The 286690-nt window shown below is 42.7% G+C and overlaps 14 protein-coding genes, 4 long non-coding RNA genes and 2 pseudogenes across 41 annotated transcripts in view; 13 read left to right on the forward strand and 7 right to left on the reverse strand.

Moving 5' to 3' along the window:
- Positions 1 to 2840, forward strand: part of LOC139572392 (intermediate conductance calcium-activated potassium channel protein 4-like) — a 53477-nt gene extending 50637 nt beyond the window's left edge. For both annotated transcript variants that reach the window (XM_071395143.1, XM_071395144.1), the window contains one exon: positions 772 to 2840. In XM_071395143.1, coding sequence (XP_071251244.1) covers positions 772 to 775 — 4 coding nt within the window. In that variant the 3' untranslated portion in view covers positions 776 to 2840. The remainder of the gene's footprint in view (positions 1 to 771) is intronic.
- A 153-nt stretch (positions 2841 to 2993) lies between these two features.
- On the reverse strand, positions 2994 to 17872 carry LOC139572379 (zinc finger protein 836-like). 8 transcript variants are annotated; one of them, XM_071395113.1, is made up of 4 exons: positions 17744 to 17872; positions 13664 to 13782; positions 8908 to 8958; positions 2994 to 6909 (listed from the first exon to the last, which is right to left on the reverse strand). In XM_071395113.1, the coding sequence occupies exons 1-4, from the start codon at positions 17811 to 17813 to the stop codon at positions 3277 to 3279; spliced, it is 3873 nt and encodes a 1290-aa protein (XP_071251214.1). In that variant the 5' UTR covers positions 17814 to 17872; the 3' UTR covers positions 2994 to 3276. The 8 variants fall into 8 exon arrangements, with proteins under 8 accessions (XP_071251214.1, XP_071251217.1, XP_071251218.1 ...); XM_071395116.1 differs by lacking the exon at positions 17744 to 17872 and adding an exon at positions 14596 to 14693; XM_071395117.1 differs by lacking the exon at positions 17744 to 17872 and adding an exon at positions 14235 to 14509.
- LOC139572390 (nonsense-mediated mRNA decay factor SMG9) lies at positions 17385 to 25553 on the forward strand. Of its 4 annotated transcripts, XR_011674393.1 has the most exons (15): positions 17387 to 17543; positions 18357 to 18518; positions 18609 to 18683; positions 18811 to 19045; positions 19144 to 19241; positions 22624 to 22736; positions 22910 to 23021; positions 23153 to 23248; positions 23460 to 23545; positions 23879 to 23985; positions 24074 to 24181; positions 24388 to 24513; positions 24634 to 24778; positions 24903 to 25065; positions 25458 to 25553. XR_011674393.1 is itself a non-coding variant. In XM_071395138.1 (14 exons), exons 2-14 carry the CDS (start codon positions 18375 to 18377, stop codon positions 24979 to 24981), a joined length of 1524 nt encoding a protein of 507 aa, XP_071251239.1. In that variant the 5' UTR covers positions 17387 to 17543; positions 18357 to 18374; the 3' UTR covers positions 24982 to 25553. The 4 variants fall into 4 exon arrangements, 3 of the variants coding, with proteins under 3 accessions (XP_071251241.1, XP_071251239.1, XP_071251240.1); XM_071395138.1 differs by having other exon boundaries at positions 24903 to 25553; XM_071395139.1 differs by lacking the exon at positions 17387 to 17543 and adding an exon at positions 17897 to 18019 and having other exon boundaries at positions 24903 to 25553.
- A 20490-nt stretch (positions 25554 to 46043) lies between these two features.
- LOC139572405 (urokinase plasminogen activator surface receptor-like) lies at positions 46044 to 49635 on the forward strand. The gene is made up of 5 exons (XM_071395164.1): positions 46044 to 46240; positions 46603 to 46713; positions 46834 to 46980; positions 47327 to 47437; positions 48759 to 49635. The coding sequence occupies exons 1-5, from the start codon at positions 46126 to 46128 to the stop codon at positions 48959 to 48961; spliced, it is 687 nt and encodes a 228-aa protein (XP_071251265.1). The 5' UTR covers positions 46044 to 46125; the 3' UTR covers positions 48962 to 49635.
- A 21351-nt stretch (positions 49636 to 70986) lies between these two features.
- On the forward strand, positions 70987 to 83175 carry LOC139572389 (B-cell receptor CD22-like). Of its 2 annotated transcripts, none has more exons than XM_071395136.1 (10): positions 70987 to 71132; positions 78053 to 78128; positions 79012 to 79374; positions 79554 to 79844; positions 80073 to 80324; positions 80472 to 80732; positions 80852 to 80948; positions 81047 to 81133; positions 81275 to 81350; positions 82069 to 83175. In XM_071395136.1, the coding sequence occupies exons 2-10, from the start codon at positions 78074 to 78076 to the stop codon at positions 82132 to 82134; spliced, it is 1548 nt and encodes a 515-aa protein (XP_071251237.1). In that variant the 5' UTR covers positions 70987 to 71132; positions 78053 to 78073; the 3' UTR covers positions 82135 to 83175. The 2 variants fall into 2 exon arrangements, with proteins under 2 accessions (XP_071251237.1, XP_071251238.1); XM_071395137.1 differs by lacking the exon at positions 70987 to 71132 and adding an exon at positions 76729 to 76851.
- Positions 83176 to 108706: 25531 nt separating this feature from the next.
- On the reverse strand, positions 108707 to 113540 carry LOC139572413 (uncharacterized). 3 transcript variants are annotated; one of them, XR_011674404.1, is made up of 4 exons: positions 113153 to 113540; positions 110165 to 110248; positions 109945 to 110020; positions 108707 to 109812 (listed from the first exon to the last, which is right to left on the reverse strand). It is a non-coding gene; the product is annotated as an uncharacterized lncRNA (long non-coding RNA). The 3 variants fall into 3 exon arrangements; XR_011674405.1 differs by lacking the exon at positions 113153 to 113540 and adding an exon at positions 110490 to 110664; XR_011674406.1 differs by lacking the exon at positions 113153 to 113540 and adding an exon at positions 110476 to 110664.
- Positions 113541 to 124995: 11455 nt separating this feature from the next.
- Positions 124996 to 133400, reverse strand: LOC139572408 (myeloid cell surface antigen CD33-like). Its single transcript, XM_071395166.1, has 10 exons — positions 133338 to 133400; positions 129381 to 129473; positions 129083 to 129143; positions 128604 to 128981; positions 128455 to 128502; positions 128241 to 128279; positions 126106 to 126217; positions 125875 to 125949; positions 125654 to 125732; positions 124996 to 125333 (listed from the first exon to the last, which is right to left on the reverse strand). The coding sequence occupies exons 2-10, from the start codon at positions 129459 to 129461 to the stop codon at positions 125259 to 125261; spliced, it is 948 nt and encodes a 315-aa protein (XP_071251267.1). The 5' UTR covers positions 129462 to 129473; positions 133338 to 133400; the 3' UTR covers positions 124996 to 125258.
- LOC139572391 (TBC1 domain family member 15-like) lies at positions 132823 to 142929 on the forward strand. Of its 2 annotated transcripts, none has more exons than XM_071395142.1 (10): positions 132823 to 133601; positions 135338 to 135523; positions 135741 to 135859; positions 136333 to 136436; positions 138455 to 138522; positions 138916 to 139062; positions 139182 to 139272; positions 140499 to 140647; positions 141047 to 141196; positions 141300 to 142929. In XM_071395142.1, the coding sequence occupies exons 1-10, from the start codon at positions 133301 to 133303 to the stop codon at positions 141320 to 141322; spliced, it is 1338 nt and encodes a 445-aa protein (XP_071251243.1). In that variant the 5' UTR covers positions 132823 to 133300; the 3' UTR covers positions 141323 to 142929. The 2 variants fall into 2 exon arrangements, with proteins under 2 accessions (XP_071251243.1, XP_071251242.1); XM_071395141.1 differs by having other exon boundaries at positions 132828 to 133601; positions 141047 to 141188.
- Positions 142930 to 143569: 640 nt separating this feature from the next.
- On the forward strand, positions 143570 to 148926 carry LOC139572384 (heat shock cognate 71 kDa protein-like). Its single transcript, XM_071395130.1, has 9 exons — positions 143570 to 143727; positions 145582 to 145787; positions 146070 to 146275; positions 146469 to 146621; positions 146732 to 147287; positions 147382 to 147584; positions 147696 to 147894; positions 148070 to 148302; positions 148516 to 148926. Exons 2-9 carry the CDS (start codon positions 145583 to 145585, stop codon positions 148690 to 148692), a joined length of 1932 nt encoding a protein of 643 aa, XP_071251231.1. The 5' UTR covers positions 143570 to 143727; position 145582; the 3' UTR covers positions 148693 to 148926.
- Positions 148927 to 150001: 1075 nt separating this feature from the next.
- LOC139572399 (chymotrypsin-like protease CTRL-1) lies at positions 150002 to 153727 on the forward strand. The gene is made up of 7 exons (XM_071395152.1): positions 150002 to 150055; positions 150328 to 150428; positions 152167 to 152246; positions 152374 to 152455; positions 152604 to 152784; positions 152940 to 153070; positions 153343 to 153727. The coding sequence occupies exons 1-7, from the start codon at positions 150004 to 150006 to the stop codon at positions 153502 to 153504; spliced, it is 789 nt and encodes a 262-aa protein (XP_071251253.1). The 5' UTR covers positions 150002 to 150003; the 3' UTR covers positions 153505 to 153727.
- A 4119-nt stretch (positions 153728 to 157846) lies between these two features.
- LOC139572419 (uncharacterized) lies at positions 157847 to 161728 on the forward strand. The gene is made up of 2 exons (XR_011674411.1): positions 157847 to 157951; positions 160724 to 161728. It is a non-coding gene; the product is annotated as an uncharacterized lncRNA (long non-coding RNA).
- Positions 158157 to 161728, forward strand: LOC139572395 (chemerin-like receptor 1; annotated as a pseudogene).
- Positions 161729 to 161932: 204 nt separating this feature from the next.
- LOC139572400 (protein lin-37 homolog) lies at positions 161933 to 165458 on the reverse strand. 6 transcript variants are annotated; one of them, XM_071395156.1, is made up of 10 exons: positions 165352 to 165458; positions 164264 to 164317; positions 164063 to 164138; positions 163882 to 163965; positions 163725 to 163754; positions 163540 to 163625; positions 163232 to 163392; positions 162990 to 163121; positions 162823 to 162896; positions 161933 to 162641 (listed from the first exon to the last, which is right to left on the reverse strand). In XM_071395156.1, the coding sequence occupies exons 2-10, from the start codon at positions 164295 to 164297 to the stop codon at positions 162554 to 162556; spliced, it is 765 nt and encodes a 254-aa protein (XP_071251257.1). In that variant the 5' UTR covers positions 164298 to 164317; positions 165352 to 165458; the 3' UTR covers positions 161933 to 162553. The 6 variants fall into 6 exon arrangements, with proteins under 6 accessions (XP_071251257.1, XP_071251258.1, XP_071251255.1 ...); XM_071395157.1 differs by lacking the exon at positions 165352 to 165458 and adding an exon at positions 164679 to 164798 and having other exon boundaries at positions 163882 to 163929; XM_071395154.1 differs by lacking the exon at positions 165352 to 165458 and adding an exon at positions 164679 to 164798.
- A 79-nt stretch (positions 165459 to 165537) lies between these two features.
- Positions 165538 to 168662, forward strand: LOC139572406 (proline and serine-rich protein 3-like; annotated as a pseudogene).
- Positions 168663 to 175518: 6856 nt separating this feature from the next.
- Positions 175519 to 177537, reverse strand: LOC139572407 (alpha-crystallin A chain-like). The gene is made up of 3 exons (XM_071395165.1): positions 177379 to 177537; positions 176964 to 177086; positions 175519 to 176744 (listed from the first exon to the last, which is right to left on the reverse strand). The coding sequence occupies exons 1-3, from the start codon at positions 177535 to 177537 to the stop codon at positions 176577 to 176579; spliced, it is 450 nt and encodes a 149-aa protein (XP_071251266.1). The 3' UTR covers positions 175519 to 176576.
- On the forward strand, positions 176648 to 180224 carry LOC139572417 (uncharacterized). Its single transcript, XR_011674410.1, has 2 exons — positions 176648 to 176775; positions 177001 to 180224. It is a non-coding gene; the product is annotated as an uncharacterized lncRNA (long non-coding RNA).
- On the reverse strand, positions 179746 to 181501 carry LOC139572411 (gamma-secretase subunit PEN-2). Its single transcript, XM_071395169.1, has 4 exons — positions 181354 to 181501; positions 180866 to 180976; positions 180550 to 180654; positions 179746 to 180238 (listed from the first exon to the last, which is right to left on the reverse strand). The coding sequence occupies exons 2-4, from the start codon at positions 180924 to 180926 to the stop codon at positions 180099 to 180101; spliced, it is 306 nt and encodes a 101-aa protein (XP_071251270.1). The 5' UTR covers positions 180927 to 180976; positions 181354 to 181501; the 3' UTR covers positions 179746 to 180098.
- Positions 181502 to 182268: 767 nt separating this feature from the next.
- LOC139572376 (histone-lysine N-methyltransferase 2B-like) lies at positions 182269 to 240696 on the forward strand. 2 transcript variants are annotated; one of them, XM_071395110.1, is made up of 34 exons: positions 182269 to 182639; positions 193013 to 193091; positions 201791 to 206347; positions 206546 to 206736; positions 206961 to 207074; positions 207318 to 207480; positions 207628 to 207862; positions 207952 to 208250; positions 210773 to 210876; positions 211528 to 211638; positions 212505 to 212618; positions 212810 to 212959; positions 213203 to 213413; positions 213547 to 213660; positions 220311 to 220495; positions 220827 to 220928; positions 221055 to 221165; positions 221848 to 221924; positions 223122 to 223357; positions 223471 to 223625; positions 223860 to 223997; positions 224153 to 224311; positions 224403 to 224520; positions 224645 to 224723; positions 224821 to 224981; positions 226295 to 226438; positions 226575 to 229851; positions 230489 to 230601; positions 230733 to 230864; positions 232571 to 232823; positions 236358 to 236465; positions 237006 to 237089; positions 237514 to 237643; positions 237836 to 240696. In XM_071395110.1, the coding sequence occupies exons 1-34, from the start codon at positions 182331 to 182333 to the stop codon at positions 238109 to 238111; spliced, it is 12789 nt and encodes a 4262-aa protein (XP_071251211.1). In that variant the 5' UTR covers positions 182269 to 182330; the 3' UTR covers positions 238112 to 240696. The 2 variants fall into 2 exon arrangements, with proteins under 2 accessions (XP_071251211.1, XP_071251210.1); XM_071395109.1 differs by having other exon boundaries at positions 182285 to 182663.
- Positions 240697 to 257483: 16787 nt separating this feature from the next.
- Positions 257484 to 261223, forward strand: LOC139572415 (uncharacterized). The gene is made up of 2 exons (XR_011674408.1): positions 257484 to 257784; positions 258470 to 261223. It is a non-coding gene; the product is annotated as an uncharacterized lncRNA (long non-coding RNA).
- LOC139572397 (IGF-like family receptor 1) lies at positions 261136 to 267595 on the reverse strand. Of its 3 annotated transcripts, XM_071395149.1 has the most exons (8): positions 267445 to 267595; positions 266891 to 267283; positions 266592 to 266784; positions 266429 to 266468; positions 266030 to 266156; positions 265757 to 265858; positions 265432 to 265593; positions 261136 to 264551 (listed from the first exon to the last, which is right to left on the reverse strand). In XM_071395149.1, the coding sequence occupies exons 2-8, from the start codon at positions 266991 to 266993 to the stop codon at positions 264229 to 264231; spliced, it is 1050 nt and encodes a 349-aa protein (XP_071251250.1). In that variant the 5' UTR covers positions 266994 to 267283; positions 267445 to 267595; the 3' UTR covers positions 261136 to 264228. The 3 variants fall into 3 exon arrangements, with proteins under 3 accessions (XP_071251250.1, XP_071251251.1, XP_071251249.1); XM_071395150.1 differs by having other exon boundaries at positions 265432 to 265542; positions 266891 to 267591; XM_071395148.1 differs by having other exon boundaries at positions 266891 to 267588.
- Between the last annotated feature and the right edge of the window lie 19095 nt (positions 267596 to 286690).

Genomic DNA, 286690 nt, shown 5'->3' on the forward strand with positions numbered 1-286690 from the left:
TTTCTTAAAATGTCCATAATATACAGTATCTGGCGCTAATTGTGGAATGATAGAGTTTCACAGTATTATTTATCCACCAGTGTTGTGATTGGCTGTGATATTCACCTATTTATTTCTCCAGCCAGAGCGGCATCTGTTGTCAAAGCTGTTCTGACTTTGTGGCTGGCTGTTATCTAGTGGAAATCGCTCTGTCATTTCCTGGTTGCATTTTCCATTTATGTGAAAAAACAAGCACTTAATAGTGTAAGGAATCATTGTACTAAATTGCTGTGAAATCGCTGAGAAATATATTTCCAACAACAAAAAAATTATTGTTTTTACAGCTGTTACTTTCGGTTTTGGTCCACCAGCTTTAAACAGCTATAAAAACAATAGTTTTTTTTATTATTGAAAATATATTTCACAGCGTTTAGATGGTACAATGACTCCCTACACTATTTAGTGCTTGTTTTCTCACATAAACTGAAGTGTCAACTCGATAACACAGCCACAAAGTCAGAACAGCTTTCACAGTGTGACAACAGATGCCGCTCCGGCAGTAGAAATCAATAGGCGAATATCACTGCCAATTGCAACACTGGCGGATAAGTAATAGTGTGAAACACTATCATTTCACTATTAGTGCCAGAAATATTATGGACATTTTCTGACATTACAATGCAAAAATAAAATACGAAAATGTCTAGCACCTTTAACTTTCACAACAAAACTTGATATGAACATGCTTTAGAATAACCTGTACTGTAGATTCTAACTATTCTCTCTCTACAGGTGACTCGTGGCTGTGTGGTGGTGGTGGTTGGGTGAACCACACTCGCTGCAGGCCTTTCCCAAAGACTAAAGATGGATGCTACCAGCCTTCTGTAATTTCCATCAGACCGGGATGGGAATCCTCTTCCCCCCCAAAGCTGCATTTAACATTTGACCTGCGGCACCACTTGGACTACTGCCAGGACCAAGGCTGGCATCGTCTTCTGACCCAGCGACTGAATGGACCCTACACAATGACTCGTACTTGTAAAGACAAAAAAGAAAAAGGACTTAATTTTACTACAGCGGGGTCTGATATAGATGACTGGTGTATTTTTATCAGATGTGTTTAATGTACAAAGTATTGCATTAACAATCTCAATTAAGAACTACAGTAACACGGCCTCTGGTTCTGTAGCTTGTGTCATCTCAGAGGGAGGGGCTCTATGGGTTCACCCACTGATGGCTCTGTAAAGTATGTCCCCTAACTCCTGCTATTAGTGTTACAAGTTACATTGGAGTCACCTAAACATAATGCCTGGTTCCTACGGAACAAGAGGTTTAAACAGCGTTTTTAAATGTGAGGGAAACTTCTTTGAATGCCACTCAGTATTGACAGCCTCCCTCAAAGCGTCTTTCAATTATACCTTTTTCCACAAGTAAAACACAATGGTTATTCCACACATTTTTCCTAACAGGAAGTATAAAGCGGTGACATCCTCAGAGGCACCAGTGTATGAGACAACTGCCTTATTACTAGAGAGAGCTGCTGGTCACTTTTAAAATACACATCTCTGTTCTCTAACTGTTATAATCCTCTCCATTTTGTTAGATTAGGAAATAAAACAATTTCTCTTCACACGGCCTCAGTCAGAGGGATAAACTGCTAGTCAGTTGCCATGTCTCAAGGGCTGCCCGGCCACCCACTCAAACACTCCCTAAGGTACTGTAACTAATCTAGACTGTTAAGGCCCGACATATATTGTTGTCTTAAGGATGATTGTATGGGGAAGCAGTCAGTTTACATAGTTAAGCTGTTCTCATAAAGATCAAGAGACAAGTAGCATAGCCTAATAAAGTACGCAAGCTGATATTTATTGGGATGACTCATGTACTGGAGGCAGCTCTGCAGAGTGGTCACTAGCTGGCACAGCCACAGTCATAAAATCTGCTTTGAAACATAACCACACTGCTAAACATAATGCCTAACCAAATTTTTGTTTTCATTAATTCATCAAGACAATTTTGACTTGCAGCTGGCCCATCTAGCGGAAACCGCTCAGTTCTGCCTCCAGGGCAAGACTCACGACAATAAACGTCAACCTGCATAAAGTACATGGAGACATTGCTCACTGTTATTCTAATTCTGATGTGACAGCTCCCCCCAGAGGATATGTACATGCATGACAATCACACACCAGTCAAAGACATGAATGAATGTCAAACGGCGTCATATTCTTGGGTCTCTGTGGCAGCCTATGGGTAATACATCATCACAGTCTAAATAGTTTTGAAATCTTTTACCAAACAATACTTGTGTGACATGGATTGTTTTTGGACTAGTAACAGCCAAATTATACTTAGCACACAGGTAGGATTAAAAGTGGCCAGTCTTTAAATGAGGGTGCATTTTTAGAACACAGCTCTCAATACATGTTGCACTCAAGTGTGAATGGGGAAATATGGGTCAGTGGCACAGCATTGTCTTATTTGCATAATTTATGTCATTCACTTTGTGAATCCACAAATTGTACCCGTTCTCCAGCCCCAATGGTAAGGCTGGTAATCTGGGGCATTACTAAATCAAGCACCTTGTGAGGACAACTATTCCCATGGTTGTATTTAAACTGGACGTCTGCATTTTCATTAACTGGAGTTAAGATATGTAATTCTTTAAAAAATATATTTAGTTTTTTTAACATGAGGATCACATGTACTGGTAATATTGTGAAATCGGCTTACAAAAGGATAGATTCTGCAAAAACGATGTGAAGTGAAACGTTTACAGGTTCTTTTGCACATGATAAAACCATGCATTGGAAATACATTTTCTGGTCTTCCTGACAATTAAAAGCCATTGGTGAATGGAAGTTTTTGAATGAGTATTGTTCTACCAGCTAAATCATAACCTACTTATAATATTAACGATAATAATATTGCCATCTCATGGAACCGAATTAATGATAATGCTTTAGTCTTCTAATGTACAAATAACCTATGACCTCTTACAAAGACAACTCAAGTCAAATATATCATTTTAATATGACTGTATTTTTGGTCTTTTGGTGAAAACAGAATGTTTTAGTGGAAGTGAAAACACATTTTAAACCAATACATACATAGATTATTTCATAAGGAATCATCTTTCATTCACAGTGAAAAAAGTCAAACAAGTCCACAAACTGCATTCTCCTCCTCTACCCCTAAGCATAGTAAATTATAGGCTTGCCTGCCTGTGTGAGCCATGGAAAAACCACTGCTTTGAATAGGGCCTAGACTGGGCCCTGCTGTGGGCCCATTTCAGTGTTAAGACCTTTGGGTGTTTTTCAGTTTGTGCCAGAGAAAAGCAGCAGGCCTACAAAACATCTGCCCACAGTGACAGGAGAAGGGCATCCGGCACTCTTTCCTCAGCTTCAAAGTTATGCTGTCACCTGGACATCTAGTTGTGCTGGAAGCTCCAACCATGTGCTGTGCGAGGCACTTTGCCCCGTCAAAGGTCTCCCCGCAGGCAGTGCATATGTAGCGGGTGGCCTGGGCGTGCTGGAGGTAGTGACGCAGGAGGTGCAACCGCCGCAGGAACGACCTACCACAGTGGCAGCGGTACCGCCGGGAGCCCCGGTGGAGGTAGCGGTGCTTCACACTGAGCGAGGGCTGCTGCGAGACAGCGCCGCACTGGCGGCAGGTGTAGGTGCCCTTGGAGCGCCAGCTCATCTTCATACGTTTCTCCAGGGCCAGCTCCTTACTTCTATTCACAAACATACACATGATGCTTAGAGGGGCTGGGGCAAAGGCAAGGGTAGGGGGGGAAGACTGAGCTTGAGGGGGGGTAGGGACAGGTGAGAGGCGGATCATGGTGATTTTCCCCGGGGCAGAGGCTGAGACAGGTCTAGGGGATGGAGTGGTGGGTGATCTGATAGGGTCCATGGCTAGGGTAGTGGGCCTGGGTGTCTGCTGTTGGACAGATTTTGCCTGATGGACAGTCTGTTGCAGAAGGTTAGAGAACTGCCCAAGGGGCTTTGCTGTGTTAGTCTGCATGGGTGCTGTGACCTGCGGTTTGGGAGGGTTGGTCTGTGGGGCCCCTGGGACCAGCCTGGCCATTTTCCCTGGACCACCACCAGTGTTGTCAAAGAGCAAGGTGGCCACCACAGGAACAGCTGTCTGGGAAGAGGAGGTGGTAGACATCATTACTCTAGGCAGAGACACAGGAGACTGTCCAGCAGGTGTTAGCTGGCCAACTGGACTGGGGCCCTGATCAGCCACAGGGACTGGGGCCAGTCGTTTCAGCTCCTTATTGCCACTACTGTAACACATCAGGGTGGAGCTACTGGGGCTCTGCCGGCCTGAGGTGGTAGAGATAGCCATGGGTACGAAGGAGAAAGTCGTAGCGGAGGACCCACCAGCTTGGGTGACCAGCTTGTCAGCGTGAGCCAAAACAATATGGTCCACCAGACTGCCCTCAGTAAGAAAGTAAGCTTTACACATAACGCATTGGATGCCCTTCTGCTTATTGCAGTACTTCATGTGATGTTCCAGACTAGTGAAGGGCCCTCTGCCGCAATGGACACAGGCACCTTTGTCAGGCGTCTCTGTGACTGGGCTCTGAACTCGGGATTTGGTACTGTGATAGGAAATCATATGGTTGGCCAGGACATCACTAGGAAAGAAAAACTTGCACACAGAACATTGGATGCACTTCCTCTTAGAGCAGGTCTTCATGTGGTTGTCCAGATTAGTGAATGGCCCCTTGCCACAATGGTCACAGGTACCTTTGTCAGGGGTCTCTGATGGGATACTGTGAACGAGAACCTTATGGTCGGCCAGGGCTGTCTCTGTAGGAAAGAAAACGTTGCAAACAAAGCATTTGAAGCCCTTCTTCCCAGAGCAGGTCCTCAAGTGGATATCCAGACTAGTGAATGGACCTCTGCCACAATGGAGACAGGTACCTTCGGGGGTCTCTGAGTCACTGTTCTGGACTTGGTATGGGATGCTCTGGACTTGGTATGGGGTTCTATGGACATGGTATGGGGTGCTGTGATAGCAGACCATATGATCAGCCAGGACCGATTCAGTAGGGAAAAAAACATTGCACACAGAGCATTTTAAGCCCTTCTGCTTAGAGCAGGTCCTCATGTGGATGTCCAGACTAGTGAATGGTCCACTGCCGCAATAAACACAGACACCTTGGTCAGAGGTCTTTGATGTGGCGCTGTGATATTGAAGATTATGGTCCACCAGGAATTTCTCAGAAGGAAATTGGACTTTGCACTCAGAGCATTGTAAGGACCAATCCCTAGAGCAGCTCCTCAAATGGAAGTCCATATCAGTGAATGGCCCTCTGCCGCAAACAGCACACATAGTGGAAAGCTGTCCGTGAACTGAAACGTTATGGTTCTGCAGGGCCTTCCTATTATGGAAGAGTACTCTGCACTCAGTGCATGTAAGACCTTTCCAACTGCAGCTTCTCAAATGAACGTCCATATTAGTGAATGGCCCTGTTCCACAATGGATACACGTAGTGGGATCAGGAACATATGGGGGGGATGTGTCTTTTTTGGGACAGTTGTGGTTTTTGTAGATGGCCAGATCGGGGAAGACCTGACGGCAGAACTCACAGGTGTACATTTGGCCCGATATGGCTTCAGAGTGAGTCCGAACCTCATGGTCCAACATGGCCATCTCGGTAGGGAAGACGGCTTGGCATAAAGAGCATTGAAAGTCCTTCATATTGCAGGTCTTCACATGAAAGTCCATATTATGATACGGTCCTTTGGTGCAATAGATGCAATAATAAGGCTTGACCTGGGACAACTTGGTCTGGGGCCGCTTAGTCCAGGATGGCCGGGTCTTGGCTTTCCGTGTGCGTACAGGAGTGTAAGAAGACCCACTGGATTCCCCAGTGCTGCTGGACCCCGAGTCAGAATCTGATAACTCTTCTGGGTCAAATTCTGACTCCCGCTCAGACGAGGAGGGCTCACCATCTTGGTCAATCAGTATCTCAGCATCCTCATCCTCTTTTTCGCTCTGGATGTCATTCTTCCTATCCTCCCCCTGTTTGCTTTTCATTTCCTCCTCCTCTTCTTCACTCAGCCTGATGTCCTCCTCATCTATATCCGTTTCTCCGCTGCTCTCTGTTAACCTGTCGTTGTCTGTTCCTCCTGCACTCTCAGTGTCTTCGCTATGTTCACTCCCCTCTCCATCGCTCATCCCCTCATCCCACTGGAGGGGGGCGCCATCAACCTCAACCCCTCTCTCCAGTTTGACACGGATCCTCAGTGAGGGAGTCAGAATGGAGGGGCCTAGGGTCAGAGTGGAAGGGTCTGGTTTGACATCTTCCTCCAGCCTATGTCTTGTCTTTGTCATTCTCCCATTGCTTTCCATGCTATACGTATGGTCTAGGGTCACCGCTGAAGGTAAAGTACACTGTGCATTTAAAGTCTCCTCACTGCCATCATTTGAGTAGTCCTCATGTTTGAGGGCCAAGGCTGAAGGTAGAGTATACTGTCCCTTTAAAGTCTCTTCACTGCTATTCAAGCCATTATTTGAGATGTCCTCAAGGGGTGTATTTAACAACTCGGTGAACAAGTGTATTCCTATGTGCTTGTTGAGATCCCACAAGTTGCTGAAATGCAGCTGGCAGTTGCTGCAATGGAGGACTGAGTTTGGGTGTGCGTTGACTAGGTGCATAGCCAGTGATACTGTGCGACTGAAAGTCACTTGACATATGTTGCAGGACGTTGAGACCTTGGACCTGTGGCTCTCAAAGTGTTCGATCAACTCCTGGCCAGACTTGAATTGCACGCCACATTCCCAGCACTTTCCCCCCAACTCCATGGAATGCATGCCGTAAGCAGAGACGCTGTCCCCTGACAGTTCACAGTCATCGTCACTCGAGTCCTCTGGCATGGAGAACGGGCGTGGCACAGAAAACCTGGGGATCTCCTGCAATTCACAGCAAAATTACATATTAGAGACAAAGTGAGTAAATTAATCAATCAATAGTTTACAAAGTGATGACTATTGACTGACCACAAATATATTCTTGTTTGCCAATTGCTTACATATGAGGCAGGCACTGGTGAACGTCAATAAATAGAGCATTGGAAACAGTCTACAGAAAGATACAGCCTAAGCTAAAGCATATTCAAAGCCTAACAGCCAGAGTAGTTTTTCTTAATCAATTTATTAAAAGGATAAGTTCTGTATTTTGGATGTAAATGGCATTTTATTGAAGTATGCAGACACTGAGATTTCACTTGTTTTTGAGAAACTTACTCCACCAGCAATACACATGACATTCTGTCATTCCGAACTTTAAATCACACCTTTATCAAATCAAACTTTATTTGTCACAATCGCCGAATACAACAATGTAAATAGGCCATTTGATTAATTGTTCAGCAGTCTTATGGCTTGGGGGTAGAAGCTGTTGAGGAGCCTTTTGGTTCTAGACTTGGAACTCCGGAACCGCTTGCCGTGCGGTAGCAGAGAAAACAGTCTACTTGGGTGACTGGAGTCTCTGACAATTTTATGGGCTTTCCTCTGACACCGCCTATTATATAGGTCCTGGATGGCAGGAAGCTTGGCCCCAGTGATGTACTGGGCCATACGCACTACCCTCTGTAGCGCCTTACGGTCAGATGCCGAGCAATTGCCATACCAGGCGGTGATGCACCCGGTCAGGATGCTCTCGATGGTGCATCTGTTGAACCTTTTGAAGATCTGGGGACCCATGCGAAATCTTTTCAGTCTCCTGAGGGGGAAAAGGTTTTGTTGTGCCCTCTTCACAACTGTCTTGGTATGTTTGGACCATGATAGTTCGTTGGTGATGTGGACACCACCAAGGAAATTGAAACTCTTGACCCGCACCACTACAGCCCCGTTGATGTTAATGGGGGCCTGTTCGGCACGCCTTTTCCTGTATGTAGTCTATGATCATCTCCTTTGTCTTGCTCACACTGAGGGAGAGGTTCTCTGACCTCCCCCCTATAGGTCGTCTCATCGTTGTCGGTGATTAGGCTTACCACTGTTGTGTCGTCTGCAAACGTAATGATGGTGTTGGAGTCGTGTTTGGCCACGCAGTCGTGGGTGAACAGGGAGTACAGGAGTGGACTAAGTACACACCCCGGAGGGGCCCCAGTGTTGAGGATCAGCGTGGAAGATGTGTTGTTGCCTACCCTTACCACCTGGGGTCAGAAAGTCCAGGATCCAGTTGCAGAGCAAGGTGTTTAGTCCCAGGGTCCTTAGCTTAGTGATGAGCTTCGTGGGCACTGTGGTGTTGAACGCTAAGCTGTAGTCAATGAAAAGCATTCTCACATAGGCGTTCCATTTGTCCAGGTGGGAAAGGGCCGTGTGGCGTGCGATTGAGATTGCGTCATCTGTGGATCTGTTGGGGCGCTATGCGAATTGGAGTGGGTCCAGGGAGGATGCTGTTGATGTGAGCCATGACCAGTCTTTCAAAGCACTTCATGGCTACCAACGTTTCGTGCGACTCGAGCAGTTTCCCCTATCCATCTGTGCCACTTCTCCATGTAGCCTGCACATACGCACACGGAAAAGTATCATGAATTACACGGAGAAGTATCACTTGAGTCACACAAAATGGAATATAACGGTGCGGATAAAGTTTGGATCACACAATTTCATGTGTACAATATCTAAAGACCTGCACCACTATACTGAGAGAGTTGCTGTTTCTAAAAATATGTACTTGAGTGTTTTTGGAGCCTTTGTTCACGTTTTATAATGCCCTTGTAACTGCTAAACGAGCATGAGGAAGTATATCGCTGTTGGGGTACACTTCCCAAAAACAAGTGAAATCGCAAAAAAAGTGTCTGGGTACTTCAATAACAGGCCATTTACATCCAAAATACAGATTTATTTCAAAAGAGTGAACGTCTCCTTTAATAGTCTACATAAAGGCAAACATTTCAAAAGTACCAAGTGTACAGGAGTAGAAATAAAGTTGGGATTTTCAGAGTGTTCCCTGTCCTGCAGAGGAGAAAAGAGAAAGAAAAAATAACAAGGCAGCTGATGGAGAGGGCATTGAGAGAGGAAAGAGATAAGTATAGATAGGGATACATTCAAGAGGGATACAGAGCCAATTCCATTTCCATGCCAGACTGAATTGACCGAAAGGGAATTTGGTTTAAAAATTTAAATAATGAAAAATTATTATTAATAATTATTATTAACCAGAAGCTAGCCAGTTTACTGGCTAACGTTAGTATTCAGCTCACCACGGTTTGTGGTCATCAGCTATCCTTTAGCTCGAAAAGCTATCGCCAGTTTTGTACAACGCGACTCAGACCAGAACATACCGGACCTATTTTTCTCTCCATATCCCCGAATTTCAACTGCAAGCTCTGGACATTTACACCTGGATCTCGCAGCTAGCTAGCTGCTATCCGTGTGATTATTGGCTTACGTCGCTCCCGGAGCAAACATCAATTATTCCGGAGCTAGCCAGCTGAAGAGTTTCATCAGCCACTCCTGGGCTACAATCACCTATCCGGACCCGTTTTACTGCCGATGCGGAGCCCCACCGGGCTTTCATGACTGGACTACCGACGTTATCTGCCCGAGGGAGTTATCCAACTGGCCCCTCCATCACGACGTTATCTGAACGCCCATCTGCGGCCCGCTAATCGTTAGCTGTCTTATCGGCTGCTATCTGAATAGGTCTATCGGACAATTTTTCTTGGGTCACTATAACTATATCTATTTTGCCAACTGGATTGATTCCCCTCTACCACACGGAACCCCACTAATCTATCGTCGGAAACGCACGAGGTGGCTAAAAACAGACCTCCATCCTATACTAGCTTGCTACCGATGGCCCGGCTAGCTGTCTGAATCGCCGTTACCCCAACCAACCTCACTACTCACTGGACCCTTATGATCACTCGACTAAGCATGCCTGTCCTTAATGTCAATATGCCTTGTCCATTGCTGTTCTGGTTAGTGTTTATTGGCTTATTTCACTGTAGAGCCTCTAGCCCTGCTCATTATACCGTATCCAACCTTTCAGTTCCACCACCCACACATGCGATGACATCACCTGGTTTCAATGATGTTTCTAGAGACAATATCTCTCTCATCATCACTCAATACCTAGGTTTACCTCCACTGTATTCACATCCTACCATACCTTTCTCTGTACATTATACCTTGAAGCTATTTTATCGCCCCCTGAAACCTCCTTTTACTCTCTGTTCCGGACGTTTTAGACGACCAATTCTCATAGCTTTTAGCCATACCCTTATCCTACTCCTCCTCTGTTTCTCTAGTGATATAGAGGTGAATCCAGGCCCTGCAGTGCCTAGCTCCACTCCTATTCCCCAGGCGCTCTCTTTTGATGACTTCTGTAACCGTAAAAGCCTTGGTTTCATGCATGTTAACATTAGAAGCCTCCTCCCTAAGTTTGTTTTATTCACTGCTTTAGCACACTCTGCCAACCCGGATGTTCTAGCCGTGTCTGAATCACCAAAAATTCTGAAATCTCCATTCCTAACTACAACATTTTCAGACAAGATAGAACGGCCAAAGGGGGCGGTGTTGTAATCTACTGCAAAGATACCCTGCAGAGTTCTGTCCTACTATCCAGGTCTGTACCCAAGCAATTTGAACTTCTACTTTTAAAAATCCACCTCTCTAAAAACAAGTCTCTTACCGTTGCCGCCTGCTATAGACCACCCTCTGCCCCCAGCTGTGCTCTGGACACCATATGTGAACTGATTGCCCCCCATCTATCTTCAGAGCTCGTGCTGCTAGGCGACCTAAACTGGAACATGCTTAATACCCCAGCCATCCTATAATCTAAGCTTGATGCCCTCAATCTCATACAAATGATCAATGAACCTACCAGGTACCACCCCAAAGCCGTAAACACGGGCACCCTCATAGATATCATCCTAACCAACTTGCCCTCTAAATACACCTCTGCTGTTTTCAACCAAGATCTCAGCGATCACTGCCTCATTGCCTACATCCGTAATGGGTCAGCGGTCAAACGACCTCCACTCATCACTGTCAAATGCTCCCTGAAACACTTCAGCGAGCAGGCCTTTCTAATCGACCTGGCCGGGGTATCCTGGAAGGATATTGATCTCATCCCGTCAGTAGAGGAAGCCTGATTATTTTTATTTTTTTAAATGTCTTCCTCACCATCTTAAATAAGCATGCCCCATTCAAGAAATTTAGAACCAGGAACAGATATAGCTCTTGGTTCTCTCCAGACCTGACTGCCCTTAACCAACACAAAAACATCCTATGGCGTTCTGCATTAGCATCGAACAGCCCCCGTGATATGCAACTTTTTAGGGAAGCTAGAAACCAATATACACAGGCAGTTAGAAAAGCCAAGGCTAGCTTTTTCAAGCAGAAATTTGCATCCTGCAACACAAACTCAAAAAAGTTCTGGGACACTGTAAAGTCCATGGAGAATAAGAGCACCTCCTCCCAGCTGCCCACTGCGCTGAGTACAGGAAACACTGTCAACACCGATAAATCCACTATAATTGAGAATTTCAATAAGCATTTTTCTATGGCTGGCCATGCTTTCCACCTGGCTACCTCTACCCCGGTCAACAGCACGGCACCCCCCACAGCAACTCGCCCAAGCCTTCCCCATTTCTCCTTCTCCCAAATCCAGTCAGCTGATGTTCTGAAAGAGCTGCAAAATCTGGACCCCTACAAATCAGCCGGGCTAGACAATCTGGACCCTTTCTTTCTAAAAATGATCTGCCGAAATTGTTGCAACCCCTATTACTAGCCTGTTCAACCTCTCTTTCGTGTCGTCTGAGATTCCCAAAGATTGGAAAGCAGCTGCGGGACACTCTTGACACAAACGGCTACAGACCTATATCTATCCTACCCTGCCTTTCTAAGGTCTTCGAAAGCCAAGTCAACAAACAGATTACCGACCATTTCGAATCCCACCATACCTTCTCCGCTATGCAATCTGGTTTCAGAGCTGGTCATGGGTGCACCTCAGCCACGCTCAAGGTCCTAAACGATATCCTAACCGCCATCGATAAAAAACAATACTGTGCAGCCGTATTCACTGACCTGACCAAGGCTTTCGACTCTGTCAATCACCACATCCTCATCGGCAGACTCGATAGCCTTGGTTTCTCAAATGATTGCCTCGCCTGGTTCACCAACTACTTCTCTGATAGAGTTCAGTGTGTCAAATCGGAGGGCCTGTTGTCTGGGCCTCTGGCAGTCTCTATGGGGGTGCCACAGTGTTCAATTCTTGGACCAACTCTCTTCTCTGTATACATCAATGATGTCGCTCTTGCTGCTGGTGAGTCTCTGATCCACCTCTACGCAGACGACACCATTCTGTATACTTCTGGCCCTTCTTTGGACACTGTGTTAACATCCCTCCAGACGAGCTTCAATGGCATACAACTCTCCTTCCGTGGCCTCCAATTGCTCTTAAATACAAGTAAAACTAAATGCATGCTCTTCAACCGATCGCTACCTGCACCTGCCCGCCCGTCCAACATCACTACTCTGGGCGGTTCTGACTTAGAATATGTGGACAACTACAAATACCTAGGTGTCTGGTTAGACTGTAAACTCTCCTTCCAGACTCACATAAAACATCTCCAATCCAAAGTTAAATCTAGAATTGGCTTCCTATTTCGCAACAAAGCATCCTTCACTCATGCTGCCAAACATACCCTTGTAAAACTGACCATCCTACCGATCCTCGACTTTGGCGATGTCATTTACAAAATAGCCTCCAATACCCTACTCAATAAATTGGATGCAGTCTATCACAGTGCCATCTGATGTCACCAAAGCCCCATAAACTACCCACCACTGCGACCTGTACACTCTCGTTGGCTGGCCCTCGCTTCATACTCGTCGCCAAACTCACTGGCTCCAGGTCATCTACAAGACCCTGCTAGGTAAAGTCCCCCCTTATCTCAGCTCGCTGGTCACCATAGCAGCACCCACTTGTAGCACGCGCTCCAGCAGGTATATCTCTCTGGTCATCCCCAAAACCAATTCTTCCTTTGGCCGCCTCTCCTTCCAGTTCTCTGCTGCCAATGACTGGAATGAACTACAAAAATCTCTGAAACTGGAAACACTTATCTCCCTCACTAGCTTTAAGCACCAGCTGTCAGAGCAGCTCACAGATTACTGCACCTGTATATAGCCCATCTATAATTTAGCCCAAACAACTACCTCTCCCACTACTGTATTTATATATTTAGCTCCTTTGCACCCCATTATTTCTATCTCTACTTTGCACATTCTTCCACTGCGAATCTACCATTCCAGTGTTTTACTTGCTATATTGTATTTACTTCGCCACCATGGCTTTTTTTTGCCTTTACCTCCCTTATCTCACCTCATTTGCTCACATTGTATATAGACTTATTTTTCTACTGTATTATTGACTGTATGTTTGTTTTACTCCATGTGTAACTCTGTGTTGTTGTATGTGTCGAACTGCTTTGCTTTATCTTGGCCAGGTCTCAATTGTAAATGAGAACTTGTTCTCAACTTGCCTATCTGGTTAAATAAAGGTTAAATATTTTATTTTATTATCTAAATTGACAGCTATCAAAATGATATGTACTCTCTCGCTGTACATAATTTGGGATGGATGACATACCACTGTGAACACTGATAGGATATCATTGATAACTAACGTCTCTGGCCTGTATCAACAACTCACCGGTGGACTCTGCTTCTGGGCTTTGTTCACATCCTCCAGTAGCTCCACCTCTGCCCCCACGGTCTCCTGAATCACTATGTCTTCAGCAGCCATCTCCATAGCAACCATATACTGGCTCCCTACATTTTGAGTGACACAAAGTAAGCAAAGAGAAATCCACAGACACTGACTGACAGACACACAGATGATATAGTGACATGTATTAAGTCAGAATAACTTGCTACTACTGCATTACCACAGATAGAAGGGTTAGTTACCAGTATCTTTGGTACTACTGTGATAGTTCAACTCCCAAAGGCAAAATATTAGTACTAATGTCAGTTTCTGCAAAACGTTGCTAATATTGACCAAGCGGGTTGCTAACTTCCATTATATTGTACAGCTAACCACTAACGTTACTAGCTACTTGGTGCTGTCGCCTACTCCTCTCTGCTGGTACTAACGTTGCCGTTTGCTGGGCTACGCAGATTGCTACTTCACAAGTTATCATCAAATGCTTTTATTCAGACAACCTAGGGTGTCATCACTAGTTCAAACAATTGCAAATTGGACAAATTTAGGTAAATCCCACCCCGTTTCGTTTGCTTCCGTTTTGCAACAGAATAGCGTCAAGAATACACCCCTAACTAGATATGAGACAACAAGTTATTCCAATTATGTACTCTAGACTATACAGGTGTGTAGCTACATCGCTCACTAATGTACAAGCTAATTCTCAAATGTGAGGATGACGTAACAATTTCTCTCCAAAGCAATGACGCTCTCAACGTTGTTGTTGTCAATAGAGAGAGCGCGTTCCCCCATTCGATAATGTCGTTGGTTTGGTGCACGTGCGAAATTGACGTTGATTCATTCATTTTTTGACTTACATTACCTAGCTAACACCTACTACGAATTGTACATAACTATAGCAGCATTTCGAAAAACATTACCTTTTAAGTTATTTTTAAAACGTTAATATTCCCTGCTTTGGCTTCCATCATTTATTCTCTATTTCCTGTTTTAACAGGAATGGGTGGAGCCAGTGTGAAACCTACAGCTCCCAGTATGCACCAGTGGCCATCTTTCCAAACGCTATACTACATCTCCCAGTATTCATATTTTATTTAAACGAATTACACACATTTGCAAAAAACGAACAAATAAACAAACACATTCATAATTAGGCTAGACATACTTATATTGCAAGTTGAAAGACTGCTGTAGAAACTACACACTGTACCTTTGTTTACCATACTGTAACCTCTGTCCATAAGGGCATACAATAATTGATGAATTAAATGTGATGCCAAGTGTTGATGCCATTTAAACTAATTATATTATTAGGACTATTTTATTAGCTAAGTGAGGAATTTAAATTAGTAACAATAGGACTATATTGTTGTTAAGTAGCTAAATTACTATTTTTAGGTTATGTGTAGGACACTTATCTTCTCTACAACCTAATGGCACAATCTAATGACAATAACATAGTCATAAAACCTTTCTGCACTAGATCATGATATCATACCATATAGGCCTACAAAAATGCACGTGGTTCTATTTGATTATTATTTCTTCAGTTTTGCATCACTAGCTAGGTTTCCATCCAATTGGTGACAGATTATCATGTGAATATTACAAAATCCGCATAAAAACAATGTGCGCATTTTCCCACCAAATTGATTTGTTGCAGATAAAATACTGTGCGTAAAAATACAATTTGCTGTTAAATTCCCATTTTCTGAATAAAAAATACAAGTTAAATGGGTTTCCATCTAATTTTCAACTCTACAGATGCACTACCATGCACTTTCACCACTCTGTGAAGTTCATCATAATTAATTTAATCTGTAGCCTAATAAACTGCATGCTTTCCTGACGAGTCGTATTTGGAGGAGTAAAGTTTTGATAATTTTAGTCTTACCGGGGTGTAGGCCTATATTGTATATTCACCCTCTACAACACAATAACATGTTTTCATGGCACTGGCTCATTACACATGCATGTATGGTTTGAAATCTGTGCACTGAAGCCTATTCACATGATTTATTCTAGGTTCATTTAGAGGACATTTCAAAATCCCTCTGAAATTATTGTGACACCCTGTTTCTCCTGCATGCCAGGCCTGTTTTTATATATATATATATATATATATACATACAGTGGGGCAAAAAAGTATTTAGTCAGCCACCAATTGTGCAAGTTCTCCCACTTAAAAAGACGAGAGGCCTGTAATTTTCATCATAGGTACACTTCAACTATGACAGACAAAATGAGAAAAGAAAATCCAGAAAATCACATTGTAGGATTTTTAATTTTGGATTTTTTTTTTTTCAAATGATGGTGGAAAATAAGTATTTGGTCACCTACAAACAAGCAAGATTTCTGGCTCTCACAGACCTGTAACTTCTTCTTTAAGAGGCTCCTCTGTCCTCCACTCGTTACCTGTATTAATGGCACCTGTTTGAACTTATTATCCGTATAAAAGACACCTGTCCACAACCTCAAACAGTCACACTCCAAACTCCACTATGGCCAAGACCAAAGAGCTGTCAAAGGACACCAGAAACAAAATTGTAGACCTGCACCAGGCTGGGAAGACTGAATCTGCAATAGGTAAGCAGCTTGGTTTGATGAAATCAACTGTGGGAGCAATTATTAGGAAATGGAAGACATACAAGACCACTGATAATCTCCCTCGATCTGGGGCTCCACGAAAGATCTCACCCCGTGGGGTCAAAATGATCACAAGAACGGTGAGCAAAAATCCCAGAACCACACGGGGGGACCTAGTGAATGACCTGCAGAGAGCTGGGACCAAAGTAACAAAGCCTACCATCAGCAAGGGCATTGAAGATGAAACGTGGCTGGGTCTTTCAGCATGACAATGATCCCAAACACACCGCCCGGGAAACGAAGGAGTGGCTTCGTAAGAAGCATTTCAAGGTCCTGGAGTGGCCTAGCCAGTCTCCAGATCTCAACCCCTTAGAAATTCTTGAGGGAGTTGAAAGTCCGTGTTGCCCAGCAACAGCCCCAAAACATCACTGCTCTAGAGGAGATCTGCATGGAGGAATGGGCCAAAATACCAGCAACAGTGTGTGAAAACCTTGTGAAGACTTACAGAAAACGTTTGACCTCTGTCATTGCCAACAAAGGGTATATAACAAAGTATTGAGATAAACTTTTGTTATTGACCAAAGACTTATTTTCCACCATAATTTGCAAATAAATTCATTAAAAATCCTACAATGTGATTTTCTGGATTTTTTTCCTTCTCATTTTGTCTGTCATAGTTGAAGTGTACCTATGATGAAAATTACAGGCCTCTCTCATCTTTTTAAGTGGGAGAACTTGCACAATTGGTGGCTGACTAAATACTTTTTTGCCCCACTGTGTATATATATATATATATATATATAGTATGATTAGCTAAAAATATGCCTGAACTACATGAACGGTGCTGCATTTTACTAACCACATTTTACACTGCATTTACAGTGTAAATGTGTAAATTTATAAAACATGGAAATATGGGGTGTATTCATTACGTCTTGCAACGGAAACCGTTTACCGTTTGAGAACCAAAGGGAAGAAAACAGAGCAAACGGAACGAAACGGGGAGGGACCTAGCACCTACCTACTTGAATATATCCAATAAAAACTATCGTATTCGTTGCAAAACGTTTTACAACAGGATTGGCGTAATGAATAGAGACCCCCAGCAAAACCAAGTTGAACTGCCCGGAACCTATGCAGCCTAGTCAGCTGGCTTCGTTTCCCAACGAAAGAATTTGAGAGCTGTACTTCAGCTTTACCATCTGATTTTGTTTCCGTTTTGCGGATTCTATCTGGAAAGCAATTAGCTAATCCTTCTTGAAAACCAAATTAATCGCATAATGTAAGTGTTAACGAAATAGCTATGTGTATTGTGAAATGAAAGACGAGTGAAAGTGTTTTAAATATATGCGTCGTTGGCCTGGAAAGACTAGTAGCGTTCATTCAATCATTGTAATTTCCCCGGCTAAAGCTATGGTAACTTCAATGGTTTGTTCATGTAGTATGTATATCTTATATTTAAGATGTTCCCGTCCACTTTACCTGGACAGCGAGTTGATCTAGCTAATAATAGACATTCACCACTTAACGTTACCAAGAGGAGGTTTCGCATAGTCGTGGTCGCCAGCAACACAAGAGCAGTTAAGTGTCCGGCTATTGGTTCTCGGTTTCTCGAACATCAACTCCAAGACGAGCATTTGCCCTTTTATATTTAGGTTGTTGCGGGATGATAGTCGTTCCATTGAAAACGTCTAGGAACAGCCCCCGGCTTCAGACCCTTGCGGTCTGACGAAGGAAGATGGTCGCTAGGGTTTAAATGTAAGCTGCAAATATACAGTATGTGCTTCCTCGACGTATCATCATTTCCTGCCCACACTACTACTTCAGTTCATCATTGCTCGGGGAAATATGTTTGGAATTTGAGCACTGCGGGACACTACAAAAACGTATGTTTCTCGATTCCGCCATTGGCATTTCTGTTGCCGGAAGTGCGTCTACACACCTGCAGCTACTTCCGCTTTTAAGAACCCTGAAGTGTGAAAAGATCCATTCCACCCAAATAGGTTACTGTAGCTAGCCACTGCATTTCAGGAGATCAGAATGCATTACATTTGAACTGATGTTGTAGCTATCTGTTCCCGTTTTATTTTGACAGTTGACCACAGTGTGCAACATGTCAGAATCTGGCCACAGTCAACCTGGCATGTACGGACAGGGAAGGAGGAGAAGGCGACGCCGAGACAGGGATGTGGGTCCCCCGGGGCAAAACCTCTCTGGTCCCAGTCGAGATCGGGAATATGTCCCCAGAGAACGCAGGGTAAGGACAAAAGTGCAAGGCTTTCCTCTGTGGGAAAATGATCTATATGGGCTACCTTAGTTTATTGTAGTTCTCATCTGGTCTTTGAAGGATGGCAGTGAGGAGCCTCCAGGACCACTCCTTCAGAAGACCCCCATCATCCTGGCCAAACCCCCCGGAGAACGGGTAAGGAGAGATGCTCTTACTGAAGGTTGTTGTCTGTAAGCTGACTAAAGGTTTTAATGAATTCAGATGCATGGTTCTTGGCAGTAAATACAACAAGTATAATGCATTGGCTCTTGTTTTGTTTCAGTCCAAGCCTTCCCAGAGTGTACCCATCAGTGGAGGCCAGGCCCTGGAGAAGCCCATCATGCTCATCAAGTCCAGGGAGGACGGGGGGAAACCAGGGACCCCTCCTGAGGTGGCTTCTCCGGCCTCTGGCTCTGGGGCCTCAAAGCTAGAGAGGGAGGGCCAGCGCCCTACCCAACCTGTCTACCAGATCCAAAACAGAGGCATGGGAGCAGCTGCTTCCAGCGGTGCTGTGGACCGTGAGTCAATACTGGTCATCAGCATTACCCTAGCCATCATAAGTGTTTACTTACTGTAGCAGGGAATACAATCTCTAACACATGCACGTTACTTACAGCTGTGATTGGCCAGACCAAGCTCGTCCCCCCTGAGAAGATGAAGCACAGCATCAAGCTGGTGGACGATCAGATGAACTGGTGTGACAGTGCCATGGAGGTAAAGCTCTTCTGATTATTGTTGTCATGCCATACATATATGTAACAGATCTGTAGCCAGACATGTTCCATGTTGTGTAACAGATTTATTGTCCTGCATTACAGTATTTAAGGGACCAGATCAGTGTTTCTGCTGCAGTCATTTAGCTGTGGCACTTTGAAGATGCTAGGACAGCCCACATTAACTTTTCCTTTGCTAAATAAATTAATAGAAAAACCAGACAACCCCATTCGAGGTCGACCGATTAATCGGAATGGCTGATTTCAAGTTATCATAACAATCGGTAATCGGCATTTTTGGACACCGATTATGGCTGATTACATTGCACTCCACGAGGAGACTGCGTGGCAGGCTAACTACCTGTTATGCAAGTGCAGCAAGGAGCCAAGGTAAGTTGCTAGCTAGCATTAAACTTATCTTATAAAAAACGATCAATCTTAACATAATCACTAGTTAACTACATGGTTGATGATATTACTAGTTTATCTAGCTTGTCCTGCATTGCATATAATCGATGCGGTGCCTGTTAATTTACTACTTCGCCAAACGGGTGATGATTTAAAAAGCCATTCGCGAAAAAAGCACTTTTGTTGCACCAATGTGTACCTAACCATAAACATCAATGCCTTTCTTTAAAATCAATACACAAGTAGATATTTTTAAACCTGCATATTTAGTTAATATTGCCTGCTAACATTAATTTCTTTTAACTAAGGAAATTGTGTCACTTCTCTTGCGTTCTGTGCAAGCAGAGTCCGGGTATATGCAGCAGTTTGGGGCGCCTGGCTCGGTCTTCACACAGTTCGCAACATTTCTTCCTAACAAAGACCGTAATTAATTTGCCAGAATTGTACATAATTATGACATAACATTGAAGGTTGTGCAATGTAACAGCAATATTTAGACTTGGGGATGCCACCCGTTAAATAAAATACGGAACGGTTCCGTATTTCATTGAAAGAATAAACGTTTTGTTTTCGAAATTATAGTTTCTGGATTTGATCATATTAATGACCTAAGGCTCGTATTTCTGTGTGTTATTATATTATAATTAAGTCTATGATTTGATATTTGATGGAGCAGTCTGACTGAGCGGTGGTAGGCACCAGCAGGCTCGTAAGCATTCATTCAAATCGCACTTTCCTACTTTTGCCAGCAGCTCTTCGCTGTGCATGACTTCAAGCCTATCAACTCCCGAGATTAGGCTGGCAATACTATAGTGCCTATAAGAACATCCAATAGTCAAAGGTATATGAAATACAAATGGTATAGAGAGAAATAGTCCTATAATTCCTACAATAACTACAACCTAAAACTTACCTGGGAATATTGAAGACTCATGTTAAAAGGAACCACCGGCTTTCATATGTTCTGAGCAAGGAACTTAAACGTTAGCTTTTTTACATGGCACATATTGCACTTTTACTTTCTTCTCCAACACTTTGTTTTTGCATTATTTAAACCAAATTGAACATGTTTCATTATTTATTTGAGACTAAATTGATTTTATTGATGCATTATATTAAGTTAAAATAAGTGTTCATTCAGTATTGTTGTAATTGTCATTATTACAAATATATATAAATAAAAATCGTCCGATTTAATCGGTATCAGCTTTTTTTGGTCCTCCAATAATCGCTATCGGCGTTTGTAAAATCATAATCGGTCGACCTCTAAACCCCACAGTATAACAGTTTATCTATTTACCTTATCGGTTTGTTGTTGTGCCTTCTATGTGAGATAAATATTCCCCTCAAGGCAGATTTAAGTTGCGAGTGCCATTAGGAGGTAAACATGCATTCTGACAAGCAGTCAATGCACATCAATTCATAATGCACAGTTTGTTTTGGGACAAAAAAATAATGAATATGATTCTAACTATCTTAGGGATCAAATCCCATTAACGGGATCGTTTTGACAACATCCGGTGAAATGGCAGAGCGCCAAATTCAAATTAAATTACTATAAATATTAAACTTTCATGAAATCACACATGCAATACACCAAATTAAAGCTACACTTGTTGTTAATCCAGCCAATGTGTTAGATTTCAAAAAGGCTTTACGGCGAAAGCAAACCATGCGATTATCTGAGGATAGCACCCCACCAAACACAGACAATCATAATTCAACCCGCTAGGCGCGACACGAAACTCAGAAATAAAGATATAATTCATGCCTTACCTTTGACGAGCTTCTTCTGTTGGCACTCCAATATGTCCCATAAACATCACAAATGGTCCTTTTGTTCGATTAATTCCGTCGTTATATTATCCAAAATGTTCAATTATTTGGCGCGTTTGATCCAGAAAAACACCGGTTCCAACTCGCGCAACATGACTATAAAATATCTCATAAGTTACCTGTAATCTTTGTCCAAACATTTCAAACAACTTTCCTAATACAACTTTAGGTAATTTTTTACGTAAATTATCGATCAAATTTAAGACGGGATAAACTGCGTTCAATACCGGACGAAAACAAAGTGGAGCGTGCTTTCAGGTCATGCGCCTCTAACAAACAGTACACTTCACTCGACCCTCGTTCTGAACTGCCTTAATTCTTCATTACACAAAGGAAAAACATAAACCAATTTCTAAAGACTATTGACATCCAGTGGAAGCGATAGGAACTGCAAGCAAGTGCCTTAGAAATCCAGATCCCCGTAGAAAACCCATTGAAAAGAGTGACCTCAATTATTACTTTTTTTCTTGATGGTTTGTCCTCGGGGTTTCGCCTGACAAATAAGTTCTGTTATACTCAGACATCATTCAACCAGTTTTAGAAACTTCAGAGTGTTTTCTATCGAAATCTACTAATAATATGCATATCCTAGCTTCTGGGCCTGAGTAGCAGGCAGTTTACTTTGGGCACGTTTTTCATCCGGACGTGAAAATATCGCCCCCTAGCCTTAAGAAGTTTTAATTAAAAGATCCCATTTGGGATCTAGCTAATGATTAGCTCAATAGGGTAAATGCAGGTCGTGACACCATGCTTCAGCTAATTTATTTCTTGCCACTATGCCTTTTTTTGGTTGGGCTACAGGTGATAATGCTTATTGCTAATACCATACCTGATAATATTGACCATGCATGGTGCAATATATTAAAATAATTTTACCAATATATTATTGGGCTCACTTCTGAAGTTGAAAATTTTAATTTAGATGGTGTCAGCATAATTTTATTTTCATTCATTTTGGGGAAGGGGCTTTTTAAAAAATCACAAGAAATGTGCTTCTCAGTCCTTCTACATAAAAAATTTCCGGGGAGATCCGGACCCACCTCTTAACCCCCTCCACTGCGACCTTTTTCCCCACTGCTACACATTTTTCCAGAGGAACACTGAGCCAGACAGACATGTTGTGTTGTCCTGTGTTACAGTACCTAAGGGACCAGACAGACATGTTGGTAGTGGGAGTCATTGGCCTGCAGGGAACAGGGAAATCCACCATCATGTCTCTCCTGTCTGCCAACGCACCTGAAGAAGACCAAAGGTATTGTTCTATTGACACCTCCTTACATGGAGCTCTTTCCATCTATAAAGACAGGGAATATTGTGTTGTATATTGTTATAGTCTAAATGAATGTAATTAAATTTGAAAGTAAACGGTAACAGATGGGTTTTATTGTATCTGTGTGTCTGACAGGCCTGTGTGTGTTTGTGTAGGGGCTATGTGTTCAGGGCCCAGACTCAGGAGATCAAAGAGAGAGGAGGGAACCAGAGCACGGGTATTGACTTCTACATTACCCAGGAAAGAGTCATCTTCTTGGACACACAGGTCAGATTAAAGCATCAGCATTTAAGGCAATTTGCTGTATCTCTAATTTGGTATTTATCCATGTACCATTCCTCTTGCTCCAATGTTATTTTCTATACCAATGTGTTCCTCTGCTCTGTGTGTTCCGCCAGCCCATTCTCAGCCCCTCCATTTTGGATCACCTCATCAACAACGACCGCAAGCTGCCTCCAGAGTACAACCTCCCTCACACCTATGTGGAGATGCAGGTCAGTGAAAGGCCAGCAGGGGGCACTGGGCAACAAAGGCTCTAAAGGAGAGCTACTTCCTGTCTAATCTGATCCATTCTTATGATTGAGTCTTAAAACATCTGTCTGTTTGCATAACGTGTTTCCATACTGTATATTGAAGTTGGTTTGTAAGTTCTACTGTTCTCTCAAGGTGTTAACTCACTCTTTCACCTCTGCTCTTTTTAATCAGTCTCTTCAGATCACTGCCTTCCTGTTCACAGTGTGCCACGTGGTCATTGTGATTCAAGACTGGTTCACTGACATCAACCTCTACAGGTAACCAACCACCCCACCCGTCTGGGAAAAAAAGAGTCCATTAGCACTGATTCACTAATGCTTATCATGGGGTTTTCAAATCAGGGCAGGTAGGATCATTATTTCAGGGTGGTGTTCTGTGTCTGAGTGTATTTTGGCTGTGGCATTACCTTTTCCACTCATCACCATGGAAATATTTTTGGGGAAATGTTTTACAACCTCGCGTCCATTCCACTGTCACACCATTGGGAATGTTCTGATATCATATTCATGTTGTGGTTGTTGTGCTGTGTGTGAATATTCTGACCAGGTTGTACGAAGTGTCTCTGTGATGATGATATTGTCTCTGACCAGGTTCCTCCAGACAGCAGAGATGTTAAAGCCCTCCACCCCCTCAGCCAGCCACGACAGCACTGGTTCCTCTGGCAATGAAGAGGGATCAGAGTACTACCCTCACATAGGTGACAGACGCAGAAACAGACGCGCACACACACTCTAGTTCCGGCTCAGTGTACTGAACGCTCAATAATGTATTGTTCTGTTGTCTAGTCTTCCTGCAGAACAAATCTAGTCGTGATGAGTTCTGTCCCAGAAACCTGAAGAAGATGCATATGGCAGTGGACAAGCTGATGGCCCACTCCCATCTGAAATACAAAGGTTAGACTGGAGAGGATGTACCAACAGGCTTATCACAACATTCACATATTTATACACTATACTATTGTGTTGTTTCTATATTAGGATTCCTGCACGTGCATCTTTTTGAAGGGTGAGAAGTGCAAAGCAGTGACGAATGTCATTAAAAAGCCCCATAAATTGTGCAGACATGGGTTTAGTTAGCATGTATTGATTTCTATATGCAGGCACGTTGTCCATGCTGGACTGTAATATTTTTCCTGGCCTGGACCGCGACTACCTGGAAACAGAGGTCAACATGTTCCTGCTGCCCCTCATGGAGAATGAGGGGGAGGACGCGCTAACCAAAGCAGGTCAGAGCAAATACCATGTCTTAGTTTTCACACACTTCTGTCTATATTTGTGGATGTTCTCCTCTCTCATTCCTTTGTGTTACTGATTCCCCATGTCTGTGTCTTGGTGTTTTGTTCCAGGGTCTGGGTCCGCCCCTCTCTTCTCTCTCCTCCCGGGCTACAGAGGACACCCTACCTTCTCCTCTCAGGTCTCCAAGCTCCGCAGCCAAATCCTGGCCATGTCCCGCTGTCAGCTGTCACACACCATCCTCACAGAGAAGAACTGGTAAGGGAAGCACAGAGGGACACAAGTGTTGGCGTGTCTGTCACTCACTGTATACATTTTGTGATTAGCTGGAAATGAGGCAAAACTGTACTCGAAAATATGTTTGACTGTTATGTTGTGACAGGTTTCACTATGCGGCTCGCATCTGGGACGGGGTGAAGAAGTCCTCAGCCCTGTCTGAATACAGCCGTCTACAGGCCTAGCAACACTGTCAACCGGTTGTTATGAATATACTGGAGGAAATGGATGTCCCTGTCCTACATGAGGACCAGAAGAGACAGAGGGAGGTGGGTCTGGAGATGGACAGTGCCAGTACTATTGGGCTTACAGGTTCAGTCAGTGGTGATATGAGGTGTTTGATGTTGAGGAGAGGTCCATCTCATGGAACTACAGATAGTTCAACTTTGGTGTCTTTGCAACAGAGGGAGAAAAAGGGACAGCTGATAAGATTCAGGTGTCAATGTGACAGTAAATAACCCTGCTAAGTGTTAGAAGAATCAGATGGTACAGAAAATGACTGACTTTGAAAGATACATTCTGACTAACGTGATACAAATGGTGAAAGTAATATTTAGTTGAAGCATACAACGGTGCTTCATTTTTATTTCATAATATGTGATTGTCTAAAGTATTTGTTACCTGTTTACCTGAAATGTTCTGATTTGTTTATTGTGTAAAGATGGAGCTGAGATTCAGGACGAGACACTTCTGCAACTTGACAAGAATTTATACAAATATGATGTAATCATTAACATTAAACCGATATACTCTGTTATTCCTCCCTTCTTCTGATGTAATAACATAAGAATATTGTAAGAACATTCTGAAAGAGTATAAAATCCTTTGTATACCACCTCCTTTACATTTCAGGCAAGTAATATTAAGTATTAACTAGGATTCTTTTCAAATCCAGAAGCAAAAAAAACATTTTGGGATTATGCAATCATCCGACTGTCATGGTGGTGATAGAATCCTTTAAAAAAAGAATAGATTTCATGCTGTAGGTTATAGAAATTAAATTGGTATGGATATGCAAAAGGAAGCATAGTATTTCATGTATATTTTTGGGCAATATATTTTCCTTATATAATAAAAAGGCACTTATGAAAAAACATACCTCGATCTTGATAAACACAAACAAAACAGTCTCTTTAACATTATCTCACTCATAGGCCTTCAGAGCCTTCTTCATTAAAGTTTGCGCATCTTCAGACAGATCTTCAGCATGTAGTAGCTGGTGCCATATGACATACCTCCTGCAGCCATGGAGCCCAAGACTGAAATGGTACTCAAGAAGTCCTCAACCACCATTGATGTTGACCCAGGTGCCTTGGTCAGAATGTTGATGCGTCTTATCTCCTTGTTCAGAGGGGACTGCTTTCAGCTCCTCCACTGGCACATTTGTTCATCAGCAAGGCTCTGCAGAGACTCATTATCAAGACCAAAAGCCTGATAGATATGGTTATATCTACACTAAAGGAGAGACCTGAAATTGGTACTGTATTGCTGCCACACAGCCAGATACAAGAGCTGATCTCCATATGTTGGCTTGGAGAGCCTCTTCCTCTGGTTGATTTTCATGTTGGAAATGGAAGTTCCTTCTCCATCGTCTTCCCCAACTTGAGGAAATCATAGAGAGGTACTGTAACTGGAGATGAGGAAGACCTGAGACCACACCATGATACTCAAAGTCCTAAGAAGAGCAAAGCAAATAAAATCAAGACAAGTACAACCACAACAGTAACTATGTTTCCAGTAACTTGTCCAGTGATTTATTTTTTGGGGTCGACATTTAGAAAGTTCGCATAGAAAATAGATGCGACAATTGTCTGCTAGGGTGAGTTTCCATTTAACTATATTTTTGATGAGAACAGCTGGACATAATGACAACACCCCTAAAAATATATTTTTCTTTGCCTTTAAAGAGCTACTTTTTAACATTAGGCTTTATTCTACACCAGCACCACACCAGTGTCTACATACACTGTAGGGAACATCTGCTCTTTCCCTGACATAGACTGACCAGGTGAATCTAGCTAGGTGAAAGATATGATCCCTTAATGATGTCACTTGTTAAATCCACTTCAATCGGCCCTACGCGCTTCTCAGTAGTTGGTATTCAGACTTACTTTATGCATAATGAGCTTTGCAGGTGTGGTTCCCTTGTGCGTACTGAATAAATGTAATTAAACACCTGAAAACACTCCCACTTGCTGGCCATCAGAGTTGCTCATGGAGTTTACTTATATTTGTGTGTATGACAGTAGGTAGTTGTTGTGGAATTGTTAGATTGCTTGTTAGATATTACCGCACTGTCGGAACTAGAAGCATAAGCATTTCGCTGCACTCACATTAACATCTGCTAATCATGTGTATGTGACCGATAACATTTAATTTGATTTATTGTCCAGTCAATATTTTTTACTTTCATTATTCCTCTTCAAAAACAAGATCCCTAGTCTATCTGCTCTTTTGGTAAAATTATATATGCTGTAATAATGACAGGGTAGTATAAAATGTAGGTTAATGAACTTGCAATGATTATGAATGGTTAAAAAGGTGAAGTTAGCACTGCCAGGGTAATAGGCTTTGAAAAAGCTTTTCATTCTCACGCAACCACAGAGCAGACAATTTCCCTAAGGTGTCTATTACAGGAGGAAAAACCTGTAAACCGCCCTCAGGCATCAGTCAGGCATGAGTTCCTCTGACTCGGATTCAGATTGTTTTCCCGGATTCAAACAATAACAAATAGGAGCAACACAGACAAAGCCCGCTATTTGTTGCGAGAAGTTGTGAAACAGGTTCATGACACAAAACATAACTGAGAGAAACAGAATCTTAAAATGAACAATGAAACAATGAAAAAAAGGAAAGTGGTCAGGGTTTATCAATTCAAAAAGTAGGGCCAATCACATGAGGTTTGAGGTTGACTGAAAATGTAACTAAAGGAATAGAAACTTAACAACTCATTTGCAGAGTAAATGAAAGTAAAAACAGGAGTGTGACAAACTAATATCACCAACCAAATGTAAATCATTTACATATTAGCTTCAGTTCAAGGGCAAAGTGTTGTATGCATTTGTGTTACTTGGTTTCCTGTCCCATTTCTTTGTCCACTCATCACAATGCAATAATGTGCATATTTGGTGCCAGACACCCCAATGACATTGTTGCAATCATAGGAAAAACATTGTATCAGTCTGTTAAATTCTGTTCTATTGGACAAATTAAATTTACATTTTAGTCATTTAGCTGACACTTATACAGAGTGACTTACAGGAACAACTAGGGTTAAGTGTTTAAATTCACTTAACGTTTTGTCCAGAAAAATAAATTATTGTTATTTGATTACATGGGTGGTCAGATTTCCTGAGTCCTCATACCATCTCTGGGAGAAATATTATTAGAATATTCTAAACCTCAATGATCCTTGTTGGATCAAGAACAGAAGGGAAAACTCAATTTATTGTGAAACTGCAGAAATCTTCCCCCATTAAAGAAGACATGTTTGTGTCAGAACAGATACATTTGAGACAAGTTCAAGACTTTTAGCTATAAGTCTTGAGAACAGGGAGACCACACCTTTAGTGTAAAACCAGCACCCGTTAGTCAGCAGGGATTGAATCATGTACCAATACAAGAAGTCAGTGTGAGCGATAGGCACACCCTGCTGCAAACAATTAATTATATGAATAGAGAAAGGTCCTTAATGTTCAGGAGGAGCACCTTGTACCAGGTGCAGGTCAAATTGAAGCACTTGGGAGCAGAATATGCCATGTGCAGACTTTCTTATTATAAAGATAAATAAACGGGCATCACACATTGGTACTTCTGAAACAGGGCTTGGTTTAGGCTAGCTGAAGTGGAGGGAGAGGATTAGGATTGTCAAGTGCATCTTCTCATGGAATAGCTCCCAATCAGAACATGGAACAACAAAGTCCTGATGTGCCCTAACAGGTAGTTAATCATAACAACAGTGGATTGGATTTATATAACACCTTTCCACCAGGTGCTTGAAGCACTTTGGTCCTCTGTTGGTAGAGCATGGTGCTTGCAACGCCAGGATAATGGGTTTGATTAAATAAATATTTGACATTTATGTATGCATGCATGACTGTTAGTCGCTTTGAATAAAAGCGTCTTCTAAATTACATATTATATACACTGAGTGTACAAAACATTAGGAACACCTGCTCTTTCCATGAAAGATATGGTGAAAGATATGATCCCTTATTGATGTCACTTGTTAAATACACTTCAATCAGTCTAGATGAAGTGGAGGAGACAGGTTAAAGAAGGATTTTTGCGATTGGTGAGTCCCCCGCGGGACGGTTGAGCTAACAGAAATGCAATGGTTCACTGGATCAGTCTAAAACTGCACATACACTGCTGCCATCCAGTGGCCAAAATCGAAATTGCTCCTTGGCTGGAAGAATACATTATGGCCTTTCTCTTTCCTTTCAAATGGTATCAAGAATATGCATATCCTTGCTTCAGGTCCTGAGCTACAGGCAGTTAGATTTGGATATGTCATTTTAGGTGAGAATTGAAAAAAAGGGGTGGATCCTTAAGAGGTTTAAGCCTTTAACAAATTGAGACATGGATTATGTATATGTGTCATTCAAAGGGTGAATGGGCAAGACAAAAGATTTAAGTGCCCTTTGAACGGGGTATGGTATTAGGTGCAAGGTGCACCGGTTTGAGTGTTTGAAGAACTGCAATCCACCCAAAGGACATCCAGCCAACTTGACACAACTGTGGGACGCATTGGAGTCAACATGGGCCAGCATTCCTGTGGAACGCTTTTGACACCTTGTAGACTTCATTCCCCGACAAATTGAGGCAGTTTTGATGGAAAAAGGGGGCACAACTCATTATTAGGAAGGTGTTCTTAATGTTTTGTACAATATTAGGGAGGTGTTTTTAATGTTTTGTACAATATTAGCAAGGTGATCTTAATGTTTTCTACACTCAGTGTATATTGCATTATATGAGAGGGGGATGTGGAGCTCATCACACACCAGCTACTACAGTGGAGAGATTACTATTTTGTGTCTAACAAACCTGAGTCAGATACAGATGTTAAAGGATGCATGATTTATTTTTATGTGTCTTAAATATATTTCCACACAATGAGGTTGAAACAATACTGTGAAAATGTTTAGTTTTTTTGTGAAAGAGCTGTTTGAAAAGATCCCACCTGCTTTGGTGGGATTGAGTTTTGGCCTGCCTGGTGACATCACCAGGTGGTAACTTAGTTAATAGACAAATAAGAAAGAAATTGATCTTTGTTAAGAAGCTATTTTCTACTCTGGACGGTTCTGACATAGAATATGTGGACAACTATAAATACCTAGGTGTCTGGCTAGACTGTAAACTCTCCTTCCAGACTCATATTAAGCATCTCCAATCCAAAATTAAATCGAGAATCGGCTTCCTATTTAGCAACAAAGCCTCCTTCAGTCATGCTGCCAAACATAACCTCGTAAAACTGACTATCCTTGACTTCGGCGATATCATTTACAAAATAGCCTCCAACACGCTACTCAGCAAATTGGATGCAGTCTATCACAGTGCCATCCGTTTTGTCACCAAAGCCCCATATACTACCCACCATTGCGACCTGCATGCTCTCGTTGGCTGGTCCTCGCTACATATTCTTCGCCAAACCTACCTGCTCCAGGTCATCTATAAGTCTTTGCTAGGTAAAGCTCCGCCTTATCTCAGCTCACTGGTCACCATAGCAACACCCACCCGTAGCACACGCTCCAGCAGGTATATTTCACTGGTCATCCCCAAAGCCAACACCTCCTTTGGCCGCCTTTCCTTCCAGTTCTCTGCTGCCAATTACTGGAACGAATTGCAAAAATCACTGAAGTTGCTGACTCATATCTCCCTCACTAACTTCAAGCATCGGCTGTCAGAGCAGCTTACCGATCGCTGCAGCTGTACACAGCCGATCTGTAAATAGCCCATCAAACCAACTACCTACCTCATCCCCATATGTTTTTTTGCTGCTCTTTTGCACACCAGTATTTCTACTTGCACATCCTCATCTGCACTTCTATCACTCCAGTGTAAATTGTTAAGTTGTAATTACTTCGCCACTATGGCCTATTTATTGCACTACCTCCTTGCTTCATTTGCACACTGTATACAGATTTTCTATTGTGTTATTGACTGTACGTTTGTTTATCCCGTGTGTAACTCTGTTGTTTTTTGCCGCACTGCTTTGCTTTATCTTGGCCAGGTCGCAGTTGTAAATGAGAACGTGTTCTCAACTGGCCTACCTGGTTAAATAAAGGTGAATAAATAAATAAAATATTTTTTTATTTTATTTTTTTAACCATTTTAATTGAAAACAATCCAGAGATTATTTGATATTGAGAGAAAACGGCTGCATTGGACATTTAAATACATTGAAATATCAATTTACATTTGTTTCAATGTCCCGGTTGGTCTGTTGGACATATTTCCTTGTGCAGTCGTCACTAGACTTGCCACTGTGTTTCCTGTCTGGATGATGAACAGCTGTCAGCCTCTAGGCACAAGACAAACACCCTATAGGGGGCTTGGTGTCCATACATGGGCTTATTCATGCTCAGGGAGATGGGTATGCAGACCACAATCACAAACAGTTACAAGAACCAGATGTAGGTTGGCATAGACGGGCAGACCAAAAACCAGTGCGAGAGATACTGTAAACAGCAGGTCTGACGCATGGAGACAAAGGAAGTGGCTATGATTGGGTCAATATGAGGCAGAAATGTCGAGAACTTACTTGTTGTGAGTAACTGAAGAGGAGTTATTTGGAGGTACACAAAATAATAACACACACCTGGCCACCAGACAAAGACAAGATGTCAGCACTCAAAGTAGGCAAAAGAGAACGTATACACTGTAGAGGGAGAGGAAATTGTGGGTGCGTACACCAAAAGCAGTGATTATGGGGATACCATTTTGAGAATAAAACTGGCAGTAAATTAGGAAACTAGTGCCTCATTAGGAAGCCCCTCATTTCATGTTGCTTTGCTTGCTGCTACTCTTGCATTCTCAACAGCCTTCCTGACTTCCTCCATAAGATTGACATTCAGGAATTGTTTTGGGATGTATCCAGCCCTGATAATTTCCTTCTCAAACACATTCTTTGGCTTTCTGGTACAGTATCATCTAAAAATATGTAATTAAACACAGATGCTCATTTCGTCACAGCTACTATGGCTGAGGTTAGAGAAACTAAACTGTGTGTCTGGATAGCAGGTATATACTGTATTTTATATCATGAGTCTTCTAATTGAGGCAGAACTGAGCTATTTTGGCAACATGGGCCAGCTGCACAGTCAAAATTGGCTACATTGTAAAAATTCATGAAAACCAAAATGTGCTTTTTGGTCTTAATTTAAGATTAGGGTTAGGCATTAGAGTTCGTAGTGTGGTCAGGGTTAAAGTTAGGGTGCCAGCAAGTGACCACTATGCAGAGCTGCCTCCAGAACAAGATTCATGACAAAAAACGCTAACCTGTGTTGGGATGGATCAGCAACTCCGCAGTTGCTTCACACTGGCCTGTAAGACAGAGTGAAAACAGTGAAAGTATGCACTGAAAAACCCATTCTAAAGCATGCATCCTGTTTGCGGCCAGGCATTTCCCCGCTAGCACATTTGGTTCCTTGGAAGTTGTGGGAATGTACGTTTTTTGTTTCCAATTGGTTCTGGGAATGAAGCCTTATGTTTCCTGACCGTTCAAAGTTTTTGAAATGTTCTGAGAACGGAAGTAAAAATGTTGCCTTTTCTACAACAATATTACTGCACTGTCGGAACTAGAAGCACAAGCATTTCGCTACACTCGCATTAACATCTGCTAACCATGTGTATGTGACCAATAAAATTTGATTCGATTTTGGTATATCACAAAAGTGAGTACACCCCTCACATTTTTGTAAATATTTGAGTATATCTTTTCATGTGACAGCACTGAAGAAATGACACTTTGCTACAATGTAAAGTAGTGAGTGTACAGCTTGTATAACAGTGTAAATTTGCTGTCCCCTCAAAATAACTCAACCCACAGCCATTCATGTCTAAACCGCTGGCAACAAAAGTGAGTACACCCCTAAGTGAAAATGTCCAAATTGGGCCCAATTAGCCATTTTCCCTCCCCGGTGTCATGTGACTCGTTAGTGTTACAAGGTCTCAGGTGTGAATGGGGAGCAGGTGTGTTAAATTTGGTGTCATCACTCTCACACTCCCTCATACTGACTGGTCACTGGAAGTTCAACATGGCACCTCATGGCAAAGAACTCTCTGAGGATCTGAAAAAAAGAATTGTTGCTCTACATAAAGATGGCCTGGGTTATAAGAAGATTGGCAAGACCCTGAAACTGAGCTGCAGCACGGTGGCCAAGACCATACAGCGGTTTAACTGGACAGGTTCCACTCAGAACAGGCCTCGCCATGGTCGACCAAAGAAGTTGAGTGCACGTGCTCAGCGTCATATCCAGAGGTTGTCTTTGGGAAATAGACGTATGAGTGCTGCCAGCATTGCTGCAGAGGTTGAAGGGATGGGGGGTCAGCCTGTCAGTGCTCAGACCATACGCCGTACACTGCATCAAATTGTTCTGCATTGCTGTCGTCCCAGAAGGAAGCCTCTTCTAAAGATGATGCACAAGAAAGCCCGCAAACAGTTTGCTGAAGACAAGCAGACTAAGGACATGGATTACTGGAACCATGTCCTGTGGTCTGATGAGACCAAGATAAAGTTATTTGATTCAGATGGTGTCAAGCGTGTGTGGCGGCAACCAGGTGAGGAATACAAAGACAAGTGTGTCTTGCCTACAGTCAAGCATGGTGGTGGGAGTGTCATGGTCTGGGGCTGCATGAGTGCTGCCGGCACTGTGGAGCTACAGTTCATTGAGGGAACCATGAATTCCAACATGTACTGTGACATACTGAAGCAGAGCATGATCCCCTCCCTTCGGAGACTGGGCCGCAGGGCAGTATTCCAACATGATAACGACCCCAAACACACCTCCAAGACGACCACTGCCTTGCTAAAGAAGCTGAGGGTAAAGGTGATGGACTGGCCAAGCATGTCTCCAGACCTAAACCCTATTGAATATCTGTGGGGCATCCTCAAACGGAAGGAGGAGTGCAAGGTCTCTCACATCCACCAGCTCCGTGATGTCGTCATGGAGGAGTGGAAAAGGACTCCAGTGGCAACCTGTGAAGCTCTGGTGAACTCCATGCCCAAGAGGGTTAAGGCAGTGCTGGAAAATGATGGTGGCCACACAAAATATTGACACTTTGGGCCCAATTTGGACATTTTCACTTAGGAGTGTACACACTTTTGTTGCCAGCGGTTTAGACATTAATGGCTGTGTGTTGAGTTATTTTGAGGGGACAGCAAATTTACACTGTTATACAAGCTGTACACTCACTACTTTACATTGTAGCAAAGTGTCATTTCTTCAGTGTTGTCACATTAAAAGATATACTCATATTTACAAAAACGTGAGGGTGTACTCACTTTTGTGATATACTGTAGCATCCGACCACAAGGTGCTACAGAGGGTAGTGCGTACGCCCAGTACATCACTGGGGCCAAGCTTCCTGCCATCCAGGACTTATATACTAGACGGTGTCAGAGGAAGACCCAAAGAATAGTCAAAGACTCCAGTCACCCAAGTCATAGACTGTTCTCTCTGCTGTCGCATGGCAAACGGTACCGGAGCGCCACGTCTAGGTCCAAAAGGCTCCTTAACAGCTTCTACCCCCAAGCCATTAGACTGCTGAACAATGCACCCCCCCCTTTGTTTTTATGCTGCTGCTACTCACTGTTTATTATCTATGCATAGTCACTTTACCGCTACCTACATGTTCTTTTATTGTGTTATTTTATAGTGAAAAAATTACTTTCGTTTATTTAGTAAATATTTTCTTGACTATTTCTTGAACTGCATTGTTGGTTAAGGGCTTGTAAGTAAGCATTTCAAGGTAAGATATACACCTGTTGTATAATTTTTTTTATTTGATTTAGTCTAAGCAGGGCCTGAAACTAAAGTAACCCCCATGGAGGCGACCTGGGCCAAGCTGGATGACTCCTGCCAGTACTCTGCTTGATTCTTTTGAAAATACTTTCATTAATCTTTGAATTTCGAATGTGGTTCTTGCCTGCATACATGGGTTAAGGGGGGAGAGATGCCATGAGTCATCCAGCTTTGCCCATGGCAAATATCAATTAGGGTAAAAGTGCTGCTATAGTGTTGAGGGGCCCATGGGATCTATGTTGCCTTGACGAAAAGTCCCCAGACATGATCCGTGTGGTGTGGCTCGCCAAGTAGCTATGGTCCCGCTCTGAGCAGCTCTGTATTTCTTGACAAAGCCATACTGGTTTGCCGTTTTGCAGGCCATCCTCCTCATTGCTCATCAGGTCAACATTAACTCCTGTCCAAATGTCTCTCTCAGAGACTGTGCATCAAGAAGCAAATAACTAAGAAAACAGTAGAACACAGTAAACAAATGCATTAGTCTCATGCCATGCATAGTCATACAATTCAAGTCTGTGTTCTGTCAAAATGGCTTCTATTGTAAATAACTTGCTTGTTGGTCTTAATTTAGTAGTAGTTAGTAGTCAAATCAAATGTTATTTGTCACGTGCTCCGAATACAACAGGTGTAGTAGACCTTACCATGAAATGCTTACTTACAAGCCCTTAACCAACAATGCATTTTTAAGAAAAATAAGAGTTAAGAAAATATTTACTAAATAAACGAAGGTAAAAAAAAAACTTGAAGCACTTTGGTCCTCTGTTGGTAGAGCATGGTGCTTGCAACGCCAGGATAATGGGTTTGATTAAATAAATATTTGACATTTATGTATGCATGCATGACTGTTAGTCGCTTTGAATAAAAGCGTCTTCTAAATTACATATTATATACACTGAGTGTACAAAACATTAGGAACACCTGCTCTTTCCATGAAAGATATGGTGAAAGATATGATCCCTTATTGATGTCACTTGTTAAATACACTTCAATCAGTCTAGATGAAGTGGAGGAGACAGGTTAAAGAAGGATTTTTGCGATTGGTGAGTCCCCCGCGGGACGGTTGAGCTAACAGAAATGCAATGGTTCACTGGATCAGTCTAAAACTGCACATACACTGCTGCCATCCAGTGGCCAAAATCGAAATTGCTCCTTGGCTGGAAGAATACATTATGGCCTTTCTCTTTCCTTTCAAATGGTATCAAGAATATGCATATCCTTGCTTCAGGTCCTGAGCTACAGGCAGTTAGATTTGGATATGTCATTTTAGGTGAGAATTGAAAAAAAGGGGTGGATCCTTAAGAGGTTTAAGCCTTGAGACAATTGAGACATGGATTATGTATATGTGTCATTCAAAGGGTGAATGGGCAAGACAAAAGATTTAAGTGCCCTTTGAACGGGGTATGGTATTAGGTGCAAGGTGCACCGGTTTGAGTGTTTGAAGAACTGCAATCCACCCAAAGGACATCCAGCCAACTTGACACAACTGTGGGACGCATTGGAGTCAACATGGGCCAGCATTCCTGTGGAACGCTTTTGACACCTTGTAGACTTCATTCCCCGACAAATTGAGGCAGTTTTGATGGAAAAAGGGGGCACAACTCATTATTAGGAAGGTGTTCTTAATGTTTTGTACAATATTAGGGAGGTGTTTTTAATGTTTTGTACAATATTAGCAAGGTGATCTTAATGTTTTCTACACTCAGTGTATATTGCATTATATGAGAGGGGGATGTGGAGCTCATCACACACCAGCTACTACAGTGGAGAGATTACTATTTTGTGTCTAACAAACCTGAGTCAGATACAGATGTTAAAGGATGCATGATTTATTTTTATGTGTCTTAAATATATTTCCACACAATGAGGTTGAAACAATACTGTGAAAATGTTTAGTTTTTTTGTGAAAGAGCTGTTTGAAAAGATCCCACCTGCTTTGGTGGGATTGAGTTTTGGCCTGCCTGGTGACATCACCAGGTGGTAACTTAGTTAATAGACCAATAAGAAAGAAATTGATCTTTGTTAAGAAGCTATTTTCTACTCTGGACGGTTCTGACATAGAATATGTGGACAACTATAAATACCTAGGTGTCTGGCTAGACTGTAAACTCTCCTTCCAGACTCATATTAAGCATCTCCAATCCAAAATGAAATCGAGAATCGGCTTCCTATTTAGCAACAAAGCCTCCTTCAGTCATGCTGCCAAACATAACCTCGTAAAACTGACTATCCTTGACTTCGGCGATATCATTTACAAAATAGCCTCCAACACGCTACTCAGCAAATTGGATGCAGTCTATCACAGTGCCATCCGTTTTGTCACCAAAGCCCCATATACTACCCACCATTGCGACCTGCATGCTCTCGTTGGCTGGTCCTCGCTACATATTCTTCGCCAAACCTACCTGCTCCAGGTCATCTATAAGTCTTTGCTAGGTAAAGCTCCGCCTTATCTCAGCTCACTGGTCACCATAGCAACACCCACCCGTAGCACACGCTCCAGCAGGTATATTTCACTGGTCATCCCCAAAGCCAACACCTCCTTTGGCCGCCTTTCCTTCCAGTTCTCTGCTGCCAATTACTGGAACGAATTGCAAAAATCACTGAAGTTGCTGACTCATATCTCCCTCACTAACTTCAAGCATCGGCTGTCAGAGCAGCTTACCGATCGCTGCAGCTGTACACAGCCGATCTGTAAATAGCCCATCAAACCAACTACCTACCTCATCCCCATATGTTTTTTTGCTGCTCTTTTGCACACCAGTATTTCTACTTGCACATCCTCATCTGCACTTCTATCACTCCAGTGTAAATTGTTAAGTTGTAATTACTTCGCCACTATGGCCTATTTATTGCACTACCTCCTTGCTTCATTTGCACACTGTATACAGATTTTCTATTGTGTTATTGACTGTACGTTTGTTTATCCCGTGTGTAACTCTGTTGTTTTTTGCCGCACTGCTTTGCTTTATCTTGGCCAGGTCGCAGTTGTAAATGAGAACGTGTTCTCAACTGGCCTACCTGGTTAAATAAAGGTGAATAAATAAATAAAATATTTTTTTATTTTATTTTTTTAACCATTTTAATTGAAAACAATCCAGAGATTATTTGATATTGAGAGAAAACGGCTGCATTGGACATTTAAATACATTGAAATATCAATTTACATTTGTTTCAATGTCCCGGTTGGTCTGTTGGACATATTTCCTTGTGCAGTCGTCACTAGACTTGCCACTGTGTTTCCTGTCTGGATGATGAACAGCTGTCAGCCTCTAGGCACAAGACAAACACCCTATAGGGGGCTTGGTGTCCATACATGGGCTTATTCATGCTCAGGGAGATGGGTATGCAGACCACAATCACAAACAGTTACAAGAACCAGATGTAGGTTGGCATAGACGGGCAGACCAAAAACCAGTGCGAGAGATACTGTAAACAGCAGGTCTGACGCATGGAGACAAAGGAAGTGGCTATGATTGGGTCAATATGAGGCAGAAATGTCGAGAACTTACTTGTTGTGAGTAACTGAAGAGGAGTTATTTGGAGGTACACAAAATAATAACACACACCTGGCCACCAGACAAAGACAAGATGTCAGCACTCAAAGTAGGCAAAAGAGAACGTATACACTGTAGAGGGAGAGGAAATTGTGGGTGCGTACACCAAAAGCAGTGATTATGGGGATACCATTTTGAGAATAAAACTGGCAGTAAATTAGGAAACTAGTGCCTCATTAGGAAGCCCCTCATTTCATGTTGCTTTGCTTGCTGCTACTCTTGCATTCTCAACAGCCTTCCTGACTTCCTCCATAAGATTGACATTCAGGAATTGTTTTGGGATGTATCCAGCCCTGATAATTTCCTTCTCAAACACATTCTTTGGCTTTCTGGTACAGTATCATCTAAAAATATGTAATTAAACACAGATGCTCATTTCGTCACAGCTACTATGGCTGAGGTTAGAGAAACTAAACTGTGTGTCTGGATAGCAGGTATATACTGTATTTTATATCATGAGTCTTCTAATTGAGGCAGAACTGAGCTATTTTGGCAACATGGGCCAGCTGCACAGTCAAAATTGGCTACATTGTAAAAATTCATGAAAACCAAAATGTGCTTTTTGGTCTTAATTTAAGATTAGGGTTAGGCATTAGAGTTCGTAGTGTGGTCAGGGTTAAAGTTAGGGTGCCAGCAAGTGACCACTATGCAGAGCTGCCTCCAGAACAAGATTCATGACAAAAAACGCTAACCTGTGTTGGGATGGATCAGCAACTCCGCAGTTGCTTCACACTGGCCTGTAAGACAGAGTGAAAACAGTGAAAGTATGCACTGAAAAACCCATTCTAAAGCATGCATCCTGTTTGCGGCCAGGCATTTCCCCGCTAGCACATTTGGTTCCTTGGAAGTTGTGGGAATGTACGTTTTTTGTTTCCAATTGGTTCTGGGAATGAAGCCTTATGTTTCCTGACCGTTCAAAGTTTTTGAAATGTTCTGAGAACGGAAGTAAAAATGTTGCCTTTTCTACAACAATATTACTGCACTGTCGGAACTAGAAGCACAAGCATTTCGCTACACTCGCATTAACATCTGCTAACCATGTGTATGTGACCAATAAAATTTGATTCGATTTTGGTATATCACAAAAGTGAGTACACCCCTCACATTTTTGTAAATATTTGAGTATATCTTTTCATGTGACAGCACTGAAGAAATGACACTTTGCTACAATGTAAAGTAGTGAGTGTACAGCTTGTATAACAGTGTAAATTTGCTGTCCCCTCAAAATAACTCAACCCACAGCCATTCATGTCTAAACCGCTGGCAACAAAAGTGAGTACACCCCTAAGTGAAAATGTCCAAATTGGGCCCAATTAGCCATTTTCCCTCCCCGGTGTCATGTGACTCGTTAGTGTTACAAGGTCTCAGGTGTGAATGGGGAGCAGGTGTGTTAAATTTGGTGTCATCACTCTCACACTCCCTCATACTGACTGGTCACTGGAAGTTCAACATGGCACCTCATGGCAAAGAACTCTCTGAGGATCTGAAAAAAAGAATTGTTGCTCTACATAAAGATGGCCTGGGTTATAAGAAGATTGGCAAGACCCTGAAACTGAGCTGCAGCACGGTGGCCAAGACCATACAGCGGTTTAACTGGACAGGTTCCACTCAGAACAGGCCTCGCCATGGTCGACCAAAGAAGTTGAGTGCACGTGCTCAGCGTCATATCCAGAGGTTGTCTTTGGGAAATAGACGTATGAGTGCTGCCAGCATTGCTGCAGAGGTTGAAGGGATGGGGGGTCAGCCTGTCAGTGCTCAGACCATACGCCGTACACTGCATCAAATTGTTCTGCATTGCTGTCGTCCCAGAAGGAAGCCTCTTCTAAAGATGATGCACAAGAAAGCCCGCAAACAGTTTGCTGAAGACAAGCAGACTAAGGACATGGATTACTGGAACCATGTCCTGTGGTCTGATGAGACCAAGATAAAGTTATTTGATTCAGATGGTGTCAAGCGTGTGTGGCGGCAACCAGGTGAGGAATACAAAGACAAGTGTGTCTTGCCTACAGTCAAGCATGGTGGTGGGAGTGTCATGGTCTGGGGCTGCATGAGTGCTGCCGGCACTGTGGAGCTACAGTTCATTGAGGGAACCATGAATTCCAACATGTACTGTGACATACTGAAGCAGAGCATGATCCCCTCCCTTCGGAGACTGGGCCGCAGGGCAGTATTCCAACATGATAACGACCCCAAACACACCTCCAAGACGACCACTGCCTTGCTAAAGAAGCTGAGGGTAAAGGTGATGGACTGGCCAAGCATGTCTCCAGACCTAAACCCTATTGAATATCTGTGGGGCATCCTCAAACGGAAGGAGGAGTGCAAGGTCTCTCACATCCACCAGCTCCGTGATGTCGTCATGGAGGAGTGGAAAAGGACTCCAGTGGCAACCTGTGAAGCTCTGGTGAACTCCATGCCCAAGAGGGTTAAGGCAGTGCTGGAAAATGATGGTGGCCACACAAAATATTGACACTTTGGGCCCAATTTGGACATTTTCACTTAGGAGTGTACACACTTTTGTTGCCAGCGGTTTAGACATTAATGGCTGTGTGTTGAGTTATTTTGAGGGGACAGCAAATTTACACTGTTATACAAGCTGTACACTCACTACTTTACATTGTAGCAAAGTGTCATTTCTTCAGTGTTGTCACATTAAAAGATATACTCATATTTACAAAAACGTGAGGGTGTACTCACTTTTGTGATATACTGTAGCATCCGACCACAAGGTGCTACAGAGGGTAGTGCGTACGCCCAGTACATCACTGGGGCCAAGCTTCCTGCCATCCAGGACTTATATACTAGACGGTGTCAGAGGAAGACCCAAAGAATAGTCAAAGACTCCAGTCACCCAAGTCATAGACTGTTCTCTCTGCTGTCGCATGGCAAACGGTACCGGAGCGCCACGTCTAGGTCCAAAAGGCTCCTTAACAGCTTCTACCCCCAAGCCATTAGACTGCTGAACAATGCACCCCCCCCTTTGTTTTTATGCTGCTGCTACTCACTGTTTATTATCTATGCATAGTCACTTTACCGCTACCTACATGTTCTTTTATTGTGTTATTTTATAGTGAAAAAATTACTTTCGTTTATTTAGTAAATATTTTCTTGACTATTTCTTGAACTGCATTGTTGGTTAAGGGCTTGTAAGTAAGCATTTCAAGGTAAGATATACACCTGTTGTATAATTTTTTAAATTTGATTTAGTCTAAGCAGGGCCTGAAACTAAAGTAACCCCCATGGAGGCGACCTGGGCCAAGCTGGATGACTCCTGCCAGTACTCTGCTTGATTCTTTTGAAAATACTTTCATTAATCTTTGAATTTCGAATGTGGTTCTTGCCTGCATACATGGGTTAAGGGGGGAGAGATGCCATGAGTCATCCAGCTTTGCCCATGGCAAATATCAATTAGGGTAAAAGTGCTGCTATAGTGTTGAGGGGCCCATGGGATCTATGTTGCCTTGACGAAAAGTCCCCAGACATGATCCGTGTGGTGTGGCTCGCCAAGTAGCTATGGTCCCGCTCTGAGCAGCTCTGTATTTCTTGACAAAGCCATACTGGTTTGCCGTTTTGCAGGCCATCCTCCTCATTGCTCATCAGGTCAACATTAACTCCTGTCCAAATGTCTCTCTCAGAGACTGTGCATCAAGAAGCAAATAACTAAGAAAACAGTAGAACACAGTAAACAAATGCATTAGTCTCATGCCATGCATAGTCATACAATTCAAGTCTGTGTTCTGTCAAAATGGCTTCTATTGTAAATAACTTGCTTGTTGGTCTTAATTTAGTAGTAGTTAGTAGTCAAATCAAATGTTATTTGTCACGTGCTCCGAATACAACAGGTGTAGTAGACCTTACCATGAAATGCTTACTTACAAGCCCTTAACCAACAATGCATTTTTAAGAAAAATAAGAGTTAAGAAAATATTTACTAAATAAACGAAGGTAAAAAAAAAAGTTAAACAATAAAAAATAACGAGGCTATATATACAGTGGGCACCTGTACCGAGTCAATGTGCGGGGTTACAGGTTAGTCGAGGTAATATGTACATGTGGTTAGGCATTAGGGTTAGTAGTGTGGTGAGGGTTAAAGTTAGGGTGCCAGCAAGTGACCACTATGCAGAGCTGTCTCCAGAACAAGATTCATGATATGAATCAACAATATCGCAGTCGCTTCACACTGGCCTGTATGACAGAGTGAAAGCCTGTGCTGAGAAACCCATTCCAAAGCATGCATCATGTTTGCAGCATGGCACTTAGTACTGCAAAAAAGCCAAAATACAAAGTATTATATTTGGGGCAAAGCCAACACAACACTTAAGTAACCCTCTAAATTTCTCCACAAATTTTCATGCAATTTTTTTTAGTGAGAAATACTGCACCAAACAGTGAGTATGTTAGTGTACAACCAAAGATTTTAAGATCAAGAATGGTTTATACTACTTCTATCAACATGTCTGTATACAGTTATCACAGAGACATCATGAACATTCTATTGTCGTCCAACATCAAACTTGTCGTTGTAATTAAAGTATAATTACAAAATCGACAGGCTGCATGACATCAGCAGCCTGTGGGTCTAAAATAGAATAACTGGTGCAATTTAACACAAATAAACCCATCCGTTTAAAAATGAATTCAGTATGTGTCAATCTAGCAAACCAGGCAACAAAAAGCAACTTTATAAACAATGTTTTGGTTAGTTTCTAGCTTGTTAGAAGGTGTAAACGGTACAGTGAAATGGTTACTTGCATAGTGGAGTCTTTTGTTTAGACATGTAGCTAGCTAGCTAAACAATTAACCATAATGCCAACTCATAACTTTACTACCCTTCATGAATCTATAGGTAGCTAAAGCTAACCAACTAGCTAGGTTCAATGTTAGTTAGCTAGCATTAAGCTATAACTAGCAATGCAAATGACTGAGATACGAATAACATTACTACACAGATCATGCACATAACGTTAGCTAGTAAGCCAGCCAGCTAATGATAGCTAGCTAGCTAACGGTACTCTTTAATTTGCAATGAAAACAACTTTCTGACAAAATTAGAAATGTATAATATCTGAAAATGTAGCTAGTTAGACTCTCTTACCCGTATACATGGATGAACACTTCTCCCTCTCTGTCACAGATGCCATGGTTGCCCTTAGTTTGAAGATGTAATCCAGACAGGTGTTTTATACAACAGCCTTCTGTGTTCTCTTTTGCTTTAGACCAATCTGAACTCATCTCTTGGCATGTCCAGCCCATCCATTATCTCAGCCAATCATTGCTAGTGGGAAGGTTCCTGTCTTTTCCCGTGGCTAAACCAACTACGCTCGTAATTTATCTTGTATATACAGATGGCATACATGTTTGTTTTTAAGGCACATGAAATGTTCCAGAAGGCATTTCTGCCAAAAAATGCATTTTTATGAAAAAAATAAAAATGAACTTCAAATGCCTCTCCTGTGAAGTAGTGATGTGCGACATACACCTAGTTTTCTGAAACAATTTACATTAATGACAGATTTCTTGAGTTATGTTAGATTAATTCTGACTACGGCGTTTCAAAATGGACAAACAGTACTATTGCCACTTTTTGCAGAGAAATGTATCCATGCTTTTGTCACTTCTAGGTTAGACTACTGCAATGCTCTACTTTCCAGCTACCCGGATAAAGCACTAAATAGACTTCAGTTAGTGCTAAACACGGCAGCTAGAATCTTGACTAGAACCAAAAAATGTGATCATATTACTCGAGTGCTAGCCTCTCTACACTGGCTTCCTGTCAAGGCAAGGGCTGATTTCAAGGTTTTACTGCTAACCTACAAAGCATTACATGGGCTTGCAACTACTTGTCTTTCCGATTTGGTCCTGCCGTACATACCTACACGTATGCTCCACTGGGATTCTCTGCCTCAAACCCTATTACAGGGGCTGAGTCACTGGCTTACTGGTACTCTTCCATGCCTTCCCTAGGAGGGGTGCGTCACTTGAGTGGGTTGAGTCACTGACGTGATATTCCTGTCTGGGTTGGCGCCCACCCTTGGGTTTGTGCCATGGGGGAGATCTTCGTGGGCTATACTCTGCCTTGTCTCAGGATGGTAAGTTGGTGGTTGAAGTTATCCCTCTAGTGGTGTGGGGGCTGTGCTTTGGCAAAGTGGGTGGGGTTATATCCTGCCTGTTTGGCCCTGTCCGGGGGTATCATCGGATGGGGCCAGTGTCTCCTGACCCCTCCTGTCTCAGCCTCCAGTATTTATGCTGCAATAGTTTATGTGTCGGGGGGCTAGGGTCAGTCTGTTATATCTGGAGTATTTCTCCTGTCTTATCCGGTGTCCTGTGTGAATTTAGGTATGCTCTCTCAATTCTATCTGTTTTTCTCTCTCTTTCTTTTTTTCTTTCTTTCTCTCTCTCGGAGGACCTGAGCCCTAGGACCATGCCTCAGGACTACCTGGTGATGACTCCTTGCTGTCCCCAGTCCACCTGGTCGTGCTGCTGCTCCAGTTTTAACTCTTCTTCCTGCGGCTATGGAACCCTGACCTGTTCACTGGATGTGCTACCTGTCCCAGACTTGCTGTTTTCAACTCTCTAGAGACAGCAGGAGCGGTAGAGATACTCTGAATGATCGGCTATGAAAAGCCAACTGACATTTACTCCTGAGGTGCTGAACTGTTGCACCCTCTACAACCACTGTGATTACTATTATTTGATCATGCTGGTCATTTATGAACATTTGAACATCTTGGCCATGTTCTGTTATAATCTCCACCCGGCACAGCCAGAAGAGGACTGGCCACCCCTCATAGACGGGTTCCTCTCTAGGTTTCTTCCTAGATTCTGGCCTTTCTAGGGAGTTTTTCCTAGCCACCGTGCTTCTACACCTGCATTGCTTGCTGTTTGGGGATTTAGGCTGGGTTTCTGTACAGCACTTTGTAACATCAGCTGATGTAAGAAGGGCTTTATAAATACATTTGATTAATTGATTGATTTTTCTTGTTTTTTCAAGTGAAGGTCTTGGAGTATGCAAGCACACTCATTTTGTTCACCTACCCGACTTTGGCTAGCCGCCAGACGATCTGAAGCATGCTGATGCCTTTAGGCCTGATCCAGTCTGCTTGAGACCTGACACTGGGAGAGACTTTCTCCTTTTAGCACGACTATAACACAAAACACAAGTCCAAAACCACACTTTATTATTGAAAGAAAACTGTTTCTTACCCAGACAAGACAGTGGAAACTCCTGAGTCACCTATAGCGCCATTGTGACTATAATTTAACTTGTTTTATTTGCTGTTATTAAATCAGTATTTTCTCATTGCCAAAGACAAAAGACAGATTTAACAACAGTAAACACAACAGCATAAATAAAAAGGAATAAAATCATATTCACAATGGGGCTGACATATTTTTGACTGCAATGATCTGCAAACAACTTGATTGACTTTGAGAAATTGTGAAAGATGTGTGCAAAGTTGGTGGAGGCCTATCCGAAAATAAAATTATATTTTTTTACATGTATTTTTTTATTTTGAAATTGTGAATGTTTTTACAGAACTTTGAGCAGTGAAAAACAGTAAAAAGGGAATGCATTTTAATTCCAGGCTGGAAAAACACAGAAAACTAAATGTGAAAATTCAAGAAATTGCCACATTCTACAAATGGTATGTTTTGCAACAGAACACTGTATTCAAAGCTCAAGTATTGAACACATTGGATTTCGAGCTCTGAGTGTGGATGCTTCTCGACAAACATACCACACCTCTAAATGATAACAGATAAATGCTGTAACTCGACACACACTAAATCATTTCACCTCCTTCAGCTCCAAGTCAAAATGTACCTTATTGTACCTATCCTCGTGAGCTTGCTACTCCCCAAAGGTAAGAAACAATTTAGGCTATAGCCTACGGTTAAATTGCATTTGGATGATCATTTATTTTAAATGTCTATATATATATATATAGCTATAGCCCATATCTTTTTTAAATTACTTATTACTGCTTTGAAGATCAAGTTCAGCAATTATTATACGTTTTTGCAATTTCAGTTTAGCCTATAGCAAACAGTTTAGAACTATAATGAAGATGCAATACATCTAACTTCAACAGCATTGATCAATTTACCGAAAGACAAATGCATTTCAGCCAATGAACAAAGTGTCCACATTTTAGTCTATTATATCCCTGATCATTTATGAACGGAATTTCAAGTAATGGGATGCTGTAACTTTTCACCTTCTCAGCATATTCACTCAAGTGCTTTGAGTGCACACCGGGAGAATCGGGAGCATGCACGGATAAGGAGACTGACTGTCCAACCCAATGTGGAAACACGCGGATTACATCCTATATGGGTAAATTAAAGGCAGGTTAATTTAGCTCACAAGTTTTAGCCTGACGACAAAACAAACATTTAGTCGTTTTTTTACCTGTATTTTTTTTTGCTTGTCTCGACCTCTTCTTTCTATTTCCAGGTGGTACAAAATTATCCGATGTGAACATGAAGGCTTGCTCGGTGCCTGCACAGTGTCTCACTGCATCGGTGAACTTCGGAATGATGCGCACTATGATCGCCAGCACATGCTGCAATACAGACCTCTGCAACTCCCAAAGCATCCCTGGTAACTATCTCAATTAGAATGTATTGTCTGGTAGCGTCAATAAATGCTACTATTAAAACATTCGATTTGATACCATGTTGAAAGGTTGAGTTGAAATTAATTGTTTTAATTGATAGTTCTATGGGGAAAGTTTGAGTTTATGAATTAGACTTGAACTCAATTCTTAAATTGGCATGTCTACCTAAAAATGAAATACAACCAAACGATTTATTTAGCGAAATGATTTAACAGCTACCAAGTGTTTTCAACAGAGGAATAATTGAATTAGGCTCTTATAAGAAATAGAATGAAGCTATTTTGGTTTGTGGTTAGCTGGGAGTGAAAAGTGGAATCACCTATCCTGTAGAATCTACTGAAACCACCCCAAATGGCAAGAAGTGCTTCACCTGTACCGGAACGGACTGCACGAGCGCTCTGAGCTGTGTGGGAGACGAGGACCGCTGTATCTCAACAATAGGTAGTGTGTGTCAGATTAATGGCGCGCCGTTATCCGCACATTCTTTACATTCCTAAGCCTCTTCCTTTAGTCTTTGACTGATCTCATAGACTAGACATAACATAGTAAACGTAATTCCGGGACACCCATAATTTGGATAATATGTTATGTTTGGTATAATTACATCAGATAGAATGTTACTTAAGGCAAACACGTAAGGAGGGTGGATGGGTGGGCATATAATGCTAACATCTAGCGACCCAAAGGGTGCATGTTTGTATCATCACTTACAACTTTAGCATTTTAGCTAGTTAGCAACTACTTAGCATGTTAACTAACCTTTCCCCTAATCCTTTTAGATAACCTTTGCCCTAACTCCTAACCTTAACCCTAACCCCTAGTGCTAGATAAGATTAGCCAACTAGCCACATAGGTAATGATATGACAACAAATTGGAATTTGTAACATATCATATGTTTAGTAAATTCGTAACATATTGCATATTTTGAAAATTCATAACATATTGTACGAATTGCAATTTGTAACGTATTGTACGAATTTCAATTTGTAACATATTATACAAAATGGATGAGGGACATCCACAAATTAATTCATACTATATGAAAGGTAACATTTCATACTAACTTGAGTTCTCAGATTTACGTACAGAATAATACAAAAGGCTCTGAGACCATGTGGCAGAGTCTGCACATCTCAAATGTATGATAATAGGCCTACTCTGATGAGGAGTGCTTGATATTCTGTGTGATTATATAGTCTTGGTCTCTGATAGCATGCAGTAAAAACTTAATGTACAGTATTTTAATTGAATGTTTAGTGCACTGAAAGTTTCCCAATCTCCGAATAAACCTCCAACCCGTGGCCTAACTGCAGCAACAGAATTACGCTATGTGGTGATCTTAGCTGTCAGTGAAACTCCTTAAAAGTGAAACTAACATGTACGTTTAGGCATTCATTCCCAATGGTTAAGGGTTAAGGTTTGGGAAAGGCTTAAAAAAAACTACTGAGTGCCTAGCACTGGAATTGAACACACGACCCTCAGAGCCAGAGCCTGCAGCTTAAACACCCCATCCCCAACGACAACATCCTAGCAAGCCTACTAGATGGTAATAGGCGCTCACTTTGCCCCTAGTGGACGGTATAGCTTCATATTTCGCAGGTCCAAATGTAATCTGGTACCTACAGAATCGGCACCTCCTGGTGTATTCCATAACGGAATGGGCTGAAAGTTTTATCCAATGTGCACTTATCAGGAATTGACTGGCCTTTGAAGCATTGAGTCTTGAGAATATCAGTAATATTGTCTTATGTGTGCTGCTAGTGAACATGGGTGGCGAGAAGATGACAATGAAGGGATGTGTCTCCAAGAGCATCTGTGTGGGAGACATGTCAGGAGCACTGGGGCCAACCATGGGCATGGAAATGAAGTGCTGCGAGGGAAACCTATGTAACAACGCCCAGAGCATCGGACTGAGCCTCCTGCTCCTGGTGACATCCATGGTCTCTGTGGCCCTGTTCCACTGAGAGACACCTTGCCTTCACCTCCTTACCTCCCCTCCCCTCCTTTCCCCTCCCCTTTCCTCTTCTGGACATTGCCTCGTTCTATTTATTAGTTCCATCGTAACAGGAGCCTCCCTGTCATTGTCCACACCCCCCATCTCCCCAGTCTACCCTATCTACCGGTTGTGTGTATTAATAATGGATTTTATTGAATAGCCCCTTTCGTTAGACGCTCCCTTGGGGCTTCACATTGTGTAGGATTAACTCAACCCCTCCACCCCCACTAGTGTAATGCTGCAGCCACCTGTGGCATTCACTATAGCCATTTAATTTTAGGGACAGCTCTCGTAAAAAAAACACACCCACAACCCACACCCATCCCATAACCCCTACACACACCCACACCCATCCACTTCTCTCTTCAAGGCCCTGTGAGTCAGTGAGGCATGGATGTTTGGCGAGGCATCTGCCAATCTAAGCAAGTGTTGTACATTGCTTCAAATCATTGGCATTGTTAGCTTTCACATTATTTTAACATTCTGTACAACATAAAGGCTATTGAATCCCATTTTTAACATGGCAGAAATATACTTGAAATTAAATGTCACTGGATGTGTAAAGTGTTAATGTATTTCCAATGCCTAATTGATGAACAAGATGAATTCTGTAAATTAAAGTATATGAATTACTGAATAGATGAGCTGACTATTCTCACAACCTCCTTCCCCCTCCAATAAGGCAATGAATAAATACATTTGAAAAAATCTACAATATTCATTTCAAGATTTAGTTGAGGTTTAGGGTTTAGTGAATGGTTTGTCCCAAATACAATGCTTTAAGTTTTTGAAATATGTAGTAGTTATCAGGTTTCAGGTAAGACCCAAGTGCAGACTGTGTTGAAGTAACAATGTTTATTGTAACAACCGGGGCACGCCAACAACAGGTCAAGGCAGGCAGGGGTCGATAATCCAGAGTAGTGGGTCCAAGGTACAGTACGACAGGCAGGGTCAGGCAGGCGGGCTCAGAGTCAGGACAGGCAATGGTCAAAAACCAGGAGGGCAAGAAAAGAGCGACTGGTGGGGGGCACCGCAGGCGCTGAGAAACAAAATGCTGGTTGGCTTGACAAACAAGACAAACTGGCACAGACAGACAGAAAACCCAGGGGATAAGTGGGGAAGATGGGCAACACCTGGAAGGGGGTGGAGACAAGCACAAGGACAGGTGAAACAGATCAGGGTGTGACAGTACTATCTTATTACTTGCCACCCATTCTAAAACCGACTGCAGCTCTTTCTTATTTATATAATGAATATGAGTTCGGGGGGCTAAAATTATTCAATATTAATTCATTAAACCTCTCACTAAAAGCATCAGTCATACAAAAGTTATACTTAAAGCAGAACTGGTTCTCCAGTAGATTAGTAAGAATGGATCCCCCCTTGTTAAAACATTGCCTTTTTTCCTTTATCCAGATTACAACCTTTCACTTACTTGAAAATGGAACCTTTTTCAAAATATTGTCCTTTCTATAACAAGCCATACAAAGCTGGTTGCAATTCCAGTTTCATCCTCCAGAAAAGACACAACAAATATTACAACATAATATGGTTAAATTCAAATATACTAATTGATTAAAAAAAAGTACTTTTTTTTTTCCAAAGAAATTGTCTGTTAATGATATTTTGAATAGGAAAGGTGGAGTTATGTCACATGTGCAGTTAACAAACATGACCAAAAGTATGTGGACACCTACGAGTTCAATATCTCATTCCAAAATCATGGCATCAATATGGAGTTGGTCCCCACTTTCGCTGCTATAACAACCTCCACTCTTCTGGGAAGGCTTTCCGCTAGATGTTGGAACATTATTGCGGGGACTTGCTTCCATTCAGCCACAAGAGCATTAGTAAGGTCAGCACCCATGTTGGGCGATTAGGCTTGGCTCATAGTCAGCGTTCCAACTCCTCCCAAAGGTGTTCAATGGGGTTGAGGTCAGGGCTCTGTGCTGACCAGTCAAGGTCTTCCACACTAATCTTAACCATTTCTCTATTGACCGCGCTTTGTGCATGGGGGCATTGTCATGCTGAAACAGGCAAGGGCCTTCCCAAAACTGTTGCCACAAAGTTAGAAGCACAGAATCGTCTAGAATGTCATTGTACACTGTAGCATTAAGATTTCCCTTCACTGGAACTAAGGGTCTGAGCACGAACCATGAAAAACAGCCCCAGACCAGAATTCCTCCTCCGCCAAACTGTACAGTTGGCACTTTGCAATGGGGCAGGTAGCGTACTCCTGGCATCTGTCAACCCAGATTCGTCTGTTGGACTGCCAGATGTTGAAGCGTGATTCATCACTCCAAAGAACGCATTTCCACTGCTCCAGACTCCAATGGCGGCAAGCTTTACACCATCCAACGCTCGGCATCGCGCATGGTGATCTTAGGCTTGTGTGTGGCTTCTCGGCCATGGAAACACATTTCATGAAGCTCCCGATGAACAGTTATTGTCCTGACGTTGCTTCCATTGGAGATTTGGAACCACCAGTTCACGGCTGAGCCGTTGTTGCTCCTAGACGCTTCCGGGGCAGCTCGAGCAGGGCAGAAATTTTACGAACTGACTTGTTGGAAAACTGGCATCCTATGACGGTGGCACGTTGAAAGTCATTGAGCTCTAAAGTAAGGCCATTCTACTGCAAATCTTTGTATATGGAGATTGCATGGCTGTGTGCTCAATTGTATACACCTGTTAGAAATGGGTGTGGCTGAAATAGCCAAATCCACAAATTTGAAGGTGTGTCCACATACTTCTGCATATGGAAATGTTTGCTCTACCCAAAATTACCATAAGCTGATTGCAGAATTACTGCAAAAATGGAGGACGCAAGTGGAAGTAGAAGAAGGTAAGGAACTTGTTTGTCTGCCTTTATTAAAGAACAATACTGTCAAAAAGGATAAGTGAAAAAAAATTATCAGTTTTATTTGAGGACCAAAATGTTGACTGCGGCGCCATATAGGTTGCAAAATAGTTGGGAAGAGATTTTCGATGTGCTGATTCCATGGCACGGGGTTTATGAACTGATATATGCAAAACAACGCTTGATTCAAGTTTTTCCATTCAAATTCTTATTCAAAATTCTTCCTGCAAACTAAATGTTATATACAGTGGGGAGAAGAAGTATTTGATACACTGCCGATTTTGCAGGTTTTCCTACTTACAAAGCATGTAGAGGTCTGTAATTGTTACCATAGGTACACTTCAACTGTGAGAGACGGAATGGTCAATGGTCAATGACCTGAAGAGAGCTGGGACCACAGTCTCAAAGAAAACCATTAGTAACACACTACGCCGTCATGAATTAAAATCCTGCAGGGCACGCAAGGTCCCCCTGCTCAAGCCAGCGCATGTCCAGGCCCGTCTGAAGTTTGCCAATGACCATCTGGATGATCCAGAGGAGGAATGGGAGAAGGTCATGTGGTCTGATGAGACAAAAATTGAGCTTTTTGGTCTAAACTCCACTCGCCGTGTTTGGAGGAAGAAGAAGGATGAGTACAACCCCAAGAACACCATCCCAACCGTGAAGCATGGAGGTGCAAACATCATTCTTTGGGGATGCTTTTCTGCAAAGGGGACAGGACGACTGCACCGTATTGAGGGGAGGATGGATGGGGCCATGTATCGCGAGATCTTGGCCAACAACCTCCTTGCCTCAGTAAGAGCATTGAAGATGGGTCGTGGCTGGGTCTTCCAGCATGACAACGACACGAAACACACAGCCAGGGCAACTAAGGAGTGGCTCCGTAAGAAGCATCTCAAGGTCCTGGAGTGGCCTAGCCAGTCTCCAGACCTGAACCCAATAGAAAATCTTTGGAGGGAGCTGAAAGTCCGTATTGCCCAGCGACAGCCCCAAAACCTGAAGGATCTGGAGAAGGTCTGTATGGAGGAGTATAAATATAAAGTTCTGCTTTTCTGATGTATTAAATACTTATGTCATGCAATAAAATGCAAATTAATTACTTAAAAATCATACAATGTGATTTTCTGGATTTTTGTTTTAGATTCCGTCTCTCACAGTTGAAGTGTACCTATGATAAAAATTACAGACCTCTACATGCTTTGTAAGTAGGAAAACCTGCAAAATCGGCAGTGTACCAAATACTTGTTCTCCCCACTGTATATGGGGCATATGACAATCTCAGCTCTGCAGATTTTTCTGCGAATAGACAGAATCATTGGATCACTTATTTTGGTATTGCCCCTATGTCGCTTATTTCTGGTCACAGGTTCAGGAATGGCTGAAAAATAATTTGTCACAAATTAACTCTAAAATTAGCACTGTTGGAAGATTTGGAACCGTATTCAATCAATAAATAATATAATAGTACTTTCAGTGAAAATCTTTATCTTTAATGTACAATCTGTAGATACTATGCAATTAGACAGGTTCCCGAAGGGGGAGATCATGCTGATCCTAACTGTTATTGGCCTATTTCTATTTTGGCCTGTTTATCAAAGGTTTTGGAAAAACTTAATCAACTGACTGGCTTTCTTGATGTCTATAGTATTCTCTGGTATGCAATCTGGTTTTCGCTCAGGTTATGGATGTGTCACTGCAACCTTAAAGGTCCTCAATGATGTCACCGTTTCCCTTGATTCTAAGCAATGTTATGCTTCTATTTTTATTGACTTGGCCAAAGCTTTTGATACGGTAGACCATTCCATTCTTGTGGGCCGGCTAAGGAGTATTGGTGTCTCTGAGGGGTCTTTGACCTGTTTGGCTAACTACCTCTCTCAAAGAGTGCAGTGTATAAAGTCAGAACATCTGCTGTCTCAGCCACTGCCTGCCACCAAGGGTGTACCCCAAGGCTCGATCCTAGGCCCCACGCTCTTCTCAATTTACATCAACAACATAGCTCAGGCAGTAGGAAGCTCTCTCATCCATTTATATGCAGATGATACAGTCTTATACTCAACTGGCCCCTCCCCGGATTTTGTGTTAACCTCTCTTGGGTACGTGAGACGTTAGCGTCCCACCTCTTCAACAGCCAGTGAAACTGCTGGGCGCCAAATTCAAATACAGAAATACTCCATATAAAAATTCTGAAAACAAAACATATTTTACATAGGTTTAAAGATTAACTTCTTGTGAATCCAACCACGGTGTCAGATTTAAAAAATGCGTTACGGCGAAAGCATACCTTACGATTATTTGAGAACATAGCCCACTAGACAAATCATTACAAACAGTAACCGGCCAAGTAGAAGAGTTACACAAGTCAGAAAGAGAGAGAAAATTAATCCCTTACCTTTGATGATCTTCATATGGTTGCACTCAGCAGACATTCATTTACTCAATAAATGTTCCTTTTGTTCGATAAAATCTCTTTATATTCAAAAACCTCTGTTTTGTTCGCGTGTTTTCTTCAGTAATCCACAGGCTCAAATGCAGTCAAAACAGGCAGACAAAAAAAATCGAAATTGTATCCGTAAAGTTCATAGAAACATGTCAAACGATGTTTACATTCAATCCTCAGGTTGTTTTAAGCCTAAATAATCGATAATATTTCAACCGGACAATAACGTCGTCAATTTAAAAGGTAAACAAGAAAGGCACTCTCTCGGTCTCGCGCATGAAAAAGCTCTGTGACACTTTAGGGTCCACTCATTCAGACTGCTCTTAGTTCCTCATTTTTCAGAATACAAGCCTGAAACAATTTCTAAAGACTGTTGACATCTAGTGGAAGGCATAGAAACTGCAATTTGAGTCTTAAGTCAATGGATACTGTAATGGCATTGAATAGAAAACTACAAAAACAAAACTACTCCCTGAATGGATTTTTCTCAGGTTTTCGCCTGCCAAATCACTTCTGTTATACTCAGACTCACAGTTTTGGAAACTTAAGAGTGTTTCCTATCCAAATCTACCAGTTATATGCATATCATATCTTCTGGGCCCGAGAAGCAGGCAGTTTAATTTGGGCATGCATTTCATCCTACCCTAGAAAAGTTTTAAACACTCAACAAAAGCTTTCTTAGTGTCTAACAAGTTTTCTCTGCCCTTAACCTAGTCATCTCATACAAGTACTTGAGAGTATGGCTAGACAGTACATTGCCCTTCTCTCAGCACATATCAAAGCTTCAAGCCAAAGTTACATCTAGACTTGGTTTCCTCTATAGTAATTGCTCCTCTTTCACCCCAGCTGCTAAACTAACCCTGATTCAGATGATTATGGAGATGTCATTTATAGATTGGCAGGTAAGAGTGCTCTCGAGTGGCTAGATGTGCTTTACAATTCGGCCATCGGATTTTCCACCAATGCTCCTTATAGGACACATCACTGCACTCTACACTCTTCTGTAAACGAGTCATCTCTGTAAACCCGTCACAAGTCCCACTGGTTGTTGCTTATTTATAAAACCCTCTTAGGCCTCACTTCCCCCTATCTGAGATATCTACTGCAGCCCTCATCCTCCATATACAACACCCGTTCTGCCAGTCACATTCTGTTAAAGGTCCCCAAAGCACACTCATCCCTGAGTCGCTCGTCTTTTCAGTTCACTGCAGCTAGCGACTGGAATGAGCTGCAATAAACACTCAAACTGGACAGTTTTATCTCAATCTCTTTATTCAAAGACTCAATCATGGACATTCTTACTGACAGTTGTGGCTGCTTTGCGTGATGTATTGTTGTCTCTACCTTCTTCCCTTTGTGCTGTTGTCTGTGCCCAACAATGTTTGTACCCTGTTTTGTGCTACCATGTTGTGTTGCTGCTGCCATGTTGTGTTGCTGCTGCCATGTTGTGTTGCTGCCATGCTATGTTGTTGTCTTAGGTCTCTCTTTATGTAGTGTTGTGTTGTCTGTCTTATCGTGACGTGTGTTTTGTTCTATATTTTTATTTAATACATTTTTATTTTGAATCCCATCCCCGCAGGAGGCTTGTTGCCTTTTGGTAGGCTGTCATTGTAAATAAGATTTTGTTTTTATGTCACGCTCTGACCATAGAGAGCTGTTTATTCTCTATGTTGGTTAGGTCGGGGTGTGATTAAGGGTGGGTTATCTAGGGGAATTATATATATTTTATTTATAAAGCCATTTTGGGGTTACTACCTTTTTATTTGGGCATTTTTATTGTTCAGAAATGTGGTGGGTACTCTCTTCGCTCTCTGGACTTTATCCTGCTAACTGTTCCAAATGTACGAACTGAATTTGGTAAAAGGGCTTTTATGTACTCTGCGCCATCGTCTTGGAACGCCTTACAAAATACTTTTAAACTGGAAAAACTTGTCCCGATTGGTATTTTTAAATTACTGATGAATTATCTTGAGACTGATTCCCTGACCTGTCAATGTTTTTAATTTGCTGTTTTTGATTTTTGTTATACTCTTGTGAATTCTATGGTTTTTACTAGATTATTTGTAGTTTTTCATGTTTGTCTGTAATTTTTGTAATGACTTGGTGCTGCCTATCTTGGCCAGGACGCTCTCGAAAAAAGAGATTTTAAATCTCAATGAGCCCTTCCTGGTTAAATATAGGTTAAATAAAATAAAAATATCTATGTTGGCCTGATTATGGTTCCTAATCAGAGGCAGCTGTTTATCGTTGTCTCTGATTGGGGATCATATTTAGGTAGCCATTTTCCCCATTGTGATTTGTGGGATCTTGACTATGTTTGTGTGTAGTTGCTTTCTGCACTGCATGTAGCGTCACGTTTCGTTTAATCACTTTATTGTTTTTGTGCTTTAAGTTCTCTTCCAAATAAAAGGATGGAAACATACCACGCTGCATCTTGGTCCACTCCTTATAACGATCGTGACATTTTAACTGACTAGTCTAGTTAAATGAAAGTTAAATATAAAAAAATAGGATATATGCAGCATTTCTTCTTGGAACTTTTACTGTGTTTAGAAATGGGAGTGACTAGTGACCTTTATCAATATCAAAGGACAGATTAGTTAAATATGTCTACCTAGTCACAGCCATAGAGATCCTATTAAATTACTAGAGGGACTATGTCATATACCCTCAAAGTTCCAGAACGGTATGAAAATGGCAGCATTGTGGTCAGGGAGAAATCCAAACCAGTGTAACGGCTTTCTTCCTGGGGTGAAGGAGAGGACCAAAATGCAGCGCGGCTAGTGTTCAACATGATTTAATAAAGAAGAGACACTAACGTGAACACTATACAAAATAACAAAAGTGAAAACCGAGACAGTCCTATCTGGTGCAGAACACAAAGACAGAAGACAACCACCCACAATCCCCAACACAAAACAAGCCACCTATATATGATTCTCAATCAGGGACAACGATTGACAGCTGCCTCTGATTGAGAACCATATTAGGCTGAACACAGAAAGAGACAAACTAGACACACAACATAGAATGCCCACCCAGCTCACGTCCTGACCAACACTAAAACAAGCAACACACATAGGAACTATGGTCAGGACGTGACAGTACCCCCCCTCCTGAGGTGCGGACTCCGAACGCACCCCTAAATCTCAAGGGGAGGGTCTGGGTGGGCATCTGTCCGCGGTGGCGGCTCCGGCGTAGGACGAGGACACCACTCCACCATTGTCTTTGTCCCCCTCCTTAGCGTCCTTTGAGTGGCGACCCTCGCCCCCGACCCTGGTCTAGGAACCTTCACAAAGGTCCCCCCTAGATAGAGGAGACAGCTCAGGACAGAGAGTTAGCTCAGGACAGAGAGGTAGCTCCGGACTGAAGGGCAGCTCCGGACAGAGAGGCAGCTCCGGACTAATGGCAGCTCCGGGCTGAGGGGCAGCTCATGACTGGAGGGCAGCTCATGACTGGAGGGCAGCTCATGACTGGAGGGCGGCTCATGACTGGAGGGCGGCTCATGACTGGAGGGCGGCTCATGACTGGAGGGCGGCTCATGACTGGAGGGCGGCTCATGACTGGAGGGCGGCTCATGACTGGCTGGCGGCTCCTGACTGGCTGGCGGCTCTGGCGGCTCCTGACTGGCTGGCGGCTCTGGCGGCTCCTGACTGGCTGGCGGCTCTGGCGGCTCCTGACTGGCTGGCGGCTCTGGCGGCTCCTGACTGGCTGGCGGCTCTGGCGGCTCCTGACTGGCTGGCGGCTCTGGCGGCTCCTGACTGGCTGGCGGCTCTGGCGGCTCCTGACTGGCTGGCGGCTCTGGCGGCTCCTGACTGGCTGGCGGCTCTGGCGGCTCCTGACTGTCTGGCGGCTCTGGCGGCTCCTGACTGGCTGGCGGCTCTGGCGGCTCCTGACTGGCTGGCGGCTCTGGCGGCTCCTGACTGGCTGGCGGCTCTGGCGGCTCCTGACTGGCTGGCGGCTCTGGCGGCTCCTGACTGGCTGGCGGCTCTGGCGGCTCCTGACTGGCTGGCGGCTCTGGCGGCTCCTGACTGGCTGGCGGCTCTGGCGGCTCCTGACTGGCTGGCGGCTCTGGCGGCTCCTGACTGACTGACGGCTCTGGCGGCTCCTGACTGACTGACGGCTCTGGCGGCTCCTGACTGACTGACGGCTCTGGCGGCTCCTGACTGACTGACGGCTCTGGCGGCTCCTGACTGACGGGCGGCTCTGACGGCTCGGGACAGACGGGCGGCTCTGACGGCTCGGGACAGACGGGCGGCTCTGACGGCTCGGGACAGACGGGCGGCTCTGACGGCTCGGGACAGACGGGCGGCTATGACGGCTCGGTACAGACGTGCGGCTCTGACGGCGCTGGGCAGACGGATGGCTCAGATGGCGCTGGGCAGACGGATGGCTCAGATGGCGCTGGGCAGACGGATGGCTCAGATGGCGCTGGGCAGACGGATGGCTCAGACGGCGCTGGGCAGACGAGCAGTGCAGGCGGCGTTGGGCAGGCAGGCAGTACAGACGGTGCTGGGCAGACGAGCAGTGCAGGCGGCATTGGGCAGACGGCCGACTCTGACCTGCTGAGGCGCACAGTAGGCCTGGTGCGTGGTGCCGGAACTGGTGGTACCGGACTGGAGACACGCACCTCAAGGCTAGTGCGGGGAGCAGGAACAGGGCACACTGGACTCTTGATGCGCACTATAGGCCTGGTGCGTGGTACCGGCACTGGTGGTACCGGGCTGAGGGCACGCAACTCAGGGCGAGTGCGGGGAGAAGGAACAGTGCGTACAGGGCTCTGGAGACGCACAGGAGGCTTGGTGCGTGCTGCCGGAACTGGAGGTACTGGGCTGGAGACACGCACCACAGGGAGAGTGCGTGGAGGAGGAACAGAGTTCTGGAGACGCACAGGAAGCCTGGTGCGTGGTGTAGGCACTGGAGGTACTGGGTTGGGGCGGGGCGGGAAGGTGGCGCCGGATATACCGGACCGTGCAGGCGTACTGGCTCCCTTGAGCACCGAGCCTGCCCAACCTTACCTGGTTGAATGCTCCCCGTAGCCCGTCCAGTGCGGGGAGGTGGAATAACCCGCACTGGGCTGTGTTGGCGAACCGGGGACACCATGCGTAAGGCTGGTGCCATGTACACCAGCCCGAGGAGACGTACTGGAGGCCAGATATGTTGAGCTGGCTTCATGGCACTTGGCTCAATGCTCAATCTAGCCCGGCCAGTGCGGGGAGGTGGAATAACCCGCACCGGGCTATGCACACGTACAGGAGACACCGTGCGCTCTTCCGCATAACACGGTGTCTGCCAGTACTCCCGCTTTCCACGGTAAGCATGGGAAGTGGGCGCAGGTTTCCTACCTGCCTTCGCCACACTACCCTTTATCCCCCCCCCCCCCCCCCCCCCAAATAAATTTTTGGGATTTCATCTCGGGTTTCCGTGCTAGCCGCGTACCTTCATAACGCCGGTTCCGTACTGCCTCCTCATATCACCGCTCCTGGGCTTTAGCTGCCTCCATCTCTTCCCGATAGCGGCGATATTCTCCAATGTGAGCCCAATGTCCTTTTCCCTCCAAAATTTCCTCCCATGTCCAGGAGTCCTGTGTAGCTGGCCGCTGCTGCTGCTGTCACTGCTGCCCGTTGCCACGCTGCTTGGTGCGGGTTAGGTGGGTGGTTCTGTAACGGCTTTCTTCCTGGGGTGAAGGAGAGGACCAAAATGCAGCGCGGCTAGTGTTCAACATGATTTAATAAAGAAGAGACACTAACGTGAACACTATACAAAATACAAAATAACAAAAGTGAAAACCGAGACAGTCCTATCTGGTGCAGAACACAAAGACAGAAGACAACCACCCACAATCCCCAACACAAAACAAGCCACCTATATATGATTCTCAATCAGGGACAACGATTGACAGCTGCCTCTGATTGAGAACCATATTAGGCTGAACACAGAAACAGACAAACTAGACACACAACATAGAATGCCCACCCAGCTCACGTCCTGACCAACACTAAAACAAGCAACACACATAAGAACTATGGTCAGGACGTGACAACCAGTCTAATTGGAATGAATGGCAGTAGAGGCATAGGAAAATAAAAGTAAGGCATGTGATATATCACAAATTGTGTAATATAATTATTGTTAACCTACTGTAAACATGATTAAATATAAATATAACAGATAGAGGACTCAATGTTTGTTTTCTTAGAAAGCTGTTAGTGTTATTATATATATATATATATATATATATATATATATATATATATATATATATATATATATATATATATCCATCCACAGGAAAGAGCAGAAAGACATCAGCAGTGAAATTCACACAAACTACTACACCAACAATCACCTATATGGCTTGGCCCAGAGGCCATGAAACTCAGTCTGTCAAAGGTTCCAGTAAAATAATAACAGTTTACCCCAATGTAGCAGAACAGCTGACTGCTTATATTTGTTAGCTTTATGTAGCTCTATGGTTCTAAAGGCTAAAGAAAATGGTACATTCTTATTTGGGTTGTGGCTTTGTGTTATGGCTTTTACAAGTCTTTTTTTAAATGATCTATGGCTTAGGTGATTCAGGCTCTTTGGTATCACATACACTTATGTCAGTCTCATTAAGACTGCAGAACTGTGCACAAGCTGAACCGTTAACTACAGAACACAACCTAACACATTAACTGGCATGACATTCCGTCTCATGTGAGGCCAAAAAGCCTCAGTCTTCTAACAGGCTGCCACCTCTACAATATATTTAGTCAAAATACATTTTTATTGTACGTGACACAAACCAAAAACACTAACAACTAAATTACTACAAAAATGTAAATTCATGTACCCCTATCACTTCTAGAAAGATTTGAACCCAGTAACCCCAAAAATACTCAGTTTTCACCATCATTGTAAAGCCCTAGATATTTTGTTGCTTTGACAAAGTTATTTCTGAAGATTATTATTTATTTTATGAGAAAAGTGATTTGTTTGTCTGTTACATGAACTGAACTCTCGTTTTAATATGGAGGAACTATTCCTTTTTAAATTATAGTGTAAAAGCAGGTGAGCTGGTTATACTCTTTTGGCAATTTTCTGGTGTTTTGTGGTGAAAAACTGAGCAGGTCTAGCATAATACTGCAACCCTGTTACCCATAGATAGACAGGCTACAAATGTTTAACAATTTAAAATTATTTGTGAATCTTGCATTCAACTGACCCTCCCTGTTGCACACAACAAGCTTCCATTCTTCTTGTCACAAAGGGATTCATGGCTGATTTAACTAGTAATTACCAGTTGGATGGCCGTTCAAGTGGATTTTTCCTAACCATCCACTGTAGAGCTGTACAATACCACTCATTTCAAGCACAGCACTGTGGCTATTTGATCATATTATAAGCCTACCAAAGTAGCTTACCATCAAAAACAGTGGAGAAAATCCATCCTACAACATTTTAACATGGAAATAGCTGTTCTATTATTCAGCCTACAATAGCATCCAATGCATGGTGTTCAATGTAGGCCTACATTCCATGAGACGTATTTTTTTTTTTACAAAACTTCCAGGGCTTAACATTAACCTGTTTATCCACTTCTCCTTCAGAGAAGGAGGTGACTGAAAATGTTATGTTGTTTGATGCAGGAAACCACTTTACAAAATAAAATGCATTATTAATCCCATACCATTATTACAGAGAATCAGACAAATTATGCTACCATCTGTCTATTGGCTACTATTTAAGCCTGTGTCAAAATACAACACTGCCCCTTTAAAACAAACAAAAAAAGCTCTTTACCTAACTCCTTTTTCTAAGATGTCTAGAAATGTATGTAGGAAACGATCACTCCTCTATTGCTGACTACAAATGATCTAGGAACACAGTCCAGTTCAAAGTAAATGGCACTGATCCATATATGGCAATGGTCTATTTGCATATAGTCCTACTGCAGCTCTGATTGTTTATGCTGCACCAGTTTGTTTAGAGTACGGTCTGTGTAGACTGTAGAGTATGGTCTGTGTAGACTGTAGAGTATGGTCTGTGTAGACTGTAGAGTATGGTCTGTGTAGACTGTAGAGTATGGTCTGTGTAGACTGTAGAGTACGGTCTGTGTAGACTGTAGAGTACGGTCTGTGTAGACTGTAGAGTATGGGCTGTCAATACAATAGAATCCTACTCCAATGCGTTCTGCCTACAACAACATCTGTTGCATAGTTTGTTTTGTTTCGGTATGTTGCATTGAAAGTGGCTTATATTGCATTGATTCGATCACAATTGACACAGTAAAGGGAAACGTTGATAGTGTTAACAGGGAAACTCTAGAACGTTGATAGTGTTAACAGGGAAACTCTAGAACGTTGATAGTGTTAACAGGGAAACTCTAGAACGTTGATAGTGTTAACAGGGAAACTCTAGAACGTTGATAGTGTTAACAGGGAAACTCTAGAACGTTGATAGTGTTAACAGGGAAACTCTAGAACGTTGATAGTGTTAACAGGGAAACTCTAGAACGTTGATAGTGTTAACAGGGAAACTCTAGAACAGTGGTCACCAACCTTTTCTGAGTCAAGGTCACTTTGTCAAAATGCAAGCTGAGATCTACCACTCAGATTTATTTTTTAACATGACTTAAAAAATGGAAGCCTATGCAACATTAACCAATTAAAACAGTACTGTAGCAGTGAGGTTTGTGCAGTAAGCTATAGGCCCAATATATTATCACTGCATATTGGCTTTCTTGAATTGCCCTGCCAATGCATTGTTGTTTGGGCCATTTTTTTAAATTATATTTAAAAATTTGAGTTAGGCTATATGATCACACCGGTAATAGAGCCGTTGTTATATTACTTGTGAAGCACAGCTGAGTGAGCATACATTTAAATCATTTGCTTTTTATTTTAATTTTACTGGGCTGATTGTGCCTGCATCTGATGGTCAGTCTCAGCCGAGGGAGAGAGAAGCAGACTGAGGGTCCTCCTCCGCTATCCCTTTCCTCCGCTGACACTGAACAAAAAGGGACACCATCTTCCAGCTGATGGCGAACTCCAGTTCCATCCTATGAAGAAAGAAGGTAAAATATTCCTCGATATTCAAAAAGACGCAAGCTGTTAATCATAACCACAACGCAGGCCTATAGATACACTTTCCTACTCATTCATTACTGCTGCAGCGCTTGTTGTGGCGCTGAGTGAAAATACCCTTATGAAAAAAGATTGCAGTCAGAGCACTGTATAACTGCAGTATGCTGCAATTACTGTGTCCAAAATACCACAGTTGACTACAGGTAATGCATTTTTACTGCAGTTTCAAAACTGCAATCTTTTTTTGTATGGGTAGGAAGAATGCACGTTTTATGGCTTATAAAAGTGTTGAATACAAAGTGTTGATAGTGCTGAGTAAGAACTGAAACATGAACTCACTTATTAAAACAGCAGCTTTTTGCTGTGTAGTCTCTTTCTAGTCATGGTTGTAAACGTTTTTAAATCTCACAGTATAAACTTTGCTGTAGCTGTCTTTAATGCCTGCTACTTTACTGCAGACATCGTCATCTGAGCCATCTCATTGGCCAGCGGTAGACCTATAGTGCACTTAATTTGCTGTCTGGGCCCGCCAGGAAGGCAGAGCTTGTGCCTTCAGACAAATGAAATGGTTCAAAATGGCAACAGCTCGCCTACCTGGCATGCAGGGAAGCTGATTCGGGTGCACCTACCGCCAACAACCTGTGACAAATAAATAGGAACCCAAGGCTTTATCGTTGTTGTTTTTTTACAGAAATGTTGGGTGGTCAACTAGGAATGCCTTGAATATCGACTAGTTGATCGCGATCGACTGGTTGGTGACCACTGCTCTAGAAAGTAATATTTCTGTGCGGCAGTCCCGGGGGAGCTGAGCGGCAGTCTCGGGGATACTCACGCACAGCTTAGAGGGAACATTGGAAATAAATACTTTCATCAGGTGTCTGGGTGGCTGGTCTCAGACGATCCTGCAGATGAAGAAGCTGGATGTGGAGGTCCTGGGTTGGCTTGGTTACACGTGGTCTGCGGCTTGAAGGCGGCTTGTGGTAGAGAAATTAACATTAAATTATCTGACAACAGCTCTGATGGACATTCCTGCAGTAAGCATGACAATTGCACGCTCCCCCAAAACTTGAAACATCTGTGGCGTTGTGTGACAAAAAAATTGCACATTTTAGAGTGGCCTTTTATTGTCCCCAGCACAAGGTGCACCTGTGTAATGATTATGCTGTTTAATCAGCTTCTTGATATGCCACACCTGTCAAGTGGATGGATTATCTTGGCAAAGGATGCATGGATGTAAACAATTTTTTTCAACATTTGAGAGAAGTAACTATTTTGTGCATATGGAACATTTCTGGGATCTTTTATTTCAGCTCATGAACATTGGGACCAACACTTTACATGATGCATTTTTAAAAATGTATTTAACCTTTATTTAACTGGGCAAGTCAGTTAAGAACAAATTCTTATTTACAATGACGGCCTACCCCGGCCAAACCCGGACAACGCTGGGCCAATTGTGCGCCGCCCTATGGAACTCCCAATCACGTCCGGATGTGATACAGCCTGGATATAGTTTGTTCAGTGTGTATTATTATTATTATTATTTAATTTGTTTATTTATTCTGATTGATCAGGAGGTGCTGCAGCACCCATCAGCACCCCTTCATCCTGTGGCTATGTCTGTGATCATAACCTAGAATCCTTGCTGAGTTGCTAAAGACCATTAGCCTACATTCACTCTTGTGTCTTATTAAATGAAGAGAATGCATCTGAGAGTGGCCCTAACTATCCACAGGAAAGAGCAGGAAGACACCAGCAGTGAAATCCTCACAAACTACTACACCACAATCAGCTACAGTTGAAGTCGGAAGTTTTACATACACTTAGGTTGGAGTCATTAACTCGTTTTTCAACCACTCCATGAATTTCTTGTTAACAAACTATATTTTTGGCAAGTCGATTAGGACATCTACTTTGTGCATGACACAAGTAATTTTTCCAACAATTGTTTACAGACAGATTATTTCACGTATAATTCACTGTATCACAATTCCAGTGGGTCAGAAGTTTACATACACTAAGTTGACTGTTTCTTTAAACAGCTTGGAAAATTCCAGAAAATGATGTCATGGCTTTAGAAGCTTCTGGTAGACTAATTGACATAATTTGAGTCAATTGGAGGTGTACCTGTGGATGTATTTCAAAGCCTAGATCCAGATTGTTGTCTCTTATCAGGTTTTCTGTAGAGGTATGTGGGAGTCAGCTGGCTCAGAAGCCATGGTACTCAGTCTGTTAAAGGTTCCAGTAAAATATTAACATTTTAACCCAATGTAGCAGAACAGCTGACTGTTTATATTTGTTAGCTTTAATTAGCTTTATGGTTCTAAAGGCTAAAGAAAATGGTACATTCTTATTTGGGTTAAGCCTTTAGTGTTATGGTTTTTACGAGACGTTGGTTTTTATCTATGGTTTGGGTGATTCAGAATAAGCCTGATATGAATGGCTATACAGTTGTAATAGTTGAGAAGCTAATATACAGTATATTATTGTTTTTGTGTTGCTCCTTTCAACCGTAATCCACTTATGTGTAACTGACACTCAGTTACTGTGCTTCTGTGGTCCCCTTGAATGTACAGACAGAGTATACTGTAATTTGTCAAAACAGGCCATATTGAGATATACTGTATGTACTTGAGATGGAGAATACAACGATTATAAAGTAAAGTACCCTCCAGATCAGATGAAATATGAACCGTGTAAATGTGATCAAATAAACAGTGATCAAATAAAAATATCTGCGTTTCATTGCATTTTAATATAGTCTGTAATGTTTGTTCCTGAATCTCCCAATCTACTTTGAGTTATTTTTCATCCTTTTTCTACCACAGTTTATGTTCTTACTGGGACACTCTGCTTCACATTGATCTACTGTGCGGGGAAAAACACACCTCTGTTGTCATAAATCAACTTCAGATATCAACTATAAGTACTCAAAGAATATAAAGGTCAAGCAGAAGTAATTATTAGTCACCAAGGAGCTGCTGTCTCCACTTGTCTTCCTGTTCTCAGGTTGTGGTGGCCTCTGTAAATCACCACATCTCCTCCTGTTGGTTTGTGGAAGGTATTGCATATGTTTATGTGAAATATGAATGAGGAGTAGAGAACTAAAATGTGAACAAATCCAATGCACCAATATTAGGTGTAGAAATCATCCAGCCATTATGTAGAAATTATGTTGAATATATTAATAAACTACATTCATCAATCTGACTCCAATATTATGTGAATAAATGCAAGAGGCCCTGTGCGTCTCTGGAGGAATCTAACCAATTTCAAGCAGAAACTCACTCCCAACCTCAATTAACATTTATTGGCACCTTGCTAGTAAAAACAAAAGACAGGAACAACACACCCAGATTCTAATCAACTCATTTGAAATGATAGGAGCACACCCCTGTGCCTCTATGAGCTACGTATCTGCCATCCGACGAACAAAATAACACAGTTTCCCTGTAACAAAACATCAATAGCACTTACTTAAAAGCGATCCACAGACTACCCCTCTACCTGTCTTCAGTAACCTCCTCCTGTCCCATGGGAAACAGAGTATCCAGCGGCCACATGTCCCACCCTCTTGGGAAGCTGTCCTGGGGCAGCTGCAAGGAGGACAAGGCCAAGCTGGAGGACTTCCTGGCCAAACAGGAAGAGGATTTGTTAGCGGTCCCCAAGCATGGCTGTGCCGGGAACAAGCTGGAGCATCTCGCTAGGAGCAGCTGCATCCGTTACATCCACCTGCCCATATGCCCTCAGACCAGCAGATTCTGTCTTAACAGGGGAGAGATGTGTAACCCAGCCTTTGTGGAAGACCAGAACTCCTGAGTCACCCAGGAAAGAACCATTGACTTCTGTTTATCATGGACAGCTATACTGCCCAACCAGGCAAAAACGCAGTAACTGCTAATTTGGTCAAAAATTAGTTCATGTAATTTTTGCTACATTAAATACATGCTTCATCATGTGGTACACTGCCACTATTGTATTGTGTTACGGAGAAAATGGGGGTCATATTAGCAGTAACTGCAGTGGGTTACTGTGAAACCAAGGTAAATAAAATACATTTTTCTCAGTTCCACACTATGAGCAGTTATTGCCTTTTTGCTTGGAAGGGCAGTATACACTAAAGTGAAAACTGGAAGAATACATCTGACTCTTAGAATATTGGGGAAAACTTGTCCAAAATGAACTAAAGCTGTAGTCTCATTTCTGAGTCTTTTGGGACATTGAAACAATGGACAGCAATGTCTTTAGGTCAGAACTTACTATACACTTGTTGTTACTCTATTTAAATATGTTAATTTTGCAATATTAAAATAACATTACATTTTTTAAATAATAATAATTTAAATTGGAATTTCCGAAACCACTCCACTCTGCACATGGAAGTCAGGGTTTCTTCTTGACCATATGACTACAGTACAGAATATGAATATATCAGATATGTTTCATAGACAGATCATGAGAGGTACCAAGGGGTGGTATGAAAATAGTAGACCTACACAAGGCCTTTGGTCTGATTCTCTACTGTTGTCTCCATAGATTGTACTCTCTCACTCCCCAAGAATACATAGAATAATGAAGACACATCCTGTGTAGGCTAATACATGCAACACATAGCCACTGAAAGATGAAAATAGGACACCGATAGGGGGTTTTGATGGTGATAGCATTGAAGGGGCCGGCTACACTCAGGAATAAAATAAAGTGTTACAGCATTTGTGTTTAGCACATTCTTTCCTTTAATCTGTTAATTACTCACTGTTGCATTTGACACTTTGTCATGTTAATGGACATGTTTTAGTCGACGCATTCAGGCGCTATTGTAACGGTTGTCGTCGGAAGGATGAGACCAAGGCGCCGCGTTATTTGAGTTCCACATATTTTATTCACAACGTGAAACTTACGAACCAACAAAACAATAAAGAATACGACGACCAAACAGCTCCGTCGTGCAAACTAGCTGCACACAAGCAAAGAACAAGATCCCACACAGAAGGAGGGAAAAGGCCTGCCTAAGTATGATCCCCAATCAGAGACAACGATAGACAGCTGCCTCTGATTGGGAACCACACTCGGCCAGAAACAAAGAAATACAAGACCTAGAAATAAAGAACATAGAATGCCCACCCAAATCACACCCTGACCAAACCAACATAGAGACATAAAAAGCTCTCTATGGTCAGGGCGTGATAGTACCCCCCACCCCCCCCCCCCCCCCCAAAGGTGCGGACTCCGGCCGCAAAAACCGGAACCTATAGGGGAGGGTCAGGGTGGGCATTTCTCCGCGGTGGCGGCTCTGGTGAGGGACGTAGACCCCGCTCCACCTCTGGCTTGGCCCACTTAGGTGACGCCTCTAGAGCGGGGACCCTCGCCGCCGACCCCGGACTGGGGACCCTCGTAGCTTGCCCCGGACTGGGCACCCTCGTAGTGGGCCCCGGACTGGGCACCCTCATTGCGGGCCCTGGACTGGGCACCCTCGTAACAGGCCCCGGACTGGAGGGCGTCGCTGGAGGCTCCGGACTGGAGGGCGTCGCTGGAGGCTCCGGACTGGAGGCCGTCACTGGAGGCTCCGGACTGGAGAACGTCTCTGGAGTGGAGAGACACACAGGATGCTTTGTGCCATGGATCATCACTGGAGGCTTCGTGCCATGGATCATCACTGGAGGCTTTGTGCCATGGATCATCACTGGAGGCTTCTTGCCATGGATCATCACTGGAGGCTTCGTGCCATGGATCATCACTGGAGGCTTCTTGCCATGGATCATCACTGGAGGCTTCGTGCCATGGATCATCACTGGAGGCTTTGTGCCATGGATCATCACTGGAGGCTTCGGACTGGAGGGCGTCGCTGGAGGCTTTGGACTGGAGGGCGTCGCTGGAGGCTCCGGACTGGAGGGCGTCGCTGGAGGCTCTGGACTGGAGAACGTCTCTGGAGTGGAGGACACACAGGAGGCCTGGTTCGTGGAGCAGGCACAACCCTTCCTGGCTGGATACCCACTTCAGCCCGGCACGTTCGAGGCGCTGACACAGGACGCACTGGGCTGTGCAGGCGCATTGGACACACCTTGCGCAGAGCCGGCGCAGGATACACTGGACCGTGGAGGCGCACCGGAGGTCTGGAGCGCAGAGCTAGCACAACTCGTCCTGGCTGGATACCCCCTGTAGCCCGGCAAGTGCGGGGAGCTGGAACAGGCCGCACTGGGCTGTGCTGGCGAACCGGGGACACCGTGCGTAGAGATGGCGCAGGATAACCCGGGCCGAGGAGACGCACTGGAGACCAGATGCGCTGAGCCGGCACCATCCATCCTGGCTGGGTGCCCACTCTAGCCAGGCCGATGCGAGGAGCTGGACTATAGTGCACCGGGCTATGAGTGCGCACTGGGGACACCTTGCGGTTTACCGCATAACGCGGTGCCTGCCCGGTCACTATCTCCCCACGGCAAGGACGGGGAGTTGGCTCAGGTCTATAACCTAACTCCGCCAATCTCCCCGTGTGTCCCACCCTCAAAACATTTCTGGGGCTGCCTCTCGTGCACGCCTCGTTGAGCCAACTCCTCGTAGCGTCTCCGCTCCGCATTCGCTGCCTCCAGCTCTTCCTTAGGACGGCGATATTCTCCTGTCTGTGCCCAGGGTCCCTTGCCGTCCAGGATTTCCTCCCATGTCCACTCCTCCAAGAAACGCTGCTTGGTCTTTTGTGGTGGGATCTTCTGTAATGGTTGTCGTCGGAAGGATGAGACCAAGGCGCAGCGTTCTTTGAGTTCCACATATTTTATTCACGAAGTGAAACTTACGAACCAACAAAACAATAAAGAATATGACGACCGAACAACTCCGTCATGCAAACTAGCTGCACACAAACAAAGAACAAGATCCCACACAGAAGGAGGGAAAGGGCCTGCCTAAGTATGATCCTGTTAGTTGAGAAATATCGGTTAATTGAATGATTAGAATATTCCGCCCTGAAACATATAATTGTATGGAAGTGATTAGAATGTATAACATCATAATCAATAAATGTGTAGTCTAGTCAGAATTAGGGTAAAGACAATATGTCTTTATGGTATTATAAACACAGACTGTCTGAGCTTGGTGCCGACCTGACTAGAGATTTGGGGAAAGAACAGGGAGTATGTCTCAAGGACAAGGTCACTAATCTCTGGCGGCTGGGTAGCAGGACATGTGTGTGCGTCTGTTTGTATGTGTGTGTGTGTGTGTGTGCATATGGTTGTGTGAATGTGTGGGCGTGAGAAGTCAGTATAAAATGAATTGTTTTGTATTCCTGACTTTAGAACGTTCTCTGAATAAACCTTTTTGACTATCTATTGTAGCTGGGCCGCCGTCTGCTTCATTCGACCAGGATCTTACAAATTCTGATTTGCAGACTGAGTAATATAATTAAATTGGTTTATGGAGAACAAAATTCTCTTATCAGATCCCCAATCAGAGACAACGATAGACAGCTGCCTCTGATTGGGAACCACTCTCGGCCAGAAACAAAGAAATACAAGACCTAGAAATAAAGAACATAGAATGCCCACCCAAATCACACCGTGACCAAACCAACATAGAGACATAAAAAGCTCTCTACGGTCAGGGCGTGACAGCTATAACCGTTATCTATGTATGAGGTCCTACAGTTAGATCTCTTGTTACTTCCTGATTGAGTCACTGCTCAACTTGATTCGAAAAGCCTTACATGACAAGCGAGGGAGGGTCGCTCTATGTTGAAACATTTTCTCACCATACACATATCCAATTGAAGACCAGACATTGTTATAAGGTAAAGACTATTTTAATAATTGTGTTAGAGAATGATATACCGTGTGCAGTTTTTTTGCTTGGAACTGTTACTGTATTTAGAATTGGGCGTGACTAATGACCTTTATCAATATTAAGGGATAGATTAGTGAAATATTTCTACCTAGTCACAGCCATAGAGATCCTATTAAATTACTAGAGGGGTTATGTCATAAACCCTCAGTTCCAGAATGTATGAAAATGGCAGTCGTGGTCAGGGAGAAATCCAAACCAGTCTGATTGGAATGAGTAGCAGTAGAGGCATTTCCTGCTTTTACTTTTGCAGGAAAATAATAGTAAGGCATGTAATATATCAGAAATTGTGTAACATAGTTATTGGTAACCTTCAATATTGTCATATACTTATGAATACAGTATATATCGTTTTTATACACATTTTCTGTATAAATAGCCTCTAAAATGTAAATAGACCATCAAGGTCTCAATGTTTGTTTTCTTAGAAAGCTGTGTATTATATGATATGTTAGTACTTGTTGCATTTACCACTTGTTTAAGTCCTATCATCAACTGATTATATGCCTGACTGCATTGTTTCAATGGAATGTTGTTATATTGGCAGTTAATGAAAAAAAGATGTTGGAACCCTTCCACTTCAACTGGCTGGCTAGTTTAAGTGGAATATGTTACGCGCAGTGGAACAGGGGAACCCAAGATCAGACTCAGACGAGGAGACTGGGATGAAGTAACCAATGTATTTATTGAAACATAGGGGGATGATGGAATGCAGGTCAGGGGAAGCACAGGCGGGTTTCAGGAAACCAGGTGCGGAGGCTGAGGCTGGAGCGAGAGGGGTTGGGATAGGGTAAGCAGGTCCGGAGGGGAATCCAAGGGAGTAGTAGAGTGGGCAATCCAGGACAGAGTAGCAGGATGACGAGACGTGGGACTGGAGACAGGGACCAGAGTAATAGCGGGCAAAACTGTAGCGGAGAGAAAAACAGCATCAGGCAAGGAAAACAGGCACAACAGGATAACAGGATCTAAATAGTAACAAACGGCTAGAACCGAAGACTGACGGAGCAGAGGTTACGATCTAGCAGCGTGGAAGTGGCAGGGCTGAGTATTTGTAGAGGTCTTGATTATGGAACAGGTTGCAGCTAGTGGGAATTTGCTCTGACTCCAGCACACCTGTCTCCGCCCACACAATCACACACAGAGAGAGGGAGAGGGAGAGAGTACTGGGGGAGTGGAGGCAGGTCAAGGAGACACAGGATGAGGAGTAGAGGGCGTGGCAGGAGCAGATGTAAGAGAATAGTTATCATAGCACACTGGCTGACCATGGTTGACCAACTCTCTGACCAAAATGGCTGACTTTTTATAAGACCTTTCATGTCCATTCCAGTATTCTATCCCCAATTCTATGGTCACAGCACAGATCATGATACAGACTGTGAAAGACTTTATCACAAGTACATTGTTTGAATGAAATTGTGAATTGAAATGCATATGACAAACAGTTTGATTTAATCATGTGCTGTTAGTCATAATAACTGAGTGTGAGTAATAGCCCTAACTAAAGTGAAAATGGTGGAATGGTACAGGATACAATTTTATAAGATTTAATACTAATTTCAAGAGATTTCACACTTAGCTTCTGAAAATCTTTGAGTTTGGCAATGTGGAAAGCAAATTCAAAATACATATTGTAAGAGACATTACACTTTAGCGGGTTAAATCAATCAAAGATGATTGGTCACGTATACAGTTTAGCAGATGTTATAGCGGGTGCAGTGAAATGCTTATGTTACTAGCTCCTCACAATGCAGTAAAATGTCAAACAAGTAAAAAAAATTATAATATTGAGAAATGTCATAACGAATCAAATTAACAACCCAATCCATGTCTCAAGGCTTAAAAATCCAACTTTAACCTATCTCAAACCCTTCAAATACACTGATTGAAGTGGATTTAACAAGCGATATCAATAAGGGATCATAGATTTCACCTAAAATGGTCAGTCTGTCATAACAAAAAGAGCAGGTGTTCCTAATGTTTTGTACACTCAGTGTGTCTTATAAAGTGTCTTATAAACTCAGCAAAAAAAGAAACGTCAACTGTTTTTTCCCTCCAGCAAACTTAACATGTGTAAATATTTGTATGAACATAACAAGATTCAACAATTGAGACATAAACTGAACAAGTTCCACAGACATGTGACTAACATGGACTATAAAAGGAAATCAGCCCCGTCGCGGACCAGGATGTCTTGCTCCCAGACAGACTAAACAACTTCTTTGCTCGTTTTGAGGACAACACAGTGCCACTGACACAGCCCGCTACCAAAACCTGTGGGCTCTCCTTCACTGCAGCCGACGTGAGCAAAACATTTAAACGTGTCAACCCTCACAAGGCTGCAGGCCCAGACGGCATCCCCAGCCGCGTCCTCAGAGCATGCGCAGACCAGCTGGCTGGTATGTTTACGGACATATTCAATCAATCCTTATCCCAGTCTGCTGTTCCCACATGCTTCAAGAGGGCCACCATTGTTCCTGTTCCCAAGAAAGCTAAGGTAACTGAGATAAATGACTAACGCCCCGTAGCACTCACTTCCGTCATCATGAAGTGCTTTGAGAGACTAGTCAAGGACCATATCACCTCCACCCTACCTGACACCCTAGACCCACTCCAATTTGCTTACCGCCCCAATAGGTCCACAGACGACGCAATCACAATCACACTGCACACTGCCCTAACCTATCTGGACAAGAGGAATACCTATGTGAGAATGCTGTTCATCGACTACAGCTCAGCATTTAACACCATAGTACCCTCCAAACTCGTCATCAAGCTCGAGACCCTGGGTCTCGACCCCGCCCTGTGCAACTGGGTCCTGGACTTCCTGACGGGCCGCCCCCAGGTGGTGAGGGTAGGTAACAACATCTCCACCTCTCTGATCCTCAACACTGGGGCCCCACAAGGGTGCGTTCTGAGCCCTCTCCTGTACTCCCTGTTCACCCACGACTGCGTGGCCATGCACGCCTCCAACTCAATCATCAAGTTTGCGGACGACACTACAGTGGTAGGCTTGATTACCAACAACGACGAGACGGCCTACAGGGAGGAGGTGAGGGCCCTCGGAGTGTGGTGTCAGGAAAATAACCTCACACTCAACATCAACAAAACAAAGGAGATGATCGTGGACTTCAGGATACAGCAGAGGGAGCACCCCCCTATCCACATCGACGGGACAGTAGTGGAGAGGGTAGAAAGTTTTAAGTTCCTCGGCGTACACATCACGGACAAACTGAAATGGTCCAACCACACAGACAGCGTGGTGATGAAGGCGCAGCAGCGCCTTTTCAACCTCAGGAGGCTGAAGAAATTCGGCTTGTCACCAAAAACACTCACAAACTTTTACAAATGCACAATCGAGAGCATCCTATCGGGCTGTATCACCGCCTGGTACGGCAACTGCTCCGCCCATAACCGTGAGGCTCTCCAGAGGGTAGTGAGGTCTGCACAATGCATCACCGGGGGCAAATCTGCCCTCCAGGACACCTACACCACCCGATGTCACAGGAAGGCCAAAAAGATCATCAAGGACAACAACCACCCGAGCCACTGCCTGTTCACCCCGCTATCATCCAGAAGGCGAGGTCAGTACAGGTGCATCAAAGCAGGGATCGAGAGACTGAAAAACAGCTTCTATCTCAAGGCCATCAGACTGTTACATTGAGTGGCTGCTGCCAACATACTGACTCAACTCCAGCCACTTTAATAATGGAAAAATTGATGTAATAAATGTATCACTAAACAATGCCACTTCATATAATGTTTACAAACCCTACATTACTCATCTCATATGTATATACTGTACTCTATACCATCTACTGCATCTTGCCATCTTGATGTAATGTATCACTAGCCACTTTAAACAATGCCACTTTTATATGTTTACATACCCTACATTACTCATCTCATATGTATATACTGTACTCTATACCATACCATCCACTGCATCTTGCCTATGCCGTTCGGCCATCACTCATTCATATCTTTTTATGTACATATTCTTATTCATTCCTTTACACTTGTGTGTAAAAGGTACTTGTTGTGAAATTGTTAGGTTCGATTACTCGTTGGATATTACTGCATTGTCGGAACTAGAAGCACAAGCATTTCGCTACACTCGCATTAACATCTGCTAACCGTGTGTATGTGAAAAATATAATTTGGTTTGATTTGAACAGAAATGGAATAATGTGTCCCTGAACAAAGGGGGGGGGGGGGGGGTCAAAATCAATAGTAACAGTCAGTATCTGGTGTGGCCACCAGCTGCATTAAGTACTGCAGTGCATCTCTTCCACATGGACTGCACCAGATTTGCAAGTTCTTGCTGTGAGATGTTACCCCACTCTTCCACCAAGGCACCTGCAAGTTCCCAGACATTTCTGGCAGGAATGGCCCTAGCCCTCACCCTCCGATCCAACAGGTCCCAGATGTGCTCAATGGGATTGAGATCCGGGCTCTTCGCTGGCCATGGCTGAACACTGACATTCCTGTCTTGCAGGAAATCATGCACAGAACGAGCAGTATGGCTGGTGGCATTGTCATGCTGGAGGAGGTAGGAGGATGTCTTCCCTGTAACGCACAGCGTTGGGATTGCCTGCAATGACAACAAGCTCAGTCTGATGATGCTGTGACACACTGCATCAGACCATGATGGACCCTCCACCTCCAAACCAATCCCGCTCCAGAGTACAGGCCTCGGTGTAACGCTCATTCCTTCGACGATAAATGCAAATCCGACCATCACCCCCGGTGAAACAAAACCACGACTCGTCAGTGAAGAGCACTTTTTGCTAGTCCTGTCTGGTCCAGCGATGGTGGGTTTGTGCCCATAGGCAACGTTGTTGCCTGTGATGTCTGGTGAGGACCTGCCTTACAACAGGCCTACAAGCCCTCAGTCCAGTCTCTCTCAGCCTATAGCGGACAGTCTGAGCACTGATGGAGGAATTGTGTGTTCCTGGTGTAACTCGGGCAGTTGTTGTTGCCATCCTGTACCTGTCCCGCAGGTGTGATGTTCTGATGTACCGATCCTGTGCAGGCGTTGTTAAACGTGGTCTGCCACTGTGAGGATGATCAGCTGTCGGTCACAGTACGGACATTGCAATTTATTGCCCTAGCCACATCTGCAGTCCTCATGCCTCCTTGCAGCATGCCTAAGGCACATTCACTCAGATGAGCAGGGACCCTGGGCATCTTTCTTTTGTTGTTTTTCAGAGTCAGTAGAACGGCCTCTTTAGTGTCCTAAGTTTTCATAACTGTGACCTTAATTGCCTACCGCCTGTAAGCTGTTAGTGTCTTAACACTGTTCTACAGGTGCATTTTGAGTTCCAAATATCTCTAACGGTCGCCCCAGCTTGAGTTTTTTTATGCACGTGATGTTAGAACGTTATCTCCATTCCAGAATGTATACAATGCATTCTGGATTTCACGTGATCGCCTGTCGTACCAAAGATGCTATAACAAAATGAGGTGAGTCAGGGTTCACTCATTTTGAGAACTTCAAGAAGTGAATGGTGGGATGTGAACGATGGTAGACGACACACCCCTTCAACATGCATACTATTAACAGACCAAACTCATCTTGTCTTTTATTATCTTTGTGGAAAAAAATTTGGCTGCGGGCTGAAACTAATCATCTGATTACTTTCGATTTCTAGAAAGTGTTTAACTCAACGGTGAGCTCACCTTTGAAGTGATTAATTAGACATAGCAATTGCTATTAGCTAATTCATATTGTAGTTTATGTCAGCCGAGAGTTAGAAAATATGACCGCTTGTGTTGCGTCAATCTTTCCTCAGTTAGCGCGAGGACAAATGTAGCCTACATTTTTCCGGTTAGGATGATTGCGTTATGCTATAGATACTTCTGTGAATATCTGAACATTGCATCCAAAAATAAACTGCTCACATTCTGGACATAACTTTGTAAGGACAGTGTTTGTGTAAAAAGTGTCTGAAAAAAGTGTGGCCAGCTCAAATGCTGATTGTTACGTCATTCGAAACTGGCCGTTCTAAATGAGCGTTCTAATGACACGGGTGTGATGGTGCGTGTGAAAAGGTTAATTGTTTATGGTTCATTGAACAAGCAGTTTAAACCCTTTATAATGACGATCTGTGACGTTATTTGAATTTTTACGATTTATCTTTGAAAGACAGGGTCCTGAAAAATGGATGTTTCCTTTTTTGCTGTTTACATATAAAGTGGGTAAAACAACATGTAAACACTATTAATTAAAGTGACCATTGTTCAATGACTATATGTACATAGGGCAGCAGTACTGGGTGGTAGCCGGCTAGTGACAGTGTCTAAGGTTCAGGGCAGGGTACTGAGCAGAGGCCAGTTAACCATCAAGGGAATATACTGCCCTACCAAGCAAAAAGACAGTAACTGCTTATAGTGTGGAACTGAGAAAAATTGCTTTTATTTACCTTGGTTTCACAGTAACTTTATGCAGTTACTGCTAACATGACCCCCATTTTCTCCAAAACACAATATAATAAAGGCAGGATACTTGTCCGCATGATTAAGCATGTGTTTAATGTAGCAAAAATTACATTAACTAATTTTCGAACAAATTAGCAGTTACTGCCTTTTTGCTTGGTAGGGCAGAATAGTTAACTCGCCTCACCATCAGTCTGAGACAAAATATGGGAACTCCTGATGGCAAAAATAAAGAAATCATTTTACATGTGAGATGGGAATTAGATGTGAAATGTACACATTAGTGCCCTTATTCTCTGAAGGAGGGTGGTTATCTGACAAGAACGAGCAAGAATTGGCAAACTATGCAAGTAATTGATTTGGATTTTAGACATTACAAGTATCATATCCAATGTTAACTTACTAGTGATAATAAAATGTTCCTTATACCTTCAGGTCCAGCACTGAGAGGAGGTGATGGGGATTGAAAAATTACCATGGCGTTTTCTTATTCATTGCATTTGGCTTGGAGGTAGGCTACAAATATAGATTCTGTATCCAGTAAAAAATATTGTATTTATTTATTTACTTATTTGCTGACAAGAAAATAGAAACAATGTGATTACAGCAGTGGCGGTCGGTGCCGTTTATGAGCATGGCCTTATTTCTATTACAGCATATTGGATGACTGTCATTCATATTCCATTCACCCAGTTCAATGTAACATCAATAGGTTGAGGCTACTACATGATGCTCAAATTTTCCCTGTACCCATCATGATGAAGGAACATTTACAACATAGGTGCACAGGTTGACAGAATTTTGAGTAATCAATCAAGGTGACAGACAGTGACACAGTCAGTACCACCTACCACTGCATTTAGCTGATCTGGAGTATAATCATTAGTCCAACAGTTGAAAACGAGTTTCTATTCGACCAATTCAGGTATGTTTATCCCCGTCAACAGAACCGGCACAATGAATACACACCTGATCACACGCAAACACAGTTCACGTTCATAGCAGCAACATACAAACAGCTCGTTGTATGTATAATTCCTTCTCACATCCATCTACGCGCTCTCCTTCTCTCACATTTTCCCTTCGCTTGTGGACTTCATTGCACAACACATCAGAGTACAGTGTGGAGTAGAGTGTACAGTTAGCAGCAAGCAGTTCATCAGTTACACAAGCGAGCCTTGGTGGCAATAAATTAATAAAACCAAAAGCTTACCTTGACTTGGAAGAGTTCCAGCGTTGGATAGCCATAGCCAGCCAGCTAACATGGAATCCCTTTCTGTTTGAGACGGTTGTTTGAGTAGGCTAAACTAGCTAGCTGCATTCCATTCTTATACTCAAATTCCTTGACATGTGTCCAACACCTCTGACTAACATTTCTCCATCTGCTATTTGAGTGTGGGGAGTTGATACCTCGTCATGGACTGCTGAGGTGCCCAACTCAGTCTCCGGCCTGCAGGGCTCATGCATCGTGATTCCCTGCTCATTCAACTACCCAGAACCAAAGATAAAGCCCTCTGAATTCACTGGCATCTGGTTCAAAGACACTTATGAGGTTATCTACCACCCAGACAGCTCCAACGCCATCACAGACTACAGGCATCGTACAGAGCTGGTGGGAGACCTCCTGCAGAAGAACTGCTCTCTCAGAATCGACCCCCTCCATCTCAGTGACGAAGGACCTTTTACTTTCAGGATTGAAATCAAAAACTATAACAAGGCTTCATACAAAGATGACAGAGTCTCCATTGCAGTGAGCAGTAAGTTCTCCAGGGAAAATTGACAAGGAGAACTTCAAATGTGTTAATTACAGTATCCTATTTACCCTAAAGTTAACATATTAGCTATAGCTTCTTGTTGATTATAATTGTAATGGTACAAAAAAGGACAGACCCAAGAATAAGTGCTACAACTGTTGTCATCTCTTTGTTGATTTCAGGCTCTCCAGACCCCCCCTCTCTGTCAGTGATGGAGGAGGTGAAGGTGGGGGAGGAGGTATCTGCCTCCTGCTCTGTGTCTCACTCCTGCCCATCTGATCCCCCTCGCATCACCTGGAGCCACTCTGGAACACCCAGCATCCAATCACAGCAGCAGACCAAGGGCCAGTGGGAAGAGACATCAACCATGACCTTTAGATCCAGCATCACTGATAACAACCAGCCTCTGGTCTGCACAGCAGCATACAGGGGAGGGATGACAGTGAGCAGCTCCAAGACGCTAAATGTCAAATGTAAGTGGACCACATCTGTGTTTTAACAACACTGTTTGGAAGATTTTCACTTTCACAATATTTCTGTGAATATGAGAAATGAAACTTCTTTGAAAAGGGTACTAAAACTTTGTCCGTACTTCCCTTTGGAAATTAAAATAGATTGAAATCATGTGGTTGATCCACTGAATCTGTCCTAAGATGTTTATTACATAGTAATATCATTCTTACTAATGATGTTATTCATAGATGCCCCAGTGGATGTGAAGGTTAAGGGAGTGTCCAGTGTGAAGGAGGGAGACTCTGTAGAACTGAGATGCTCCAGTGACAGTAACCCTGCTGCACAAAGCTACCGCTGGCACAACAGCAGAGGGCGTCTGCCCACCACTGGACCCACACTCACACTGGAGAATGTGACCAGACTCACTGAAGCCCTCTACTGCATTGCCATCAACACAGAAGGTCAAGGCCCCTCCAGCCCTTTGAAGCTCAACATAGAGTGTAAGTAGATCCAGAGTTAGTTGATTCATCCACATGTTGTCACTAAGGGGCATGTCATGTCTGTGTATATAATATTAAGACAATACTCTTCAGGATGTAGCACTACATGTTCAGTTAAAACCAAACTGTTCATCATTCTCATCCCAGACCCCCCTGAGATCAAAGTGGACTCAGCCTGCACTTCAGACATCTCTATGGTAACATGTCTGTGCATTGTGGATTCAGAGCCCCCCAGCACTGTGGAGTGGTCTCTTCCAGCAGGACACCTGTCCAGTACCAGGGTGGAGATGCATGGGTCAGTTACCATGGTGACCCTACAGAGGGCACTAGGCTTCTCAGAGACCGTCCACTGCCATGCCAACAACACACAGGGCAATGCCACCTTGTCCTTCACTGTGCCCACAAATGGTAAGGGAAACCGTGGAGGGAAGTGTATCATTAATTAATTAATTAAACAAAGAATTATTTATATCATAAGGAATAGTATAGGTACATTTAATACATCATATTTATTTGTTTTTGGACAGATAAGATGTTCCTGCTGTACGTTTCAATTGGTATTACTGCATTTGTGGTGGTAGTAATAGTAATTCCCATGTCAGCTTGCCTATTGACTAAGAAGTGGTAAGTTACTATTTTATTTATTTTTGGAAGGAGTTAAGTAGATTTTTTTTTGATGGCTGTTTTGTTCTGTTTTGATAACTTGGCATTTTTCTCATCAGTGGGACGAGTCATAGTGACCAACCAGTAGCCAGTATGCAGGATATGGATGCATCCAAGTCTGCTTCCTCAGATCCCTCAACATCAAGGTATTTTAATACAGGCTGTTCTATCTATCTTAACCTACAATCCTTGCTGAGTTGCTAAAGCCCATTAGCCTAAATTCAATGTTGTAGTGTCTTATCAAATGAAGAGAATGCATCTGAGAGTGGCCCTAACTGTATCCACAGGAAAGAGCAGAAAGACACCAGCAGTGAAACCCACGCAAACTACTACACCAACGATCAGCTATCTGGCAACATGGAGGTACTGTATGTACTGCAGTGAATTACACCATGACATTCAGGGGGGTCTCTATTGAGTGCACTCGCTTGCCCATACATCATTTATTTAAATTAAAAATAAATACGTAATTTAAACAGCTCAAGACTATTTTACACACATATTCAAACACACGCAGAACAGGTAGCCTTCATTCAATATAATTGAATCAAAACAGGTTTTACACCCTAGTTCATGAGTTGTCCATAATTCATGAGTTAATGCTTGGAGTGTTGAATTAGAACATTGAACTTAAACACTGTACAAATCATGGATCTTGGAGATCTTGGAAAATGCACTGTAAGTGTAACTATGCATTCATAACATTTCATTATGTTTCGCCGTGAAAACACTTTAAGGGCACACAAATCCAAAATAATGTTTGTCCTATGCCATTGCAAAATCGAATGCTTCTAACCGAACGTTAACCTCTTTTAACTGAAAGAGTCACCGTATAGGCCTACTGTCATTAAAGTATAGCCTACTTGACTTTTGTTGCATTTAGGGGAGCTAATGTCTCATTCAGGGGAGCTGAGCCTCCCCTGGCTCCCCCATAATTCACACCTTTACTGTAGGCCTACTGCATATGTTTACAGCTACTGTAGAGATCTGAGAAGAACTTTGCTCTAAATATAAAGGATTAAGATGACAATAGAGGTGTTGTTGTTGATGATGATGATATCTCTGATCTGGTTTCCTGTAGGCTGAAGAGGATGGCGACCCATACGAATGTGTCGGTGAAGACGATGCAATCTATGGTAACATTTGAACACAACAGGAAGCATGTGGGAGTCAGCTGGCTCAGAGGCCATTGTACTCAGTCTGTCAAAGGTTCCAGTAAAATATTTACATTTTAACCCAATGTAGCACAGCAGCCGACTGCTTATTTGTTAGCTTTATTGTTCTTATGGCTAAAGAATATAGTACATTCTTATTTGTGTTGTGGCTTGTGTTATGGCTTTCACAAGGCTTTTGTTTGTATCTATAGTGTCACGTTCCTGACCTGTTTTCCTTTGTTTTGTATTTGTTTAGTATGGTCAGGGCGTTGGGGTGGGCATTCTATGTTATGTGTTTCTATGTTTAGGTTCATTGTTATTTAGCCTGATATGGTTCTCAATCAGGGGCAGATGTTTTACGTTTCCTCTGATTGAGAACCATATTAAGGTAGGCTGTTCACACCGTTTGTTGGTGGGTGATTGTTGCTGTGTCTGTGTTTGTTGCACCACACGGTACTGTCTCGTTTCGTTTCGTTCGTTTGTTCCTGTTCGTGCGTTCTTCGTTGTCTGTAAGTTCTCTTGTTCAGGTCTGTTTACGTCGTTTATTGTTTTGTAGTTTGTTAAGAGTTTTTCCGTCTTCGTCTTTCTTTAATAAATCAAATATGTATTCTACCCAAGCTGCGTTTTGGTCCGATCCATGATCCTCCTCAGACGAGGAGGAGAACGAACGTTACATATAGCTTGGGTGAATTAGAATGAACCTGATATGAATGGCTATACAGTTATAATTATTGGGAAGTGTATATACAGTATATTATTGTTTTTGTGTTGCTCCTTTCAACTGTAATCCACGTATGTGTAACTGACACTCAGGTCAGCACAGTGCTTCTGTTGTCCACTTGAATGTACAGAGAGATACAGTATAGTGTCATTTGTCAAAACAGGCCATATTGAGATATACTGTATGTACTTGAGATGGAGAATACAACGATTGTAAAGTAAAGTACCTTGAACATCTTCTCCAGATTGAATATGAACATGTGTAAATTTTCAACAACAACAGTGATCAAATGAAAAATATATGTGTTTCATTGCATTTTAATATAGTCTGTAATGTTTGTTTCTGAATCTCCCAATCTACTACTGAGTTATTTTTCATCCTTTATGTTCTTACTGGGACACTCTGATCCACATTGATCTAATGTGTGGGAAAAACAAACATCTATTGTTATCATAAATCAACTTCAAGTACTCAAAGAATGTAAATGTCAAGCAGAAGTAATTATTAGTCACCAATGAGCTGCTGTCTCCACTTGTCTTCCTCTTCTCAGGGGTCTTCACTGGTTATCACAGCCACAAAGTCCTAAACCCCACCTATATCTACAAATTATCTCATTAAAATCTGCTTTTAAACCTAACTCTAACCTTAGATGAAAAACAAAACACATTTTTGTTTTCATAGATTATAAGGATATAGTCCGTTGACTTTGTGGCTGTGTTATCTAGTTGAAACTCTTCTCAAGTCGTGGTGGCCTCTGTAAATCAACACATCTCATCCTGTTGGTTCATAGAAGGTATTACATCATATGTTTATGTGAAATGGATTGAGGATTGATGAGCAAGAGAAGTAGAGGACTAAAATGTGAACAAACTTAATGCAGCACCAGTTCTGTCTGGTCTGCTCTAGATTCACATCAAAGATTATCAGGACGATGTTGTTGTAGATTTGGATCACAATAAATGGTGTTGCAGTAAAAGCCCATCTAGAGAATCTATCCCAAAGTGATCCCCTATAGTTATATACTCTGAGTACAAACAGTCTAAACCATCTACCATATAAACAATACAATGTTGCTTATTTTGTTGTTTTTTTACAATACATTCTGGAACTTTGAGGGTTTATGACACAGCCCCACTAGTATTTTAATAGGATCTCTATGGCGATTCTGATCCAACATTTAATACATACATTGTTATGCCCCTGAGAGGATGGAAGTTCAATATGTAGCTAGATGTAGAAGGCTAATGTTAACTAGGTAACGTGTCCCATGAATGGAAGTTAAGCCAGCAAGCAAGCATTTCTGCCAGGTAGCCTAGGACCACAAAAAAAAGCGTGTACTGTATGACAGAGTGATAGATCGTTTCGTCAACATGAAAGAGAGGAGGATGGTTTGGCGTTTCTCTACAAGGAGGGTCAGTCAACATGTTTTTCTACTTGCACGAACATGCGCACACACACGCACACAGAAATCAGAACCATGGACATCATATTCTTCCCAAGTGATTTTACCCACACCTGACAGCAATGTCTTTAGGTCAGGACAACTATACACTTGTCTTTACTCTATTTAAATACATACATTTTGCAGTATTAAAATTATATTTTACACACTGTCAATTTTGTTTCACCTAATTTATTTGAGTTGGAATTTCCCAAACCACTCCACTCTGCACATGGAAGTCAGGCTTTCCTCTTTACCATATGACTACAGTACCCAGAATATGAATATATCAGATATTTTACATAGACAGAACATGAGAGGTACCAAGGGGTGGTATGAAAATAGTAGACCTACACAAGGCCTTTGGTTTGATTCTCTACTGTTGTCTCCATAGATTGTACTCTCTCACTCCCCAAGAATACATAGAATAATGAAGACACATCCTGTGTAGGCTAATACATGCAACACATAGCCACTGAAAGATGAAAATAGGACACCCATAGGGGTTTTGATATTGAAAGCGTCAGAGGGTCAGGTACACTCAGGAATACAATAAAGTGTTACAGCATTTGTGTTCAGCACATTCTTTGCTTGTAATCTGTTAATTACTCACTGTAACATTTGACACTTTATCATCTTAATGGTAATGTTTAGTTGATGCATTCAGACACTATAACCACTATCTACTGTATGTATGAGGTCCTACAGCTACCCTACTTGTTACTTCCTGACTGAGTCACTGCTCAACTTGATTAGAAAAGCCATACATGACAAGCGAGGGTGGGGCGCTCTGTTGAACCAACACTTTCTCACTATACACATGTCTACTGGAAGACCAGTCATTGTTATAAAGTAAAGACTATTTAAATAATTGTGTTAGAGAATGATATACTGTGTGCAGCATTTTTGCTTGGAACTGTTACTGTATTTAGAATTGGGCGTGACTAGTGATCTTTATCAATATTAAGGGATAGATTAGTGAAATATGTCTACCTAGTCAGCCATAGAGATCCTATTAAATTACTAGAGTGGCTATGTTATAAACCCTCAAAGTTCCTGAATGTATGAAAATGCCAGCCATTGTGGTCAGGGAGAAATCCAAACCTGTCACAATACAGAGGCGGATGCAAGATGCAAGCAACGATGGTTTAATGAAACAGTTTACAGCATCAACAGGACAGACAGAATATACTCAGACGGAATCCAACCCAGGGCCTAGGGCGCATCCTCTGATGATAGCGTGCTGAGAAATCCAAGGGAGTGTGTCCGGCTGGGTAGGAAGGAGCACAGCAGATAATCCACACAAGGGCGGCGAGAGAATGAGCACTGACACACGACACAACCTCAGGGAAGAAACAACGATCTGACAACAAGAAACACAGGTTACAGAACATATAAAGGGGAAGATAATTAATTCCAGCTGGCGCAGACAATCAGGCCAAGATTGGGAACCACGCCCACACAAACACGGGAGAGAGAGAGAGAGAGAGAGAAAAGAGAGAGTGAGGCAGTGGATTCATGAACCGTGACAATACCCCCCCCCCCTAGGAACGCCTCTTGGCGTTCCCAGGCAAATTTACCTGTCGATTGTAATCATCGATAAGGGAGTGATCCAGAATGTCCCTAGCGGGTACCCAACTTCTCTCCTCCGGACCGTAACCCTCCCAGTCTACCAGGTACTGGAATCCGCGTCCCCTCCTTCTCGAGTTCAAAATCCGATTGACAGAAAAGGTGGTCTCCCCATCAACAAGTCGTGGCGGCGGGGGAACCGGGACCGGCGGGTTAATGCGTGCCTGAAACACCGGTTTTATCTTGGACACATGGAAGGTAGGATGAATTCTCCTATACGCCGGAGGAAGCTTGAGCCGGACCACCACCGGACTAATGATCCTGGTGACCCTGAACGGCCCGATAAATTTGGGGGCAAGCTTGTTAGAAACGGATCGGAGTGGAATGTTCTTCGTGGAAAGCCACACTCTTTGTCCAACGACGTATACCGGAGGCTTCGACCGGTGGCGATCGGCCTTAGCCTTGGTGCGCGCCCCCACCCGGAGGAGAGTCTCACGGGCTCTGCTCCATGCGTGACGGCACCTCTGGATGAAAGCGTGAGCGGAGGGAACAGTGACCTCGGACTCTGTACTGGGAAAGATAGGTGGCTGGTAACCTAAACTACACTCAAACGGAGAGAGACCCGTGGCTGCCACTGGCAACGAATTGTGAGCGTACTCAACCATAGAGAGTTGTTGACTCCAGGAAGAGGGGTTCTTAGAAACCAAACATCGCAACACTCTCTCCAAATCTTGGTTGGCCCTCTCCGTTTGACCGTTGCTCTGGGGATGAAACCCTGAAGAAAGACTGACACTCGCTCCCAGTAACCTACAAAACTCCTGCCAAAACTTGGACACAAATTGGGGCCCCCGGTCAGAAACTACGTCCATCGGCAGGCCATGTAAGCGAAAGACATGATCCACGACCGTTACCGCTGTTTCCTTGGCAGATGGTAATTTAGGCAAGGGAATAAAATGAGCCGCCTTCGAGAACCGGTCCACCACGGTCAAAACAACCGTCCTGCCCTGGGAGGGCGGGAGACCGGTAACAAAATCTAGCGCGATGTGGGACCAGGGTCTCGAAGGGACCGACAGCGGTTGGAGTAACCCATCTGGGGGTCGATTAGAACTCTTCCCAGTGGCACAAACCGAGCAAGCCAAGACAAAACTGTGAATGTCACGAGCCATCAGCGGCCACCAAAAGCGTTGCTTCACTAAAAAGCTAGTACGGCTGACTCCTGGATGACACGCTACGTTGGAGCAATGCCCCCACCGAATAACATCGGACCGACACCCCTCCGGCACAAACAACCGATTAGGCGGACAACCGGGCGGAGGCGTTACCCCTTCTAAGGCCGTTCTGACCCTCGATTCAACCTCCCATATAAGTGTGGAGACCACTAGGGTCCTGGGTAGGATGCACTCGGGAGTGGATGGGCGTTCGGAATGGTCAAAAATGCGAGAAAGGGAATCGGGTTTGACGTTCTTGGAACCCGGGCGATACGAGAGAGAGAAGTCAAAACGTCCGAAAAAGAGTGCCCACCGCGCCTGCCTGGAGTTGAGTCTCTTGGCTGTTCTGATATATTCAAAATTCTTGTGATCGGTCCAAACTATAAAAGGTACCCCCGAACCCTCTAACCAATGGCGCCACTCCTCCAATGCTAACTTTACTGCCAACAACTCTCTGTTGCCAATGTCGTAGTTGCATTCCGCAGGTGATAACCGATGGGAAAGGAACGCGCAAGGGTGCATCTTGTTGTCAGAAGCGGCACGTTGGGAAAGTACCGCACCTACCCCCACCTCTGAAGCGTCCACCTCCACCACGAACTGACGCGAGGGATCGGGAGCTATGAGGATGGGGGCCGAAACAAAGCGGCTCTTGAGTTTGACGAATGCAGCCTCGGCTGTATCGGTCCACCTGAACGTCACTCTGGGGGAGGTTAAGGCGGTAAGGGAAGCGACTATCTGGCTAAAGTTGCGAACAAAACGCCGGTAGAAATTGGCGAATCCCAGAAACCTCTGTAGGGCCTTACGGGAATCTGGGCTTGGCCACTCCACCACAGCCTTAATCTTGTCAGGATCCATGCGAATACCTTCAGTCGAGACGATGTAACCTAGGAATGGAACGGATTGTGCATGAAAAATGCATTTCTCCGCCTTGACAAAAAGTCCATTCTCCAACAACCTCTGGAGCACTCGTCTGACGTGCTGACCATGTTCCTGGAGAGAAGAAGAAAAAATCAGTATGTCATCCAGGTAAACATATATGAACTGATCAATCATATCTCTCAGCACGTCATTGACGAGTGCCTGGAAAACCGCTGGGGAGTTGGATAGCCCGAAAGGCATGACCAAATATTCGAAATGCCCTCTGGGGGTGTTAAACGCTGTTTTCCATTCGTCCCCCCTCCTTATGCGAACCAAATGATAAGCATTACGTAAATCCAACTTAGTGAACACAGATGCTCCCTGTAACCTTTCAAAGGCTGAGGACATCAACGGTAAGGGATAGGTATTCTTCACTGTGATGTTATTCAACCCACGGTAATCAATGCAAGGACGCAGAGATCCGTCCTTCTTCCCCACAAAGAAGAACCCCGCCCCCGCTGGAGAAGAGGAAGGACGAATGAATCCAGATGCCAGAGAATCAGAGATGTATCTCTCCATAGCCTCCCTCTCAGGAACAGAGAGAGAATATAACTTACCCTTAGGCGGAGACTCACCTGGCAATAATTCTATTGCACAGTCATAGGGACGATGCGGAGGAAGAGAAGCAGCACGGGACTTACTGAACACCTCCTTCAGGTCGAGGTATTCAACGGGCACGTTAGACAAATCCACTGCCTCCTCTAGAAACACAGAATCAGACACAGATGAACAAGCCGACACTAAACAGGACTCAAGACACTTGTTACTCCACATGGATATAGAGTTCTGACCCCAGTCAACTCTGGGGTTGTGTTGGGTGAGCCAAGGGTGGCCGAGAACTAATGGTGCCAGAGGTGAGTCCATGAGTAGAAATGATAATGTCTCAGTGTGATTGCCGGAAGTGATGAGTGTGATAGGTTCAGTGGTGTGAGAAATGTTGGGGAGTTCTTGACCATTGAGAGCGTTGACGGATATCTTGTGCGTGAGTGAGGTGATAGGAATCTGGAGCTTGTGAGCGAGCTTGAAGTCCATGAAATTACCCTCTGCTCCTGAGTCCAGTAAGGCTTGGGTGTCGTGCGTGTGGGTGGCCCATCTTAGTCTTACCGGGAGGAGGGTGGATGATGAGGTCTTCTCTATGGTGACACCACCCGATAGTAGCCTCATACTTACTACCGGGCTTGATCTTTTACCGGGCAGAAGTGGATAAAGTGGTCCGCTCTACCACAGTAGAGACAGAGTCCTTGGGATCTCCGCCTCTCCCTCTCCTCCCGAGAGAGGCGAGCTCTTCCCCGCTGCATGAGTTCGTGAGCGAAGTCTGAACTGGCCGTGTTCCCGCCGCTGGCATGCCAGTCCTCCGTGTTGTTATACGGTCTGTTAGGGCATGCTCGGCGGCCAATACGACTCAGACGAGCGTCGACCCTCAAGGCTAATTCCACTAGTCCATTTAAACTCCCGGGAAGATCCAGAACATAAATCTCCTTCTGAACCCGGTCCTCCAGCCCATGCAGGAACATGTCCCACTGCGCCTCCTCGTTCCACTGACACCCTGCAGCCAGAGTGCGGAATTGAATGGAATATTCCGATACTGAACGGTCTCCTTGGCGAAGGTCAGCGAGTAGTCTGGCCGCCTCCCTACCCGCCACGGCCCGATCGAAGACTCTTCTCATCTCCTCGGAGAGTGTCTGGAAAGAGGTGCAGCATGGGTCCTGGTTCGCCCACACCGCCGTTCCCCAAAGAGCCGCTTTGCCGGATAGCAGTGTGAGTACGAAGGCTACCTTAGACTGTTCCTGGTTGAAGGTCCGTGGCTGCAACGAGAAATGCATGGAACATCTCGTAAGAAAAGCTCTACAATAGTCCGGATCACCTGAATAACCCTCTGGTGTCGGTAGCCGTGGCTCTAGCTGAGAATCCAGCTCTGGCGGGGTGTGTGGAACTGCCGGTGTAGGTGGCGCAGCGAGACCCCTCAGATGTTGTAATTGTTGGGTCAGCTGGGATACCTGCGTCGCCATGGCTTGTACTGCCCGACCTGTGCTGGAGATGTTCTCCTCTTGTTGATCCATTCTCGTGATACTGCGGGAAATGAATTCGGTCAGACTCGTTGAACTCGCTGCATCCATGATGTGGTCAGATCGTTCTGTCACAATACAGAGGCGGATGCAAGATGCAAGCAACGATGGTTTAATGAAACAGTTTACAGCATCAACAGGACAGACAGAATATACTCAGACGGAATCCAACCCAGGGCCTAGGGCGCATCCTCTGATGATAGCGTGCTGAGAAATCCAAGGGAGTGTGTCCGGCTGGGTAGGAAGGAGCACAGCAGATAATCCACACAAGGGCGGCGAGAGAATGAGCACTGACACACGACACAACCTCAGGGAAGAAACAACGATCTGACAACAAGAAACACAGGTTACAGAACATATAAAGGGGAAGATAATTAATTCCAGCTGGCGCAGACAATCAGGCCAAGATTGGGAACCACGCCCACACAAACACGGGAGAGAGAGAGAGAGAGAGAGAGAGAGAGAGAGAGAGAGAGAGAGAGAAAAGAGAGAGTGAGGCAGTGGATTCATGAACCGTGACAAAACCAGTGAAATTGGAATGAGTAGCAGTAGAGGCAAAGGTGATGCATTTCCTGCTTTTACTTATGCAGGGAAATAAAAGTAAGGTATGTGATGTATCACTTGGCGATTTTAGCAAGTACATCTTGGTTGGGCAAACAAACAAAAACATTTGGGAGATGAATGTCAGCAAAGCCACTACACAACACTAAACAATACATTAATTGCACTATAACAATGACAAACGGTGCCCACAAACTGGGCCTACAAAAAGCTGTCCCAACAGCAGAGTCCCAAAGCAGTTCCAACACCTTACCACCGCTACACTTGGCTGTCAGCGGAGCCTTGTCTGGCAGCGAAGCAGTTTGGCTTTGTAGTCATGTTACCTGATGACATTTCTGTCAATATGATATTTTTGCCATCGAATGCACATTCAAATGTTATAAGTCAACACTGCAGAGCTCTCCCTGTCCTCTGCTGTGCCCTGATTGTAATACTGCTGGTTATATCTGGAAATGTGCATGTACCACCTGGCCCCTCTCCCGTTGCTAGCCCCAATTCTGATTTGTGCTCTGATATCTGCTTCACTGATTTCTGCTCTCGTAAAAGCCTGGGTTTTCAGCAGGTTAACACTTGAAGCGTATTACCTAAAATGTATCAATTGAAAGTGTTGGTTCACAGCTCCAATCCAGATGTGTCAGTCATTACTGAGACGTGGTTAAGAAGGAGTGTTTTGAACACTGATGTTAACCTGTCTGGCTATAACCTTTTTCGGCAAGACAGATCTTTCAAAGGTGGTGGAGTGGCAATCTTTACCAAGGAACATCTTCAGTGCTTGGTTGTCTCCACCAGGTCTGTCCCCAAACAATTTTATTTGCTGGTTTTACGCATTAAAGTTTGAAATAACTCTTTGTTGACTGTTGCTGGGTGTTATTGGCCACCATCAGCACCGGCCTGTACCCTAAATGCCCTAAGCTCTCTCCTGGCCCCTTACACTAAGTCTGAATTTGTCCTGCTAGGGGACTTAAACTGGGACATGCTTAAACTGGGACATGCTTAAACCACCTGACCAAGTCCTAATTCAATGGGACTCCCTAAATCTTTCTCAAAATTTTACCAATCCCACAAGATATGACTCCAAACATCCAGAAAAGGCTACTCTCCTAGATGTTATCCTTACAAATGATCCTGAAAGGTATCAGTCTGGTGCTTTTCTGTAATGACCTTAGTGATCACTGTTTTACAGCCTGTGTTCGTAATGGCTGCTCAGTGAAACGACCTGTCCTGATTTGTCATAGACGCTTGCTAAAAAAAAATTAGGAGCAAGCCTTCCTTCATGACCTGGCCTCTGTAAATTGGTATTAAATCAGCTTTGACGCTTTTTCCATCTTTTTTTATATTTTCAGTGGTATCGTTAATAAATACTTGCCCATAAAGAAAATAAGAATTAAAAACCGGTTCCCTGGTTTGACCGTGATCTGGCAGAGTTTACTCCAGCTCAAGAATTCCATTTGGCAAATCGCTCGGCACATGCATACTCAGGCTGACTGGCTCTCGTTCAGGCAAATTAGAAATAAGTGCACTCAGGCTATCCGGAAGGCCAAAGTTAGTTACTTTAAGGTGCAGTTCTCTCTCTGTGGGTCTCACCCCAAGAAGATCTGGAAAACAGTTAAAGACCTGGAGAATAAACCCTCCTCCTCACAGCTGCTCATGTCCCTTAACGTTGATGTGGTTGTTACTGACAAGGAGCACATGGCTGAGTTCTTTAAAACACCACTTCATTAACTTCTCTAGGGTAGGGGGCAGTATTTTCACGTCCGGATGAAAAGCGGGCCCAGAGTAAACTGCCTGCTACTCAGGCCCAGAGGCTAGGATATGCATATCATTAGTAGATTTTGATAGAAAACACTCTGAAGTTTCTAAAACTGTTTGAATGATGTCTGTGAGTATAACAGAACTCATATGGCAGGCAAAAACCTGATAAAAAATCCAACCAGGAAGTGGGAAATCTGAGGTTTGTAGTTTTTCAAGTCTTTGCCTATCCAATATACAGTGTAAAATTTGGTCCGATTGCACTTCCTAAGGCTTCCACTAGAAACAGTCTTTTTAGAACCTTGTTTCAGGCTTCTATTGTGAAGGGGGAGCGAATAAGAGCTGTTTGACTAAGAGGTCTGGCAGAATGCCATGAGCTAAGTCATGCGTGCGGGGGTGAGAGTGAGCTGCGTTCCTTTTCATTTCTAAAGACAAAGGAATTGTCCGGTTGGAATGTTATTGAAGATTTATGATAAAAACATCCTAAAGATTGATTCTATACATCGTTTGACATGTTTCTACAAACTGTAATGGAACTTTTTGACTTTTAGTCTGGACTAAGTGCCTGCGCCTCTTGAATTTGGATTTGTGAACTAAACGCGCAAATAAAAAGGAGGTATTTGGACATAAATGATGGACTTCATCGAACAAAACAAACATTTATTGTGGAACTGGGATTCCTGGGAGTGCATTCCGATGAAGATCATCAAAGGTAAGTGAATATTTATAATGCTATTTCTGACTTATGTTGACTCCACAACATGGCGGGTATCTGTATGGCTTGTTTTGGTCTCTGAGCGCTGTACTCAGATTATTGCATGGTGTGCTTTTTCCGTAAAGCTTTTTTGAAATCTGACACAGTGGTTGCATTAAGGAGAAGTATATCTTTAATTTCATACATAACACTTGTATTTTCATCAACATTTATGATGAGTATTTCTGTAAATTGATGTGGCTTTCTGCAAAATCACTGGATGTTTTGGAAGCAAAACATTACTGACCATAACGCGCCAATGTAAACAGATTTTTGGATATAAATATGAACTTTATCGAACAAAACATACATGTATTGTGTAACATGAAGTCCTATGAGTGTCATCTGATGAAGATCATCAAAGGTTAGTGATTAATTGTATCTCTATTTCTGCTTTTTGTAACTCCTCTCTTTGGCTGGAAAAATGGCTGTGTTTTTCTGTGAGTAGTTGCTGACCTAACCTAATCGTTTGGTGTGCTTTCGTCGTAAAGCCTTTTTGAAATCGGACACTATGGTGGGATTAACAACAAGTTTATCTTTAAAATGGTGTATAATACTTGTATGTTTGAGGAATTTTAATTATGGGATTTCTGTTGTTTTGAATTTGGCGCCCTGCAGTTTCATTGGCTGTTGTCGAGTTGGGACTTTGTCAGATTGTCAGACTTTGTCAGATTTCAAAAAGGCTTTACGGCGAAAGCATACCATGTGATTATCTGAGGACAGCTCCCCGCTTACAAAAGCATACAAACATTTTACAACCAAGTAAAGGAATTACAAAAGTCAGAAATAGCTTTGAAGATCTTCATATGGTTGCAGTCACAAGAGTCCCAGCTACACAATAAATGTTTGTTTTGTTCAATAAAGTCCCTCTTTATATCCCAAAAACTTGTTTTGTTGGCGCGTTTTGTTCAGTAATCCACTGGCTCAAAGGCGGTCAAAACATGCAGACAAATACATCCTAATAGTACCGGTAAAGTTCGTCGAAACATGTCAAACAATGTTTATAATTAATCGTCAGGTTGTCAATTGTCTAAATAATCGATAATATTTCAACCGGACAATAGCGTATTCAATAGAAAGGGAAAGAAACGAAGGGCGTGCACTCGGTCATGCGCGCAAACCAGCACTGCATGATTCTACAGTCCACTGACAGAAAGGTCTCATTCTTCTTAATTTTTCAGAAAACAAGCCTGAAACAATGTCTAAAGACTGTTGACATCTAGTGGAAGCCATAGGAACTGCAATGTGGGTCCTAACCCATTAGATACTCTATAGGCATTCAATTGAAAATTACCCACATCAAAAAAATCCCACTTCCTGGATGGATTTTCCTCAGGGTTTTTGCCTGGCATATCATTTCTATTAAACTCACAGACATTATTTTAACAGTTTTGGAAACTTTAGAGTGTTTTCTATCCAAATCTACCAATTATATGCATGAGTAACAGGCAGTTTACTTTGGGCACACTTCTCATCCAGATGTCGAAATAAGAAGTTAATCAAGTTAATCAAACCCCAAGGCTCTCTGCTGTAATCCAGTGCTGGTGGTACCAGACTTTGAGCGAGAGGTTGTGGTTCAGACGGATACCTCAGAGGTCGGCTTGGGAGCAGTGTTATCCCAAGAGGTAAAAGGGTGGAACACCCCATCCTGTTTTTAAGCAGGAAGCTGGAACCACGGGAGGCCAACTACTCAGTCATTGAGATAGAAGCGCTGGCAGTGAAGTGGGCTTGAGAAAGCCTGAAATACTTCTTGCTAGGGCGCCACTTCACCCTCATCAGTGACCATGCCCCACTCACCTGGATGCATAGGGCTAGAGAGAAGAACGCTCGGGTGATGCGGTGGTTTTTGTCTCCAACCGTTTCGCTTTGAATTAAAACACAGAGCAAGGTAAGGAAATGTGAATGGGTTATCCCGCATGCACAGATATTTTGCTGCGGTAGCACGACCTAGGGGGTTGGATCTAGGGGGGAGATGTGTGGCTAAGAAGGGGGTCGAGTGATAAATGGCAGATATGTGAGAGCAGAACTACTAAACTAAAAACTCTCACTAAAATGGCCATCCCGATCAGAACTACAGATCACAAAATGGACGACCGCCAAAACTACAATTCCCAGAAGCAAGGGAAACGCTCAGAATTTGGGGCCGACCCACAGATAAGGGGTCAAGACAAACCAGGAAGAGAGAGAGGAGGGGCTGGAAGGTTCTGTGAACCATAGAGAAAGAGACGATATATATTGGTTGGATTTACCGTGTATGAGCTGGACTGTTTGGACTTGGGATCGCCACGACCCCAACCAACCTCTACTCACTGGACCCTTATTGATCACTCGATTAGCATGCCTCTCCTTAATGTAAATATGCCTTGTCCATTGCTGTTCTGGTTAGTGTTTATTGGCTTATTTCACTGTAGAGATTCTAGCCCTGCTCTCTATACCATATCCAACCTCTCAGTTCCACCACCCACATATGCGATGACATCACCTGGTTTCAATGATGTTTCTAGAGACAATATCTCTCTCATCATCACTCAATACCTAGGTTTACCTCCACTGTATTCACATCCTACCATACCTTTGTCTGTACATTATTCCTTTAAACTATTTTATCGCCCCCAGAAACCTCCTTTTACTCTCTGCTCTAGTAGCTCTAGGCGACCAATTCTCATAGCTTTTAGCCGTACCCTTATCCTACTCCTCCTCTGTTCCTCTGGTGATGTAGAGGTGAATCCAGGCCCTGCAGTACCTGGCTCCACTCCTATTCCCCAGGCGCTCTCTTTTGATGACTTCTGTAACCGTAATAGCCTTGGCTTCATGCATGTTAACATTAGAAGCCTCCTCCCTAAGTTTGTTTTGTTCACTGCTTTAGCACACTCTGCCAACCCGGATGTTTTAGCCGTGTCTGAATCCTGGCTTAGAAAGACCACCAAAAATTCAGACATTTTCATCCCCAATTACAAGATTTTCAGACAAGATAGAACGGCCAAAGGGGGCGGTGTTGCAATCTACTGCAAAGACTGCCTGCAGAGTTCTGTTATACTATCCAGGTCTGTTCCCAAACAATTTGAACTTCTACTTTTAAAAATCCACCTCTCTAAAAACAAGTCTCTCACCGTTGCCGCCTGCTATAGACCACCCTCTGCCCCCAGCTGTGCTCTGGACACTATATGTGAACTGATTGCCCCCCATCTATCTTCAGAGCTCGTGCTGCTAGGCGACCTAAATTTGAACATGCTCAACACCCCAGCCACCCTACAATCTAAGCTTGATGCCCTCAATCTCACACAAATTATCAATGAACCTACCAGGTACCACCCCAATTCCGTAAACACGGGTACCCTCATAGATATCATCCTAACAAACTTGCCCTCCAAATACACCTCTGCTGTTTTCAACCAAGATCTCAGCGATCACTGCCTCATTGCCTGCATCCGTAATGGGTCAGCGGTCAAACGACCTCCACTCATCACTGTCAAACGCTCCCTGAAACACTTCAGCGAGCAGGCCTTTCTAATCGACCTGGCCGGGGTATCCTGGAAGGATATTGATCTCATCCCGTCAGTAGAGGATGCCTGGTCATTTTTTTTAAATGCCTTCCTCACCATCTTGAATAAGCATGCCCCATTCAAGAAATTTAGAACCAGGAACAGATATAGCCCTTGGTTCTCTCCTGACCTGACTGCCCTTAACCAACAGAAAAACATCCTATGGCGTTCTGCATTAGCATCGAACAGCCCCCGTGATATGCAACTTTTCAGGGAAGCCAGAAACCAATATACACAGGCAGTTAGAACAGCCAAGGCTAGCTTTTTCAAGCAGAAATTTGCTTCCTGCAACACAAATTCAAAAAAGTTCTGGGACACCGTAAAGTCCATGGAGAATAAGAACACCTCCTCCCAGCTTCCAACCGCTCTGAAGATAGGAAACACTGTCACCACCGACAAATCCACTATAATTGAGAATTTCAATAAGCATTTTTCTACGGCTGGCCATGCTTTCCACCTGGCTACCCCTACCCCGGACAACAGCACTGCCCTCCCCTCTGCTACTCGCCCAAGCCTTCCCCATTTCTCTTTCTCCCAAATACAGTCAGCTGATGTTCTAAATGAGCTGCAAAATCTGGACCCTTACAAATCAGCCGGGCTAGATAATCTGGACCCTTTCTTTCTAAAACTATCTGCTGAAATTGTTGCCACCCCTATTACTAGCCTCTTCAACCTCTCTTTCGTGTCGTCTGAGATCCCCAAAGATTGGAAAGCAGCTGCGGTTATCCCCCTCTTCAAAGGGGGGGACACCCTTGACCCTAACTGCTACAGACCTATATCTATCCTACCCTGCCTTTCTAAGGTCTTCGAAAGCCAAGTCAACAAACAGATTACCGACCATTTCGAATCCCACCACACCTTCTCCGCAATGCAATCTGGTTTCAGAGCTGGTCATGGGTGCACCTCAGCCACGCTCAAGGTCATAAACGATATCGTAACCGCCATCGATAGGAAACAATACTGTGCAGCCGTATTCATTGACCTGGCCAAGGCCTTTGACTCTGTCAATCACCACATCCTCATTGGCAGACTCGACAGCCTTGGTTTCTCTAATGATTGCCTCGCCTGGTTCACCAACTACTTCTCTGATCGAGTTCAGTGTGTCAAATCGGAGGGTCTGTTGTCCGGGCCTCTGGCAGTCTCTATGGGGGTACCACAGGGTTCAATTCTCGGGCCGACTCTTTTCTCTGTATATATCAATGATGTTGCTCTTGCTGCGGGCGATTCCCTGATCCATCTCTACGCAGACGACACCATTCTGTATACTTCTGGCCCTTCCTTGGACACTGTGCTATCGAACCTCCAAACGAGCTTCAATGCCATACAACACTCCTTCCGTGGCCTCCAACTGCTCTTAAACGCTAGTAAAACCAAATGCATGCTTTTCAACCGGTCGCTGCCTGCACCCGCACGCCCGACTAGCATCACCACCCTGGATGGTTCCGACCTAGAATATGTGGACATCTATAAGTACCTAGGTGTCTGGCTAGACTGCAAACTCTCCTTCCAGACTCATCTTCAACATCTTCAATCCAAAATCAAATCTAGAGTCGGCTTTCTATTTCGCAACAAAGCCTCCTTCACTCACGCCGCCAAACTTACCCTAGTAAAACTGACTATCCTACCGATCCTCGACTTCGGCGATGTCATCTACAAAATAGCTTCCAATACTCTACTCAGCAAACTGGATGCAGTTTATCACAGTGCCATCCGTTTTGTTACTAAAGCACCTTATACCACCCACCACTGCGACCTGTATGCTCTAGTCGGCTGGCCCTCGCTACATGTTCGTCGTCAGACCCACTGGCTCCAGGTCATCTACAAGGCTATGCTAGGTAAAGCGCCACCTTATCTCAGTTCACTGGTCACGATGGCAACACCCACCCGTAGCACGCGCTCCAGCAGGTGTATCTCACTGATCATCCCTAAAGCCAAAACCTCATTTGGCCGCCTTTCCTTCCAGTTCTCTGCTGCCTGCGACTGGAACGAATTGCAAAAATCTCTGAAGTTGGAGACTTTTATCTCCCTCAACAACTTTAAACATCTGCTATCTGAGCAGCTAACCGATCGCTGCAGCTGTACATAGTCCATCGGTATATAGCCCACCCAATTTACCTACCTCATCCCCATACTGTTTTTATTTATTTACTTTTCTGCTCTTTTGCACACCAGTATCTCTACTTGCACATGATCATCTGATGATTTATCACCCCAGTGTTAATCTGCTAAATTGTAATTATTCGCTCCGATGGCCTATTTATTGCCTACCTCCTCATGCCTTTTGCACACATTGTATATAGATTCTCTTTATTTTCCTACTATGTTATTGACTTGTTTATTGTTTACTCCATGTGTAACTCTGTGTTGTTGTCTGTTCACACTGCTATGCTTTATCTTGGCCAGGTCGCAGTTGCAAATGAGAACTTGTTCTCAACTAGCCTACCTGGTTAAATAAAGGTGAAATAAAAAATAAAATAAATAAATTTGAAGTTCATGGTAATACACATTGTAACCTAGTCTAGTAAGTTGACTTTGTATGTTAGGCAGTGGAAGCTCCTCAGAGGAGGAAGGGGAGGACGATCCTCCTCAGTGAATTTCATAAAAATAAAAATAGTGAAACAATAAAAAAGTTTACCTTTTTAGATAAAACTATACTAAATATATCCACGTCACCAAATAATTGATTAAAACACACTGTTTTGCTGTGAAGGTATACAGAAGCTTCATCAGCACTCTCTGGGTTAGCACCATGGTGTAGCCGGAGGACAGCTAGTTTTCGTCCTCTGGATACATTGACTTCAATACAAAACCTAAGAGGCTCATGGATCTCACCCCCTTCCAAAGACTTACACAGTAATTATGACAACTTCTGGAGAACGTCCTCCAATCTATCAGAGCTCTTGCAGAATGAACTGGCATGTTGTCCACCCAATCAAAGGATCAAAGAATAAATCTAGTACTGAAAGCATGACCTACAGCTAGCTAGCACTGCAGTGCATGAAATGTGGTGAGTAATTGACTCAAAGAGAGAGAGACAATAGTTGAGCAGTTTTGAACAAATAAATGTCTTTAAAAAATGGAGAGAGAGAGAGCTAGCTATATTTCATTGTATTATAATTTTTTTCACTTTCACTTACCTAGATAGTGAATGCAGCTAGCTGTTTTAGCCTACTCAAACAACCGTCTCAAACAGAAAGGGATGCCATGTTAGCTAGCTGGCTATGGCTATCCAACACTGGAACTCTTCCAAGTCAAGGTAAGCCTTCAGTTTTATGAATTTATTGCCACCGGAGCCCGCCAGTTTAAATGCTAAACTGCTTGCTGCTTGCTGCTTGCTGCTGACTGTACACTGTACTCCATGATTGTAACGGGTTTACTAATGCGTTGGTTCTATTAGCTATGTTAACTATGATGTGAAAACGATGTAGGCTGTGTGAGGTTAGCATTCATGATGTGAAGGTTTGGCTTGGAAAGGTTTTTTCGCCTGGCACAGACAACTGATGTGTTGTGCACTGAAGTCCACAAGCAAAGAGAACCTGTGAGAGGATTACAGCGCGTAGATAGATTCGAGAAGGAATTATATATCCAATGAGCTGTTTGTATGTGGCTGCTATGAAAGTGAACTGTGTTTGCGTGTGATCAGGGGTGTATTCATTGCGCCAATTCTCGCGAATCACACAGAACAAAACGGGGATAAACATACCTGAATTGGTCCAATAGAAACTCTTGTTTGCAACTGTTGGACTAATGATTATACACTAGATCAGCTAAATCAAAGCAAGATTGTGGTAGGTGGTACTGACTGTGTCACTGTCTGTCACTTTGATTACTCAAAATTCTATTAACCTGTGCACCTATGTTGTAAATGTTCATCCATTGGCTAGGTTGTAGCAACCTCATGATGGGTACAGGGAAACATTTTGCATCGTGTAGTAGCCTACACCTATCGATGTTACATTGAGCTGGGTGAATGGAATATGAATGACAGTCATCCAATATGCTGAAATAGAAATAAGAGCATGTTCATAAAAGGCACTGACCACCACTGAACTCATCACATTGTTTTGTATTTTCTTCCGAGCAAATGATTAAATAAATAAATACATAAACTCAGCAAAAAAAGAAACGTCCCTTTTTCAGGACCCTGTCTTTCAAAGATAATTTGTAAAAATCCAAATAACTTCACAGATCTTCCATAGACAATTAATGAAAATGCACCTGTGTAACGGTCGTTAAGACACTAACAGCGTACAGACGTTAGGCAATTAAGGTCACAGTTATGAAAACTTAGGACACTAAAGAGGCTGTTCTACTGACTCTGAAAAACACCAAAAGAAAGATGCACAGGGTCCCTGCTCATCTGCGTGAACCTCCCGGGTGGCGCAGTGGTCTAGGGCCCTGCATCGCAGTGCTAGCTGCGCCACCAGAGTCTCTGGGTTCGCGCCCAGGCTGGGCTGGGTTCGCGCCCAGGCTGGGCTGGGTTCGCGCCCAGGCTCTGTCGCAGCCGGCCGCAACCGGGAGGTCCGTGGGGCGACGCACAATTGGCATAGCGTCGTCCGGGTTAGGGAGGGTTTGGCCGGTAGGGAGGGTTTGGCCGGTAGGGATATCCTTGTCTCAGTATGTAAAAATGTAATAAAATGTATGCACTCTACTGTAAGTCGCTCTGGATAAGAGCGTCTGCTAAATGACTAAAATGTAATGTATGAATGTGTTGAGGTTAAAAGTCATGAAAACATAATTGAGCCACAAAAACTGCAGCAATGTTATTTCTTACCAGAGATGAGATTGGAAGTGTCTTGCCTCTGCAGTCAGCAACTGATGAAAAGGTGGTTGACTTACTCTTTTTATGGCAGAGGTCCTATAGGCCAGAGAGGTGTGAATGGGCCTAGTCACCATCAATCAAAAGGTTTCACTCAAAACGATATAGACAAGATGATTATATCAATCAGGATATCTGATTAGTTGAAACAATACCACTTCGCTTCATCATTGCTGATGAATGCATTTGGCTCTTAATCAATTTAAGATTGGTGGTACAAAAGAAGCCCAGGCATTTCAAAAAGTCTAAATTAAATAATTGCAAATATTGTAAAATACCCCAAAATACATTGAGTTGGCATCAGAGTTGTTTGAGACTGTTTGTACTCAGGGTATATTTAAAAAAAAAAATACTGTCCCCAACACTATTAGGGAACACCTTCTATAATAAAGTCTATAATGATGTTGTTGTAGGGGATCACTATGGGATAGATTCTCTTCAAATCAAAATTCAAATCAAATTTTATTGGTCACATACTTTTTCCCAACGCAGTTATGCCAAAACCACGTTATTCAGAGGGACGTTCTGCTATGCTCCCATTGGCTAACTAGCATTGTCTCACTCACAGGCAATCAGCGCAGAGACAATGACCTTCCAAGGTAAGGATGGAAAGTGTAATTTAACAATTAGCTGCCTACTGTAATGCAGGCCTAATATTATCATGTATCATGTTTGGTAACATTTGCCCATGTATTTATTTTCAGTTTCAATGAGTTAACCTAGTCTACTTAACGTTACTAGCTCAGCATTTAAGTTGTTATATTATCATTAGTAGCCTATTATCAGGTAAAAGAAAGACGCGTCACGTACAAATATTTAGCAGATATTGTGAGTGTAGCGAAATGCTTGTGTTCCTAGCTCCAACAGTGCAGTAGTATCTAACAATTCACAGCAATACACACAAATCTAAAGTAAAATAATGGAGTTTAGAAAATAAATATTAAGAGGAGCAATGTTGGAGTGGCATTGACTAAAATACAGTAGAATAGAAATAATACAGTATATGCAGTTGAAGTCAGAAGTTTACAAACACCTTAGCCAAATATATTTAAACTCAGTTTTTCACAATTCCTGACATTTAATCCTAGTAAAAATTCCCTGTCTTAGGGCAGTTAGGATCACCAATTTATTTTAAGAATGTGAAATGTCAGAATAATAGTAGAGAGAATGATTTATTTCAGATTTTATTTATTTCATCACATTCCCAGTGGGTCAGAAGTTTACATACACTCAATTAGTATTTGGTAGCATTGCCTTTAAATTGTTAAACTTGAGTCAAACGTTTAATGTAGCCTTCCACAAGCTTCCCACAATATGTTGGGTGAATTCTGGCCCATTCCTCCTGACAGAGCTGGTGTAACTGAGTCAGGTTTGTAGGCCTCCTTATTCGCACACGCTTTTTCAGTTCTGCCCACACATTTTCTATAGGATTGAGGTCAGGGCTTTGTGATGGCCATTCCAATACCTTGACTTTGTTGTCCTTAAGCCATTTTGCCACAACTTTGGAAGTATGCTTGGGGTCATTGTCCATTTGGAAGACCCATTTGCGACCAAGCTTTAACTTCCTGACTGATGTCTTGAGATGTTGCTTCAATATATCCACATAATTTTCAATTCTTCATGATGCCATCTATTTTGTGAAGTGCACCAGTCCCTCCTGCAGCATGGCACCCCCACAACATGATGCTGCCACCCCCGTGCTTCATGGTTGGGATGGTGTTCTTCGGCTTGCAATCCCCCCCCTTTTTTCTCCAAACATAACAATGGTCATTATGGCCAAACAGTTCTATTTTTGTTTCATCAGACCAGAGGACATTTCATAAAAAATACAATCTTTGTCCCCATGTGCAGTTGCAAACCGTAGTCTGGCTTTTTTAATGGCGGTTTTGTAGCAGTGGCTTCTTCCTTGCTAAGTGTCCTTTCAGGTTATGTCGATACTGTGCATATAGTTTTACTGTGGATATAGATACTTTTGTACCTGTTTCCTCCAGCATCTTCACAAGGTCCTTTGTAGTTGTTCTGGGATTGATTTGCATTTTTCACACCAAAGTACGTTCATCTCTAGGAGACAGAACGCGTCTCCTTCCTGAGCAGTATGATGACTGCGTGGTCCCATGGTGTTTATACCTGTGTACTATTGTTTGTACAGAGGAATGTGGTACCTTCAGGCATTTGGAAATTGTTCCCAAGGATGAACCAGACTTGTGGAGGTCTACAATTTTTATTTTGAGGTCTTGGCTGAATTCTTTTGATTTTCCCATGATGTTAAGCAAAGAGGCACTGAGTTTGAAGGTAGGCCTTGAAATACATCCACAGGTGCACCTCCAATTGACTCAAACGATGTCAATTAGCCTATCAGAAGCTTCTAAACCCATGACATCATTTTCTGGAATGTTCCAAGCTGTTTAAAGGCACAGTCAACTTAGTGTAAGTCAACTTCTGACCCATTGGAATTGTGATACAGTGAATAATAAGTGAAATAATCTGTCTGTAAACAATTGTTGGAAAAATTACTTGTGTCATGCACAAAGTAGATGTCCTAACCGACTTGCCAAAACTATAGTTTGTTAACAAGACATTTGTGGAGTGGTTGAAAAACGAGTTTTAATGACTCCAACCTAAGTGTATGTAAACTTCCGACTTCAACTGCACATATGAAATTAGTAAAGTAGTATGTAAACATTATTATAGTGACTAGTGTTCCATTAATAAAGTGACCAGTGATGCAATGTCTATTTATTTAGGGCTGCAGCTTCTAAGGTGCAGGTTTGGTAGCCTGCTAGTGATGGCTATTTATCAGTCTGATGGCCTGATAGCTGTTTTTAAATCTCTCGGTCCCAGCTTCAATGCACCTGTGCTGACCTCACCTTCTGGATGGTATCGGGTTGAATAGGCTGTGGCTCAGGTGGTTGATGCTTAATGATCTTTTTGGCCATCCTGTGACATCGGGTGCTGTAGGTGTCCTGGAGGGCAGGCAGTGTGTCCCCGGTGGTACAGCCTCTGGAGAGCCCTGCGGTTGCGGGCATTGCAGTTGCCGCACCAGGCAGTGATAAAGCCCAACAGGATGCTCTCAATTGTGCATCTGTAAAAGTTTGTGGCCTTAGTGCAGTATGATTTATTGTGTTCCAAATCTCCCCAAAAATTGTCATAGTAGTAAATACGGAGTAGAACTGGTGGTACACTGGTTTGTTCACATTTTAGTCCTCTACTTCTCTTTCTCCCGAGTGGCGCAGTGGTCTAAGACACTGCATCTCAGTGCAGGAGACGTCTTTGCAGTACCTGGTTCGAATCCAGGCTGCATCACATCCGGCTGTGATTGGGAGTCCTATAGGGCGGCGCACAATTGGCCCAGCGTCGCCCGGGTTTGGCCGGGGTAGGCCGTCATTGTAAATAAGAATTCGTTCTTAACTGACTTGCCTAGTTAAATAAAGGTTAAATAAAAAAACATATGATGTAATACCTTCTACTAACCAACAGGAGGAGACTATGATTTACAGAGCTCATTGGTGACAAAATTACTGCTTGATATTTACATTCTTTCAGTACATGAAGTTGATTTATGACAATATATGTTAGTTTTTCCCCACACAGCAATGTGAAGCAGAGTGTCCCAGTAAGAAAATAAACTGTGGTAGAAAAAGGATGAAAAATAACTCAGTAGTAGATTGGGAGATTCAGAAACAAACATTACAGACTATATTAAAATGCAATGAAACACATATATTTTTCATTTGATCACTGTTGTTGTTGAAAATTTACACATGTTCATATTCAATCTGATCTGGAGAAGATGTTCAAGGTACTTTACTTTACAATCGTTGTATTCTCCATCTCAAGTACATACAGTATATCTCAATATGGCCTGTTTTGACAAATGACACTATACTGTATCTCTCTGTACATTCAAGGGGACAACAGAAGCACTGTGCTGACCTGAGTGTCAGTTACACATAAGTAGATTACAGTTGAAAGGGGCAACACAAAAACAATAATGTATTGTATATACACTTCTCAATTATTATTAATGTATAACCATTCATATCAGGTTTACTCTGAATCACCCAAGCCATAGATAAAAACAAACACCTCGTAAAAGCCATAAAACTAAAGGCAGAACCCAAATAAGAATGTATCCATTTTATTTAGCATTTAGAACCATAAAGCTACATAAAGCTAACAAATATAAGCAGTCTCCGGCTCTACTACATTGGGTTAAAATGTAAATGTTTTACTGGAACCTTTGACAGACTGAATACCATGGCCTCTGAGCCAGCTGACTCCCACATGATTCCTGTTATGTTCACACACTCGTATTGGTTGCTATCCTCTTCAGTCTACAGGAAACCAGATCAGAGATACTATGATCAACAACAACCCCTTCATTGTTTTTTATATCCTTTCTACTTAGGGCAAAGTTCTTCTCAGATATCAGATATCTACTGTAAATTTCTACAGTAAGCCTACAGTACATACCTCCATGTTGCCATATATTTGATCGTTGGTATAGTAGTTTGCAGAGGTGGGACCAAGTCATTGTTTCACAAGTCACAAGTAAGTCTCAAGTCTTAGCACACAAGTCCCAAGTCAAGTCCCAAGTCAAGACAGGCAAGCCAAAGTCAAGTCTCAAGTCCTAAACTTTGAGTTTGAGTCCTAAACAAGTCATAATGTGCTCTTCCCAAAATGTAATACCATTTCATATTTTTAACAAGAGTAATAGTTAGTATATTACATGTACGCAAATCATGAATGCAATTAAAAAAAAATATATTTATTACTTTCCAAATAAACTTTATATTTCCATGGAAATACATGAGTAGCCATGAGAATGACACGTCAATATGACAACAAAAACGAAATATTGTAGTGCTCTCTCTCTCTCTCCAGATATACCCTAGACACCTAAAACAATCCTGCCATAAAGTTGAAGATGACCTGGCCTCCACAATCACCCGACATCAACCCAATTAAGATGGTTTGGGATGAGTTGGACCGCAGAGTGAAGGAAAAACAGCCAAGAAGTGCTCAGCATTTGAGGGAACTCCTTCAAGACTGTTGGAAAAGCATTCCAAGTTAAGCTGGTTGAGAGAATGACAAGAGTGTGCAAAGCTGTCATCAAGGCACAGGGTGGCTACTTTGAAGGACTAAAATATACAATATATTTTGATTTGTTTAAAACTTTTTTTGGTTACTACATGATTCCAAATGTGTTATTTCATAGTTTTGATGTCTTCACTATTATTCTACAATGTAGAAAATAGTAAAAAATAAAGAAAAACCCTTGAATGAGTAGGTGTGTCCAAACTTTTGACTGGTACGGTATATTTTTAATTGTCACAAAAGTAGTGCACTGGGCCTTCATTACTTCTATATGAGCGGACCAAAATAGCTGTTTATTATTTATTTTTTAAATAAAAATATTGAAACATTAAAAAAGTATCCTTTTTAGATAAAACTATACAAAATATATTCACATCACCAAATAATTGATTGAAACACACTGTTTTGCAATTAAAGTCTACAATAGCCTAAACAGCACTCTGTAGGGTAGAACCATTGTGTAGCTGGAGGACATGTAGCTTCCGTCCTCCTCTGGGTACATTGATTTCAATACAAAACCTAGGAAGCTCATGGTTCTTATCCCTTTCCATAGACTTATACAGTAATTATAACAACGTCCGGAGGGCATCCTCCAACCTTTCAGAGCTCTTGTAGCATGAACTGACATGTTGTCAACCCAATCATAGGATCAGAGAATGTATCTAGTACTGAAAGCATAAGCAACAGCTAGCTAGCTAGCACTGCAATGCATAACATCTGGTGAGTAGTTGACTCAAAGAGAGAGAAAGACAATAGTTGAACAGTTTTGAACAAATTCATTTCTTTCAAAATTAAGGAGAAGCAAGAGACAGAGAGAGAGAGATATTTCGCAGTATATTTTTTGTTCAGTTTCACTTACTTAGCTAGTGTCGAATGTAGTTAGCTAGTTTAGCCTACTCCAACACCTGCCTCAAACAGAAAGGGATGCTACACTGGAACTCTTCCAAGTCAAGGTAAGCTTTTAGTTTTATTAATTTATTACCACCGGGCCCCGCCTGTGTAACTGATAAACTGCTTGCTGCTGACTGTACACTGTACTGCATGATTGTAACAGGTTTACTAACACCTTAGTTCTAGCAGCTAGGTTAACTATGAAGTGAGAATGATTTAGGATGTGTGTGGTTAGCGGTCATGATGTGAAGGTATGGCTTGGAAATAATTTTTTGCCTGGTCACAGATAGGTGATGTGTTGTGCAATGAAGTCCACAAGAGAAGGGAAGATGTGAGAGGAGGAGAGCGTGTAGATAAATGCGAGAAGGAATTATACATACAATGAGCTGTTTGTATGTTGTTGCTATGAAAGTGAACTGTGTTTGCGTTTGATCAGGAGTGTATTAAAAAGCTTGTCTTAAACGGAAGCAAACGGAACGGGGATAAACATACCTTAATTTGTCCAATAGAAACTCTCGTTTGCAAATGTTGGACTAATGATTACATCGGGATGCTGGCCTTCTAGGCAGAGTTGCAAAGAAAAATACATATCTCAGACTGGCCAATAAAAAGAAAAGATCAAGATGGGCAAAAGAACACAGACAATGGACAGGAACTCTGCCTAGAAGGCCAGCATCCCGGAGTCGCCTCTTCACTGTTGACATTGAGACTGGGTTTTTGCGGGTACTATTTAATACAGCTGCCAGTTGAGAACTTGTGAGGCGTCTGTTTCTCAAACTAGACAATCTAATGTACTTGTCCTCTTACTCAGTTGTGCACCGGGGCCTCCCACTCCTCTTTCTATTCTGGTTAGAGACAGTTTGCTCTGTTCTGTGAAGGGAGCAGTACACAGCGTTGTACGAGATCTTCAGTTTCTTGGCAATTTCTCGCATGGAATAGCCTTAATTTCTCAGAACAAGAATAGACTGATGAGTTTCAGAAGAAAGTACTTTGTTTCTGGACATTTTGAGCCTGTTATCAAACCCACAAATGCTGATGCTCCAGATACTCAACTAGTCTAAAGAAGGCCAGTTTTATTGCTTTTTTAAACTGCACAACCGTTTTCAGCTGTGCTAACATAATTGCAAAAGGGATTTCTAAAGATCAATTAACTTTTTAAAATGATAAACTTGGATTAACTAACACAACATGTGTCACGAACGTCGTAGTGAGGAGACCAAAGTGCAGCGTGATGTGAATACATCTTCTTTAATTATAACGAAGAATAATAACCAAACTAATACAAAATAACAAAAACGAACGTGAAGCTAAATATAACGATTGCAGACATGCAACATCACATAGACAATCACCCACAAACCAAACGGGAAAATGGCAACCTAAATAGGATCCCCAATCAGAGACAACGATAAACAGCTGCCTCTGATTGGGAACCAATCTAGGCCACCATAGACCTACATAATGCCTAGACTACACACACACACACCTAGACATACCCAAAACCCTAGACAAGACAAAAGCCCACATACCACCCTCGTCACACCCTGACCTAACCAAAATAATAAAGAAAACAAAGATAACTAAGGTCAGGGCGTGACTGAATCAATTTCTATGCATTTCAAATCACATGAAGGATTTGTTTAAAAAATACATGTTTTATTTATTAAGATTTGATCATGTATACAGAGCTACAATCATCAATCATAACCTAATCTAATACAAATTCATTATAATCAGAATTTTGATTTGCATAACTGTTACTGGTATGTTCTTATAGAGGGTCAAAAAACCTAAAGCGACAGTATATTGACAAAATCAGTAGTGTGAAATAACTCAAACCCTAAACAGACGTTGAACATCTCAATAAATGAAAGAGCAACCCCAAGTGGAGAAACTGAAAGTCCCAGACTCGTATTCTATCCTCAGATTACCCTCAAGACACAGCTGGGAAGTGTGAAACAAGATATAGTTAAATACTGGTTAGTATTTTGTGTATAAATGACATTTAGTAAAAAAAAAAAATTGAATTATCCAAGTCACAGATAATAAACATAAGCCTTGTATAAGCTATAACACAAAGCCACAGCCCAAATAAGAATGTACCATATTATTTTGTCATTAGAACCATAAAGCTACATCAAGCTAACAAATAAAAGCAGTCACCTGTTCTGCTACATTGGGTTAAAATGTTAACATTTTACTGGAATCTTTGACAGACTGAGTACCATGGCCTCTGGGCCAGCTGACTTCCAAATGCTTCCTGTTGTGTTCACACGTTACCATAGACTGAATCATCTCCACCCTCACACTCGAATGGGTCGCCATCCTCTTCAGCCTACAGGAAACCAGATCAGAGATATCATCAACAACACCTCTATTTTTTTCACATATCCTTTGTATTTAGGGTTAAGTTCTTCTCAGATCTCAGATCTACTGTAAATATTCGCAGTACGTCTACAGTACATACCTCTATGTTGCCATATAGGTGATTGTTGGTGTAGTAGTTTGTGTTGATTTCACTGCTGGTGTCTTTCTGCTCTTTCCTGTGGATACAATTAGGGCCACTCTCAGATGCATTCTCTTCATTTGATAAGACACTACAAGAGTGAATGTAGGCTAATGGGCTTTAACAACTCAGCAGGATGTATACATTATGATCACAGATAGAACAGACTGTAGAAAAATACCTTAATGGTCAGGGATCTGAGGAAGCACAGTTGGCTGTATCCATGTACTGCATACTGGTTACTGGCTGGTCACTCCGACTCCCACTGATGAGGAAAACAATGTGAAGTTATCAAAACAGAACAAAACAGCAAATAGCAAACACAAATCTACAGTTGAAGTTGGAATTTTACATACACTTAGGTTGGAGTCATTAAAACTCGTTTTACAACCACTCCACAAATTTCTTTTTAACAAACTATAGTTTTGGCAAGTTGGTTAGGACATCTACTTTGTGCACGACAAGTAATTTTTCCAACAATTGTTTACATACAGATTATAACTCACTGCATCACAATTCCTGTGGGTCAGAGGTTTGACTGGTCCATTCGGACGAAACGTTCAAAAAGTTATATTACAAGTCGAAGAAACTTGTCAAACTAAGTATAGAATCAATCTTTAGGATGTTTTTATCATAAAAGTTCAATAATGTTCCAACCGGAGAATTCCATTGTCTGTAGAAATGCACTGGAACGAGAGCTACCTCTCAAGTGAAAGCGCATGACTGAGAACGAGGCTCAGTCATGAACGGTTGAGAACGGTTGACATCTAGTGGAAGCCTTAGGAAGTGAAAAATAACCCATATCCCACTGTGTATTCGATAGGGGTGAGTTCAAAAACTACAAACTCAGATTTCCCACTTCCTGTTTGGATTTTTTCTCAGGTTTTTGCCTGCCATATGAGTTCTGTTATACTCACAGACATCATTCAAACAGTTTTAGAAACGTCAGAGTGTTTTCTATCCAATACTAATAACAATATGCATATACAGTATTAGCATCTGGGACTGAGTAGGAGGCAGTTCACTCTGGGCACGCTATTCATCCAAAAGTGAAAATTCTGCCCCCTATCCCAAACAAGTTGGGTCAGTGGCCCAAGCCCGCGAACAGGAATATTCCAAGTTCAGACAGAAGGGGGGAGTCAGATCGCTATGATCGCCAGGAACATAACTTTTGGTGTCTATTTTTAATTGTTGTGCTACTAGTGCTGCCTGTTGATTTTAAGTAGGCAGCTACAGTAGCTGAATAATGTTAACATCTTTGGGTTTTATTTTATTAAATGTATTTTATTTCATCTGGGTGCTTACGTCACCTACTAACACCCTGGTACTACCCGTGGCCCCCGTTCTCCTCAGTCTGAGAAAACACTGAGAGATAAAGGTATGTGTTGCAGATTACTCCTTTGTGGAAGTCCATAACGTGAAATAAAACACCCCAAGGTTAATGCTGTAGATATTGTTATAAGGGAGTTTGAGACTATGGAAACATTTAACTTTCAGAGTTTTATTGTTGTTATTAATATAGTTTACAGAGATCTAAAAAGTATTGCTGTTGCTAGCTAGCATGCCTTTCTGTGATGCAAACGGTTAGCTGAACTGCCGACTGATGCTAGCGTTGCATTATGAGAGATGTAGTTTTAGCCCTCTAAGGTCTGAATGGAATAAAGGCGATTTCACGTTGTAGCTTGTTTGTATTACAGTGTTTTTGTACATGAGTTGTTGTATTTTAATACTGTCAACACTGAAAGCACCTAGCAATGTATTGGGGATGTGAGACAGGATATGTGTTTTACCTTTCTTCATGCTCCTGTATAGAACAACTTGTCAGATGGTGCATTGGAGACTGATGTGTTCCTGTCCTGTCTTTTCACAATACTATTGCAGGTATGGTTTTATTGTCTAAGAATTAAGATCATACATTGTTTGTATTAAGTACTGGTTATTATTTTATACTATACATTATGGCTTTATGTATGAATGTGATTGTGTGAGTCTGAGAAAACACTGACAGGCTGACACTGACAGGCTTACACTGACAGGCTGAAAACACTGATAGGTTGCAAAATACATTTAGAAATCTATATTATTCAATTATTGCACCCACGCTGCTCGCTCGCTCGTTGCGAGCGTCTGCGTTGCCACAAGTCAGTTCTATTTCTGACGCAGATCGCGCTGCAAGTCCTGCCTCTCCCATCTCCTATTTGGTTTATAGAAGCAGGTACCCACGTGCCATCTCCTCATTGGTTATACCCACGTGGGTGACTGAAAGACGAACGAGGCCAGTGGCGGTAATGCACCTAATTTATGAAAGTTGCCAATCGCAATATAAAGTCAAGAGAAGAAAAAGCCTGGAAGGAGGAGAGATGACTAGAAACGATTCGGTTGACCGTTTTATGTGTGGATTAATTGGTGGAGTAGAGGACCTTGTGCATTTCAGATAAAATAACATCTCAATGTTTATATCCCAGGACAAATTAGCTAGCAACAGCAAGCTAGCTAAATAGGACAAATTAGCTAGCAAGTGCAAGCTAGCTAGCTAAATTGCCATAAATGTTTCATGCTTTTCGAACTGTCCCCAAATTAATATCATTGGTTCAGAGTTTTGTTTTGATATTTTAACCTGCATGTCGTGATTGCGTTTGTGGGGGGAGACAAAATACATTTATGCACGATGGCGCACGCGCGCAGCCGGTTTGGGTTCCGTGTGAGAGAGAAAGAAAAACTTGTCAGATGGTGCATTGGAGACTGATGTGTTCCTGTCCTGTCTTTTCACAATACTATTGCAGATCGACGTAAAATCCAAAAAGACAGCCGTGGTGTCGCTCTTCATTTCTTGGTTCTTCTGTGGTACATATAAAGACCGCTACATACATACACAGACGATTTAATCTTTTCACCACCGGGAATGGTAAAGGTCGAAACCAATCTGTTAAAATCAATAAATGACAAACTGGGCATACTTAACACTAGTCAGTAAGGATATAAAAGAGTTGAAGGCAAACCTCGAGATGAGTGACGAAAAAGCTGTGACATTGGAGAAAGACACAAGCAAGCTAAAAGGGCCAGTCAATAGATTGAAACCGAAGTTAATGAACTTAAAAAGGAGAACATTGTTCTGAGAGAAGCCTTACTTGACATACAGACTAGATCCATGAGAGAATCTGGTACTTACAGGTATCCAAGAGAAAGAAGGAGAAGTTCCTGAATGTGTAGTTAGAGAATTCCTCCTTACAGCGCTTCAGATCCCACGCAAAGCTATCTACAAAATCCAAATCGAACGTGTACATCGCTTCAGACAGAGAGGGCAGAGGTATGAACGCCTAATCGTTGCCAAATTTGCTTTCTTTAAAGATAAAATAATGGTTAAAAGCCTGGGTAAAATACTTTCCGGCACGAAAATATGCATGAATGACCAGTTGCCGAAGGAAATTGCAGAACGGCGCAAAGTTCTGTATCCAATTTTCAAGAAAAATAGATTGAAAGGGAAACGCGTAGCTCTCTTGGTCGATAAACGGTATATTGATATACATATTTTCTATCTATCTTCAAATATAACTAATTGGAACACAAAAGCACGACTTCAACATGGTGGAGATAAAAACACAGTAAACAGAAGGCACAGTATGTGTGGATGGTGTGGTGTGTGTTTTTTGGTTTTTGGGAAAGTGGCATTGAGTGAGAAAGGAAATGGTTGCATATCCCAGAACCAATGTATGTCTGTGAGTAGGGGTTGTGAGAAAGCTTTCAATGTTGTGCAGATGAGGGATATACATTTTATAATGAATTATACATCTAATTTATTTATTTATTGTCCTATCATGGTGGAACTACATTTTTAAAATTAATTATACATCTAATTTATTTATGGTCTTATATTGATGGAAGGGTCCACAGCCCTATACCCTAGACGCCCACCTGAACGACCCAGATACTAAGGAGAAGTCCCTATCTGTTTTATGGGCCTACTGTAAGTAGACTATGCGCAGCCAAATCAGAAAGATTAATGCGGTCAGAGACCTACTAAAGCAGCACCGCCCCCTCAAGATTCTGAGCCTGCCTGGCAGGGTTGGTCCTGCAAATCCAAAGCCCCCTGATGGGAGAGCATAATCACAAGGAAATTCTCAAAGCTGCTAATGAGAACCTTGACAACCTTATACCTAGCCGGTGGGGTGCCCCCTCCCCCCACACTGGCTGTAGTAACCTTTGGGAGGGGGTCACACTCAGACATTCAGAGGGGGATCATATTATTGTGGCCATGGTGGCACAAAATCAAAGGTCTGACTGCACGGAGATGCTTGGGAATATGGTCACTACGGGGGACCATGTTTTGGGTGTTTCAGGGAAAGGGGGTATATCTGACCTCCATCATCTAGGACGTAACAATGGTTAATCAAATCTCCACATTTCGGCCCTTTTTTTTGCTCAGTTTTGCATGCCTTCTCATACAGTAGCAACTGCAGTGGCGTGCCGTGGGCCTGGGGCCTAGGCCTTCAGTGAGGTACTACACAGTCCCACCCGAATTAATCCACCTCTTATTATCATCAATTATGCCATGGCTCTAGACACTATACATTTAGACAGAAACGCAGTATAACCAGGCGTTGCGTCACCTTGAAATTGACAAATTGAAATTTTTGGGTAAACAGTGTTTAACAGACAACTCAAGTTTGCAAAGCCAGTGTGGCTCCAAACACCAAATCGATCACTTGCAAATAATAGGCATTCCCAGCAGTACAGTTTGCAGTGCTTCTCGGAGCCTTTGAGCCATTGACAGCGCTCGTAGTTGAAACTTTGAAAGTGGCGAGCGAACGAACCCCTTTCCCGCCTGTGACAGGCTTTGTGGCGTCGGGCGACCTCTCCTTACAATGTCTAACTTTTCTTGAAAAGTTCGTCTTGAGAATGGCGTTATAATTATATCCTCGACGAAATCGATATCTTCTCCTCCTTCCGCCATTGTGGGTTCAAAAAACAGCTTAGTAGAGTTTCCTAGATCTGCATAGACCTGCCCATAGGACCTGCCTCTCAATATTGGTAATCCAATCAAAAGACGTGGACGCCCTAGGCCTGCTAGCTGGCTCCTGTGTAACACTGGAGCCAGCCAGCAGGCGTACAATAGCCAACTCTAAAGCTGATTGGTTGACACAAAATTTTAATTTCCATTCACTTTAAGCTACAAGCGCCCGCACTGTTGATTCTGAAGGCCTGAGAGCAGATTTTAGACCCCTGGCAACACATGATGGCTGAATATGATTGGATAAAAGATCTAACATAAAGACCAGCCCTCCAAATCTCAACCTGGGGCTGGAAGCAGTGCAACCAAGAGGAAAGCTATGAAATGAAGAGTATAACTCTTACTCTGGGGAATAATTTAATACATATTTGTGGGAAAATATATTTAAAAAAAAATTATATTCTGATGATGTTTAGGCCAGCAGAGAAGGCCTTGCAGGCCCTGACGGCCCACCACTGAGCAACTGTATATGCATTCGGAAATCAAGACCTTTCTTGAGTTGGACTCTGGGTTGGTGCAACTGTTGAGAACCTGAGTCTACGGTTGTTGTGGGGGAAATGAGTGTGTGTGTGTGTGTGTGTGTGTGTGTGTGTGTGTGTGTGTGTGTGTGTGTGTGTGTGTGTGTGTGTGTGTGTGTGTGTGTGTGTGTGTGTGTGTGTGTGTGTGTGTGTGTGTGTGTGTACAATCATGGCCCAAGATTTTGAGAATGACACAAATATTAATTTCCACAAAGTTTGCTGCTTCAGTGTCTTTAGATATTTTTGTCAGATGTTACTATGGAATACTGAAGTATAATTACAAGCATTTCATAAGTGTCAAAGGCTTTTATTGACAATTACATGAAGTTGATGAAAAGAGTCAATATTTGCAGTGTTGACCCTTCTTTTCAAGACCTCTACAATCTGCCCTGGCATGCTGTCAATTAATTTCTGGGCCACATACTGACTGATGGCAGCCCATTCTTGCATAATCAATGCTTGGAGTTTGTCAGAATTTGTGGGTTTTTGTTTGTCCACTCGCCTCTTGAAGATTGACCACAAGTTCTCAATGGAATTAAGGTCTGGGGAGTTTCCTGGCCATGGACCCAAAATATTGATGTTTTGTTCCCCGGGCCACTTAGTTATCACTTTTGCCTTATGGCAAGGTGCTCCCTCATGCTGGAAAAAGGCATTGTTCGTCACCAAACTGTTCCTGGATGGTTGGGAGAAGTTGCTCTCGGAGGATGTGTTGTTACCATTCTTTATTCATGGCTGTGTTCTTAGGCAAAATTGTGAGTGAGCCCACTCCCTTGGCTGAGAAGCAACCCCACACATGAATGGTCTCAGGATGCTTTACTGTTGGCATGACACAGGACTGATGGTAGCGCTCACCTGTCTTCTCCAGACAAGCTTTTTTCCGGATGCCCCAAACAATCGGAAAGGGGATTCGTCAGAGAAAATGACTTTACCCCAGTCCTCAGCAGTCCGATCCCTGTACCTTTTGCAGAATATCAGTCTGTCCCTGATGTTTTTCCTGGAGAGAAGTGGCTTCTTTGCTGCTCTTCTTGACACCAGGCCATCCTCCAAAAGTCTTCGCCTCACTGTGCGTGCGGGACAGCGGGGCTGTCGCTGGGCAATATGGACTTTCAGCTCCCTCCAGAGATTGTCTATTGGGTTAAGGTCTGGAGACTGGCTAGGCCACTCCAGGACCTTGAGATGCTTCTTACAGAGCCACTCCTTAGTTGCCCTGGCTGTGTGTTTCGGGTCGTTGTTAAGCTGGAAGACCCACCCACGACCCATCTTCAATGCTCTTACTGAGGGAAGGAGGTTGTTGGCCAAGATCTCGCGATACATGGCCCCATCCATCCTCCCCTCAATACGGTGCAGTCGTCCTGTCCCCTTTGCAGAAAAGCATCCCCAAAGAATGATGTTTCCACCTCCATGCTTCACGGTTGGGATGGTGTTCTTGGGGTTGTACTCATCCTTCTTCTTCCTCCAAACACGGCGAGTGGAGTTTAGACCAAAAAGCTCTATTTTTGTCTCATCAGACCACATGACCTTCTCCCATTCCTCCTCTGGATCATCCAGATGGTCATCTGTCAATCACCACATCCTCATCGGCAGACTCGACAGCCTTGGTTTCTCTAATGATTGCCTCGCCAGGTTCACCAACTACTTCTCTGATCGAGTTCAGTGTGTCAAATCGGAGGGTCTGTTGTCCGGGCCTCTGGCAGTCTCTATGGGGGTGCCACAGGGTTCAATTCTTGGACCGACTCTCTTCTCTGTATACATCAATGATGTCGCTCTTGCTGCTGGTGATTCTCTGATCCATCTCTACGCAGACGACACTATTCTGTATACTTCTGGCCCTTCTTTTGACACTGTGTTAACAACCCTCCAGGCGAGCTTCAATGCCATACAACTCTCCTTCCGTGGCCTCCATTTGCTCTTAAATACAAGTAAAACTAAATGCATGCTCTTCAACCGATCGCTGCCTGCACCTGCCCGCCTGTCCAACATCACTACTCTGGACGGCTCTGACTTAGAATATGTGGACAACTACAAATACCTAGGTGTCTGGTTAGACTGTAAACTCTCCTTCCAGACTCACATCAAACATCTCCAATCCAAAGTTAAATCTAGAATTGGCTTCCTATTCCGCAACAAAGCATCCTTTACTCATGCTGCCAAACATACCCTTGTAAAACTGACCATCCTACCGATCCTCGACTTCGGTGATGTCATTTACAAAATAGCCTCCAAAACCCTACTCAATAAATTGGATGCAGTCTATCACAGTGCCATCCGTTTTGTCACCAAAGCCCCATATACTACCCACCACTGCGACCTGTACACTCTCGTTGGCTGGCCCTCGCTTCATACTCGTCGCCAAACCCACTGGCTCCAGGTCATCCACAAGACCCTGCTAGGTAAAGTCCCCCCTTATCTCAGCTCGCTGGTCACCATAGCAGCACCTACCTGTAGCACGCGCTCCAGCAGGTATATCTCTCTGGTCACCCCCAAAACCAATTCTTCCTATGGCCGCCTCTCCTTCCAGTTCTCTGCTGCCAATGACTGGAACGAACTACAAAAATCTCTGAAACTGGAAACACTTATCTCCCTCACTAGCTTTAAGCACCAGCTGTCAGAGCAGCTCATAGATTACTGCACCTGTACATAGCCCATCTATAATTTAGCCCAAACAACTACCTCTTTACCTACTGTATTTATTTATTTATTTTGCTCCTTTGCACCCCATTATTTCTATCTCTACTTTTTCTATCTCTACTATCTCTACTCTACTTTTTTTTTTTTACTTGCTATATTGTATTTACTTCGCCACCATGGCCTTTTTATATTTTTATTTATTTATATATTTTGTTTGCCTTCACCTCCCTTATCTCACCTCACTTGCTCATATTGTATATAGACTTATTTTTCACTGTATTATTGACTGTATGTTTGTTTTACTCCATGTGTAACTATGTGTTGTTGTATGTGTCGAACTGCTTTGCTTTATCTTGGCCAGGTCGCAATTGTAAATGAGAACGTGTTCTCAATTTGCCTACCTGGTTAAATAAAGGTGAAAAAAATAAATAAAAATAAAAATAAAAATTGGCAAACTTCAGACGGGCCTGGACATGTGCTGGCTTGAGCAGGGGGACCTTGCGTGCGCTGCAGGATTTTAATCCATGACGGCGTAGTATGTTACTAATAGTTTTCTTTGAGACTGTGGTCCCAGCTCTCTTCAGGTCATTGACCAGGTTCTGCCGTGTAGTTCTGGGCTGATCCCTCACCTTCCTCATGATCATTGATGCCCCACGAGGTGAGATCTTGCATGGAGCCCCAGACCGAGGGTGATTGACCGTCATCTTGAACTTCTTCCATTTTCTAATAATTGCGCCAACAGATGTTGCCTTCTCACCAAGCTGCTTGCCTATTGTCCTGTAGCCCATCCCAGCCTTGTGCAGTTCTACAATTTCATCCCTGATGTCCTTACACAGCTCTCTGGGTATTGGCCATTGTGGAGAGGTTGGTGTCTGTTTGATTGAGTGTGTTGACAGGTGTCTTTTATACAGGTAACGAGTTCAAACAGGTGCAGTTAATACAGGTAATGAGTGGAGAACAGGAGGGCTTCTTAAAGAAAAACTAACAGGTCTGTGAGAGCCGGAATTCGTACTGGTTGGTAGGTGATCAAATACTTATGTCATGCAATAAAATGCAAATTAATTACTTAAAAATCATACAATGTGATTTTCTGGATTTTTGTGTGATAAAATTACAGACCTCTACATGCTTTGTAAGTAGGAAAACCTGCAAAATCGGCAGTGTATCAAATACTTGTTCTCCCCACTGTATATATACATACAGTTGAAGTCGGAAGTTTACATACACTTAGGTTGGAGTCATTAAAACTCGTTTTTCAACCACTCCACAAATGTCTTGTTAATATGAGTCTGGAAGGAGAGCTTACAGTCTAGCCAGACACCTAGGTATTTGTAGTTGTCCACATATTCTAAGTCAGAACTGTCCAGAGTAGTGATGCTAGTCAGACGGGCGGGTGCGGGCAGCGATCGGTTGAAGAGCATGCATTTAGTTTTAGTAGCGTTTAAGAGCAGTTGGAGGCCACGGAAGGAGTGTTGTATGGCATTGAAGCTCGTTTGGAGGTTTGTTAACACAGTGTCCAAAGAAGGGCCAGACGTATACAGAATGGTGTCATCTGCGTAGAGGTGGATCAAGGAATCACCCGTAGCAAGAGCGACATCATTGATATATACAGAGAAAAGGGTCGGCCCGAGAATTGAACCCTGTGGTACCCCCATAGAGACTGCCAGAGGTCCGGACAACAGGCCCTCCGATTTGACACACTGAACTCTATCTGAGAATTAGTTGGTGAACCAGGCGAGGCAGTCATTTGAGAAAACAAGGCTGTTGAGATTGCCGATAAGAATACGATGATTGACTGAGTCGAAAGCCTTGGCCAGGTCGATGAAGACCAAGCCAAGACCTGAGTTTAACCACAATATTGTTGTATAATTTGTTCTGTCTTTTCAGGTGGATTAAACTGAAATTGCAACCAACTTTCTAAGGCTTGTTTAAAAAAAATACCTATATTTTGGAGATTATTTCATTTTCAAATAACCAAAAGTAAGCAGTTGTAATCTGAATAAAGGGAAAAAGGCCATTCTTGAACATGCGGTGAGACATTCTTAGTAATTTACTAAAGAACCATTTTAGATTTAACTATAACTTTTATATTACCAATTCCTTTAGTGAGAGGTCTAATGTTTTTATATTTATTCATTTCTACCCTCCGAATTCGTATTTGTTATATAAATAGGCCCTTTTAATATTGTCCGGCTTGCAATTCCAAATAAAATAGAATATTTTTTGTTCATATAATTTACAAAGCAGGTCACTAGTTGTAGGCAAAACCATACGCAAATAGGTAAACTCTGATATGACTAAAGAGTTAATCAGGGTGATTTTTCCTTTCCATGGTAGAAAGATCTTATGCTAACTTTCTATTCAAATTTTTTGGAGTGAGATCATTTATTTATTTCAGGATATGTATACCGAGTATATCCACATTCCCATCAGACCATTTTATTGATAAACTACACGGTAATGTAAAAGTTGTATGTTTTACTGATCCAATACGTAATATTGTACACTTATCATAATTTGGTTTTAATCCAGAGAGGTTAGAAAAAGTATCTAGATCCTCTGAGGCTGTGGAGGGATTCTAATTGTGGTTTTAAAAGAAAACATGAATCATCAGCGTACAATGACACCTTTGTTTTTAAGCCATGGATTCCTAATCCCTTAATATTATTGTTGGATCTAATTTTAACGGCTAACATTTCGATGGCATTTATAAATAGATATGCCAATAGTGGACAACCTTGTTTTACTCCTCTTGACAGTTTAAAACTTTCTGAGATGTTGCCATTATTTACTATTTTACACCTAGGGTTACTATACATAACTTTAATAAATTTTATAAGAGATTCTCCAAAATTGAAATATTCTAGGCATTTATATATAAACTCCAGTTGTACTTTATCAGAAGCCTTTTCAAAATCAGTGATGAAAACCAGGCCTGGTTTATGATATTTCATAGTATTCTATTATTTCCAGTACTTGTCATATTATCTCCAATGTATCGTCCATGTAAAAAACCTGTCTGATTGGATGTATAATATCTGACAATACCTTTTTAATTCTATGCGCCAAGCATTTAGCCTGAGTTTTTGCATCACAACACTGAAGTGTAAGAGGCCTCCAATTCTTTAAATGGACTGGATCTATAAATATACACCACTTGGATCCTGTTTCAGTAATAATGAAATCAGACCTTCTTAGTGCGTGTCTGATAATCTACCATTCATATAGGAGTGGTTAAAACATGCTAATAATGGTCCTCTGAGTATATCAAAAAACGTTTTGTATACTTCCACTGGTATGCCATCCAGCCCTGGAGTTTTCCCAGACGTAAAGGCTTTAATTGCATCAAGTAGTTCCTCCTCTGTAATTTGGCCTTCACATGGGTCTTTCTGTACAGATGTTAATTTTACATTATTAACAGGAAAACAATCAATACAATTAGTTTCGGTTAGTGGAAATGGAGGAAACTGAAACGAAAACTTATTCTTAAAGTACTTTACTTCTTCTTTCCAAATATAATTCGGTGAATCATGCGTGACTCCATCATTTGTAACAAGTTTCAATAAATAAAAACATGGTAGCATTTCTATGTTGAAGATTGAAAAATAATTTGTTGCATTTTTCCCCATATTTCATCCAGTTCGCTTTATTTTTACAATATATTACACTGGATCTTTCTTGAATAAGTTCCCCCATTTCTTTTTGTTTTTCCTCTAACTTATTCTGTGCTTCTAGGGTACAGTTTTTTATTGCTATCTAACTGTACTGTTAGTCCTTCAATATCCTTTGTTAATACGGACTCTTTTGATCTAAACTGCTTTTGTTTTTTTGATGTGAACTGAATTGCATGGACTCTAAAGGCACACTTAAAAGTGTCCCATAAAATAAGGGGATCTGTTGTACCTATGTTATGTCGGGAAAAAGTCAGTTATAAATTCTTCTGTCCTAGTTATAAACAAGTTATCACCCAGTGGGCTTTGATTAAATTTCCAATATCCTCGCCCATGTAGAAATTCTGTAAGAGTAATATACATGCCAATTATGTGATGATGCGACCACATTCTGTCCCCTAGCAACACTTTTTTTTAAACTGTTGGTGCCAGAGAGAATGACATAAGTGTCACGGTTTTCTTCCTGGGATGAAGGAGAGGACCAAAATGCAGTGTGCGGCTAGTGTTCAACATGTTTAATAGACTAATAAACGGTAACACTACTACAAGTAACAAAATAACAAATGTGAAAACCGAGACAGCCCTATCTGGTGCAGACAAAACACAGAGACAGGAAACAATCACCCACAAAATCCCAACACAAAACAAGCCTCCTATATATGATTCTCAATCAGGGACAACGATTGACAGCTGCCTCTGATTGAGAACCATATTAGGCTGGACACAGAAACAGACAAACTAGACACACAACATAGAATTCCCACCCAGCTCACGTCCTGACCAACACTAAACAAGCAAAACACATAAGAACTCTGGTCAGGACGTTACAATAAGAAAGTAATCAAGATGACTGCCTCGATTAAGCCTCTGCCATGTATATCTCACTAGGTCAGGGTATTTAAGTCTCCATATATCCACTAATTCCAATATATCTATGACATTCATGATTTCCTTAAGTGCCCGAGGGTGATAGTTTGTAGTGTGCTTTCCTTTACGGTCCATAGAGGTATTTAAAACCGTATTAAAATCCCCAACCATAATAATAGAGTCTAGTGTTGCTTGTAGAGTTGATCAATTCTTATATATATTTTCAAAGAAGCTTGGATCATCATTATTTGGACCGTATAGGTTAATAAGCCATATCTGCTTATGGTCCAATAACATATTTAAAATAATGCTGTCACGGTCGTTAGTGGAAGAAGGTGAAGACCAAAACGCAGCGTGGTAAGTGTTCGTCATGTTTATTCGAAACTGAACACTAAAATGAAAAAAACAAAACAAAGAGACAACTGAAACAGCTCCGTCAGGTGCAACACACACTAAACAGAAATTAACTACCCACACCACACAGGTGGGAAAAGGCTACCTAAGTATGGTTCTCAATCAGAGACAACGATAGACAGCTGCCTCTGATTGGGAACCATACCAGGCCAAACACATAGAAATGGAAAACATAGAAAAACAACATAGAATGCCCACCCCAACTCACGCCCTGACCAAACCAAAATAAAGACATAAAAAGGAACTAAGGTCAGAACGTGACAAATCCGTCTACCTTGATGATCTGTTTGGACAATTTGCACATTTGGATCAAAATTACTGTTAATTAATATCATCTCCCCTTTTGAATTTCTTTGCCAATGGGAGAAATATATATCGCCCCTCCAGTCCTTTTTTCACAAATTTCATCTAAAATTGTTGAATGTTTCCTGTAAACAATAGATATTATATTTATTCTCTTTTAGCCAGGTAAATACTGACAGTCTTTTCTTATTATCTGCTAAGCCATTACAATTATAACTGGCTATACTTATTTCACCACTTACCATAATGAGACTCAAATTTCACTTCTATTTATCAAAATATATGTTTGTAAACGTACCATTAAAAATTAACATGATGATTGAGTGTCTATATAGCTGTACCGTGATATTTGCATTGCTACTAAGTAAACCTCCAATTGATCCACACTATTCCACCCGCTAAAATCCCTCCTCATCTCGAGTTGGGTTGTTATCCCAATGCCCGGCAGACCACACCCGACCTCCCGGATCCCATGGCCCCGAAGAGACCGGGACCCATCCTTCGAAAAGATCACACAGTGCCACCCACAGAACAGAAGCAGATCAACTGCCAAATGCATTTCCATCGCCCTCACCTCGATTTATATTATATATAGCCATTAAAAAAAAAATACAGTTGAAGTCGGAAGTTTACATACACCTTAGCCAAATACATTTACTCAGCTTTTCACAATTCCTGACATTTAATCCTCATATAAATTCCCTGTCTTAGGTCAGTTAGGATCACCACTTTATTTTAAGAATGTGAAATGTCAAAAAATAGTAGAGAGAATGATTTATTTCAGATTTGATTTCTTTCATCACATTCCCAGTGGGTCAGAAGTTTACATACACTCAATTAGTATTTGGTAGCACTGCCTTTAAATTGTTAAACTTGGGTCAAACATTTCCTTCCTAGTGTACCTGGACAGCTTGCACAAACATGACTGCTGTAATATTATCAGGAAATTAAGGAGGTACCATATAACAGCAAAACATGAAACAGCAGTTTGAGCTCCATCACAGGTGACTATGGAAGAAAAGAGAGGAAATGTGTTAAAACAGACGCCGTAGAGATGAAATCCTAAACCAAGGCAATTGGAACAGCTCTCATTCGTCAAACACAGAATACAATGTATGAGTTTGAACTGAAAAAATAAGAATGCAGAAGTACCTTTTCTGTGTTTCCTTAGTTCATGTCCAGTAATATGCCAGAGATTCACCCACTCTTACCCTGAGACGTTGCATTTGAGTACCAAAATCAAGGCCTATATATGCATCCGACCCCTGAAAAAATAAATAAATAACAATGGCAGTTATTGTCTGCAAAGTTTCTTATCAGATACTGTTTGTTCACATATGCAACATAGAAAACTTAACACTCAACCAATCAAAACTCAAAAAATGTATTCACTTTGACACGTGAATCTCATGTGTATGACTTCATTCACTCATGACTACCCAGAAAGCCTTTGTCAAAAATGTTTACAATTTCTGGCAACATTATGTTTCTCTCCAACTCAGCACAAACGTTATGTTTAGTTGCGAATGCTTGTCAATATAGGACTGCGAGAGCTGTTTTTGTGTGAAATGTTTTGACATTGAATCAAACAACCGGTAGCATATCATCTCAGTAAGTATGTTTATTTGAAAGCCAGTCCTTTCAAAAATAGTTACATACTGAACTATGTATTTTACATTTAACAAACAAACTGCACATATTATTGTCTAACCAAGTGAAAGTCAAACAGGATGTGAAAAACGAGGGCTGACACTCTGTAAACTGCCTTTTGACAAGAAAACAATCAAGACAAAAACACACACGCGCACACACACACACATTCAACAAGTATTATTAAGCAGTGACGAAATCTGAGATGCAGCTTCATCACTGTTTTGCATGATCCACATTTGCATATACACTGTCCATTTGATCCATACTGTCCATCGGATCGTTTGGACCCTGTAAAGAGAAATGGAGAAATCAGGCAGGGAAGGTAGGGAAAGGTCTATCGAGAAGCTATGAGCACAACACTAAATGGCCAACATGGTAAACATATATAGTACCCACTGGCTACAGACGTCAACTCAACATCTATTTCACGTTGCTTCATTGTCATGTAATTTCAATGACAAGGAAACAACATTGAGTCAACCAGTGTGTGCCCAGTTGGTAAAGACCATTAGGTCCAAAGCTGATGACTTAATAACAGTCTACATGTACTATCATTATAAAGAGTACTGTCAGTTTAAAACGGATCTGCTCAGGGTGCTGTAATGTACCTGGACGTTGCCATAGACGGGCTCATCGATGACCCTTGGAGGAGGAACTTGGGTGTCATCTTTCTTTGTAGTTTTAACTCTGTGGAGATAGGGGAAGACAAGTAGTTCACTGACACTGTAGGTCAACTCAAAGAACATATTTTAGAGTAACATTCAGAAGAAAAACTGAAATATGTCAAACTAGCAATTTACTGAAGGATGTTTCATAGTTGTAAGCATACCTTTCAGGTTTGGCCATTGGAGTCATGGTGAAATTAGCATAATATCCAGACACTTGCTTAGTGACAAACCTGGACCTAGAAAATCAAATCAGTTGTTATTTTAGCGAATGTGAGTAAAATGTATCTGCAATGACTAATAGAAGGCAGAGGACATCATGTTGCAATAGAAATTGATCAATGTCAGTCAAACTTGAGAGCATCCCTCTGGGGACACCCATCAACCGGACCCACCTTTTCCTGTACTTGAAGAACCAAACACTTCCCAATACAGCAACCAGCAAAACTACAACCACTGGGACCGTGATGGCAATATATATGGTCGTGGATAGCGCTTCCTCACACACTGTGAAAAACATTCTGATTAGGACTGAGGAATATTTATTCATTTGAATTAATATTTTTTTACATTTTAGTCAACACTTTTATCCAGAGCAACTATGGTTAAGTGCCTTGCTCAAGGGCACATCAACAGATATTTCACAGCTCGAGGATTCGAACCACCAACCTTTTGGTTACCGGCCCAACACTCTTAACTGCTAGACTACCTGCCTCCCAATGCACAATCAAGAGACCCTCTCTCAAAAGATTTGATTTGAAATGAATACAGTGCCTTCAGAAAGTATTCCCACCCCTTGACTTTTTCCACATTTTGTTGTGTTACAGCCTGAATTCTTTATTGATTAAATTTAGATTTTGTGTCACTGGCCTACACACAATAGTGTCAAAGTGGAATTATGTTTTTAGAAATGTTTGCAAATTAATAAAGAATGAAAAGCTGACATTTCTTGAGTCAATAAGTATTCAACCCCTTTGTTATGGCAAGCCTAAATAAGTTCAGGAGTAAAAATTTGCTTAACAAGTCACATAAGTTGCATGGACTCACTGTGTGCAATAATAGTATTTAACATTATATTTGAATGACTACCTCATCTCTGTACCCCACACATACAACTGTCTGTAAGGTCTCTCAGTCAAACAGTAAATTTTCCAACAGATTCAACCACAAAGACCAGGGAGGTTTTCCAATGCCTTGCAAAGGGCACCTATTGGTAGATGGGTAAAAAAAGCAGACATTGAATATCCCTTTGAGCATGGTGAAGTTATTAATTACACTTTGGATGGTGTATCAATACACCCAGTCACTACAAAGATACAGGGGTCCTTCTTAACTCTGTTGCCAGAGAGGAAGGAAACCGCTCAGTGATTTCAATTACAGAATTGAATGGTTGTGATAGGAGAAAACTGAGGATGGATCTACAACACTATATTTACTCCACAATACTAATCTAAATTACAGAGTGAAATGAAGGAAGCATGTACATAATAAAAATACTCCAAAGCATGCATTCTGTTATCAAAAAAAAAAAGTACTTTATGTCCTGAATACAAAACATTATGTTTGGGGCAAATCTAACACAACACATCACTGAGTACCACTCTTCATACTTTCAAGCATGGTGTTGGCTGCATCATGTTATGGGTATGCTTGTCATCGGCAAGGACTAGGGAGTTTTTTTAGGATAAAAATAAACGGAATAGAGATAAGCGCAGGCAAAATCCTAGAGGAAAACCTGGTTCAGTCTGCTTCCAACAGACACAGGAAGACAAATTCACCTTTCAGCAGGACAATAACCTAAAACACAAGGCAAAATATACTCTGGAGTTGCTTACCACGACAACATTGAATGTTCCTGTGTTGCCTAGTTACAGTTTTGTCGGCTTGAAAATCTATGGCAAGACTTGAAAATGTCTGTCTAGCGATGATCAAGAACCAGCTTGACTGAGCTTGAAGAATTCATTTTTTTTTAATCTGCAAATATTATACAATTCAAGAGTGCAAAGCTCTAAGAGACTTACCCAGGAAGACTTACAGCTGTAATCACTGCCAAAGCTGATTCTAACATGTATTGACTCAGGGGTGTGAATACTTATGTAAAGATATTTCTGTATTTCATTTTCAATAACTTTGCATACATTTCTAAAAATATGTTCTCTCTTTCTCAGTATTGCATGTAGATCAGTGGAGGCTGCTGAGTGGAGGTCAGCTCATTATAATGGCTGGAACGAAGTAAATGGAATGGTATCAAATGGAAACAATGTGCTTGATATCATTCCATTAATTCCGCTTCAGTGATTACCACGAGCCTGTCCTCCCCAATGAAGGTGCCACCAACCTCCTGTGGTGTAGATAGATGAGATAGAAATAAATATTTCATCCATTTTGAATTCAGGCTGTCACACAACAACATGTGTAATAAGTCAAGTGGTATGAATACTTTCTGAACGCACTGTAGATATAGCATACATTTTAGTCCAAGACTAGGCTTAATGTGGGTCTGGGAAACTGTCCTTGAGAGTCTACTTACATTCTGTGGTGGCAAATGGAACTGTAGTCGTGGAATCAACTGAGAAGGAGACAAAAACAACTTTAGCCCATCTTTTAACTTTGACAAATACATTGTTATTGGTGTTATCAACTGTGTCAGGTTCACTGGTAATTTCTAAAGTAAACCAATATCTGATTCAGAGCAACAGTTAAAATTCTGTGTGTACGTGAAAATTCTAAGCTGAATACTTCACCTGTGTTTGACTTATCTATTGGTATGATTGAAATAGTCCCGGAGGTTCCTGAATGGAAAAAATACAGTAGGGATTAGTTTCCTCCATATCAAATTAATGACACACTTCACTGAACAAAAGCACTTTACATTGCATCCTCTACTGCTTACCAGAAATGTTAATGTAGACAAGTTCATTAATAAAACTGAAGTTGTTGGCTCCAGTGGCAATTCTCAAGTAGTAGGAGGGCCCCATGTCGCCTTCTTCAATTCTCTTGATGTTCAGGGAGCAGTTTCCCTTAGTGACATTTCCTGTCAGGTTGGTCCTGTTCTGAAAACGCTTGATGACGAATGTGTTGTTGGGGTGATAGAGGAATTCATTCTTGTCATTATCATTGATCTTAAGTTTAGTTGTTCCCAGGCGTTTCCAGTAGGCCTGGATAGGCTCTTTAAATGGGGACGGGGGATAGGTAACATTGCATGGAATGGTCACATCATCTCCCTTATTGGTAAAAACAACCTTTGGGTAATCAGCTTTCCAATCCACACCTGTGTTTGAATTAACAACAAAAGGATTATTCAGTTCATGTTGTTTAGACATAGCATAAGAAAACACTGAGTGCATATTGACATAAAAATGAAACACATACCACTAGTGCCAGAGGCCTGAGACAAAATGAGCATCATCTCAATCCACATCAATGGGCTCTTTTGGTCCAACAGAGAGATTTGAAAGTTAATTCTAACTAATGACGCACCAGATTCCTAATATCTTTTACATGTTGTGTTAAAGATGCCTGGTGTCAGATGGCACGCCCATCATAATTGTGTCAACCAAATACAACATTACCACTGACCAACAAGCATAGCATAGACTGTAAAGCACTGGGAAATAATGTTGGTTCAGCAACAACAAAGTAAAAACTCAAATCTACAGAGGATACTCACTGTGTTGTGAAAAGAGGTGCCAAAACAGGAGGCTACAGGTCCAAGGAAAACACCAGTAGTGACCATGGCACTGACACACATCTTAAAAGCCAACTGGTTCCAGTAAAATGAGTGACAAGCAGTTATAACGAGAGTGGTGTCAAAAGTATTGCATGTGTATTTCCTGTTACTTAACAATGATGGTGATTGAACAAAAAAAGGAATTAGAGGAAGTTGTGTAAATGTGTAAACTGAAGGTGACTGTTGGCTAATTACTTGAGAAACAGCTAGCACATAACGTTCTGAGAACCAGATGTTTCTTAGAGCTTGGTGAGAGTGTGGTTGTCCTATGGTTATTTTGAATACAACCTTCCCACAACATTCTGGGAACGGTGCAGGATACCCAGATGGCACATTACGTTTTGAGAACCATGTGTTTCTTAGGTGGGAATTTCATTTAGTTTTCTACAGGTTTCCTCATGGTTCTATTAAAGTCATGTTCTCAGAACTTTCAGAGAATGTTAAGAAACAACGTTCTTCTGTGGGAATTTCAGTACTTCAACATGTTTTCTGCAGGTATTCCTCATGGTTCTATTTAACGTCGTGTTCTCAGAACATTAAGAAAACTTGCAATAAAAACCACAATACATTTTTTTTATTGAAAAATATTCTGTTCTCAGCGTCAACAAAACTCTCTCTATCGACACCTAATCTTAATGAGCGCTTGTTTCCTTTGAAATTGGGCCTGTTTGTACATCCTGGTGGCGCAGTGGACTAATTCCATGAATAGAAAACAGAAGATCATAGGTTTGAATCTCACCAATGCCTTGCTATAACAATGAAAATGCCTAAACAAATTAATTTCCATGTGTTCAAAACAGTTAACCCAAACTAGGCCAACATTGTTATTGAAACATGTTCTCAGAATGTTATTTAATTACCTTCAAATAGCCTATCATTTTTGTTCTCAAAATGTTAATAAAATCTCCCAGGAAAACTTTCAGGGTTCCATAATGAAACGTTCTCAGAACCTCCCTGTACCCTAAAAATTAACATTCCCAGAACAGGCTAAATTTTCGCTTCCATTATCAGAACATTTAAAAAACAACGTTTTACCAGTCAGGAAACGTATGGCTTCGTTCCCAGAACCAATGGGTAACAAAAATGTACATTCCCACAACTTTCAAGGAACCAAATGTGCTGAGGAGTCTTTCTCTCTCTTTTTTTCTCTCTCTATCAGTAAGGGAGATATGAGAAAGAGAGATATGACACAGGGTATACAGTGTTGAACTGTAAACACAATCATCTCTAGCCTGTGGTTGCTGAAGAGATTTTGTCATGCTGAAAAGCTCAGAGTCATGAGGCTTCCACTGCACACAAGGTAGAGCTCTGTTAGCTAGGTACATGGTGTTCTACTAGAGAGGGGCTGCCACGGGGTGGGGATTGTGGGGTAGTGAGTATGAGTGTAACTGACGCATGATCAGGAACGCAGAAAAAAAACTGTTGAGATCCCTGTCTCGATCTCTCTATCCCTCATGCCTCTGTCTTTCTCTCACCTCTTTATCGCTCACCCCCCTCTTTCTTTCGCTGAACCCTCTCTGGAACTTTTAAAGTAGGAAAACAAAACCACTTCTATATTGTTTAGGCCTTTGCAAGGTCAATGATTTAAACATACACATTAAGTATTTCTGATATCCACATCCAATTGACATTTGCTCACACAAACCTACATTGGAAACCACAGTGGGTTTGACTCATATCTATATATTTTTTTAAACCTCAGGTAGAGCATCAGGAAATTAACTTAAGGAAGTAAAGTTGGTTATTGTAATTGTTTTGCCGTACTATTTGGGGGCATAAGGTAAGACTTGAAAGACACATTTAGTACATTTCTTCTCTGAATCTCTTATCTGGATGAAATTCTTCCACTATTAAACCCACAAAATCTGACTTTTAGTATCGCACAACATGATAATTATTTGTCTCTTCTTGTTGCTGTAAGGAATGACTACCTTTCACATTGTCCTAATTTTGATCATCCTTCTCAAAGGTAATGGTTTTATCTTGTTTGGGTTTTAATTTAGTTTTGCGCAGTTCGCAGACACAAACCCCAATGTTGACTATAGGAGAGATCTAAACAGGTGCATCTAGTTTTACTCTTTTGTCTTGATGGCAAAGAAAGTCATCCTCTTGACAGGAATCTAGTTATTTATAAAATGGGTGGTTTGAGCCCTGAGTGCTGATTGGCTGACAGCTGTGGTATATCAGACCGTATACCACAGGTATGATAAAACATGTATTTTTACTGCTCTAATTACATTGGTAACCAGTTTATAATAGCAATAACGGACCACAGGGGTTTGTGATATATGGCCAATATACCACGGCTAAGGGGGCTGTGTCCAGGCACTCTGCGTTGCGCATAAGAACAGCCCTTAGCCGTGGCATATTGGCCATATACCACACCCCCTTGGTCCTTATTGCTTAATTATACCATAACGAGAACATTTCTCACAACTATTTGTCTATTCTGTTGTCCAGTCCCTCATCACACTTTCTGTCGTGTATGGGTGGACCAGGACTCTGTGATGACCGTCACACTGGCCCAGAAAGTCTCCATGGGATGCCGTGTCCTGTTGGACAGCGGAGAGCTTATCACTGGCTGCAGGGCAGAGTGGTACATCAACACGGCCACACATGGCCAGAGGAAGGTGTGGAGGGAGATGAGTGACTTGCCCCGATTCAAGGGGAGGTTTCAGAAAAACTACGACCTGAACACAAGCATCTTGATGACCTGGTTAGAGCTGAATGACATAGGCTATTACTTCTGCACTCTGCAGCGCTGCGTCAATGGGAAGGACAAGCAGTACCATGGCAATGGGACAATACTCCTCCTCATCGAGGCTAGGCCTACACCTTATGGGTTAATATTTACCTCAGTTATCCCAGGTAACACAACAACATTTTTCACATATTAGGCCAAAAAAAGATCACATTTATTCCCTTACTATTGTATTGCTCAAAAATGTATCAAGTTATCATACAGATGATGTTGTCCTTCCCTTTGAAGTTAATGTTTTCAAAATTATTTTGTTTTTTTTAAGGTGCAGAAGAGAATACTTCAGAGATGCAACTTTTCTTTTTATGCTTTTCTGGCAGTGAAGCTGGTGGTCATCCTAGTGCTTGGAGGCCTCACAATCAGTTCTTAAAGATTTTATTTGGAGGATTTAATAAAGGTTAAATTAAAAAACTGTTAAGTAGTTTTTCAATTCATTAATGGGAAAAGGCCCAACATATTGTATGGTCATTATATTGGTCATTAGTTTTAGTATTGCACTGAATCTGCATTTCACAGACCACTTCCATTCATAGTGTGGGAGGAAATGTAAAGATTTAGGTTTGAGTGTAGCATGATAAAAGAGCAGTTTAGAATTGTCCATCATAAGAAGCCACGAATATGAATGAAGGCGTTTCACTTTCAAACGCTTATGCCAGACTGACCATGTGTAGCCTTATACAGCAGAAATAGTTGTCTTGTAAAAACCCCTAGGTGGTGTTAAAATGCTCCCGTAGCCGAAGAATTGCGGCTTTCAACCCGACATAAAAACCCGAATGTAGGCCACACACACAAAACAGTAAGGTTCAGTCATATGATTGACTCACAGGAAGAACTTTGGTCGTGAGGTTTAAAGTGGGCAGAGCATAGAAGTCTCACACAACATGGATTCCTGCCTGAACTGGGAAATGTCCTAACTCCTGTGTATTGAAGGATATTCATTTTCAAGTCGGAGCGCTGCTTAAACATTAATTTAAACGGAAGGTATAACGTAACTTTATTTTTTAATTTTTTACAACAAACAAATGTAGCGGGCACTCAAGGCGTTTTCACGAGGAGGAATGTTTGTGTTTTACACTTCGTGTCATTAGTGAGAATATACATCATGGACACTCTACAGGAGAACGGGCTACAGCACTCACCTGCACTTGATATTCCCGGTCGTGAAAGTACCGCCAAAGAACTCGGAGTACATGGGACTCCCCTTATTAAAACAAAGGGAAAGCATGGGACAACGAAAAGAAGTTCACCTGTCAATAATGTCACGGCGGAGTTTGGGAACCAACAGAAAGTATCATTGGTAAACGCACCTGCTCTACCCACGACACCTCTCGAGTTACCTGGCGTTATGGACGCAGAGGGGAGAGTGGACGAGTCCAGGCTGCGGATGCACATTTTCAAGAATGGTAAGGATGGGATACGATATCCTAAAGAGAAATTGATGGGCATGAATCACTGCCAATTCATAATTCAACATATTAATTGATTGAAAAGTATTTAATATTCAAACATTATGGGCCAGTAAGCTGGAGCATATCACAGTTTAAATTAAGTACAGTTAAATTGTTTCCCAGTGCTGGGTTTCCCAGATTTGCTATTGCTCTATCAATATCTACAAGTCAAGTGATGTTTGCCTGAGGAGCTAGCTGACTGCACTACAGTTCAACCATTCTCTAGAAAGCCATGTAATCAAACCTCACTGAGACCCCTCAAGCAAAGACTTTTAGAAACAGACAATGGTTTGGTTTTACAGTTACCAGGCAAGACCTTTGGTGTGATCTGACAGATTATTTTCAGAGGGAGGAAAAATCATGATTCACATGAAATCCATCAGTCATGGTTTGTGGGTATGACATCAACAGTCCACACACATCTGCTCCTGAGGGAAAACAAGAGGGGAGTGTATGAATGGGTGAATAGCTGGGGACTGTATACTTTCTAGCTTCTATCTGCATCAATGCTCCATAAGTAAGTTGCAGTCACCGGTACACTCAGGGCCTTCACTCACATGTTTTCAAGCTCAAGGTGAAATGGACCCTAACATCAGATCTAGGATCAGATTATCCAACTACCAATCATAATCTTAACCATTTAGGGATGACAAAATATCTGACCATGTATCAGTGGTTAGGGGAAACAGCTACAGTATATGACCAAGATGTAGGACTCCGGGTGCATAGTGTTGACTGTAAACACTGAACCCCCCCCTCTGAATTTAGTTCCTGGGAACCCCTAGGGCTTCGTCATGCTGAAAAGCTCAGAGAGAGTCCATTGCACGCAAGGTAGAGCTCTGTGAGCTAGATACATGGTATACTGCTACAGACAGTCACTACTGTGACTGTGTTTATCAAAAAACTTAATCAGGAACACGGAACCCCCCCCTCTCTTTCATTGATGCACATTCCTTCTCTCCTCTGGCGCGATATCATTAGCTGAAATGACTATGGTGCAAAAACATTATATAATGATCCCTGTCAGAGCTCTAAGAAGGGGGCTAAAGGTCTCCACGCTGAGGATCAAGACTTGTTTTGCACACTAACCATTATAAGCCACTCATTCCTGGAGAAGCATAGTTTGTTTAGGGATAAATTAGCTAGAAGGAATAAATTAGCCACTTTATCTCCCGAGTTGCGTAGCGGTCTAAGGCGCTACATCTCAGTGCTAGAGGCATCACTACAGACCCTGGTTCGATTACAGGCTGTATCACAACCGGCCGTGTTTGGGAGTCCCATAGGGCGGCGCACAATTGGCCCAGCGTCGTTAGGGTTTGGCCAGGGTAGGCCGTCATTGTAAATAAGAATTCTTTCTTAACTGACTTGCCTAGCTAAATAAAAAATGTAAAAAAATATCTAGTCAGAGGCCAATTGATCCAAAACCTTATCGTTTATATTTTAGTTCAGGTCTAGTCTTCACACTCCTGTAAAATTATGCAGAAGTCCTTGTCTCAACATTATAACCTGAGTCGATTCTGTTGAAAAGCTAGAGACCTACCAGTCCAGAACACCAAGTGGACATGTCTTTGCATCTCTCACCTGTCCAGTTGTTTCCCATCAGTGAGGTTGAGGAGTGAGGAAAAGGAACACACAGGAGGAAAGAAGCCATTGTAAAGTATCTGGACTCAACCTGTGCTGTATGTGTCTAGGTGGTGTGTCCCCTTCGGGGCGTGGCCAGGTGTGGCGTTTCCTGTTCGGGATGTACCCCTGCAGCTCCACCTCTCTGGAGCGCCCCCTACTGCAGGAGCAGCTCAACGTCCGCTACCACTCCATGAAGAGGAAGTGGCAGCAGCTTTTTCCTGCCGCCGTCCGACTGCGTATAAATGGCACCGATGGTAGGGCCTGGATGTAGATCAACTTATACTCTTTCTTTCTCTCTCTTGCTATCTATTGTTGTTCAGCACCTTATTCTAGACTCATCAACTTTATGCTGGAATCTATGAGCTCAACCAATTTTGTAAATTCTCCCTGGTTTCCTCCTGTAAAGTTGCTTCCTTCACTCTCGCTCACCTGTCTACAATTCTCTTCCTCCTTCCCTGTGTGTGTTTCTAGCTGAGTTGGTGGCAGCGGTGCGGTACTTCGATGTGAGGCAGGACAGGGTCCAGCTGCAGGCTCAGAACCAGAGTGACGAGGTCAAGGAGAGGCTGTCCTTCCTGGAGCTACAGGCCCAGGTAAACCACCAGCCTCAAAGTACACACAAACCCCCCTGAAAAGTACATGGTTTAACTGCTTCTCCCTCTTTGCATTTTTGTTTGTAAGAGATCAAAATTACCATACACCTTCCCTATTGACCATTCACCTATTCATAGTTAATATGTTCAACAGAAGTGCTATGCGTTGAAAATGTACTAAGGTAATTTAGCTTGGGGCTGTTTGAAATGTTGTCAGTTTATATTGCACCAGGATATGGGTGTTAGGCTACAAACTGTGTGTTTTAGTCATGTACATGTCAATATAATCCACTCTGTCATTTTATTACTGAATATTATATTTTATAATCTCTTAACAGCTGGTCACACTCTCCGAGGTTGACATTTCTTGTTACAGACCTTTACAGTCTACAGTATGCTAGACTGAAATCTGAGATGATGACATAGTCCATCTGACCACTAATATCTTTTGTTTCTCTGACCCCTGAACCCAGGTGTTGTTTGAGCGGGTGACCTTTGATCTGGAGGAGCTCCAAGAGGCCATCCGAATCATCGACAAGGACGTGCCTCGGACAGACAGAGACCTACCCTACTACTCGTGAGTGGCTTTAGTTCATTATCAACTTCAGTCTCTGTACATTGAGACAGAGCGCCAATGAAATTCTCACAGATGAATACTCAATACTTTGTGGTGATCAAATAGTAAGTCGGTAGCCAGAGTCTACGCTCCCTCGTCGGAGATTGGTCACCAGTAGGGATTCTTCAATGAAGTGCTTGTTGTCATTCAACGAGAGATGACTCGTCCTCATGCACATTTTTTCACTTGAGAAATACTGCACCAAACATTCTAGTCAGATACAAAATTGCACGATTAAGATCTCCTCTGGAAATCCTCAAAATTAATGACAGATTTCTTGAGTTACCTTAAATTAATCCTGACTTTTTGAGGAAGTGTAGTCTGGCTACGGCGTCTCAAAATGGACAAACAGTACTCTTGCCACTTTTTTTTTCTTCTCGTTTTTCAAGCGACGTTTTTTTATTGGAGTAAGCGATCACATTAGTTTCGGTTAGCCGAGCTCGGCTAGGCGCCAGGCGAACTAAAGCATGCTGATGCCTTTACAGGGAACATTGCTCAACACTTAACAGAAACAGGAAGCTTAACAGGATTTATGTTTCAACTCCTCTGGCAGGCTGTCAGCTACAAACAGTTCAACACTTAAATCAACAGGGCATATTGGAGTAGGGCCTTAAGTGTTCGTTCTCTGTCGACATGTATAAGCAGTGACACACTGACTACCTGTTGGTTTTAGGATAAGAAAGCTGTGTCGTTACAACGTTAAAGTTTTTTAGCTTGACATTACAACCCATATAAAGCCAGTAGGCTACATGTAGCTACTCATTTTAAGGATCAGTCTTTTTGTGTGAGGTATCAGTGTATTTGATCTGATTTGTTTTAACGAGGGTTGCAAAACTACTGGTAATTTACTAAAGTTATCAGATTTTGTCAAAGTAATTTTGGTAATTAACAGTTAATTTATCTATGGTAACTTAAAAAAATATATTCATATAAAATAGTGATATTTTCTTAATCTTTACATCTGTGTGTCCATTAGTTTCTAGTGCAGCGTTTCCCAAACTAGGGGTAGAGACAAAGAAAAAATATGAATAATTGCGCTTGGTTCATAGAACCGGGATTCTGTCAGTAACCTCCAGTGATACGGTTGTAATAAACAGAGCAGTTTCTGTTTTCATCCTACAAATGTCTCAACATTTTTTACGGTTTAAGCTACAAAATATTATGACGCCTTCACTGGAAGATAAGGAATACGTATGTGTCTTCTGTTTCCCTCAAACTGCGCAGGACTCATTAGAACAGAGTGGATAAGACCAGGTTCTAAATCAGACTGGGGGGAAAAGAATATCATCAATGATCTTTTCTACACAGAATATCATGCTAAATTATTGCCTGATGATCTTCTGAACTTCCCAATACCTTTCTGATGCATTTCAGTCACCTCAAACCATACTTCCTTTAGATTGAAGTACTGTCAAACTGATTTGTAATATATTGCCATAGCCCCAATTAAAAAAGTAAACATTGGCCTTTGATTACATCACTGTTTTTACATGGTTGGGTTGCAAAACAAAAAGTTATGGAAACCCTGTTCTAGTGGATAGACCATATAGTTCAGGAGAAAATGGCCTACATAATGAAAAAAAGCATATTAAATAGAATGACATTGTCTGCAACTCTTCCAACTATTTACTTTTTTCACAACTTCCACCAGTTCGGCCCCAAAACATTTACAACAAAGACATATTGACATACCTGTAGTAAAATAAATACAAGCATATAAAAAAGATAGAAAGGACATTCCATGCTGAAATCCTCATATTAAATAGTAACACTATTCATAAATTTATGGGTTTTATTAAGGATTATGTTTAACAGCTTTGTCACATTTAAGACATCTTATTTTATTATTTTATCTGTTACATGTTATGAGAATTACCTGAAATGAAAGTGTCCAATATTCTAGTAGTGTACTGGTAAAGTTACCAGTAACATTTTCTCCCTTTGCAACCCTAGTGTTTTTGGTTTGTTTGCTTTTACAGGGGTGAAGGCTTGGGCAATCTGCTGGTGTTGAGGGATATTCTCATTACATATGCTGCTTTTCACCCAGGTAATCTCTCTTTCTCTCTCCTATTGTCTCTTTCTCTTCTCTTTTTCTTTCTTTTCTCACTCTCTCTGTTTATCTTTGACCCTGCCCATCTCAGTTTTTAGTGCTGCAAATACTGTATACTGGTCATGAGCCGGTTGTCACCCAACCACTGAAAGGAAGTTTAGTTAGAGAGCCCTCTATGGAGAAATATATGTTGGCGGAGTAACGTGTTACACAATCCCAACTTGACAAATGTGTGTGTAGGTTTTCGCGGCTGTCTGCCATGGAAGTAAATGCATAATTTACGAGAAATGTACACGCATATTTCATGTTCAGATTATCCCCTTAGTCTTAGTAGTAAGCTAAAGTAACTGTATTTACTTACTTTCTTCATGCTGATGTGCTGGGGGTCAGAGGTGAGCTATGCTCAGGGGATGAATGACCTTTGTAGCCGATTCCTGGAGGTGCTGGACTCTGAGGTGGACACCTACTGGAGCTTCTCCTGCTACATGGAGAAGTTCTCCAAGGACTTCCGCGCTGACGGCCTGCACAGGAAGATAGGTTTGTTAGTTTTAATGATGTTTTTTAATTTATTTGTCTGTCTTCTCTGTACATGTGTAATAATATGGTAGACTTGATAATAAGGTAATGTTATTAACGTTTTGATTGTTGTCACTCAGAGCTGGAGGCAGCACTGCTGAAGGAGTTGGATCCTCAGCTCCACACCCACCTGATCACAGATAGCATGGAGAGTTTCACCTTCTGTCACAGGTACACAACACACACGCATATACTGCATCTGTATGTTTGCAGTACATACTTTTCCCACATACCATGTAGTGTATGTGTACACCTGCTAGTCAAACATCTTATTCTAAAATCATGAGCATTAATATGGAGTTGGTCCCCCCTTTGCTGCTATAACTGCCTCACCTTTTCTGGGAAGGCTTTCCACTAGATGTTGGAACATTGCTGCGGGGCCTTGCTTCCATTCAGCCACATGAACATTAGTGAGGTCGAGCACTGATGTTGGGCGATTAGGCCTGGCTCGCAGTTGGCATTCCAATTCATCCCAAAGGTGTTCGATGGGGTTGAGGTCAGGGCTCTGTGCAGGCCAGTCAAGTTCTTCCACACCGATCTCGACAAACCATTTTTGAATGGACCTCGCTTTGTGCACGGGGGCATTGTCATGCTGAAACACGAAAGGGCCTTCTCCAAACTGTTGCCACAAAGTTGGAAGCACAAAATCATCTAGGATGTCATTGTATGCTGGAGTGTTAAGATTTCCCTTCATTGGAACTAAGGGGCCTAGACCATTATGTCTCCTCCACCAAACTTTACAGTTGTCGCTGTGCATTGGGGCAGATGGCGTTCTCCTGGCATCCGCCAAACCCAGATTCTTTCGTCATACTGCCAGATGGTGAAGCGTGATTCATCACTCCAGAGAACGCGTTTCCACTGTCCAATGGCGGCGAGCTTTACACCACTGCAGCCGGCGCTCGGCCATGGAAACCCATTTCATGAAGCTTCCAAATAAAATGTGTTGTGGTGTCATTACTTTCAGAGGCAGTTTGGAACTTAGTAGTGAGAGCTGCAACCAAGGACAGACAATTTTTACGCGCTTCAGCACTCGGCGGTCCCATTCTGTGAGCTTGTGTGGCCTACCACTTCGCGGCTGAGCCGTTGTTGCTGCTAGACGTTTCCACTTCACAATAACAGCATTTACAGTTGACCGGGGCAGCTCTAGCAGGGCAGAAATTTGATGAACTGACTTGTTGGAAAGGTGGCATCCTATGATGGTGCCACGTTGAAAGTCCAATGAGCTCTTAAGTATTGGCCATTCTACTGCCAATATTTGTCTATGTAGATTACATGACTGCTCGATTTTATACACCTGTCAGCAACAGGTGTGGCTGAAATGGCAGAATCCACTAATTTGAAGGGGTGTATTTGCATGAAATGTGTATACTTACATGTATGTGTGTCCCCTCTCCCAGATGGCTGCTGCTGGGTTTCCAAAGGGAGTTTGAGCACTGTGACGCCCTGCGTCTCTTTGAGATCCTGAGCTGTGACCACCTGGAGCTCATCTCCCAGCAGGTGGACCGCGCCCGCTACCAGGAGAGGATCGCCCGCAGGCAGAGTATAGGTGAGACGGTAGTCTCCTGTGGCTATCCTTCCAAGTCACAGGCTAGTGAGTCAGTGACATGTCACATGTGTGACAGTACATAAGAAACACTGCACAGCATGGTTCCAAATACACAATATATTGTAAAGTGGAAATGTCTAGGAGCAACAACGGCTCAGCCGCGAAGTGGTAGACTACACAAGCTCACAGAACAGGACCACCGAGTGCTGATTTTGGAATGAGATGTTCGACGAGCAGGTGTCCACATACTTTTGGTCATGTAGTGTATATGTCCATACAATTGGTAATATGAATTTACAGAAGCCCGTTTTGGTCCTTCTGTATTTGCTTATAACAATGGTATGTTGTCCTTCTTGTGATTTGTTTTGTGTTGCAACGAATGCTCTGGGATGGTTCCAGAGGATAAACCAGTGTCTGAGGCACAGGCCGTCAACACAGAATTCACCTTTGAACTCTTCATCTGTGCCACCATATTATTGAACAACAGAGATGCCCTGCTGAGGTGTAGGAACGATGTGCAGCTCATCCAGTTCACCAACAGGTGTGTGTGTGAGTATCTGCATCTGTCCATCATCTGAAATATTTGCCTTTTCATTACAAAGCAATACAACCAGACTCATCAGTCTTTCTCTCCGTGTTTCTCTCTGTGCAGTTTGCAGGGCACTCTGGACCTGAACCTCACCCTGAAGAAAGCAGAGGAGCATTTCTACAACTACTGTAAGCGCTCTGCTTGGGACTATATGAACGGCCGCTGCAGAACAAGTAAAAACAAGGAGGGACACTTCTTGTTCCAGCTCCGCAGCTTCTTCTCCTGAACCCAGATCAGTCCATAACTTAACCTCTTGAACATTCAGCTACAACCTGTAGTAACTGTGTGGTGGACTCAAAACAAGGGACCCATTTCCTAAGATGAGTGTGTGCTATTTACATCTCTTGTCCACTAATGTTGACACATTCATATTTCTGGGGGATCTACCTTGAGTGAGTGATGCTGCTTACTTACCAACAATTCTGTCAATTTGGACTCTCTCTTTGTTGTTGTTTCTGATTATGTTAATTTCTATCTATTTATTATTTAGAAAGGTGTCAATGAACGGGTAGAAAAGTGTGCAACGCTGAATTAGTTACATACGTTCACCTGGAGTTTGGCCTTCTTGATTTCTATGTTTTTCTTGGTGAGTTTAGAAGAAAGCCCTGTTTACAAAATGATATAATAATTAGGAATATGATGTGGCCAAAAGGTGTTCTCACCCTTGATCTGAGATTCAGCTATATAATATGTGATACTACTGGAAGAAAACAAGTCATGGAACTGCATCAAGACCACTAAAAAATTGCTTGTAGCAACAGTTTGGATGTGTTGTGACTACCTGGTATTGGTAAACATAGAATTACGGGGATGCCTGTTCTAGTAAGTCTATTTCTAAAGGTATAAAATAGGACTCCAGCTGACCTATGTGTCATAGTGGACCTGTGTGACAGGAGTAGCTGTTTATTGGTTCAGTTCTGAGAAAGAGCCGGGAGGTGGGGTCAGGTTTGATTAGTTCTACAAGAGCCCTCAGCCCTGGCTGCATTTTAAGACCGTACTTGTGTGTCACCTCTCCTGAAATAGCTCTCAGTATGGTCAGGACATCCCTCTGGAAATCCCTAAACATTGACGAGTAGCACGTTTACCATTCTGCCACATTGCTAATGCAGTGGCATACTGCTGTTTTATAGCTAGTCCCAATCTATTCTACACATTTTGCCATAAGGCTGAGAGAATTTAGCCTTTTTATAGCTAATTTCTTGTAATAATATTTTTTGGGGACCTGTTTGGGGGGATTGTAGGCCCCCAGAACCCTTCCAGACAGTGTGGTAATACTGTTTGGAATACTAAAATAAATATGCATGTCTGTCACAATCTTGCTTCGTGAAAGTTTGATATTATGTGTGTGGGTTAGTTTGTTGGTGATTTAAATGTTTTATTCTGATCCAGCTATTTGCCATTAAAGGAGATGTCACTTTCAAGTGTCCAGTGCTTTTAGGCAGATAGGAGTGAACATGAAATTCCGAGTATAATTGGGTTTGGAGCAATTCATTAAAAAATGTTTTACAAACGAAGGCCACCAGTGAGGAGGATGATTATTTCCAGATGTATAGCTGCTTGACATTTCAGTTCCTCGACCTGCGAGTTGGAGAGTGAAGAATAGGTTTCTGCATGTTGGAGGGACAGGCTTGTTATTGTATGTACGGACTGTTATTATATAAGGGTTAAATGTAATAAACTGTGGGACATTAAAGGCGTGTGAATCTGTTCTTCATTTAACCTTTTTAGGTTTAATAGCCTTTGTGTGACCTACTTGACGTAAGCCCTTGGTGAATGCTTTCATGGTTAGTGTAGTATTTTCATGGAGTATGCTGTGAAAGGTTCAGACAACTATATTTAAAAAAAATGCTTCATTTATTCCAAAATACTGTCAATTCATTACTGTCAATTCATTACAGCATGTAATTTACTGTACAAACTAGAATGTGCTTTGCTGCTTGCTGTCCTGCTTTTCTAATGAATATGAATCCACAGGCCGGCTGCTGGTAGAAGATATCTGTAGTCTTCTCACAGTGCTTATCTCACTGAACAGCCCCCAGACCATGTGAATCAAATTAAACATGCCCTGAGAAAACCTCCTTACTCTGTGAACAGGACAAACTTGTTTCACATTTTTTTAAATAAAACAGGAATTAAGATAAAGTGTAGAGAGAAAATACAATCGTCTTTTCTAATTTCTATTCACTGAAAAAGGGCTAACAGCAATTCAGCGCCTATACCAGATACAGTTAGTTGGCTAGCACTGAATGGGCACATGCAGGCAGCTACGTGGGCCTAGAACTTTCTCTGGCTGAGTCACCTGATTCCCTGATGGAATCTCAGTGAGCCGTGTGCTGTCTGTCTGTGGTTATATACTCTGGAGAGACGTGACACTCGTCCTCTTAGTCTTTCTGTCCAGGAAAGGGAGAGGAGTGCTTCAGTGGAATTGAGCAGCTGGTGTTCTGTGGTTTGTGTGGTAATCTTTGAAGCGTTGCACAACTGACTGAGCAAGGTAACTCCTTTTCTAAGAAGCGTTGCATTCAGCTCTGCTTTTTCAGCTTGACTTGCCAGCTCCTGTCCAACTCAAGGGACATGACCCGACTCTCATAATGACACTAGCAAGCTTTATGTCAACTATTGGCTGTCGGAGGAGCATTAAGAAGTAGCATAAAGCTTATCTCATTGTTTAAGCAGTGTTTTTTTAAGTAGCATGAAGCCAAAAGTTATTGTAAAGCCTGTTTGAATGATTTGTCTTGCATGACTTTCTGTTTCTGGGCACACATGTTCTCCAGTGTCCACTGACATGCTTGACCAGTGGAAGTTGTGCCTGTAATCCCTTTGTGTCATGCCTGGTCTCACTGTATGTCACAAACACTGTCATAGTGTCACACACCACACCCAATGGTGTCAGCTCTGTCCATGTGCTTGATCCATGCTTGATGCTTCTCTGTCAGTTTGAACACTAATCATGCACATATGCAATATACGCAGCTGATCTAAATATGGGTACAGTGGTATGTATGGTATGCTTAGCACCGATAGTTATTAGATACGTTTTTAAAAAAATAGATAAAAAGGATGCTAACAAGAGTTTGTTCAAATTAAATGAATATACCAGTAGTAACAGAATTAGATCATAAGTGATAAGGAACTTACCAGTAGTTTGTGTGAGGTGGCTTTGTCTATTTAATCCATCCCGAATATGAGAAATGCTACTTTTATCCTTTCACAAGAATACAGTGAGTGGCTGTATAACATAATAGGTACAGTATTTACATGCCAAACATAAAATAAAAAATATTACGATAAAATATTTGGGCCTCACCACATGATCTGGCCCTGTCTAGCATGTTCACCATTTCAACAATCCCCCCTTGTTTCCCCACTGAGTTAATGTATTAGTTAATTGTGAGGTAACATCTTTAAAATATATCATAGTTCCTTCTCCAGTAGTGAGGTTTGTAAGGCTTTTACTGTCATTACAGCCCAGGCCCATGTAAGTCGCTCTGGATAAGAGCGTCTGCTAAATGACTTAAATGTAAATGTAAAATAATAACTTTCATATTACACAATAGTGAAGTACAGTAGTAAGTATTTCAACAAGGTAACTGCCCAGTACATATGATATTGGCAAAGTCCAGTTTTACTTAACAGCTCCTTAATAATCACTTAATTTAATCCAACCCGTGTTCCAACAACAGATCTGTGAGCCATATTAATAGAATGTGTTGGTAGTTTGTGGGATTCAGCTGTTGGAAAAAAGCCACTGTGTTAATACATCACATTGACTTAGCCTGGCTGGTAACAGTTGGGTGTTGTATTGCCAGAATGATCTGTGGAGAGGGGAGAACAGGATGAGGGAGGGGAGGGTGAAGGAGGGTGACCTGTTGGCTCTGGTGGCATGCTACTGGTGGTACTGCTGCTTTAAGGAGTTGCGGTGTTGGTACCACTCCACTGGTTGGCATGTTGCCATGACAGCACTTTCTAGAACAGCTGAGCCCCGGGGATCACTTCCAATTTGGGGGCTCACGTGGGACTGCATCTGCTCTCTGTGAATGACAGGGAAGGAACACACACACTGTCAAAGACGTGCACGTGTGCGCGCATGCACATACATGAACATGATGACCTTTAACCCCAAAGGCCTTCAACACAAGTTGAAACATTTGACTGTTGTCATCCAACTACCTGTTGCTAGCTACTAATAACTGATAATATTCAAAAGAGAAGGTTTTATAACAATATTTTCTTCATGAAAAGTATCTTTCAACATTCTTGTATGATACTGTAGGCCTACGTAATCCTCAAATAATTCAAGTAATTCTCCTCTCACTAATGAACTCTAATTCTGGTCTTGTTGTTGCAGGATGTCTAAAGGACCAGCAGTAGGCATTGACCTGGGGACCACATACTCCTGTGTGGGCATCTTTCAGCATGGCAAGGTGGAGATCATCGCCAATGACCAGGGCAACAGAACCACACCCAGCTATGTGGCCTTCACCGACACGGAGAGGCTGATCGGTGACGCCGCCAAGAACCAGGTGGCCATGAACCCCACCAACACTGTGTTCGGTAAGCACATCACCTCACCTTGACACACAGTGGGTAGTTAGATGAAGCCTCTAGTGGACAAAGGGAACAGAATCAAGGTTTATTTTAAGCTCAGCGCTGTAGCCTCTTGCCTGTAGTTATCAGTAGTCCCCACTTGAGGGCCTAAAAGTACTAGATTTAAATCCATCAGCCTCGCCCCACTCCATTAGGGGGAAATGCAAAACTGACCTTAGACCAGTGTCCACAGACAAATTCATCCTACTCTTGAAAATCAACCCTACTCTGCCATCCCTGTGTCCAAAGATGCCAAGCGTCTAATTGGTCGTAAGTTTGATGATGCTGTGGTACAGTCGGACATGAAGCACTGGCCCTTCACAGTGGTGAGCGATGGTGGCAAACCCAAGATGGAGGTAGAGTACAAGGGAGAGAGGAAGACCTTTTTCCCTGAGGAGGTGTCCTCCATGGTGCTCACCAAGATGAAGGAGATCTCTGAAGCTTACCTGGGCAAGGTAGGGAGTCTGACTAACCAAATGAAAAAACACCTCAATTCTAAATCTACTCTTAGCTCCTACCCACTCCATGCACCCCATGTATGTTTGAAAAGATTGGATGGGTATACATTATATGTTAATAACTCAAACTGACAGTCTATTTAGGGATGATACACACTAGCTCTAACTAATAGTGTTTTCCCCTCTTCAGCCAGTGAACAATGCTGTCATCACAGTCCCTGCCTACTTCAACGACTCCCAGCGCCAAGCAACCAAAGATGCTGGAGTGATCTCTGGACTCAATGTCCTGCGCATCATCAACGAGCCCACCGCTGCAGCCATCGCCTATGGCCTGGACAAGAAGGTACAGAAACCCCAAAACAAACAAAAAAACACTGGGTTGTATGGCTCACACTAGGTCTGCTTGATTAGTCCTTTGAAAGTCCGACTGACTTAATTGCTCTCCCTTATCAGGTCGGCGGTGAGCGCAACGTCCTGATCTTCGACCTGGGCGGCGGCACCTTTGACGTGTCCATCCTGACCATCGAGGATGGCATCTTTGAGGTCAAGTCCACTGCTGGCGACACCCACCTGGGAGGCGAGGACTTCGACAACCGCATGGTCAGCCACTTCATCGGTGAGTTTAAGCGTAAATTCAAGAAGGACATCAGCGGCAACAAGCGGGCAGTGCGGCGCCTGCGCACTGCCTGTGAGCGGGCCAAGCGCACCCTCTCCTCCAGCACCCAAGCCAGCATCGAGATTGACTCCCTCTATGAGGGTGCCGACTTCTACACCTCCATTACCAGGGCTCGCTTTGAGGAGCTCAACGCTGACCTGTTCCGCGGTACCCTGGAACCTGTGGAGAAGTCTATGAGAGATGCCAAAATGGACAAGGCCCAGATACACGACATCGTCCTGGTGGGAGGCTCCACACGTATCCCCAAGATCCAGAAGCTTCTGCAGGACTTATTCAATGGCCGAGACCTCAACAAGAGCATCAACCCTGATGAGGCTGTGGCTTATGGTGCCGGTAGGTATCACACTGTGTGTTGCAGGAATATCTCACTGTGTCAAGTGTATGTGATTCAATGTTTCATCCAACATCTCCTCTCTGTCCTCCACAGCTGTGCAAGCTGCCATCTTAGCCGGTGACAAGTCAGAGAACGTGCAGGACCTGCTGCTGCTGGACGTCACACCCCTGTCCCTGGGTATTGAGACAGCCGGAGGTGTCATGACCGTGCTCATCAAGAGGAACACCACCATCCCCACCAAGCAGACCCAGACCTTCACAACATACTCAGAAAACCAACCCGGAGTGCTCATCCAGGTGAGTCTTTTATCAGCTGTACAAGGCCAACGTTTGTGTAAAGTAGTCAGATCACCTATACCCTCTGTGATTCTATCTGGTATTAATCCATTCCCACAATTTCTTTCTCAGGTGTATGAGGGGGAGAGAGCCATGACCAAGGACAACAATATCCTCGGCAAGTTTGAGCTCACCGGAATCCCCCCTGCCCCCAGGGGCGTCCCCCAGATCGAGGTGACCTTTGACATTGACGCCAACGGCATCCTCAATGTGTCTGCGGTGGACAAGAGCACCGGCAAGGAGAACAAGATCACCATCACCAATGACAAAGGTATGCCTCCTTAACCTTGAACCTCACGACATGATCAAAGGTCTTATTGTTTTCCAACCCTTTCCTCAAAGAAAAGAGTCCCAAAAAGAAAGAGAGACAACAGGAACGAGTAGGAGATAATGAATATGTCACATATGGAAAAATATATGTGATGTCTGTATCTTGTCATCCCCAGGACGTCTGACCAAGGAGGACATTGAGCGCATGGTGCAAGAGGCTGACCAGTACAGGGCTGAGGACGAGGCTCAGAAGGAGAAGGTCACAGCTAAGAACTCACTGGAGTCCCTGGCCTTCAACATGAAGAGCACCGTGGACGACGAGAAGCTTGCGGAAAAGATCAGCCCGGAGGACAAGAAGACCATCGTGGACAAGTGCAACGAAGTTATCTCCTGGCTGGACAGGAACCAGGTAAACCACAGGTGGCTGGTCTAGAGTTCCACCTAGATTGAGTGTTCTTAGTGCAACATCAGTTGGTTAGCAATGGTTTCACATTGATGCATTTCCTCCCATGGTAAAAGTAGGCTACACAGTAAGTAAATCATATAAGATAGACTATTGTGATCACCACCTGTGTCTCTTACCCTTTCATACTCTCTCGTCTCTCCCCTTGTCTTTATCTAGACGGCAGAGAAGGATGAGTATGAGCACCAGCAGAAGGAGCTGGAGAAGGTGTGTAACCCCATCATTACCAATCTGTATCAGGGTACCGGAGGCCCGCCAGGAGGTATGCCTGGAGGTTTCCCTGGAGGTGCTGGAGCTGGCTCTTCCTCTGGTCCAACCATCGAGGAGGTAGACTAAAATCCCTGACCTCTACAGGAGAGAATCCACATCCTGTCCACATCTCAGCTCCCAGGCTTCACACAACACCTACTGCAGACCTGGCTTGTGTCATCACTTCTCTTATTGAGAACATCCTGTGTAATATTTATATCTACGGCAGGCTCCTACAGCTTTGTACTGTTGTGCAGTTCACACAACCTTCACTTTTATCAGATTGAATATATCACAACCAATAAAGCTGGATTCTGATAAGCATTTTTTGTGTTTTTCTTTAACCTCCCACCAAATACCCTCCCTGAGGTTTGAGATGACAAATGCATTTTGTACATTAACAGAGTTAAGAGTTAATGTACATTAACAGAGTCACAAAGTGCTTAAAGTCTTATAAACTTGTATGAACATCTGCACTATTGCTCATCAGAAAAGTTCCCTCAAAAGTGACATTCATCTTGTAGCAATCTTATTATGAAGAAGTAGAAATAGGTATGTATGTGATTATGATGTGTGAAGACAGCACCATGTGCAGATTCAGATTTTGTTCCTGACTGGTTGATAAACTTGTCTCTTTCTAAAAATGTAATGGGATAAGTTCCTATTTTCTGGAGGTTTTCTCAGTGGCCTCATCCTCATGGTGGTGGGTCCTCTGTTACAACCCTCAAATGTAGTGACATTTTAAATGTGTCAAAGTATGAACTTGAATAGCAATGTGAACACATGTCCTTACTGCTACTTTGTATAGATTAATAAATCCCAATAGCTTCCTTTCTTAATAAAATAAATGTTTCTGTCACAAAGAGCTCCATAAAACATATGATCTGAATCCATAATGTTAATCAAGTGTTTTGTTTTTGATTGTTTTGCTGTCATGTACGGCTGCATAGAAACAGAATGGTCTGACCATGGTTTTCCACCCTGCTCGTGGGATTGCAACACACGGTTACAAGATGTTATTGTACTGCCCATCATCAGAACTCCAATTGGACAGCGTGATAAGAAACCATAAAAATAGGCATCAAGGGCATTTCAGAGGACCAAATTTGGGGTCTGGGCATATATTCCACTCAGCATAAAGATACAGAATTATGACTTTCCCTGGAATCCTTGTGCAAAGCCTTGTTTGCTTAGGCCTAGCCTACATAGAGTACAGTGCACTACATGGCAAACACAAGCGTGTATTTGACTGTCCCTGAGGCGTGAGAATTTCCCACCTGTTCCACCAGCTCTATCAGACCTTGGGGGAACCCGTGGGTGAGTGGGAGACATGACTGATGGGCCTGCCAGGGTATAAGAGGGAGAGGGACAAAGAGACGTCAAGCAGTCTCATACTCTATGGCCATGCTCTGGATCGTCAGCTGTCTCGCTTTGGTGGCCTCAGCCCTGGGTGAGTGGTGTCATCATCAACGTCTGGTAACATGAACTGATTTGATCTTTTTGATCCTTTATTTATTCACATAGGTAAGTCCTATTGAGATGAATAGCTAAAAGAAGCCCTGGCCAAGAAGGAGGTGAAGTGTTGTATTATACTTTGGTAGTTACTGAAGGCATGTCAGTCCATACTCTGAGGCCAATCAAAACTATGTAGGACTTTGGTCAAAAGTGGTGCACTAAATATGAGGATAGGGTGTTGTTTGAGACTGTGTGTTTGTGCCCTAGGTTGCGGAGTGCCTAGCATCCCGCCGCAGGTGAGCGGCTTGAAGATTGTGAACGGACAGAACGCCGTATCTGGCTCCTGGCCCTGGCAAGTGTCACTTCAGGTATCCCCATTTCCACTCTTTCATTCTATACATTGTTTTTTCAAACCACAATGCTGTAATCACTGATGATTCTTGTTAGCCATTTACATGTATGCTGGAAATGTTGGGAAGTGCTGTCTTCACATTATGGAAAGACCAATGCTATCAATCTACTGTCTTCACATTATGGTCAGACCCATACTATCAATCTACTGTCTTCACATTATGGTCAGACCCATGCTATCAATCTACTGTCTTCACATTATGGTCAGACCCATACTATCAATCTACTGTCTTCACATTATGGTCAGACCAATACTATCTATCTACTGTCTTCACATTATGGTCAGACCCATACTATCTATCTACTGTCTTCACATTATGGTCAGACCCATACTATCTATCTACTGTCTTCACATTATGGTCAGACCCATACTATCAATCTACTGTCTTCACATTATGGTCAGACCCATGCTATCAATCTACTGTCTTCACATTATGGTCAGACCCATACTATCAATCTACTGTCTTCACATTATGGTCAGACCCATGCTATCAATCTACTGTCTTCACATTATGGTCAGACCAATACTATCTATCTACTGTCTTCACATTATGGTCAGACTCATACTATCAATCTACTGTCTTCACATTATGGTCAGACCCATACTATCTATCTACTGTCTTCACATTATGGTCAGACCCATGCTATCAATCTACTGTCTTCACATTATGGTCAGACCAATACTATCTATCTACTGTCTTCACATTATGGTCAGACCCATACTATCAATCTACTGTCTTCACATTATGGTCAGACCAATACTATCTATCTACTGTCTTCACATTATGGTCAGACCCATACTATCAATCTACTGTCTTCACATTATGGTCAGACCCATACTATCTATCTACTGTCTTCACATTATGGTCAGACCCATGCTATCAATCTACTGTCTTCACATTATGGTCAGACCAATACTATCTATCTACTGTCTTCACATTATGGTCAGACCCATACTATCAATCTACTGTCTTCACATTATGGTCAGACCAATACTATCTATCTACTGTCTTCACATTATGGTCAGACCAATACTATCTATCTACTGTCTTCACATTATGGTCAGACCCATACTATCTATCTACTGTCTTCACATTATGGTCAGACCCATACTATCTATCTACTGTCTTCACATTATGGTCAGACCCATACTATCTATCTACTGTCTTCACATTATGGTCAGACCCATACTATCAATCTACTGTCTTCACATTATGGTCAGACCCATACTATCTATCTACTGTCTTCACATTATGGTCAGACCCATACTATCAATCTACTCTCTTCACATTGTGGTCAGACCCATACTATCAATCTACTGTCTTCAGATTATGGTCAGACCCATACTATCAATCTACTGTCTTCACATTATGGTCAGACCCATACTATCTATCTACTGTCTTCACATTATGGTCAGACCCATACTATCTATCTACTGTCTTCACATTATGGTCAGACCAATACTATCTATCTACTGTCTTCACATTATGGTCAGACCAATACTATCTATCTACTGTCTTCACATTATGGTCAGACCAATACTATCTATCTACTGTCTTCACATTATGGTCAGACCAATACTATCTATCTACTCTCTTCACATTATGGTCAGACCCATACTATCTATCTACTGTCTTCACATTATGGTCAGACCCATACTATATACTGTCTTCCACCTCTCCCTTTCTCCTTCAGGATGCCTCTGGATTCCACTTCTGTGGAGGCTCCCTAATCAGCCAGAACTGGGTTGTCACTGCTGCCCATTGCCGTGTCACGTAAGTGCATTTAATTCCATAGTGCTTTATTAGCACCATGTTCATAAGTACATTTTGCATTCCTCTTAGTTTCACTCAGATGAGCTGTGTTCATTCATACACACTGTAATCTGTTTTCTCCCTCCAGTCCTGGCCGTCACCATGTGATCCTGGGAGAGCACGATCGTCAATCCAATGCTGAGCCGATCCAGGTCAAAAGCATCTCCAGGGTAAGTCCAGGAGCCTGGGGAGAGATCCACTCACTTAACCTCAACATGCCTGCCTGCTTCATAGGTTTTACCAGAGTTCTGAGATTCTGTTCACTTTCGAAGATTAATCACTTCACTATGTGTCTACATCTTTCCTTGATCCCTGTAGGCTATCACCCACCCCTACTACAACAGCCAGAACTTTAACAACGACGTGACCCTGCTGAAGCTGTCCTCCCCTGTCCAGATCACCGCCCGCGTGTCCCCTGTGTGCCTGGCCACCTCCAGCACCTCCTTCCCCTCTGGAACCCGCTGTGTCACCACTGGCTGGGGCAAGACTGGCACCACCTGTGAGTGGCCACACAAGCTACTGAACCATTATTGATACATGATAGATTTACAGTTAATACAAGAGTATGTGCAAATGGATGCCAATGTTTCCACCACAGCTTTCATTAGAGCACTGAGCTCCTTCCTAACCATGTCCCCTGACCCCCGTCCCCAGCAAGCCCCCGTATCCTCCAGCAGGTGGCCCTTCCTCTGCTGAGCCCTGCTCAGTGCAAGCAGTACTGGGGCCAGAACAGGATCACTGACGCCATGATCTGCGCCGGAGCCTCCGGAGTGTCCTCTTGCCAGGTAACTGACTGTACTCCTGGAGCAAGTTGAGACTACCTTTCTCCAGTCAGTTACTGAACATTTCTCTCTAATCACTCTGGTATCATTTTGTCCGGCAATAACCTTTCCCCCAACACACGCGCCATCTTAAAGCGCCAGATACAGATTTGTTTAACCAAAATCTCTGGCAATGGCATGACAATGGAGGTCAGATAGGCCACCACTCGGCCCCTATTACAATAGTCTCCACCAGTGCCAGTGCTCCTAACCTGTCCCTTCTTCTCCATCTCCAGGGTGATTCTGGCGGTCCTCTGGTGTGTCAGAGCAGTGGTGTGTGGTTTCAGGTGGGTATCGTGTCCTGGGGCACCACCAACTGCAACGTCAGTACCCCTGCCGTCTACTCCCGTGTCGCCTACCTGCGTGGCTGGATTGACCAGACTGTCGCATCCAACTAGAGTCACAGTGGACCCCAGCTGCCATAGCAGCCATGTCTCTGCACACAAACTCTTCTTCCTGCAAACAGTGGTCCCACAGACGAGTGTTTGATGTCATACAGGCTTTCCCATCAGCTAGTGACATTTCAACATGTCTCATGCACAGCCGCTCACTGTGTCGCCACCGTCTAATTGTTTTCAATATAACTGAAAAAGATGCATTAAATTAAAGTTGTATAAAGAAGTTGTTTCTGTTTGAAGTCAGAACAGTGCCGAGAGACCACTCAGGAAAAACAATCATCAACAAAACACACACAACAAAAACGTAGCATTCATTAATAGTAACCCTTGGAGTCTTACTAAAACACATTTGGCACAGTTATTTTTTTTAATGTGTGAACTGTCCTGGGGAAAGTAAAGCTTTTTTCCCAAAAACTTTTCCCCAGACAGCAAATATGGAAAGATTTTAAAAACATGTCAAGCAAGCAAGCCATACCAGGGTTACATATTTTCCTGGTATTTTACAAATGTTCCATCCCGAAAATAAATGACTTGTCACATGACGAACCCGGTATTTCATGCCAAAACCAGAAGTGCCATTCTAAAATATATAAAGAATATAAATGTCTGGATTTGATTAGAGCTTTGATCAGCATGAACATCCAAGCCTGATGAGCCATACATCAAAGACATTTTATGATCCCAAACCCAAAAAAGTACAAATGATAGTGCCATTATCTAATACATTGTTTATGATATAGGCTACTACACATTACACAAAAACATAAAAGCCAATAGATGTATACATGCTCTCTTGGGTAAATAAAAGGAAACAAGCTCTAGTAGCCTAATCTTTTTGAGTGTGGACTGTATTAGTATACTGTATTGTATTATAAGGACTGGAATTACAGACCTCATTCAAAACATGAAGCTGGGAGAGAACGTGATGCTGGTGCAGGACATGAGGTCTACAAAGTCACAATTATATTTGGAAATATAATATGGCCTATTTTAAAATGTGTATAATTTGCAGGCTGACATATATACCTTTCATAATATTTCCTCTAATGTTTTAACATGTGTGTAATAGCCTACCTCCTCTTTCTCCATTGTGGCGTCATTCCTTCTTTGCTTTCAACAGTTAAATGAAATACGGTTTGTTGTCCTTATCTTCGCCATTGTAATGACATCCTTGAATAATAAATATAGGACTAGAATAAGATGCAGATGGCTCTCTATTCACTCCACAAAGATTGACCAGTTATGGGTCTGGATAAATAACTGCCAGAGCCTACCATCATGCATTCTCTCTTCTTTTAAACTCCTTGTGAGTTCTATTGGATGCTGTAGGCCTATTTAACATTCAGCAAACAAGAGACTGCATCCCTCTTCAAATATTCTACTGATAGTCTAATAATGCTTAAAAAAATATCCAGCAAGCTATTATTCTAGTCTAGCTTTTCCTGGGACTCCAAGAGCTAAGGAGCATTTTTTTAAGGAGAGGCCAGCGGAGCGTTGGTGTGGATTATGCAAGTGACAGAGCTATAAATTAGAAGCTTAGCCTATGCATAACCCATCATTCATTAGCTAAATAAGGCTAATACTGCATTTAATTTATTACCTGAAAGAGGTAGGCTCAAAGATATATAGGCTATAGAGTGAATTCGGAAAGTATTCAGACTCCTTCCCTTTGTCCACATTTTGTTACGTTACATACTTATTCTAAAATTTGATTATATAAAAAATCATCATCTACACACAATACCCCATAGTGACAAAGTAAAAACAGATTTAGAAATGTTTGCTAATTTATTACAAATTAACAGGAATAGCTTATTTAGTATTCAGACCCTTTGCTATGAGACTCAAAATTGAGCTCAGGTGCATCCTGCTTCCATTGATCATCCTTGAGATGTTTCTACAAATTGATTGGAGTCCACCTGTGGGTAAATTCAATTGATTGAACATAATTTGGAATGGCAAACACCTGCCTATATAAGGTCCCACAGTTGACAGTGCATGTCAGAGCAAAAACCAAGCCATGCGGTCGAAGTAATTGTCTGTAGAGCTCCGAGATAGGTTTGGGTTGAGGCACAGATCTGGGGAAGGGTACCAAAACATTTCTGCAGCATTGAAGGTTCCCAAGAACAGTGGCCTCCATCATTCTTAAATTGAAGAAGTTTGGAACCTAAAGACTCTTCCTAGAGCTGGCCGTCCGGCCAAACTCAGAAATCAGGCGAGAAGGGCCTTGATCAGGGAAGTGACCAAGAACCTGATGGTCCCTCTGACAGAGCTCCAGAGTTCCTCTGTGGAGATGGGAGAACCTTCCAGAAGGACAACCATCTCTGCAGCACTCCACCAATAAGGACTCTATGGTAGAGTGGCCAGATAGAAGCCGCTCCTCAGTAAAAGGCAAGACAGCCTGTTTGGAGTTTGCCAAAAGGCACCTAAAGGACTCTCACACCATGAGAAACAAGATTCTCTGGTCTGATTGAACTCTTTGGACCGAATGCCAAGCGTCATGTCTGGAGGAAACCTGGCACCACCCCTACAGTGAAGCATGGTGGGGGCAGCATCATGCTGCAGTGATGTTTTTCACCAGCAGGGACTGGGAGGCTAGTCAGGATCGAGGGAAAGATGAACAGGGCAAAGTACAGAGATCCTTGGTGAAGTCCTGAGCGCTCTGGAGCAGGTTGTCAGACTGGGGAGGTTTACCTTCCAACAGGACAACGACCCTAAACACACAGCCAAGACAACGCAGGAGTGGCTTCGGGACAAGTCTCTGAATGTCCTTGAGTGGCCCAGCCAGAGCTCGGACTTGAACCCGATTGAACATCTCTGGAGTGACCAGAAAAAAGCTGTGCAGCGATACTCCCCATCCAACCTGGCAGAGTTTGAGAGGATCTGCAGAGAAGAATGGGAGAAACTCCCCAAATACAGGTGTGCCAAGCTTTTAGTGTCATACCAAAGAAGACTGGAGGCTGTAATCACTGCCAAAGGTGCTTCAACAAAGTACTGAGTAAAGGGTCTGAATATTTGTGAATTTGAGATTATTCTTTTTTGCAAACATTTCTAAAAAAACAATTTTTGCTTTGTCATTATGGAGTAGTGTGTGTAGATTGATGAGGGGGGGAAAACTATTTATCAATTTTAGAATAAGGCTGTAAAATAACATGTGGAAAAAGTCAAGGGGTCGGAATACATTCTGAGTGCACTGTACAGCATATATCAATCTTGACCAGGATTAGGCATATCTATTTTGGATGCAATTTGAATGGAATTGATGGAGCGAGAAAGACAGTGTTTGCAAACGCACTCACTTAAAGTAACAATATTCAAGTGATAGGCTGTTTTAGAACTCTGTAGCTGAAATTTAAAAAATGCATCTTAATATAAAAAAAAAAATCAGCCCCCCAGACTCCAGATGGAGAAGTGTAAATTGGACTGCATTCAGTCCTTATATTACTGTGGCATAGGCTATGTTGAGGCAAATGTAGTCCTACCTTTCACAAGAAAAAAAAGTTACCATGATGAGATGCATGCATTGTGAACTGCGCTCCATACTGAAAAGCATTGATGATTGATAATGCAGATAGCAGAGTAGTGTAAAGTACTTTAGTAAAAATACTTTAAAGTACTACTTAAGTACTTTTTGGGGGTATCAGTACTTTATTTTGATACTTGTATTTTTGGCAACTTTTACTTCACTACATTCCTAAATAAAATAATGTACTTTTTACTCCATACATCTTCCCTGACACCCAGAAGTACTCGTTACATTTTGACAGGAAAATGGTCCTGACCTTATCAAGAGAATATCCCTGGTCATCCCTACTGCATCTGATCTGGTGGACTCACTAAACACGCATACTTTGTTTGTAAATTATGTCTGAGTGTTGGAGATGCCCTGGTTTTCCGACAATAAAAAAAATAAAAAAATTGTGCTGTCTGGTTTGCTTAATATAAAGGAATTTGAAATGATTCATACTTTTACTTTTGATACTTAAGTATTTTTAAAACCAAATACTTTTAGACTTTTATTCAAGTAGTATTTTACTGGCTGACTTTCACTTTTACTTGAGTCCTTTTCTATTAGGGTATCTTTACTTTTACTCAAGTATGACAATTGAGTACTTTTCCCAGAGAAGCCAGATTTAGATATGGCATATATTTAAGAATTCCATTTCACATCATGCTGAGCCTGTTTATTATAATTTACCGGTTTCTCAGTTATTTATACTGGGGAAATGGAGTAGGTTGGGTGGTAAATCTCGGTAACCCAGTTCCTGTTATTCAACCCAAAGCAATACCATGTTCAAATATGAATAAAAGGCACTTTAAACATAGAGGATGTTTGGAGAGAAAGGGAGGGAGGCAGAGTGCGACAGCGCGCGCGAGAGAGAGCGGTTTCATTTGTGGTGGGAGAGAGTGGATGATATTCATTGCATAGAGAATAGGATGGAAATGGGTAAGACGCTTTAGTCTTATTTTCTACCCTTATGATCTCTGACCCCGGATGCTTTAACTTGTCATTCAGACTTATGCTTCATTTGTAGAAGTAGAGTTTCATGACAAACATGCAATTCTTAATGTCATCTCAATTTGTCAGTTGCTTTATACTCATACTTTTCAGAAACTCATATGCATTAGAATTGTTGCATTGTGTGAATAAAGACCATATGAGGGCGAAGTCATGTACTAAATGTCTTCTATAAATCTAATGACTTTATTTGTTTCAAGTCCTACCTGGTCATAGGTGGGAAATTTATAAAAACTGGGGTAACAAATTACCAAAATGTAACCTTTTCTCTTTTCCCCCCATTCCATTGGGCCATTTCTTGTGAATAATTTATCCAAATAAACAAATAGATATTTAAGGCTCATCTATAGCAGTGCAGTAGACGTGTGCAAAATTACACAACATATGCACCATTTTGCAAGATACTGACATCCCTTGAAAATGACTTTCAGTTAACATCCGTTTCAAATGATCTCTTCTAGAAAAGTCTGATGACCAGCACTGTATTTCAGATTACAATGTGTCAGAGCCTAAAAGACAATTGGTAATATTTTTTATTTCAGAAAACTCTACCATGTTATATTCCGATGTGACAACTGGGATGGACTCTGTCTTGGACACAAGGCACCTGGACATAATATCTCTGGTTGTCTACTGTGTGGCGTTTGTGCTTGGCCCCATTGGCAACGGCTTGGTGATCTACGTGACGAGCGACAGTATAAAGAAGACTGTCAACTCTGTTTGGTTCCTCAATCTGGCCTTGGCTGACTTCCTCTTCACTTCGTTTCTGCTCCTCTATATCATCAACATCGCCCGTGGCTATGATTGGCCTTTCGGTGACATCCTTTGCAAGTTAAACAGCATGGTGAATGTGCTCAACATGTTTGCCAGCATCTTCCTCCTGGCGGCCATCAGTCTGGACAACTGTGTGTCCACGTGGGTGGTTGTGTGGGCCCATAACAAGTGCACGCCAGGCAGGGCCGAGGTCATCTGTGTGGGGATCTGGCTAGCCTCATTGGTCTGCAGCCTCCCGTTCACCATCTTTCGGCAGATCATGCACTATGGTAATAGGACAATGTGCAGTTATTAATTTTCCCATGATTCTTCCACCTACAGGAACATGATTGTGTTCCGCTTCCTGCTGGGCTTTCTCATCCCATTCCTGGTCACCATAGCCTCTTACATTGCCATATGGATACGCGCCAGGCGCCTTCAGAGAGGAACAACGCGCAAATCCCTCCGGATCATTGTCTCCGTTGTCCTGGCTTTCTTCATCTGCTGGATGCCCTTCCACGTCTTACAGTTTCTGGACATCATGACAAATGGCAGCCCAGGCCTCAACCTGGTCGTGCATATCGGAATTCCCCTGTCCGCTAGCCTGGCATTCCTCAACAGCTGCCTGAACCCCATCCTGTACGTCTTCATGTGTGACGAGTTCCAGAAGAAGCTGCGTCAGTCCGTGCTGCTTGTATTCGAGAACGCTTTTGCAGAGGACCATGGGATGAACTTTGTGTCATCAACGCGCTCCCTGAGCTCCCATCTCTCCCGGATCTCCCATTAAGTCTGAGTCTCTGACTCCAGGAGAAGGACATTTACGCCTCACTGGTGACCAGTCTGATGGTAAAGTGGAAACCGAGGTGTGAGATGTCTGCAAAAGACAGGGCTAGTACATCTGTATTACAGTGTAATTTGACTGTATCTATACAGTAGTTAAAGCACTAAAAAAAGCACGAAATAAACGTCAGTTAGTGCTAAATACGGCTGCTAGAATCCTGACTAGAACCAAAAAATTTGATCATATTACTCCAGTGCTAGCCTCCCTACACTGGCTTCCTGTTAAGGCAAGGGCTGATTTCAAGGTTTTACTGCTAACCTACAAAGCATTACATGGGCTTGCTCCTACCTATCTTTCCGAATTGGTCCTGCCGTACATACCTACACGTACGCTACGGTCACAAGACGCAGGCCTCCTAATTGTCCCTAGAATTTCTAAGCAAACAGCTGGAGGCAGGGCTTTCTCCTATAGAGCTCCATTTTTATGGAATGGTCTGCCTACCCATGTGAGAGACGCAGACTCGGTCTCAACCTTTAAGTCTTTACTGAAGACTCATCTCAGTAGGTCATATGATTGAGTGTAGTCTGGCCCAGGAGTGGGAAGGTGAATGGAAAGGCTCTGGAGCAACGAACTGCCCTTGCTGTCTCTGCCTGGCCGGTTCCCCTCTCTCCACTGGGATTCTCTGCCTCAAACCCTATTACAGGGGCTGAGTCACTGGCTTACTGGTGCTCTTCCATGCCATCCCTAGGAGGGGTGCGTCACTTGAGTGGGTTGAGTCACTGACGTGAGCTTCCTGTCTGGGTTGGCGCCCCCCCCTTGGGTTGTGCCGTGGCGGAGATCTTTGTGGGCTATACTCGGCCTTGTCTCAGGATGGTAAGTTGGTGGTTGAAGATATCCCTCTAGTGGTGTGGGGGCTGTGCTTTGGCAAAGTGGGTGGGGTTATATCCTGCCTGTTTGGCCCTGTCCGGGGAATTCATCGGATGGGGCCACAGTGTCTCCTGACCCCTCCTGCCTCAGCCTCCGGTATTTATGCTGCAGTAGTTTGTGTCGGGGGGCTAGGGTCAGTTTGTTATATCTGGAGTATTTCTCCTGTCTTATCCGGTGTCCCGTGTGAATTTAAGTATGCACTCTCTAATCCTCTCTTTCTTTCTTTCTCTCTCTCGGAGGACCTGAGCCCTAGGACCATGCCTCAGGACTACCTGGCATGATGACTCCTTGCTGTCTCCAGTCCACCTGGCCGTGCTGCTGCTCCAGTTTCAACTGTTCTGCCTGCGGCTATGGAACCCTGACCTGTTCACCGGACGTGCTACCTGTCCCAGACCTGCTGTTTTCAACTCTCTAGAGACAGCAGGAGCAGTAGAGATAGTCTTAATGATCGGCTATGAAAAGCCAAATGAAATTTACTCCTGAGGTGCTGACTTGTTGCACCCTCGACAACTACTGTGATTATTATTATTTGACCATGCTGGTCATTTATGAACATTTGAACATCTTGGCCATGTTCTGTTATAATCTCCACCCGGCACAGCCAGAAGAGGACTGGCCACCCCTCATAGCCTGGTTCCTCTCTAGGTTTCTTCCTAGGTTTGGGCCTTTCTAGGGAGTTTTTCCTAGCCACTGTGCTTCTACACCTGCATTGCTTGCTGTTTGGGGTTTTAGGCTGGGTTTCTGTACAGCACTTTGAGATATCAGCTGATGTAAGAAGGGCTATATAAATACATTTGATTTGTAGTTATGAGACTTGAAATGGTCAGTAGTTGTGGTCATTGTGGTTTTCATGGTGGTATTAATCAAATCAATCAATTGTCTTTTATAAAGCCCTTTTTACATCAGTTGTCACAATGTGCTTTACAGATACCCCGCCTAAAACCTCAAAGTGCAAGCAATGCAAATGCAGTTACCGGATTTAACTTCTAATGTTATAGTGATGTTATGTTGAAGTTATGGGGATTTTATGTTGACGTTATGGGGAAATGGGGACATTATCACACACACAAATAGAAAACACTCCTAAACCTCTAATTTAAAAATCTTACAAGACTGTTCGACCAGACGGATCTATTAACTGAAGGTATTTTGGTATTAAAATTTTAAAAAGACTCTAATGTCATTTATTAATTTCTTTGTTTATATTTTGCGTGTAGCTAATATAAAAGAGTTGACTCCTAAAAGGACTCTTCGTAAGTGTTTTTCTTTGGTCAGATAAAGGTTTTTACTTCAGACGACATTCCTTTGTGATCCAAAACAAACAGAACATTTATTGCCTGTATGTGATTGATATCTTGGACCTGCAGATGACAAGATCCTTCTGAAAAACTCTCTGCCAAAATAACTGCTGTGGAGAAATCCTTTGAATTAAATTTCAGAAATCAATCAACTGTAAAAAAAGCACTCTGGCAGATTTATTATAGCGATAAATAAATTACAATAGCTCAATGCTTTAACTTTTTTACACAGTTTACTTACTTTAAATTAGGGATATGTGTCAGACTTTTCTTTTGAACGTCTATGCAAAAAAATAATCCCAAGGGCACTGCTTGTCTGGGAAACTGGTGATCCTAAAACAAATATTTACCATTGGAATTGATTTAGAGTATCCCAGAATTTAGACAAATGTTGTACACTACTCAACCTGTTTACAAACCTTTCATGACACATTGTGGGATCGACAACAGACTATATAATGCATTACCAGATATTCTGTAATATGACCAAAAATATTAATGTAATAATTATCTAAATAGAATCCCAATACACCAGTCACAGGTGAAGCATTGCATTGCTACATTTTCAAAACGAGGACTTTGGGTCCTTAAATGTGACAGTATATGGTAAAAATGGGCTCCATGAGGCTCCTCTGACATTGTCACACGCAATGGCCTCCTTGGGGAGAGGACTAGGGCAGCGTCCTGGGGTAGATGACTTCCTCGTGGCTCCTACCTGCTCTATTATTTTCTCCTCCCTCTGCTGTGGGATACTGCCTGGGGGATTCCAAGCTAGCGGTCGTACATCTCCTTCATCTCTTTCAGGATCTTGATGCTCTCGCTATACCTCAGCTGATTCTTGTTGGACGCTTCTTTCCATCTGAACACAGTTATGTATATTAAGATTGATCACAGCTAGATAAACAATGTTTACTGACAGAATTTGTATAAACTTTTCCCCCAATCAAGATTACATTTGGTTCAATAGTTGATATTCGACTCCCCAATCTATCCATGTCAACAAAGTTAGCTTTGTGATTATTTAGATGCCTTGGACTTACTTTTGCCTTATCTTTTTCCAGCGTTCTATGTGGTTGTATATGAGGGGACCAGAGACAAGAGCTGTATCTGTAGACTGGTGACAAAGACAGACAGATTGAAACAATCAACCGTTTTACTGTGGCAAATATGAAAGTGATGGCTAGGCGTAGCAGATGTTATACAGTACCTTGCTGACAATAGGCTTTTCTGTGGGCGGGATCCTCAGATTGACAGGATCTCCAGAAGGGTTGAGAGGACAGGAGGTGGGCGGAGGGAGGCGATACACATTCTGTCCCTTACCATTGAGCATGTCTGCAGCCTGACAAGATGCAGGGTGAAAACAAATACTGAACAGAGAGCGCTATTGAAAAATATATATATTTATGCACACATTGGCATCTTTGTCCTGATTTTTGGGTGTGAGCTTACCTCCTCTTCCCCCATGCTGTGTGGGGGGCTTGGGGATGCAGCTCTCTCTCTGACCGCCGGGTTGTTCCTCATCCAGGCCCGGCAAATGGGGTAAAGTGGGGTACTGGTGGTGTACTGGGCCAGGTCCACACTGCGGTCAAACAACTTGATAATGTAGGCATCTAGCAGAGAGGGAGGAGAACAAATGATTGTATATGTAGGTGAATATCTAGAGCTTGAATGGTAGAGTCAATGAGTGAGGGAGAAAAGGTTTTTAAAAGTCAAACTATCTGTGTTTGGAAGGGGATTGACATCTGCAGCAGACTTACTTTGTTTATGTTGGTTGCTCTCTGTTAAGCTATCATCCATCTCTTTCCGTTTCTTTCTCCGGTGCTGTGGGAACCGTGACAATTGCCTATGACATCAACAACAAGGGAAAGGGGACAGGTCAAGGCCTTTCAGTGTCTAACAGCCACACAGTCAGATGTGTTTAAAAAACTCAAATAAGGCTTACCGCTTCCCAGCAGAAGATGGAGACACATCCCTATGGAAGAAATAGGCAATCGGAATTACTACAGAAGTAGTGGAACCACAATAGGCTATTGAGTAAGTCTAAATAGCAAACTTCTTTTAATATAAAAAAATATCAGAAAAGAAAAAAATGGCCATACTTGCTCAGAGACTCTTCTGCCATCTTTGTCTCATCTTCATTTTGCTCCCTGTAAAACAGCAAACAGCATTTCCCATCACCTAAGCTTGATTAGAGGAAAAGGAAATGTTCCTGAAGCTCTACGTTTCAGTGTCAAGCCAGTTAATGTACTGCATCTTTCCAAATAAAATAAAAACACCAACCTCTCACTGTCACTCTTCTCTACCAGCCCCTGTAATACTGCATCTAGTCGGCTGCGTGCACCACTCCCCTCTGCATCTGTCATATATAAATAAACAGTCGACTTTACTTAGGAGAGATATAATAATTCCAGTAGATAGTGTTAGGTACCACTGTATCGTCAGCTGAATGGGTTTTTAGTTTTGAAATGTTCAAGCTCTCACCTGGCTTCTCAGTCTTGATCTTGACGTGATGCATGATCAGTCGACCAGTTCACACTGACATTCAGAAATCCCCAAAACAAAAGATAAAATACAAGTTAGTTTGTAGCTAGCTTCAACGACAAGCTTGCTAAATTGATTATATACGGGGAAACACTGATTCAAAATGTTTCTAGATATTAACGTTAAATGACCCAAGGGGACACTGTTGTTGTGCCTGGATACCGAACCTTAAGTAGCTTTTAAGTAACGTTAACGTTAGCTAACGCAAATTGAAGCAGCCTTTTCTTGAATAAGCGTGTGTACCCGCATTATTCGACTTGTGTCTATTTGATACATAACTTTTCACCAGCAGAACATTATTGTCGAATTAATGTCTAAATGCCAAGTATCTATACATAGAACGTAGTTTTGTTACCCTCCAACAACTAGCTAGCTAGCTGCCTGGTTAGCGCGGTGGTCGAATTTGTTTCAGTAGACTTTCCTCTTCCGCGCGCAGGTCGTTTCCTTTCTGCTGGTTGGACAATGTGGAGTCAACTACACGACTATCATTGGTCCAGATTGATGTCTGTCACTTACCAACTTTCTGTAGATTGGCCAGAATCGATTGTTGTCGATAATGATGTTCTCGGTAAAGAAAACTCAAGATTATCGAATCTGTCAAATAATTCAATAAAAAGTTTCCCCACGAGGAATGTAACATTTAGAAAAGTAGAACTAATTGTCTAGACTATGCATAAGATTTTCCTAATCTAACTATTTTATTTAGCAGTTTGGTTGCCTGGTAACTGACACAAGTCCAAGCCAGATAAAAACCCGGAAGGCGCATTGTGTTTTTCTTTCATTGAATCAACCCCAGGCAGTGATCAAATCGAGATGCTCAAGTAACATTTACATGGAAAGTACGTGCTTTTTAAAAAGTATTTAATACGTTATCGATGTCAGCGATCTAGCCTTTCTAAATGAACAAACTAGTTTTAAACTGCAATGCTGTTAAGCTAGCTAAGTTACAGGGATAACTTTTTGCAGTGTCAGTTAGCTCTTTTCACTCTCTTGTTAAATCAAATGCATGTGTGCTAATGTAAACTCACGTAAACTCGTACTTTGCCTTGGTCCGTACAATTGCCCTTATTTTAGCGCCCCAAAAAACGTAATAATTCCAGATCAACTGTCATGTCAATACCACTGTAAAGCACAATTTCTCCCCTTTCCAACATTATCAATTATATGACCTAAAGGCTGCCCGTTTCTGCATAATTCAAGCAGGCAATGAGCCCCATCGGGTCTTTTTAAAAATGGCGGGTGGGGAAACGAAACTAATGCGTGATAAGTTGGACTCGATCTGTCCAACTTATCACCTTATCGCCTCTAAAATGTAAATAAAACACTACAAAGAGTTTATATAATGTGTCATTACATACCTATTTGAAAGTTTGTGTCGAATTTGAATCGGGTTTTTAGGGCGGTGCTAAAGTGATCTTAGAAGTAAACCGCGGCTTTGAGAATGATGATGCAAAAAATGACTAGGTGTCCCCCCCTTACCCCGTCACTGTCCATTTCTTGTTTTTAAACGATGAGAGAAGTGCTACACCTGGTGGAGAGAGATTGTTAGACATGACACGTCACGATATAATGGAGGGTCCGTTTTTTCAACTTTTCTCCAATACTATAGAGCCATTACCATGTCGATCAACGCTTGAATGGAAACCTAGTTCAGACCCCGAATATTGAAGTCAACAAAGTCGCTACAATCCCATTAGTTTTCTTTGTAGCCTCGTTTGAATGTTGCGGTTGCGCACATTTGTACGGAATGGGGTGAGTTTACGTTAACTATTTACCTGACACACACTTTAACGCTGTCTCATCCTATGATTATAGCAAAGAGTAGTCTACATGTGTGCTATAACACTTCTCTGCCCAGTGGGTGAGTTGGTGCCGGTGGTACTGTCAACATGAAATCCAGGTGAGACGTGGAACAAATAAAAAGGAATGCAGAGCTACCGTTTTCAAAACCAGAACGATGTGTTTTTACCACAATGAAAATGGTCACCTTTTGTCTCTCTTGCTCTCTTAGTGATGCTGCTCTGTTCACAAGGAAGAATCCCTTTCCGCCAGACCATTCTCTGGGAAAAACACATTACAACCCCTCACACACCAAGAAGCTTCCAAAGCAACAGAGGAAAACCGTAAGAACTGAACTATGGGGCTGTCGGGGTCTTTTCCAAATACACATACTCCAATACAGTAAATACATGTATTGTCAGTATAGTCTCCTGATCAAACTTTAGCTTTTTTTCCTGGTTTGTCTTAGACCCTGAACCCTGTTGGCCTTGCCCAGCTGTCCAGCCCTCCTCCTCTCCAGACACACTCACTGAGCCCAGAGGACCCGTGCTTCCTTGGGGCAGCCAACCACTTTGTCCTCTGTCCTCCTCCTGCCAGAGGCCCAGCCTAGTTTCTTAGAGTCCTGGCCCTCCACTGATCTTGTGTCCTCCCCAGCCAACACTGCCGCCTCCCCGAACACAGACACACTGACACGGGACCCGACATCGGGAAAGTCCCTGGTCTCCACTGGGGGAGGAGAGCAAGAAGATTCAGTGTTGGCAAAGTATGCTTAATACTATTTCTAGAATTACATAATGGTAATTTGTTTTATTTGTGACATGTCATACAGCATTTGTGACCCTGCATCCTTATGTATGTCTTCATTGTAGTGTGTATAATGATATCCACAATAAGCTTGCAGGTGACGAGTATAGGAATTTTGCATTGCTTTATGATGTTATGCCCTTTACATGTCTCATTAGTAACTACAATAATTCCTTTTCCAGGTACATTGAACGCTTTCGTCACGGAAGGCCGCAGAGTCGAGAGGAACGTCTGCAGATGTCGGCAATGATGGGAGAGGGCCAGCAGCCTTTCTGGTGGCTGTCCTCCTCCCCTCTACCCACCAGTTCTACACCCACTCAAACCAGTGACAAAGGTACTTCACTTGGATCATTCATTGTTCTTTACATCTCATTGAAACTCACTAAAAGATTTGCTGGCTCTATAAAACAAGGGGACTCCTTGATCTTAGTGCCATGGTGTGTGACGAACCTTGTTGTTACAAGTGTACATTGAATTGGTGGGGTCAGTGTAGCCATCTAGTGGTGTTAAATGGAACAACATTGTTCTGTTCATGCTATGTTTTGGTAAGAGTTTGTGTTTGAGATGGTGAGATATATTGGTATTGGACAGGTTTATGTAATGCTGTCAAGTGTGCAAGAGCCAGAATGGCTGAGATGTATTGGAAGAAAGACTCCCCATGCAGAGTCCCTCTCCTCATAAATATTTGCATACCAACACCAGACGACATGTCCTGCCCAACCAATGTGTTTATATGAACTAGTTAGAAGCTGTTCCCTTTGATTATGCAACTGTGTTTGATGCCTTTGTTGATACCCCTTCTGGTCAAAACACCGCTCCATATCCAGCTTGCTGCATATCCCTGAGGGAATGAGCTAAACTCGATATGCAACTGACGTGAACTTTCATAGAACCGATCCATAAAGCGTTTTCAAAACGGAACCCGCTGAGGGCTCACAGTTACACAACATTGTGAATGTTCTAGAATGTTGGTGATAGAAATGGTGACAGGAGATGATGCCTCTAGTGCACTCACTGGCCTCTCTTTCTGATGCCCTGGCAGGGCCTGTCAGACTCCTCTCACGGTGACCTTGGAGACTCCGAGATACTGCATCTACAGGAGAAGGCCAGTAGACTGCTACACAGAAGGTAGATATGCTGGGAGGAATGGAATAACCTGAGCAGGGTTGGGGTCAATTAAATGTAATTCAGTCAGTTGCAATGTGGAAAATTGGAATTGGATTAGTCTTACAAAAAATACATTTGATGTTTTCAGTGAGCACTCACTCAGTAGTGGATCTATCCCCATCAGCTCTGAGGGCCTGGGCTGCTCCAATTTGTCCTCCCCTGTGAGCATAGATGAGCCAGTCCGAAGGCCTATAATTACCAGTCTTATCAACTCAACCACTGGTGAGTCATGGGGGTGGGGAAGTTCAAAACATCTGATTTGCATGAATTTCCCTTGTCTCAACCACATGATATTGCTTTTTCAAACTCCCAGAGCCACTGTTATTCTGTGCTCTTGCCACCGTCCCTCATTTCTCATGGTCACGATTTAGTTTCCTTTTGCAACACTCTTTATTCTCACTTTATATCTGAATACACATATTGCAATAACTCTTCTTGTGCAACCGCTTCCTCAAGTTGTGGGGAACCTAAGCTCAGCAGACCTCTATGCTGGAACCGTGCCCAAATTGTCTGTGGTTGGTCCCCCTGACCCCCGCACACGCCCAGAGGAGGACATCCTGTTTCAGTGGCGCCTGAGGAGGAAGATGGAGCGTGCCAGTCGGTGGTTTCAGTCACACCCACAGCAGGTTCACACCTTTCATCAGCACTCTGTCAGCTGGCAGGCACACAAGGTACTTACCCTCCTGTCTACTACACCTGCTATTAGAAAGATGTTTTTATGTCTCTTTGAAATGTCTGCCATTGTGTGGTAGGATTTTCCAATGCATTTAGCTAATCACAGATCATTTGATTTGTTTCCCTTCGTTAGGTACAGCGGAATCCTCACCCTGCATATTCCACTCGTATAGTTAACCGCTCCTTCACCCCAGCCCCCCAGGAGACCAGTGTCCCACATGGACCGTTCTCCCCTGCAGCTGCCCTCTCCCTCCCCATCTCCAGCCCCACCGTCTCCAAGTTGCTGCCGGATACCCCGGTCTGTCCCCACATGCACCTCCTCTGTGACATCCTTCCTTATACCGCTCAGCCCCTCTCCCCTCCACCCAGCCACCAGAGGAGCCCAAAGAGGAGGGAGGTCTCTTGGGCCGACCGGACCGTCAGGCAGCCCAAAGCCCAGTTCAGCTCCACAGACACCTCCACTGAGGAGCCCACTAGTAAACATGAGTCCTCTCCACCACCGCCCGCCTCGTCTGAGACCACAGAGGAAGAGTGGGCAGTTCAACAGAGGAGAACCGAGAGGACAAAAAAGGAGACACTACAGGAGGAGAGGAGTGAGAAGCGGACAGGGCCGTCCTGCAGAAAGAAGAAATCAGTCAGGTATGACCTGTATCTAAGAGGGGTGACATTTTGATTGAATGACATGTGAAACAGATGCATTATGTGGTCCAGTCTGAAAACTCAATGACAATATCTCTGTAGGCATCACGTTGGTGATGCGGACCATGCTGAGAGGCCCAGCTATACAGATTGGAGTGTGAGCCAACACAGCACCAGAGGTAAAGACAGGGTCACCCCATGGAGAGAGGAGCCCAGCAGAGACTGGGGGCAACAGGAAAGCGGGCCAGGGGTAGTGAGAGAGGGCCGCCCTGGAGATTGTGCTCCACCACCCTCTCCCATACACATTACCCCGGGACAGGTCAGTTAACACCGTGGGTCATCAGCATCACCGATGCTAGATGCCATTAATACATTGAAGAAAGATTGTTATTAATTTTTCAGTGTTACAATAATATTCATTTACTTTATTAATTTATCCAGGTTAGTTTAATTTAAATAAAGATATTAGATGAGTAAAGCATATTAATTTACCTTGGCAGGTAGTTTCAGAGGTAATGTTCCCGACCATGGACTCCCCGGACCCGCCCAGAACGACTGTGTCCTCTGACTCTCCCAGATACGTGCCCCCACAGTCCCCCGCCCCGCCTCCCAGTGCACAGCAGCCCCGGGAGGTCGTAGCTCAGCTGCTGCAGGAGGCTGAAGGTGAGACTGCCTGGTGCAGTGGGGACTGCTGACCTTAACACTCTAGGTAGCAGAGGTGGAATAGACTCTGGCCATATAATACAGTGTATATATAGCCTCCAGTCAAGTTCCACCGGAACTGAATCCAAACAACCTTTTCCTGAAAATCCCATTCCTATACATGCATTACTTACTCGAAATAATAAGTTAGGATTTTGCCCTAAATGCTAAAGAGGTCTTTTGCTAACTATATAGGGCAGCATAACAATTGAGTGATGCCATAGTCTTCTGTTACAGGAGTACATTGACCGTGTGAACCAGTGACAGTTATCGGTTTTCATGTGTATATTTCTGGCTATTTATACCTTTGTACAATTAACATGTGATCTAATATAACATATTATGAACACCTGGCATAGCTTTGCTGGAAAGTAACTAAAGTTAGAACAAAAAGAATCGGTCATGTAATCAACTGCTCCTAAAGTTACTTTTGTTATCTGCACAGTGACATTTTAACTGCATATTTTTTCCCCATTAAGATTCAGACGAGCAGGAGTTTAAAGATGACCCCTTACTGATGGTCTTAAGGCAGCAGAGGAAGTGGGTGAAGGAGCAAATCAGGTAAAGAACTGGTATATGTTCCCTAGATACAGTACATCCTTCGTCATTTATTTAATTGACCTTTCCATTCCTCATTAAGATAATGAACTTAATATATTTTCAGGGTAATTACAGTGTCTTCAGAAATTATTCACTTTTTTCCACGTTTTGTGTTACAGCCTGAATTTAAAATCGATTAAATAGAGATTTTTTTGTTGTCACTGGCCTACACAATACCCCATAGTGTCAAAGTGGAATTATGTTATTAGAAATCTTTACAATAATGAAAAATTCAAAGCTGAAAAATCTCTTGCGTCAAGTATTCAACCCCTTTGTTATGGCAAGCCTAAATAAATTCAGGAGTAAAAATGTGCTGAACAAGTCACATAATAAGTTGCATGGTCTCAATCTGTGTGCAATAATAGTGTTTAGCATAATTTCTGAATGACTACCTCATCTATATACCCCACACATACAATTATCTTTAAGGTCCCTCAGTTGAGCAGTGAATTTCAAACACAGATTCGACCACAATGGCCAGGGAGGTTTTCCAATGCCTCGCAAAGGGCACATATTGGTAGATGGGTAAATAAAGAGGAAGAAAAAAAGCAGACATTGAATATCCCTTTGAGCATAGTGAAGTTATTAGTTACACTTTGGATGGTGTATCAATACACCCAGTCACTACAAAGATACAGGTGTCCTTGCTTACTCAGTTGCCGGAGAGGAAGGAGACCGCTCAGGGATTTCACCATGAGGCCAATAGTGACTTTAAAACAGTTAGAGTTTAATGGCTGTGATAGGAAATAACTGGGGATTGGTCAACCACATTGTAGTTACTCCACAAAATGAACCTAAATGACAGTGAAAAGAAGGAAGCCTGTACAGAATAAAAATATTCCAAAACATACATCATGTTTGCAATAAGGTATTAAAAAGTAAAACTGCAAAAAATGTGGCAAAGAAATTAACTTTTTGTTCTAAATACAAAGTGCTATGTTTGGGGCAAATCCAATACAACACATTACTGAGTACCATTCTCCATATTGTCAAGCATAGTGGTGGCTGCATTATGTTATGGGTATGCTTGTAATCGTTAAGGACTGGGGAGTTTTTCAGGATTAAAAAAACTGAATGGAGCTAAACACAGGCAAAATCCTAGAGGAACACATGCTTCAGTCTACTTTCCACCAGACACTGGGAGATTAATTCAAATCTAATAAAATTTTATTGGTCACATACACATGGTTAGCAGATGTTATTGCGAGTGTAGCGAAATGCTTGTGCTTCTAGTTCCGACAGTGCAGTAATAGCTAACAAGTAATCAAAACATTTCACAAGTACCTTGTATACACACAAGTGTAAAGGGATGAATAAGAATATGTACATATACATATATGGATGAGCTATGGCCGTACGGCATAGGGAAGATGCAGTAGATGGTATAGAGTACAGTATATACAGTGGGGAGAACAAGTATTTGATACACTGCCGATTTTGCAAGTTTTCCTACTTACAAAGCATGTAGAGGTCTGTAATTATTATCATAGGTACACTTCAACTGTGAGAGACGGAATCTAAAACAAAAATCCAGAAAATCACATTGTATAATTTTTAAGTAATTAATTTGCATTTTATTGCATGACATAAGTATTTGATCACCTACCAACCAGTAAGAATTCCGGCTCTCACAGACCTGTTAGTTTTTCTTTAAGAAGCCCTCCTGTTCTCCACTCATTACCTGTATTAACTGCACCTGTTTGAACTCGTTACCTGTATAAAAGACACCTGTCCACACACTCAATCAAACAGACGCCAACCTCTCCACAATGGCCAAGACCAGAGAGCTGTGTAAGGACATCAGGGATAAAATTGTAGACCTGCACAAGGCTGGGATGGGCTACAGGACAATAGGCAAGCAGCTTGGTGAGAAGGCAACAACTGTTGGCGCAATTATTAGAAAATGGAAGAAGTTCAAGATGACGGTCAATCACCCTCGGTCTGGGGCTCCATGCAAGATCTCACCTCGTGGGGCATCAATGATCATGAGGAAGGTGAGGGATCAGCCCAGAACTACATGGCAGGACCTGCTCAATGACCTGAAGAGAGCTGGGACCACAGTCTCAAAGAAAACCATTAGTAACACACTACGCCGTCATGGATTAAAATCCTGCAGTGCACGCAAGGACCCCCTGCTCAAGCCAGCGCATGTCCAGGCCCGTCTGAAGTTTGCCAATGACCATCTGGATGATCCAGAGGAGGAATGGGAGAAGGTCATGTGGTCTGATGAGACAAAAATAGAGCTTTTTGGTCTAAACTCCACTCGCCGTGTTTGGAGGAAGAAGAAGGATGAGTACAACCCCAAGAACACCATCCCAACCGTGAAGCATGGAGGTGGAAACATCATTCTTTGGGGATGCTTTTTTGCAAAGGGGACAGGACGACTGCACCGTATTGAGGGGAGGATGGATGGGGCCATGTATCGCGAGATCTTGGCCAACAACCTCCTTCCCTCAGTAAGAGCATTGAAGATGGGTCGTGGCTGGGTCTTCCAGCATGACAACAACCCGAAACACACAGCCAGGGCAACTAAGGAGTGGCTCCGTAAGAAACATCTCAAGGTCCTGGAGTGGCCTAGCCAGTCTCCAGACCTGAACCCAATAGAAAATCTTTGGAGGGAGCTGAAAGTCCGTATTGCCCAGCGCCAGCACCGAAACCTGAAGGATCTGGAGAAGGTCTGTATGGAGGAGTGGGCCAAAATCCCTGCTGCAGTGTGTGCAAACCTGGTCAAGAACTACAGGAAACGTTTGATCTGTGTATTTGCAAACAGAGGTTTCTGTACCAAATATTAAGATCTGCTTTTCTGATGTATCAAATACTTATGTCATGCAATAAAATGCAAATTAATTACTTAAAAATTATACAATGTGATTTTCTGGATCTTTGTTTTAGATTCCGTCTCTCACAGTTGAAGTGTACCTATGATAAAAATTACAGACCTCTACATGCGTTGTAAGTAGGAAAACCTGCAAAATCGGCAGTGTATCAAATACTTGTTCTCCCCACTGTACATATGAGATGAGTATTGTAGGGTATGTAAACATTATATAAAGTGGCATTGTTTAAAGTGACAAGTGATACATTTATTACATCCAATTTATTACATGAATTATTAAAGTGTCTAGAGATTTGATTCTATGTTGGCAGCAGCCACTCTGTTAGTGATGGCTGTTTAACAGTCTGATGGCCTTGAGATAGAAGCTGTTTTTCAGTCTCTAGGTCCCAGCTTTGATGCACTGATCTCGCCTTCTGGATGATAACGGTGTGAACAGGCAGTGGCTCGGGTGGTTGTTGTCCTTGATCTTTTTGGCCTTCCTGTGATATCGGGTGCTGTAGGTGTCCTGGAGGGCAGGTAGTTTGTCCCCGGTGATGCATTGTGCAGACCTCACTACCCTCTGGAGAACCTTACGGTTGTGGGCGGAGCAGGCGGTGATACAGCCCGACAGGATGCTCTCGATTGTGCATCTGTAAACGTTTAAGGGTTTTCGGTGACAAGTCAAATTTCTTCAGCCTCCTGAGGTTGAAGAGACGCTCTCTGTGTCGCTGTCTGTGTGGGTGGACCATTTCAGTTTGTCCGTGATGTGTACGCCGATTCACCTGTCAGCAAGACAGTAATCTAAAACATAAGGCCAAATCTACACTGGAGTTGGTTTCCAAGAAGAAGGTCAATGTTCCTGTGGCTGAGTAACAGTTTTGAATTAAATCGACTTGAACATCTATGGCAAGACCTGAAAATGGTTGTCTCGCAATGATCAACAACCCATTTGACAGAGTTTGAAAAAAATTATGGGCAAATGTTACACAATCCAGGTGTGAAAAGCTCTTAGAGACTTACCCAGAAAGATTCACAGCTGTAATCACTGCCAAAGGTGCTTCTACAAATTTCTGTATTTCATTTTCAATAAATGTGGAATAATTTCTAAAAACATAGATGGTTGAGAAAATAAATATTTCATAAATTGTGAATTCAGGCTGTAACACAACAAAATGTGGAATAAGTCCAGGGGTATGAATACTTTCTGAAGGCACTGTATACAGCCTTATTCTAAAATTGATTAAATAAAAATAAAAATCCTCATCAATCTACACACAATATCCCATAATGACAAAGCAAAAACAGGTTTTTAGAACAGGACAATGACCCTAAGCACACAGCCAAGACAATGTAGGAGTGACTTCGGGACAAGTCTCTGAATGTCCTTGAGTGGCCCAGCCAGAGCTTGGACTTGAACCTGATCGAACATCTCTGGAGAGGCCTGAAAATAGCTAACCTGACAGAGCTTGAGAGGATCTGCAGAGAAGAATGGGAGAAACTCCCCAAATACAGGTGTGCCAAGCTTGTAGCGTCATACCCTAGAAGACTCGAGGTTGTTATCGCTGCCAAAGGTGCTTCAACAAAGTACTGAGTAAACGGTCTGAATACTTATGTAAATGTCATATTTCAGTTCTTTATTTGCAAAGAAAATCTAAAAACCTGTTTTGCTTGGTCATTATGGGGTATTGTATGTAGATAGAGGGGGGAAAACGATTTAATCTATTTTAGAATAAAGCTGTAACATAACAAAATGTGGAAAAAGTCAAGGGGTCTGAATACTTTCCGAATGCACTGTATTGTTAAATCATGTGTTATGCTGATTGTTTTGTCTTCTCATTGCAGACACAGATATGGTTCGTAGAGTGATATAATATTTGGCTATGCAAAGTGTTGAAGCAACCTTGGAACATGCTCTAAAAATAGATGTTTTTTCTTTCAGCGAGGTGGACTGTTGGATGAATTCCAGGAAGCGTGATCACTGGTGGTGAGCACACACATGGAACAAAAACAACAATCAATTCAACAGCATTTTTATTTTTGTACCGAAATATATAGTGCATTTATTTTTGTTAACAAATTCTCTTTTTACAATGAATAGTTAGAAAATATACAACAACCTTACTGTTGGGTTTTGTGAACATACTTGATCATCTGAGTGTTAAAACATTTACACATGATTTAGAGGGCATTAGACACGCCACACAATCAAATCAACATTTTCAATGGTTTTATATCATATTTACAATGAATGGTTCCATAAAAATATTAAGATTGATGAGTTAAATGGGATTATTTAGGATGAGGGATGCTTTTAAATGAGGAATCTGTCCTGTTAATATGTACAAACCTCAGAGGGAGAGAGAGCAGGGAATTCTAATGGTGTGACGGCTTAGTTAATGGGTGTTTTGGTACAGGCAGGCACCAGCTCCTTGGTGAGTGTTTGATATGTCTGTTGGAGGAGAGCTTGCCTGTATTTTTGCTTCTATCCTTATTTGGTGTGTGTACAGTTTACCAAGTCACCAATTACTTCACACTGGAAGAAGTTAAGCTACACTAAAGTTACCCATAACTACATTTTTATTTTCTTTAACTAAAGTTAATTTGAAAAATTGCAAACTACTTTGCGAAAACTATATTTGAAATGTCAGACTACAAATTGCAAGAACAGATCACTCTGGAGTAAGATGTTAACAAAATGTGTACTTTAGCATATTAAACACAACTGTTTCAAATGAGAATTAGAAAGGGGTAATACTGAAAAAGAAAGGAAATGATTGCCTACTTCACCCATATTTTCTATTTGCAAAAAAAGTAGGGTGTAGTTCCAGTAGTTAACCTTATTTTTGCTGTGTAGCAAACTACTAAATACTACCAAGATATGAACTGCCACCAAGCTACTGCAAAATGTAGTTAAATTACTAGTTGAACTACATGTAGTTTACTACCCCCCCCCCCCCCCCACTGGTTCCTATGGATTGTGTGTTTGTTCTTATGGTGTGTTTGTTCTTATGGTGTGTTTGTTCTTATGGTGTGTTTGTTCTTATGGTGTGTTTGTTCTTATGGTGTGTATGCTCATGGTTCTGAGTGGGACCGGTGTGTGGAGTTCTCCCCCTGCAGCATAGGGGCAGATATGATGAGGATGCCTTCAGGCGACACAGCCGACTCCAGAGCCATGGAGTCCACTCCCTCTGGAATCCTGTAGCGCCGGTTAAACTGTCGCGTCACCAGCCCCGACCCATCCTGCAAACACACGTTATAGTGAACACAGTCAGTGAGGAATGCTCGTTTTCAGGCTAACAAGTGGACTGGTTTCCAGTCTGTTTGGTCAGTAGTTGTCTGAAGCAGAAACAGACTGCATAGCAACCAGGCTATATTCAATGTCTGTCATCACACTATGACAGTGTGATTATGAACAGAGAACAACTCTTGCATAATACATGTAACACAGTAGTTGCTTACTTTTTTCTCTTTGTGTTTCCCTTGGACCTCCACAAAGTCTCCTGTCACCTTGACCATCAACTCCTCTGGGTTGAAGTGTTTTACATCAACCTGAACTGTGAATCGACTGTGGTCAGAACACACCTGGCAACAGGGGAAGATACCCAATATTACTACTCAAATTGACACTATTGCTGCTCTATTACTGCTGGTTTAATCTACTTTTATGTAATTCTATTCAAATGATAAGAAAATGCAAGAGCATCTGCAGTAAATGGGCATTCATTAAAATGTCTGTAGAATATAGAAAGTAAAACATAAATTAATTAATCAAGGCTACCTCATTGATACAAAATTGATATAAAAATGAATCCAGAAATGGTTTGATCATTGAGAAATTAGAGCACTGCATGCAGTGTAACGGGAATAAACCTACCTGTGCAGAGCCAGTGTGCTCCGTCACTGGGGTGAGCAGCTCCGACGGAGTGAATGAGTACAGCCCGAATGTCCCGTTGAGCCCGGGAAGAAGAGGCGGCAGGACCCTCTCCCATGCTATACCGCTGGCTGGAAAAGTGGGTGGCAGATCGAAGTCCATTTCGCGTCTGAGGTAAAAAATAAAATATGCGGTGATTGCTACAGCCTTTCACACCAGTATGGCCCGGGGATGTTACGAATATTCTAGGCCACAGGAAGAAATAGCATATGGGAAAAATGATAGTCCAATAAATGTAGGTCTATTCGAGAAACTATTAGCCTAATAGAAGTTGTTAGAATGAAGCAAGAAATAATTCAACCATAATATACCCGCTTCTTCACTGCTGTGGTTCAGAAAGTGATTGATTCGTAAAGGCTACAGCGATGGTTTTTATAGTCCTTGTCAAATCTGGAATATTGCAGTAAATAATACCGAATCCGCTTGAACCTCAAAGACCTTTCAAATTGTTGCTGGGAAGGGTCACCGTGTAAAATCCCGTCTGAGACGTAGAGTCGTTAGCACTTACCGTTATGAGATGCCTGCAAGTCCTATTATGTTCTGACTGCCAATAGGATGGATTGCTGCGTCCGTGTATCTGACTCTGCCCTTTTCCTTGACATAAACTGTGGAAGTTCCAGTTAAGGTCTGTATTTATGATAGCAGGAGTTACATAATGAGGCGGGAACTTCGCTGTGGGGCACCCTGCATTGCTTTGGATTCACCACCAGCCTGTTTGGGAATTATGGGAATTATGATTTTGTTTTAGTTGTTCTCAAATGCTTCGATAGCGTAGGGACCTGCCTTAAGGAACACTCCTCCCTATAATATCAACCTAAATATGAAGAACTGTTACGATATTCTCCATTAAAATCATATAGTGTACGTGTGATAATGCACCTTTTTAATTAACCTTACATGGTCGTTTTCCTTGACACCTGTTGGGAGCCCCTTTTGTTGATTTGGCAATTGGCATTCAACACTGCCAAAAGCGGTAATCTCAATACAGTGTTCTGCCAGGCAACAGTTCAGACGCTTCCTTCTAGGGATAGACTGCATAACGGACTGGACTGCTCAATAATTGCTGCTACAGATTCGTTGAAAACTGATTAAATATTGCAATTTTATTTTGACAGGCTTAATTGGAATGATGGTATCCATTAGGCCTACACTGCATAAACTGTGTTTATCCCGGGTTATCAACTGGGGCATGAGGATTTTTTTTTTTATCCTACGCTTATTAAACAGAGGTTGAACAAGGTCACAAACATTGTCAATGTCACACCCTGTAACAATATTTTACCAAACACTGGAATGTTAAAGATGTTACAACATTTATTTTATAGGTCTACATACTTCAGATTTTTCTGTTACATTGTTTATGTAATGATCTTTTGATCAATGTGAAGCAGGTGTTAAGCACACTAATCTTCAATCACATTGGCCTTATTTGGAAGTCTTTATATTCGAAAGAAAAATGATTCAATATTTGTATTAATTCTATAATTTCTACAGAGATGATCATAATCCCAAAGAGAGGGATGAACAAATCTGTGATTAATGTTGGCCAGTCTCCCCGAGCCACTTTGTCCTGGAGAGGAATTGGGGGAGATGATTAAAACAACCTTATTAATAATTAGGTCATCATGACATGCAGGGTGAACATCATGTTCTACAATTACACTGACACCACACCCACAACAATGTCATATAAGCCCCCCCGCATGTCACAGGTCTTAGCACCTCATCGATTGGGTATCTTATGACCATCCATCACACACATCTGATTTGGGTTTACATCCACTGCCCCTTGACCCCATTTAGAGCAGACAGTCGTGTGACTTATACAACCCTGGCAGACTCAATGGACTTGTTAAGTACTGGAGCTGGTGGGATGACATGTCCTTCCTGCCATGGCGTCGGTTGGTAATAGAAGTAGAGTCTGACACTGAGTACCTAAAAATGGCATCAACCATGATCCTGAAGAGGGGGGGTAACATTTGCTACAGATGGATTGAGTTTCATAATAGGCGCCTAAGAGATTGGCCAGAAGCGGACCTCATTTAAGCACTTAAAAATCATAATTCTGCAATCATAAAGTACTTTACTGGCTAATATCTCATCACTGTTGGAATTGTTTACACAGAGTACAAAGGATACTATGAATATTATTATCTGGAATAACTATGTTGTTATCGTGAGCAGTGTTAAACAAATACTGACATATTAAACACAAATCCAATTGGATATTGTTATCCAAAGCTATGCTCATACCATTCATATTATCCATAGGAGCCAAATGTCTAATGAAATGCACACTAGACCACAATCTGGCATCTAAACTGAAAACTTTATTACAGCAAATAAAAAAGGCATACACTTCCATTTAATTTAGAAATTAAATTTGCTATTTATTTTTGTCATACATACCATTCGCCTGTATAACCTTCCAAATTTACTCAAACGTGTTGAGACATCCACACACTACACACAATTTGGGGGAAAGGTGCAGTGTTCATAGGACATCTTCCCACTCATTAAAGCCCAGAAAAAAATACCATGATTATCCATTGAGATCAACTACACATTTAACCATTTCAACCTATGTTAGATTTGTCTATTAATTCTGTCATGGTAAAGTTTTATACAGTAGGAAGCGTTCTTGTTTCCCCGCCTTGTCTGTCTCAGGGAATGCCAAGTGGAATGGTGAAGGAGAGGTAGTCGCCCACCTCACCCCATTCTGCTCTGAAGTGTTGGAATATGGTTATCCATGTGGTGAGTACTGCAACCCACAGTAGCAACCCCAGCCCTGATCGCTTTACATCTGAAAGAGAGATGTAATTTATTGTAGTCATGTTTGCATAGAAACTGCATGCTTTCACTAATACTTACACTAATGTTAAACTAATACAAAGCCAACTTTATGTTTTAGCTGGATCATCTTATCTCATCATGGATCATAGGCCTACATCTCATAAGACACACAACCTGTAACATAAATGTATTATTTATCCAGTATGTGGATGTGCCACAACAAACCTGGACTACTAATAATTTGTACAGGAATCTTGAGTTATATTAATTAACAGCACTCTCTCTGTGTGCATAGACTCTGATTGGCAGATTGACACTCACATGTTTTGATCTGAAGTTGTTCAGTATATGTTGGCTTTACAAAGGCCTCTTTGAAAAACCACACCACATTCACCAGCCACAGGAACGGAAGGAATGCAAATCCCCCTGAGATAGAAAGTCATTACAGTATTACTACATGATTCTTGCATTACTTATATATATATATATACACACACACACACGTTGTAAACACTAACATTGGATAGCTCATGCAATGTTTTTCTCTTTGAACCATGCCAGGGGACAGAAATCCCCTGGTCACGTGGCTTATAATTAGAGAAAAACAACACTTGGTGGTTCAGACTTACCAACTTACCTAAATAGTATTTCCTGCAGAGGGTGAGTTTCTCCTCATTGGGAAGGCGCTCTAGGTTCATGTTGATTTCCTGTTATTTCCCCCTTCGTATTGACAGCTTTTCAAAGAGACCTTGAAGTATGATGGAAGAGTATAAAAGTGAGAGGGTATTTTGAAGATCTAGGACTGGCACATTTAGGCTTCATGGAACTGCCCGTCTGTAAAATACGAGGGTGCCCCCTATCGATAAAGAATGGAACAAGTCTTGTGTTTCCACCTAGCTTTTGCCTGGCTATCTGCTCAGATTACACGATAAAATAACATATTTAAACACCAATTTTGCGATCTGAAGTATTTTAAGGCGAAATGTGTAGGCTAGTAGCTAAGTTTTGAAAAAGCAGTCGAAAATACTGCGTACTGGATGGCTAACAATATATGCTACAATGTTAACAGCAATTGTCCTCTATTACAGAAAATACATCATTAATAATATTTCCCGAGGCTTTTACCTGTAATCTTTAATTATATAGATGTCAAATAGCTCTAAATTGCTTGACAACTTAACGTTAAACAGCTCAAACCATCAACACAAAAGAGAATTTCAACTTGTTCCTTTCCGCTTCCTACTCCAGTTTTCTGAAGAGGGGGATGTGACGTCCATATTGCACCCCCCCCCCCCCCGTTCATTGTGGGTAATGTAGTTCAGATAGCGTACATAGAAACGTATGTTTTGGCACTTAAATTCAAATATATTTCAACAGTGTAATTAACTTTTGCTTGTAGTAAATCACCTATGATTGCTGACGGTGCAGATGATCTGAATTGCAATGCAAAAGATATGCAAAATATGTGCCTTGCAGTTGCAAAATTACTGTTAACCTGCCTGTCTTATTCTGTGAATAATTTCCATCAGGGAAGTTTACTACAATATACAACCATAATTCTCCTCTTATCAATGCAAAAAAATATAGGCCTAGACTTGTGGATGTTTTCAATTCTTATTGTCAAATTATGTTTAGAGCTTGATTTAAGTGCATTGACTCTCTCTCTCTCTCATGTGAGGAGCGCGCACATAATGCATAGTGGTTCAATTTGTATGATCATATCGCCACTGAGGAATAGGGACAAGCCTAAAAATATTGGTACAGCGGTAGATGGCCATTCACAAAATGTGTATTTTTTTGCATGGAGGGAAGCTGGGCCTTGTAGTTAATTATCAATAAACGTAATGGTTGTAATGAAACGATGATCGAGCAATGTGTCCTTTGTTTAATATTAAATGGGTTTATTACTTGCATTACATATTGCATTGCACACACCACTCCTATAAATTCCAATCATCATTTAAATAAAGATTTGCAAGTTACCCTGTGAAGCTTTCCTTGGACATACTTCATTTCCCGGCAGCCTTGCAGGTCCCCCCTCCCTATCTCGCGCCTTCCCTCTTGTCTCACCTCAAGTTGCTATCGGTGTTGTTTTTGAAGCTATGATGGCGGCAGCGGGATGCGGATCAGCAACCGCGGCTGCCATAGGAGGCCAAGTTGGTACTGCTGCACCCCGAGGTCGCTTCCCTGGTCGGCCTTGGTCGTCTCGCAGCCGCTTGCGTTCTGAGAAGCGATGGCAACTCGACCGATCAGGGGCAGAAGCTGACGATGTGACTAATGCTGGAGGCCCAAGGCCCACAAGCCTGGTTCTCTCGTTAAACGAGGACCAGTCTCACTTGCGCTTACTTGGGATAGAGTCGAACCACAAGAGCTTAGCGGAGGCTGGGTACAGCTCAAGTGGGAGCGAAGAGGTGAGAGCCCAAATCGCTGCTGGAGTTAGTATATTTTTGCTTCTTTTATCATGTCATTTTGGTTACCTGTGTTGGTGTGTAGTTGTGTGTGTGTGTCATGTAGAGTTAGCCCCGTTTCATAATACTTTGCTTTAAGTGTCAACATTAGTTAGCTAGCCAGCTAACGTTAGCAGTAGCGACTTCATGAGATGTTCGTCAATAGCGCTAGCTAACAAAGGGGAAGGCTAATGTAATATTTGTCTGCATTGGAGCTCTATGGTTAGTTAGACATAAGATTTACCACGAATAACTTACATCCCCGCTAGCTAGCCAGGTATTTGTCTTAAATTAGTATTTAGCTCGTTTATGCCTGTATTTGCTGCAGTGAGTAACGAACGTAGCTACATAAATGTTTCTATGAATTCAAGAGGGGGAGGGGCTACGTCAGAATCCTACTCTCTATGATAGCTAACTAACTACCGTGTATGGGGATCATTTCACGTTCCTTTAAAAAACATGGCTTGCAGAATGTCACCAGGTCAGTTTTTTGTTGTTGCTGTCACTGAGTCAATTATTGTAACGCTTGCTAATGTAATTAGGTTGTTGGAGAAGTCATTGGAGGGAAAACTATGATAACGAAACCCGGTAGTGGGTACATTTGTCATGATGTGAGATGTTAACGTTACTTGGCCTGCTGTTGCAGTCCATTTTCTATTTCATTACAAGCAAGAGAGGAGCACCAAGCATATTAGATATTTACATTTGAAATATAAATAACCTAGGCCTACCTAATGACTGCAAGTATTCATATGTTAATAATCTGTCTTGGACCCAAGCTCCACATTAGCTGACAAAATGCTGCTGCCACAATATCGACTTTATTTGCATATTAACAGGCATGTAGCAGGTGTAGTTAGAGGCCTGCAACCCCTCCACAGTTCCCAGGCATGACTGGGTAAATTGCTGCTGGTTTCTTGGTAATGCCTCACCATCCATGAACAAAGATGCATTACCAGGAGGAGAAGATCATTTGAAAGATGTGCTTGGACTGTTTTTTAATGATTAACTTAACTAGTTGATGTAATGGCTTGTCCATTGCACTTGTGTTGGGTTTGTAATGGTATAGTTTGGTGCTCAAGACTAGCACGATAATCTACAGGTCATCCCAATGATGGTAAACATTTGACATGGGAGACCTATTCCAAGTAGGTAGTAACCTATAACACTATACATGGTCGTTTCCATGTAAAAGAACCCATGAGCACCAACGTGAAGTTCGTAGGAGCATATCAAATTGGGTGTCAAATGAAAGCGAAGAGTCTATATTTTTGGAAATTAAAGGTACAGATGCATTAAAAAAATATGTATTTTTGCCAGTTCGGCATTGATTTCTGGCAAAAAAGATGGAAAGGGGTCTTTAAAAATATCTACCAGAAAGTCATAAAAGGTATTAGAAATAAATCAAAACATAATGTTGAAGTAAAGACCCCTGCCAAGTAATATCAACAATTATTTTTAGTTTTAGAGAAATTATTTGCCTTTAAGTTGAAGAAACTTTTCCTTGTGCCCTGTAATTCCGTTAGCAAAATCCCACGTCTTTAAGATATTTTCAAATGTATCTCCCTCATGTGGAGGGAGGATAATGAACGTTCACAGAAGTAACGAGTAAATGTAGACCTACCAATTAGTTAGTGTTTTTACTGATTTTTGTTAATCAATTATTAAGTAATCATTAATGAAATTACTGCAATTGTCAACAATGGGAAATCATAGTAGTCACAAACCACCATTGAATCACCTACTACTGTCCTCCCTCCCACTGGCATACTGTTGGTGTACTCGGAAACTATTCAGCCTTATTCTGAAATGGATGAAATAAAAACATTGATGAAAACAATCGACACACAATACCCCATAATGACAAAGCAGAAACAGGTTTTTAGGAATTTTTGCAAATTTATATATAAAAAAAACCCATCCATGTAAATAAGTATTCAGACCCTTTACTATGAGACTCGAAATTGAGCTCAGGTGCATCCTGTTTCCATTGATCATCCTTGAGATGTTTCTAAAACTTGATTGGAGTCCACCTGTGGTAAATTAAATTGATTGAACATGATTTGGAAAGGCACACACCTGTCTATATAATGTCCCACAGTTAATAGTGCGTGTCAGAGCAAGGAATTGTCCGTAGAGCTCCGAGACAGGATTGTGTGTGTCGTGGCACCGATTTGGGGAAGGGTACTAAAACATTTCTCCAGCATTGAAGGTACCCAAGAACACAGTGGCCTCAATCATTCTTAAATGGAAGAATTTCGTAATCCCCAAAACACTTCTTAGAGCTGGCCGCCCGGCCAAACTGAGCAATCGGGGGTGAAGTGCCTTGGACAGGGAGGTGACCAAGAACCCGATTGTCACTCTGATTGACAGAGCGCCAAAGTTCCTCTGTGGAGATGGGAGAACCATCTCTGCAGCACTCCACCAATCAGGCCTTTATGGTAGAGTGGCCAGACGGAAGCCATTCAACTGTAAATGGAACATGACAGCCCATTTGGAGTTTGCCAAAAGGCACCTAAAGGACTCTCTGACCATGAGAAACAAGATTCTCAGGTCTGATGAAACCAAAATTGAACTCTGAATGCCAAGTGTCACATCTGGAAGAAACCTGGCACCATCCCTACAGGGAAGCAAGTTGGTGGCAGCAGTATGCTATGGGCATGTTTTTCAGTGGAAGGGACTGGGAGTCAGGTTTGAGGGAAAGATGAACAGAGCAAAGTACAGAGAGATCCTTGATGAAAACCTGCTCCAGAATGCTCAGGACCTCAGACTGGGATGAATCTTCAACAGGACAACGACCCTAAGCACAGAGCCGGGAAAGGGGGATACCTAGTCAGGAGTACTAACTAAATGCCTTCAACTGAAATGTGTCTTCCACATTTAACCCAACTCCTTTTGAATCAGAGCAGTGCGGGGGGCAGCCTTAATCGACATCCACATCTTTGGTGCCCAGGGAACAGTGTGTTAACTGCCTTGCTCAGAGGCAGAATGACAGATTTTTACCTTGTCAGCTCGGGGATTCGATCCAACAACCTTTCGGCTACTGGCCTAACGCTCTAACTACTAGGCTAGACAATACAGGAGTGGCTTCGGGACAAGTCTCTAAATGTCCTTGAGTGGCCCAGCCAGATCCCGGACTTGAACCCGATCGAACATCTCTGGAGAGACCTGAAATATGCTTTAACAAAGTATTGAGTAAGGGGTCTGAATACTTATGTAAATGTGATATTTCAGTTTATTTTTAATACATTTGCAAAAATGTCTAAACCTGCTTTTGCTTTGTCATTATGGGGTATTGTGTGTAGATTTGGGGGGGGGCAATGTAATACGTTTTAGAATAAGGTTGTAACATATTTCTTTGTTGTGGAAAAAGTAAAATGGGTCTGATTTACCCCCCCCCCCCAGTTAATGTTATCTCTCCCAGCTCTTACTGACAACTGCCCATGAGACCACTTGCTTTCTATTTACTGGAACTGGCATCTGAACCGACTGACACCGGACGTCCATGGACGTTGACATTTGGTCAGTCCGCCATGGCCTTGATTTCAACGTCCACAGACAGTTTTTTTGGTCAGTTTAGGCCTCGATTTGGCCAAAACATAAATCAAATCAAAGTTTATTTGTCACGTGCGCCTTACAGTGAAATGCTTACTTACAGGCTCTAACCAATGGTGCGGGGGGGAAAAGAAGGTATGTGTAGGTAAGTAAAGAAATAAAACAACAGTAAAAAGACATTTGAAAAAAGAGTAGCAAGGCTATATACAGACACCTGTTAGTCAGGCTTATTGAGGCAGTATGTACATGTAGGTATCGTTAAAGTGACTATGCATATATGATGAACAGAGAGTAGCAGAAGCATAAAAATAGGGGTTGGCGGGTGGTGGGACATAATGCAGATAGCCCGGTTAGCCAATGTGCGGGAGCACTGGTTGGTCGGGCCAATTTAGGTAGTATGTACATGAATGTATAGTTAAAGTGACCTATGCATATAAGATAAACGGAGTAGCAGCAGCGTAGACGTCCATGATTGGTTCAGATTTGGTCCGATCACCAATCCTAGACGTCTGTTTCACAATTTTGCACAGTACAGTGAAGCACAACTGGGTACAGTAAAGAAGACCATAGTTTATTACGCGTTAATGCAGAATTCAGCATTTTTCACTCAGAAAAAGAGAATTCCTAAGATACTGTATCTTACCGCGTTTTTTAAGCACAGATCTAAAATGCTTATTGTAATTTCTGCCAGGCATCAGACTAATTTTGTGCTTCAGTTGCACTTCACTCTAATGAGAATTCACGAACAGGCATTGTGCTCTGACTGATGTGTAGGTACTTTTCTCTGGTAATTTTCTCGGTGTAGCCTATTTTTCTCAGGTAAAATGCTAGATTAACTTCAAGCAACACATTAGGAAATGTAGCTGGCTATGCTCTTTCTATGATAAACAATAGAAATATGATGGTCATGCATCGTTTTTGCAAAAAATACCTTGATTTTTAAAATTGTAAGCTAATTTACTTGTGTGGCTGTTAGCCAGATAGTGTTGCACTTCTGTTGTCATCTGATGAAAATGAAGCTATTATCTGACAAATGTGTTGCACTAATGTATTTTCTGTGAAGAAGAACTATAGTTGCACTCTCCTGATCACCCTATTGAAACAAAAAGACACTTTCAACATAAAACGCGTGGGAAATGGTTTAAAACGCAGCTTTTGATGGTGTGCATTTTTGAAAATGCAGATTTCTGAACTCTAACGTGATCCCTGGTACAGTAGTCTACTGTACTGAATAGGGATCTTACCAGTTAATTGGTTAGCTGCCGAAAATACAGTTGACCGCTCATGCTTATCAGTCTATAGGTTAATTTGCATAATTTAGGGGAATTAAATTGTCCGTGTGTATTTTAGTTGGTTCTCATGTATCTTATTTATCGCACGCGCACAGCATACAGAGAATAGCCTATCACCTGTCAGAGAGCAGCTCCTCAAAAGATGGTACTGGAGTGAAATGTGCTTTTATATATTACTTTTTTTTTCTCAATCTCAACTCGTAATTTAAGCTCGCTTCCCATTCCCCATTCGAGTGCATATGCATATGTATCACTAGCCACTTTAAACAATGCCACTTAATATAATGTGTATGTATATAATGTACTCTATCATCTACTGCATCTTGCCATCTTTATGTAATACATGTATCACTAGCCACTTTAAACTATGCCACTTTTATGTTTACATACCCTACATTACTCATCTCATATGTATATACTGTACTCAATACCATCTACTGCATCTTGCCTATGCCGTTCTGTACCATCACTCATTCATATATCTTTATGTACATATTCTTTATCCCTTTACGCTCGTGTGTATAAGGTAGTAGTTGTGGAATTGTTAGGTTAGATTACTCGTTGGTTATTACTGCATTGTCGGAACTAGAAGCACAAGCATTTCGCTACACTCGCATTAACATCTGCTAACCATGTGTATGTGACAAATAAAATTTGATTTGATATGCTATAGTCAACGATAGTTAGGCTATCACCCACCACTTTGCAACATGAGCTTTAGGCAGTATAATTGTTTGAAACCTGAAAGTTTTACTTTACTTCAAATAATGAGACATGTCTTACTTGGCTTCAAGGTAGCCCAGAGAAAATCCAACCATAAAAACAGGCAATTATTTTATATAGACTTCCTCATGCCATTAACTTTAATTTCTTTACTGTTCTATTGATTTTCATATCAACTTTCTTTTGTTGGCTAGAAGCCAAAGGCACAATCCTAGTCATATTAGCAACCCATCCTAGTTCAAATCAAATCAAATCACATTTTATTAGTCACATACACATGGTTAGCAGATGTTAATGCGAGTGTAGCGAAATGCTTGTGCTTCTAGTTCCGACAATGCAGTAATAACCAACAAGTAATCTAACCTAACAATTCCACAACTACTACCTTATACACACACACAAGTGTAAAGGGATAAAGAATATGTACATAAAGATATATGAATGAGTGGTGGTACAGAACGGCATGGCAAGATGCAGTAGATGGTATAGAGTACGGTATATACATATGAGATGAGTACTGTAGGGTATGTAAACATAAAGTGGCATAGTTTAAAGTGGCTAGTGGTACATGTATTACATAAGATGGCAAGATGCAGTAGATGATATAGAGTACAGTATATACATATGAGATGGGTAATGTAGGGTATGTAAACATTATATTAAGTGGCATTGTTTAAAGTGGCTAGTGGTACATTTTTACATAATTTCCATCAATTCCCATTTTTAAAGTGGCTGGAGTTGAGTCAGTATGTTGGCAGCGGCCGCTAAATGTTAGTGGTGGCTGTTTAACAGTCTGATGGCCTTGAGATAGAAGCTGTTTTTTAGTCTCTCGGTCCCTGCTTTGATGCACCTGTACTGACCTCGCCTTCTGGATGATAGCGGGGTGAACAGGCAGTGGCTTGGGTGGTTGTTGTCCTTGATGATCTTTATGGCCTTCCTGTGACATTGGGTGGTGTAGGTGTCCTGGAGGGCAGGTAGTTTGCCCCCGGTGGTGCGTTCTGCAGACCTCACTACCCTCTGGAGAGCCTTACGGTTGTGGGCGGAGCAGTTGCCGTACCAGGCGGTGATACAGCCCGACAGGATGCTCTCGATTGTGCATCTGTAGAAGTTTGTGAGTGCTTTTGGTGACAAGCCGAATTTCTTCAGCCTCCTGAGGTTGAAGAGGCGCTGCTGCGCCTTCTTCACAACGCTGTCTGTGTGGGTGGACCAATTCAATTTGTCCGTGATGTGTACACCGAGGAACTTAAAACTTTCCACCTTCTCCACTACTGACCCGTCGATGTGGATAGGGGGGTGCTCCCTCTGCTGTTTCCTGAAGTCCACAATCATCTCCTTTGTTTTGTTGACGTTGAGTGTGAGGTTATTTTCCTGACACCACACTCCGAGGGCCCTCACCTCCTCCCTGTAGGCCGTCTCGTCGTTGTTGGTAATCAAGCCTACCACTGTAGTGTCATCCGCAAACTTGATGATTGAGTTGGAGGCGTGCATGGCCACGCAGTCGTGGGTGAACAGGGAGTACAGGAGAGGGCTCAGAACGCACCCTTGTGGGGCCCCAGTGTTGAGGATCAGCGGGGTGGAGATGTTGTTACCTACCCTCACCACCTGGGGGCGGCCCGTCAGGAAGTCCAGGACCCAGTTGCACAGGGCGGGGTCGAGACCCAGGGTCTCGAGCTTGATGACGAGTTTGGAGGGTACTATGGTGTTAAATGCTGAGCTGTAATCGATGAACAGCATTCTCACATGGGTATTCCTCTTGTCCAGATGGGTTAGGGCAGTGTGCAGTGTGGTTGCGATTGCGTCGTCTGTGGACCTATTGGGTCGGTAAGCAAATTGGAGTGGGTCTAGGGTGTCCGGTAGGGTGGAGGTGATATGGTCCTTGACTAGTCTCTCAAAGCACTTCATGATGACGGAAGTGAGTGCTACGGGGCGGTAGTCGTTTAGCTCAGTTACCTTAGCTTTCTTGGGAACAGGAACAATGGTGGCCCTCTTGAAGCATGTGGGAACAGCAGACTGGGATAAGGATTGATTGAATATGTCCGTAAACACACCAGCCAGCTGGTCTGCGCATGCTCTGAGGACGCGGCTGGGAATGCCGTCTGGGCCTGCAGCCTTGCGAGGGTTAACACGTTTAAATGTTTTACTCACCTCGGCTGCAGTGAAGGAGAGCCCGCAGGTTTTGGTAGGGGGCCGTGTCAGTGGCACTGTATTGTCCTCAAAGCGGGCAAAAAAGTTGTTTAGCCTGTCTGGGAGCAAGACATCCTGGTCCGCGACGGTGCTGGCTTTCTTTTTGTAATCCGTGATTGACTGTAGACCCTGCCACATACCTCTTGTGTCTGAGCTGTTGAATTGCGACTCGATTTTGTCTCTGTACTGGGACTTAGCCTGTTTGATTGCCTTGCGGAGAGAATAGCTACACTGTTTGTATTCGGTCATGCTTCCGGTCACCTTGCCCTGGTTAAAAGCAGTGGTTCGTGCTTTCAGTTTCACGCGAATGCTGCCGTCAATCCACGGTTTCTGGTTTGGGAATGTTTTAATCGTTGCTGTGGGTACGACATCGTCAATGCACTTCCTAATGAACTCGCTCACCGAATCAGCATATTCGTCAATATTGTTGTTGGACGCAATGCGGAACATATTCCAATCCGCGTGATCGAAGCAGTCTTGAAGCGTGGATTCAGATTGGTCGGACCAGCGTTGAACAGACCTGAGCGCGGGAGCTTGTTGTTTTAGTTTCTGTTTGTAGGCTGGAATCAACAAAATGGAGTCGTGGTCAGCTTTTCCGAAAGGGGGGCGGGGGAGGGCCTTATATGCGTCGCGGAAATTAGTATAACAATGATCTAGGGTTTTCCCAGCCCTGGTAGCACAATCGATATGCTGATAGAATTTAGGGAGTTTTGTTTTTAGATTAGCCTTGTTAAAATCCCCAGCTACGATGAATGCAGCCTCAGGGTGTGTGGTTTCCAGTTTACAAAGAGTCAGATAAAGTTCGTTCAGGGCCATCGATGTGTCTGCTTGGGGGGGAATATATACGGCTGTGATTATGATTGAAGAGAATTCCCTTGGTAGATAATGCGGTCGACATTTGATTGTGAGGAGTTCTAGATCAGGTGAACAGAATGACTTGAGTTCCTGTGTGTTGTTATGATGATCACACCACGTCTCGTTAATCATAAGGCATACCCCCCCGCCCCTCTTCTTACCAGAAAGATGTTTGTTTCTGTCGGCGCGATGCATGAAGAAACCAGCTGGCTGCACCGACTCCGTTAGCGTCTCTTGAGTTAGCCATGTTTCCGTGAAGCAGAGCACGTTGCAATCCCTGATGTCTCTCTGGAATGCTACCCGTGCTCGGATTTCATCAACCTTATTGTCAAGAGACTGGACATTGGCGAGTAGTATGCTAGGGAGTGGAGCGCGATGTGCCCGTCTCCGAAGCCTGACAGTTGTTGCTGTTAGATTCCCCATCTTTTTGTGTCACACATGAAACCGCTCGCATTAGGTGAGCAGTTTTTGAACTGCTTTTCCCGCGTAATGCATTTTGGCAAATGTTTGAATGACATTTTATTAGCTGCTTCATTACAAGAGTTGCATGTTCCATAATAGGCTATAACATTTTGACTGTAAGACAATAGGCTTGCTATTGTTGCATGTTTGTATTAAGCTCTTAATTAATGAAAAATGTCCGCTCCTTTTTTTAATGCATAGTATTTTCGGTTGGTCATGCCATTTTACTGTTTGTAAAAATGTAGCTGTTTTATTGACCGGTTAATGATGGTCGGATAGTCGGCAGCAAAATTTAACGAAATTTGCAATTCTAGTACTGTACTGTACCCTACATAGAAGTTGGTTCAGATTTGTTCCGGACCAACCAAATTTGGTCTTAATTGGTGACAGAGATCATGAGAATAATGGCCAGTGTGTAGAATAATACCCAAATATGCAAAGTAAGATATTGCATATTTTTACCTTTTGTGTACCTAATTCAGGATACATCACCATGAAGAGTGAAATTCATATCCATAATTATGCATTTCTGTGTTGTACAGATCAGAGACCGATTAGGTAATTCCGCAATCATTGTTCTGTTACCGGTTGTAAATTCACTTCACATAGTGTATTCGATACCCAAAATCGAATTTCAAAGTCAAGGTGTCATGTCATAGCTGACACTCCATTCTTTCAGCAAACATCTTTGAATCTGAAGTTTTTGGAAAATGTGGTTGCATAAACAGAGGGAGATTTTACTGTTACCAAATTTAGCATCTGCACAGTTCTACCAGTAAATGTATTTTTGTGAAATTTTCTGTGTAAATTGTTCAAAGTACTCCTTGTGCATAGAGTTGTATGGTTTGTTCAACTTTGAAATCAATGTTTTTTGTTTAGCATACATTTTAATGTAAAAAATAGGAGTCTCAGCGTAATTCTGTTATCATGGAATGACCTACTCACTACATGACATTACACAATATAATTTTTGATTGCCATGCCACTGTTCTCCCTCAAGATTGGGATATAAAAAAAAAAATCTGTAGTCAACCGTACTAGTACTAGCATTCAATTGCATAGGCCTAGTTGTGTTCAGGTGTGTGTGTGTTAGGTTATTGTCAGTGTTGTCTAAGCTTTTAGACCTAATTGTTGCATGTAAACTACTATTCATCAATTTCAAATGCATATTCGGTATCAAACTGTTGTGAGGTTATGGAAAATTGTGAAACAGTCGGGAAACGCATGTTGGGTGTCCAAAGTTAATAATCTGACCTTGCCTTTCAGGGAGATGATTTCACAGGATTTGAATCTGATCGTAAAGGATATAAAGGCCCCATACGGTCCAGACATAATCCCTCAAAAAGTAAGTATTAGCCTATTCTACACCTATGCCCATCCCTTGCCACCTATCTATTATTCTTGGGCGGAATTGAGATTTTCATACTGTTATTCTGCCATCCCGGGATTTACGGTATTACTGGTATAGCACACAAGTGGCTCAAAATGCAAAAAAGGCCCATTGGCAGTCTATTACCAGAATTCCAACAAAATTAGCACAATTAATGGCAAATTCTCATGGACGCTTTTAGCTGAATGCTAACGAGCACAAACGAACAAACCAATTGCAAAGACTGGCAAATCCAGCTCATAAAGTTATACAAGTATAGCTAGTAGTCATTTCTGGTGTGGACATCTTACAAGCTAAAGTGAACAAGAGAAATTTTGCAAATAAACAAAGTTGTAATGCATGCTTGTCTGAAGGAAGAACAGCATCTGTACGCTGAGAAGAGGGGAGGAGAACAGAAAGGATGAAAAAAAACGATAGTTGGAAGCACAGACAAAAAATGGCAACTGTACAGATGATTCATCCAGAGCTCTTTGACTTATCAAACACGGCAGAAAGCTAACCACCCGTCTCCTTATTAATTCAGCCACTTACTTAGATAACTAACAAGTAACCAAATACACAGCTGGAGAGTATAGCACATCTTAGACAGTTTTAAGATATCTGATGGCTAACATTTAGTAGTGAATTGCATACAAGTATAACTTTATCACCTCATGTGCGCCACACAGAGACTCACCGATAGATATTGAACACAATGGACTCACCAGCTCCCGCTTTCTCCCGTTGTGTTCTTTACAACGAACACATGACTGGCTGCTGTTCTGGGAAACTATGATATGCTTCATAAATAAATATGTGACCGGGGAAATAGGGTTGCACATTTTGAGGAATATTCAGAGGTGGAAACTTTCTGTGGGAATATACGGAAATATATGTAAATTAATATTAATACCATTTAAATGTAGATGTTTTTTGCATTGGATATATTTACCATATCATATGGAGACAGAAACATAAACCTTTTACCTTATCATATGTAGACATAATTGCAAATGATTAAATCCTTCCAATGGAAAAATAATAATAAAATGTAGTTACGAATTGAACTTTAATTAAATGAGTTGACTTCACATGGCATGATTTCACTGAACAACAAAAGAAAGGGAATATTGAATGATCCATCGCTTCTCCCAAAAATGTTTTCAACATACATCTGTAAAATGATAGTCTAGAAACTAAAGCTTTGGTTGTCTACCATGTCTTCTCCCTGGACCTCCTCAATGTCCACCTCTTGAACATCAGACTCTGAGGCCTCATCTTCACTATCACTTTCCAACCTTGTTGAGGATGGCTCGTTGTTAGGCTCAAAAAGCTTCAAATTTGCCCGGATGGCCACCAATTGTTCACCCCTTGTATTGGTCAGCCTGTTGTCTGCTTTGGTGTGTGTGTGTTCCCAAACAAGGACCAGTTGCGCTCTGAGGTGGCTGATGTTGGTGGGATTTGGAGGATGTTGGAGACAACAGGGGAAAGAGCCTCAGATCCACAAAGCCCCTTCCACCAGATGGCTGATGAGATGTTGGCATGACTGCCATATTGCATCTCCATCCAAAAGCCTTTGCTTGGAAGTGTACTTCGCCAGACTGCCAAGAACCTTGCCCTCATCCAGGTCAAGGTGGCGAGACACGGTAGTGATGACACCATAGGCCTTGTTGATTTCTCCACCAGACAGGATGCTCTTGACAGCATACTTGGGGTCCAACATGTACACTGAGGAGTGTATGGGCTTCAGGCAGAAATCTTTGCGCTTTTTGATTAATTTCAGAACTGCAGTTTCCTCTGCTTTGAGCAACAGTGAAGTGGGCAGGGCAGTACGGATTTCTTCTCTTACATCTGCAAGCAGAGTCTGAACATCAGACAAGATGGCATTGTCTCCCTCAATCCGTTCAGTGGCTACTGCTATAGGTTTCAGGCTGTTTACCACTCTCTCCCAAAATACATCAACCAGGAGGATCTTCTTGATGGGGCTGTCCATATTGGCAGACTGTGATATGGCCGTTTCTTGGAGAGACTCCTTCCCTTCCAGGAGACTGTCAAACATGATGACAACACCGCCCCAACTGGTGTTGCTGGGCAGCTTCAATGTGGTGTTCTCATTCTTCTCACTTTTCTTGGTGACGTAGATTGCTGCTATAACTTGATGACCCTTCACATACCTAACCATTTCCTTGGCTCTCTTGTAGAGTGTATCCATTGTTTTCAGTGCCATGATGTCCTTGAGCAGATTCAATGCATGAGCAGCACAGCCAATGGATGTGAGGGTAGAACTCTTCCACTTTAGACCAAGCAGCCTTCATGTTCGCAGCATTGTCTGTTACGAGTGCAAATACCTTCTGTGGTCCACGGTCATTGACTGCCTTCAGCTCATCTGCAATGTAGAGACCGGTGTGTCTGTTGTCTCTTGTGTCTGTGCTCTTGTAGAATACTGGTTGAGGGGTGGAGATGATGTATTTAATTATTCCTTGCCCACGAACATTCAACCACCCATCAGAGATGATTGCAATACAGTCTGCTTTCTCTATGATTTGCTTGACCTTCACTTGAACTCTGCATCCAGCAAATGAGTAGATAAAGCATGTCTGGTTAGAGGGGTGTATGCTGGGCGTAGAACATTCAGAAATCTCTTCCAATACACATTGCATCCGAGGTGAACCAGTTGCATGCACAGCTCGAGCAAGACATTCATCAGCATTTCTCTGACTACGTTCCTCCATTGAGTCAAAGAAACCTCTGATTCCAGGAGGACCATGAGCTGTTGCTATCGATAAGGTGTCATCATTTTCACCTCGAATAGAAGTAGAGGGACTTTTGTCAGAGGTTGCTTGTTGTGAGCGCTGAGGGAACTTTATGCACTTGGCCAGATGATTCTGCATCTTTGTTGCATTCTTCACATGATTTGGCACAGTATTTGCAAATGTGCACAGCTTTTCCTTCTACATTGGCTGCAGTGAAATGTCTCCACACATCAGATAGTGCCTGTGGCATTTTCCTGTGAAGATTAGAAAAAAATTGTAAGAAAAACTAAAATACAATTCCATGTACAGATAAATAGTTAAGCAGTCAGATTAAACAACTCCTTTGTAAGATAAATGTTTTAAAATGAAACATGTATGGAAACGGGTGAATTAACCTGTCTAGGATGAGAGTGCCGCTAGCGGCACTCCCCCCCCACCCCCACTGAAAAACCAGTGCCGCGAAATTCAAATTATTATTTTTTTTTTAAAATATTTAACTTTCACACATTAAAGTCCAATACAGCTAATGAAAGACACAGATCTTGTGAATCCAGTCAACATGTCCGATTTTTAAAATGTTTTACAGGGAAGACACAATATGTAAAGATGTACATCTATTACCTAAAAACACATTAGCATAATCCACCATCTTTTATTTGTCCACCAACACCAGTAGCTATCACCAATTCGGCTAAACTAAGATATTTATAGCCCCTAACCAAGAAAAAAACTCATCAGATGACAGTCTGATAACATATTTATGGTATGGGATAGGTTTTGTTAGAAAAAAGTGCATATTTCAGGTAGATGGCATAGGTTACAATTGCACCCACCGTCACAAATGGAATAGAAAAACTACTTAGAGCAACGTGTTTACCTACTTACTAATCATCAAACATTTCGTAAAAATACACAGCATACACGAATCGAAAGACACAGATCCTGTGAATACAGACAATATTTCAGATTTTCTAAGTGTCTTACAGCGAAAACACAATAAATCGTTATATTAGCATAGCACATAGCACATAGCAGCCCAGCATTGATTCTAGCCAAAGTGAGCGATAAAAGTAAACATCGCCAAAATATATTAATTTTTTCACTAACCTTCTCAGAATTCTTCAGATGACACTCCTGTAACATCATATTACACAATCCATATAGAGTTTGATCGAAAATGTTTATATTTAGCCACCAAAATCATGGTTAGACAATGTGAAATGTAGCTCAGCTGGTCAGAAAAAGTCTGTGCGCCACTTAGACAGTGATCTACTCTTATACATAAATACTCATAAACGTGACTAAAAAATATAGGGTGGACAGGGATTGATAGACAATTTAATTCTTAATACAATCGCGGAATTACATTTTTTAAATTATCCTTACTTTTCAATACAGCTTGCGCCAAGCGAAGCTACGTCAAAAAACATGGCGTCCTAAGCCACTAACATTTTTCGACAGAAACACGATTTATCATAATAAAAATGTCCTACTTTGAGCTGTTCTTCCATCAGTATCTTGGGCAAAGGATCCTTTCTTGGGTCCAATCGTCTTTTGGTGGAAAGCTGTCCTCTTGCCATGTGGAAATGCCAACTGCGTTCGGGATGAACTGGAAGCGTGCCCAGCAATTCACAGCGTTTCAGAAATAAATGTCCCAAAATCGCACTAAACGGATATAAATTGCTATAAAACGCTTTAAATTAACTACCTTATGATGTTTTTAACTCCCATAACGAGTAGAAACATGACCAGAGTAATATTACTCCCTCCACTAATGCTTGGAACAGGTGCGGGTCGGTGTCCTCTAGGCGCATGACGCAGCTCCAAAAGAGTGACTAGCATCAGGGTTTTTTAATTTATAGTGCCTGTGAACGCGCAATCGACCCCATTCAAATCGTCATCACGTAAAGACATCCAGGGGAAGACGTAAGCAGTGTCCGTATAGTCATAGCAATAACAGTGCCCTTTTAACTGACTCCAGAACAGTGGCCAAAATTTCTGAAATCTGACTCCATGTCAGGGAAATTGCTGTAGAATGGGCTCTGTTCCACTTAGAGACAAAATTTCAACTCCTATAGAAACTATAGACTGTTTTCTATCCAATAATAATAATAATATGCATATTGTACGATCAAGAACTTTGTGGGAAGCCGTTTCAAAAAATTACACGATTAGCATAAATAGCCACAACAGCGCCCCCATCCTCAACAGGTTACACTCCTCAGTTAGCAGGCTCAAGCAAGCTAAAAGCCACATGGTAGCAAACACTAACTAGCAGAAATGGTTAACCAGTTAGAAATTATTTAAACACACTTTGCTGTAGGCAACTATTTACTAGTTAACAAATTTATGTATCCCACAAAAAAGGTTCACTGTGATAAGCTAACTTTTTTGATGAATTTAAGCCAAATTCCCAGGCTTATCTTCCCATGGAAAATTCCCGGAAAGTTTCCGACCCTTTGCAATCCTACTCATGTATCATGGAAGTATTGGTGAAATGTTTACAATACATGTTTACAATACAAAGTGTTATGTTCGGGGTAAATCTAACACACCACATCACTGAGTAACTCTCTTCATATTTACAAGCATGGTGGTGGCTGCTTCATGTTATGGGTTTGCTTGTCATCGGCAACTGCTAGTAAGTTTTTTGTAGGACAAAAAGAAACAGAATAGAGATAAGCACAAGCAAAATCCTCGAGGAAAACCTGGTTTGGTGTGCTTTCCAAAAGCCACTGGAAGACAAGTTCACCTTTCAACAAGACAATAACCTACTACACAAGGACAAATTTATACATCAAATCAATATTTCTCATGTGCGCCGAATACAACAGGTCTTACAGTGAAATGCTTACTTACAGGCTCTAACCAATAGTGCAAAAAAGGTATTAGGTGAACAATAGGTAAGTAAAGAAATAAAACAACAGTAAATAGACAGGCTATATTCAGTAGCGAGTCTAAAAGTAGCAAGGCTACATACAGACACCGGTTAGTCAGACTGATTGAGGTAGGATGTACATGTAGATATGGTTAAAGTGACTATGCATATATAATGAACAGAGAGTAGCAGTAGCGTAAAAGAGGGGTTGGTGGGAGGTGGGACACAATGCAGATAGCCTGGTTAGTCAAAATTCTCGGAGCACTGGTTGGTCGGCCCAATTGGGGTAGTATGTACATGAATGTATAGTTAAAGTGACTATGCATATATGATAAACAGAGAGTAGCATCAGCGTTAAAGAGGGGTTGGGGGGTGGGGGGGCAAACAGTGCAAATAGTCCGGGTAGCCTTTTGATTACCTGTTCAGAAGTTTATGGCTTGGGGGTAAAAACTGTTGAGAAGCCTTTTTGTCCTAGACTTGGCACTCCGGTACCGCTTGCCATGCGGTGTTAGAGAGAATAACATACATACATACATGCATGCATGCATGCATACATACATACATACATACAGTTGAAGTCAGAAGTTTACATACACTTAGGTTGGAGTCATTAAAACTCGTTTTTCAACCACTCCACAAATTTCTTCTTAACAAACTATAGTTTTGGCAAGTCGGTTCAGACATCTACTTTGTGCATGACACAAGTCATTTTTCCAACAATTGTTTACAGATAGATTATTTCACTTATAATTCACTGTATCACAATTCCAGTTGGTCAGAAGTTTACATACACTAAGTTGACTGTGTTAAACAGCGTGGGACATTCCAGAAAATGATGTCATGGCTTTAGAAGCTTCTAATAGGCTAATTGACAAAATTTGAGTCAATTGGAGGTGTAACTGTGGATGTATTTCAAGGCCTACCTTCAAACTCAGTGCCCCTTTGCTTGACATCATGGGAAAATCAAAAGAAATCAGCCAAGACCTCAGAAAGAATTGTAGACCTCCACAAGTCTGGTTCTTCCTTGGGAGCAATTTCCAAATGCCTGAAGCTACCCCGTTCTTCTGTACAAACAATAGTACACATGTATAAACACAATGGGACCGCGTAGCCGTCATACCACTTGGGAAGGAGACGCGTTCTGTCTCCTGGAGATGAACAAACTTTAGTGCGAAAAGTGTAGATCAATCCCAGAACAACAGCAAAGGACCTTGTGAAGATGCTGGAGGAAACGGGTACAAAAGTATCTATATCCACAGTAAAACAAGTCCTATATCAACATTACCTGAGAGGCCGCTCAGCAAGGAAGAAGCCACTGCTCCAAAACCGCCATTAAAAAGCCAGACTACGGTTTGCAACTGCACATGGGGACAAAGATCGTACTTTTTGGAGAATGTCCTCTGGTCTGATGAAAGAAAAATAGAATAATGACCATCGTTATGTTTGGAGGATATTGGGGGAAGCTTGCAAGCCGAAGAACACCATCCCAACCGTGAAGCACGGGGGTGGCAGCATCATGTTGTGGGGGTGCTTTGCTGCAGGAGGGACTGGTGCACTTCACAAAATAGATGGCATCATGAAAGAAAATGATGTGGATATATTGAGGCAACTTCTCAAGACATCAGTCAGGAAGTTAAAGCTTGGTCGCAAATGGGTCTTCCAAATGGACAATGACCCCAAGCATACTTCAAAGTTGTGGCAAAATGGCTTAAGGACAACAAACTCAAGGTATTGGAGTGGCTAGCACAAAGCCCTGACCTCAATCCTATAGAAAAATTGTGGGCAGAACTGAGAAAGCATGTGTGAGCAAGGAGGCCTACAAACCTTACTCAGTAACACAGGCTCTGTCAGGAGGAATGAGCCAAAATTCACCCAACTTATTGTGGGAAGCTTCTGGAAGGCGACCCGAAACAGTTGACCCAAGTTAAACATTTTAAAGGCAATGCTACCAAATACTAATTGAGTGTATGTAAACTTCTGACCCGCTGGGAATATGATGAAATAATTGAAAGCTGAAATAAATCATTCTCTAATATTCTGACATTTCACATTCTTAAAATAAAGTGGTGATCCTAACTGACCTAAGACAGGGAATTTATATTAGGATTAAATGTCAGGAATTGTGAAACTGAGTTTAAATGTACTTGGCTAAGGTGTATGTAAATGTCTGACTTCAACTGTACGTGTAAAGTACTTTAGTACTTGAAAGTATCTTTACTTAAGTAGTTTGTTTTGGACTTTACTTTTTATATTTTTGACTACTTTTACTTCACTACATTCCTAAAGAAAATAATGTACTTTTTACTCCATTTTCTATGACACTCAAAATTACTTGTTGCATTTTGAATGCTTAGCAGGACAGTGAAATGTATTTATACATTTACTTTTGATACTTAAGTATATTTAAAACCCAATACTTGTAGGCTTTTACTCTGGTATTTTACTGGGTGACTTTCACTATTACTTGAGTCATTTTATGTTAAGGTATATTGGGTACTTTTTCCACCACTGCAAGTATATACTGGAGTTGCTTACGAAGACGACATTGAAGGTTACTGAGAGGCCTAGTTACAGTTTATCCCTTAAATCTGCTTGAAAATCTATGGCAAGACTTGAAAATGGACGTCTAGCTATGATCAGCAACCAACATGACAGCTTGAAGAATTTAAAAAAGAGTAATGTGCAAATATTGTACAATCCAGTGGTGCAATGCTCTTAGACTCATTAAGACTCACAGCTGTAATTGCTGCCAACGGTGATTCTGACAACTTTCTGACAACTTTTCACACCCCTGAGTAAATCCGATTTGTGTATTTCATTTGCAATAAATTAGCAAACCTTTTATTTTTTTCGTGTTTTCACTTTGTCATTATGGGGTATTGTGTGTAGATGGGTGAGAAATTTCATTTTAAACCATTTTGAATTCCGGCTGTAACACAATAATGTGGAATAAGACAAGGGGTATGTATACTTTCTGAAGCCATTGTATATCAGCTAAGATATGATAGTAATTTCCTCTCTCATTTGTTATTTTCCTCCATAAGGTGATCCTGTCCAAACAAAATCAAAAAGGATACGAGAGAAGCCACCCCTTGTAGTCACCCCAAAGGAGACCGATGAGTCTCCGACTCCTGAAGAAGATGCACAATCTTCACAAGAAATCCACTGTGCAATTCCTCCAGATGCAGTGCCTTCCAAGGATGGTAGGAAGGGTTCAAAAAACAAGCACTCAAACCCAGCAAAGGAGAGGCATCCTGCGAAAAACGGGGCAGCTTTAACTCCAAGGATTACCATCAAGTTGGTGGCCAAGAAGACAGTGAGAAAGGAAAAGGGAGGGCGTCTAAAATCTGTGGAGAAGCTGAAGGTAAAAGGATTACATTTTCAATCAAAGGCTAATGACGTCAAAGGTGACCAGATCTCCAGTGCCCATGTCAAATTAAAGACAGAGACACAAGCAGATGAGGCACAGCATCTGAATGGCACTGAGGATGAGGGAGGTGGAGGAGCCATACCGGCAAGGAGGCGTGGTAGATCTGCCTCCAAGATCACTGAACCCTGTGTTCAAAGGGGGGCCAAAGTTGGGGATGTTGATGACCAAAAATCAGAGGGGGGTAGAACATCAACAGGCAAACAGGACATTGCACTGGAAAGTGGAAATGCAGAGCCAAAAACTGACATTAAGAAATTCAAACGGAAAGAAAGAACCCCAGAGGTAAGCACTGAAGTCAATAAACTGGTGATCCGGAGAAGAAATAGAACTACTAATCCACCCTCCGAATTACATGAAGGCCTTGTAACAGAATTAAAAAACCAGAGCATTGACAAAGTATGTCTGGCAGAGTCATTGTTAGAGGTTTCAAGAATAGAGGAAGCCAAACCACCATCCAGAAAGAGTAGGCGTAAACAAGGCAAGGCACATCAAGAAGAGAAGATTGTCACAGAAATCCATGTTCCGTTAGCCACAGAACCTGAAAAGCCAATTGTTGAATCCAATGACGGTCTGGCTTTTAAAAATGATGATGACATAATCGGGATTCCAAGTTTTAAGCTGATTAAAATCAGAAACCCCAAATTGGAAGGCTCATCTCGGTCTGACAGTAAGGGCTCCTCTCGTAAGAAGAAACGAAGCAAGTTTGTGTGGACACTTACATTGGTTAAGGGGAAAAGAAAGGACACCCAAGTGCAAAGCTCTGGAAATACTGTCAAAGGAACAGAGAAGCAGCAGAATACCACTGAATTAGACAATGCCTCTCTTTTTGAACCCAGTGTGATCAAGAGTGTTGAGAACCCTGAAGAGAAAGAGGCCACGAGTTGTACTACTTCCAGAGATGCTGAGCACACACATAATGAGAAGTCTTCCAAGAAGAAGACTAAGCAGACTTCGTCTCTTGAGGAAAAGTCATCTCTTCATGTTGAAGTGGGACAGGTAACACAACCACATCCAGAGGAGGCCACTCAAACTGACTGTGGTGATACTGTGGCAAAGGTTGTTCCACCCCTTCAGATAAAAAAGGTCTCCTCACCCGGTAAACCTAAACGCTCAAAACCATCATTCTTGATCCATCAAACTACTCCTGCGCCTGAAGAAAAAAAGATACTGGTAATCACAAAAGATTCAAGTGAAATTCTGGAGGAAAAAAATTCTTTATCAGACACATATGCTGTGCCAACTCCCAAAGCAAGGAGGAGAAGACTGGCGAAGATGTCTACACCACGGAAGAAGCGTGGAAGTCATAAACCCTGGACAACCCACAAACACAAGCTTCAAACAAGTCCAAATGTGGAACATCCATCTGATGAACCTGCCAGTGAAGCAGAACCACAGACCAATGAGGTTTTGAAGACTGACGTTTCCACATTGTCTGTTTCTAAACCTAGAAGGAGAAGTTTGAGTGTTCCAGTTAGAAAGAGGCCAGGGAAGACACTGATGTTACCTGAACCCACTGAATCTCCAAACACAGAGTTAGCCCCATCTGAACCACAGACAGAGAAGGTCTCCACATTGTCTGTTGTCTCTAAACCTAGGAGAAGAACTTCTAGCCTTTCAATTAGAAAGACACTATCTGAAACTCCAAACACAGAGATGGCCCCATCTGAACAGCAGACAGAGGAGGTCTCCACGTTGTCTGTTGTCTCTAAACCTAGGAGAAGAACTTCTAGCATTTCAATAAGAAAGAAGTCAAAGACACCAACATCTGAAACTCCAACCACCGAGACGGCCCGATCTGAACCACAGACAGAGGCCTCCAAGTTGTCTGTTGTCTCTAAACCTAGGAGAAGAACATCTAGCCTTTCAATAAGAAAGAAGTCAAAGACACTAACATCTGAAACTCCAACCACCGAGACGGCCCAATCTGAACAGCAGACAGAGGAGGTCTCCACGTTGTCTGTTGTCTCTAAACCTAGGAGAAGTACTTCTAGCCTTTCAATTAGAAAGAAGTCAAAGACACCAACATCATCTGAAACTCCAAACACAGAGATGGCCCCATCTGAACCACAGACAGAGGAGGTCTCCACGTTGTCTGTTGTCTCTAAACCTAGGAGAAGAACTTCTAGCCTTTCAATTAGACAGAAGTCAAGAAAGACACCATCTGAAACTCCAAACACAGAGATGGCCCCATCTGAACAGCAGACAGAGGAGGTCTCCACGTTGTCTGTTGTCTCTAAACCTAGGAGAAGTACTTCTAGCCTTTCAATTAGAAAGAAGTCAAAGACACCAACATCATCTGAAACTCCAAACACAGAGATGGCCCCATCTGAACCACAGACAGAGGAGGTCTCCACGTTGTCTGTTGTCTCTAAACCTAGGAGAAGAACTTCTAGCCTTTCAATTAGACAGAAGTCAAGAAAGACACCATCTGAAACTCCAAACACAGAGATGGCCCCATCTGAACAGCAGACAGAGAAGGTCTCCACGTTGTCTGTTGTATCTGAACCTAGGAGAAGAACTTCTAGCCTTTCAATTAGAAAGAAGTCAAAGACACCAACATCATCTGAAACTCCAACCACCGAGATGGCCCCATCTGAACCACAGACAGAGGAGGTCTCCACGTTGTCTGTTGTCTCTAAACCTAGGAGAAGAACTTCTAGCCTTTCAATTACAAAGAAGTCAAAGACACCAACATCTGACACTCCAAACATAGAATTAGCCCGATCTGAGCCTGTGACTTTGGCTGACACTCAACCAGCGGTAAAGGTGGAGGCAGAGACCCAGCCAATAGGGAGTGGAAAGATGCTGCTTTTGGAGCCCTCTGTTATTGAAAAGACACAACCACGCCGTCATAGAAGTTTGTTCAAACATGGCAAAAAGAATCGAAGAGCCATGATTGGACCGAGGCAGAAACAAAGGCCAACAGGGAGAATGAGTGATGAGAGTAAATCACCTGAAAGTAAGGTACCTGAAGCTGTTGAAGAGGTAGACCTAAAGGAAGTTTCCTCCCCAGAGGCTGCTTCCACACCGGCAAGCTCTAAACTCATTGGCATCCTCAAGACCAAGTACAGAAGGAAAAAGGTCCCCAATTCAAGCCTTCAGTTCCTTGGTAGCAAAAGACCAAGAGCCAGGCCTAAAACTCTATCTAAGCAGGTAGAAATTGATCTCGCCCAGCAAATTTTGGAGGAGCAGGATATACAAGACACTGTGGATGATGAACCACAGTCTGATGCTTTTGATGACCAGCATGGTAAATCAAAGTACCTTAAAAACATAAAGCACTTCATCATGCCTGTCGTCAGTGCCCGGTCCTCACGGGTGATCAAGACTCCACAGAGGTTTATGGATGATGCTGGCATGTCTGTTTTGCCTCGTAGAAACTCCCCGAAGAAAGGCCAACTATTCGGCTTACACCCACGCACTGGAAGGAAACGAGAAGATGGCACAGGTAGAGAGCTTACTCCCGATCTGCCTATCGACGAGGAAGAATTTCTGAATGAGGCGCAGTTAGATGTCGATTTGTTCTCAACTCAGGAACTCGAACAGGAAACCACTGGCGTGAGTGACTGCTTATCCCCCGGAAAGCAGTTTGGAAAGAGGAGGTCCCTTTTGAGGAATCCTAGTTTCAAGTGGCATGTGCCAGGAGAGTCTGGTGAGGAAGTATATACGCTGGACAAAACTCTTCAGAGCGAGTATGAGACTTTACTTTTATCCAAAGAATTCCAAATTGCTTCTGACCCATCAACCGATCCCCAGGAGGTTCAGAAAAAGAAAAGGCCCTGCAAGTTCAACAAGCAAACATCTCACCTAAATATGTACAAGCGACTGAAGAAGCTACAACCAGGACTTCCCAAAAGGAGAAGAAAAAACGTGATGACAGATGGTGTTTGCAATACTCTTCAGTCTTCTGTTCATATGCTAGCGGAAGGTCTGGATGATGAAGTCAAGAGCATCTGTCTAAAGAAACGTCCCACAATCACAGCTCCAAGCAAACCCAAATCAAAGCAAGGCAAATCCAAGCTCAAGATTGAGGACCTTGATAGCCCTGGGGTTGTGCGAAAAGTCTCTGTGTGTGTTCGGACTATGAACTCAAAGTTCTTAACATTTCAATATGGAGAACATGAGGAGTTGACAGAGGAAGACAAAACAAATGCTGAAAATGTTATTGCAGGTAAGAAAAGAGCTATCAATCAATTCATGCGTATAGTTGTTCAACATTAGCTTGCTTGATAAGTAACTGCACATTATGTAAACCTGGTATTTTTGTTTATTTGTATGTTACTTGGTTTAATGTCTATAAGTATGTTTTTACTGCTTAAACTACCCTGGAAAGTAAAGTGACATACCTTTTGGACTTTGTCTGTCCCAGAAGCAGGAAAGCTTGAGCCACAGGAACTGCATCTGGGCATGATCGCTGAGGCTGACCGTGCTACTGCTGAGAAAGGAGCCACCCAGAGAGTTTGCCTCACAGGGGCCAATAAGAGGATGTTCAATCTGCTCAAGAAAGCCAAGGTCCAGCTCAACAAGATCGATCAGCAGAAACAACTCAAGTCCTCAGGGGTAATAATTGTCTCACTCATAAAAAGAATACACTTTAAAATTGGAATGCAGAAATTTATTTTTTGCAGTAAACAACATGCACGATGGGACTTTTTTCTGATACAGAATATGCTATGTTTCCCTTCATTGTCATTAAATAGGATGATATTCATTAACATCAATATTGTGATATCTCTGGAGAGCTTCCTGTGTTAGCCCATAGTGATGAAACATGTTACCTGCAGCTTCTATCAGGGCCTGCTGGCTCCAGAGATGCAGCAGGGAAGAGACAAAGGAGGAAACCGAAAGAGCAGCTTGAGCCTGCTGCCTCAAACATGACTGACCCTCCACTGTCACAGGTATGGGCATATAAACACAATCCTGGTCTGTGCTGTTCTCTGCATATTTTATGTTCAGTGTCTCTCGCTTTTCAATGTGTCTGAATGCAACTTTGTCTCTTTCTCTTACTCAATAAAGTATCAGTATGTTGTTTCTTCCTCACTAAGACCCACCTATTCTGGTCATGAATACATTTTTCGTTGTGATAAAAGAATGTGTCATAACAGCATCCCTCCCTGTCCCCCCTCTCTCCTTGTTACCAGGAGTTCCGGAGAGCGGGGGGTCCACGAATCAAACACGTGTGCCGTGCAGCAGCTGTGGTGCTTGGCCAGCCTCGTGCGCTGGTGCCCGATGACATGATCCCCAGACTCAGTGCTCTGCCACTGCATGAGAGAACTGGCATATCCCCCTCTGGCAAGAACCAAGGTAGAGCCTCAAGCTTTCAAAACTGATTATCAATGCAAATCTCTCAACAAACATTTTTAAGTGACATCATGCGTTCTTGTCTTTCCCCACAACTTTCTTTGACTTTCCTATGAAAGATATCATAATTATATACCTTACCTATTGCAGGTGGTCGGTCTCCCTCTGGGCCAGACAGCCCTGGGCTGCCAGACCAGAAGGTTACCACGGTCAGGAAGTCGGGAGCAGGTTTTGGTAAACAAAAGAGCCTTGGAACGTTCGGGCTCCGCTCTCGGAGGTGTGGGATCTGCAAGGGCTGCAACCACGAGGAGGACTGTGGCGAGTGCATGAACTGCCTGGACAAACCCAAGTTTGGAGGGCCCAATACGAAGCGACAGTGCTGCATGTAAGTGTACTGCTCATCAGAATTGCAAAGGTGACCAACTCACATATATGCTATTGACAAAATGACAAATGTATTTCTCTCTCCAAAAGATATAAAAGATGCGATCAGATTGAAGACAGAAAGGCACGTCGTCTGAGTTGCAAGATTCCTAGAGGTCCTGGGAAGCGCCCGCGGCACTCCCTCAGCGTGGTTCAGTCTAGCAATGAGGAAGTTGATGGGATGGAGGTGGGGGACAGCCAGAGCCCATCTGTGAGGAAGCAGCCGCGGCGTTGTGTGAAGCCGCGCTCCTACTTTGACCTGCTGGACTATGACTCCGACCTGGAGATCACTGTGGGCTCCAACTCTGCCTCCCCCGGCCGGAGGAGAGGCCCCGGCCCACGCAGCCAAGGTAGTAATATAACATTGACAAGTGATCATACAAAGGGATTTTCCTCTGTTTATTTAATATTGTCAGATCTTCGAGAACAGGTATTCCCAAACTGGGGTACGCGCAATGCAGTCGGGGGTACGCCAAATAAAAACGTGATTCACGTTTTTAAAAATAAATAAAAGTTTTTTCTTCACATTTTCAAACAGTCCATTTTGTAAGGCCCACGTCCATAGAGACACATACCTGCTCTACTGGTAGTACTGCTACTACCAGTAGTACTACACCTGCACCCGTCGACGACACATTGTTCTGCTTCCACGAGCACGTCCAATGCTAGCATTAGTAATTCTACATTTGTTGTTAGCCCAGCTAGCATGGACAATGACAGTTGTGAATCTGATGCAGCCGAAGAGCTACTGTCCCCTTACCTGGGAAAGCACTGAACAACAGACAAGGACATTGAACCATCGAAGAGGTGCAAATATGATGACAACTACATTGATTTGGAGTTCATTTACATTGGGAGTAGTGCCTTTCCTCAGCCACAGTGTGTTATATGTGCAAAAGTATTATCTCACAACTCAATGAAACCTTCACTCTTGCACAGACATTTAGAAACAAAACATGCCAATTTGAATAATAAGCCAAAGGAGTTTTTTGAGCGAGAATTAAGATGACTTTCGAGTAGTAAGATGTATAAAAGCAAGAGATGCCATTAATTAGAAGGGGCTAGAAGCATCTTATATGGTGAGCTACAGAGTGGCTAGGAAAGGCAAGCCCCATACTGTTGTGAAGGACTGAATTCTTCCTGCTGACATGGATATGGCTGGGGGGAAAGGCCAAATAAACTATACAGACAGTGCCTTCATCAAACAACACTGTTTCATGACGCAACAGTGACATGGAAGATGTTTCGAAACAATTACTGCTTCGCGTACAAGCCAGTGAATTCTATATGTTACAGCTGGATGAGTCAACAGACGTGGTGGGCCTGGCACAGCTTCTGGTATAGGTCCGTTATGTTTATGGGGGAAGACATTCTCTTCTGCAAACCAGGACAACAGGAGAGGATATTTTTAAAGTACTGGACAGCTTTGATACAAAGCTGGGCCTTGTCAAATGAACTTTGGTGGTCAAGATGTGTTATCTGTACTGATGGCGCAAAAGCCATGACAGGGAGACATAGTGGAGTGGTAACGCGTGTGCAAGCAGTTGCTCCCGACGCCACTTGGGTACACTGCAGCATCCACCGAGAGGCTCTTGCTGCCAAGGGAATGCCTGACAGCTTGAAAGACGTTTTGGACACTACAGTGAAAATGGTTACATTTTAAAACAAGCCCCCTGAACTCTCATGTATTTTCTGCACTATGCAATGATATGGGCAGCGACCATGTAACGCTTTAACCTCACACAGAAGTGCGATTCTCTTTACTGACCATCATTTTCACTTGTATATACCGCTTGCATGATGACGAGTTTCTCACATGACTGGCCTATCTGGTTGATGTTTTTTCTTGCCTGAATGATCTGAATCTAGGATTGCAGGGACTCTCCGCAACTATATTCATTGTTTGGGACAAAATTGGGCCTATGATTAAGAAGTTGGAGCTCCTCTCTGTCTGCATTAACAAGGACAACACACAGGTTTTTCCATCATTGTAGGATTTTTTGTATGTGCAAATTACCTCAAGCTTACGGACAATGTTAAATGTGATATAGCGAAGCACCTGAGTGAGTTGGGTGCGCAATTTCGCAGGTACTTTCCCGAAATGGATGACACAAACAACTGGATTCGTTATCCCTTTCACGCCCTCCCTCCAGTCCACTTACCGATATCTGAACAAGAGAGCCTCATCGAAATTGCAACAAGCGGTTCTGTGAAAATTGAATTTAATCAGAAGCCACTGCCAAATTTCTGGATTGGGCTGTGCTCAGAGTATCTTGCCTTGGCAAATCCCGCTGTTAAGACACTGATGCCCTTTGCAACCACGTATGTGAGAGTAGATTCTCGGCCCTCACTAGCATGAAACTAAATACAGGCACAGACTGTGTGTGGAAAATTATTTAAGACTGAGACTCTCTCCAGTACAACCCAACATTGCAGAGTTATGTGCATCCTTTCAAGCACACCCTTCTCATTAACCTGTGGTGAGTTATTCACCATTTTTGATTAACAAATAACGTTTTATATGTAAGATGGTTAAATAAAGAGCAAATATTATTAGATTATTATTTGTGCCCTGGTCCTATAAGAGCTCTTTGTCACTTCCCACATGCCGGGTTGTGACAACAACTCACACTGATTCTTATGTTTAATAAATGTATTGTGTGTGTGGCAGGCTTACAATGATGGCAAAAAACAATATTTGAGAGTGCGCTGACCCTGGTATTAGTGCAGCTGAAGGTTGAATGTTTGAAGGGGTACGGGACTATAAAAAGTTTGGGAACCACTGTTCTAGATGATCCCATTCATAGTTGTGAGGTAATGCATTAACGCTGTATGTCTAATGACCACTGCAATGGTTCCTTTTCGTCTTCAGACTTTGTCTCTCTGGATGGATTCCTGGGAGACCTGTCGGACGACGGTGTGAGACATCGCAGGCTGCACCACCGAGTCCCTCCTGGTCGCCGTAAAACTGACAAGGTAAAGAATCACAACAGGGCTGCTGCTCTGATGCCACTGAGCAGGCGGTGCATGAATTGACAGTTTCTGGGTCTCCTAGGTGTATAACACAAAGGATCTCCACAACCCACTCCCCGCCCCCCTCTCTCTCTCTCTCTCTCTCTCTCTCCAATCTCTCCTCTATCTTTCCACTCACTTCGTCTTCTCTCTGCTGCACCTTATGGTGGGATTCCCTGTCCTCTCTTCCTTATTTCTCCTCTCATTCTGAGTTAAGCTGCTGCTTGCTTATAGGTGCTCGTGGCAGATAACGCTGGTGCTCTTTTGCTTTGGCCTCAGCGGTCCCACCCTTCACAGGCACAGCGAAGGCGGACAGGCCCGTGGAGCGGTGGTGTCTACAGATGGCTGGACGATGACCACCAGGGAGAGAGAGAGTCAGAGGGGCTGTCGGCGGAGCAGCTACTGCTGCAGATGACGCAGTCACACTCCCAGTCAGACCTGGAGCTATCCTCCTCCTACCCCGAGGACCAGGGGTCCCCCCACCCCTGGCGCCTGCTATCCCACACTGGGGCCACCCCGGGGTGGCAAAGGGCCAGGGTAGGGGGTGAGAGGGGAAGGATGTTGGAGGCGGGGTGGGGACGAGCCCGTTTTCATCCTCCGTCATATTTTTCCCAGAATCCTCTGGAACAGACGCCACCCAGCGTCCTGGCCGCCCTGGCCAATGGATTCGACCAGAGGGAGAGGGAGCCCTCCGAGCCTACGCACAAGATCGGCGTGGACTTCAAGGTCGGATGCTTTTCCCTGACTCTTGTAGCTGTGTTTTTAGAGATCTCATTTACCTGTTAGCTACTGATTTTGCTTGTCGAGCCAATCCAGAAAGATTTAGGCCCAGCTCAAGTGCATTGATTTAAACAACTGAACTTGAGCCTTGCATTATAATTAAGTAATAAAGCCGAGGAGGTGTGGTATATTTCAGCAGTAAGGCCCGAGGGAGTGTGGTATGTGGCCAATATACCACGGCTAAGGGCTGTTCTTATGCGCGACGCAACACGGAGTGCCTGGACACAGCCCTTAGCCGTGGTATATTGGCCATATATCACAAACCCCTGACATGCCTTATTGCTATTATAAACCGTTTACCAACGGAGGTAGAGCAGTAAAAATGTATTGTTTTGTCACACCCGTGGTATACAGTGTGATATACCATGGCTGTCAGCCATTCAGCATTCAGGGCGTGAACCACCCAGTTTATAATGGCCAATATACCAGAAATCCCTGAGGTGCCTTATTGCTATTATAAACTGTTACCAACATAAATATAACAGTAAGTTGTTTTGTGTCATACCCGTGCTATATTGTATGCAAAATACACGGCAAGAATGCTGTTTCAGCCCATCAGCATCCAGGACCCAAACTACTCCGTTTATAACCATGGTTAAATTAGCCATTATCATTATCAGGTTTTGTCTTTGGTTTGGTTTAGTTCTGTAATACCCTTATCTATCCACTGGATGTCAGTGTTCTTCTACATCATGAGTCCAGAAGGCTGTTTCCCCATCTCTGTATCTCCCACTCCTGTGTCTGACTCTGTCCTGCGGGCCTCAGTATGAGAGCTGAAAGCTGTGTCTAAGCCTCCCCTGTCTGCCATGCAGGAGGACTGTGACCTCCAGAACGTGTGGATGATGGGAGGCCTGAGTATCCTGACCTCTGTGCCCATCATGCCCCCCTGTGTCTGCCTGCTGTGTGCCAGTAAAGGACAACAAGAGGTAAAGGCTCACAACATGGCTCTGTTATTACAATGTCCCATTGGAGGAATGTCTTTGCTTTCAACACTGCTATTTGCTATAGGATGTTTTGACATGTAGGATGTTTTTGTCAATGTATGACCATGATGGATCTTTTGAATCCACCATTGGAAAGTCTTAAACCTGCAGATCGTTGTCTGTTCCTATCCTAGCAAATGCTGTACTGCCAGGTGTGCTGTGAGCCATTCCACCGATTTTGCCTTGAGCCAACGGAGCGGCCCTCTGAGGAGAACAAGGAGAACTGGTGCTGTCGCCGCTGCAAGTGCTGCCATATATGTGGCAGAAAAAACAAGCACTCCAAGGTATGGGTCCACACAAGGCCCCAGTCACTCCTGAGGACTTCACCACCTGGTCACTAGTTTTTAGGCTATATCTAGGGTCTATAGTTAACCCATAGACTGAAGAGGAAGTGAGACACTCCACTCTGTTTATATCTTCATATATCCACCATCTTTGGTTGTCACTGATCAGGAAAAAACTGAGACATCAGTGTTGCCACCAATCTATGTGTAACTGTAATACTGTATCTCTCTGGTTTTCCTCAGCCTCTGCTGGAGTGTGACAGATGTCAGAACTGTTATCACCCTTCATGCCTGGGTCCTAACTACCCCAAACCCAACAGGAGGAGGAAGGCCTGGGTGTGTATGACGTGCATCAGATGTAAAAGCTGTGGGGTTACACCAGGGAAGAGTTGGGACACCGAGTGGAACCACGATAAAGGACTCTGTCCAGACTGCACCAAGCTCCACGACCAAGGTGAGATGACGTGAGCGCTTTGGGGAAGTTAATCTTCAAACACAAATGTTAAAACATGATAAGACAAGTTATTTGATTTGATTTCACTGTTCATATGGGAATGGCAGGATATTGACGATATCTCTTTCTAAAGGCAACTACTGTCCGATCTGCTTCAAGTGCTATGAGGACAGTGACTACGACAGTCAGATGATGCAGTGTGCCACCTGTAACCACTGGGTCCATGCCAAGTGTGAGGACCTGACAGGTGTGTTTTCCAGTGTTACGCCCAACTTCTTGTGCTGTGTAACAGGCTCCCATGCTCAGCAGTACCTTTCACAGGGATGCAAACCCGTCACTTTTCCGTGATATTTGCCTTTTTATCTCAGAATAAAGAAGGTCATCCACGTGAGTCATGTAGATCTGACATAAAGTGCGTAGATGTAGTGTATCACTCATTGAGTTATAACGTCGAGGCCCCAACAGATCTTCTCCATGTGTGATCTCTACCGACTGTACAGAATGCATCACTACCCTCTGCGTCCTACAAATAGTATACCAGAGTTTAGATCATGATGTCAGATATGTCATATCAGAACGAGTGCTTCATCCAATATCACGTGTGACAGCTGTGAGCAGCCAGCTGTGTCCCACTAACCAGCCGTTAGCCTGCTCAGCGGCCTCTCGCCATCTGTTCTTTCTGCACATCTCTATCACTTTTAAAATGCTATTTAGCCGTGATGGCGAGCTGGGGTATGCAGACAGTGATGTGGTTTCTGTCAACATGGGCCAGCATCCCTGTGGAATGCTTTAAACACCTTGTAGAGTCCATGCCCCAACAAATTGTCTCTAGCCTAAACGGTTACAAAAATATGACCCATATTACCAGAGATGCCTTTTTTATTTGTATCAGGATTCGCACGCATTTTATATATCACAAATCATGACGCGGGACATTTTGAACAAACCCCGGGTTGCTCATTATTGATTTGACATAACATGACCGAACAACGTTATTTGATCTAACAACCTGGTAACTTGACAGTAGGTTTTGGCAAATTTGATTGGTACACGAGGAAAGGATTTTGGGTCTGCTACTCATGAGATGTGCTTTAAAATGTAAGCTTCATATAGGCCTAATGTAAGCCTGAACTATATAGAAAAATCTAATTTATTTCTGGTGCTCCTTAAATTCTGTTTGGTGCCAAATGTTTTAAGTTGGGCTTAGTGTGTGTGTTTGTGGGAGAGAGAGGGATGTTTGAGAGTGAGGGAGACAGTGTGGGAGGGAGAGTGTATGTGTCTGTTACCTGAAGAGTAAAGGTTTCATGCAGTGTCTTCTCCTTACTGACACAATGACATGCAGATCATTATGCATGTATTTCACAGGCGGTTGATGGCTCCTTAATTGGGGAGTACAGGCTTGTGGTAATGGCTGGAGCGGAATTTGTGGAATGGTATCGAACACATGGTTTCTATGTGTTTGATGCCATTCCATTTGTCTTGTTCCAGCCATTATTATGAGCCGTCCTCCCTTCAGCACTCTCCACTGTATATTCCCTCCTCCCATTCCTCCAGCCAAATCACAGGTAGGGCTTTGTGAATATAACCAAATCACAGGTAGGGCTTTGCAAATATAAGCAAATCAGCCATTCTATGCAGTATTCTATTAAGTTAATTTTGTTGAATTGCGTACAAGTGTGAATTTCAGTGACAGGTTTTTGGAGAACGTTTAGAAAAGCATCCAGGGGATGCAAGGCCACTGATACTGCTCGGTATACTGCTCGGCCTGGTATTGTATCGTTTGTAAAATGTTGGTATTGTGACAAGCCCACACTGTATATTGACACAAGTCAGAACATCAGGTGCAATGAGCCCAGTAGCATTAAAGAGCATTCAACAAATGACTCATCACATTAATAAACACAGGAGTTTCCAAACTAGTATGAAAGGTCGAATGAAATACGTGGGTGATTCTCAAAATAGTTATTTAATGTAATGCACTGATGTCACTTTCTGCCTGAAGGAGTAGTAAAAATGCACGACTAGACTTCTGCTTTCTTGCTTTGTCCTTTTGCTGTCAGGGTTACCCAGAAACATACAGTTGAAGTCAGAAGTTTACATACACTTAGGTTGGAGTCATTAAAACTCGTTTTTCAACCACTCCACAAATTTCTTGTTCACAAACTATAGCTTTGGCAAGTCAGTTTGGACATCTACTTTGTGCATGACACAAGTCATTTTTCCAACAATTGTTTACAGACAGATTGTTTCACTTATAATTCACTGTATCACAATTCCAGTGGCTCAGAAGTTTACGTACACTAAGTTGACTGTGCTTTTAAACAGCTTGGAAAATTCCAGAAAATTATGTCATGGCTTTAGAAGCTTCTGATAGGCTAATTGACATCAGTTGAGTCAATTGGAGGTGTACCTGTGGATGTATTTCAAGGCCTACCTTCAAACTCAGTGCCTCTTTGCTTGACATCATGGGAAAATCAAAAGAAATCAGCCAAGACCTCAAAAGTCTGGTTCATCCTTGGGAGCAATTTCCAAATGCCTGAAGGTACCACGTTCATCTGTACAAACAATAGTATGCAAGTATAAACACCATGGGACCACGCAGCCGTCATACCGCTCAGGAAGGAGACGCGTTCTGTCTCCTAGAGATGAATGTACTTTGGTGCGATAAGTGCAAATCAATCCCAGAACAACAGCAAAGGTCCATGTGACAATGCTGGAGGAAACAGGTACAAAAGTGTCTATATCCACAGTAAAACAAGTCCTATATCGACATAACTTGAAGGCCGCTCAGCAAGGTAGAAGCCACTGCTCCAAAACCGCCATAAAAAAGCCAGACTACGGTTTGCAACTGCACATGGGGACAAAGATTGTATTTTTTATGAAATGTCCTCTGGTCTGATGAAATAAAAAATAGAACTGTTTGGCCATAATGACCGTTGTTATGTTTGGAGGAAAACGGAGGAGGCTTGCAAGCCGAAGAACACCATCCCAACCGTGAAGCACGGGGGTGGCAGCATCACAAGACATCAGTCAGGAAGTTAAAGCTTGGTCGCAAATGGGTCTTCCAAATGGACAATGACCCCAAGCATACTTCCAAAGTTGTGGCAAAATGGCTTAAGGACAACAAGGTCAAGGTATTGGAGTGGCCATCACAAAGCCCTGACCTCAATCCTAAAGAAAATTTGTGGGCAGAACTGAAAAGGCGTGTGCGAGCAAGGAGGCCTACAAACCTGACTCCGTTACACCAGCTCTGTCAGGAGGAATGGGCCAAAATTCACCCAACTTATTGTGGGAAGCTATTTGGCTAAGCTGTATGTAAACTTCTGACTTCAACTGTAAATAATTACAAAGTTTCCCATCTTGTGCTTTTGTAGTGGGTTTTTTCTCCAGTTATGAAGAAGTTGACCTTTGCTCTCAGGAACATGTTTCTCACATTGGTGTAAATTCCACAAACAAAAACATAGGAGAGGCTTGCGGGTACCGATAGGATGTATGGGGAGTGAGTAGCTTTGTTTAGGACGCATGGGGAGTGAGTAGTTGTTTTTTTACAGACAAAACTGTTTGTATATATAAAAGCCAGAAAACAGAGTTTAAATTAAGCCCATAAAATCGATAGATCAATATATCGCCAAGTACCTGGGAGAGCGTTAGTGGTAATCTATGTATAACAACAAACCAATCAGTTGGTAAAGTGACACGGCGACTCAACCATGGCTTCCCTCAGAGGAAAAGACAAGGAACAACTTGGAGGTTGCAAATTAGAGTAATGAACATCTAAGGTATATCCAGGAAAGCGTAGCTAAAAGGCTCTTGATGCTCACCAAAACAAACAATTTGTGGTGAAAAAGGTAGATTAGCTCGAAGGTAGTAGTCTATCATGCCAGACACGCACCAACAAGGCATGTGTATGGGCGAACAAGACGACAACATTTGCCTTTTGGAAACACAGCTGCGAACTTTGGACGATGAATTGGACCAAACACGAAAATACTGTCGAACAAGATGAAACATGAGAATATTGTCCTTACCGGAAGACAACGAAAAAGAAGCCCTTTCCAATTACATGGTCAAACTGATTTCAGAGGAACTTGATGTGGGTATATCAGCAGAGGATCTGGAACGATGCCATTGGATCGGCGTGAAATAGAAGAACGCTAAATACGCTTGCATGGTAATCTTCAAGTTGTGGAACTATCAGACCAAAGTCAACATTCTGAAGGCACAGGGGTGTAAAGAGATTAAAATCCATGGCCAATCCATTAGATTCATCCAGGACCTGTCTGCTAGGCTGTGAAAAAAACACTACGAATTCATTCCGATCAGATAGTCACTGAAGAAAAGTGAATTAAAAACTCATCTACGATTCTTGGCAATGCTGTGGGTTTGGAAGGGAAAGCAAAGAATGGAATTCACAAGTGCAGATGAGGCCCTGGACACGCTGGAAGAATCCCTTCCTGTTGGAGAGACCTCTTATCTGAGGAAAGGAAGAAGCGGGAAAAGGTGATAAACACTCTAGGTTACATACAGAGATGTCTAGGACCAGCACATTGTAAATTGAGGCATTATTATTCCCCCCCAATACAATCTATACACTACCTTCCCCAAGTAATTCTTCTTCTATATGAAGTAATGATAGAAGTAACCGATGCCAATGGGCTAAACAGACATTGAAAAGACAATTCAAAGGGGGAATGTATGTACAGTGCATGTACAGTGCCTTCAGAAATAATTCACACCCCTTGACTTTCTACATTTTGTTGTTACAAAGTGGGATAATAACCTTACCTTGATTATGTATTCAACCCCCTTAGTCAATATATGTTATAATCATCTTCTGGCAGTGATTACAGCTGTGAGTCTTTCTGAGTAAATATCTAAGAGCTTTGCACACCTGGATTGTACAATATTTGCACATTATTCTTTAAATTCTTCATGCTCTGTCAAGTTTGTTGTTGATCACTGCTAGACAGCCATTTTAAAGTCTTGCATAGATTTCAAGCAGATTTAAGTCAAAACTAAAAAGGCCACTCAAACATTCAACGTTGTCTTGGTAAGCAACTCCAGTGTATATTTTGCCTTGTGTTTTAGGTTCTTGTCCTGCGGAAAGATTCATTTGTCTCCCAATATCTGTTGGAAAGCAAACCTGAACTAGGTTTTCCTCTTGGCTTTTGCCTGTGCTTAGCTCTATTCCATTTATTTGTATTTTTAAGAAACTCCCTAGTCCTTGCCGATGACAAGCATACCCATAACATGATGCAGCCACCACCATGCTTGAATATATGAAAAGTGGTACTCCGTGATCTGTTGTTGGATTTGCCCCAAAGCTAATGATTTTCATTCATCAACGGTGGAAAAAGTACTCAATTGTTATACTGAGTAAAAGTAAAGATACCTTTTAATAGAAAATTACTCAAGTGACAGTCAGTAAAATACTAATTGAGTAATAGTGTAAAAGTATTTGGTTTTTTAAATATAGTTAAGTATCAAAAGTAAAAGTATAAATCATTGCAAATTCTTTATTAAGCAAACAAGACGGCACAATTGTCTTGTTTTTTTTACATTTGTTTACAGCTAGCCAGGGGCACACTCTCCCCCTCAGATATAATTTACAAATGAAGGATTTGTGTTTAGTGAGTCCATCAGAGACCGTAGGAATGACCAGGGATATTCTCTTGATAAGTGTGTGAATTGGACCATTTTCTTGTCCTGCTAAGCTTTCAAAATGTAGGGAGTACTTTCGTGTGTCAGGGAAAATGTATGGAGTAAAAAGTATATCTTCTTTAGGAATGTAGTGAAGTAAAAGTTGTCAAAAATATAAATAGTGAAATACAGATACTGAAGAAAAAACTACTTAGGTAAAAATACTTTAAAGTACTCCTTAAGTGCTTTACACCACTGGTATTCAGGACATAAAGTTAATTTCTTATTAAAATTCTTTGCAGTTTTACTTTATGCCTTACTGCAAACAGGATGCATGTTTTGGATAATTTTTTGTATATACAGGCTTCCTACTTTTCACTCTGTCAATTAGTAGTGTGGAGTAACTACAATGTTGATCCATCCTCAGTTTTCTCCTATCACAGCCATTTAATGTGTGACATGTCTGGTGAGTATGCATGCCATGGAAGAACTGGGACATTTTCAACTTCCAGGAATTGTGTACAGATCCTTGCGACATGGGGCTGTGCATTATCATGCTGAAATATGTTGGTGGCGGATGAGTGGCACGACAATGGGCCTCAGGATCTTGTTACGGTATCTCTGTGCATTCAGATTGCCATAAAATGTAATTGTGTTCATTGTCCGTAGCTTATGCCAGCCCATACCATAACCCCACCGCCACCATAGGGCACTCTGAAATCTTATTTTTCTAGGCTATAGGCGAGGCCCTATTGGTCACGTGCATACATGTTTCACGTAAAGAGAACAAGGGTCTAGGGAATGTTTTTCCTAAACAAATGGTATTTCGGTAACAGAACTTTTCAGTTTAAGAAACAAAATCGCTGTAATTATGTGCAGCTTTGGCACGTACAGCGCAATAAACACTTGCTGCTTGCTGTTTGCTGCACCATGGAGGAGAGACTTGCTGTCATTTATTATAAATGTTTTTACTCAGTGTGGACAATGGGCTTCCTCATGAGTAATTTGTCTAAATGATTTAATCAAACATTGAGCTTAAATCATCAGACAAGCTCGGTGCATATAGTTGATTTTATTCAAATGCATAGGGGGTGTCTATCTGGGGAAGAAATTACAATTTTGATTTGTCTAAGGAACAGACGACTTTGTCTGGGACAGCCCCAAATCTGAAGTTTATCACATGCTGTTATCTCCCATGCTTTGATGTAGTGCCAAGGAATGGTTCTTATGGTTGTTCTCTGCTCTCCTCCCCCCCAGGTGACCTGTATGAGATTCTGTCCAGCCTGCCAGAGAGTGTGGCGTATTCCTGCCGGCCCTGTAGCCAGTCCCAGCCCAGCGCCTGGAGGGAGCTGCTCCACATGGAGCTGAGGGCCGGGGTAGAGAAGGTGCTGGCCTGCCTGCTCACCTCCACTCTCACCCAGCACCTCATTGCCTGCTCACAGGTGGGAGATACCAGGCCGTACAATGCTTCTTGCCACACGATGCTAAATGAGACAGGATGCGCAGGCTGAAAATAGCAACAGGCTTTTTAACACCTATCAAGTTTTGATGTGGCTTTTCTGAAGAAATAATTTCAAAGAACAAGTGCAACGACTCTCCCCTCTCTTTTTTAAAAGTTTATTAGCTGATATCAGATGTACATTTGCAGACTGAGATCTGCTAGCACTATTTGCCTGTTCCTCTTGAACTGTTGCACATAAGTGCTTGTGTGGCTGTATGTTCAGTGTTGTTTCTCTGTAGCATACTAAATTTGTCCCTATTCCACTCATGTAGTGTGTGACCCAGGTTGTCCCTGACAGTGGAGCGGAGGGCCAGCCAGCCTGTGACCTTCGTGCTGTGGGCAAGAAGTTTGACAAAGGCCTCTACACCACCCTGGTCAGTGTCTATCTATATAGCATCTGAATTGGCAGGACAGGATCTCAAAGATTTCAAAGGAAGATGAGTGAGTAGTGTCAGCTAAATAACTATGTTTGTATATTTCCATGTCTATTTATGTTTTAGAAATCATTCCATGAAGATGTGGTGCAAGTGGTACGGAGGCGTCTGGATCAGGAGGAATTTCTACCGGAGGATGAAAGGCCCACAGCCGTGGCCCGCTCCTACTACTTGAAGGTAATGCTGAGTACTCAGACAGCAACACTCTGGGAGGAAACTAATCTGAAGTATTTACTTGATCGTGTAGCTGCAAGCACAGTACTTTCAGTATGACAGAAAAACAGTTGGTTGAACGATGTCTTCTGCAATGTTATCGTGTTTTTCCGGTACTTTAGCTACATAAACACAGCCTTTTTGTTAAAAGCACACACACGTGATAATAAACGGATATACAAATGTTCTCACTACACTTGGCTGCACTTTGTGAACACAGCTGTTTACGCTCATCTTGCTTGAGACATTCTCAACTTATTTTGAAGTATTGTGTATAGACTGTACACACTAGTTTCATAAAGTTAGACAACACAGACACTTAAATACCCTCATCCTAACACAATGCATGGTCTGTCTCAGTCAGTGACATCAGTCCTCAGTATGTCTTGTGGTGTTTAAGTTGTTCCATATGGCTGTCTAGTCAGCAGAACGATATGTAATTGGGAGTGCGTTATGTGGCGCTGTGGTTCTGGTGGTCATGACTCCCCTGGTGGTCATAGGTTCACTTGGTTCAAACTAAAGTCATAGAAGATGGTTGAATCCAAGAATATTTGCAATGTTTATTGGAAAGAAAAAAGCAGTACATGTTGTAAAATGGCCAACAGAGGAGTGTAGATTCACCCTCTCCTCACTGTTCTCTCTGCAGCTTCTGGAGGAGGTCTTCAACTGGTTCAACAGTCAGGACCCCAAAGTGTGGGACCCCCGATCCAAAGACCTGCCTATGTGAGTAGCAATCTGCTCCTCATATCTCCTAGTTCAGGGTATCTCAACTGGTGGCCCACAGTGATTTTATTTCCCGCGCATAAAAGAGAAATAAGTGGTTTTATACAAATGTAAGTTTTGAAATGACTGTTTTAGTCAAAATATTATATCTGTTTGGGCTTCTTGAGATCATTTTGCAGTCTACAAATTATGTGTAATTATGTTCCGGCCCCCTGACCATCTGTTCAAGAGAGAATCGACCCGCGGCTGAATTTAGTTGATGATCCCTGTCCTAGTCTGTTAAACCTGGTTTTTGTTATGCTTGTAAACTTGGCGTACGATTTACCAAGGCTCTTAGAAGGTTATCTGTCTGGGAGTTATTTCTCAGACATTGGGATTTAACACTTAGGTTGAAGAAGTTGCCATGTTTTAAGTCATCAGATATTGACTCATAAGTGAAAATTTCTATGAAATTCCAGTTTAACTTTGGGTTGTAACATATTGCTTCACTACTGCCCTGCAGGAATTTATGTATTTTCCCATGAGGCAGCATAAGCCTACATTCAGTGGAGCAACTGATTTTATGTTTTCTGGTTTGCCACACATTTGTATGACACCCCTGTTGTTCACATCCTGATGGGAAATGATGAATTGATTGAATTGTACTATATTGTCAACAACGACCTTAAAGTGGGGAACAGTCATTCAAATCCAATGTTACAGAAGTTAGTCTTACAATTATTTTCTTATTTTCTTCTTCTGGATGTTAAAACCAGGACTGTTCCCCTCCTTTCTCACACATTCCCAGTTCATGTCTTTCCTTCCCTGCGACAGAGGACACAGAGTAGTGACTTCATTTAGCTCATTGTAGGGTGATGCACAGAGTGGTAAGCTCAGGACCTGACCTGCTTGTCACCTTATCTTCTGGGGGGAAAGATTGATTAATAAACATGAATTATTTGTTAATGTAAATGAGTGTAATCATAATCAGCTAGATGTGAACCACTGTCTTAGTTGTGTACTCTTCAAGTCAAATTCTAACTTGAGTGTAACTGTGTGCATGTAACTCAGATGTTTGCCTAAATCATCCAAATATGAGTTACGTGCTGGTAACTCACGTTGGAATCTGGCACAGCATGACTCTAACACAACTTGACTAACTCTTTTTTTCATCTCCTCACCTCTCCATTTCTCCATCCATTCCCTTTCCCATTGCAGTGGGATGCTGTCCCATGCGGTTCAGCCTCCCACCACCGAGCATGTGTACGCCCAGTGGCGTGAGAGGGAGGAGCTAAGGTCCAGGGCCCCTCTGGGGTCCCTGCAGATGGAGAACGTACTACGCCTGGAGGTGAAACAAGAAGAGGTGCCTCACCCCACCACCCCACTGACCACAGAGCCAACCAGGGGCCTCCACTTCAGGAAAAACAGGGCTTTCAGGCTTAATAAACTCAAAGGTACTTTACACAACTGAGGGGAGGAAAAACTATGAGAAAGCAAATATTGAATAGACCAATTTCCTAAGGGGATTGTTGTGGTTTTGGTATGATGTCTGGCGTTTGTCCCTCAGGGAAAAGGGGAAGAGCCGGGCGGCTATCCATGTCTGAGGGACGGCCATCCAAGTCTGAGGGACGGCTGTCCAAGGCTGACCTAGACACAGGGTGGTCCAAGGACGACGGGAGGCAATGCTCACTGTGCCAAAAGTATGGAGATGCTAAGTCCAATGTGAGTAAGACTGAAACTAGGTTTCAGAACACTTTTGAGAAGCCCTTGTCAAAAGTGACTTAAGGAATCACAGCATGGAGGAAAGAAACACAAACCACACTCTGACTTCAGAGCACTAAGCCTTCACACCCTTGTTCAACATAACAGCCCTTGACTCACAGGAAATTAAGTCAACCAAATCCACACCGTAGGTAACCAGTTCTGTATTTCTAACCTCCTCCGTGTGTTACTCAGGAGGCGGGCAGGCTGCTGTACCTGGGCCAGAACGAATGGGCTCACATCAACTGCTCCATGTGGTCCGCCGAGGTGTTCGAGGAGGACAATGGCTCTCTGATGCACGTGCACAGTGCCGTCGCTAGGGGGCGCTTCATGGTGAGGCTTCACTTTATTTGTGCAGTGACTTTCTTGTTTTTCCAGCAGCTGTAGTTTGTGTATCTTTGTCCAACGTCCATCTCTCTCAAACGCATTATCCACCCCTATTCTCTCCTCCTGGACTGACCTAACCTGTCTGACTCTTGTTCCCTCAGCGCTGTGAGCGCTGTAACCATACAGGTGCCACAGTGGGCTGCTGTCTGACCTCCTGCCAGAGCAACTACCACTTCATGTGTGCCCGCTCCCGCAACTGTGTATTCCAGGACGACAAGAAGGTGTACTGCTACAAACACAGAGACCTCATCAGTGGCAAGGTAAAGTCCTGGGACTACTCAGCAGTGGGACTGTTATGTTTTTTTTATGAGTTTCCTCACGCATTTGTACATTGTTCTTGTTTCTTTGCAGATCATCACCGGCCAAGGGTTTGAGGTGAATCGGAGGATGTACGTGGACTTTGATGGGGTCAGTCTTCGCAGGAAGTTCTTGACCGGACTGGAGCCAGAAAACATCAATTTGATGATTGGTATGTTTTCTCGACACATTACATTGTTATTTTTAGCTCACTTGAGTACAGGTATCACAGTACAGTGGACACAGGACTGGTCATGGATTTTGCTCATCTAATCATTGTTATTTTCTGAATTCAGGCTCTTTGCAGATTGAAAAGCTAGGTATGCTGACTGAGCTGTCTGCAAAGCAAGGAAAACTTTTCCCAGTGGGTTACCGGTAAGTAGCAGCAATTCATAATTAATAATGAATCAGAAATTGGCATGTTTAGATGTGTTTTTTTTATGACTTCCTTCCTTTCAACTCCTCTCCGCAGGTGTTCTCGCTGGTACTGGAGCACGGTGAACCCACTGCGGCGATGCAAATACACGTGTACGATCCGTGAAGTCCGCCCTCCGGTCCCTGAGAAACCTGCTGAAGAGATGCCTGACAAAGGAGAGAATAGCACTATAGCACACAGCCCCTGCACCCAGTCAGGTGAGAGTCCTGGTCACACAACACTGCATAAAACCCTTACTGCTACGCTGAACAAAAATATAAGTGCAATGTGTAAAGTGTTGGTCCCATGTTTCATGAGCTGAAATAAAATATCATAGCAATTTCTATATGTACTAAAGCCTATTTCGATCAAATTTTGTGCACAAATTTGTTTGCATCCCTATTAGTGAGCATTTCTCCTTTGCCAAGATAATCAATTCACCTGACAGGTGTGGCATATCAAGAAGCTGATTAAACAGTATAATCATTACACAGGTGCACCTTGTGCTGGGGATAATAAAAGGCCACTCTTAAATTTGCAGTTTTATCACACAACACAATACCACAGATGTCTCAAGTTTTGAGGGAGCGTGCAATTTGTATGCTGACTGCAGGAATGTCCACCAGATGTGTTGACAGTGAATTGAATGTTCATTTCTCTACCATAAGCTGCCTCCAAAGTTGTTTTAGAGAATTTGGCAGTATGCCCAACCGACCTCACAACTGCAGATCACGTCTGTGTGGGTGAGTGGTTTGCTGATGTCAACGTTGTGAACCGAGTGCCCCATCGTGGTGTGAGGGTATGGGCAGACATAAGCTACGGACATAGAACACAATTGCATTTTATTGATGGCAATTTGAATGCACAGATACCGTGATGCGATCCTGAGGCCCATTGTCGTGCCATTCATCCGCCGCCATCACCTCATGTTTCAGCATGATAATGCAAGGCCCCATGTCGCAAGGATCTGTACACAATTCCTGGAAGCTGAAAATGTCCCAGTTCTTCCATGGTCTGCATACTCACCAGACATGTCACTCCTTGAGCATGTTTGTGATGCTCTGGATCGACATGTACAACAGTGTGTTCCAGTTCCTGCCACTATCCAGCAACTTCGCGCAGCCGTTGAAGTGGAGTGAGACAACATTCCACAAGCCACAATCAACAGCTTAATCAACTCTATGTGAAGGAGATGAGGCAAAAATAGTGGTCACACCCGATACTGACTGGTTTTCTTTTCTTTTTTTTTTCTTTTTTTTTTTAAAGGTATCTGACCAGAATATGCATATCTGTATTCCCAGTCACGTGAAATCCATAGATTAGGGCCTAATGAATTTATTTAAATTTCCTGATTTCCTTATGAACTGTCTCTCAATGAAATCTTTGAAATTGTTGAATGTTGAGTTTCTATTTTTGTTCAGTATAAAATATTAGTGTGACTGTTGGCTTTCTTACACTGCAAAGTGGATATTGGCCAGACTTGGCCGTGGCATAGGAAACAGAGTTGTTGTTGTTGTTGCTTCACCTCTAGAATCTGATGCCCAAGAGGTTGATGTGGCACATTCTCGACCCACTACTCCCAGCTTCTCAGCTCCACTCCCTAAACCTGACCACGGGGCAAGGCCCAAAATCAGGAGACCAGCTGGAGGACTGTTCCGGCCTCTGCCCTCCCCAGGTAACTGTTCCGTGGTTGGCTAATGTTGTTTTCTAGAACACCTCTGGGTCTATATATTTATAGATATTACCCAGAAAGCATTGATTGTTTGTGTGTCCGTTCAGTTGTCTTACTTCTATCTGTTTTTCCTCTGCAGGAGCTACCAAGTCCAAACCCCACCACATCCTGACCATCAGTGACCTGGAGGAGACACGCAGGCCTCGTCGCCACAGCCCCCACTCCCAAACCCGCAGGGACATCTCCTCCCCACCCCTGGGCTCTCCAACTGGTTCTGGACTAATCACCCTCCGCACTGGGGGATCCATGCATCCCAAGGCCTCCGTGCCCACCTCTCCGCTGTTTCCCCTCGGGGCTACTGATATCCTGCTGACCTCTCCCTCTACCCGACCTGTCGGGGGTCGAAGTGCTTCCTCTGCCCGATGCCCCGGGAACATGACTCACTCTACCTCAGGACTCTTTCCCCAGCCACCATGGGAAGACAGTGTGGGCAGCTTCCCTTCCCCTGGCCTGTCCCTCTCCCCCATCATCCAGCACTCTCCTAGACCCAGGCTGTCTTTTGACCTGAACCAGTCAGACTCAGTGGAGGTACCACACAACTTCCTGGCCTCCCCAGAACCGGAGGATAACCCTGCACCTAACAGCACCTCACCACTTAGAGGCTCTTTCACACAATTCCGCGAGGACTCTGACGTGGCCATGGGCTCCGAGTTGAAGACTGAGCTTGAGATTGAGGAGATGCTAGTGAATGAGGGAGTGGCCATGAACTGTGGTGCCCAGATAGACGTGGAGGGCGACGACAACCAAGAGGAGTTCTGGGAGCCAGAGGTTCGCAAGAGGAAGACGCGTACAGCCCTGACCCGCTCAGCTGCCAGGCAAGACTGGGGGAACACTTCCTCCGATGAGGACATGGAGCACTATTTTGACTTCTCGCGGACTGTGGTCAGTCGCACAGGCTCCAGGGACACAACCCAGGCTCCTGCCTCTCCCTCTTCAAGATCTATCCCCCAACTGGACGGCGTGGACGATGGGGCGGAGAGTGATGCCAGCGTGACAACCACGGACGGGGCTCAGAAACTGAAGAGCGCCAAGAGCGCCAGTCAGGTTCAGAACCCAGGTCAAATGCATGTTCCGCCTGAAGTAGAAATGACAACAAATGGTCTAAGTGCAGACTCTGGAAGCCCTGTCTCAGATCAGTCACCCCTTAGCAACCCTCTCAAGTCTACAACCAGAGTTGTCCTCCCCTCTACAAAACCTCCCCCAGCGTATATGCCCCAGGATCCATCCAAAGCCTTTAATGCCGCACAACTAGCTGGGACTGAATTGGACAGTGTGACCCTTGAGCCAATTGAGATCTCACCAAAAGCTCCAAGACCAGCTGGAGTGGACCCATCCACAACATACAGCCCTGCTGATGTGAATACTACTCCCCTGCAGTTATACACCTTCCCAACTCCTCTTGAACAACAGAACTCAATCCCCACCTTAAAAGCCCAGGAACCAGTGCCGCTTGCACCCCTTCTAGGAACTCTGCCGGACTTTGTCCATACTAAGGTGTCTGATACGGTCTACCCAGAGGATTTATTCCAAGGTTCCAGTCTAGACTTTGCCCCTGAGGCTCCACTTGTTCTTGAAAGGTGTGATCCTCCCTCCCCCAGCACCTGTTTCACTGAACTGGTTCCTGTCCAGGTTGATGCTCCCATGGAAACCCATCAGCCTCAAGATCCAAAAGACCTCTTCTTGGATTCTAACAGCGGCCACTTTGTATTGCCCACAGATGGATCTGCCATTTACATGAACCACTTGACCGAGAATTCCGGAGATCCCTCGTTGAGCAGTAGTCAGGGCACCCTATTGGAGCTTCTTCAACCCTCTTCTCTTATCTCCTCGGACTTCCCTAACCCCAGCGTAGCCCAGATGAACCCTTTACAAATGAGTCCCTCTGTGCAGTCCTCTTTGCCTGGCTTTAACCCTTCAAGGCCACCTCTCACTAGCATCTCGCTACAACCCCTGACATCCTCCCAAGGGTCAACAGTCTTGCCGCCCATGGAGACCTTTTGTACCAAATTATCAGCACCTATTCCAGGCAGTGCCCTTCCACATTTGTCCTCTCAAATTGATCCCATTTTGTCTGCAACATCAAGCATCAGTCTCCCATCTTATGGATCAGTCTCTCTGCCTATATTCTCCACACAATCCCAGGCCATGCTCTCCACAGCAATAACCATTGTATCCTCCTCTCCCTCCGTATGCTCTCTCTCCAATGCTCTATCCACCCAGTGTCACCCCATGCTTTCTTCGCTTCAGCCCTCCTCTGCCCCTGTGATGATTAACGGATACAGCTCCACGTCTCTGCAGAAGGAAGCTGCCATGGGACACACCATCTCCATCAACTTCTCCACACCCAGGCCGCCACTGGAGCCCCAACAGCCGCTGTTACCTCAGGGACTACCTGGCCACGCTATCCTTACTGTGAAGGAAGTGGGTGGTCCCAACGTGGACCCTACACCTCACGTTCTGCTGGTCAACCGCCTGGGCCAGATCTTTGTGAAGAACCCAGAGAGCAACACCTTCCAGCTGCCCAGTCAGAGCTCTCCCTCCTATAATTGTGTCACTCAGATAGCCAGCCTCCTTCAGAGCAATGCCCTGTCTGCCACCTTGGCAGCAGCTGGTACAATGTCCAACCCGGCTCCAGGGACTGCCATGCCAACCCATGTCCCTAGGATGGCCACGCCTGTGGTTAAGAACCCAGGTACCATCACTCAACTGCTCACTCACAACAGCAATGGGACAGTTGCAGCGGTCAAGAAATCCAGGAAGAACGCAAGCACATCTGCAGATGGAGCTATACCAGGGATGAAGAAACCCAGAAAGAAGAAAGAACCTTCCACAACTTCTAGGAGAAAGAAGTCTGACAAAGCTGCAGACCTGTTTGAGTTTGCTGGTCAGGACGGCAGTTCCTCCATGACCAAGACTGAGAGTGCCCAAGCCATCATCAACCAAGCCATGGCCAGTAACTACACCCCCAACCGGACCGGTCCGCGCATACTGAGTCCCTCTACATTCCGTAACAACCCTTCCCTGAAATCTGTGGTCCTGCCCCCAGGACTACTCATCGAACCCGAGCCCGCAGCCACCACACTCTCTGTTTCAACACCCCGCCCTCCTCGCGCCCATGTCCGTATGAAGAGGGTGTCCTCCCTTTCTGATCGCATTGGTGCCATAAAGAAGTCCAAGACAGACTTCCTAGAGCCAGAGCCCCCTAGTGCTAAGGAGGACCTGCCGGTACCCAAAGACAGCTTTGCTGCTGTCTCCAGCAGGGCCGGGGGTGTTCGCATTAAAACCCCAACGGTGAAAGGTGTGTTGGACCTGGACAAGCTAAAGGAGGAGCACTTGAGTGACTCTGAAAGCACAAGGTTAGTCTTTTGGAACTTATCAGGGCAGTGATCTTATGAAATGAGTAATGAGACAAAATGTACAAATATTATTTTCAATTAATAATACAAGAATTGTCATGCCTTTATTGTCATGCCTTTATGTTTAATGGCCAGTGAGTCTCCTGTAGTGTTCCTTTTTTATTAAAAGTGGTTAACTTGCTACATCTGCAACTATGCTAAAGGTCAGAATCATATTGAAATATAATTTTTTTCACTATTGGCACGTCACTCAATTTTCCAGTGTGGGCCTCTTCTCGTCAGTGTCGATAAGATCATGTCTGGCTATTTTTAACCTTACGCTTAACTCCTCCTCTCCCTACTAGTAACCTATAGTATGATATGACAAATGGAACAAGGCATTTTACACCTGAAATAGGACTGTCAATAGGCTTTGTAGATGTCAGTAACTATAGAACCCTTTTTTGAAGTCATAACTGAGATTGGTAAATGAGTGGTGACGGTTATTACAATCTACAATACAGCTCCTAGTTTGCACGATGCTCTCCAATTGTCATCACTGCATTTATGCCCTAACCGAAGTGTGTATCTTATACAGTGAATGATATACAGCCTGTATCCAGTCGATTTCAGTGTTTTCTCGTTGTATTCCTCACAGGCCAGGGCTTTGGGACCGCCTGTCGATACCTCGATTAGGGATGGACACAGGTAAACAACAGAACTGGGATGCAGTGGGCCGCAGTGCCCTGACTGACTGGAACAAATACTCAGGTACTTATGTGTAATAGTGCCGTATGAACAGTATGTCTGTATGATGATGACTGATGATACTTCTTATACCTGTACAATGTAAACAAGTGTGCCTGATTTGAAAATACCCTGTGGTATTTCCATCCTGTCAGGTGCTGTATCGTGCTCAGATGATGAGCTGATGCCCTCAGACGATGAGTGTCCCCCCAGCCGAGACCAGCCCCACCTCCGCTTCGAGATCAAAAGCGATGACGGCTTCAGTGTGGAGGCAGACAGCGTAGAGGGTGAGGTTTCACAGAGGAAAGGGCAAATTAATGTCTTACCTGTAGTGTTAATTTACCCAGTACTCAAGGCAATGATTTCTGCACAAATACCCACTATTTCTACATACAGTTGAAGTCAAAAGTTTACATACACTTAGGTTGGAGTCATTAAAACTCGTTTTTCAACCACTCCACAAATTTCTTGTTAACAAACTACAGTTTTGGCAAGTCGGTTAGGACATCTACTTTGTGCATGACACAAGTAATTTTCCCAACAATTGTTTACTGCAGATTATTTCACTTATAATTCACTGTATCACAATTCCAGTGGGTCAGAAGTTTACATACACTAAATTGACTGTGCCTTTAAACAGCTTGGAAAATTCCAGAAAATTATGTCATGGCCTTAGAAGCTTCTGATAGGCGAATTGACATAATTTGAGTCAATTGGAGGTGTACCTGTGGATGGGCCTACCTTCACACTCAGTGCCTCTTTGCTTGAGATCATGGGGAAATCAAAAGCAATCAGCTGAGACCTCCAAAATTGTAGACCTCCAAAAGTCTGGTTCATCCTTGGGAGCAATTTCCAAACGCCTGAAGGTACCACGTTCATCTGTACAAACAATAGTATGCAAGTATAAACACCATGGGACCACGCAGCCGTCATACTGCTCAGGAAGGAGACGCGTTCTGTCTCCTAGAGATGAACGTACTTTGGTGCAATTCAATCCCAGAACAACAGCAAAGGACCTTGTGAAGATGCTGGAGGAAACGGGTACAAAAGTATCTATATCCACAGTAAAACGAGTCCTATATCGACATAACCTGAAGGCCGCTCAGCAAGGAAGAAGCCACTGCTCCAAAACCGCCATAATAAAGCCAGACTACGTTTTGCAACTGCACATGGGGACAAAGATTGTACTTTTTGGAGAAATGTCCTCTGGTCTGATCAAACAAAAATAGAACTGTTTGGCCATAATGACCATTTATGTTTGGAGGAAAAAGGGGGAGGCATGCAAGCCGAATAACACCATCACAACCGTGAAGCACGGGGTGGCAGCATCATGTTGTGGTGGTGCTTTGCTGCAGGAGGAACTGGTGCACTTCACAAAATAGATGGCATCATGAGGAAAGAAAATGATGTGGATATATTGAAGCAACATCTCAAGACATCAGTCAGGAAGTTAAAGCTTGGTCGCAAATGGGTCTTCCAAATGGACAATGACCCCAAGCATACTTCCAAAGTTGTGGCAAAATGGCTTAAGGACAACAAAGTCAACGTATTGGAGTGGCCATCACAAAGCCCTGACCTCAATCCTATAGAGAAATTGTGGGCAGAACTGAAAAAGTGTTGTGAGCAAGGAGGCCTACAAACTTGACTCAGTTACACCAGCTCTGTCAGGAGGAATGGGCCAAAATTCACCCAACTTATTGTGGGAAGCTTGTGGAAGGCTACCGAAACGTTTGACCCAAGTTAAACAATTTAAAGGCAATGCTACCAAATACTAATTGAGTGTATGTAAACTTCTGACCCACTGGGAATGTGATGAAATAAATAAAATCTGAAATAAATCATTCTCTCTACTATTATTCTGACATTTCACATTCTTAAAATAAAGTGGTGATCCTAACTAGCACAAAATTTTGGCTGTTTTCCATATGTTTTCCATTTGTGTGTTATTCTGTGTAACTCACGTTTTACTCTTCCCTCTCCTTTCCCTCCTCAGAGGCCTGGAGAGCAGTGATCGACTGTGTCCAGGAGGCGCGGGCGGGGGCCAGGCTTAGGCAGCTGTCCTTCTCTGGGATGACAGGTGCCCGTATGCTGGGCCTGCTCCACGACACAGTGGTCTTCCTGGTGGAGCAGCTCCAGGGGGCCCGCCGCTGCCATAGCCACGCCTTCCGCTTCTTTAAACAGATCAGCCAGGAGGAGGATCTGCCTGTCAACCCCTCTGGATGCGCCCGCTCTGAGGTCTACCTCAGGTCAGTGTCCCGGTGTTCTGTCCACTACAGGGGCCCTGGAAGTTAAATATAGAAATTATAAGGGAAGTCATTATTTTGTAGTGTAAATTGAGTCCGAGTTGTCTTACAGATTAATTTTACATATCTTGTAAACATTTCAGCAATACTTCCTAGGTATCATGAGTAGGGTTGCAAAGTGTCAAACGTTCCGGGAATTTTTCCATGGGAAGTTAAGCCCGGGAATTTTGCTTAAATTCATCAAAAAAGTTAGCTTATAACAGTGAACCTTTTTGTGGGATACACATAAGGCAATTCTAGGTCTTGTGGCATATTTTGGTTAAACTATCCCCAATTCAATGGAATTGCAACCCTCTGCATGCACAGTGCATTCTTCCATCACATGTGCAGTGTACTCTTCCATCAAGATTCTCAAGATCTTGCACACTAATGAGATGCTTTTGAGCCCACACTACTACACTGTCTGAGCCAAGGATTACATGCTTTCTGGTAAGTTTTGATTACAATACTGGGTGGAGGAAATATATTTTATATGACAAACATGATTTTTTGTTAACTAGTAAATAGTAGCCTACAGCAAAGTGTGTTTAAATCATTTCGAACTGGTTAACAATTTCTGCAAGTTAGTGTTTGCTACCATGTGGGTTTTAGCTTGCTTGAGCCTGCTAACTGAGGAGTGTTAATTCACCCGTTTCCATACATGTTTCATTTTAAAACATTTATCTTACAAAGGAGTTGTTTAATCTAACTGCCTAACTATTTATCTGTACATGGATTTGTATTTTGGTTTTTCTTACAATTTTTTCTAATCTTCACAGGAAAATGCCACAGGCACTATCTGATGTGTGGAGACATTTCACTGCAGCCAATGTAGAAGGAAAAGCTGTGCACATTTGCAAATACTGTGCCAAATCATGTGAAGAATGCAACAAAGATGCAGAATCATCTGGCCAAGTGCATAAAGTTCCCTCAGCGCTCACAACAAGCAACCTCTGACAAAAGTCCCTCTACTTCTATTCGAGGTGAAAATGATGAGACACCTTATCGATAGCAACAGCTCATGGTCCTCCTGGAATCAGAAGTTTCTTTGACTCAATGGAGGAACGTAGTCAGAGAAATGCTGATGAATGTCTTGCTCGAGCTGTGCATGCAACTGGTTCACCTCGGATGCAATGTGTATTGGAAGAGATTTCTGAATGTTCTACGCCCAGCATACACCCCTCCAACCAGACATGCTTTATCTACTCATTTGCTGGATGCAGAGTTCAAGTGAAGGTCAAGCAAATCATAGAGAAAGCAGACTGTATTGCAATCATCTCTGATGGGTGGTTGAATGTTCGTGGGCAATGAATAATTAACTACATCACCCCCACCCCTCAACCGGTATTCTACAAGAGCACAGACACAAGAGACAACAGACACACCGGTCTCTACATTGCAGATGAGCTGAAGGCAGTCATCAATGACCTTGGACCACAGAAGGTATTTGCACTGGTGACCGACAATGCCGCGAACATGAAGGCTGCTTGGTCTAAAGTGGAGGAGTCCTACCCTCACATCACACCCATTGGCTGTGCTGCTCATGCTTTGAATCTGCTCCTCATGGACATCATGGCACTGAAAACAATGGATACACTCTACAAGAGAGCCAAGGAAATGGTTAGGTATGTGAAGGGTCATCAAGTTATAGTAGCAATCTACGTCACCAAGAAAAGTGAGAAGAATGAGAGCACCACATTGAAGCTGCCCAGCAACACCCGTTGGGGCGGTGTTGTCATCATGTTTGAAAGTCTCCTGGAGGGGAAGGAGTCTCTCATATAAATGGCCATATCACAGTCTGCCGATATGGACAGCCCCATCAAGAGGATCCTCCTGGATGATGTATTTTGGGAGAGAGTGGTAAACAGCCTGAAACCTATAGCAGTAGCCATTGCACGGATTGAGGGAGACAATGCCATCTTGTCTGATGTTCAGACTCTGCTTGCAGAAGTAAGAGAATAAATCCGTACTGCCCTGCCCGCTTCACTGTTTCTCAAAGCAGAGGAAACTGCAGTTCTGAAATCCTGAAGCCCATACGTCACGCCACAGCGTACATGTTGGACCCCAAGTATGCTGTCAAGAGCATCCTGTCTGGTGCAGAGATCAACAAGGCCTATGGGGTGTCATCACTACCGTGTCCTCGCCACCTTGGCCTGGATGAGGGCACGGTTCTTGGCAGTCTGGCGAAGTACACTTCCAAGCAAGGGCTTTGGGATGGAGATGCAATATGGCAGTCGTGCCAACATCTCATCAGCCACCTGGTGGAAGGGGCTTTGTGGATCTGCGGCTTTTTCTCCTGTTGCCTCCATCATCCTCCAAATCCCACCAACATCAGCCACCTCAGAGCGCAACTGGTCCTTGTTTGGGAACACACACACCAAAACAGGCAACAGGCTGACCAATACAAGGGTTGAAAAATTGGTGGCCATCCGGACAAATCTGAGGCTTTTTGAGCCTGACAACGAACAATCCTCAACAAGGTTGGACAGTGACAGTGAAGATGAGGCCTCAGTCTGATGTTCAATAGGTGAACATTGAGGATGTCCAGGGAGAAGACATGGAAGCCTGAGAAGAAGACAACCAAAGCTTTAGTTTCTAGACTATCATTTTACAGATGTATGTTGAAAACATTTTTGGGAGAAGCGATGGATCATTCAATATTCCCTTTCTTTTGTTGTTCAGTGAAATCATGCCATGTGAAGAGTCATCTCATTTAATTCAAGTTCAATTCGTAACTAAGCTTTTTTCTATTGGAAGGATTTAATCATTTGCAATTATGTCTACTTATGATAAGGTAAAAGGTTTATGTTTCTGTCTCCATATGATATGGTAAATATATCCAATGCAAAAAACATCTACATTTAAATGGTATTAATATTAATTTGCATATATTTCAGTTTTTTCCCGTGTATTCCCGTTAATTCCCACGGAAAGTTTCCACCTCTGAATTTTCCCCAAAATGTGCAACACTAATCATGCGTCATGGGTTGGAAGAAGTTTTAATAAATAAAAATATGTTCATTTGGAAGTTCCAGAGAAATTGTACATCACCACAAGTGTAATGGTGGGAACCGGTATTACTTTGTCCTTACCTTGCAGTTGGTCAACCCATACCACTGTCTAGAAAATGTCTGGAGAATCTGGGTTTTCCCCTCTGTAGGTGGTTTTCAACTTCAAAGTGGAAGCTAGTCTCTCTGTGTAGAGTATTGGTGAAATGTATGTTTTGAATGTAGACATCTGTCAGGTTTAGAGGAACAAATGCTGTGGTTGTTGTGTTTCTATGTGAGCGTCATCTCCACCTCCCACAGTCTGCGTAAATTAGAAATAAGACCTGTATGACGTCTATGCTGCTCCATTCATTAACATATGAAGAGTGTGTGGGTGATGTCCACATCCCAAATTCTATACCAACGCTCGGGGAAAAAACAATGATAAAGAAAGTCAAGCCTGCATACTGTAAAATGTAACGTAACACCTTGTTCCTGTCTTCTCTTACAGGAAGACCACCTTCGACATGTTCAACTTCCTGGCTTCCCAGCACCGCCAGCTTCCTGACATCAACCCCTACGATGAGGAAGAGGATGAAGTCCCACTCAAATCCACAAGGTCAGATTACAGAGTTATTGTATGCCGGCCATCGGAAAGGAAGCCAGCTAAATGCTAACATCTTAAAAAAGGAAGCTTTGGCTTAAATACTGCAGGAGCTAGTCCATGAAAGATCTTGTCTAGCAGAACATTCTTAGAACGTGTTGTACATGGCCACAAGTGTTGTTCCTTTAAAAAACAACTTTCACATTAACAAATGATCCATTTATAAGTTGGTAGACATAACATATCAATGTTCTCATTCAGACTTATGAGTAACAAAGGAGCTGTACAACTACAGGTTTACATAATCGTTTTTATAGCTGTAACTAATTCACTATTGAAATGTTGTCCATTTCTGTATTTGTAACTCCCCTAAAGTCATCTTTGTGGTTGGACTAAACCATTCCGTCATGTCTGCAACTACCTCCTCCTAACAAGCAATGTTAAGAATGTGTTCTAACCTCTTGTGTCTGAGTCTCTAGTGACTCATTTCTCAGAGTTAAACGTGAAAGGTCAGAAGCACATCGTCATCTTCTCTGCTTATCCCTTTTCTCCTAGACGTGCCACTAGCTTGGAGCTCCCCATGGCCATGCGCTTCAGACATCTAGAGAGGACATCTAAGGAGGCTGTAGGCGTGTACAGGTCAGCACACAACTAGTCCTCGTCCCCCCTGAGGCACTGAGGTCAAAGCCAATACTATGGACAGAGCCTGTGACTATGATCATGATTCTGGGCTAAAGAGCTCATGTGTTTCTCAGTGGGGTGCCAACTGACCCCACAATAGATTATTTGCAGTCTTTCTGGACAGGAAGCCGTCACTGCGGTTTCTACAGCTATCACAGCAAACTAGGAACTGAGGCATGGTTTATATTTCCTGCCTCTCCCTTTTCTGCTATTATGTTATTCTGCTACAAAATGAGTAACATGAATTCCCACTGACTCAGGATCAGATAATAAATAATTTAAAAAAAAATGTGATCATCGCATCCTTTTAATTGCCAAGGAGATTAGCTATGGAAACTGTTGTTCATACTTGAGCCTCTTTTGACATCTCTCTCTGGTGTAGGTCTGCTATCCACGGTCGAGGTCTGTTCTGCAAGAGGAACATCGATGCTCAGGAGATGGTCATTGAGTATGCCGGCATCGTCATTCGCTCAGTGCTCACAGACAAGCGGGAGAAGTACTACGATGGCAAGGTGAGATCAATCAGTTCAGAGTGTGGTTGAGACGACATAAGCCCTATGGTTTGTCCCAACGAAACCTTAGTTGGTGGACCTTTTTAAAATCCACTAATTGTGGGCTTGAATGAATAAATGTTATTGATACCAACATAATACACGTTAAACTAAAACTAAGTCCCCTGTCTCTTTTCCCTCCTTCCTCCACAGGGTATCGGCTGCTACATGTTCCGTATCGATGACTTTGACGTGGTGGATGCCACCATGCACGGCAATGCGGCGCGCTTCATCAACCACTCGTGCGAGCCCAACTGCTACTCGCGCGTCATCAACGTGGAGGGCCAGAAGCACATCGTCATCTTCGCCCTGCGCAAGATCTACCGGGGCGAGGAGCTCACCTACGACTACAAGTTCCCCATCGAAGACCCAGCAAGCAAGCTCAACTGCAACTGCGGGGCCCGGAAATGCAGACGCTTCCTCAACTAGGGGCAGGAGGAGGACGTGGTACTGTCACAGTCTCTGCAGGGGGAACAAGGCACTACGGGAGGGGCTGAGAGCAGAGGCAACAGGGGAAGACAGAGGTTAAAAGCCTTAAATTAAGGTTTTACTGGGTTGGGAGGTGGGGGAGGAGAAAATACAGGAAAGGATGAGCCACTACGAAGAGACTGGGAGAGGAACCAAGGCCAGGAGATGTGGAGCAAGAGGGAAGAGGAGCGCCACACAGGGACATGCATCCATAAGCTCACATTGACTTCTAACCAATATGCACTTGCCAGAGGTTGGACAAGTTCACCACAGGAGAGGGTGGAAGTAGCTACCGTTATAGCGTGGGTTTTTTCTTGAGAACAGGATACTGAACCCTGCAGACATCTGTTGTGGTTATGCTGGTTCTATGTTGCATGGAGGTATTTTCCTTGACACCCTAATGTCAAGCCCTTTCTGTTGAAATAAGGGTGGACCAGAAAAGCTAGACTTGGACATATTCTTTATCTTTTTTTGTCAGGGGGCGGGGGTAGATTTTTAATTGACACCCATAATCATGTTGGCTCCATCCTATCTAGTTGATCCCTTGGCCATATCTCCATCTTTACTTGATCCTGTAATCATAGTTTTATTTATTTGAAATTATATTTCACAGTGCTCATCATGCGTCAGGTTGTACATATTTGCTTTCCGTTGACTGTTCAGAGAACCATGGTGCTAGATATGATGGGCAATAGGCTTGGAGGCTCCTAGGTCAGAGACCCTGCAAATAATAACTATTTTTCTATCCATTCTCCACTCCCCTCTCACACAGACCGGGGAAGGGACCTCCATTATGTTCAGTTAAACGGTTAGATAACGGTTAGTGTCACCCTTATAGAGTTTGCTGCAGCTAAATCATATCTTTAAGAACTTTCCCTTCACCATTTTTGTATGTAGCAAACACTACCCAATCCAAGAGTGACGAGTTTAGCTGGAAACTTCAGTGCATCTTTTTTTATTTTAAATATATTTTATTACTATCATGGCAAATGCTGATTACCTTTTGCAATAATATTAGGCCTACGACTTTGCTGCATTACAGTTGCGCGTCTTTAGTGAACTAACAAAATCCAGACTCCATATTTCTTCGACATTCAGTGGAGTTAACAAAGAACTGACTTCTCTCTCTGACATTCTCCGCAATCCAAGGGTGGAAGGGTGGAACACTGTCCAAGTTACACCACTAAGAGATGCGTTATAAACTCTATATGTTCCCGACTGTGTGGACTGACAGCACCCCTGAGATCTCAAGCATAGCATTAGGCCAGTACTGTACTGTGTTGCTCCGTAGGATGGCTTTAAGAGAGAATCATGTCTTGGTGTAAAACCTAGATAGGGAGAGAATGCACTCAGCACCTTAACGTTTGCTGTCGTACAACTTTAGACAACGCTGTCAGTTCAGTCAGACATATTAGGAAATCAAATGTACACACTGTGGTTCACATCTTTACAGTGAGAGATTGCTTGAGCTCTAGAATAGTTGTATTTATTCATGTTTCTGTTCAGATTTTGGACTGGTGAAACTAGCTTTGCTTAGTGTAAATGGTGGTGGTCTTGTGGGAAATCTTCCTCCCCTCATTTCCTCTTTTTGTTTACTTTGTTTCCTCTTTCTTTTATTTGAACCTTGATGTTTGAGGAAAGTTGCGTATTACATTTCAGTCTTTACACAAGACATTGTTCTAAAGCAGGTCTTTTTTAATTGTTTTTGATTTTATTTCTTTGTTCTGGTATAATTTATGGAGAAAGTACAGCAGGCCTTAGTATCGGCAGGCCTTATAACAGGAGAATAGCAAGCATTCGAGTCCATGCTATTCTTCCCATCTGCGTACTACAGAGAACCCTTCAAGCTAGAGATAATAATCTAAAGGAAATGAGTTCTGTCCTTTTTGGAATTTAATACACAGTAAGGAAGAGCTTAAGCCCGCCTGCCTTCGCGACCAATCAGTGAGATGGAGCCTATATTCCCATGTGTCAATCATCTAACACCCTTAGCAGAGTTTTCCATTAACAGGATGCATCTGGATTTCAGGGATACGGCTATCCTTAACCTAGCTTCCCTTTCTGCTTAAAACCGGAAATGGGAACACCGCTCAGAGCAGAAAGTTTCTCTATACCCACTCCACTCCCCAAACTCTTGCCAGGATTCTACCTCAGTTGTTCTGACAGATGTTAAAGAATACTAATGCAAAAAAGAGGATGATGATGATAATATAATAAGAGTAACTTGGTTTTAATGTCCTGCAGAGCTGGCCTGTGTGTTCAATGAAGCATGCAAAGGACTAGTTGGAAACCTGAAGTTACCATGACGATCTCTCCCAGAACTGGTTCAGAAAGCTGTATGTTCTATATGGTAGGGTTATTTTAAAGTATAACAAAGTGTAAAAGACATAAGAAAATGTGTGAACTTGTCTTTGTTACCTTGTACAAATAAACCCTGAGTTTGTAAATAATTGTATACATATTTCTAAACCCGTTTAATTTTTCTATGCACTTTTTTTATTTATAATGTTATTTGCTTAATAAAGATGTTAAGATGTTTGAACAAATCAGACTTGTTCATTTGAAAATGTAATGAAACAAATGCTGATATGACATTTATATAACATGCAATGTATAAGTACAGCAATATCATTGGTTGGTGATCATACATTTGACAATTGATGATAATGATTGTGTGAGGGCCAGGTTGGGAACTTAACACTTGTTCTGAGCACCTGAAATGTACTATGCCATCTGACACACGTCAAACCAGTTTCTTTGATCTGGTTTCTTGTGAGGATGATGTTGTATATTTTTTTTTTACCTTTATTTAACCAGGTAGGCAAGTTGAGAACAAGTTCTCATTTACAATTGCGACCTGGCCAAGATAAAGCAAAGCAGTTCGACACATACAACAACACAGAGTTACACATGGAGTAAAACAAACATACAGTCAATAATACAGTAGAAAAATAAGTCTATATACAATGTGAGCAAATGAGGTGAGATAAGGTAGGTAAAGGCAAAAAAAAGGCCATGGTGGCAAAGTAAATACAATATAGCAATTAAAACACTGAAATGGTAGATTTTACAGTAGATGAGTGTGCAAAGTAGAAATACTGGGGTGCAAAGGAGCAAAATAAATAAATACAGTAGTGGGAGAGGTAGTTGTTTGGGCTAAATTATAGATGGGCTATGTACAGGTGCAGTAATCTGTGAGCTGGTGCTTAAAGCTAGTGAGGGAGATAAGTGTTTCCAGTTTGAGATTTTTGTAGTTCATTCCAGTCATTGGCAGCAGAGAACTGGAAGGAGAGGTGGCCAAAGGAAGAATTGGTTTTGGGGGTGACCAGAGAGATAAACATGCTGGAGCAGGTCCTATAGGTGGGTGCTGCTATGGTGACCAGCGAGCTGAGATAAGGGGGTACTTTACCTAGCAGGGTCTTGTAGATGACCTGGAGCCAGTGGGTTTGGCGACGAGTATGAAGCGAGAGTCAGCCAACGAGAGCGTACAGGTCGCAGTGGTGGGTAGTATATGGGGCTTTGGTGACAAAACGGATGGCACTGTGATAGACTGCATCCAATTTATTGAGTAGGGTATTGGAGGCTATTTTGTAAATGACATTGCCGAAGTCGAGGATCGGTAGGATGGTCAGTTTTACAAGGGTATGTTTGGCAGCATGAGTGAAGGATGCTTTGTTGCAAAATAGGAAGCCATTTCTAGATTTAACTCTGGAAGGAGAGTTTACAGTCTAACCAGACACCTAGGTATTTGTAGTTGTCCACATATTCTAAGTCAGAACCGTCCAGAGTAGTGATGTTGGACGGGCGGGCAGGTGCAGGCAGCGATCGATTGAAGAGCATGCATTTAGTTTTACTTGTATACACTGATACTGACACTTCTATACACTGATCTTTATAGGAAACATCTTGATCGTAACAGTTTGAGGGCTGATAGCTGTCACCCGCTTCCCATTACATACAGTTAGCCCTACAGACAATTCTGTCGCATCAAAAACATGGCTGAGATGCAAAAAAAATTCAAGGGGAGAGGGTACAAAAATTGTCAGATTAATACTGCCATTGAGAAAATCAAAAACAAGTATTTACGCAGGGACACTGAAAGTCAATCTTAAATGAATAATAGTTTATTTGTCAGCGCGCTGGAAAGGTTCCAACCAACTCATTGCACTATAGTACACACGTCTGTCAGGAAAAACTCTTGCCGGGGCAGTCCCAACAGTTGTCTTATATACGGCTATACACAGACTAGTTACATATGCATGATTTAGAATAATTCATTAATCATTACCATTTTGTTTCATCCATGTGACTGACCAATACTGTTTCATAACGTGACAGACCAACACCTCACGAGGCTTCTTTCTCTAAACTGAGACCTTGAAACTGAGATCTTTTGTTTGTTCTCAAAACACGGTCTGGGCTTACTGCTTACTGCCTACTTACTGCAGTTACTGATAGGTGTGACTTATACAGTCAGCCACTTGCATGAACACAGAAATTGGTTTATAGAACAGCACATGTATAGAACACAGAAATTAGTTAAGAAAAGCACAAACATTAAAATGTCCCTTAATCTTTTTCAAGGACAGTCTCGCAAAAATAAGCATTCTTGCGTCTTCACTACCTGCTATTTAAAGTGCTCTGAACAAATTAGGGGAATCGTTCACAAACATTGGCACATTCTAAGATCCGATGACCGTATTGGTAATGTGTTTTCGGACCCTCCCTTGGTCATATTCTTGCGGGACAGAAATCTCAATTGGTAAACTGATTTATCCTTGCACAATGTCTATTTGCACCTCCACCGGATGAAAATTACAAATGTAACGGCTGCGCTCAATGCAATGTCACTTACAAATGTAGATCCTTTAAACACCCCCAAACAGGGAAACAGATCCCAATCAAAGGTGTTATGTATCTTAACTTGTCCTTGTGGTAAAATGATCTGGGTAAAACCAAGAGTGAATTAAAAGTGCAAATTGTAGTACCATTAGGTGCAAAAACTCGACGTACCCAGTTGCGGCCCACTTTTTGGAAGTGAACCACTCGATTTCATCCCTACGTTATATCGGCATCGAAGACGTCACCCTCCCTTATTGTTAAAACGAGAGGCTGCCCGGATCTTTAATTTAAAGACCATTGCTCCCCTCGGGCTCAACGTAGACTTTGATCTGAAGCCATTATTGTGATTATTGTGATTTTGCTATTCATTATAAATGTTTGTAGGCCTATGTAGCAAAATGTTATCTATGATTGTATGCTATCCATTCATGTTTTTTGTATGTTCTATTTATATCTCAAAATTAACCAATGATGTCAAGCCACACCCGGTCATGATTACAGACACCTGTGTGTGTCCTTTGACACTATAAAAACGAGTGACCTGCAGTGTTAGTCGTTATACCCTGATGAAGACAGCTTGTCTGTCGAAACGTTGGTTATTAAGTTATTACATTATTGCATCTGAGCTCCTGGAGTGTGTGGCTCTCCGTTTTCAGGACACCGGGGTTAAAACTTCTTAAGGCTAGGGGGCAGTATTTTGACGTCCGGATGAAAAGCGTGTCCAAAGTAAACTGCCTGTTACTCAGGCCCAGAAGCAAGGATATGCATATAATTGGTAGATTTGGATAGAAAACACTCTAAAGTTTCTAAAACTGTTAAAATAATGTCTGTGAGTATAACAGAATTGAGAAGTACCGACTCCCAAAGCAGGACTTTTTCCACTTTCTACAATAAGACACATTTTGAAGAGCACCACCTTAATTGGCAACCCTGATGTGTCTGTCATTGAAAGAATGCTTTTTTCCCCCACAAACGAAAATGTCTAAGTTTGTTTTATGATGCTGTAAGGTCCTTTTCTGCTGTTGACACACAGAGGGTGAAACAAGTGCGGGAGAAAGAATTGTCTGTTACTATTGACGAAGAGATGTGGGAGGACATTTGGAGATATGCAAAAACAATATCTATATGTAATCGTACTAGAGCTATCCAGTTAAGAATAATACACAGATTGCATATATCCCCAAATCGCAGACATGCCTTTATCCCCTCTTCCTCTTCTCCTCAGTGTCTTAAAACCTTTTCTCAATAGGGGGGCGCCATTTCGACTTTGTAAAAATTCGTTCCCAAATTAAACTGCCTCGTACTCAATTCTTGCTCGTACAATATGCATATTATTATTACTATTGGATAGAAAACACTCTCTAGTTTCTAAAACCGTTTGAATTATATCTGTGAGTAAAACAGAACTCATTTTGCAGCAAACTTCCTGTCAGGAACTGAAAAATCTCAAATCGGGGGCTCTGTTCCAGGGTCAGTTTATAAATTTCCATGTAATCTATGGGTCGACATGCACTGCAGACGCCTTCCCCTAGATGTCAGTAAGCAGTGAGAATTGGAATGGAGTGTCTGGGTAGTTCTGAGGCCGTATAAAAGCTCTTGGAACCGGGTGTGCACTCTTTTCAACGTTCATCATGACGCAAGACAGACCTCAGGATTGCATTCTGAAAAGCTCTCGTTATAGGCTTTAGATATATCCGGCTCTGATTTTATTCGATATAGGTGTTAAAAACATCATAATGTAGTTATTTTAAACCGAGTTATATCAGTTTATATCAGTATATTGCGATTTTCGGTATTTCATTTGTGCTGCGTTATAGTGAGTTGGACACGTCTTCGTCACATGGCTAATGTTTGCTGCTAATTCCAAAGTTGAAGACGACAATCTACAACCGAGCAACGATTCTTCTGGACAAAGGACAACTTGCACAAGATTCTGATGGAAGCTCATCAAATAGTAAGAACTATTTATGATGTTAATTCGTTGTTCTGTTGAAAAATGTTACACTACTATTCCGCCATTAATTTCGGTGCGGTCTCGCTTTAACGCACGCTGTATGTCGTAGTAACGTTAATTTAAAAAATCTAACACAGCGGTTGCATTAAGAACTAATGTATCTTTCATTTGCTGTCCAACCTGTATTTTTTTGTCAAGTTTATGATTAGTTATTGATTAGATTAGGTGCCTCTCCCAAGATTTCTCCCGACATTTTGTTGGCAGCTTGGCTACTATTCTCATTGTATAACCACGATTTGTGCCGCTAAATATGCACATTTTCGAACAAACAATATATGTATTGTGTAATATGATGTTATAGGACTGTCATCTGATGAAGTTTTGAGAAGGTTAGTGAAAAATGTAATATCTTTTGCTGGTTTATTCGCTATCGCTAACGTGCATGAATCAATGCTGCTGTGTGGTTGGCTATTGTAGTAAGCTAATATAATGCTAAATTGTGTTTTCGCTGTAAAACACTTAAAAAATCTGAAATATTGGCTGGATTCACAAGATCTTTGTCTTTCATTTGCTGTACGCTGTGTATTTTTCAAAAATGTTTTATGATGAGTATTTAGGTAATTCACGTTGCTCTCTGTAGTTATTCTAGTTGCTTTGGTGAGAGTTGTGATGGTGGCTGCAATGTAAAACTATTATTTATACCTGAAATATGCACATTGTTCGAACAAAACATATGCTATACAATAAATATGTTATCAGACTGTCATCTGATGAAGTTGTTTCTTGGTTAGTGACTATTTATATCTTTATTTGGTCGAATTTGTGATAGCTACCTATGCAGTAAAAAAATGGTGGGGGAAAAAAGTTGTGTCTTTTGCTATCGTGGTTAGCTAATAGAAATACATATTGTGTCTTCCCTGTAAAACATTTTAAAAATCAGAAATTATGGCTGGGTTCACAAGATGTGTATCTTTCATCTGGTGTCTTGGACTTGTGATTTCATGATATTTAGATGCTAGTATTTACTTGTGGCGCTATGCTAGGCTATGCAAGTCAGCTTTTTTACTGATGAGGGTGTTCCCGGATCCGGGATTGGGACCAACTAGAAGTTAAATGTAAAACTGATACAGGCACCGTAACACATTGTTTATGGTCATGTTCCAAAATACAAAGATGCTGTTCTGGTGTTCTGCAAGAATTTGAAAAGATCCCAGGGGTCGATCTAGAATTGGACCCAGTTTCTTTACTGGTAGGTGACCCTAGCAGACATGTTACTTCTGTGGGTAAGAGGAGGCTTTACAACATCCTTACCTTCACAGCAAGGAAAAACATCCTTCTTAGAGTGGATTAGTGATAAGGTTCCTTCTATCAAAGATTGGCATAAGATGCTATTTGAATGGGTGCCACTGGAATATCTGACTTGTACATTGCATTCTAAAACAGATCAGTTCTAAAAAGTATGGGAACCGTATCTAAATTATCTAGAACCTGAGGTATCAGATATTGTGCTGCAAGGGTTCTCTTAGAATGGTGGTGATCTATTTATTTCAGACATTGTACGTTCCATGTGTTGAACCTAACTTCTTGGTTTAAACTGAGCTTTTGTGTTTAATTTCTATTTGTATATTTGTTTAAAATGTATGTATTGAATGATGGGGATGAAGTGAGAGAAGTGCCGAGCGGGGAGAGGAAGATTGTATGTATATACTGTATGTATGCAGGAACGTGTAAGTGAGTGCTGTTTTTTGCTTTATCTTTGTATCTCTTAATATGGATGAAAATTGTGAAATTCCATTATTAATGCTGTTACAAAAAAAGATGGGCCCTTTACTTATGACTTAAACAGATCAATTTACCCCCCCCCCCCCCCCCCCTTAATAACCTATTACTGCAGTGGGCTAAATCATGGGCACCCAGTGTTTCTTGGTAGTCTTAAACAAATCTACAGTGAAACAAAAGTGTACACTTCACACACATAGTTATGGACTTAAAAAAGAAGACACCAGTAACATGTCAGATATAGTTTAAATGTATTAATTTTTGAGTTTGCAACACAATATGCCACTTTAAATATATCACAGAAGACTGAAATGTAACAAAATGCCTACTGAGCTGTACACTGAGATGCTCAGTTGGTCAATATGCCCCTCGAGTGATTCCCCAACATCTTGTTAACATGTGCCCCAAAAATGGAGCAGATATCTTATACCAATCATTCTTTATAGACATTTGTCTTTAACAAGGCCAAGGAGGCCCCTATAGTGTCCAAAAATCTCTCCAAAATGTCAAATGTTTTAAGCATCTTTATTTTCATGCTTATAACTTGTCAAAAAGTATTTTTATGACCACGTTAAGAGACAACTGCAAAATTATCAGTTTCTCTGGTTTTACTATTTATACGTATGTGTTTGGGTAACATGAACATTTTTGCTTTATTCTATGAACTGCTCTCCACCAGTCTTACATATTGATGTTGGGTAACTTTATGCCTCTCCTGGCGCAAAAATTCAAGCAGCCCGGCTTTGTTTGATTGATGGCTTGTGACCATCCATCTTCCTCTTGATCACATTCCAGAGGTTATCAATGGGATTCAGGTCTGGAGATTGGGCTGGCCATGACAGGGTCTTGATCTGGTGGTCTGGCTGTGTGCCATGGAACATTGTCCTGCTGGAAAAACCAATCCTCAGAGTTGGGGGACATTGTCAGAGCAGAAGGAAGTAAGTTTTCTTCCAGGACAACCGTGTACGTGGCTTGATTCATGCGTCCTCACAAAGACAAATCTGCCCGATTCCAGCCTTGTTGAAGCATCCCCAGATCATCACTGATCCTCCACCAAATTTCACAGTGGGTGCGAGACCTGGAGAGACCTACAAGCCAGTGTCTCGCACCCACTGTGAAATTTGGTGGAGGATTGGTTGGAACAACAGTTGGCACAACGTTGACTCCCCTTGGTTCTCATCAACTGCACTGACGCACTCATGTCACTGTCTGAGTGACGGCTACAGTCTGAGCACTGAGACTGCTGCACAGCTTGAACAGCACTGGAAGCATGTGGCTGTGCCTCAGTGATCTTAGTTGCACAGTGAGGTGCTGATTCCAATTGGGAAACAGTTTTTGCTAAAGTCAGATCATCATCTTCAAGGAGAAGCCTCTCCACAGAGTGAGCTTGAGGTTATTTCAATAAACTGGTGCCTGATCATTTAATCTCTAAAATAAACCAACTGACATGATTTCCCTAGCCCTTTAAGATCACTAACGTACTGTGTCTCTGACTCACCCACATGCTGTGTGCGGTGCCGAAAAGGCAGTCTCTTCAGAAGCACAATAATAATAACCACATCCAGGCTGGTAGCTACCATGTACACCTCAAACGACAACATCCATCTGTCCCATGGGATTGTTGGTTCGACCGCGTGAGGAAATAACTGCTCCAGTGGAGGTAGGGATATTGTAGAAATACTTCCAGGCATCCTCGTTCACCAAACTAATAGGTTCGGGGAAAATTAAATGCAAAACATTATTGAATTCAAATTATCTGTTTACAGGTCCACAAACAATTTGCAATTGTATTTGTATTTCAGAAACGTCAGATACAGCAAATGTCACTGCAAAATGAAACATTCTGCCAACACCTATAAAGACATTTGATCAAGTGCCTAATTCCAAAACTTCCAAAGTATACAGCAATAAGGGCATTATTATCACCAAAATGTTGAATGATCGTCGTTTTTCAGGCCGAGTTTTAATAGTAGTTCAGGCCCACAGTTTCAGGACGGGTCTGATTTTTAACTGGAAACATGCGTGTATATAGCGTGCGCTAAGTTAAATCTCAATAGTTTTGTACTGTAGGTTACCTTTTGGGGCTGTTTTCTGGCATTCCTCGCACTACCGGCAGTAATCCTGGACTGCCCTCTTCACTCCGGACCAGTAGAACGGAGCCCGGATCCGATCATTGGTTTTCTCCACTCCTAGGTGTGCTCCAAGCAAATGTGAGTGGGCTAGGTATAGAACTTTTGAGATGTAACATTTGGGCACTAAGAGTTGTTCTACCACTTCGTCTCCCAGTGCTGAACTGTCCCGGTGAAGTTCCCTTTCCTTCCTCCACAAAGTGAAACTCTGAAAACATTTCACCTGAGGAATTCTCCTCCTCAAGCTTCTCTTCACCTCGGTGCCGAGGGGGGATTGGCTGGGGCCTCCACAGAGTCTGAAGAGGTGGGCGGGGAAGCGGCGGCACAGACTTGCATGATGCTTCTATGTCAGAAAACCGTTCTCTTCCCCTAAGCTCTTCTCCTAGGGGCTGTGGCACCTCTGCTCCAGAATCTCTGGAATTGGGCACTCCTGGCCCAGTAGGACATCTACTGGCACTTTCTCTACTACCCCAGCTACAATCACAAAGCTACCTTGAGGCATTTGCACTTCCACACGGCTGGTGGGGTAACTTATCGTATCTCCCAGTGTGGTCTCACCGGGGCGTGGCCATTATAGGCCCAGGAAGGAAACCGTTGGGCCCGGGTTGGTAGGTTGCCCATAATGGGCCAAGATGCACGTTTTCAGAGCTGCATAGTTGTTGATGTCCGCCAGTGCCAAGTCTCTACAGTCCTCTGGGCCAGCCCAGTCCTCCTTGGGCCATCACTCTCTCTGCAGTGTGCTCAAATACCTCTAGATACGCTTCAATGTCCTCTCCAATAGTTAGCTTGGTGAGGACCGTGCCTGGTTCTGTCATTCGGTCCGGCTGGACCATGGCTTGGCTAAGCTGTGTTACGGCCTCCTGAAGTGCAATGAGGCTTTGGGTTTTCTGCGTTTGGCCTTGCACCAGCTGAGTTACAGTATCTTCCGTAATGATGTCTTATTTTATTGTGAGTTCAGAGCATGGGAGGGTTGTGCCCTCATTCTCCACCAAATGTGGCAGCCCAGGGGAATCAGAGGTGAAACTCACAATAAAATAAGACAGCAGGAGACCGATTTATGGTGCTCAAAACAAAGTAGTTCTTTAATAAAGGTTGGGGGGAGGGGAGAAATACAAATGAAAGGCCTCTCAGGTAACTGGTGGGTCACTCTCTGAGTGAGAGAGTGATGAGTCCGGAGTTTCAATCCTTGCTCTCAACTTGCGCCAGGTGGCGTGCTGCCCGGGAATAGGTCCTCTTCTCCGGTTCTTCTGAGGACCAGATCTCCCGGCCCAAGAAGAGAGCAGACGCTGCTCTTCAGCCGCACTTGCGTCATCGCCAACCGTGATGACCAGCTGTGTCTGATGTTCCGACAGGGTAACCTGAGGGAGAGCCACATGGCCATGAACAGTTGAGGAAGCAGCAGTTTGAAGTCATTGTCCTCCTGGAGCGATTGTGGAGGCCACTGGTGGGTCACACACTCTGTGTTCAGTTACGGAAGGAGGGAGGGAGGCGAAGGGAGGGCTGGGTGGGGAGTGACCCGTGGACAGTGTGGTTAGGCGCTGAGTATATGTTGTGGAAATTCTTACACCAGGACACTCAAAGTCAATATTAAATGAATCACTCTTTATTGTCAGCAAGCTGGAGAGGTCACAGTCAAACTTAGATGCATAAGTACCGGTCTGAAGGGAGCTCTAAAAGGACGTTCCTTACATAGAGCCTTCTATACTGCCATCTAAACCTACATAAACATGATTTATTGGATCGGTTCACACATGTGACTGGCTCTGTCTCTATCTTAACTTAAAGAACATATTCTGGGCGTTCTGCCAGATGTTCCCCTGGAGGGGGCCCTCCCCCTCTTCTCTTGACCAGATACAGGCAGGAACCAATGATTGTTTATGAGTGTCACGCCCTGACGTTAGTTAGTTTTTTTTTTACCCCCTTTTCTCCCCAATTTTCGTGGTATCCAATCGTTAGTAATTGCTATCTTGTCTCATCGCTACAACTCCCGTAAGGGCTCGGGAGAGACGAAGGTCGAAAGCCATGCGTCCTCCGAAGCACAACCCAACCAAGCCGCACTGCTTCTTAACACAGCGCGCCTCCAACCCGGAAGCCAGCCGCACCAATGTGTCGGAGGAAACACTGTGCACCTGGCCCCCTTGGTTAGCGCGCACTGCGCCCGGCCCGCCACAGGAGTCGCTGGAGCGCGAAGAGACAAGGATATCCCTACCGGCCAAACCCTCCCTAACCCGGACGACGCTAGTCCAATTATGCGTCGCCCCACGGACCTCCCGGTCGCGGCCGGCTGCGACAGAGCCTGGGCGCAAACCCAGAGACTCTGGCTCTGCCCTAGACCACTGCGCCATCCGGGAGGCCCTCCTTAGTTCCTTTTTTATGTCTACATTTTGGTTTGGTCAGGGCGTGAGTTGGGGTGGGCATTCTATGTTTTGTTCTATGTTGTCCTTTTCTATGTGTTTGGCCGGGTGTGGTTCTCAATCAGAGGCAGCTGTCTATCGTTGTCTCTGATTGAGAACCATACTTAGGTAGCCTGTTCCCACCTGTGTTTGTGGGTAGTTGTTTTGTGTTGTGTCACCTTTCAGGACTGTTTCGATTTTCGTTGTTTCACCTTGTGATTTTGTATTTCGTGTTCAGTTATATTAAATTAACTTCTAATTGGTCCCAATCCCGGATCCGGGAGCACCCCCCACAGTAAAAAAGCTGACTAGCATAGCCTAGCATAGCGTCACAAGTAAATACTAGCATCTAAATATTCTTAAATCACAAGTCCAAGACACCAGATGAAAGATACACATCTTGTGAATCCAGCCATCATTTCTGATTTTTAAAATGTTTTACAGGGAAGACACAATATGTAAATCTATTAGCTAACCACGATAGCAAAAGACACAACTTTTTTTTTCCACAATTTCTTTCCTGCATAGGTAGCTATCACAATTTCGACCAAATAAAGATATATATAGCCACTAACCAAGAAACAACTTCATCAGATGACAGTCTGATAACATATTTATTGTATAGCATATGTTTTTTTAGAAAAATTTGCATATTTCAGGTATAAATCACAGTTCTACATTGCAGCTGCAATCTGAAATAGTGCCGAAGCAGCCAGAATAATTACAGAGACCAACGTCAAATACCGAAATACTCATCATAAAACATTTCTGAAAAATACACAGCGTACAGCAAATGAAAGACCAATATTTTGAGAATCCGGCTAATATTTCAGATTTTTTAAGTGTTTTACAGCGAAAACACAATTTAGCATTATATTAGCTTACCACAATAGCCGGAAACACAAGCCGTTTACCAGTAGCAAAGGTTAGCGATCGTAACAATCCAGCAAAAGATATATAATTTTTGACTAACCTTGATATACTTCATCAGATGACAGTCCTGTAACATCATATTACACAATGCATATAGGTTTTGTTCGAAAATGTGCATATTTAGCAGCACAAATCGTGGTTATACAATGTGATTAGTAGCAACATTTCAGGCAATCTGGCCGGCGCCATCTTGGAGAGGCACCTAATCTAATCGATAACTAATCGTAAACTTGACAAAAAAATACAGGTTGGACAGCAAATGAAAGACACATTAGTTCTTAATGCAACCGCTGTGTTAGATTTTTAAAATTAACGTTACTCGACATTCAGCGTGCGTTACAGCGAGACCATGCCTAAATCAATGGCGGACTAATAATTTTACATCTTTCCACAGATATACGAATTAACATCATAAATAGCTCTTACTTTTGGATGATCTTCCATCAGAATCTTGGGCAAGTGGTCCTTTGTCCAGAACAATCATCTTTTGGTTGAAAGATGTCCTCTACTCCTGTAGAAATTAGCTGCTAACGCCGATGTACCGGAGAGGTGCACAACTCGTGATAACGCCTGACAAAGAAACTCCAGAAAATCGCAATAAACTGCTATAAACTGCTATAAGTCGGTTTAAATTAACTACCTTATGAAGTTTTTAAGACAAAAAACAAATTAAATCAGAGCCGGAGATATAGAACTGCTAAACCGAAAGCTTTTGAAGACGCCATGCCGGTTTCCCTCCTGCGTCAGGCGCCTCGTCAAAAAGGTCGGTACTTCCGTTCCAAGAGGTTTTATACTCCCCCAGATGGTGCTATACGCTCCATTCAAAGTCTCACCGCTTACTGACATCTAGGGGAAGGCGTATGCAGTGCATGTAGCCCCATAGCTTATAAGGGAATTTATAAACCGACCCTGGAACAGAGACCTCAATTTCAGAAATCTCACTTCTTGACAGGAAGTGAGCTGCAGAATGAGTTCTGTTTCACTCAGAGAAATAATTCAAACGGTTTTAGAAACTAGAGAGTGTTTTCTATCCAATAGTAATAATAATATGCATATTGTACGAGCAAGAATTGAGTACGAGGCAGTTCAATCTGGGAACGAAAAATCTTCAAAGTGTAAACAGCACCCCCTATTGAGAAAAGGTTTTAACATGGACACTTACAACGCTGCGTTTTGGTCTCATCCATTAGACTATCGTGACAATGAGACCAAAGATAAGATGCACAAAGTAAATTTCATTCACAAGATTCCATCCTTTTATCACTTGTGTGATTAACAATAATTACATTTAAAAGTAAGCATTTAGATTTGAGCTTCTATCAAAAGGAGGTTCTATAAAATTATCATAAATCATAATAAAGCTAAAATGTACAATCAAGAAGTTATAACCAACGTGTGTGAGTATATAAAAAAATACATACACAAGGAATCTGTAGATTCAGAGTTGAACAACTCTCAATGCTATCCATTGTTTCCATACCTCTTTCCACCATCTGGATATGATTGTCCGATGTTTTTCACTAATTGTCCCTGGGACATCAACCTAGTCAAGATATAAAAGCCTATTGTTTAACAATTCTGCAAAGACCTTGATCATCAGCTCTATGTTCCACATAATGTAAAACAGATTAAGGGTTTAGATGACCTTACCCTCAACTTAAAAGAAAAGAAACTTCAATCATTACTTATCGTCTGCATCTACAAGGGGGAAATGGGAGGTCATCCAGAGTTGGTAGCTCATTAGTTTCACCATTCTCTGGAGGAGCAGAAAACAACATAATAACAGTTGAAATCTTACCAGTCAGAGAGGCACAAATTGCCTTACAGCATGTTAATAACACAATTAAGCAAACTAAACAAAAAACACACACTGCACTGGGCAATTTGGGATCCCCAATTTACAAACAGGGATTCAAACCAAGTTGCAAGCGTCCAATCTGGTTTTGGAGAATTATTCTTAGCAACAGTGGCAATGTATTCGGCAAAATCTGTCACGATCATCTTGATGAGGAAGAGTGGACCAAGGCGCAGCGTGATAACAATACATACTTCTTTATTGACGAGAAGACGAAAACGAAACGAACACTATACAAACTAAACAAAACAACAAACAGACGACCGTGAAGCTATTCAAACAATAAGTGCAGACACTGGCAACTTACACATAGACAATTACCCACACCAGCCTAATGCCTATGGCTGCCTTAAATATGGCTCCCAATCAGAGACAACAATAAACAGCTGTCTCTGATTGAGAACCAAACCAGGCAACCATAGACTTTCCTAAACACCTACACTGAACCCAACCCCATACACTCTACAAAACCCCCTATACAATACAACCACCCAAGACGAGACAAATACACACAAATATCCCCCCTGTCACACCCTGACCTAACTAAAATAATACAGAAAACAAAGATAACTAAGGCCAGGGCGTGACAAAATCAGTCACATTTGAGAAGTGATCTGGGACAAAAGTACAACATTCATCACCAATGATTGCACAAGTGCCCCCTTGACCTGCCAAAATATAGTCAAGGGCCTAATAATGTTTGATGGCAGACCCCACCTGGTTATGATCTCTCTCACGAGTGCTTTCACCACATGTGACTGGCTCTGTCTCTATCTTAACTTAAAGAACACATTCTGGGCGTTCTTCCAGATGTTCCCCTGGGAAGATGTTCCCCTGGGGGGGGGGGGGGCCCTCCCCCTCCTCTCTTGAACAGACACAGGCAGGAACCAAGGATTGTTTATGACACCAAAGATAAGATGCACAAAGTCCATTTCATTCACTACATATACATGGCCTATTCTGGATGGGGGACTGAAGCACTGACTCAGAGCTAGAATATGACATTTATTAATTTAAACTTGTATTTAACCTGCACTCATTGAGATTTGAAATCTCTTTATCAAGAGTGTCCTGGCCAAGATAGGCAGCACCAAGTCATTACACAATTACAGACAGACAACATGAAAGACTACAGGTAATCTAGTTAAAACCATTGAAATCACAGGATTATAACAAAATCATAAAACAGCAAATTTAAAACATTGACAGGTCAAGTAATCAGCCTTAGAGTAGGGACATAAATGTTTAGTCTAAAATGCATGCATACATACATGTTCCACGTAAAGAGATCAAGGGTTGAGGAAATAGGGAATGTTTTTCCTAAACAAATGGTATTTAGGTAACAGAACTTTTCAGTTTGAGAAACAAGTAAGAAACTAAATCGCTGTAATTATGTTGCAGCTTTGGCACGTACAGCGCAATAAACACTTGCTGTGGTGTCTGTTTGCTGCAGCAGGGAGGAGAGAGAGACTCGCTGTCTTAATTATTTTATCAAACAGTGTGCTTAAAGCGTCAGACAAGTTCGATGCATGTAAACTCAGCAAAAAAAGAAACTTCCTTTAACTGTCAACTGCGTTTATTTTCAGCAAACTTAACATGTGTAAATATTTGTATGAACATAACAGGATTCGACAACTGAAACATAAACTGAACAAGTTCCGCAGACACGTGACTAACAGAAATTGAATAATGTGTCCCTGAACAAAGGGGGGGTCAAAATTAAAAGTAACAGTCAGTATCTGGTGTGGCCACCAGCTGCATTAAGTACTGCAGTGCATCTCCTCATAAACTGCACCAGATTTGCCAGTTCTTGCTGTGAGATGTTACCCCACTCTTCCATCAAGGCACCTGCAAGTTCCCGGACATTTCTGGGGGGAATGGCCCTAGCCCTCACCCTCCGATCCAACAGGTTCCAGACGTGCTCAATGGGATTGAGATCCGGGCACTTCCTGGCCATGGCAGAACACTGACATTCCTGTCTTGCAGGGAATCACGCACAGAACGAGCAGTATGGCTGGTGGCATTGTCATGCTGGAGGGTCATGTCAGGATGAGCCTGCAGGAAGGGTACCACATGAGGGAGAAGGATGTCTTCCCTGTAACGCACAGCATTGAGATTGCTTGCAATGACAACAAGCTCAGTCTGATGATGCCCTGACACACCGCCCCAGACCATGACGGACCCTCCACCTCTAGACCATGACGGACCCTCCACCTCTAAATCGATCCCGCTCCAGAGTACAGGCCTCGGTGTAACGCTCATTCCTTCGATGATAAACGCAAATCCGACCACCACCCCTGGTGAGACAAAACCGCGACTCGTCAGTGAAGAGCACTTTTTGCCAGTCCTGTCTGGTCCAGCGACGGTGGGTTTGTGCCCATAGGCGACATTGTTGCCGGTGGTGGGGTTTGGACTTGATAGCAGTAAGACAACTGAACGGACACACAAACAATCAATGCTTTCTGGGTAATATCTATAAATCACTCAAAACCTGACAATTAAAAGTCCTAACAAAGTTAATTTTTTTAAACCCAGAGGTGTTCTAGAAAACAACATCAGCCAACCACGAAACAGTTACCTGGGGAGGGCAGTCCCCGGAACAGTTGATAAGGGGATATGTTTTAATTATGTTTTTTGTGAAGACTTACAGAAAACGTTTGACCTCTGTCATTGCCAACAAAGGGTATATAACAAAGTATTGAGATAAACTTTTGTTATTGACCAAATACTTATTTTCCACCATAATTTGCAAATAAATTCATAAAAAATCCTACAATGTGATTTCCTGGATTTTTTTTTCTCATTTTGTCTGTCATAGTTGAAGTGTACCTATGATGAAAATTACAGGCCTCTCTCATCTTTTTAAGTGGGAGAACTTGCACAATTGGTGGCTGACTAAATACTTTTTTGCCCCACTGTATGTGTAATAGTGCCGTATGAACAGTATGTCTGTATGATGATGACTGATGATACTTCTTATACCTGTACAATGTAAACAAGTGTGCCTGATTTGAAAATACCCTGTGGTATTTCCATCCCGTCAGGTGCTGTATCGTGCTCAGATGATGAGCTGATGCCCTCAGACGATGAGTGTCCCCCCAGCCGAGACCAGCCCCACCTCCGCTTCGAGATCAAAAGCGATGACGGCTTCAGTGTGGAGGCAGACAGCATAGAGGGTGAGGTTTCAGGGAGGAAAGGGCAAATTAATAGATTGCATGTGTCTGTTATCTATAGAATGTTAGTTTAGAAATAATTACATTACCCAGTACTCAATGCAATGATTTCTGCACAAATACCCACTATTTCTACATATGACTAAACATAACATGATGAAATATACTCCTTCTCGTACTTGGCTAGAATGAACTTGTGTAATAAACCATCTAGCACAAAATGTAGGCTAATTTCCATATGTATTACATTTGTGTGTTATGCTGTGTTACTCACACCTTACTCTTCTCTCTCTCCATTCCTCTTCCCCCTCCTTTCCCTCCTCAGAGGCCTGGAGAGCAGTGATCGACTGTGTCCAGGAGGCGCGGGCGGGGGCCAGGCTTAGGCAGCTGTCCTTCTCTGGGATGACAGGTGCCCGTATGCTGGGCCTGCTCCACGACACAGTGGTCTTCCTGGTGGAGCAGCTCCAGGGGGCCCGCCGCTGCCATAGCCACGTCTTCCGCTTCTTTCAACAGATCAGCCAAGGAGGACCTGCCTGTCAACCCCTCTGGATGCGCCCGCTCTGAGGTCTACCTCAGGTCAGTGTCCCGGTGTTCTGTCCACTACAGGGGCCCTGGAAGTTAAATATAGAAATTATAAGGGAAGTCATTATTTTGGAATGTAATTCGTAAATTGAGTCCGAGTTATCTAACAGATTCATCTTACATATTTTGAAAACATTTGAACCAATACTTCCTAGGTATCATGAGTCGTAGCTTAGAAGTTTAATAAATAAAAATGTGTTCTTTTGGAAGTTTCAGAGAAATTGTACATCACCACAAGTGTAATGGTGGGAACCGGTATTACTTTGTCCTTACCTTGCAGTTGGTCAACCCATACCACTGTCTAGAAAATGTCTGGAGAATCTAGGTTTTCCCCTCTGTAGGTGGTTTTCAACTTCAAAGTGGAAGCTAGTCTCTCTGTGTAGAGTATTGGTGAAATGTATGTTTTGAATGTAGACATCTGTCAGGTTTAGAGGAACAAATGCTGTGGTTGTTGTGTTTCTATGTGAGCGTCATCTCCACCTCCCACAGTCTGCGTAAATTAGAAATAAGACCTGTATGACGTCTATGCTGCTCCATTCATTAACATATGAAGAGTGTGTGGGTGATGTCCACATCCCAAATTCTATACCAATGCTCGGGGAAAAAACAATGATAAAGAAAGTCAAGCCTGCATACTGTAAAATGTAACGTAACACCTTGTTCCTGTCTTCTCTTACAGGAAGACCACCTTCGACATGTTCAACTTCCTGGCTTCCCAACACCGCCAGCTGCCTGACATCAACCCCTACGATGAGGAAGAGGATGAAGTCCCACTCAAATCCACAAGGTCAGATTACAGAGTTATTGTATGCCGGCCATCGCAAAGGAAGCCAGCTAAATGCTAGAATCTTAAAAAAGGAAGCTTTGGCTTAAATACTGCAGGAGCTAGTCCATGAAAGATCTTGTCTAGCAGAACATTCTTAGAACGTGTTGTACATGGCCGCAAGTGTTGTTCCTTTAAAAAACAACTTTCACATCAACAAATGATCCATTTATAAGTTGGTAGACATAACATATCAATGTTCTCATTCAGACTTACGAGTAACAAAGGAGCTGTACAACTACAGGTTTACATAATCGTTTTTATAGCTGTAACTAATTCACTATTGAAATGTTGTCTATTCCTGTATTTGTAACTCCCCTAAAGTCATCTTTGTGGTTGGACTAAACCATTCCGCCATTTCTGCAACTACCTCCTCCTAACAAGCAATGTTAAAAATATGTTCTAACCTCTTGTGTCTGAGTCGCTAGTGACTCATTTCTCAGAGTTAAATGTGAAAGGTCAGAAGCAAGCAAGCTCAACTGCAACTGCGGGGCCCGGAAATGCAGACACTTCCTCAACTAGGGGCAGGAGGAGGACGTGGTACTGCCACAGTCTCTGCAGGGGGGACAAGGCACTACGGGAGTGGCTGAGAGCAGAGGCAACAGGGGAAGACAGAGGTTAAAAGCTTTAAATTAAGTTTTTACTGGGTTGGGAGGTGGGGGAGGAGAAAATACAGGAAAGGATGAGGCACTACGAAGAGACTGGAAGAGGAACCAAGGCCAGGAGATGTGGAGCAAGAGGGAAGAGGAGCGCCACACAGGGACATGCATCCATAAGCTCACATTGACTTCTAACCAATATGCACTTGCCAGAGGTTGCACAAGTTCACCACAGGAGAGGGTGGAAGTAGCTACCGTTATAGTGTGTTTTTTTTCTTGAGAACAGGATACTGAACCCTGCAGACATCTGTTGTGGTTATGCTGGTTCTGTGTTGCATGGAGGTATTTTCCATGATGCCCTAATGTCAAGCCCTTTCTGTTGAAATAAGGGTGGACCAGAAAAGCTAGACTTGGACATATTCTTTATATATTTTTTGTCGGGGAGCGGGGGAGTCGATCCCTTGGCCATATCTCCATCTTTACTTGATCCTGTAATCATAGTTTTATTTATTTGAAGTTATATTTCACAGTGCTCATCATGCGTCAGGTTGTACATATTTGCTTTCCGTTGACTGTTCAGAGAACCATGGTGCTAGATATGATGGGCAATAGGCTTGGAGGCTCCTAGGTCAGAGACCCTGCAAATAATAACTATTTTTCTATCCATTCTCCACTCCCCTCTCACACAGACCGGGGAAGGGTCCTCCATTATGTTCAGTTAAACGGTTAGATAACGGTTAGTGTCACACTTATAGAGTTTGCTGTAGCTAAATCCTATCTTTAAGAACTTTCCCTTCACCATTTTTGTATGTAGCAAACACTACCCAATCCAAGAGTGAAGAGTTTAGCTGGAAACTTCAGTGCGTCTTTTTTTATTTAAAATTTATGTTATTACTATCATGGCAAATGGTGATTGCCTTTTGCAATAATATTAGGCCTACGACTTTGCTGCATTACAGTTGCGCGTCTTTAGTGAACTAACAAAATCCAGACTCCATATTTCTTCGACATTCAGTGGAGTTAACAAAGAACTGACTTCTCTCTCTGACATTCTCTGCAATCCAAGGGTGGAAGGGTGGAACACTGTCCAAGTTACACCACTAAGAGATGCGTTATAAACTCTATATGTTCCCGACTGTGTGGACTGACAGCACCCCTGAGATCTCAAGCAGAGCATTAGGCCAGTACTGTACTGTGTTGCTCCGTAGGATGGCTTTAAGAGAGAATCATGTCTTGGTGTAAAACCTAGATAGGGAGAGAATGCACTCAGCACCTTAACGTTTGCTGTCGTACAACTTTAGACAACGCTGTCAGTTCAGTCAGACATATTAGGAAATCAAATGTACACACTGTGGTTCACATCTTTACAGTGAGAGATTGCTTGAGCTCTAAAATAGCTGTATTTATTAATGTTTCTGTTCAGATTTTCCCATGTGTCAATCATCTAACACCCTTAGCAGAGTTTGCCATTAACAGGATGCATCTGGATTTCAGGGATACGGCTATCCTTAACCTAGCTTCCCTTTCTGCTTAAAACCGGAAATGGGAACACCGCTCAGAGCAGAAAGTTTCTCTATACCCACTCCACTCCCCAACCTCTTGCCAGGATTCTACCTCAGTTGTTCTGACAGATGTTAAAGAATACTAATGCAAAAAAGAGGATGATGATGATAATATAATAAGAGTAACTTGGTTTTAATGTCCTGCAGAGCTGGCCTGTGTGTTCAATGAAGCATGCAAAGCACTAGTTGGAAACCTGAAGTTACCATGACGATCTCTCCCAGAACTGGTTCAGAAAGCTGTATGTTCTATATGGTAGGGTTATTTTAAAGTATAACAAAGTGTAAAAGATATAAGAAAATGTGTGAACTTGTCTTTGTTACCTTGTACAAATAAACCCTGAGTTTGTAAATAATTGAATACATATTTCTAAACCTGTTTAATTTTTCTATGCACTTTTTTTATTTATAATGTTATTTGCTTAATAAAGATGTTAAGATGTTTGAACAAATCATACTTGGTCAATTGAAAAAATAAATAAATGCTGATATGACATTTATACAACAACATGCAATGTATAAATACAGCAAAATCGTTGGTTGGTGATAAAATCATGGTGATAATACATTTTGACATAAAATTATAATGATCAGGTAGCCATGATTGTGTGAGGGACAGGTTGGGAACTTAACTCTTCTTCTGAGCACCTGAGATTTACTATGCAATCTGACACACGTCAAATCAGTCATCTTGATCTTCTGATTTTGTGTGAGGATAATGTTCTATACACTGATCTTTACAGGACACCTACTGATTGTAACAGTCTGTTGAGGGCTGATAGCTGTCAACCGCTTCCGTTGAAAAACAGTTTTCCCTGCAGCCAATTCTGTCTAATCACAATAATTGGCAAAAAACAATCAGATTTTGACAGATACAAAAATTGTCAGATTAACACTGCCATTGAGAAAGTCTCAAAAATAAGCATTCTTGCATCCTCACTACCTGCTATTCAAAGTGCTCTGAACAAATTAAGGGAATCGTTCACAAACATTGGCACATTCTAAGATCCGATGACAGTATCAGTAATGTGTTTTCGGATCCCAATCAAAGGTGTTATTTATCTTATAACTTGTCCTTGTGGTAAAATGAAGCGTGAATTAAAAGTACGGATCTCGGAGCATCGTAGCACCATTAGGTGCAAAAACTCGACGTACCCAGTTGCGGCCCACTTTTTGGAAGTGAACCACTCGATTTCGTACCTACGTTATATCGGCATTGAACACTTCACCCTCTCTAGGAGAGGGGGGGGGGGGCTCGACAATTTATTGTTAAAACGAGAGGCTGCCTAGACTTTGATTTGAAGCCATTATTGTGATTTTGCTATTCATTGTATATGTTTGTAGGCCGATGTAGCAAAATTGTATCTATGATCGCATGCTATCCATTCATGTTTTTGTATGTTCTATATACAGAGGGGCAAAAAAGTATTTAGTCAGCCACCAATTGTGCAAGTTCTCCCACTTAAAAAGATGAGAGAGGCCTGTAATTTTCATCATAGGTACACTTCAACTATGACAGACAAAATGAGAAAAAAATATCCAGAAAATCACATTGTAGGATTTTTTATGAAGTTATTTGCAAATTATGGTGGAAAATAAGTATTTGGTCAATAACAAAAGTTTATCTCAATACTTTGTTTTATACCCTTTGTTGGCAATGACAGAGGTCAAACGTTTTCTGTAAGTCTTCACAAGGTTTTCACACACTGTTGCTGGTATTTTGGCCCATTCCTCCATGCAGATCTCCTCTAGAGCAGTGATGTTTTGGGGCTGTTTCTGGGCAACACGGACTTTCAACTCCCTCCAAAAATGTTCTATGGGGTTGAGATCTGGAGACTGGCTAGGCCACTCCAGGACCTTGAAATGCTTCTTACGAAGCCACTCCTTCGTTGCCCGGGCGGTGTGTTTGGGATCATTGTCATGCTGAAAGACCCAGCCACGTTTCATCTTCAATGCCCTTGCTGATGGAAGGAGGTTTTCACTCAAAATCTCACGATACATGGCCCCATTCATTCTGTCCTTTACACGGATCAGTCGTCCTGGTCCCTTTGCAGAAAAACAGCCCCAAAGCATGATGTTTCCACCTCCATGCTTCACAGTAGGTATGGTGTTCTTTGGATGCAACTCAGCATTCTTTATCCTCCAAACACGACGAGTTGAGTTTTTACCAAAAAGTTATATTTTGGTTTCATATGACATTCTCCCAATCTTCTTCTGGACCATCCAAATGCTCTCTAGCAAACTTCAGACGGGCCTGGACATGTACTGGCTTAAGCTGGGGGCCACGTCTGGCACTGCAGGATTTGAGTCCCTGGCGCGGCGTAGTGTGTTACTGATGGTAGGCTTTGTTACTTTGGTCCCAGCTCTCTGCAGGTCATTCACTAGGTCCCCCCGTGTGGTTCTGGGATTTTTGCTCACCGTTCTTGTGATCATTTTGACCCCACAGGGTGAGATCTTGCGTGGAGCCCCAGATCGAGGGAGATTATCAGTGGTCTTGTATGTCTTCCATTTTCTAATAATTGCTCCCACAGTTGATTTCTTCAAACCAAGCTGCTTACCTATTGCAGATTCAGTCTTCCCAGCCTTGTGCAGGTCTACAATTTTGTTTCTGGTGTCCTTTGACAGCTCTTTGGTCTTGGCCATAGTGGAGTTTGGAGTGTGACTGTTTGAGGTTGTGGACAGGTGTCTTTTATACTGATAACAAGTTCAAACAGGTGCCATTAATACAGGTAACGAGTGGAGGACAGAGGACCCTCTTAAAGAAGAAGTTACAGGTCTGTGAGAGCCAGAAATCTTGCTTGTTTGTAGGTGACCAAATACTTATTTTCCACCATAATTTGCAAATAAATTCATAAAAAATCCTACAATGTGATTTTCTGGATTTTTTCCCCCTCATTTTTTCTGTCATAGTTGAAGTGTACCTATGATGAAAATTACAGGCCTCTCTCATCTTTTTAAGTGGGAGAACTTGCACAATTGGTGGCTGACTAAATACTTTTTTGCCCCACTGTATATCTGAAAAGGAGCCAATGATATCAAGCCACACCCGGTCATGGCGTCAAGCCACACCTTTGACGCTATATAAACTAATCACCCCACCGTGTTTGTCATTATACCCTGATGAAGACAGCTTGTCTGTCGAAACGTTGGTTATTAGGTTATGACATTATTGCATCTGAGCTACTAGAGTGTGCAGCTCTTCGTTTTCAGGACACCGGGGTTAACATCTCTGCTTTAAGTAATAAGTGCCATGTTATCACAGTTAAATATCTTATTTGAACCCTAATGCAAAAGAACAGTGTTGCCAATCACTGCCTTGGGACTTTGGGGTCCCCAAGGAAAGCATGCCTCCTACTGGCCCTCTTGTTATATCTCAGTGCCTTGGCAGGTGGTGGAGACTCGTGGTTGTATCTGGATGGAGCCATCTTTTCCGGGCCCAACACAAAACACACCCGGACTAGACAACCTTAAGCAAGGCGAGCTTGGTGAGCACCGCCACTGCGTCGTTCCGGTCCATCTCTCTCAGCAGCCTGGCCAATTGTCCTACAGTCCAGTCTGGGTGCTTGGTGGTGATCCCCTCCAGCACGGCCCTCAGGGGGCTCTTGCTGTCCCTCAGGGAGTAGGTGTAGGTAATCCAGGTGGCGGGGAAGGAGCAGCGAGATGCTAGGTGCCTGGTGTTCTTCACCCCAGGGATCTCCGGGTCTAGCAGGATCACAAGCTCCTCTAGAACGTCCAGGTTGTCCAGAACCGTCTGCAGCGGCGCCGACTGGATGTCAGGACCTGGTGAGACGAGGGGAAATATCACTAAGGGTGAGTTACGCGTCTGTAATGCTGACTTGTGTCAATCCAGAGCCAAATGCGTAAATCATGAATTAATGGGCCGTTCCACGAAATGAGTCCCTTTTGCGTAGTGTAACTTGGTGGAGAAAAACCTGATTTCACATCATTTTAACATTATGTCATGAGCACACAGTCACCTTAATAAAAAACATGATTTGCCATCTCAAGACGTTAAATAAAATAATTACTATATTAAGTGGCTAATAAAGTAACCGGGTTGACGATTTCATCTTAAATCAGCTATGAATCCCCTTTGACAGAGGGAATGGAAGCTTATGTGTAACAGGGAGGGGCAATTGAATGCAATCTTCACAATGTAAATTGTTGGGTAACAGGGTTGACTTGTTATGCTCAACCCACTCAGTTTTCAACCTCAAAACACCAGAAAATGTACAAAAAGAGTAGAACCAGCTCACCTGCTTTTACACTATGATTTGACTATTAGATGTTCAATGTTTCTTATGAAACAATTATTTTAAAAGGAATAGTTTAAAGTCTTTTGAGTCTTTTCATATGAAAGACCTGATTTATTTAATTATCCATGTGGTCTATATTAAAGGGCACTTCATTTAATATAGCAGGCATTTCAAATAAAATATTGGTGCAGTTTCTACTTAAAATATTAAAGAAACACAAAAGGGACTCATTTCATGGAACCACCCAAATGTCATGGGAGATTTGTGCTGAAATTTGAGTGATGTGTTAAAACCTCAAGAGCCTTCTAGCAACTTATGGAAGAGTAGTGATGTTGAGGTACTAGTAATACCAATGAATAACAGACTGGTAGTAGCTCTATTAGTAATAGCACTTGATAACTCACTCAAAATGTCCTCTAGGCTCCTTGTCTCTGACTGTAGGAGAGCAACCTCTTCATTGACAGCTGCTGTTCTCCTACTGCTCCGTGACTGTTGGTTGGTATACAGGATATTGTCTGATGGGAGGCAGTTAAGGTTGACCTTAAAGCATGGCTTATTATCCTTATCTGTGTCAAACCACACCCATTCAAAAACAGGACAGGAGAAAAGAGTAAGGTAAGTGGAAGAGTTAAAGCGGTTTTAAGCAAACATGTCAAAACAGTTGGTCTGTGTTACACATTGACAGTTCGACATTTTTTAATTCTGCCTAATGCTCATCATTCTGCTCACCTCTGAAGCAAAAGGCTCTTGAGCTTCTCCTTCTCTTCTTAATATAGATGAATAAGAGAAATGCAAGTACAGAGAGAACCAAGATGACTGTAAGCACTATCCCTGAAAGAACACAGAGGAGCGTGACAATGAGCAGTTAGACATGTTCAGCAGTATCCTAACAAAGCAGTTTAGTCATATTTTTGAATGGTGAAGGACTGGTATTATCAAACTCAGTACCTTCTAATATTACTTCTAAAATGGCTCATATTTGGGGGTTGGGTTGTAACTTACATGCAGTCTGATGGTTGACATGGTTAGTTGCAAAATCACCATGGAATGTCGTACCAATGTGTTTGGCTGTGGGATTTGATGTTGACATTTGGACCCTTAACGTTGTTGACCGTTGCACCTGTTGAGTCTAAAATTGATGTGAAGTCAACATAGTAACTATGTCATTCCAAATGTAATAAGTTTGTTTTGTTTTCTCTTTTCCCTATTGGGAAGTCCTTGACAAAAATTGAAAACATTTGTGAATAAATGGCCTCCCTGGGTCACTGTTGTTGATGTAGTTTGAGTCTACAGAAGAATAACTGCCATGATAAGTTTGAGAGTGGACTTCAAAGTCTACCACACAAATGTTCTTAATAACTAACTAGAATCATCAGCTTCATCATCATAGATTAAACTCACCGTAGTACCCAGGGCTTCCTTCCAACAGCCTGTCTGGTCCCTACATATAGGGTTTACAGTTAAACATGTTACTCAACCATCCACAACCAGATGAAAAACAAATGGGCATCCTTTTTTTTTCTTGTCAAAATTTGAAGTTATCCCAGACTGAATTTGCGCTCACCTCCATCTGCAGCATTGAGTGTCTGTCGTTGTGTTGCATTCGGACAGCTTTTGATCATCTGGGGAGCAGCTAGAACAGGGTTTGCAGGTCACGGAGCTCCCATTATTGAAGGTCTGGGCGGCACACTGTCGATACGGTCCTTCCGACTTCCCCCCATCATCATGCCTGCCACAGTTTGGACTAAATTCGTACCCTGGTAAAAAAAATGTATATTTGTTTGTAGACTACAGGTGTGCGCTGTGCACAGACAAACGTAGCAACATCAAATAAAGATGATATTTGCAGCATTTCGAGCTCACCTGGTCGGATCGGATGCTGTTGATGACATGGCACACATTTGTTTCTCAACTCATCCCAAAATGTATCCAAGTCATGAGAGCAATTATCAGAATAGTGACCCATTTTGTTAAGAGAAGACTCTGGCTCCCGAGTGGCGCAGCGGGTTAAGGCACTGCGTCTCAGTGCTGGAGGCGTCCCCACAGACACCCTGGTTCACAACCGGCCGTGATTGTGCGCAATCGGTTTGTTTGTTTCAGTATTTGTAGACTGTCTGGACGAAATATCATATCAGCGCGGAGACGCCAAAATCTGTAGGAGGTGTTTCGCTCGATCGGCTGTTTTCTATGGTGGTATAGTTTCAGCGCGGAGACGCCAAAATCTGTCTTGAATAAACCCAATTCGAATATGCCCGCCTTCGGAACAAAGATTCACAATGTTAGGGCGGAAACTTGAGCATATATACTGAACTCTGGTTTCAGCCTCATGCAAATTGGAAATGATGCTGGATCGTAAATTGATACGTCAAAATTATATAATTATTCCTGTCTAAATAAAATAATTTAAAATACTTCACCGGAGAGCATGAGCCTCTTTTTTGTTGCTGTGGATTGTTTCAATTCAGAAATGTGTTAAGGAAGCCCCGATTTGGGTAGCCACTGTGTGGCAGTAGGTCTAACTGGTTGAGTTGCAGCTGTCAGTGAAAAGCGTCTAAAACATGTGTGAATGTAAAATGTTGCATCAAAAATAAGGGGAGGGGTGTGTGGCGAAGATATGGTCCCGGTGGTCTCTCTCCAGGATGCATGCATATGTAGGAAAGTGCCCATTTGGCAATGTGTTATTGGCTGCAACACAGTCTCACATTCAATTCGCGCATATATGTACAAAATGTATTTCAGCAGATTTCGTGCGTTTTTGTGCATTTTTGAAGTAGTTCAATTCGTTTGAAAATACACGAATTTCTGTGCTACTTAATTTGTGCGAAAATACACACATTTCTGTGCTACTTAATTCGTGCGAAAAGACACGAATTTAACCAGTAGGCGACACAAGCCGTTGCAACAACCATGTAGACGCGATAATTTGTATTTCGTTTTTGTTCTTCTTAATGGCTAATTCAACGTCATGAATATACAGAAATGTTGTCTTTGTTTAACCATGTTTTAAAATGTGTCGTTGTATGCCTATATGTACTGTTTTAGACTTGCTGAACAGAATTTTTGAGAAAAGACGCACATTTAAGTGCGACTTAATTCGTGGGAAATATTGTTTTATTAATACCAATGCTGTTTTCTGTGCTTGATTTCGCTTAATACTTTGGATACTGGTGCACTTGTAATCAGAACGCCTTTTTGTCATGTAGGCAACCATACACGATTTTCTTCATAACCCATTTCATATTTCGTGGAGCCTAAATTACACCATTTTCTTCATAATGCATGTATTACATGTGAATGTAAAATAATGAATTATGTTGGCTTACACTTATGGCCTTTCCAAGGCCTTTCCATACCTTAAGGGAACATTTTAGCACTCGCCATATGGTTAGTGAGAAACGCCACATTGCAAATGTAAGGTCCCTTACTAGACGTCCTGCAACGTTTCTAAAATTTGTGGACGGCGTCGGGCCGTGCGCGGGGGAGAGATCTTTCAGGAAGTCATCAAACTAAATCTCTCGGACGTTCGGTTTCCGTTTTATAAAAATAACAAATTTTGGTCATTTTTCCGCAGTCTCGGAAATTCCCACCAGAGGGAAAATAAATAATATTGCAAATGCACAAGCACATTGCAAATGCATGTGGCCTTTTCTCCTAAACGGAAAATATTTCGAAGACGTAATGGACAGTTGGCCCCGAACAAGATGGCGTCGAGGCCTCAACGCTTTTTGAGTTATGGCCATTTTTCTGGGATTAAAGGTCAAAAACGCAAAGTAGGGTGCTAATTTGACCGCTTCACGTCAAAGTACATAAGCATACGGTGTCAGGAAAAAAAGAACCAGCCATTTATCTATCGTAATTTAAGAGAAATCGTACATTGACAAATTGGTCATGTTCACAAAAAGGAGTAAAAAAAAAAAATAAGTTACAGATCCAGTTGCAGTGTGTTCAGACGAACATTTTTTAAGTGGGTCTCGAAGCTCTGCCAGAATTCTGTGATTTTATGTGATTTTATGAAATAACACACACTCATTTAACCCTCTGTAAATAAGTCAGTTCTTAACATAAAGACTTAAAACTCAATATTATATAAGAGCCTACCCCAAGGAGGATATGTGTTCACTTTCAGCTTCCTATGTCAACCGGAAGTACCTTCAAATGGTGCCATAGGGTCAGTTTCGAAGGGTTAAAAAGGTCAGATCTGCCTCCCGGGTGGCGCAGTGGTCTAGGGCACTGCATCGCAGTGCTAGCTGCGCCACCAGAGTCTCTGGGTTTACGCCCAGGCTCTGCCGCAGCCGGCCGCGACCGGGAGGTCCGTTGGCCTAGCGTCGTCCGGGTTAGGGAGGGTTTGGCCGGTAGGGATATCCTTGTCTCATCGCGCTCCAGCGACTTTTGTGGCGGGCCGGGGGCAGTGCGCGCTAGCCAAGGGGGCCATGTGCACGGTGTTTCCTCCGACACATTGGTGCGGCTGGCTTCCGGGTTGGAGGCGCGCTGTGTTAAGAAGCAGTGCGGCTTGGTTGGGTTGTGCTTCGGAGGACGCGTGGCTTTCGACCTTCGTCTCTCCTGAGCCCATACGGGAGTTGTAGCGATGAGACAAGATAGTAATTACTAGCGATTGGATACCACGAAGAAAAGGGGATAAAAGGATGGAGTGAAAAAGTACGGTGCTTAAAGACACACAAAGCCTGCAATGGCATTGCCATTATCTCCAGGCCGTGCCGAGTTCAACGAGATGCCCCGCTTGACCGTAGCTAGCTCGGTCTGAGTGCAGTGACAGGGACAAGAAGAAGGACCCAAATGACCCTTTGACCTCAATTTCATATTCTTTTGCTTTTGGGAGACAGAGAGAGAACCGTTAAGGTTAGAAGCACAATTTGACCTCAGGAACGTTCCTAAGGTCCTCCCGATCTGTGCAAGCCTAACATTGACCGTGTGGCATTAACCCTTAATAGTTAAAAGAAGGTGTTTACATCAAACAGTTTACAATGACATGTCTCCCCATAGGAGACATGCCTGCTCCCCTAAATTGAACCTGAAGCCTATGTGGGTTAATAATGCCTTATGAACCTGTCTTCGATGACAATCCATCAGGCCACTATGAGGTCTACCTGTGTCGATTCTAAGCTTCCTGGAGCAACCGGAAGTGGTTAAATCACCCTAAAAGTGTTTGCCATACCCAACCAGCAGTTTGTGATATATAGTGCATTCAACCCTGTGTAAATCAGTCAGTTCTTAACGTATAGACTTAAAACTCAGGATTCTGTAAAAGCATACCCCGATCAGGATATGTATTTACTTATAGCTTCCCGTGCCAACCGGAAGTGCCTTAAAATTGGGTCATAGGTGCTGTTTCGAAGGTTTAAAAAAGTCAGATCTTTCCAAAACTTTAAATGTGTGAATCGGTCAACCCTCATGAACTGTAAATCAGTAATTTCGCAGATGTCAAAGAAAAGCTCTCTCACACACACACACACACACACACACACACACACACACACACACACACACACACACACACACACACACACACACACACACACACACACACACACACACACACACACACACACACACACACCAAGGACGGAGTGAAAAAGTATGGTGCTTAAAGACACACAGAGCCTTAAATGCTTTTAGGGGGGATCCAGACTTCCATACCCGCTCTGGGAGCGCTATACTACCGCCCCAAATCAATGGGTGCTGGCCTGAGTGATTTATCAAAAAATATTCTGTTTTTTCTTCTGGAAAATATTTTATGTTTTTTCTTTTCGAGTCAATGGCCTGAGTGATTTATGGAGGTTTTCAAAAAATATTCTAAGTCCAAACTCTTCATGCACCTGGTATTTTTTTGGGGTTACCAGGCGTCATTTTTCAAAACGGTTGAAATTGCTTTTAGGGGGCATCCAGAGTGTCACATGACCGGATGAGGTAACTATTCTTGTTCTTCTTGTAACTTTCCGGTAGGCTAGAAGCTTTCCGGTGTTTTGCTGCTCGACACAGGTCGACGCAAGTATTGCACTTGATTTATCGTTATCGTAACAGTAGGTGCAGCCAAGTGGAAATACGAAAGGTTTCTAGCTATTTCGCACTGACGGTAATTTGAACACAAGAACGTTTCTAGTGAAAAGGTGCTTACACTCAGAGCCATGTATTTACACTCAGCCACCCTAGCCTTATTACGGGTTAACGTTTTGGTAATTTTGGTTGGCCAACAAAATGTAAGACTACAATGACTGCATACGTTTCCCCAAATGTTATACGAAAAAAAAATGTTTTGTTATTGATGGACAATGGCAAGGCTGCCATTGTATTTTCAGTTACATTCTGGTCAATAAAAATGGTTTACACGTTTGTTTTTTAAGAAATACATGGAACTACAACCGAATAAAACACCATTAGCCATCATGTATTGCATGATTCATTCTATACTGAAGTCTGTTCAGAAAAATCGAAAACAGTACATATAGGCATAAAACCACAATGTTTTAATAGGGATTAAATAAAGACAATATATATATAACCTCTTATGGTTATATGGTTAAAAAAAAGACAAAATATCTATATATTCATAACGTAAAATAAATAAATACAGGCGATCGCGTCTATGGTTGTTGCAACGGCTTGTGTGTCGCCTACTGGTTAAATTCGTGTCTTTTCGCATAAATTAAGTAGCACAGAAATTCGTGTATTTTCGCACAAATTAAGTAGCACAGAAATTCGTGTATTTTCAAACGAATTGAACCACCCCAAAACACCCCAAAAATTCACAAAAACGCACGAAATCTGCTGAAATACATTTTGTACATATATGCGCGAATTGAATGTGAGGCTGGGCTGGTTATTTCTGATTGTTTTAACTTAACAGGTACACCACTAATACATTGGATTTGGACCCCTTGACATTTGTTACGTTACAGCCTTATTCTAAAATGGATTGAATAGTCCCCCCCCCCCCCCCCCCCTCAATAATCTACACACAATAACCCATAATGAAAAAGCAAAAACAGTTTTAGAAATTTTAGCAAATGTATTAAAAATAAAAAAATGAAATATAACGTTTACATAATTATTCAGACCCTTTACTCAGTACTTTGTTGTAGCACCTTTGGCAGCAATTACAGCCTTGAGTCTTCTTGTGTATGATGCAACAGGCTTGCACACATGTATTTGGGGAGTTTCTCCCATTCTTCTCTGCAGATCCTCTCAAGCTCTCAGGTTGGATGGCACAGCTATTTTCCAGTCTCTCCAGAGATGTTCAATTGGATTCAAGTCTGGGCTCTGGCTGACCACTCAAGGACATTCAGAGACTAGTCCCAAAGCCACTCCTGCATTGTCTTGGCTGTGTGTTTAGGGTTATTGTCCTGTTGGAAGGTGAACCTTCGCCCCAGTCTGAGGTCCCGAGCGCTCTGGAGCAGGTTTTCATCAAGGATCTCTCTGTACTTTGCTCTGTTCATCTTTCCTTCAACCCTGACTAGTCTCCCACTGCCTGCCGCTGAAAAACATCCCCATAGCATGATGCATCCACCACCATGCTTCACCGTAGGGATGGCACCAGGTTTTCTCCAGTTCAGGCCAAAGAGTTCAATCATTGCTTCATCAGACAAGAGAATCTTGTTTCTCATGGTCTGAGAGTCCTTTAAGTGCCTTTTGGCAAACTCCAAGCGGGCTGTCATGTGCCTTTTACTGAGGAGTGGCTTCCGTCTGGCCACTCTACTATAAAGGCCTGATTGGTAGAGTGTTGCAGAAACAGTTGTCCTTCTGGAAGGTTCTCCCATCTCCAAAGAGAAACTCTGGAGCTCTGTCAGGGTGACCATCGGGTTCTTGGTCACCTCCCTGACCAAGGCCCTTCTCCCCAGATTGCTCAATTTGGCGGCCATGTCTAGGAAGAGTTTTTGTGGTTCCAAACTTCTTCCATTTAAGAATAGAGGCCACTGTCTTCCCCAGGTCTGTGCCTCGACACAATCCTGTCTCAGAGCTCTACCGACAATTCCTTCAACCTCATGGCTTGGTTTTTGCTCTGACATGCACTATCAACTGTGGGACCTTACATAGACAGGTGTGTGCCTTTCCAAATCATGGCCAATCAATTGAATTTACCACAGGTGGACTCCAATTAAGTTGTAGAAACATCTCAAGGATTATCAATGGAAACAGGATGCACCTGAGTTCAATTTCGAGTCTCATAGCAAATGGTCTGAATACTTATCTAAATAAGGTATTTCTGTTTTTTATTTGTAATACATTTGCAAACATTTCTAAACCCGTTTTCACTTTGTCATTATGAGGTTTTGTGTGTAGATTGGTGATACTTTTGAATTTATTTAATCCATTTTAGAATAAGACTGTAATGTAACAAAATGTGGAAAAAGTCAAATGCTCAAATGTTCCAAATGCACTGTAAACTGAGCATCTCAGTCATTTTTTCTTCACACAAGTCAGTGAAGTCTGTTTTTATTAACATCCATTGCGAATAATAGTTCTTCATTGTTTAAAAAATATTTCCAACACCTCGATATTCAACAAGCCTCGGTGTGAAAGAGCAAAATATAATTATCTGATGATCCCCTATATCCAGTGGGAACGTCATAAAAAAACAGCTGTCTGTCCGGAGCTCTCTGGCGCAGTAAACGCTGAGGGCCGGAATATGCTAGTTGACACAATGTTGCAAGTTCACTAGTGACAGCTTCCGGCCGGACCAAGTGATGATTTTATATGTTGCACTTCACTAGCGATAGCTCAAGTCAAGACAAATAATAAGGGAGGCAGACAGACGGAGTAGAGAGATTAATGTGATTGAAAAAAAATGAATTTTCATCAGGATATTTCGTATTGTTTTGTCGGCATTAGGTATATATATTGTACTTAGAAGATGACGATTAACGTGACAATGACTTAGAGAAATGAAAACGATATTATTGAAATGAAACTGTAACACGAAAAAGCGTATATAAAAATAATCTTAACTGGCACACAGATCGGTAGAACTGGTATGATCAATTGTAAGCTTCACCAAACTTGAAACTCACGAGCTGCCTATGGTCTTTACTATTACACCCATTTAAAAAAGGAGGTCCCATGAGAAAACGTGCCCCCTTATGGAAATCAAAGGCCTGTCCAACTGATTCATTCTGCTGCCGGCCCTGGAAAAGGGTATGTGGTCGGATTGTGGGAGGTGGCTACATGGCAGTAGATCGAGCTACATATGGCCTCCGTTTATTTATTGGATATGAGACACATGGCCTGCGTTTACACAAACAGCCCAGTTCTGATCTTTTGCTGAATTATTGGCAAAAGAGCTGAGCCCATTTGGTCAAAAGACCAATTAATTAAAATGTTCAGAATTGGGCTGCCTGTGTAAATGCAGTCTAAGTTATTTATTCATCTTATTCATTAGTTAAAAGCAGTGGAGGACCCTCTGAGGAAGGGGATGACGATCCTTTTCAGTGAATTTCATAAAAATAAAAACAGTGAAACATAACTAACTGTAAGTTGCTCTCCACTGCTTTTAACTAATGAATAAGATGAACAAATAACTTAGACTGCATTTACACAGGCAATTCTAACTTTCACCTTGACTTAGCTAGCAAATGCAGCTAGCTAGTTTAGCCTGCTCAAACAGAGGGATGCTATGTTAGCTGGCTGGCTATGGCTATCCAACACTGGAACTCTTCCAAGTCATGGTAAGCTTTTGGTTTTATTAATTTATTGCCACCGGGGCCTGCCAGTGTAACTGCTAAACTGCTTGCTTTACACGGTACTGCATGATTGTAGCGTGTTTACTAACACGTTAGTTCTAGTAGCTATGTTTACTATGACGTTAATATGGTGACAATGATGTAGTCTGTGTGTAGCGGTTATGATATGAAGGTTTGGCTTGGAAAGGTTTTTTCCCATGGTCACAGAAAGCTGATGTGTTGTGCACTGAAGTCCACAAGCGAAGGGAAAAAGGTGAGAGGAGGAGTGCCGTTGACGCGTGAAGGAATTAATCAACAATCAAAGAGATCATGTTGTTTGTATGTGGTTGTTATGAAAGGGAACTGTATTTGCATGTGATCAGGGGTGTATTCATTTTGCCGATTCTGCTGAAAAACGTTTCTTAATGGGAGGCAAACAGAACGAAATGGGGATAAACATACCTGAATTTGTCCAATAGAAACTCTTGTTTGCAACTGTTGGACTAATGATTACACCCTAGACCAGCTAGATGCAGACAATAGTGTGCAAAGCGGTATTACATGTGTCAATGTCTTTCAACCTTGATTACTCACATTTCTGTCGACCTGTGCACCTACTGTACATTGTAAACTTTCATTCATAGGCTAGGTTGTAGCAACCTCATTATGGGTATAGAGAACATTTGAGTATAATGCACTAGCCTAAACCTATCGCTGTTACATTGAACTGGGTGAATGGAATATGAATGACCGTCATCCAATATGCTGTAATAGAAATAAGGCCATTTTCATTAAAAAAAACATATTGTTTTAACGGCACCGACCGCCACTGTTTAAAAGTTGCTTAAAGGCAAATGTGTGTATTGGGTTCGCATGAATCTCAGGTGTGATGTCCTGCTCATAATGTGACCAATCAGACTAAAGGATGATATAAGCAAGCATGTCTGCCTCGACAGAGACTCACCGACCGATGGTCAACGCCTGGACTGTAGGGATGGAGTGTAGGCCCACCTGGCTACCTTGAGTTCGGCATATCAACATTTTCCTAGGCAAGTCATATACAGTATAATATGTATTTTTCAAGACTACATTAAAAAATGATTTTTTTCTAATATTGTAGTATATTTTCTGAAAGACTAATAGTTAAACTAGTTTCCAAATGTTGTTTGTTTTTCCTTGTGCTGAAGGAGTTAAATTCTTCTTGAAAGAACAACCTTATTAATCCCACCCCCATAAAAACAAGATGCTTTCCAGGTGGACTCAATTCTTTTCCAATGTGTTTTTCTGTGCACTGGTTTAGAGAAGATAGATATACACAAAGGTGCGGCAACGACAGCATGGCTGTGGGTTCAAATCCTGCATTCACCTCATATGTGTGTAAACTGTAAGTTGCTCTCTGGATAAAAATATTTATAATATTATTGTCCTGGTCAGTGTGGTGCTAGGCTGGGATACCATCAAAATTATGCTGAGACAGAGAATGAAGGGGCTTAGAGCAACAGGCCCTGTTTGAGCCAACAGGTTTAGACCCTAAATCTCTCCCCACCCTACTCTGTCTTTATCTGTCTACTAAATCCCCCTATTGCTGTAAACACTGTTCCCAGGACAACTCCAGACTGTATATCTGATCTCAGCAGTGTGTAGAGGAAACGCTAACAGAGTGGTTCTGTTGCACATGGTTTTATAGGGTTCACGGGGTTCTTGATTGGTGGGTTGCTGCCAGTTAGACTAGGGAGTGGCTAGGAACATGGTTGTAGGAAAGTACTTTATGTGATGTCCCTGACATGTAGAAGTGGCTAAACAAGCAAACAAGATTTGTAAATTATTCAGGCAGGTTTCATTTTAGGCTGAAGCCTTCCAAAGAGTCTCTGGATCAGGAAATGCCCAATGCAACCTCTAAAGAAAATTGAGACATTTGGCGTAACAGCCAACAGAGATATGGCATGTCTTGCCCTTTTTAGATATGTCAAAACATGCCATAATTAAACTGTGGCTGATGTGTGGAGTGAGCAGTGTTGTCCTTAACACAGTGTTGTAGTGACCAGGGGCCTCATTTGTAAACATTGCTATGCACAAAATATGCCCCAAAATATGCGTGCGCCAGTTTTCAAGCTAAATTTGGCATTTATGAAAACTGAACTTGATTGAGAATTTGCTTATCTTCCTGCGAACTTTAGACCCAGCGTAAGCACATTTTCTAGTGTTTGAAGTATTGCATTGCAAGAAGGCAAAAGTAGCCTAGCCTTGTGAAATGGGGAAAATATGATGACACTCTTATTCCTAAAAAACAGGTAGCTAAATACGCTATAATAACAATATGAAATCATCTGCCATTTGTGAGAACAGCGAAAATCTATTTATTGTATATTTGCAATATACAATAAATAATAAGAATATTAATTTCCGTGATCATTGCAGAATAAATTCCTCACCTTTTCTGACTGGTGGTTTCATACTCCTGAAATAGCCTATAAGCCTACAACAAGTAAGGATAGGCTTCTTTTCATCCCATCTCTCATTTCATTGTATCCACTTCACAGTAGTAAATAGATAAGTTAGTTCAAATATTTTGCTCTATGCGCTCCATTCCCGAAGCACAGTTTAACAGTAGAGCAGAGGTTCACCTTTTCTCGAGTAGACAATATTTAATTTATAAACGATACATTTATCATATTATGATATGTATTGTGTATTATTTATTCTGCAATTGTTATGATAACCATTGTATAATAAATTCCTCACCTTTAAAACTTCTTAAGGCTAGTGGGCAGTATTCGGAAGTTCGGATGACTGACGTGCCCAAATTAAACTTCCTGTTACTCAGGCCCAGAAGCTAAGATATGCATATAATTGGTAACATTGGATAGAAAACACTCTGAAGTTTCTAAAACTGTTAAAATAATGTCTGTGAGTATAACAGAACTGATATGGCAGGTCACAGCCCATTCAAATGCTTGTTTATGGGATATTCAAAGGAATACCTCCCAGATTGCAGTTCCTATGGCTTCCACTAGATGTCAACAATCTTTAGAAAGGGTTTCAGGCTTGTGTTTTGAAAAATTAGTTAGTAATTGTACTTTTTCAAGGTGGCTCTCATTTTGGACTGTAGTCTTGTGGCGCGTGTGGATGAGGGCGCGCACTTTGTTATTTATCTCCGGTATCGAACATACTACATTACGTCTTAAATTGTATCGTTTATTTACATATTAGGGTACCTGAGGGTTGATTAGAAACGTTATTTGACTTGTTTGGATGAAGTTTATTGGTAACTTTTGGGATTCCTTTGAATGCACGTTGAATGGGTGGATTACTGAATCAAACACGCCAACTAAACTGACTTTTTTGGGATATAAAGAAGGACTTTATTGAACAAAACAACCATTTGTTGTGTAGCTGGGACCCTTGGGATTGCAAACAGAGGAAGATCTTCAAAGGTAAGTTATTTATTTTATCGCTATTTCTGACTTTTGTGATGCCTCTGCTGGTTTGGAAAATGTTTTTAATGCTGGTGTCTGCGTGGCACTGTCCTCAGATAATCGCATGGTATGCTTTTGCCATAAAGCCTTTTTGAAATCTGACAAAGTGGCTGGATTAACAAGAAGTTAAGCTTTTAAATGATGTATGACACTTGTATTTTCATAAATGTTTAATATTATGATTTGTTTGTATTTTGAATTTCGCGCTCTGCAATTTCACCGGATGTTGTCATGGTGGGACGCTAGCGGGACACCTAGCCCAGAGAGGAATGGCCATGATGAGTTAATATTCCCGAAGTAGCCATACAACAAATTACCATGCACATCTCTTTTAATTGGGCCTATTAGATGGGCTATTATAATTTCAAGTTTTTGCTCTATGCATCAGAAGGGGAGCGCGGTTTATAACATACAGGTGAACAGTAGATATTTTGCATTGAATTGTATTGGCTACCACTGCAAGTAGGCCTAATGTAGTTTAAAAAATAATCAGGCAAGACAATGTTTCACAATTCGCGGGCAGTGCTGCATATTTAGGGTCGGGAAATTTAAATGCACAACATTATTGAATTCAAACGATCTGTTTACAGGTCCACAACTATTTGCAATTGTTTTTGTATTTCAGAAACGGTCAGATACTGCAAAAGGAAACTTTCTGCCAACACCTACAAAGACATTGATCAAGTTGGCCATTGCTATTTCCTTTAGATACTCTTGGCTTAATTCCAATACTTCCAAAGTATACAGCAAATAAGGGCATTATTGTCACCATAAAAGGTGAATGATGGGTGTTTTTGAGGCAGAGTTTTAATGCTAGTTCACGCGCGCATAGTTTCAGGACGGGTCTGATTTATAACGGGAAACATGCGTATGTATGGAGTGCACTAAGTTAAATCACAATAGTTTTGTACGTGTCCAGTCTTTTTAAAAATGGCGCATAAATATATTTAGTGTGTCATGTACGCAATGGCTATAAACGAGGCACCTGAGCTGTCTGTGGTTCTGAAATGGGAGCTGGTCAACCATACCTATGACCACGCCCCTGACTCCTATGACCTTGCCATGACCTTGCCAACAAGGTTTTATTTGCTTGAGTAAACAAAACAATTATGGAAGTGTACTGTAGCTCCTTTCTCTGGTCATCATGGGTGAACCAGTCATCTGTAAACAGCTTTTAATGAGCTCAGACTGCCTGGGTAAATGACCACCCACTGGGCATACTGGTTGAATCAATGTTGTTTCAATGAAATTACGTTGAACCAACATGGAATAGACGTTGAATTGATCGCAGTGCCCAGTGAGCTTTAACCAGCTGCTCTGGAGATGTAAAGGAATCCTGGGATCTCATCACCTGCTGGTTATTTCAAGACCAAGTACTCATCTCTTTCTGTGTTCTGTTTGTTGACATGCTCTTATGTTTCTTTAAGTCTTGAATGACTGGGAGACACTCCCCTGCCATGAACATTGTTCCCATATCTGAAGCCTCACCAGCTATAGTATGTTGACAAGGGCCAAAGGGGCCCCTAGTGCTGAGGCCAGGGGTTCCACAGGATCCACAGGGACCATACAGGAGGGTCCACAGGGCCGGCAGACATCCATCACCAATCAGCCCAAAGTTACCATGATGGTCCAGACCAGAGCTCCAGGGGAGACCGTTCACTATCACTATCATCAATATTGCAGTTTTCCAGATGAAAAAGGCATCTCCTGAGAAGTAGGTGTGGAACGTTTTAAAATGTAAGTTCAGCAGAGCAGCATGAGGCACAAAAAGGGAAAGTTAATGTGAGCAAGAAAAAAAAAATTGGCCAGGTCTAGGGAAAGTGGTTTATGAATGTAAATCAGTGGTTCTTAGTGCTTTTCCCAGAAGCTAGAGTTCCTCTCAGGACAAACTTTGCTCTCTGTGTGTCTCAACTCAAAGGGCTTAATTGACATGGGAAATGTGTGTTTACATTGCCAAAGCAAGTGAAATAGATAATAAACAAAAGTTAAATAATCAATCAAAAATGAACAGTTGTAACGGCTGTCTAATTCCTCCTCCTCGAATGAGGAGAAGGAGTAAGGGTCGGACCAAAATGCAGCGTTGTATGAAGACATAATGATTTATTAACTGAAGACGAAACACTGACACGAAATACACTTGATATGATTACAAAACAACATAGACAGACCTGAACTTGAGAACTTACATAGACACGAAGAACGCACGAACAGGAAAGACAAGACTAGCCAAACGAACGAACGAAACAGTCCCATGTGGTGCAACAGACACAGGAACAATCACCCACAAACAAACAGTGAGAACAGCCTACCTTAATATGGTTCTCAATCAGAGGAAACGTCAAACACCTGCCTCTAATTGAGAACCATATCAGGCAACACATTTAACCCAACATAGAAACACATAACATAGAATGCCCACCCCAACTCACGCCCTGACCAACTAAACACATACAAAAACAAGGAAAACAGGTCAGGAACGTGACAACAGTAAGCATTACACTCACAAGTTTCAAAGGAATAGACACATCTCAAATGTCTTATGGCTATGTACAGTGTTAGAACGATGTGCAAAATAGTTCAAGTAGAAAAGGGAAAATAAATAAACGTAAATATGGGTTGTATTTACAATGGTGTTTGTTCTTGTTCTCCCCTTTCTTGTGGCAACAGGTCACAAATCTTGCTGCTGTGATGGCACACTGTGGTATTTCACCCAATAAATATGGGAGTTTATCAAAATTGGATTTGTTTTTGAATTCTTTGTTGGTCTGTGTACTCTGAGGGACATATGTCTCTCTAAAGTTGTCATACATTAGGCAGGAGGTTAGGAAGTGCAGCTCAGTTTCCACCTCATTTTGTGGGCAGTGTGCACAGCCTGTTTTCTCTTGAGAGCCAAGTCTCCCAATAGCAAAGCCAGGCTCACTGAGTCTGTGCATAGTCAAAGCTTTTCTTTATTTTCGGTCAGTCACAGTGGTCAGGTTTTCTGCCACTGTGTACTCTCTGTTTAGGGCCAAATAGCATTCTAGTTTGCTCAGTTCCTTTGTTAATTCTTATCAATGTGTCAAGTAATTATCTTTTTGTTTCTCTTGATTTGGTTGGGTCTAATTGTGTTGCTATCCTGGGGCTCTGTGTGGTCTGTTTGTGTTTGTGAACAGAGCCCCAGGACCAGCTTGCTTAGGGGACTTTTCTCTAGGTTAATCTCTCTGTAGGTGATGGCTTTGTTATGGAAGGTTTGGGAATCGCTTCCTTTTAGGTGGTTGTAGAATTGAACACCTCCTTTTTGGATTTTGATAATTAGCAGGTATCGGCCTAATTCTGCCCTGCGTGCATTATTTAGTGTTTTACATTGTACACAGATAATGTTTTTGCAGAATTCTGTATGCAGTGTCAGTTTGGTCTTGTCCCATTTAGTGAATTCTTAGGTTTTTGCATTCTTCATCAAAACATTTGGCATTGTTTTACATTTTTATTATCAATCAAATTCAATAAAATTGATTTATAAAGCCCTTCTTACATCAGCTGATGTCACAAAGTGCTGTACAGAAACCCAGCCTAAAACCCCAAACAGCAAGCAATGCAGGTGTAGAAGCACGGTGGCTAGGAAAAACTCCCTAGAAAGGCCAGAACCTAGGAAGAAACCTAGATAAGAACCAGGCTATGAGGAGTGGCCAGTCCTCTTCTGGCTGTGCCGGGTGGAGATTATAACAGAACATGGCCAAGATGTTCAAATGTTCATAGATGACCAGCAGGGTCAAATAATGATAATCACAGTGGTTGTCGAGGGTGCAACAGGTCAGCACCTCAGGAGTAAATGTCAGTTGACTTTTCATAGCCGATCATTCAGAATATCTTTACTGCTCCTGCTGTCTCTAGAGAGTTGAAAACAGCAGGTCTGGGACAGGTAGCACGTCCGGTGAACAGGTCAGGGTTCCATAGCCGCAGGCAGAACAGTTGAAACTGGAGCAGCAGCACAGCCAGGTGGACTGGGGTCAGCAAGGAGTCATCAGGCCAGGTAGTCCTGAGGCATGGTCCTAGGGCTCAGGTCCTCCGAGAGAGAGAATTAGAGAGAGCATACTTAAATTCACACAGGACACCGGATAAGACAGGAGAAATACTCCAGATATAACAGACTGACCCTAGCCCCCCGACACAAACTATTGCAGCATCAATACTGGAGGCTGAGACAGAAGGGATCTGGAGTCACTGTGGCCCCATCCGACGATACCCCCGGACAGGGCCAAACAGGCAGGATATAACCCCACCCACTTTGCAAAGCACAGTCCCCACACCACTAGAGGGATATCTTCAACCACCAACCTACTACCCTGAGACAAGGCCGAGTATAGTCCACAAAGATCTCCGCCACGGCACAACCCAAGGGGGGGCGCCAACCCGGACAGGAAGATCACGTCAGTGACTCAACCCACTCAAGTGACGCACCCCTCCTAGGGACGTCATGGAAGAGCACCAGTAAGCCAGTGACTCAGCCCCTGTAATAGACTTAGAGGCAGAGAATCCCAGTGGAGAGAGGGGAACCGGCCAGGCAGAGACAGCAAGGGCAGTTCGTTGCTCCAGTGCCTTTCCATTCACCTTCACACTCCTGGGCCAGACTACACTCAATCATAGGACCTACTGAAGAGATGAGTCTTCAATAAAGACTTAAAGGTTGAGACAGAGTCTGCGTCTCTCACATGGGTAGGCAGACCATTCCATAAAAATGGAGCTCTATAGGAGAAAGCCCTGACTCCAGCTGTTTGCTTACAAATTCTAGGTACAGTTAGGAGGCCTGCGTCTTGTGACCGTAGCGTACGTGTAGGTATGTACGGCAGGACCAAATCGGAAAGATAGGTAGGAGCAAGCCCATGTAATGCTTTGTAGGTTAGCAGTAAAACCTTGACATCAGGAAGCCAGTGTAGAGAGGCTAGCACTGGAGTAATATGATCAAATTTGTTGGTTCTAGTCAGTGCTAAATACAGCTGCTAGAATCCTAACTGAAGTTTATTTAGTGCTTTATCCAGGCCTCAGTAGCCGGAAAGTAGAGCATTGCAGTAGTCTAACCTAGAAGTAACAAAAGCATGGTAAAATTTTTCTGCATCAATTTTGGACAGAAAGTTTCAGATTTTTGCAATATTGCGCAGATGGAAAAAGCTGTCCTTGAAACAATCTTGATATGTTCGTCAAAAGAGAGATCAGGGTCCAGAGTAACGCCGAGGTCCTTCAGTTTTATTTGAGACGGCTGTACATCCATCAAGATTAATTGTCAGATTCAACACAAGATCTCTTTGTTTCTTGGGACCTAGAACAAGCATCTCTGTTTTGTCCGAGTTTAAAAGTAGAACATTTGCAGCCATCCACTTCCTTATGTCTGAAACACAGGCTTCCAGCAAGGGCAATTTTGGGGCTTCACCGTGTTTCATCGAAATGTACAGCTGTGTGTCATCCACATAGCAGTGAAAGTTAACATTATGTTTCCGAATGACATCACCAAGAGGTAAAATATATAGTGAAAACAATAGTGGTCCTAAAACGGAGCCTTGAGGAACACCGAAATTTACAGTTGATTTGTCAGAGGACAAACCATCCACAGAGACAAATTGATATCTTTCCGATAGATAAGATCAAAACCAGGCCACAACTTGTCCGTGGTTGTCTGCTTGAAATTTGTAGATTTGAAAGAGCTCTCTCTTTCTCTCCATCTCCCTTCCAGAGTCCCCACGCAGCATCAACCTCCTCCCCTTTTCTGACATCATTCCCAGTGGCTCCTACCAGCCTGAGCCCCCTCATGCGTCGACACAAGCACCACAGACATCCCCCACAGCCCATACCAGGGGGAGGCACGGCTACTTCCGGGGTCAGTGGCTCTCCATCCAGGGCCCCACGTAGGCAGATCAAGCCCTGTTCTGTTCCTAGGTCAATGGTGTTCCCCGACACGCCCCCAGTGTGCCCAACATGGCCAAGCCAACCCCTTACGGGGTCTCACCCCTGTCCCCACCGCACCCCCTCACGCAGCCCCAGCCTCACCCGTGAGATGGACAGGATGGCCAAGGACAGGAAGTGCTGGGTCAACCTGTGTCACATTGCGAAGAGGGGCCGTTTCCTGTCTGACATCTTCACTTCCTTTGTGGACCTGCAGTACTGCTGGTTCCTTTTTGTTTTCATGATGTGCTACACCACCACCTGGTTCTGGTTCGCTGATCTCTACTTCCTGATTGTGTTTCTGCATGGGGACCTGGAGCCTCCTCCTAATAGCAGCCAGGACCAGACCCTGGGGCAGCAGCCCTGCTACCTGGGAGTAGATGACTTCATCTCAGCCCTGCTCTTCTCTGTGGAGACACAACGCACCATCGGCTACAGCTCGCTCCCCGTCAACCGGGCCTGCCGCGAGGGCGTGTTGCTGGTCATGATGCAGTGCATCATGGGCTCTGTCGTGGTAATTTCCTGTATTACTAAACATTGAGAGAGCAAACCACACACAAGTCAGAGTTATATTATAAAGTCCATCTTTAATTATATGAGCTTCACCATAGCCCTTTTTGACTCTCAGATCAATTCAGTGTCTATAATTGAATTCTCTGAGAGTCCCCACAAAACAATTCTTAGTATCATTTATAGCCAAGACACACCCCTCTCAACTCACATGACGAAACACAGATCTTAGGAACAGTTCACAAAGAACCTTTTACTTGAAAGAGGAGTATCCCATCCAGATAGCATTAGCTATAAATTATCGTTCAGTTTGGTCTCTTTAACCAAGGTTCTAATCTCGTTCTTGATACCACTTAGGACCAAAACATTACCTCATCCAATGGCCTATATCAATTGTCAATTCTAGATACTCCCATCTCAAATATACCCCATCCTGGACAAGCTCAGAAAGGGGAGTGATTCCCTAGATCATATACCATGAAAGATAAGTTCAACACATCAGAGGGGTAATACAATGGTTCCAGACACTGCCATTCTCCTCCCCTCTCTGGGCCCCAAGTGACTTTTCCCTAGAGAGAAAGGAAAATGCAACTGCCGACAGTATAGTTCAAAAAGAGACATTCTAACTGACAAGTATCCCACATAAGCATAATATGATAGTAAATAAAACATCATATTTATCTATGTTACCTAACTAATTCTGATTCAGCCACGACAGCTCCATGATCGACACTCTCATGGTGGGCTGCATGTTCGTCAAAGTATCCTGTCCAAGAAGAGGGCAGAGACGCTGCTCTTCAGCTGCACTTGCGTCGTAGCCAACCGTGACGACCAGCTGTGTCTGATGTTCCGACTGGGTGACCTGAGTGAGATCCACATTCTCCAGCCCCTTCTGGGAGCTGGGCCCTGAACAGCTGAGGGAGCATGAGTTTGAGATCATCGCCCTCCTGGAGGGCATCATGGAGACCACTTGTGGGTCAAACACTCTCCATCAGTGTTCAGTTATGGAAGAGGCAGGGAGGGACCCATGGACAGTGTGGTTAAGAGCCAAGTATACATGTTTACATGTTCTATTCTGGATGGGGGATTCCCACAGCCAGGGCTGTAGCACTGACTCAGAGCTAGAATAACACATTGTGTAGAGTAGGGACATAAATGTTTAGTCTAAAATCAGAGCCAGATTTGGGTATACAGTTTAGAGTAAAACTACGTGTTGTAATTTTGGCCGAGAATCAGATAAATATTTAGAAAAGCGAAGGATGATGAGTAGCTGTTTTGTTTTATGTTGAGTGAATACATTGGTTCCACATGACTGTAGAAGGGCTGTGCCATGTAATTACTGTTGCACAAGATCACAGTTATCTAAACCATGTTAATTACAATCATGTGCTGTTGTTTTCTAGCACACTGACAAATAGGCATTAACCTCTAAAAGTGTCACGATCGTCAATGGGAGAGAGAGAGGACCAAGGCGCGGCGTGTGCAAAATACATCTTCTCTTTATTTAGAAGACAGGAAAAACCACACGAACCAAACACTAGACACAACCCGCTTTGGTAGCCTCCTCCAAATGGCCACCCTCCAAATACCCCCACCTAAAATAATAGGCCTCAGCAGGACAAGGGGCAGCACCGGGACAAGGGGCAGCACCGGGACAAGGGGCAGCACCGGGACAAGGGGCAGCACCGGGACAAGGGGCAGCCCCGGGACAAGGGGCAGCACCGGGATAAGGGGCAGCTCCGGACTGAAGGACGGCAGCTCCGGACTGAGGGGCGGATCCTGGCTGGCTGGCTCTGGCGGATCCTGGCTGGCTGGCTCTGGCGGATCCTGGCTGGCTGGCTCTGGCGGATCCTGGCTGGCTGGCTCTGGCGGATCCTGGCTGGCTGACGGCTCTGGCTGGTCATGGCTAGCTGACGGCTCTGGCTGGTCATGGCTGGCTGACGGCTCTGGCTGGTCATGTCTGGCTGACGGCTCTGGCTGGTCATGTCTGGCTGACGGCTCTGGCTGGTCATGTCTGGTTGGCGGCTCTGGCAGATCCTGTCTGGTTGGCGGCTCTGGCAGATCCTGTCTGGTTGGCGGCTCTGGCAGATCCT

Source organism: Salvelinus alpinus, chromosome 4 (assembly GCF_045679555.1).
Source record: "Salvelinus alpinus chromosome 4, SLU_Salpinus.1, whole genome shotgun sequence".
Lineage (NCBI taxonomy): Eukaryota > Metazoa > Chordata > Actinopteri > Salmoniformes > Salmonidae > Salvelinus > Salvelinus alpinus.

What these genes read in the sequence shown, in the direction of transcription:
- LOC139572408 (XM_071395166.1), bottom strand. Translation starts at nt 129,461, where the DNA reads ATGTGTGTCAGTGCCATGGTCACTACTGGTGTTTTCCTTGGACCTGTA. An exon ending in GCACCTCTTTTCACAACACA is followed by an intron (nt 129,144 to 129,380) that starts GTGAGTATCCTC and finishes CTGTTGGACCAA; the next exon opens with AAGAGCCCATTGATGTGGAT. An exon ending in CCGTCTATGGCAACGTCCAG is followed by an intron (nt 125,334 to 125,653) that starts GTACATTACAGC and finishes TTCTCTTTACAG; the next exon opens with GGTCCAAACGATCCGATGGA.
- LOC139572390 (XM_071395138.1), top strand. Translation starts at nt 18,375, where the DNA reads ATGTCAGAATCTGGCCACAGTCAACCTGGCATGTACGGACAGGGAAGG. An exon ending in CCAAACCCCCCGGAGAACGG is followed by an intron (nt 18,684 to 18,810) that starts GTAAGGAGAGAT and finishes GTTTTGTTTCAG; the next exon opens with TCCAAGCCTTCCCAGAGTGT. An exon ending in CTCCCATCTGAAATACAAAG is followed by an intron (nt 24,182 to 24,387) that starts GTTAGACTGGAG and finishes TTCTATATGCAG; the next exon opens with GCACGTTGTCCATGCTGGAC.
- LOC139572400 (XM_071395156.1), bottom strand. Translation starts at nt 164,297, where the DNA reads ATGCATCACGTCAAGATCAAGACTGAGAAGCCAG. An exon ending in GCAGAAGAGTCTCTGAGCAA is followed by an intron (nt 163,755 to 163,881) that starts GTATGGCCATTT and finishes TTTCTTCCATAG; the next exon opens with GGATGTGTCTCCATCTTCTG. An exon ending in ACAGCATGGGGGAAGAGGAG is followed by an intron (nt 163,122 to 163,231) that starts GTAAGCTCACAC and finishes GCATCTTGTCAG; the next exon opens with GCTGCAGACATGCTCAATGG.
- LOC139572389 (XM_071395136.1), top strand. Translation starts at nt 78,074, where the DNA reads ATGGGGATTGAAAAATTACCATGGCGTTTTCTTATTCATTGCATTTGG. An exon ending in AGTCTCCATTGCAGTGAGCA is followed by an intron (nt 79,375 to 79,553) that starts GTAAGTTCTCCA and finishes TGTTGATTTCAG; the next exon opens with GCTCTCCAGACCCCCCCTCT. An exon ending in TCAGATCCCTCAACATCAAG is followed by an intron (nt 81,134 to 81,274) that starts GTATTTTAATAC and finishes CTGTATCCACAG; the next exon opens with GAAAGAGCAGAAAGACACCA.
- LOC139572397 (XM_071395149.1), bottom strand. Translation starts at nt 266,993, where the DNA reads ATGGGTCACTATTCTGATAATTGCTCTCATGACTTGGATACATTTTGG. An exon ending in TGTCAACCATCAGACTGCAT is followed by an intron (nt 265,859 to 266,029) that starts GTAAGTTACAAC and finishes GTGTTCTTTCAG; the next exon opens with GGATAGTGCTTACAGTCATC. An exon ending in AAGAGCCTTTTGCTTCAGAG is followed by an intron (nt 265,594 to 265,756) that starts GTGAGCAGAATG and finishes GGTTTGACACAG; the next exon opens with ATAAGGATAATAAGCCATGC.
- LOC139572405 (XM_071395164.1), top strand. Translation starts at nt 46,126, where the DNA reads ATGATAACAGATAAATGCTGTAACTCGACACACACTAAATCATTTCAC. An exon ending in GAGCTTGCTACTCCCCAAAG is followed by an intron (nt 46,241 to 46,602) that starts GTAAGAAACAAT and finishes TCACCTTCTCAG; the next exon opens with CATATTCACTCAAGTGCTTT. An exon ending in CCGCTGTATCTCAACAATAG is followed by an intron (nt 47,438 to 48,758) that starts GTAGTGTGTGTC and finishes GTGTGCTGCTAG; the next exon opens with TGAACATGGGTGGCGAGAAG.
- LOC139572391 (XM_071395141.1), top strand. Translation starts at nt 133,301, where the DNA reads ATGGACACTCTACAGGAGAACGGGCTACAGCACTCACCTGCACTTGAT. An exon ending in TCCTGGAGCTACAGGCCCAG is followed by an intron (nt 135,860 to 136,332) that starts GTAAACCACCAG and finishes CCCTGAACCCAG; the next exon opens with GTGTTGTTTGAGCGGGTGAC. An exon ending in CGGCCTGCACAGGAAGATAG is followed by an intron (nt 139,063 to 139,181) that starts GTTTGTTAGTTT and finishes GTTGTCACTCAG; the next exon opens with AGCTGGAGGCAGCACTGCTG.
- LOC139572411 (XM_071395169.1), bottom strand. Translation starts at nt 180,926, where the DNA reads ATGAACCTAGAGCGCCTTCCCAATGAGGAGAAACTCACCCTCTGCAGG. An exon ending in CTGCAGGAAATACTATTTAG is followed by an intron (nt 180,655 to 180,865) that starts GTAAGTTGGTAA and finishes TTTCTATCTCAG; the next exon opens with GGGGATTTGCATTCCTTCCG. An exon ending in ACAACTTCAGATCAAAACAT is followed by an intron (nt 180,239 to 180,549) that starts GTGAGTGTCAAT and finishes TCTCTCTTTCAG; the next exon opens with ATGTAAAGCGATCAGGGCTG.
- LOC139572399 (XM_071395152.1), top strand. Translation starts at nt 150,004, where the DNA reads ATGGCCATGCTCTGGATCGTCAGCTGTCTCGCTTTGGTGGCCTCAGCC. An exon ending in AGGTCAAAAGCATCTCCAGG is followed by an intron (nt 152,456 to 152,603) that starts GTAAGTCCAGGA and finishes TGATCCCTGTAG; the next exon opens with GCTATCACCCACCCCTACTA. An exon ending in CCGGAGTGTCCTCTTGCCAG is followed by an intron (nt 153,071 to 153,342) that starts GTAACTGACTGT and finishes CTCCATCTCCAG; the next exon opens with GGTGATTCTGGCGGTCCTCT.
- LOC139572407 (XM_071395165.1), bottom strand. Translation starts at nt 177,537, where the DNA reads ATGGACTTCGATCTGCCACCCACTTTTCCAGCCAGCGGTATAGCATGG. An exon ending in AGCACACTGGCTCTGCACAG is followed by an intron (nt 177,087 to 177,378) that starts GTAGGTTTATTC and finishes CCCTGTTGCCAG; the next exon opens with GTGTGTTCTGACCACAGTCG. An exon ending in GGAAACACAAAGAGAAAAAA is followed by an intron (nt 176,745 to 176,963) that starts GTAAGCAACTAC and finishes GTGTGTTTGCAG; the next exon opens with GATGGGTCGGGGCTGGTGAC.
- LOC139572379 (XM_071395113.1), bottom strand. Translation starts at nt 17,813, where the DNA reads ATGCGAAACCTCCTCTTGGTAACGTTAAGTGGTGAATGTCTATTATTA. An exon ending in TAGATCAACTCGCTGTCCAG is followed by an intron (nt 13,783 to 17,743) that starts GTAAAGTGGACG and finishes CTCAAAATGTAG; the next exon opens with GGAGCCAGTATATGGTTGCT. An exon ending in CCCAGAAGCAGAGTCCACCG is followed by an intron (nt 8,959 to 13,663) that starts GTGAGTTGTTGA and finishes TCTCCTCTGCAG; the next exon opens with GACAGGGAACACTCTGAAAA.
- LOC139572384 (XM_071395130.1), top strand. Translation starts at nt 145,583, where the DNA reads ATGTCTAAAGGACCAGCAGTAGGCATTGACCTGGGGACCACATACTCC. An exon ending in CCTATGGCCTGGACAAGAAG is followed by an intron (nt 146,622 to 146,731) that starts GTACAGAAACCC and finishes CTCCCTTATCAG; the next exon opens with GTCGGCGGTGAGCGCAACGT. An exon ending in GGCTGTGGCTTATGGTGCCG is followed by an intron (nt 147,288 to 147,381) that starts GTAGGTATCACA and finishes TGTCCTCCACAG; the next exon opens with CTGTGCAAGCTGCCATCTTA.
- LOC139572376 (XM_071395109.1), top strand. Translation starts at nt 182,331, where the DNA reads ATGATGGCGGCAGCGGGATGCGGATCAGCAACCGCGGCTGCCATAGGA. An exon ending in CCCCTCTGGCAAGAACCAAG is followed by an intron (nt 207,481 to 207,627) that starts GTAGAGCCTCAA and finishes TACCTATTGCAG; the next exon opens with GTGGTCGGTCTCCCTCTGGG. An exon ending in GAGGCTGTAGGCGTGTACAG is followed by an intron (nt 237,090 to 237,513) that starts GTCAGCACACAA and finishes TCTCTGGTGTAG; the next exon opens with GTCTGCTATCCACGGTCGAG.